The sequence below is a fragment of the Pocillopora verrucosa genome, chromosome 3 (assembly GCF_036669915.1).
Source record: "Pocillopora verrucosa isolate sample1 chromosome 3, ASM3666991v2, whole genome shotgun sequence".
Taxonomy (NCBI): domain Eukaryota; kingdom Metazoa; phylum Cnidaria; class Anthozoa; order Scleractinia; family Pocilloporidae; genus Pocillopora; species Pocillopora verrucosa.
Window position 1 is genome coordinate 31,696,709 of NC_089314.1, and position 224,490 is coordinate 31,921,198.

At 37.6% G+C, this 224,490-nt stretch overlaps 29 protein-coding genes and 1 non-coding gene across 49 annotated transcripts; 11 read left to right on the plus strand and 19 right to left on the minus strand.

The window, feature by feature from the left end:
• Positions 1-443: 443 nt before the first annotated feature.
• LOC131774611 (neuromedin-K receptor-like) lies at positions 444-3,267 on the minus strand. The gene is made up of 2 exons (XM_059090666.2): positions 3,179-3,267; positions 444-1,478 (listed from the first exon to the last, which is right to left on the minus strand). The coding sequence occupies exon 2, from the start codon at positions 1,467-1,469 to the stop codon at positions 444-446; it is 1,026 nt and encodes a 341-aa protein (XP_058946649.2). The 5' UTR covers positions 1,470-1,478; positions 3,179-3,267.
• Positions 3,268-5,371: 2,104 nt separating this feature from the next.
• LOC131774514 (uncharacterized) lies at positions 5,372-9,687 on the minus strand. Its single transcript, XM_059090560.2, is given in 6 exon segments — positions 5,372-6,053; positions 6,056-6,122; positions 6,691-6,707; positions 6,709-7,023; positions 7,173-8,762; positions 9,581-9,687. Coding segments are annotated over 5 exon segments (2,562 nt in total). The 5' UTR covers positions 8,757-8,762; positions 9,581-9,687; the 3' UTR covers positions 5,372-5,474.
• A 4,318-nt stretch (positions 9,688-14,005) lies between these two features.
• On the plus strand, positions 14,006-24,338 carry LOC131774597 (nuclear receptor coactivator 5). Of its 4 annotated transcripts, none has more exons than XM_059090650.2 (6): positions 14,006-14,162; positions 14,792-15,141; positions 15,474-16,101; positions 16,896-17,134; positions 20,123-20,413; positions 22,262-24,338. In XM_059090650.2, the coding sequence occupies exons 2-6, from the start codon at positions 14,802-14,804 to the stop codon at positions 23,752-23,754; spliced, it is 2,991 nt and encodes a 996-aa protein (XP_058946633.2). In that variant the 5' UTR covers positions 14,006-14,162; positions 14,792-14,801; the 3' UTR covers positions 23,755-24,338. The 4 variants fall into 4 exon arrangements, with proteins under 4 accessions (XP_058946633.2, XP_058946635.2, XP_058946634.2 ...); XM_059090652.2 differs by having other exon boundaries at positions 15,076-15,141; XM_059090651.2 differs by lacking the exon at positions 14,792-15,141.
• Positions 24,339-27,774: 3,436 nt separating this feature from the next.
• LOC131774598 (uncharacterized) lies at positions 27,775-34,340 on the minus strand. Its single transcript, XM_059090655.2, has 7 exons — positions 33,812-34,340; positions 33,186-33,360; positions 32,831-33,008; positions 32,358-32,432; positions 32,003-32,092; positions 31,596-31,772; positions 27,775-30,172 (listed from the first exon to the last, which is right to left on the minus strand). Exons 1-7 carry the CDS (start codon positions 34,338-34,340, stop codon positions 29,786-29,788), a joined length of 1,611 nt encoding a protein of 536 aa, XP_058946638.2. The 3' UTR covers positions 27,775-29,785.
• A 426-nt stretch (positions 34,341-34,766) lies between these two features.
• LOC131774513 (Bardet-Biedl syndrome 10 protein-like) lies at positions 34,767-36,723 on the minus strand. Its single transcript, XM_059090559.2, has one exon. The coding sequence runs from the start codon at positions 36,642-36,644 to the stop codon at positions 34,962-34,964; it is 1,683 nt and encodes a 560-aa protein (XP_058946542.1). The 5' UTR covers positions 36,645-36,723; the 3' UTR covers positions 34,767-34,961.
• Positions 36,724-37,100: 377 nt separating this feature from the next.
• On the plus strand, positions 37,101-50,058 carry LOC131774512 (uncharacterized). Of its 2 annotated transcripts, XM_059090557.2 has the most exons (17): positions 37,101-37,242; positions 38,497-38,603; positions 38,703-38,792; positions 39,102-39,215; positions 40,958-41,056; positions 41,381-41,445; positions 42,312-43,567; positions 44,273-44,422; positions 44,846-44,987; positions 45,370-45,434; positions 45,924-46,023; positions 46,177-46,304; positions 47,319-47,432; positions 47,752-47,832; positions 47,995-48,135; positions 48,694-48,803; positions 48,944-50,058. In XM_059090557.2, exons 1-17 carry the CDS (start codon positions 37,177-37,179, stop codon positions 49,008-49,010), a joined length of 2,895 nt encoding a protein of 964 aa, XP_058946540.1. In that variant the 5' UTR covers positions 37,101-37,176; the 3' UTR covers positions 49,011-50,058. The 2 variants fall into 2 exon arrangements, with proteins under 2 accessions (XP_058946540.1, XP_058946541.1); XM_059090558.2 differs by lacking the exon at positions 38,703-38,792.
• Positions 50,059-55,161: 5,103 nt separating this feature from the next.
• On the minus strand, positions 55,162-57,392 carry LOC131774533 (beta-1,3-galactosyltransferase 5-like). The gene has a single exon (XM_066164641.1). The coding sequence runs from the start codon at positions 56,841-56,843 to the stop codon at positions 55,725-55,727; it is 1,119 nt and encodes a 372-aa protein (XP_066020738.1). The 5' UTR covers positions 56,844-57,392; the 3' UTR covers positions 55,162-55,724.
• Positions 57,393-61,708: 4,316 nt separating this feature from the next.
• Positions 61,709-63,908, minus strand: LOC131774610 (cilia- and flagella-associated protein 90-like). Its single transcript, XM_059090665.1, has 4 exons — positions 63,810-63,908; positions 63,593-63,727; positions 62,520-62,630; positions 61,709-61,855 (listed from the first exon to the last, which is right to left on the minus strand). The coding sequence occupies exons 1-4, from the start codon at positions 63,906-63,908 to the stop codon at positions 61,709-61,711; spliced, it is 492 nt and encodes a 163-aa protein (XP_058946648.1).
• Positions 63,909-64,421: 513 nt separating this feature from the next.
• LOC131774544 (M-phase phosphoprotein 6) lies at positions 64,422-68,495 on the plus strand. The gene is made up of 5 exons (XM_059090593.2): positions 64,422-64,493; positions 64,571-64,680; positions 65,424-65,517; positions 66,069-66,163; positions 66,463-68,495. The coding sequence occupies exons 1-5, from the start codon at positions 64,428-64,430 to the stop codon at positions 66,608-66,610; spliced, it is 513 nt and encodes a 170-aa protein (XP_058946576.1). The 5' UTR covers positions 64,422-64,427; the 3' UTR covers positions 66,611-68,495.
• A 744-nt stretch (positions 68,496-69,239) lies between these two features.
• On the minus strand, positions 69,240-71,743 carry LOC131774542 (transmembrane protein 64). Its single transcript, XM_059090592.2, has 2 exons — positions 71,029-71,743; positions 69,240-69,816 (listed from the first exon to the last, which is right to left on the minus strand). The coding sequence occupies exons 1-2, from the start codon at positions 71,578-71,580 to the stop codon at positions 69,358-69,360; spliced, it is 1,011 nt and encodes a 336-aa protein (XP_058946575.1). The 5' UTR covers positions 71,581-71,743; the 3' UTR covers positions 69,240-69,357.
• A 77-nt stretch (positions 71,744-71,820) lies between these two features.
• Positions 71,821-76,529, plus strand: LOC131774609 (protein-L-histidine N-pros-methyltransferase). Its single transcript, XM_066164085.1, has 7 exons — positions 71,821-71,884; positions 72,040-72,090; positions 72,826-72,968; positions 73,448-73,638; positions 74,068-74,277; positions 74,993-75,177; positions 75,637-76,529. The coding sequence occupies exons 3-7, from the start codon at positions 72,870-72,872 to the stop codon at positions 75,843-75,845; spliced, it is 894 nt and encodes a 297-aa protein (XP_066020182.1). The 5' UTR covers positions 71,821-71,884; positions 72,040-72,090; positions 72,826-72,869; the 3' UTR covers positions 75,846-76,529.
• Positions 76,530-76,541: 12 nt separating this feature from the next.
• LOC131774579 (maltase 1-like) lies at positions 76,542-78,262 on the minus strand. The gene is given in 2 exon segments (XM_059090629.2): positions 76,542-77,193; positions 77,196-78,262. Coding segments are annotated over 2 exon segments (1,692 nt in total). The 5' UTR covers position 78,262; the 3' UTR covers positions 76,542-76,567.
• Positions 78,263-78,342: 80 nt separating this feature from the next.
• On the plus strand, positions 78,343-83,392 carry LOC131774546 (calponin homology domain-containing protein DDB_G0272472). Its single transcript, XM_059090595.2, has 5 exons — positions 78,343-78,674; positions 80,206-80,340; positions 81,055-81,117; positions 81,674-81,763; positions 81,883-83,392. The coding sequence occupies exons 1-5, from the start codon at positions 78,465-78,467 to the stop codon at positions 82,570-82,572; spliced, it is 1,188 nt and encodes a 395-aa protein (XP_058946578.1). The 5' UTR covers positions 78,343-78,464; the 3' UTR covers positions 82,573-83,392.
• Positions 83,393-83,587: 195 nt separating this feature from the next.
• LOC131774608 (uncharacterized) lies at positions 83,588-88,016 on the plus strand. Its single transcript, XM_059090663.2, has 6 exons — positions 83,588-84,271; positions 84,368-84,595; positions 84,803-84,959; positions 85,130-85,512; positions 86,173-86,431; positions 86,948-88,016. Exons 1-6 carry the CDS (start codon positions 83,915-83,917, stop codon positions 87,778-87,780), a joined length of 2,217 nt encoding a protein of 738 aa, XP_058946646.1. The 5' UTR covers positions 83,588-83,914; the 3' UTR covers positions 87,781-88,016.
• Positions 88,017-88,195: 179 nt separating this feature from the next.
• On the plus strand, positions 88,196-95,924 carry LOC131774529 (glutathione synthetase-like). Its single transcript, XM_059090580.2, has 13 exons — positions 88,196-88,639; positions 89,077-89,152; positions 89,716-89,861; positions 90,135-90,183; positions 90,799-90,872; positions 91,264-91,344; positions 91,686-91,769; positions 91,983-92,052; positions 92,794-92,915; positions 93,566-93,635; positions 94,052-94,133; positions 94,564-94,756; positions 95,137-95,924. Exons 1-13 carry the CDS (start codon positions 88,383-88,385, stop codon positions 95,258-95,260), a joined length of 1,428 nt encoding a protein of 475 aa, XP_058946563.1. The 5' UTR covers positions 88,196-88,382; the 3' UTR covers positions 95,261-95,924.
• Positions 95,925-96,079: 155 nt separating this feature from the next.
• Positions 96,080-131,179, minus strand: LOC131774502 (kinesin-like protein KIF15). Of its 10 annotated transcripts, none has more exons than XM_059090542.2 (45): positions 131,041-131,179; positions 122,310-122,478; positions 120,267-120,291; positions 115,577-115,757; positions 115,133-115,209; positions 114,655-114,692; positions 114,441-114,544; positions 114,024-114,203; positions 113,621-113,722; positions 113,429-113,536; positions 112,901-113,026; positions 112,664-112,722; positions 112,421-112,484; positions 112,229-112,316; positions 111,950-111,979; positions 111,598-111,779; positions 111,259-111,321; positions 111,034-111,147; positions 110,590-110,683; positions 110,311-110,442; positions 109,854-109,960; positions 109,482-109,625; positions 109,234-109,311; positions 108,667-108,963; positions 108,341-108,448; positions 107,763-107,868; positions 107,494-107,624; positions 107,192-107,269; positions 106,879-106,995; positions 106,563-106,634; positions 106,409-106,486; positions 106,042-106,128; positions 105,887-105,949; positions 105,545-105,625; positions 105,342-105,425; positions 104,848-104,946; positions 101,478-101,525; positions 100,542-100,688; positions 99,893-100,077; positions 99,669-99,756; positions 99,417-99,454; positions 98,865-98,936; positions 98,297-98,390; positions 97,877-97,987; positions 96,081-97,316 (listed from the first exon to the last, which is right to left on the minus strand). In XM_059090542.2, the coding sequence occupies exons 2-45, from the start codon at positions 122,395-122,397 to the stop codon at positions 97,122-97,124; spliced, it is 4,563 nt and encodes a 1,520-aa protein (XP_058946525.2). In that variant the 5' UTR covers positions 122,398-122,478; positions 131,041-131,179; the 3' UTR covers positions 96,081-97,121. The 10 variants fall into 10 exon arrangements, with proteins under 10 accessions (XP_058946529.2, XP_058946525.2, XP_058946524.2 ...); XM_059090541.2 differs by lacking the exon at positions 131,041-131,179 and adding an exon at positions 128,048-128,185; XM_059090543.2 differs by lacking the exon at positions 131,041-131,179 and adding an exon at positions 123,788-123,899.
• Positions 131,180-132,918: 1,739 nt separating this feature from the next.
• LOC131774606 (beta-1,4-N-acetylgalactosaminyltransferase 3) lies at positions 132,919-136,550 on the plus strand. Its single transcript, XM_059090661.2, has 5 exons — positions 132,919-133,499; positions 133,780-133,973; positions 134,477-134,739; positions 135,589-135,848; positions 135,956-136,550. Exons 1-5 carry the CDS (start codon positions 132,984-132,986, stop codon positions 136,256-136,258), a joined length of 1,536 nt encoding a protein of 511 aa, XP_058946644.2. The 5' UTR covers positions 132,919-132,983; the 3' UTR covers positions 136,259-136,550.
• A 45-nt stretch (positions 136,551-136,595) lies between these two features.
• On the minus strand, positions 136,596-144,252 carry LOC131774642 (kelch-like protein diablo). Of its 6 annotated transcripts, none has more exons than XM_066164171.1 (5): positions 143,826-144,252; positions 142,958-143,057; positions 139,091-139,392; positions 138,247-138,514; positions 136,596-137,336 (listed from the first exon to the last, which is right to left on the minus strand). In XM_066164171.1, exons 3-5 carry the CDS (start codon positions 139,369-139,371, stop codon positions 136,911-136,913), a joined length of 975 nt encoding a protein of 324 aa, XP_066020268.1. In that variant the 5' UTR covers positions 139,372-139,392; positions 142,958-143,057; positions 143,826-144,252; the 3' UTR covers positions 136,596-136,910. The 6 variants fall into 6 exon arrangements, with proteins under 6 accessions (XP_066020268.1, XP_058946676.2, XP_058946679.2 ...); XM_059090693.2 differs by lacking the exons at positions 142,958-143,057; positions 143,826-144,252 and adding exons at positions 141,439-141,591; positions 141,671-141,811; XM_059090696.2 differs by lacking the exons at positions 142,958-143,057; positions 143,826-144,252 and adding exons at positions 141,439-141,526; positions 141,671-141,783.
• Positions 144,253-144,375: 123 nt separating this feature from the next.
• On the plus strand, positions 144,376-144,446 carry Trnag-gcc (transfer RNA glycine (anticodon GCC)). The gene has a single exon. It is a non-coding gene; the product is annotated as a tRNA-Gly (tRNA).
• A 586-nt stretch (positions 144,447-145,032) lies between these two features.
• On the minus strand, positions 145,033-147,828 carry LOC131774549 (transmembrane protein with metallophosphoesterase domain). The gene is made up of 3 exons (XM_059090599.2): positions 147,036-147,828; positions 146,434-146,599; positions 145,033-145,972 (listed from the first exon to the last, which is right to left on the minus strand). Exons 1-3 carry the CDS (start codon positions 147,823-147,825, stop codon positions 145,639-145,641), a joined length of 1,290 nt encoding a protein of 429 aa, XP_058946582.1. The 5' UTR covers positions 147,826-147,828; the 3' UTR covers positions 145,033-145,638.
• A 2,036-nt stretch (positions 147,829-149,864) lies between these two features.
• LOC131774548 (kelch-like protein 12) lies at positions 149,865-153,951 on the minus strand. The gene is made up of 3 exons (XM_059090598.2): positions 152,573-153,951; positions 151,923-152,110; positions 149,865-151,486 (listed from the first exon to the last, which is right to left on the minus strand). The coding sequence occupies exons 1-3, from the start codon at positions 153,748-153,750 to the stop codon at positions 151,035-151,037; spliced, it is 1,818 nt and encodes a 605-aa protein (XP_058946581.2). The 5' UTR covers positions 153,751-153,951; the 3' UTR covers positions 149,865-151,034.
• A 1,799-nt stretch (positions 153,952-155,750) lies between these two features.
• Positions 155,751-163,336, minus strand: LOC131774599 (transcription initiation factor TFIID subunit 4-like). Its single transcript, XM_059090656.2, has 11 exons — positions 162,172-163,336; positions 161,339-161,428; positions 160,699-161,186; positions 159,926-159,980; positions 159,665-159,782; positions 158,640-158,770; positions 157,982-158,107; positions 157,711-157,767; positions 157,504-157,629; positions 157,076-157,144; positions 155,751-156,369 (listed from the first exon to the last, which is right to left on the minus strand). Exons 1-11 carry the CDS (start codon positions 163,309-163,311, stop codon positions 156,259-156,261), a joined length of 2,511 nt encoding a protein of 836 aa, XP_058946639.1. The 5' UTR covers positions 163,312-163,336; the 3' UTR covers positions 155,751-156,258.
• Positions 163,337-163,561: 225 nt separating this feature from the next.
• On the plus strand, positions 163,562-173,445 carry LOC131774583 (RING finger and SPRY domain-containing protein 1-like). The gene is made up of 17 exons (XM_059090632.2): positions 163,562-163,846; positions 164,985-165,037; positions 165,137-165,249; positions 165,580-165,736; positions 165,829-165,887; positions 166,732-166,798; positions 167,498-167,632; positions 167,916-167,926; positions 168,551-168,655; positions 168,948-169,005; positions 169,806-169,891; positions 170,472-170,583; positions 170,680-170,779; positions 171,045-171,119; positions 171,690-171,767; positions 172,019-172,123; positions 172,289-173,445. Exons 1-17 carry the CDS (start codon positions 163,692-163,694, stop codon positions 172,404-172,406), a joined length of 1,587 nt encoding a protein of 528 aa, XP_058946615.1. The 5' UTR covers positions 163,562-163,691; the 3' UTR covers positions 172,407-173,445.
• A 400-nt stretch (positions 173,446-173,845) lies between these two features.
• On the minus strand, positions 173,846-182,565 carry LOC131774536 (xaa-Pro dipeptidase-like). The gene is made up of 16 exons (XM_059090586.2): positions 182,472-182,565; positions 181,604-181,787; positions 180,673-180,800; positions 180,371-180,434; positions 180,035-180,082; positions 179,618-179,679; positions 179,041-179,085; positions 178,721-178,796; positions 178,413-178,459; positions 178,188-178,256; positions 177,978-178,049; positions 177,213-177,361; positions 176,794-176,978; positions 174,820-174,927; positions 174,360-174,443; positions 173,846-174,071 (listed from the first exon to the last, which is right to left on the minus strand). The coding sequence occupies exons 1-16, from the start codon at positions 182,489-182,491 to the stop codon at positions 173,952-173,954; spliced, it is 1,461 nt and encodes a 486-aa protein (XP_058946569.2). The 5' UTR covers positions 182,492-182,565; the 3' UTR covers positions 173,846-173,951.
• Positions 182,566-183,512: 947 nt separating this feature from the next.
• Positions 183,513-193,327, minus strand: LOC131774528 (xaa-Pro dipeptidase-like). Of its 2 annotated transcripts, XM_066163408.1 has the most exons (17): positions 193,178-193,305; positions 190,088-190,186; positions 189,779-189,962; positions 189,113-189,240; positions 188,800-188,863; positions 188,530-188,577; positions 188,180-188,241; positions 187,720-187,764; positions 187,488-187,563; positions 187,299-187,345; positions 187,038-187,106; positions 186,710-186,787; positions 186,071-186,219; positions 185,497-185,681; positions 184,982-185,089; positions 184,790-184,873; positions 183,513-184,625 (listed from the first exon to the last, which is right to left on the minus strand). In XM_066163408.1, the coding sequence occupies exons 3-17, from the start codon at positions 189,845-189,847 to the stop codon at positions 184,470-184,472; spliced, it is 1,368 nt and encodes a 455-aa protein (XP_066019505.1). In that variant the 5' UTR covers positions 189,848-189,962; positions 190,088-190,186; positions 193,178-193,305; the 3' UTR covers positions 183,513-184,469. The 2 variants fall into 2 exon arrangements, with proteins under 2 accessions (XP_066019505.1, XP_058946561.1); XM_059090578.2 differs by lacking the exon at positions 190,088-190,186 and having other exon boundaries at positions 183,514-184,625; positions 193,178-193,327.
• Positions 193,328-193,374: 47 nt separating this feature from the next.
• On the plus strand, positions 193,375-197,390 carry LOC131774520 (cilia- and flagella-associated protein 418). Its single transcript, XM_059090569.2, has 5 exons — positions 193,375-193,610; positions 193,718-193,811; positions 194,757-194,878; positions 196,134-196,282; positions 196,722-197,390. Exons 1-5 carry the CDS (start codon positions 193,456-193,458, stop codon positions 196,826-196,828), a joined length of 627 nt encoding a protein of 208 aa, XP_058946552.1. The 5' UTR covers positions 193,375-193,455; the 3' UTR covers positions 196,829-197,390.
• Positions 197,391-197,395: 5 nt separating this feature from the next.
• LOC131774519 (beta-1,3-galactosyltransferase 5-like) lies at positions 197,396-198,375 on the minus strand. The gene has a single exon (XM_059090568.2). It carries the CDS (start codon positions 198,373-198,375, stop codon positions 197,401-197,403), a length of 975 nt encoding a protein of 324 aa, XP_058946551.1. The 3' UTR covers positions 197,396-197,400.
• Positions 198,376-199,935: 1,560 nt separating this feature from the next.
• On the minus strand, positions 199,936-205,783 carry LOC131774540 (eukaryotic translation initiation factor 6-like). Its single transcript, XM_059090590.2, has 8 exons — positions 205,546-205,783; positions 204,234-204,319; positions 202,913-202,956; positions 202,441-202,572; positions 202,000-202,110; positions 201,647-201,712; positions 201,251-201,432; positions 199,936-200,989 (listed from the first exon to the last, which is right to left on the minus strand). The coding sequence occupies exons 1-8, from the start codon at positions 205,650-205,652 to the stop codon at positions 200,980-200,982; spliced, it is 738 nt and encodes a 245-aa protein (XP_058946573.1). The 5' UTR covers positions 205,653-205,783; the 3' UTR covers positions 199,936-200,979.
• Positions 205,784-206,079: 296 nt separating this feature from the next.
• LOC131774556 (sodium/hydrogen exchanger 8) lies at positions 206,080-216,474 on the minus strand. The gene is made up of 17 exons (XM_059090605.2): positions 216,274-216,474; positions 215,973-216,133; positions 214,563-214,643; positions 214,310-214,368; positions 213,648-213,731; positions 212,785-212,886; positions 212,241-212,275; positions 211,829-211,972; positions 211,286-211,424; positions 211,044-211,149; positions 210,124-210,240; positions 209,539-209,621; positions 209,168-209,279; positions 208,424-208,566; positions 208,192-208,251; positions 207,917-208,048; positions 206,080-207,832 (listed from the first exon to the last, which is right to left on the minus strand). Exons 1-17 carry the CDS (start codon positions 216,387-216,389, stop codon positions 207,728-207,730), a joined length of 1,779 nt encoding a protein of 592 aa, XP_058946588.1. The 5' UTR covers positions 216,390-216,474; the 3' UTR covers positions 206,080-207,727.
• Positions 216,475-217,477: 1,003 nt separating this feature from the next.
• LOC131774640 (uncharacterized) lies at positions 217,478-219,997 on the minus strand. Its single transcript, XM_059090691.2, has one exon. The coding sequence runs from the start codon at positions 219,925-219,927 to the stop codon at positions 217,828-217,830; it is 2,100 nt and encodes a 699-aa protein (XP_058946674.1). The 5' UTR covers positions 219,928-219,997; the 3' UTR covers positions 217,478-217,827.
• Between the last annotated feature and the right edge of the window lie 4,493 nt (positions 219,998-224,490).

The following is a 224,490-nucleotide window of genomic DNA, read 5'->3' on the forward strand; positions in this document are numbered from 1 at the left end:
GTGCGACAGTCACAGATCAGATTTAGACCAGAAAAGGCGTCAAAATGTGCTAAGAACACTAATGACCGAGATCCGAGATCCGAGATCCGTGCAACAGTCACAGATCAGATTTAGACCAGAAAAGGCGTCAAAATGTGCTAAGAACACTAATGACCCAGATCCGAGATCCGAGATCCGTGCGACAGTCACAGATCAGATTTAGACCAGAAAAGGCGTCAAAATGTGCTAAGAACACTAATGACCGAGATCCGAGATCCGAGATCCGTGCGACAGTCACAGATAAGATTTAGACCAGAAAAAATGTGCTAAGAACACTAATGACCCATTCATTTACGGCTTTCTCTTACTATTTGACGTCTGTGATCCACTGATGATCAGTCACATGGAAAAATAGAGCCCATTTATTAAAAAAAAATGTCATTCAGTTAGATTCATATTAGATTTTAATTGACCGTTTTATCTGCTAATGTACAACTCTTTGTCTCTCGGCCCTTCGAAATATCAGAGCGGTTTATGTTGTGGCTTAATAACTTCCTGAAGCAAAAAATCTTTTTGTATTCCTGTCGAAATGTTCGATTTAAGGCTCCATAAATGATTGGGTTAACAGAGGAACTTGTTAGTCCCATATCAGTGTACATGACATAAACCACACGCGGAAGGGACCATTTTCCGACCCCCATTTCCACAAAATCGATTATTAAAACGGGCGTCCAGCAAAATACATATGCAAGAACGGTTACAAATAATGTCTTGGTCAGTTTAGCATCATCAGAAGATATGCTATTGTCATGTGCACGCCAACTTTGTATGCGGTTTGCATTTGCTCTTAATTGTCGAAAAATGTTGAAATAGCAAAACAAAAGAACAGAAATGGAGATGAAGAGACAGATATAAACAAAGTCAGACACAAACGACATCTTTGCTTCATGGAAACAGAAAAATTTTCCCGGATGGAAAATGTATTTTCTACCGCTAACGAGATAAGGGACTGGATACATCATGGCTAGAAACCAGACAGCTGCGGCCATGAGCCGTGCGCGTGGCAAGGAGAAGAGAGTTCGGTGCTTCATCGGACGAACAACACGATAGTATCGATCAAGAGACATTAATGCCATGGTCTGTAGAGAAGCTGCTGTTGTTGTTATAACAACATAACCTTGAAATTGACATGTTGCAAAGCCTGAAGTCCATCTGCCATGAATGAGTGAGAGTAAAGACAGCGAAGTCGTGAAGGAAATGATAGCAACATCTGACAGAGCTAGTGAAGCAATTAACATCCCCGGCACGTTCTTAAGTCTAACAGATTTGTACACAATATATAGAACAAGGAGATTTCCGACAAAAGAAGTAGAACAAATCAAACTGTAGATCAACGATTCTAGAACGACTTGAAATGTCCCACGAGAACTGAAAGATTCCGATAAGCGATCAGCATGGCTGTCTTCAGCAGACTTCCCGAAGATATTCATTTTGGATTTCTGAAAAAAATAATTGCGATTTAAAATCATATTTCAGGGGTTTTTTGATGAGCTTATTCTAATAATTGAAGAAGATCACAGAACCTTCTAGATTTTTTTCTGGCTTTTAGTTAAACACATTGAGCAAAACCTTTCGTCCTGTCCCAGCCGTAGGCAAATAAAGAAATAATTTTTTGGAGTTACCTTTAACTTATAAGAAAAGTCTCCATTAAAAAGCTCTCTTGTGTAAACAGTAAAAAAAGTCGTTAAAATGAAACGCATTTATGATAATCAGAAAATGACTCTTATGAGTATTTTAAAACTTTTTATGGTTACATTGAAACTTTATTAGGAAAAAAAAGCTTCCAATGTCCAATAAATAAAAATCGAGAGAGAGAGCGAGAAAAAAAAAAGAATTTCTGAAAAACAGCAATCCTGCAGTCAATTATCCCACGCAACAATTTTGAGTGAACCCGATAGGAAAGGCGTTGGGAAATTTGAACAATCTGAAAACACGACACCATGTCATGAAAACTTGTCAAGAATGATGTTTTTCATGATGACTTGACAAACACAGGAAGTTGTCAAGCACTTTATAATGGAAAATGTCTCCTTCACATGTCAATTTTTTTTTCAGGATGACCGTCAGGCTAGAAAATATTTCGCTTTGTTGTTATGAAGTAGACTCAACAGGATGGCTCCTTTCTTTTCATTTACCATGTAAATTCAGGAAGGCCCCCTTTTACAATCCTTGCCAGAGTGTTCTCGTAAGGGGCGTTGGGTTGGGAGTGGACCTGTATGAAGGGTGGGTTTCCAAATCACATCAAGAATTTCGGTATTGAAGGGGGTATCAATAAATCTGGAATCCAGTGGGGATTTTTGAAACTCTGAAATAAAATTAATATCTCGAAAACAACCAAAGTTCCAAGAAATAATAGCCAGTCCGGAAAATAGTTAGGGTTTGTTTATAGGCATCTTTGTTATAACATGAATAGAAATGGATTATTCACTGAACGGTTTTCACCCTGCAATTAAAACAATGTGTTTTCGCATATGGATGCCGCCTAACCTGGAAACATTAAATTATTCATAACTGTGGCGATGATTTTTGGAGGTAACTGACCATGAATACATTACACTTAAAGTAACATTTACCGAACTTAGTGGGTTCCACCAGAATATTAACTCTCCGAGCAGGCCGTTCATTATTTAGGACACAACATTACACCTCTCCTGTACAGCTGATATGATTTACAAAAAATCCTTACTATTATAGTATTTACAGCAGAAAGACAATAACTTAGGAGGGGTGGTTTTTTTTTCCCGACGGTAGGTTTACAACAAGTTAGTCATCACGATTCGATTCTTTTATTCTCATTAACTTCCTAATAAAGAAAAGCAATCTGATTGTCACAAATGAACGTTATCATTTCCTCTGATAGATACCATCTGGTCCTCTAGCAAAATGATCCAACAAAATCAATGGGACCCAGCCGGTGTTCCAAGGATCTCTCAAACTTCAACTTAGAAAGAATAATAACCTATGTCATCCTTATTTATTACAAATAGATAAAAAAGCCGAATTTCTGTAAGACCTCTATGGCGTAGTGATTGTATAAAATCAAAGAGACCGAGCTAATATTCTCAAAGGGCTAACTGAATCCTTATCACGAGGTTTTTTAAAACAACTTATTATGCTGCGAGTCAGTTAGGATACTTACGCTTTCATATTCTGTTCAATGACAAATGAAAGCGACGACTTCTTTCTCGATATCACGGTTTCTTTTTCTAGCTGAAATGGGGATGGATGTTGTTTCAGTTCATCGCCTTGACTCGACTTGGCAAATAAAACTTGCAAGGTGAAAAACGTCCCTTTGTCTTGCGCACGTACAGATGTGATTTCAATGCTTTTTTCCTCTATTGAGAGAAAAGAGATCATTTAATCTAGAAAAAAGCCAACCTGATTGGTTTAAACGTGAAGGTGAATATGCAATATGTACGGGCAGAAGAGAAAACGAATAACGGTGATTGTGATTTTTCCCGCACGAATTATTGAGACTCCATGCGATTGGCACAGGTGATTAAGACAAGTTAATTAAGGGGATATGTGAATGGCATAAGACTAACATAAGAACTGACAGTTTAGAAATGGCCGATGTACGTGGAGATATTCAAGAATACATTCAAGGGCTCACTTTCAAATTTTAATTTTGCTTGTGTAAACAAAGTGGATTTAAATCTAAAGACAATCTAAGTGTTAGTGTAACTCGAGCGTAAATGCAATGACAGATGATGTTCCGATTGTTCTGGAAACGTTTCTTGTCAGTTTTTACAGAGGAGAAGGTGATCTAAGATACACGTGCACAATTTATGCATGATACCTTTCAGGTAACAAGTTTATCACTTGAGTATTTATTAGGCGGTTTTAACTATGAAATTAAAGCAACTTGTTTTCGCCTATAGAAACTGCCTTACCTGTCATTTTTTGAATTGTTCAAATTTACGACGATGATATATTTTTGTTTTTCTTGTTGTTTTGCTTTTTTGAGCCACGCATCCATTGCATTTAACCCGGTGTATTCCGCCAGAATATTAACTCTTACAGCAGGCTGGTTATTGTTTGCGACATAACATTACGTTTTTTTTGTGAACTGACACGAACTACAATAAACTTGACCTGCATGGATAGTTTATTTTTAGCGACTCAATTACAGAAAGTTATAAATACGTAGTTTTTCTTTTCTGCCAATGGGTCTAAAATCCATCGAAATCGAAATTCGATTCGTTTACCATCATTGCATTTTTGAGAAAAAAGGCATCTCGATTATCCGATGAAAACTTTAAAGCAGATGCCATCTGTTCTTATGACTCTCTTATGGCGGAATGGCCCTTAGCATTTCTCAAGCTCCATATTCTAAGGAATAGATATCTTCTTTCTTGGTCATTTATTGAACAAACAAACAAACGAATAGAAATAATTCTCATTTTCACAAGACCTTACCGCTCAAGAGGCTTAATCGACTTTCATAGCGTACTTATGCTATAAAATCAAAGAGACATATCCGAAACTTTAGAATTTTCGCGAAAGGCCAACTAGATCTTTATGTAAGTTATCGTAAGAGTCTGTATACTTATGATCATATGTTCGAGTCAAAAAGATACCGTCTTCTCCTCAACATCACGGGGGTTTTTCGGTTTAATTGGTGAAAGAAGATGCTTCAGTCTTTTAACTTGGCACGCGAAACTCAGGTTTTCCTTCTTCTATCTTCTCGGTTGTGTTGGTATATCAGCTTTATTATAGAGGGTCAGCTGGGAGAAGCAGTGGTTCAAGTCTCGGTCAGTTCAGTTTGTCACGTTGGGAAATATTTTTTTCCCACAGTACCTCGTTCCAATCAAGTCATGGTTGCGGCAAACCGTAAGTAAATGTGACGAAATTTTAAGAGGGTAAAATTGCAATAGAGTGGCATCGCATCCAGAAAAACATGAAACAACTCCCGAAAGACTGACACTAATGCTCGTGACTAAGCAGCATAGCAACTCTACCGCAGAGGGTATCAAAGGATAAAATAAAAATTAAATATTTGCGCCATTTTTCCAGCCCAATGCTAAGAAGGAGCGCATATGAGCGGGAAAAGGAAAGAGACTCTTTGTTTATGTTAAATTCTACGTTTTCCAAGCTCTCTAATTGAGGTCACCTTCATTGACTCGGAGCAGAACGCGAAAACAGAGACAAATTCAACTGCAATTAGGGCTCACATTTGTATTACAAGAATTTTCACTTTTTTGCATAACTGTTGAATCGATAGTATACTGGGTAAATATGGAACCAAAATTGTTCCGTTTTAATTCAAGAGAACGAATCAGGTTCACCTCGTATGTTACCTAGAAACCAGCAAGAAATAACGTAAAATGGCACACATGAAACAATCACCTTTATTCCTGCCTAACCTTAGCTACACTGAACTGTTGGTTGCTTTGTTAATCTTCCAAAAAAATGCAACTATCATTTCTCTTCACTTATAGCTTCCCTGTCAATGACAAATGTTTCAGTCCAGCCACGGCCGACTGAAATCCAGCATTGTAATCCGTGGCCACCTCATTCTTGATAAAATCTGTTCTGTCATCTTTGTACTCGTCATTCTTACCGGGGCCTCCAACTAAAGCACCGTACAAAATTTGCGGGTTGGGGTCTGGCTTGTTAAAGTCATTCCAACTGCAAGGGACGGGAGACAATGGGCAAGAACTGCTGCGATGGTGAGGCCTTTCTGGTGGGTTGATACCGAACCCTACCACAAAACTGCGGTCGCTATCACCCAACATGTAGTGAATTTGTTGCTTTGCGAAGTTGCGGAACGCAGTCGGTCTTATTCCATGGTCAGCGGCGACTAGGGCCAAAAAGGCAGTGTTGGCCGAGTAGCGGTTTGGACCCCACTGATCACGCCAGGCGAGGCCTTTTGGAGTGTAGTGGACTTCGTGTCCGGGAAGCCAACTCGTTATAAAAGTATCCACAGCTTGTTTGTACGAAGCTTTGTTTGTGATTGCAGCCAAGAGGACCTGAACGCCGCCTTTTTTGTCATCCCATGAAAACGCCCAAGTTTTCCATTCATGGCAAAATCATTGTAGTACTGTTCGGCCTTAGAGAGATACTTTTGATCTTGGGTAGCTCTGAGGAGGAAAAAGAGCTGTGCTAAAATGATTTCGAAAGACATGTTAACCAACGCGTTCGTATTTCATTGCAATAGTCAACTTCTTCACAAACTCCCTGGAATAAAATCCTCGTATGACGCTCAATATAACATACGCCTGGTAATATTAGGAGCGAACAAATCGATTCTCAAGGCTCCATTTGTCTCTATAATTGTAAAGAAACGAAAGGGAGTATATGTTCGTTCTTACTAACAGTAGTCTTAAGCAGTCCATTTGGACTGTCATTAATCGAACATAGAGAGAGGACAAGAGGACAAGGCTCAAGCTTTTGGTTGTGTTTGGCAATCAAATGGCCATCAAATGTCTCAAATCACTCAATTTGATTTCGGCGAACAAGAGCTCTTCTCAATCAATAAAAGCATTTATGGATACATATATGTGGTTACCAGTGACTCAATTAGACAATTTGCCAAGCCTGTTGGCAAAAATAAGACAACAATGTTTATTAATGTATCTCTCACGTACGGATCAACTCCTGCTATAGTTGTGAAAAACGACACCATCTCACAAATGATCCGGTTCTTACTTGTACAGCCAAGCTGCAACCCCAGACGAGTTCGTCTTATATTCCACTGTGCGAGCGGTTAAAAGCTTGCTGCAGTAGGATGGAATCACTGTACAGCCCACGGTTTTTTGTTCTGCAAACGTCATTAAAGAATTCAGCAGCGTGCTGAAGAAGTCTCATTGAATAGCTGATGTCTGTGGATCGGAAAGCGATTGAAGCCGCAGCAAGGGCTGCAGCTGTCTCAGCGGCCAGGTCTGATCCTGGTTTCTGAGGAGTGATCTTCCAGGCTGGTCTTCTCATGGTCATGTCCTCTGGTCTGCCCCAGTAACCATGATCAGCATTGCCATCACCAACCTTATAGACAATTGGTCAAATGATAAGACAAGGCTTGAGATTAGTTTCCAGGAAAACTTACCGTAAGTTGGTTAAAATGGTTAGTTTTTTACATTATCATGGGCATCACTTGGATACTAATTAAATAATCAGTACCTGCCCGGTCTTACCTGTCCATAGAACTCATCTTGTTTCGTGTGTGCTTTCATAAAATAGTCCAAGGGCCACTTAATGGAGTCCAACATGTAACTCAACTCTCCAGCATCTTCATAAGCATCTCTATACTCCACTAAGCCCCAAGACAACATAGTAACACTAAACGCCATCGGGAACCCAAACTTTACGTGATCTCCTGCATCATACCAGCCACCAGTCAGGTCCTCGCCATTATCACCGCGGTCACCGAGTGCTGAGTCTTTCCGCCAAGGAACTCGGTTGGAGGAAGGAAGTTTACCTGATCGTTGAGCTTCGTAAAACAAAATGGAATCGTGAAGTACTGCGTCATAATCAAATGGCGGGGGAGCACTGCTGGGTTTATTCGTAGTGGGTAGCTCAGTTGGTTGTTCTGTGGTGGTTGAAGGTACTTTCGTAGATGGTGACTCTGTGGTAGCTAGTGGTTTTTCGGTGGTTACTTCTTTAGTGGTTGGTGATTCGGTGGCAGTTGGTGGCGCTGTGCCAGTTGTTGGTAAGTTGGTAGTTGGGGGTTCTGTGGTTGCTGGAGGCTCGGTGATAGTTGTTGGTCCGTTGGTAGCCGGTTGCTCTGTGGTATCTGGCTCTTTAGTGGTTGGTGGCTCTGTGACAGTTGTTGGTCCATTGGTAGTTGTTGGTTCTATGGTAGTTGGTGGCTCTGTGGCTGTCACTGGCTCTATGGTTGTTGATTTGGTGGTAGTTGGTGGTTCTGTGCCAGTAGGTGGTTCTGCGGTAACTGGTGGCATTGATGTCCCTGGTTCTTCTGTGGTGGTTGGTGGTTGGGTAGTACTAAAAGTACATCCTCCCTCACCTCCTCCAATCCAGCTCTCTTTCCGGCGAAACTCGATCGTGGCTTCACTCGGCGGGTCAGAATTCATTTGTTTCCTTCCAATAATGATCATCTCAAGCCTTGAACATTTATCAAGATTGGCGTTATAGGGTCTGTTTTCCAGGATGTATACCTTGCGATCACTGGATCGCCATTTCTTGAACGCTTTTGGCGTTTGAAGCGCCCTCACAGCAATGGGGAACGTTAGTGTCATCACCCAGCCTCCCTCGACCTTCTGCTGCATAAGAATACTAATTTTCATTTTAAATCCATTCGGCCATTCTTCAATCAATCTTGCAGTGGAATTTTCTTGAACTGGGGGAGTCGCTCCCGGTGGGATTACTGTTGGGAATGGGGACATGTCGCATTTGGCGTTTCTTCCCGGGTGAAATTCTAGAGTTGCGGAAGGAGCAGCTTCATTGTTTTTCGCCTTTTCCCCAATAAATTCCATTTCCAATTTAGATCCAGCCTTGAGATTCCCATTGTACTGCTGATTCCTTAAACAGAAAACGCTATTACCCTGAGCAGAAGACAACCGACGAGCATTGGGAGCTTGAAGCTGCCCTATCGGCTTTGAAAACTTGAGTGACATCTTCCACCCTCCTATTACACTCTGAGACATAATATGGCTAATCTTCATTTTGAAACCATTGGGCCAGTTATCTACCAGTTTGATATTTATTTCCTCACTGTATCCCAAAGAGACGAGACACAGAAGCAATAAGAACTCATTCATTTGGACCTGGGATGTGAAGAAAAGAATTGAGTTTAATTTCTTCATTAACGCCTGATGTAAGTCCTTGCTGCTTGTTCTTTGATTCGCGAGAGTCGAATTTTCTTGTTTTTTTTAAATTATTTATTAAGAATAACTATAGTAATGATAGAAATATTATTTACAAAAATTTTACTTATGACAATGATAATGATAAAAGTAGTAATATTGATTAATATTTTTATTTGAAGAGATGTTGAGGAAGCCAAAAAATGCATTGGTAAAAAATTCAGCACTGTCGTAAGGGTCAAATACAATTTTAAACCTCGATGGAATTTATTCGTTTCTCCTTCACTGGTGCGTCTCTCCCGTAAAGCTAGAGGGTGCTTTTGAGGAGAAAAAACAAGTTTTCTGTTGCGTTCAACAACATTGGAAATTACAAACCGAGTATGAGGTAACCATTTTTCCTGCAATCAGGTGGGCCAGATTCTTAAATGTCCACACCAATTAAAAATAAAAAATAAATAAAAATTTTACCGATTGTTTGCTTTTTCTTCCTAGTCTCGCATATTCAGTTTTAGCTGCACATGCACTCCTCAGTCATGCTTGATTTATCGTTTAAAAGAGGGATGTTTTCTCGCTTTATAACGATGTTATCCGAATTGCAAAGAATGTCTATTCAAAAGCCTTATTTTTAGGAATTTTTCCAACAACCTAATTATAGTAGAAATTACAGTTGCTAAAGTCGCTTTGCCAATAGCTCTTTTTCATCTATGAATGTCGGATAAGTTACTGTTATAGAAAGTGGAAACTTTGAGCCGATTTTTCAAATGGTTTTTGGAACTTACCTTCTGAGGGGAATCTTCAATCCAACTTTAGAAGTGCTTAAAATGGCGAATATTATCCGCGAGTGTAGTCTTCGGGGTTAGATACGGAAATATTCTTAATATCCAGGATTGTTTAAACAGGTAGTACTTGTTATTGATTCAAGAAACAATGAGTCTTTTGAACATACTCTAATGGCTGATCAATTGACGCAGGCGACTGTATCAATTTCGTCATAAATCCGCCTTTGAATCTTTTCTGTAAACAGACTGAGTTAGGGCCTGTATTGTGCAAAAAAATTCATTCTTCTCGAAGCTTTAATCGACCTTGACAGCTGTCCACAGAAAACAATAAGCTAAACGAGATGTTGTCTTTCCTAACATTTTCGTCAGGTTCACACATTCTATAAAGAGTAAAACACTGAAGTTCGTCTAGGAATAATTTTCAAAGGTAAAATAACAAAATGTTCGTATTGTTTCGCTACCCTGGATGCGTGTCAGGCATGGATGAAGCTCATTTTCCAAGTGGTTTCTGTAGCTCGATAATTGAGCACCTAGTTTGATCTTGTACTCATGATTTTGTGGAGTTTGACAACATTTTGACAACAAACGAACCGAACAGCTTGGAATGACAACGTCTATTTTCAACTGAAGTGGTGTTTTTTTTGGAAGAGTTAAACTTACTGCGATAACCTCCTTTAAGCTGTCGATTTTTTTTTCATCGATTTTCTCTTCTACTGCTCATGTTTCATTTGCGCCAGTTATAATATTAATACTCACTCGACTTGTTACGAATCTGTAGCGGGTGACAAAATTTCAGGATTCATTGTTTACATTTCTTTGCCTCTTTTGGAAGGTTTCAAGTGTTCCTATTTTAATTAGGACATCAAAATTGTAGTTTATCACGAGGGAAGCAACTCAACCAAGTTTTTACCCTGGATACAAATGAATACAACAGTTACTAGTTACACTCTGTTCTGTAATTAATGCATCTAAAAGAAATATGTCCCCGTTAAAATTCCTAAGAAAACGGCTGTCAGCTGAAGAACTTGGTGTCAATTGGCTTCTTCTTGTGAATCTTCTTTCAAATTAATGTTTACTAACCAATGACACGTCTCGCGAGTACTGTGAAATTATACTCTTTATTTGGTCTGAGTGCGTAGTTGAGGTGGTCCTAAAAACCAGAAAGCAATTGAAGAACAAAGTTTACATGAGATGAACTGTTAACAGCTGACCTTCCTTCGATATGGAAAGACAGCTTTGGTGGAAGAAAGAATTGGACAATAAGAGATTGAGACGAAACTATTTGTGTCCTCTCGTTTAAACTTTCGTTTCCCCTTCCTCGATCCCCCTCCCTCATGTTCATCCAACGAAAAAAAAATGTAGGTTAGTTAGTTTTATGTGGCAGAGTTCAAACCTGCTGAAGGATCTGCATTTTCAATCATATCTCCTTAAGTGATTATCGAAGCACAAATGCGATCACAAACTCCAAACAATTTAGTAAAGAATACGTACAGTACTAGCTCGGAGAGAGTTTTGAGCTTCGATATCATTGCAAAAAAATTGTACGACGTCTAACTAACTAACTGGAAGCAGCAGCCAGGTCGAATCGCACCAAGGACTTGCCTACAAAAGGTTATGACAAAGTTTTACACCAACACTTAAAAACATTAAAAAATAACACGGATACGGGGCTCGAATTAAGTTGAAATTTTTCATTGTTCTCTGCTAAGAATAAAATGTTTAAGTTCAGTGATAGCTAATTGGAATCCAGCATTGAACTCTGTGGCTAGACACTAAGTCCACTACACTCCAAAAGGCCTCGCTTGGCGTGATCAGTAGGGTCCAAATCGCTACTCGGCCAACGTTGCCTTCTTGGTCTAAGCTGCTGCTGACCATGGAATAAAACCGACTGCGTTCCGCGACTTCGCAAAGCAACAAATTCACTACATGTTGGGCGACAGTGGGCGCAGTTTCGTGGTAGGATTTGGAACCAATCTACAAAAAAGGCTCATCACCGTAATAGTTCTTACCCATTGTCTCTAGTCATTTGAGACTAAACAGCCCCCAAACAAATCTGCAGTCCCTGAAGGGTGCGTATGTTAGAGGCCTGGGTATGAACGATGAGTCTAAGGATAGCAGAAAGGACTTTTCTAAGAACAGGGTAGCTTGTTTGTATGATGCTTTATTTGAGATTGTAGCCAAGAGGACCTGAACGCTGGCTTTCTTGTCTCCATTTAAATGCCCAAGTTTTCAATTTATGGAATAGGCTGTGCAGTATTGTTCAACTTTAGAGAGATAATTTTGATCTTGCGTGGCCTTTGAGAGACAAGACGGAGTCATATTGGACTTGTGTGGCCCTTGAGAGACAAGACAGAGTTGTATTGAACTTGTGTGGCCCTTCAGAAACAAAACGGAGTTGTATTAAACGTTAGTGCATTGTAGTTTTGCATCGACCTATTCATCGTGTACCCTCCCCTCGCTGTTTGTTCGTACCTCAGTTGATATTATCAGTTGAAATTGAAATGTCATCCTCTCTGGTTTAAACTTATTTTAAGACTGCATTTTTCTGTAAGCCATCATTGGGTATACTATTTTGTTGGCCAAATATGGCAGTTTATATGATACAATCATGTCTTTAAGAAAGGAGAAAATTTACCTAATTTTATGGACAGTCAGAATTCTTCAAAGGCAATTTCCCCGAAATCAAACGGTGTTTTCAATACCAGACGCCGTTTAAACAGCCGAACGAAACAATGGCTCACTAACAATGATTATTTTGAACTGTGAAAATTGTCAAACAGTGACGCAGACATCTGCAACGTCCTGCTACTGAGTTAGTTTTCTTTATTCAGCTCTGTAAACATTGAAGAAGTTTAAGCATCAAAACTGAACATTGTAGTGTTATAGGCGGATTAAAAGCATAAAAGGTTAGCACTGTTTTTTATTTATCTTGGTTTCAAGGTTGATTATTGGCTTTCAAAAAAAGACACCGAGGCATAATTTTTAAAATGAAAAATTAATCTAAAAACAATATTAAAATCTTCAATTTTTCCGCCTTGTACTCCTATACCTCTTGAGCCGCTTCACGTAATTTATTAGGCATGCGCAGTTGATCCTTAGTGCCCTAATAACATGTAGTGGTATTGATCATCAAATCATTGTGATACTGTGATTGCTCCGATTGGTCAGCAACTTATCATGTATTGTATCAAAAAACGAATAGAAACTGGATTATTTTGAATTCATTTACGGCGTAAGTAAACCACTTTAGCGAGGATGCTATAGAAAAATGATAACCTACTTGTAAACCCTGTACCGAATTTCGTAGAAAAGGTTGTGGTTATTAATCGTGGTGAATAGCAATAAAAGCTAAGTTTTTCGTTTGTCTCACGATGTAGTCACGTGTGATGTAGATCGCAACGTTTCGACTGCATTCTGCTAGTCTTCTTCAGGCGATGAGGTCGACTGGTCATGCGTGATCTTATAAAGCATGATGCTCTGCTGTGATTAACTGTTTTTTCAACAGCTCTGATTGGTGCATTTCGATCCTTGCTGTTCACTCAGTGATTTGCTCCCTCAGCGGTCCGATGTCGCACGTCTCTCCTGTTGTTGTGTTTTTTGATCGTGGGCATCCACGCCAAAATAAACTGCTAATGAAACAGATAAAAACAAATAAAAACATGCTTCGAAAGTTCTTCTGTCATCTTCAATTCTGAATAATACAAAGTACAAAGTTGAATTTAAAGTGTGTTACAAAATGCTGATTGGACAAATATAATTTTGGCTTTTAAATCTCGAATCAAGTGAAAATACGGCTATACAAAAAAAATTGTTTGTATAATTTCGTTAAATGCTAGGAAACTAAACTTTGGAAAACAAAGTTACAAAGGTACTCACATATCAGTCCCGCTTGTGCCAAAGGTTTAAGAAAACGAAAGGACGAAATTTCACCAAGGCCATACTCATAAACTTACGAAGAACTGCTTACAGGGACGCTAAACTCGCTTTTCACATGCGCGTGGTGACGTTGAAAGGTCCGATTACAAAACCAGTAGAAATATAGACAAGCGGATGAACATTGTAACTATGTTCGTAATCAATTTACTAAAAGTGAGCCTTCTGGGTAGTGTCCTTAACATCTGTTTGCGTGGTCAAACTTACTTTAAATACCCATTCACAAATCAACTTCTTTTTCCCTCGTCCTCGTATAACTTAATAAGTCAAAAAATTCCAAAATCTTTCTTTTCCTCTATCGTTCATCTTCTGCGTCTTGACAGAAAATTGCAAAACTACAATTTTTCACTTCATCTAGTCTCCTTTATTGAATTAGTGCAATCCCCTTGGCGCGGGCGGTGAACCACTTAGAATGTAATCTGGGTACGAGTTAGCATTCGGTCAGCTGACTGGTCAGCTGTCATTTGCCAAAATGATATCCCATAATGATAAGCACGCGGGAGTACGGATTCGTGTAGTTTCCTTTGGTAGTATTCTGTGAATTCTTTTTCTTTCTCTATGGTTTGACCATTTAAGAAGTGTTCCTTTCCTTCCTGGATGATCAGAGGAAGGGGAGAAGCCAAAAATTCTGAGGTTGCTCTGAAATAAGGTAAATACTGTCTTAGTTTCGAATGGCGCGTGGTATCTGGAACTAATTCAAGAACGACAATCGAGCGAGTTATCTTATGGAGTGGATCGTAATTAAGTCGTTTGATATGAGTATAAAAAAGTTTTTCGCGATTGTTCAACAAATAGGCTGTTTCTAAAAGGGGAAGACTTTCGGAAACGTCAACACATTGTATTTGACCTGGTATCCGCGAATCGGTCGGCTTCAGACACTGGTCAGTTGTTTTTTTGATCCCGTTTAAGTTGTCAGCGAATTTTCCTTGGCTAGCTTAACCTTGGCTACTATTAAAAAGATTATGGTAGTCTTCATTTTTGGACTTTCTTTTGGGTTATTTCCACTACATCAACTTTCTTTTGGAAGCGTATTTGGGAGTAATATCATGGCTTGTTTATTGCTGGAAATTAAAAAAAAATTCTGGTATCAGTCGACAAGAACTGTTATTGCTTGACAAAACAAAGATAATGATTATGAGTTCTTACCTGAAGGCTTTTTCATCGAACCAAGGAAGTCCAAAATGCATGATTTTTCATTGGCAAAGCAGAACATTCTCAGTTTTGATTTCTTTTTTCAGTTTGTCTTGTTGATAACAAGTGTTTTTTTTCAATTTCCAGTAAAAGCAACATGAACTCTGATCTAAAAGTGGCTCCTAATGATAAGAAAGACACAAGGTTCCGTGATAATCGTAAGGGATCCCCTGAGCGATGGGGCAAGCCAGGGAGACGTGAAAATACCCCACCTAAGGAGACCAACAGAAGTGACCCTCACTCTATTAGGTGTCGCGTTTTCATCGGTAACCTTCAGATGAGCCGCAAGGAGCTTGAAGATATTTTTGCTCAGTATGGCAAAGTAGTGGGCTGCTCTGTTCATAATAACTATGGTTTTGTACAATTTGAAGATGAAAAGTCAGCTGATGCTGCAGTTGCAAAAGAAAATGGCCAAGTTTATTATGGCAAAAGAGTAGGTGAGTCAGTGGAGAAAAAAGTTCCAGCAAGAGCACAGTGTATAGCAATTTAGCATGGGGTCAAATGTTGCTGTGGAGCTTTAGATAAAAATTTGAAATAACAGGTTTTTTTGTCCCACAGTATTAACAATGGCCAAATTTTAATGGGGTTTTACATAAGGAAAAGTGACACTTTCTTAAAAGCTTTTAAACTAAACGAATCTCTAACATTTACATAACAACATCTTGAACAGCCCAGGCCTGGTGAACAAGGTCCATTGTTCTCAGCTTCCTTTGCTTTGCTGTGTGTCTAAGAGGCTCTTGGTGATGTATTTGAATTATTAAAATTGCAGATGTCAACTTAGCTGGTGATAGAAGAAAGGAAAAGATGGAAGACAGACCACGAGACAGAGACTCAAGACCACCCTTCCCTTTCAACAGGAGAGAAAGAGAATTTGACCGTGAAGGAAACAGACAATTTAGAAAATCTCCTCCACGTGACAGACCAAGATTTGAAGATTATGATCGCTTCCCATCACGGTTTGAACCACCTCCTTTTGATCGGCGAGGGAGGTCTCCATCTCCACCTCCACCTCGGAGAATGGATGACCGCCCTTATGGTGGTGGTAGAAATGATGATTTCTACATGCGAGACAGATACAGGAATGAACCCCCTCCCAGGGAGCCATATCCACGACATGGGTTTGATCACAGAGGTGATCCATACGACAGAGATCGGAGGGATCCATATGATTCTCCTAGGGGCCCATACCCAGACAGAAGGGATGATCGGTTTGATCGTTATGACTCCTATGGAAGGGATGGTCGTGACAGCCGAGATTACCCACGACCTGGAGATTATCCAGGTCCAGCTAAGAGGCCAAGAATGGATTACGATGGTCCTGATGATATTTACAGCAGTAGCAAAACCATAGAGGCTCCAACTGACTGTGTTATAGTAGTCATGAACAAACAACAAAGGTATTTGCTGCGAAGTGCCATTTCATTGTCAGTCATTTGATGACAATATATTTTTTTAGGTAGAACTGAGAAAAAGCTCTAATTTTTTATTTTCATTTTGTTCTCAAGAAAGATGATATTTGTGAGGGTTTTATTCAGCACACCATTTTGCTGTTGTTGGTGTAATGATGACCTTCAACTTTCGCAGGTGTGCAAGATCAACTTGTGAGCTCATTAGCAGCAGTGGAAACAATATCAGCCACAGTTGTCAGTCAACTCTCAAACATCTTGCACATTAAAATTTTAAGGAAATGACCAAACATTATGACATGTTTTTCTCAAAAGCTCTTGGAATGTTTTGGGGGCCCAAAACCTCATTGTAAAGTTGTAAAAAAACTCCATTGTTTCTCAAGATTCTTCCAGTAATCTTGGAGAAATAAGTATTTTTCCCTTCTTGTTTGCCCTTAGAAAGCCTTGCTGTAATTTCTCTTCTAGGAAATGATTTCTGTTGAGTGTGTCTAATGTAAATTGAACAACTGTAGATGGCATATTCGACAAAAGCATGCCAGTGTTGCTAGATGGTCTTTAGTTTGATACAAGTAGATTCCCTGTTTGGTAAAGGGATTTTTAGTTTTAGTCCCATCCTGTCAGGAATCAGAACTGACCTGGACAAATTCCTTTCAATAGGTAGGCTCTTGACATCTTTTGTCCTTCAGAATTTTTAATGACCCTCCCATGATGTGGGTATGGATATTTCCTTCAGTCCAGGAATTGCCTATATTCATTTACAAGTACTTTCTTTGTCTTCAATGCAGAGGCTATGCAGAACTGGTTCAAAGAAGACTGAAGTCTGTTGGACTGGTGGTAGATCTGCACTTTCATGGAACACAACCAATTGTAGAACTCTTGGATGATGTTGCACGGCGTGGCGTGTTGTATGCAATAGTGATAACCAGCCAACATGAGGTGCATCGCTCAGTGACTGTCAACATTCTGCATGGATCACCCCAAGGTAAAGATGAAACACCCCTTGCAGGGAAAACAACACATGCTGGTAAGGGGTTTATGGGGGGTAGGACAAAAGTATTCAAACTTAAATCATAGTGGCAAAACTCAGGAATATGATAAAAATGTTCTAATTACCTAATTTTCAGGGCTTTCAGATGGGAGGCTTTTACGAAGGGAGTTATTTACGAATTATTTTCCTTCTGAATTGTCTCCCAGCTTCACTGATTACAATTAAAGGTTGGTTTTCTTTGTTTGAAAAAGCTGCACTATTTAAAGCATATAAAATTACCATAGGCTTTCAAAAACGATTACATTCAATGGTGAATTGCTGCCTTGCTCAAATGACTAACAACATCAAAGTATAAGTGGTATCATGATAATGGCACTGTCATTATGCCTGGTGTTTTTAGCAAGAAATGTTTGTTTTGGGGGAAGATGTGAGGAGAGGGTTCATAAACAACTGGCTCATTAGGGTATTTACATGCAAATCAGTTTGCTTACAGCAAGTTAGATTTGAACATCATCCTAACCCACAACAGGATGATTGTTGGCCACCATGCATGTGTATCAGACATAAGGTATGGTATGAACCCTGAGTCAAAGTGATTCATCGCGTATAATTATGCTTACTTGAACTCAGAGCCATACTTGGATTTCTTTGGCAGAATTATGATCTTTTGTAAACCCAGATACAAAAGGTTTTTTTAATCTTTGATATTATTTTATCTTTCTTTTATCTTGAGAATAAAACATGCTTTCTTTTTTATGATTTTGTATACTGTAAAACTTTCATATAATTTAGCTATCAATCAGGGAATGGATTGTTTGGTGGATGATCCTTGTATACATGTATATACGACTTACAACTAAAGTGGTGCAATTTGTGTGAATTGCAATCTCTTTTTATTTACCTCTATATATTTGTTCAACATTTATTGCTCATATGGTTAATGATCAATATACAATATTGATACAGCAGTGCAATTTATTTATCCCTTACCCAAAACACAGTTACAATTGTCTCTGTATTATAAAATAATGACAATGAAGGGTTATTGACAGACCAAAGTAACCTTAATTAGTTCTAAATTCAAGGTTGCCAATTAATTATGTAATTTTCCTGTGAGTAAAAACTCTATAAAAAATTAGCTTGTCACATTGTTATTAACCCCATCATTCACTCCTTTACCACCACCACCACCACTACTGACTATTATTAATTTCAATTCTATTATTAGTATTATTGTTGTGATTGATGTGTGACTGTTTGAATGCTGTAGTCTACATTCTTGACATTCTATTACAAATTATTCCTTCTTTGTGATAAGTCTTAACATGTCCTGCTTGCTTCTTTTAGTCAAATTCTTGTCATTTGAGTAAGAGAATTTAAACTGTATTTTTTTTGACAAAGCAAGATGGATATAAACAAAGTTTTTGGAACAGACTGTTATCTCAACAAAAGTCTTTCCTGTTTTCTTTTGAATTTTTTTTTATGATAATATGTGAGTTGCAAGCTGTAGACATTGCCGGTCTTACAATATCTGTTAATTACTGTAACTGTCTTGCATGAGCAAGGACAGAGAGACAATATACAAGCTTAACATATTCCATGAGAGGTAGGAATGGGCACATATTTTGACAAAAATAAAGTGTAATAAATGATATACCACATTGGTCCAGCACCCTGTATGACAGTGCATATAACAAAGTCATTTACTTTGTATTTTGTAGTGGTTCATGGCTAAATGAAAAAAAAAAACCACAACCACAAACCATACTGTAATGATTACTTTTCAAATTAGAGATGACACGGAGTACTTTGTCACTTGGGAAGAGTTCACCTACTTGGTAGACACTGAAATTCCTTGTGGGACAATTTTTTCTTATTTTGCTTTAGTTTTGTAAATGTGAAATGTGACAAGTATTGGTGTCTTTCCAGTGAGTTCAGTTGCTATTCTATTTCAAGTTACTCCACCAGCACTTTGGTACATTGCAGAGCTTTATTATTTATTACACAGGTGTTCTTATTATTGTTCTATAATTATACTCGTGATTTAATTTACTTGGTTTGGAAGAAACTGAAAGACCCTAGCATCTTCTGTCTCTTAAACCTCATTACTCTTCAACCACTGACAGAATATTATTCTCTCTTTCTCATTAAAACTTAAGATGATTAAATTTTGCATAGTGACATTGATCTTAGGGTGAGTTACACATGAATGTCAAATGACAGGGTCATGAACACAGAGATCTGCTTTATAAATATTAGTTACATTATCATCGCCCACATTGAACGTGTGATGTTTCTACATGTAGACTCTCTTACAGGCTTAGCTGAAGTATATTTAACCAAACTATAGAAATTAACCTTCTGTGTGTGGTTGTTATTAACTGAAAATGGTTGACAAATATTTAGATGTCATGTATTTCATAAACTCTCAACTTATTAACATTCTTTCATAATTTAAAACCTAGAAGTTTCCTAGAACCGGTAAGTTGTTAGTAATTAAACATCACGCTCAATGTAGTGATCACGTTATTGGGGAGTTATTTACGGAAATGAAATGTTAAGACTGAAAACTTTTAGGTTTCATTTTGAAGGGTCATAGACCATAGAGAAAAAAACTCTTATACAGGCTTAAAACCAATTTTCGTTTTTTCGTTAATATTTAGCTTGTGAGCTTTGTTTTTTCAAACAATATTTAAACTATTTTAAGTTTTATCATGGCATGTACTTGTGTGTGCTTGCTGTGCTAATTAATTTATTTGCTATGAGTGGGCTCGACTTTGTTAACACACCGTTTGATTATGCATTTGTATGATGGGCCGTAATCCATGTGCAATATTTCTTTTAAATCATCTGTGGCATGTGTGGGTAATAAAAAGTTGGGCTGGGAAGTAAAATTATAAATTCTTTATCAGCGTAGCACATCACCAAAACCAGCATCCACAAGAGAAAAACATTGATTTTTTTTGTTTCATGACCTGTTGTCATCTCTTGTTTCAACTTGAGACCCATTTTATCTCCATACAGAGCATAGAAACATGCCTCTTGATGATGCTATGAGACTCGTTGGTCAAAATTTTGATCAGTACATGCAAGATCTACGTGAAAGAGCGAAAGCTAGCAGTGTTCAGGGAAGTAGCAAAGATGTCGGTGAGACAGTTTCCAAAGAAGAAAAATCATCCGAGATATCATCCCTTTTGAGTAAAGCTGCAGCTGGTGGGAACCTTTCTTCAGACCAGTTAGCAAAGCTGATTGATGATTTGTCGAAACGCCAGCAAGAAGTTGTAGGAAGCACCTCAACAGCCAATGGCAAGGGAGGTAAAAATTCACCACGTGATTTTTTTTCTCTGCAGTCATCCAACCTTTGTCACCATGGTCTTGGAAGCTAAGTCAGCTTTATTCAGATGTACTGCGATTTTTTTGTCTTGACTGGAAATAAGATGTGCATCGTGTGGTGCCGATTCACTTTACATCAAAACTTATTTCTTCACATTGCATTACAGATACTAAAATTGTGTAGGAAATTGAAATTTCGGCTCCAATTTCTCTGTTGGCCTGAAAACAAGAGCAAATTAAGACAACAGAGTTTTTCTCAAAGGGTAATGAACATGCAATTTATCATCTTAAATCTGTAACATCCTTGCCATAGCTGAAAATAGCTAAAAATCTTGAAATTTTTATTCGTAATATAATTGGGATGATATGAATTTGGACAAGGAATTACTCGTCAAAATGTGGCTTTTAACCAGAGCTGGCTAATATCTGTTGACCTGAAAATGAAACTTTCCGGTTTTAATTTAATGAACATGTAACTAGAAGAAAGGTGCCTGTCAATGTGTACTGATCGAATGGAACAACACTCGCTCTCATTTAGGACCATGACTTACATTGTATGTGTACTCATTTTTAAGTCAAAACTGAAGTTTTGGCCTCGTTGGCACATTGGGTTCGGCCATTCTGTTCAAGCGCAGAAAGCATGCATAAACGGCCCGTAGGTGACGTCAGTTCGGTGTAAGAGATCAGGGTAAAGTGAATGTGCATAAGTATGACACGTTTTACTCAAAATCCATCATTCTAAATTTCGGTAGTAATGGGCCTATCATTAATGTGTTACACATCTCTTCAGAAGTATATTTCTTTTTTGTCGGATTGGAGATGCAGTGATCTTAGCGTAAGCTTTAGGTTGTGCAAATTTTCATTCCTCACGTCAATGGTCCCGCAGTCTGGTGAGCCGTTGGGGCTCCACAGATGAATTTCCAACCAATCTACACCATTTCCTGCGAATATTCTAGGAGATGATCAACATCAAATATGAGGTGGAATGTGGTGTCATAATGCACCATCTTGAATGAAATAATTAAGATGGTGTTTGTAGAAATAAGCCTCTTTGCATGTTATTCATCCTGTGTGAGGGTAGGAGAGACATTTTTGAATTGCCTGGAGGAAGTGTAGTGTGGAAACTGGAATGTAATAAGTTTCCTTTGTAGGAAATAGTGTCACGAAGTATTGCAGGGCCTTTTATCCCAAAATGATGAGTTTTCTCTAGATTTCTGATGTCCCCGGATATGCTAATGAACTAAAATTTTGAAACTTATGATAAGCATTGGAATTCAAGTGGATGTCCTTGCCTGAAATTTGTGACATCAAGATAGTGTATGAGACTTGCCATAATGAAAGAACTGTGCAAGTAGCAAATTGAAATGTATTGAAAATTAACATATTGATATTCAAACCAAAGAAAACTTCAAATTGTCTGAGCTAGTTGGTACTCGTATTTTGGCAAATTAATCAGGGATATATTAACATTTAGCTAGCAGGCAGTCTCAGTATGATTGAAAAGTTGTCATATTTGAAAACTTTACTTTTTTTTACTTCTCTGATGATCAAAGTCAATAACTTTTTTCTCTGATGACAATCCTCTGGGTGTTTACGAATGACAATAACATTTGAAAAAATAACAGACAATGACAATGTAACGAATGACAGTGAGATTTTAGCTAAAGGCTGCTTCTGGAAACCCAGAAAATCGTAATTTTTTTTTTAAATTTCGAAATTGATACATTGAGCTGCTATGCTCCTTCTCTTTGCTGTTTTCTGTTTCCTGTGGTATGTCTACAATATTTTTATTGTTCATCATAGTTCCATTTACACCCGCTTTTTCACCAGGATTAGCCACAACTCAACCAAGTCAGCCCGCTGTGGATCCTCAGTCAATTGCCAAGCAACAAGCCGACCTTCAAGCTAAAATACTAAGTATTTTAAACCCTGGAGGAGTCGCCAAGTCTGGTGGTACCTCGAGTAGTTCTCTGACTCAGCAGGCAGCCATGTCAAGTGTTGTCCCTTCACCAAATGTTGCTACTGCAGCGAAATCGGCAGCACTTAGCACTACTGCAAAACCAATCTTTCCTCTGTATCTTGCCCAACAAAAACTTGTCACGCCAATACCAGGTAGTGGAGGATACTTATCGTCTTCAGCAGCACCTGGCCCAGGGGCTTTAACAGGTGCGACAGGATCAAAGACACTGTCTTCTACTCCATCAAATCAAATCGGAAAATCTCCCCAAAGTGCAGTACAATATGGTGTTACATCTGCATCGAGTTCATATTCTGCTGCTTCTGTCAGAACAACTCCATCCGCAGCATATCAGTACACCAAACCTGCAGCCCAAGGAGTCCAAAGCACCTACGCTACTGGTGCTAACCGAGCTGCGACAGCTTCATCAAGCTCTTCTTATGGCTCTCCGGCAACCCAGCGATCTCAGACGTACCCGGCTGTTACCCAGGCTCAAAAATCAACTGCCTCTTCTGCCACCCAGTCTCCAATTTCTGCTGTTTCAAAAGCTGGTCTTGCTGGACAAGCAATAGGGACAATTGGCGTGCAAAGACCGAATGCAGTTGGCCGTGGATCACCTGGTAGTTTGAGTGGTTCAAGGCCTGGTACAGGCGCCCCTGGAGTCCAGATGAGAGCCCCATATCCAATGGCATCTAAAGGTAGAGCTGGTTTACTAGGAGCTTCCCCGACAGCTGGAGTTAGAGGACCCACACAAACTGGTGCTGCCAGAGCCCCTGCACCTTCAGGTTCTCCAGGTGTACGCATGGGAACTCCTAGAGGTCCTTCACCAGTGGGTAGAGGTGCTGTGAGGACGCCATCCCCAGCAGGCATGCAGGGACAGGCTCGTGGTAGAGCCATAGCAGTCCGGGGTGGAGCTATCTCTGTTCGTGGTGGGGCAGTTGGTGGAAAAGCTGGAACTGGTGCCGCTAGCACGACAGGCGTTGCTCTCTCTCAAACAGCTTCCCCTAATAGGGGTGCCCTTGTTCAGCGAGGTGCTCCAGTCGCACGGGGCATTCCTACCAGAGGAGGAGGAACTGGTCCAACACGAGGTTCTCCAGCGAACCGAGGCGCTGCTCGCGGTGGCTTAGCACCTCGAGGGGCCCCTTCCTCTCGAGGTGGTCTAATTTCCCGAGGGGGCCCCCAAATGCGTGGTGCTCCAAGCGCTCGTGGTGGTCCTTCACAACAGGGTACCCCAATTCGTTCGTTAGGTCCTGGTGGAAGAATTGCCGGACAAGGCCCTATAAATCGTGGTGCGCCTCGGGGAAGGCCCATGATGCGTGGCGGTCCTGGTTTCAGAGGAGGTCGTGGAAATTCCGGTGGATACTAATAGGGCAACATGATGTGGAGTTTGCGGACCTTTTAATACAGAATTGAACTCTGTCATAAATCTACCATGTTAGTGTATGTGCAAAGTGCATGCTTTCTTATTTGCTTTTGTTGTTTTAGTTGTCGTGTATCGCAACAAAAAGTGAGAGACTCCTCTTACTCCGCCACTTTCGAAAGAGAAAGGTTTTTATTTAAATTTTATCAGTCACCGTCTGGAGTCTTGTTTCTTTTTTACTTATGCCACTCTATTGCTGGCTAGTTGTATTTCTCTCGCGAAGATCATTCTGCAACATGCTTTTATTAAAGAAGTCGTAAAGTTTGACCAAAAAACTGCTTTTTTTGAATGAATTTGAATGAATTTTTTTTAACTTGAATGCGAACTATGCTGAAGTTATCTTCAATCTACCGAAATAGCTGACAGATAAACACGCGAATCCTACACCCAGTTTATTTCATTACGTTATTAACGGTTACTGGAACTAACTGGGCCCTTGTTAAAGGTGACACATACAGATATGTAACTTGTAACGTTTCCAGAATCTCTCTAACTTGTTGTTTTCAAACCAAATACATTTTATGATGAAATTTCTGTTATCTCTTTGGTCCAAATTATTCCTCTTTAAATACTTCTGTTTTCAATGTTGTATGTTTGCTCGAATTAGTCGCTCAATATTTCACCTTGTTATTGTATCGTCAAGTCATCTAGTTACCACAAGATTTGCATTGTTTTGTATGTGGTTTGTTCATACAGGAAGAGTTTGAAAAAACTCTTCAGGAATTAAAACATGCTGCCTGATCTTTTAATTACTGCAACCGAAAATTTAATCGTGATTACATGTTCGTGGTCACACGCAGCGCTAAGAATATGCATTTATCTGTCGAAGCTATCTGCAGTGGTAACTTATGTGTAGGGGAAGATCTTAGGAAGCAGTGCATTTGATAGCAGTTATTCCCTCTGTCTCTCTAAGAATATGCAGGTACTTTCCGAAGCTATCTGCACTGGTAACTCATGTGCAGGGGAAGATTTCAGCAAGCAGTGCATTCGATAGCAGTCATTCCCTATGTCTCTCTCCATGCTGTTGACGCGGAGTGACTCTGCTTGTTCTTCTAACCTTTTTTAAATAAAGAACTGATATCCTTATAGAGCGAATTACAGCTGAAGACTGCTTTCGCCCACCAATTTACTCTACTTTTCACATTCTTATTTATTTTTATCCTCATTATTATTGTTATTGTTATTGTTATTGTTGCTGTTGTTGTTGTTGTTATTATTATTACTATTATTATTATTATTATTATTATTATTATAATTGCTATTGTTATTGTTCTCGTTTTAAAGCGAATTTTAGACGTTTCGTTTCCTGGTAGTAGTAGACTAAGTACAGGCGGTACCATTAAGCTATGGAACCTTAGTTAAACCTAATCTCGAGTGTTGACCGTTGTTGCACAAACGTTTACATATTGCACTGGTAGCAAATGAGCAACGGTGGGTTTGCTGTTACAAATTCGATCATAGTGGTTTGTAAGCATTTACTGTAAAGATCATTTTTGGGGGGTTACGCGATCGTTAAAGAGTTATAAGTATATTTAAAGTAATCCTGACTATACCATACAGTACCCGGAAATCGCAGGCAAGCTCTTGTCGCTGCAAAGAACATTGTTACAGAACAGACACGACTACGCAACACATCATGCCAACACATTCAACTCGTTCTCCGCATTAGTCATCATACCTCTCCGTACAAGACTCTTACTAACTCGTGCCATGTCCGGTTGCTAGACGAGGGTGTGTTCTGCACATACCGCATTACTGTGTCACTTTGTTTTTCCTAAGATACTCGATGATACGGAAGAGACCTGTCTAAAATGGCGACTTAAATTGGTTATTGTGGGAAATTGAAGTTGCCTCTAAATCTCTAAGATGGAGAAGAATCCAAATTTGTTCTTGTTTATTTTATCTTGCTATTAGTTTTTGTCATGTTTTGTTTTGTTTTTTGGCTGATCTGCTCTCAATTTGGAGCTGTTTGTGGTTTTAATTTAGATTTTAATGAATACTTTATGCTTTTTCTTGACCTTTGCTTCCAGTCTCATTTTTCTTTGTCGACACAGATTGACGGAATATTCTCTCAAACAACACGATTTCGTACTTAGCATCACGGCATATAATTTGTTCTTTCTGGTACCTCTGACAAAGCCATATTTGAATTTTCGCCTACAAGGCTCTCAAATGAATCCGTAATGATTTGTCCACCACGGGCTGTGCTCTTTAACCTTCGTCAGTTTCAACAGCAAATGAAATCTCCTTTAGTTCGTTTTCCTTTGTCATCTAAATGTGGTGGTGGTCCTTTTTTTGTTGTAAATTGTGTGTGGAGCTTGGCCAAACATGGGAGGACGAAACGGATGTCCCACTAAGGAATGTGTTAACGGGTGAGTTTCTGTACAAGATTTCTCCCTTCAACTTGAGTTCCTGGGTGCCCTGTCCACGACACAATTTGTCGAACAGTTCTTTGAAGTACGCTCCTGTTGCATCTTCGTCTCGTACTTTTCTCGGGATGTTGATTTGCAGAATTTAATATGCAATTGAGTTATTTGTTCTTTGATTGGACCAGAAGACTCGCTTTACTCTCACAACCAATGAAGTCAGAAACTTAAGCCAACCATTTGGTACTCACGTTTTTCCCCGCCTCAGACGTTTTCTCATTTTTTCTTAAGTTATTACTGGCTGTTTGCGAAATTTTCCTTTTCTCGGATTGGAAGTTGTGATTACTTTGGTTTTGGTGTATTCTAATTATGACGTGTCCTGACTTGTGATGGATTCTCGTAAACTGATCGCGTCTAATTTAGTCGTCCTAGTCGTCAAATAAACGCCAAGTCCATCTTCTTTGACGAAAGGGATATTTATTATAGAACGTTTGTTAACTTGTAAAGAAACTCTACATAGAATAATTGAATTACAAAGAGTGAAAAGTGTTAAATCTAATATCGTAATCAATGAAAGATTATAAAAGATGTTCAGTGAAAGATGAAATACAAAAGAGTGGTTACATCAGTGTCTTAGGAACTTAAAACGTTATATTAGTCCCCAGTCGATTGTAGCTAATCGAATTATATTTTTGAGTTTTTTTTCCCTTAATCAAAACTCTGTGTTAGCTTATCAAGTGGTGTGTTGCTCACACCTGTCAGATCGCTGCATTTGGGTATGTATCGCACTAATTAGATCGCCGCACTAGTGTACGTCTCTCGCACCAATCAGATCAAAGCATTGAGGTATGCTAGCATCAGTTAGAGTGTTCCTCATGTAAATCATGTCATGAAATTAGGATACCACAACATGTTGCGATCGAATCAATCCAAAATTGACACAAAGCAAGAATCACCTAAGAAGGACTTGAGAGCTTATCAACCCAGTTCATGTGCCTTGTGATGACTTCGTCGCCGTGATCCGTCGGGCGTCGATAGGTCGTTGGAGAATTTTTCAACCACATAGTTGATAAAAAGTGCTTTGTGTACCGCTCCTTCATTAACAACGCACGCGCCGTCAGCTAAAGACCAAACACGAAATTATCACTAGAGCGTTTCTTTTGGGAGGGTTAGTTTCGCTGACAAGGGTAAAAATTGCGCAAAGCATTTGCATAAAGCACATTTGATCGATAATCTTGATTTTGTCTTGTGGTTGCTTTTTCGGCGAAAGTTGAAAATACTAACAAGTTATATTTACTTTTTGCGTCAACTGCGATGTGAAATATCTGTTTCTGCTTATGGTGCTTTCAGGTGCATCGAGAGGAATTTAAGTGAATGCAAGTGAAGACCTTTTCCACACTCCCTTCAGCTTCGTCCCTGTCAGAGTACAAGAACGCCTGGGTTATAGTACCTTTTTTATTATTTTGGGAACTCTTCCACCTTGAAAAGTTCCGTTTCTGCCTTAGATAATGTGCTACGTTTCTCAGCCTATATCTTCTAATATGAAAGTCTTTACGTCCATCAATTCTCGAAGGTCGCCGTATTTTTTCGCCATGACGTGTTAAAGTTTGGCCTTTTTTTTTTTTTCTTTTTTTTTCCGTCATGCACTCAAGGATGAAATCGTATTATCCACCCGTAAGCGTAAATTGATTTGATTTATCGCAGGGTAATACAGCAAAGGCAGGAAAGCATCTTTTACAGCGCCATTCCCCACTTTACTCTGTACGCTTCTTCAGGTGCTGTCAAGGAGAATTTGTTTCAACATCAAGACCTTTTGTTGGTTATTTCCTTTATTCTTGTGGCCTTAGCGAGTGATTCAGGGGTGATATTAAAGGAGAAGTTAGATTCTAATCACTCTTGAGGTCAAATGGTCAACAGGGCTAATTTCGCCGCAGTACGTGCGGATTTCACAGGGTCTTTTCTTGTACACAATCAACCATGTTGGTGGAAAAGTAATTCAGCGTGACATCACAGACTAACCAGCCCTTGTCACGTACAATCAGTTGTCTAATGACGTCTGTTTGCGGTGCAGATCTGATTGATTTGGAAATTTACTCACTCGTGTTTTTTTTTTTTTTAAATCCAGTTTGCGATGTCGCAGCCAAGTCAGACTTAAAGACAACATGTAGGGACGATTAAGTTCGATGTTCTTACTAGACTATTGTGGATTCAGGAATGGGAAACATTTTCGGCACGTGTACGTGAGAGGTGGGAAGACTGTTGCTTACAGTTGTAATATTTGCAAGTGCACCGTTTTCATTGGGTTTCCTGTTCTTTGTTAAACGCTATCTAGTCATGCACATGGTATTTTTTCCCTCATTCTCCTACGTTGTTGATTGTTACAGTTTTGTAAACAGCATGTTTACTTTTTTGTCCCGGCAGGTCACATTTCGTATGATGTGGGAATCAACAAGAACGAGACTCAAGCAGAGGAAGACGTCGACTGGGCGATCATTTGCAGAAAATTGCTTCCTCACTCAAACGCCCGGAAAATAAATTACTTCCTCAATAACATGTAGTTTCATTTGTCTCAAACCTCTGAAGATTCCGTCCCAAACGTTACAGTGAAGGTTACCAGATCCAACGATCACCAGCATAACACACTCTGTGCTCAAATTTATTTTCTCCTCTTCCATCCCTTTGGCAACCCATTAACTGTGTATCAGGCTGTCGGCAAGAGATTGTAGATTGAATATTATCTTTTAACAGTCGGCTATACGGATGGGGCGGCACACGGAAAGATTTTGATGACATCTGCTCCGCGAAACGTTCGAATTTGAGTGCATAAACATAAATATTTTAAACACACGAACTGAGGGCGGAGAGCTACCGCAGCCCACTAGCTGCGCTTTGGGATAAACTGATAAGTTGAAATTTGTCTTACCGTCAGGTTTAATGTTCCTGCCCTTAATTGAACTGAAAAGATCCAAGGGAATGGGCAGAGAGGGAGGAAAGGCTTCTTACTTGATTTTGGGTTTTTTTTGTTTTTGAACAGAAAAGTTATAAGATCTAGAAGAATTCATTGGCATATCCCTAAGAGAAGTAATGCACTGTGACTTAACAAGTAATAATTTTAGGGAATTTCAAGTTGTTCTCTCGTTAAGGCATTCAATTATTATTCAATCTTTTCTCACCGATGTTCTGCGGCCATTCATTTAAGGTGAAGTCGGGACTTTTCATTTTGCCGAAGGGAAACTGGGGAGGGAGGCGGGCGGGCAGAATGAATAATCGTGAAAAGGCGTTTTACAGAAATCACATCAAACGGGACCTTTCTGCGTTGAACTCAATCATAACAAAACCCAGAGATGCCATATGACAGGTATACATGTGTGGACGTGTGAAGTAACAACACCTAGAGCTTGTGCCAGCTAATTACTGTTACGGCAAGCTTCGCCAGTGTTCACAAGGCAGACCAGAGAGAAAACCAATCATTGGGTAAGCACCGAATTCTACGAGGATGACACCTGCATCATTCTTTGTTAACAAAAGGTGATCACGTGCACTTAAAAACCATAGCCCCGCACACGTTTATATCATCTTCTCTCTGGTCCACGATCGGGTTCCGAGATTGATCAGTCGATACTCGGGATTGCTTCGGAAGTTGATACTTTCATGGACGCAGAATCATAACCGGCAGAAGATGAATCTGACTCCGCTTCTTTGCTTGCGATCACTTCTCTGTAAGGATCTTTCGTAGAGTAACCTGCTTCAGTCTGATGATTATGATGTGAATGGTCCCACGCCTGTCCGTAATCGTAACTACTGTACCCACTATAATAATCAGAACAGTTCCAATACGCCTCTGAGGTTTGATTATTTTCATTCTTGTTATATTCAGAAAGCTGTTGAGCCGTGTTCACATCACCCTTCTTTGTGTTCTCGGAATGGAAGGCCTCTACTTTCTTGAGGGCTTCGTCTAACCTTGTACAGTCTGTGTAAACATTTTGGAGAACCTCGGCCTGAAGAAAGGAAATGAGAAAAGTTAAGTTACAATTAGAATTATCAAGACATTTTACTGATTTTACGCGAAAAAAACCTACATAATTGTTGAGATGTAACAAAATCCTAGAATAAATAACTAAAAAAACATTGAAAATGAATGAAAGGAATCCAGTTAGGTGTTTCATAATCAGTGAATAGATGCATTTATGCTAGAGACGTTAAAGTTGTCTAAGACGTTAAAGTCGTCTCGAGACGACTTTAACGTCTTAGACAACTTTAACGTCTCTAGCATTAAAACGGCCATTAATAAGATCAGAGGACCGCGTTGCAGTGTCTAGTGCTTCACTACCAATAAGGCTACTGCTTTGTGTGTTCCATGTAGGAAACTCTTTTTTTATAGATGAATTTTATTATTCTGCGCCAGAAAACATGGTTCGCCTTATCCCAGGATCTTCGTTTCCAAGACGTTAAGAGAGAAATGGTTACATGTCATACGTATAGGAAATCGTATGAACGCGAGTGCATTTCGTGATTTATGGGCACGAGTGATGTTTTGAAAGTTCTCAAAATTGCACTCGCTTACGGCTCGTGCAATTTGAGAACTTTCAAAACATCACGAGTGACCATAAATCACGAAATGCACGAGCAGGTTCATACGATTTTTTATTTATTATATTCTCGATTTTTTTATAATTTGGTGTTCAAATTTGGCGCTTCCCCGGTGTTTCCATGGCAACTTCTCCGTATTGCACTCTATAACCTCTATTGCACTCTATAACCTATTTATGCATTCATCATTGACCAATCAGAAACGCGATATTTTGTTGAGTATATAATAAATTTAACTATCATTGGGCTGAAGAATATCGCCCGATCTTTGACACATGGCGGCATTCGATGAGTGAGGCATGATAATTTTCATAAACGTTATCATTGCAGTTGAGCGCCAAGTGGAACATTAGTTAAGTATTCTCTGCCAGTTGTGCTACTTCAGATTATGACCTCGAGCTCAGAAAAATCGTTTTTAAAACAGTATGGGCCAGTTGTTTCAACGAGGTCTATCCCAAACCGTGGTTTTACGCAAGCAATGGGCCTTAGGGATTCTCTATAAGAGGGTTGATTCAATTAAAAGTCTTAAAAGACTGTCCTTCCACTATTAGCTTTTGGGCCCTCTTGAAACGATCCACAAAAAAAAAGATAAAAAGGATCAGCTTAACTGGAGATGGCTTGGGACGCAGTTCCGTTATGGACGGCTTTTTTTACGGCTTTTGTTTAAATAACCAGCCCTGTCTGTGGTGGACAAAAAAATGTCAAAGTTTTAAGGGTTTTCTTCTATATTAATAATTACCCATATATATTCCAGTGGGGAGACAAACAAATCTTTGAGACTTTATCATTACATGATTACAACTCTCTGATGAATTTAGGTGACTAGTATACCTGCTCAAATTGCTCTTTAGTCTGAGGGCCGCATTCCACAGGGTACTGATTGTCTGTGTTCGGATAAGGCCCTGTAACCTGAGCACCAGATGGCTGAGTGGGATGTGTAAGAGCCTTCTGAAGTAACCCTCGCTCTGTGGCCGCCTCAAGTACTCTATGTTTAGATCTCAACAGCTCCTGGATGAACATGAAGCACGTTTTAGTAAATAAAAAGAAAGATCTTTGTTTGCATGATCTCCTTACCACGCCTTACACTTCAACAGAAATCTGTCTCCATGTTCTCTCGCTAACTTAGAATGAAGACCAGCCTAATTTGCATAAAGGCTTATATCTATAGCTGACAAACACACTAAAAGTTACTTTTAGTGTGTTTGTCAGCTATAGATATAACTAAACTAGTGGAGTACCTCTCTTCGTGATTTTGGATTTGGATCATCGTAAGCCCATCTCACATTCAGCAACTCTCTGTTGTTCAGCTTTTGATCTGACATGGCAATCTTAAAAAACAAGAGGTCCAACATAATTTTCCTTTAAAAGTGTAACTGCATCATAACTCATTAGCTATTGATACAGGTTCTCTGCATTTTATTGTGGCATTTTATTTTTTAAGATAATTTTTACTGCAGGAAGTTATCTTTCAAGAGTGAGAACTATCTGCCAAACTCACAAAAATGAAATACTGTAACATCTTCATGTTGAACAATAAATGCTGAACAGTTCACCAGAGAAAAAATAAAAAATAATTAAACACCTTCCTCTCACCTTTGCAAATTCAGCATTAACTCTGTTCTTGTAGCGTACAAATGCTATGTTGCGTTTGTGTATTATTCTTATGTCCTGTAGGATTTATTGAAGAAAAAAAAACAATTACTTTTAAGTTTCCAAGGCACAAGCCCTTTTACTGTTAAGTCCATGTCCACTAGGGAAAATTTACCACAAATTAAATAGGTGAGGAAAAAAAAACTTAAATTCAAAAACCAATTCAATTACATCTTCCTAATTTTAATTGTTCATCAAAACAAAGGTTAATAAACTTCCAACCAAAGTTCAGCACATTCATATCATGTACTTCAGAAGCATCTTCATTTTCTAGCCTGGTATTTGTTAACCAAATTATTTTGTATCAATATATCTAAAAGCCACCTATTACTTTAATCAGTCATGCAATTTTAAATATATTTGGCACTACAGTCTAAAATGTCCAGCTATGAAGGGCATAAAAGTGTGACATTTACCTCAATTTCACCCCACTCCCCAAACTCAGTCCACAAAAGCTTCTCCAGTGTTGTTCGACAGCCCAGGCCTCCAACATATAGTGTTCTGCATTCTTTATCAAATGTGCCAACCCCTCCCATGTCTTCCTTGTGGAGTCGATGACGTTCTCGGCCAAAAACATCATGAGCTAGATCAATTCTAAATAAGTTAGGAAAGCAAATTCCTTTATTAAACCTCTACCTTAAAAAGAAATGTTTAATATTACATCCATTTGATCTAGCTTGTGTGTATCATCGCAAATGTACACCTCAGTCAATATATGAATGCTGATATCATTAATGTAATTGTAAGCATGCTAATATTATTACCACTGACCTCTTTTCATCTTTATCAGTGGGTATAATATGCAGATAACCACAATCAGAACCCAGATGACAACAGCCTCTAGCAAAATAAATGCAATAATAATGCTTGTTTCCACCAGGATCATCAATATTTGCCTTGGTGAATCCTGCATCTGTTTCTATGCAGCATTTTGTCTCTGATGGCCCTACAACAAAACCAGAAAAAAAGGATGATGAAGTTTTTGGTCAAGTCTCAAGTTTCTCTCAATCTCTCTATCTGTTTAGCCAACTGGATGTTGCTTCATAAATCCCACTCCTTTGGAAAAATTCAATCTTCCACTTCAGTATTTGAAATGATCTGTTGCTGTTGAAAGTGTTATGTATCTCCTATTTCCATTCCCCTCTGTTTCCCTATTCACCTTCTCCTCTTTGCTCATGCTATCTCCTAGACTGTCCTAATTCATCACTACTTTTCAAATGAACTCTTCCCTCTCTTCCTGAAGGAAACCACGACTTAACACTGTGTCAAACCATGTGAGCCCCCGATATTCCATTGGTTAGCGCTAGGGTCAGGAATATCGGAGGCCTACATGGTTTGAAGCAGTGTTACCTCGTTCTTTCCCTTCCCGAGTGTCAAGAGTCTTTCACATCACTAACCGTGATCTTTGTCATTCCGCCAATGTTCTCCCACCCATCGATCGTACCATATATTATACTCCGTGGCACCTTCAGGAATCCAGTGCAACTTTTCTTTTTCTTCAGGATCAATCTGTCGACGAGCTGGCTTTGTTAGAAGTCTCTCAACCATACCTTCTACATCACAGGCAGTTTGTTTAACGTTTTCCACAGGATCATTGTTTGTTTTACCATATGCTGCTCCGTTGTAAAATCCTTGATAAAAATATTGGTTTGCTGGAATAAAAAGTGGGTGAAGAGAATCCCATTCGGTCGGTTTTTCCCATTGAGTTCTATAATCGCTAATATTTTGATAATAGTTGAGTCCGCTATTCCAGTCGAACATAGTTATCCACGGACCGCGTTGTTCGTAAAACTGTGGGTAATATGAAGAATCCGTGTTACAAGCAGTCGTTGTTTCTTGTGTGGTCGTAGTTTCCTGCCTTTTCTGTTGCAAAGTTGATACATTTTCACCATCATCGTCATCCTCTGCCTTGCGTTTAGCCGCCATATTGAATTTTATGGCAAACCCGCTGACCATCTTTGTTTTAGACAACTGCTGCTTATGTCAAATGAACTGCTCGCGGGCGTAGATTTCTTCAAATGACTTTTCTCAACATCTATTCTTAACAGTAAGCTACCTCTCCCGAATATAGAATGAGTGTCTTGATTTTCTGTAAACTTAACAAAATTTCATGGATAAATACAAAATTCAATACAATCGAAAAGAGATGGTTTTATTGCTATCAAAAATAATTGTTTTCAGTGTTTGAGGATTGTCTTACTTGTGAAATTTTTGTCGCAATTGGGATCATGTGCTTCCACTGCAGTGATTTTAAGTTACCAGAGACAATGGAGAAATGGTCAACCATTAAAATTGACGGAGAGAGGCCCATTGAGAGGACAATATTTACAAACATGTTCAGGTTTCACATTCCCACACATTGGCATCTGTTTTCATGTATTTTTTGAGCTGTTAACTAATGACTTGGTTTATCTATCTATTACTCGACAGAACTATTTATCATCCAGTTATATTTTGGGAAAAGAATAATTCTGAAATCATGGTTTGGTCTCCTCTTTTTTTCAATAAAACAAAAGTAGCTTTCTAAATAAGATTTTATTTTATTCCTCACACACCATTGTCTATTTTTCTTACACCAATAAGCTTATCTGTCCTCAAAAGTTGTGATGTGCACTGTAACACACTCTGCCAGAGCAGGTGTTTTCCTTGAAGAGGCTCAAAAATTTCACATTCTTGAGGATCTATTGATTTACCTGTCTTTGAATCTATCCCTAACAACAATCCATCATCCTTCAAAGACCTCTCCATCTCATTCAAACAGTGAATGAAATTTTCTTTTGGATGAGACATGGAAAACGAATTTTGATGGAGGAACCTTGGTATGGCTCGCAATGCACTACTCAGGATTTCCAAAGCCAGTGATAAATTTGAGTCTTTTACACTATTTGAAATTTTTTTTAAAGAAAAGCTCAAGGCCAGTTCACATGCACCAGCACCTGGTACAAAGAGCAACTTCTTTCCATCTTCACTAAAGGACATTTTGATGCATTTTAGTGCATGGTGAAGAACAATGTAATACTGCCTACATAATCCTTGTACTGGAGAACAAAGAAGTATGCTGCATGGAGAGAATTTGCAGTTTGATAAATCCAACTCAAGATGGACAAATCTATGATGACCTATTGTGTGAAGATCACATGAAACACCCTTTCCAACAAAGAGTTCTGACAGATTGACCTCACCAACATCATTAATGGCAAGTATTCCTGTACACTTACAAATATACCTGACATACTCCTGAGGAATGCTGCTAACAACAGCAATGCCATACTGCCTACAGAAATGCAAGGCAAAGTCTGGCACATTCTCTGAGGACAGAATTAATTTAATTTTATGTTCATTGAACATGGTTATTACTTTTTTTACTTGGTTTCTTTTCCACTCAACACTCAAACCTAAAGATGTTTCATCCTTTATTTGAATTGATGATGATGTCTGTGGTCCCAAGAAGTCAAAACTACAGTTCATAACAACAAACATGAACTCCTGAGAAGTTTTGGGAACTCCTTGTTGTTCGATGGAAAATCCACGAGGTATTATTACTCCAGGCTTCAAATGAGAAGAAGAAATTGGAACACCAGGAACTTCTACACAGATCTGGCCGAATTCGTCAATTACATGTAAAAGTGCATCCTGCAGGGAAATAGCTGATGATTTCCAAGTCTCCATCACCACCTGGTAAAGAAGTTCAACAAAGTTTGAAACTAAACTGGTCGGGAATTTTCCGTTAAGTGTTGTGATGAGAAGTCTAATCATTCTCTGTTTGATAAGCGAGGAATCCTCGGCCTCAAGGTCTGTAGTTACTGCGATTCCGTTCAGAACTGAAACAACAACTTCATGTTCAAGTAAACTTGATTCAAGTTTGTAAAAAGCTCGAGACAATGCAGCTAAAGTTTTTCCTCGGTGGATTGATAAAGTTTCAGTGGGATCAAAGTTATCTCTCATTCCTGTAATGGAAACGGCTTCCCGTAGGATTGATGATAAAAGCAACACGAATGATGTTGCGCCGTCTCCAGAGATTGAGGAGAAGGACACAATTTTGTTGACAATAGTTCGCCCGATGGGATTTTCTAAATTCAACGACCTTAAAATTAGTGCACCATTATTTGTAATAAGTATTTCTCCTGAAGATGAATTCAGCATGACGTCGTGTCCGTTCGGTCCAAATGTTCCCTTCAAAATCTTTTCCAAAGTCTCACAAACTTTCAAGGCTTCTTCTGCGACCGCCATATTGAACTTGAGCCGTCTTACCCTACAGCCTTGGCCAGCGTTGTGTCAAATCCAAAACTCCCGTATTAGAAACAAATATGGCCGACATTACTTTTGTGAGAAAGGCGCGAGATTTCCTTTGAAAAACTCAACAACGGTAATAGCGGTTGTTGACGAAGCTGTCTCTCACGCAAGACGGCTCAGCTTAATTCCCCACAATTTTTTGTTTGGCTCAGGATCAACCGCGTCGCCGAACTCCTATCTAACGTGTTGTGTACAGAAAGTCCGAGTTCTTGTCGTTGCGTTTATCGAATCAATCTCATGTCAAACTAGATTGTTCTAAAAGTCACTTTAACCAGAAGTCCTGCTCATATTGGGATAAAATATAATTGTTTATCGAAAACTACTGTCCATTAAGGAGTGATTGACGTTGTAATATCCACATGGAATATGATATGACGTTTCATCAGCTGTTGTCTTCGTGTGGCCTGTTAACACGGTCCTTTCGCGATTCGTTCAGACCTATACAGCTTCAAGTCTGAAGTCTTAGGACATGCAGAACTCACACGACTCCGAACGCGACGAACTGTTTCAAAATCTTTCTTCTGCAGTTCAAGAGGTAAGATTAATATGAAAGCATTCCCAAATGTGATGCGTCGTTCTCCATTTTCGAAACAAAACCTTCCATTTGGCAGTTTTCCATATAAAATTGATAAAGAAAGGTTACCCCTCAGTTGACTTAGGAGTTAGTTGTAAAATTATAACTAAGAGGCAGACATAATATTTTATAACTAATGAATTGTAACTAAAATATTAAATAATCTGTGACATGGAAGCCGTACGATTAGTAGAAACTTCCTTCCGCAATTCAAGTTCAGAAGGGTTGGTTTTGAATCGATGCACGTGCTTGTATGTAGTGTCACTTTAACATCCGCTTTGTAAAGCGAAAGAACGGTGGTCAAACTAGCTGTTAAACTTTATACGAATTGTGTGGAGATTTAAATGAAATGTTTTTCGTGTATGAAAGAAGGAAGCGCAGAAGCAGATATGGGCTACGCGAAACATGAGAAATAGTCAACAATTTATTTCTTGACTTCTTTAGATCCTTGATGTAGCATTTTTAAAAACCTAGGTGTTGTCATTAGAAAAAGCGTGATAAGTTTATTCACGTATGTATGCGCATTAATCAACTTATACTCATGATATACCGGAATGAGTATAACATTTAGTAATGTTATAAGTTATCTTCTTTTTTTTACTTAAGAGCTAATCGACAGAGTCCATTACATGTGGTGTTTGTATTCAATCCCCATAAAGTAATTGAGAATGGAAGCAAGCAAGCTGTCTGGGAATTAATTGAGCTGAAAACTTAAGGGTATCTCTTAGTATTTGGTGGTTTCATTAATTTTCCATGCTGTCGGCTGAAAACAGGCTGTCAGTGGAAACCCAAACACAAGGGCATGCTGGTAGGCTAAAAAATTGGCAGTGCAAGGACTAGTAGATAATCTTAAATATAAACTGTACTTAGGGTGTGTATTGTAGGGGCAAATGGACTGTGGACTTTGAAACTCAAGGAGGTTTACCATGGAAAGTCAGAGGAATTTAGTATGAGCTATGGTTCGTAATTGATCCCAGCACTTGGATAAGTTTCCCCTAAAATTTGCCACTTTGATTTACACGTACATGTGTACATATATATTTGAGTGAAGTTAGCCACTGTGAAATTGAATTTCTAGCTTACTTATCAATGCTATAGAAAGCTTATCATAGCCAATGCAAGTTCTCTGTATATTTTTTAATTGTTCAAAAGTTGAACTTAAATACAACAAATATGGAAATGTGTAAAAAATCTTTCAACCTTTGTATTTCTTAGATTCAAGGGCATGTTGCACAAGGATACAGTGTGATATGGAATTGCAGTGCAGTAGACAAATTATGTTTCTGTATGGAGGACATCTTCAATCACGGACTAAAGGAAGGGTTTGTATTTGTTTGGATTGATTGTATTGATTTATTCATCTTCATTTTTATTCAGTGAACAGCCTGCCAAGCAACCTCAAATCATGTTGTTTCTTGCAGGCTGCTGGGCTGGGCCTCTAATAGCCAAGTTTCCTTTTGGTCACTGGCAAACAACATTACTTGTAAAAAAGATATCGAGGACATCAAACGGTACATAAACCAAGATACTTTAGGGAATGTTCTCAGTTCAATGTATTACAGAAGTTTTAATGTGTGAGACACATGAAGGATATTCTCCTCTTCCTCCATATTTAAAATTATTATTTTAGGTTTAAAATAAAACAAACAGGTGTATTCTGTTGGTTCAAATATCCCAACCCCACCTAGGCAAGGCTCAAATTTCCCATCCTCAGGGGAAGGATGACAGTCAAATGCCCATGACCAAATGGGGGGATGTTGAAGCTCCAAATTGAGCGATGCTCTATCAAGTGATTGTCTATTTTTTTTTTCTTTAAATAGACTACAACTGAAACGTGAACCGGAGAAATGTTTGGCTTGGATAAGACAAGGACTGAAGGAAAACACACTTAGCAGCTACATAAATGTTATTACACAGGACGAAAAGCTCCTTAGGTTTGATATACATGTGCATATAAATTATTCAATTGGTAATTCAAATAATAAGTAAAGGATCCAAACAATTGCAACCCTTAACTCCCATGAGTGACCAAGATAGAGTTTCTCCTTAGGATATCAATACAATATCAAATAGGCAAGTGATGAGAATAAAAAGAAATGTCAATGAGAGGATTGTTAGTTGGTCCAACACAAATTCTCTCAACTAGCATCATAAAATTGTTTGGCTGACAGTAACGAGAATTGCTAATCAGGGAGTAGTAAGAGTGAGTGAGTGAAGGGGTTCATGGTGCAAACACTTAATAGTTCTTTTCCTATGATTTATATTGAGGAGAGGTTCTGATTCCAGTCATTTAGCCCTTTACATCCCAAAATCAGTATGCATATACATGTTTATTTGCTTTACCATTCTCCATACATTTCTTCTGGTACTGACAAGGAGTATTTGTTTGACAATTACTAAATTGTTTCTTTAGTGGGTGATCATTTCTTTTGTTTTCATGACCTTCATGTTTGATTCAGCAGTGATACTGTTTGGAGAAACGAAATGCTAATCACTCAAAGGAGTTCTAGGGTTACTCACCCATATCAAGTCATTGTTTTAAGTTATCGCATCAGTTAACTCTCTGAAGTATTTTAATTCATGGGAATTTGAGCAGACTACATTTTTCACCCATTCTGTACCTATAGTGTGTTGCAGAGAAATACTAGATATTATCATTCCAATATTATGTCATTTTAATGGAATGTGCTAAATATGCCACAGTATTACACTGTAAAAAAGGGAAAAAATACAAATGGAAACAATTTGTGCAATCTTTGATTTCTTTTCTGCTTTTAGACATGATTTTTTTTTTTCCAGCAAATAACTTTGAAGCCCAAATTTTTTTAGTCATCAAGAACACTCAAGTGGTTTCTTGTGTGTTGTGTTCTTCTTTCATGCATGTCTTATGCAATTGACATGATGCTTGGATAAGGCCATCCAAAAATTTGAAAACTAGAAACCAAATGACTTGAAAATGCAATAATAGTGGAATGATAAACCCCCTCTTCAAGGGTAGGTTAAACCAGCAAATAAAGTGTATAGATGACAAAGAACATAAATTATGTATATTTTGTAGTGTACTATGAATTTCAGATTATAATGGTTTCAAACTAGTTTGATTTATCTGTTTAACCCTTTAACTCCTATGAGTGACCAAGACAGAATTTCTTCTCACAAAGCAATACAATATCAACCAGATAAGTGATGAAAATAAAGAAAATATCTATACTAAATTCTCTGAACTAACATTATAAGAATTGTATTGTTGACAGTAAGGAGAATGACAAATTTGATCTGGGAGTTAAAGGGTTAGCACAAAAGTCTTTTAAAACTAGTTTAAAGTCACTTTAGCCAGGAGACATCTTAAACCATGACTCAAATACTTATAAATGTTGTTTAGCTATTTCAGGGAACCTGTCTGGTAATTTTTGTCCAAAGGTTAGCTGTGTCTCTAAGGAAACTTATCTCCCTTTCAAAAAATGTGCCTGCAGCATGTACTATCTCTAGAGTTACTGATAGGTGTAATATTAGACCTCAAATGCATATTAAATTTATTTAAAAAAAAAAAAAAGCATTTTTTTTTTGATGTGTTGGGCATCAATCTTAAAGTGATTTTAAGTTTGTAGAATTAAAAATACAGTGCTGGGCATGGAAAAGTCATAAATATACTTACCTATCATTATCTTCATTGCAGAGAATTCTACCACTCTCATGCATTTTTCTGTGATCAAGAGAAGGCAGAAAAAGTCAGAGACCTGATCACATATGGCATATCACATCTGGATTTTGACATGTAAGTCCTCTGACTGTACTATCAGTCTTGAATGACAGTTCTTTTAAGATGATGTGCAGTTGATGAGCTCCATGTATGGGAAAAATTAATGCTCTGAATGTCAAGCATTTAAATAGCTTTTTTAATAAAAATACACTGTTACCAAATTGTTAGACTCATCGAGTCATTAGTCTTTCAAGCTGTCAAGAAGGTGATGACAGTCTTTGAATTTGTTCAATGCAAATCAACTTTGAATTTATGAATCTTTTCTGAATGCAAAATGAACACAATGCTACTCTTATTTCTGACACCACTTTGTTGAGTAATGTGCAAATGTTCACCTAGTTCTTTGACAAGCAGTTCCAGAAGGCTTGTGGCAAGGGAGGATAACCCAGCTATGATTGCTGCAGGTATGTTTAATACTCTCTGATATTCACAGCATAAGGATATTGTTAGAAATTTTACACTTTTTGGAGAGAATTCAAATTAAAACTTTTCACACATGTATTTTCTCTTCAGTCATGCCTTCAATTCTTAAAGGTGATGGAAAAATAAAGAGCTTTCTCACAAAACTGTTAGAAATGTGATGCTTTTTGAGGGAAATAGTGATTAAAAGTCCTTTTTTTACATACACCCTTGTTTGAACTTGTAAAGCAAAATTTTAGCCTTTGAAACAGATGATGAAGAATTAAAAGTATTCTCAGTTGCTTGGCTAGCACCATGTGTCAACAGGTTGGCTTTTTTTATTACCTTGTTTGTTAACTGACTTCATATGGAACTTAAGGCTGTTTCATTGGGCCTTTATATTTTAGATACCTTGCTTAGCAAACAGGAAATGGGCTTCAGTCTAGTTTGGGCTTAGGTCCTAGCTGGGTCAGTTTAGAGTTCTTGGGAAAGACCCTAGCATGTGGATACAACTCTTACATTTCCTTCCTCTACCATCTCCACCCAGGAGTATAACGCATGGTACCACCAAACTGACTAGGAAGCCTGATGTATTGCCAAGGGGTCACCTTAATTCTCCCCTTAGCTGATACACATTTCCTTGTAAATTAGTTACAAGAATTTGGTTTTAGATCAAGGTAAAAAATTCTACCTGATAAATTTGAGGATTCTCATTACCTGTTTGCCTGATAATGTGTGGATATTGTTTGGAGAACTTACTTTTTAATCACTTCTGGGACTTAAAGGGTAACCTTGTTTATCTTATAATGAAAAGGTGATCAGAGAGAAGAAGAACTAAATTAATGATTTTGTGAATGGTAAATATTTCCAGATGCAATGATAACTCATCTTCCTGAAAGATCAAGTGTTGTGAATGGTTATGGATCTCCTTCAAACAGTTGGAATGGACATGAACATGGTGCTAACTTGCAGGGTCAAGGAAGTAGTAGTTATAAATTTGAGCAAACTGGAAAGAAAAGAAAAAAGAAGAAAAAGGCTGAAGTAGCAATGATAGCAGAAAGTACTGATACAGAGGAAACTCATTACATTGATAAAGTGACTGAAATGCACAAGGAATTAGATTTACAGGATTCTAACCAAAAGTTTGAAACATTTGAGAATGAAAATGGGATAAGAGAAATTTCTGAAAATAGTAAACTTGTTGACGACATTCCAACCAGTGCTTTGGATGCAGAAGACACTAGTTCTGATATTTCTTTAACTATGGAGTTACCAGTGTCAGAAATTGTTTCTGAAAATTTTCAGGAGCCTTCAAGAACTATTCATCAGTTGGAAGTTGCCTTATCAAATTCTTTTACAAGTGAAGAAATGACTACCAATGAAATTTCTATACTTGAAGAGAAAGTTTGTTTGGATAAGGATGTTGTCAACAATACTGAAGAAAGAAGTGAAGGAAAGGAATGTATGGGAATGAAAACAGAAGAGAAAAGAGAACTAGATGAAAATTGTACTTCTGATCTTAATGTATCAAATGATATGTCTTGTTTAGCAGAAGGAAACTGTGAGGCAGAGACACATTTAGTCCCCTTACCAGGGGTGGAAAATAGATTGTCATCTCAAAATCCTTTTGAAGATTCAGGTGATGATGAAACTGAAGCTGTTGATGGAGTGACAGAGAAAGATGATAATCCTTCTGAGAGTGAGACTCTAGAACATTATGCTTCCCTGGCAACTTTTGAGTGTGGCACTCCAAAGCCAGTGGAAAGCATTTGGCAAATTGAAAAAGAAAGAGGTTTATCCAATGCAAGTTATGAAGGAGAAGACTTAAACATTATACCTGGAATCCACAAAAATTCAATGAGTGGAAGTTCAGGAAGTTTCAATGGATCAGGTTCATTTTCACAAAGGAGCAGCAGAAACAACACCATGGATTCAATTCCTGGGAGCTCAACATTCGAAAGCTCAGTGGCTTCAGGCTCATGGCCAAACAGAAGTGGCTCTTTCAACCGCAATAGCTCTAAAGCAGATGTAGGTTTCTGTGTTGGATCCCCTGGCAGTGAGTTCAGTGAATATGAAATGTTTGATGAGTTACTGGGACTAGAGGAAGACCATTTCTCTCCACCAGAGGTAAGATTCCAGTATGTTTTGCTTTAACTGTTGGTCAAATTTTGAACAAAGTGATGGCAATCAGGGATTCCAAACATTCCTTCCATAAGTATCTATTGATTGTGGATTTCACCCTTTATAACTTAATATCAGTATCCATATTCTTCATACAATTCCCAAGGTCCTGACAAGGAGAATTTGTTTCACCATCAAGAGCATCTTCATTCTTTTGACCTTAATTTTTGATTTAGGGATGATATTTTAAGAGAAATTAGATGCTGGTCACAGTTAGGGGTTACAGGATTAAGGCAGCTGTGAAAGCAAAAGATGCCTTAAAACGCCTCAAAAGTGAAATCTCAACAAACTGCAATCAGAGGCTGCAGAAGCAAGGGCAGTCAAGTGCTGCTCATCAGGTTTTATTTAAACTCCTGACAATGTTGTTTGTTAAAGAGCTGCATTTCTTAAACATATCAACATAGGAGGACTCATAGATTTAATTTGGTGTAGGAATTTTCATAACTATCAGTATATGTGCTGACTGGTTCTTGTTGTATGTTTTCAATAACCATGTTTATAAGATGTACTACTAGTGATTTTATAAACTGATACATTTTGTGTACTTTCCACATCTGAATCTAAGAAGTACCCTAGTCAAAACAGTATACATTATTTTTTCCAATCATCTATTTCAATTCCCCATATTCCTTTTAATCTATTTTTCCTTAGTCCTTCATGGGCTTTTCCACCTCAGAAGAGCTTAACCATGCAATATCTGCTTGTAAAGACCGGATAAACACAGCACATGAAGATACAGAGGAAAAAAACAAGCTTGTCACCAAACTTGTTCAGCTGAGGCTCAAACTGCAGGAAACACAGGTTTTTTTACTATTTTAGTTTTCACCATTTTGCCTGAACAATGACGTGGTCACATAACTTATAATGAGAGTGATAATGAGGATGATAATGATGATGCTGATGTTCATGCTGATGTTGCTGATGGGGAGTGTGAGTGGGAGTGATGTGGGAGTAAGGATAGTGTTATAGTGAGAGCCATCACCTCCCACAGCTGTTGTCCAGGTTCAATTTCGGGACATGGCGTTACGTGAAGGTTGAGTTTTCCTCCCTCCCACCACAAAAACCAACTTTCAAAATTCCAGTTCAATTTGGAAAAAGCAGACAGTAAGAGCCACGTCGTAGAATGTTCACTTGTAAATTCCCCTTTCCCGTTCCCTCTAGGTTGATATTGAAGGTGATGATGATGATGATGATGACTATGTTGTTATATTTCTCATCTTTCAGGATTCAAAAACAGAGAGTAACACCAACGCCAAGAAAATCCTGAGTCATCTTTTCGTTAAGGAAGATGACCCAGGAAAAAAGTATAACTGTGATAAATGTGGTAAAGCAATCTGGATGTGGCAGTCTCTTTTCACCTGTAAAGGTATGTAGTTTTATTTTTGCTTTATTGCATAATAGAAATCTCAGCATTTGTAGATTGTAGTAATGATTATATCAATCTCTGCTGAAGGGGCAAATTTTTAACAACAATGCTTTACTTAACATGGGTTCTTTATTTGAATAACTTCCGCTCAGGTTGTTGAAACGTCAATCACTCTTACGGAAAACAGTCACTTTCAGGACTATTCTCACCTGGACGATCAGAGTGCGCGATCGTAAAGTAATCTATAAATTCAGCCTTAGTTAACGGCGTAAAATAGCTGTTAATCGTGCTTCCTACAACTCAGTCTAGGTGAGAAGTGATTATGGATGGTAATCGTCTTTAGTGGTAACCTCACTAAGAAGCAGTTTCCTTTTGTTTTTAGCTTGTAATTATCACTCTCACAGACGTTGCCTGGAGCTCATTCGCCGACCATGTGCCAGTCGCAAGGTTAGAACTGAATCGTACAGTCAGGGGATTGGTGCCAACTACCACAAACCTGCAGTTTTTGCGGTCATTTTACAAAGCAACTTTGTGGGTTACATTGGCGACATTACCTGCACGCACCAATTGTTATGCTTATTTGAAAGATTTGTTTGAAACAGCGTTAATGTGTTCCCTGACAATCAATGATATTATTTTCCTTGTTTTAAAAAACAACATATCCCGCCGGAGAAAATGTACTTTAAAAAAGGTGTACTTCCACACCTGCCACTGACCTCAATGAATTTCAATATGAACGCTCGCTTCCCAGCTCAGCGACCCAGATTCTCTAAATTCCTCTCGTCCTTGCACCAAGTCTCGTCCTCGCATCAAAATTTTTACTTCGGCTTTTCTGTTTCTCCTCGCGTCACTCTAAATACTAATTCGACCGTTTAATTTTCTAACGAAGTAAATATCTTTATTATCAATTCGATATCCCTATCCATTTATTGACAGGTGTCAGTCAGCATGTACAATTTGAAAATTTGTCCGGAAACAGGAATGGCATCACAGCAATATAAGTGTGCAGAGTGCAGGAAACAGATTGGACTAACAAGTGAGTGGTGGAACTGCTACACACTGTGACATTGGGATGTGGCCTACCTGAAAACTATTTGTTCAGCTAAGAGCACTGACCACTTTGAATAAAGTATTGAAGTTTTTTTTTCTCCATAATCAAGCTGGAATAACTGTCGTATTTTGATTTTAGGAGGTGAACGATCTGAAGCGCGCCTTTGCGATTATTCTGGTCAGTATTTTTGTGAAGAGTGTCATTGGAATGATATGGTGGTCATTCCTGCTCGAGTGGTTCATAACTGGGACTTCTCTACCTACAAGGTATGAAATGACTTGACGTACGCGGTAAAGGGCTAATACTGAGCTGCATTCAACCAATCGTAGAGCGGATATTTTCCATTAACGGACTGCGTATTGAAACAAATGCACTTGCCCATGGCTGTATTCTCACTGTGTGGCCCTCGCGCTTGGTTAATCAACAAGATGTATAGAGGATATTACACGTTGGCAAAAGATATGAATTTTATGTTCGAGTGGCAAGAACAATATCATGAGTGAGCGTAGCGGATGAGTGAAATGTTATTCGTGCCACAAGGACATAAAATTCATATCTTTGAGCTGACGTGCAATTTCTTTTCATTATATGGACAATAAATATACATGGAGAGATTGAAAAGCTGGCTTTAATATAACTACCGGATATTAACAGAAACAAACTACCTGGTGCCCAAATTATAAAAAGGTTTTTATGTAACACCATCAGCTGGGCCAAAATACTTGTGAACTGGTTTTATAAGCTCAATGAAAGTACGATTACTGACTCTGACTTGAATCATCAAATACTGTTATTTTCAGCCTTTTTTTCTCTACGAACCTCTGAAGGCTGTTCAGCACGAACACAACAAAAATTTACCTTTGTCTCGTCGTTACTTTTGAGGAATTCCTAGAAAATCTTTTGATCACACAACGTTATCATTTTGGTGTTCTTGTTCTTTTCTTGTTCGGAAAATGCATTTACATCTTCGTCGCTTACCACAACAAATAAGGCGGGAATTGTGACCTCTTGTTCAATATAGCCACTTGTGTTACATACAAAATATGCGCCACTCGGTTCCCAGATGTGATTGTCGTATTTTTTACGAGAGTTTTAGTTCTCGGCAAAATACTCACGTCCATATGGTTAATATATAAAAATTATTACCTAAATTAATAGTCGCGTTCTAATGGAATCCACCGTGTTGTGTTCAGGTGATAGAACCATATTGTGGAATTGTGCTACCCGAGAAGTTTTTTTATTCAGTCGATTCCAAACAGTTTTTCACTTGTTTCTCGTAGGTTTCAAGACAGTGGAAACAGTTCTTGGACCTTATGCTGACAAGACCTTTGTTAAAGATTGAAAAACTAAATCCGGCGTTGTTTAAATTTGTGGTGGAATTGAGAGAAATTAAGGTAAGATAAAAGAAAAAACTATGTGCAAGTGATCTTGGATGTTTTTGCCTGTTGTTGTTTTAAGTTTGAGAGACGAAATTGAAAACGTGGGTGTACCTGCAGTGTAAATATGCAGCGGAAATTGAACGCAGTAAGTTGAAAGAGAGCAATTTTTTGTTACTCAAATTAGTGCTATTGGAGGAGCTGGTAACATCCTCTGGTAATTTTTCAGGAGGTCTGTTTGCAGTTTTCAATATTTCGTAGCATTTTTTTACATAACAATAAAACCGTGGTTATTGAAAATCACTGGTACAACAAGATTGTCTCTACTTGTTCATAGCGTTTGAGAGAAGAGATTCTTATCATGAAGAAGTACTTTGTTACGTGTCGTGAGGCGCTGGAAAGAAAGTTGTTGTTGCAGGTAAGTAAATATGTATTTATAAAATCGTGATACTATAAAAAAAAAAAGGAGAACATACTTAGAAAAAACTGGTCTACCATATTAGGTTGAGAGTAAATGAAAGCAGTTATTCCTTAAAGCTTTGTCAGTTTTCTCCCCATCTCATTTTTTTTCATTTTGTAGCTGAAGGATAAACAGCACTTTGTGGACAGTGACAACATTTACTCTCTCCAAGATCTCATTGATATAAACTCCGGTTCTCTTTTGGCTTTCCTGACAAAGACTCACTCTCTCTTTCTCACACACATCAAGACGGAATGTCAGGTTTGAAGCCTTACCATTGTTGTCTCTTCTTAGGTAATATATATACTAAGTCTAACATTGAATGTGTCATGGTGAAAATAGTAGCTTATTCAAGGTGACTCATGTCAGAGACATGGACGAATTTTTAGCAACTACTTCGGTGACAAGTCCTATTAACAGAGCCTAACGTACAAGGTATTGTAAGCTGGGACGAGATGAAGCCTAGAAAGAGATAGCGCCAGTGTAAAAATCGAGAGAGGATTTGTGCTGCCGGAAATTTTTTTTATTAGCTTTAAACTGTGGTGATATGGCGAGTTAACCATGCATGTGAAGTCATTTGATGACGACAACGTCCTCAGTACAATGTAGGTTAATTTTGAAACAAATATTACGGCCATTCCTCTTTTCTGAGTTGATTTAGTGGTAATTTAGTTTACTCTATGCTGCTAAGAAGAGGGTCAGTAATCATCTACATGCATTCTTTTCAGGTTGGATAGACGGTTTGATAAGACTGCTTTGTCTTACTCTGCGTTTAATATGGTTACATTTGGTGATCTTTCTTATTTCTTTATAATTCAGCTCTGTGAAGCCAAGGGTTTCATGTGCGAAATTTGTGGAAAAGATGAAGTCATTTTTGCCTTCGACCCACATGCCGCACAATGTAATGAGTGCCGAGCTGTATTTCACAAGTAAGAATGACTGGCGCTCATCTCTTTATTCTTGTCTCACCCTGATGACCTGTCATGCTACATTTATTAGTAAAAGAGTTTGATGACTTCCTTATTTATAATGTGCGGTTAAAATTTTTAACTTTTCTTCCTTTTGGCAGGATCTGTTTCAAAGGTGGTGTGTGTCCCAAGTGTGAACGGAGACAGAAGAAGTCTTCGAGAAGCTAATCACGAAAGAACACCATAAACGATTAGTATCCCTGAACCTGGAGGGTTACAGAGAATTACTGTCGCTAACGATTAGTGTTAGTGATGGAAATCGTAAGCGGCGGAGGGTGCAGGTTTGCAATTTGTGCCTAGGCAACAAGATTGATAACCTTAGTAACAATATTGCAAACTTTCCAGTGTACCGTGCAAGTGTGTTCTGGTTTGGAATACTTCATGTACATGATCTAACCATTTACGTTTGAAACGACAAGTTCTTTTGCTGTGATATTTGAAGCCACAACTTTTCTAACTTTTTTGTTTTTGGATGAAATATTAACACTTTTTCTGCAGATGAAAATCGAAAATTTTTTGCTTTGAAGGTGACCGGTAACAGTACTAATCTAAATCGCGGAAAAGGTCGCTTTGCACTTCATAAGAGGCTGGAAAGTGCTCTTGATCAACATTGTGTATTGTGGTTAAAAGGTTAACCATTATTGGTCCATTTTGTATTATTTGTTGGTGTGTTGCATCATTGTAGAGAAGATACAACAAATTTTTTCTTTCTTTTTTCCCTTTTTGCAGCTGTTAAAAAAAGGAGACCTCTAAAGGTTTTAATTCCAAAAATTAACTTATGAGCTTTAAAAGAGCGATTTTTGACATTGTCTTCACGAAAGCATTTTGTTTTTTTCATGACACTTATGTACATGCTGTTTCTCAAAGCGCAACTGACTCAGTAATGATAAAATTGTTTAGTTTTTATGAAGCTTTATGAACTTCTGCTCACCCCTTGTTTACTGATGCCCAGCGTGAGAAACAACAAAAACTTGGAAACCGGTGCCAATAAGCAACACTTGGTTTACTGGTCTTTCTATTCGATTAATGAAAATTGTGTTGATTGGAGAGCGTTGCTCTCTAACTTTGGAGAATTCTTTGTAAAAGTAAAGGAAGCTACGTGGTTTGTTAAGAAGCATTTAAGTTTTTTAGTTCGAGGGTTTTTAAAGTCCTTCGATTTTGTATTTAATTGTTAGTAAGCTCTTAATAAGAAATCAATAAATCCGAAATATCCCTTTCCCCTTTGCTCAATTCAATATCGCCTAGGTTTTATTTCATAGTAGACGTCTTGAATTATTTGAATTCTTTTTCCAATCCAGTCGTTTATTCCCCTATGCTGACACAGCCATTAACACGGCGCGAATTGAAGGAAAAAAAATCACTCGGCGACAGAGCTTAAGATGCCCTTAGATATTGAGAACCGATCCTTTTCGCCTTCAAAAGAGAAGTGGCGTGTGAACAGGAAAAGCAGATTATCAAACTACAACCAGCAAGATAAGTACGAAGCCCAGTTAGAGCCATCTGATATTTCTCATCAACTTTATTTTTCACCACCTCAATTTTATTTTTTCACCATCTTAACTTTATTTTTTACCACCTTAGCTTTTTCGCGGCACGACTCTACTTCCTTTACCGTAAGACTCAACTAATAATCCGCGCGGCAGGTCACTGCCGACCCTTCGTAGTTTACTCACTGTAACACTTTAGTGAAGCTAAATGGGACAAGTTTACCCCGTTAAATTATGCGTACTAGGTTTGTCTTGTACTTAATTGCTAGAAAAAATAGATTAGTTTTCAATTGAGGATTTAATATTTGCGTTGACTCGAGTTGGGGTGTTTCCCTGTCTCACCAATGAAGAAAGGAAGTGAGTTCAAATCTGCATCATCGGTTCGTTTTCTTCTTCTAATCTGTTCCTGTATACGCAATGGCTGTTTCTGTTTGTTCCGTCTGAAAACTGCTTTACCTATGGCCTTGAGTGTTGACACAAAAAAATTGACTGTTAAAACCAAAGCCACAAATTTTGGACAAGATGAGATTTAATCATAAGATAAACATTTTTAGATGTTGGTGAATAACAGACCAGAAAACGTCCAAAAAAATGTCTCGCAGGAAAAATTCGTGTCCAAAAAAAAAGTCGTGCCGGAAGAATTCTTCCTACAAAGTCGAGCCAAAAAAAGTCGTGCGGGGAAAAGTCTTGCCGGTAAAAGTTGTGCCGAGTAAAGTCGTGCAGGAGGAAGTCGTTGACGCTCCGAATTGATCGGCGCATAATTATCCGCTAAAAGCGTCGCCCAACTTGAAATCAGTGGGTTTGACAGAGCTCTTATAGTCAAGTTGCTTATGATGAGGGTAGCAAAAGTTTAATACGTGATGCGTGAATCGTAATTTATGAACCAGTGTGATGCGTGATTTGCCTTCTAAAAATAAACGTGACCCGCTTTGAAAACTTCAACATTACCCTAAAACCTCTCTTACAAGAAGAAGAAGGATGATTACCCCGTCCATACTGATTCATGAGGTCATCAAGACTGGCATTTCGACTGAGTGTCACGGAACCAAAACTAAATTTATAGTCTCGAAGGCCAATCAGAACATAAAGAATGTATCATTTGTATAAGGAGCTGATGAGAGCTCAAAGTGGGGCGCGAGAAAGTGGGAAACCTCGTTCTCTGGCTCTCGTCCTTCGCAAGGGGCGGAAATAAGAGAGACATCCTGGAAACCAGGTTCCTGGAGGGAGAGCCACGTCTTTGGGATTTTATTGGGTAAAGGTTATGAACTGTACGGTCAGAGTTGTCTTCGTTGAACGTCGATTTTTCACTTCCGTTTTTATGCAGTGTTTTTCAGGGTAGTCAAGATGATTTTCGGTTACGTGGATAAATTAACTCTGAGCAGGGCCTGCAAAGCGGTCAGCTCATGTTTGACACGTTATTAATTTTTGATTAAGCTTCAAGGGACGAAAATCTCCTCTTAAGCACATAGAGGACTGAACCTGGCAAATCGCTGCTCAGGACTAACTGTTAATTTGAGTATTCTACTTGATTTCAAAGAGGCTATCTTGCAAAGCATCTTACGCCACAATTTTACCGTTGAAAGATGGCTATTTTGTTTGTGGGAAGTCGCGGCAGTCGATCTGATGTAATATTTGATCATAAGCATATTTCAGCACGTCTGAATCAACTGAAAATGATACAGGCCCCTACTGAATATTGGATCACATATCATCTGGAACCCTTTCACTAAATATAAGCTTTTTTTCTGTCCCCAAAACAACATACATAAAAGACTCTCAAACGAAGACCACTCGTGTATCGCGTTTTTACTGGATCAGCTGAACGGTGGTGCAGTTTATGGCTTAAATTTGCCGTCAATTTTTTCTTCAATTAAAACAAGAGCATCACTCAGGGGTTATCAGGTGAAAAGGCCTATGTTAAGCCTAGGTATCAATATCTTCATTTCTGTGTCGAAAATACCGTGCAGCGGTTTAGCGAATTTAATTGTCTTGAAGGCAACACGAAATTTCCGCCACTTACTAATTTTGGCGATCTACTTTCCATGCAGCAGACATTGGACAAGAGAGGAGACGTAATAATTAATCGATGAACTGTCAAGTAACAAGACTCTACACTTAGGAAATGTTTTAATAAATTCTATGAATTCTTCGAAGTTAATCCTTACAGCCTAAATGAGCTGACAGAACACCGGAATGAAACAATCAGCTTAGTGCCTACTCCCCTCCCGTGGAGTAAATTTTTCAATTCGACCGTTTTTTTGTTTCAGCTTTTCATTTAGTGGGCTTTTTCTGTCATGCTGGAGCTGTTTCTTTTTTCGCGGATCAACAGAGATCCTCAGAGTGTCACCTTTTACGAACTTCCGGATTATAGGTTACAGTATGTTGATGTTTTTACGTGTTCAGACCCGAATCACGACCTCATATACTTAAGTTGTTAGAAGACATGAACACCACTTGTTATGAAAGGGAAGAGTGACCCTATGCTGTAGATCTAAAACCCCAAATATATGATGGGAATGTTCTTTTGTGTTTGACATCGCTAAAGCATAATATCCTTCATTTCAACACGTCTGCATTTTTCAAACAGTGCTCTATTGATGACTAATTTTGTTTTATTTGTCCATGTCTCAAATAGTTCGGTGGTAATTAGATTACGTTACTTCTTCTATGTGGGGTGTTGGAATAAAGGGGATATCCGTGATTATGAAATTCCTCGGTATCTAGAAGGAGGGGACGGACACCATCAGGATTTTCAGTAAAAGATTCTAAATCTACAGTAAAACGTTATGAGTTATATCCAGAGCCGATGCCGACAAGCTCTCGTAAGCCAAGTCAAAATGGAGATTTCGTGACATTTTATTCAAGGAGATGCCACTTAAAGTGCTATCATGATAATGGATAATGACGGAGCAGGACAGGATAACAAACAATATATCAAAGACGACCTCAGTTCCTGATAGGAGCAGGGGGAGTCACTGGTGTAGGCCCCGGAGCTGTTCCGGAAACGGCTTATTCAAGGTTGTATTAAATACGACTTTTTCCACCAATTTTTTTTTCACAGTTAGCAATTTTATTTTCATCTTTTCTTCAAATAATTATTATACGTTCGTAAACCATAACCATTAGGCGTCAAAATTGACAAATTCTTCCGTTAGTTGTGAAAAAGTTCATCGAAAAGAATATTTCTGTAAAAACAACGGAAAAATCTTAACCGTTGGCCGTAAATTAGCCAAAATTTTAACCGTTCGCCATGGAAGCCGTCACCTCATTGAGACCCTCTTACAATCTCTCCATTATTGCTTTACACCGCTATGATCACTAGTTTGATCCAACGTAAACCAGCAGAATTATTTGTCTATGGTTGCTTGCTTCGATAGTCTTTCATTTAGAATATTCTGCCTTTTTCTAGACTCCCAACGGTTATCGAACGGAAGTCATAAAATTAGTTCATTAGTTCCGCAATTGGCAATGTGTGTTTCCAGAAAATATCCATACCCCCACCACGGAGGGAATTGGAAATTCCAGAGGGGTGGGGGGGTCAAAGTCCCAGGAAATTCCAGAGGGGATGGGGGGTAAGAGGCGAAATTTTCGTCCAGAGGGTAGGAAGTCGATCGACTTTCTTCGTATGTCAATTGGCGCCTTTTACCTACTTTAGTGGGACGTTCTGAAGTTTAAGTTGTTAAATTACGATGCTTCTAACAGTTCTGCAGCCAAAGAAAGTTTTCTTTTATCCTTGTAGCGCTTTGGAACATAAATAACATCAAATAAAGAAGAGAATCACTTTGTTTTTCGAACGGAGCCACCATTACTCGTTACCAGTCTCCAAAGATTACAACCAACAGGAGTGGTTACCTAGGGATTTTCCTCGGTCATAACACGTTTCGCGTTCGTAAAATTTACAAATAACTGTCTCGGTCTCGCAAAAAAAAAAAAAAAAAACGCTGGTCCCGCCGTCTCGCAAAGTTTCGCATAAATTTACCATTCACTACCCCTTATTGACTCCAGCCATCTATTAATTTTGATCTGCACTGAGCTTAATTCCGTTACATCATAATGTGTAGGAGACTTGACGATTTCTTTATGGCTTACTTGCTTGCGATGTTACAATGAATGATAAGTACAGTCGTACCGTAGTAGAAAACAGTTGATAGTAACATTGAGAAACACTAGGATCCAGGGCTTTGTATATATGCGCGTGGGACTGGTAACTAGCCAAGGTTTGTTTATGCACAATCGGACGAAATTATCGACCCGCTGTTAACAAGAATCAATGCTTGTGTGGAGAAATTTTACATTAGAGGCTGGAATTTGGAAAGATGAGTTCAAAATAACTTACTGCTGACTCGGTTTTCTCTTTTGCTCTCTTATTTATGACACAATTTTGTACAAATTTACGTTGCTCAATGTGATTTCGAACGTTTCCATTTCAAGTGCACGCAATTTTCTCAGTACATTGTACAAACTTAACAGTTCAAAAGTGTTTTGTTGCGACTTGTACAGTTTTTTTCTCCTTTCGTGTACTGAGAATACTGTGTTAAATGTTTAAGGATAAGTATTGTATTTAAAAATAAAGCAAACATTAAGTTTAAGCTAGTTAGCGACGTTTACCTTGCGCGTGTACGCCATCTCTCGAATATACACGCGACAAAATCACACGTCCCTCTTGTTTGTTGTTTGCTACGAGAAAAAAATATATTTCCAGGGGGTATAGGGGGTGGTAGAAAATTCTTTGGAAATTCCAGAGGGGTGGGGGGGCTACCACTGCTACCCCAAAATGGAAAATCCGAAGGGGTGGGGGGGTCCTACATGAAATTCCCTCCGTGGTGGGGGTATGGATATTTTCTGGAAACACACAATTGACATTAAATATTTTTCATTATTTACACATAGAAAGAGACGATTAAGGCAATATAGGATTCAGAAATGTCATTGATTGATAATAATGACACCATTTTGATCGCACGCAAACAAAGTTTTAAGATAAGAAGCAAAGACACTAAAGAAAGATCAATGTCTGCCTCACTGGATGTCTTACAGTATGACAGGGGTAGATCCCCGCCCCCCTTGTAACTTCTATTTAAATTACAAGGTATTCCAAGCACAATTTGATGATGAAGTCTGCTCTTACCTGAATGAACCAGCCAATGGGCTCAAAATAGGTCATCTTTTAATATCAACCGGCGCAGATTAACTTCTACTCGAGAGAATCAGACACAAATTCCAAAGAATGTGTTCCGTAATTTCTGAGATAAAAAATGCACCGCGTGTTCTTCTTTTTACGAGAGTCGTTTCAAAACGACGCTTTTTCCGCAATCGCGACGCTTAATCGCAGTCTATCCATGTCAAAGGTAGTTAACGATCATTAAGAACATAAATAATCAGGCTGAACCATTAGTTAGGGTGACATTCCTTTGATTTGAGATTTTTGGAAAAGGTCAATTAAACATTGCCCCACGGCCCCATGTCGGACTAAAGTGTTGTCATATAAAACACACGTTTTAGATAAATATGGCGGTGTTTGAAACCCCCTGACGTGAACGGCATTAAGCCCCATTTTTGCGGCGAGCATCCCGACATAAACATCGTCAAATTTAAACTGCGGAATACGACCAAAGATACTGACGAACGAAGTCACAACGTCGGTGGATAAAATATACCCTGGCCCGGCACAAAAGTCAGGATAATTTGTCATTTTATACTCCTCTTGACTTAACGACCATTTCCCGGTCCTTTGGACCCGGGGATTTCTGTACACATATCCCATATAGAGTTTATCTTTTGGAGTTGCTGCTCTGTTTAGGACGGCGATGACGGCCGGGGGATTAATAAAAACATCATCATCCGCTTTGAGTAGAAATTTAAAGCTACAATACCTGGCTGCCCACTCAAAACCCATTTCAATCTTGAGCGTTTGGTTCCAATAGTGTTCGTAATAGTTTGCACGTATCAGATCGCCGTAAAACGCATCTTCACGTTGAAGTAGCTCAGTGTCATTTTTGTCTCGGGACTGGCCGAGCAGAAACACTGTTTTCCAGCGCGTGTTGATGGAGCTGTCAACGGCCCACGTTTGTCGTATTGATCTACGTCTGTCGAAATACGCTGGAGCAGAAGAGACAAGAATAAGAAGGAAATAATGCTGATTGCATTTTGTTGTGGAGGTAAGAGTTGTTTTGTGCTCAAGAGGAAGTTGGTCCTCAATTGTAGATGCTCTGACTGTTCTGTGAGTGCCTTCTAACTCCACTGGCGAACTCTTTGTAATTTCTGTTTTTATTGTAGTTGCTCCTGTCTTTTCCACACTTGCTGGTGTCGGTGTCTTTAAATGCTGTACCTCTGTGTGGACATTTACCGAACGTAATTGTCTCGCTGGAGGAGACGAAACAATTCGCCAAGTCTGGGACCAGTCGCGGAGACAAACTGTTATTATTGCAATTGTGACTGCCACGTAGAAAACACCGGCAATTCTCCTCAATAAACGCTTATTGGAGCGGGTGATATGCAGCGCATGCGAAGGCATCACTGCTCCAGCTCTCCTGTTCACGCTGTTGTTGTCGCCTCTTGAGCCGGTAATATTTTGGGTTATACAAGGAATGTTCACGTAGACGGCTCGCCATATAAATTCCTAGGTCCCATTATCGCAGATTAGCATGTTTTCGGAAGACGATCTTTTTGCGTATTTTGTTTCAACTCACACACTCATTACACAAGTTATATCAAGTGTTGATTGAGAAATATCGGTATGAGATCTCTACGATTGTGTCATCACTGTCACGCGAAGATGTTAAATTTGAAACCGTTTTAACTTTGCACCGTGATTTGCACGTGTAAGGAACATTAACACCATCGACGAGGGAAGACCTTGATCAGATCCGCTTTTTACCCAAACCCGCCGCAAACATGGAGGTAATATCATTCACACAATTTTCTTCTCATGACCTTTAGTACTTGTGGCTTGAATGTTTAGCAAACGGTTCGTTAAGTTGCTATGCAACCATGAATCAAGCTGCACGCACAGGAACCATGTTATTTCCCTAGTCCAAGTTTCACAAGACTCACAGAAAAACGCCTTTAAAATTGACGTTAGAAAAATAAGAAATACAAGATTCGAATATGAAAATGTATTTCACTGGGTGTAGCGAATCTTAAATTACCACGAAGTTTCTCATTCGCAAATTGCGCTTACCGCCTTATTCCTTTCTTTTTTTATTTGTTTGTTTGTTGTTTTTTTCTTTAGACTCATTCCATTCACCTTAGTGTTTGCAGGATACTCCTTAGGTAGTTCCTCAGTTTAGCGATTACTCGAGACAAAATTTGCCGACGTTCCAACTAGAAACAATTCTCGTCCGGGATATAAGTGGCATTTATGTTATGCCACTGATAGAGCATCGTCTGTTAAAAGTAAAACTTTTCATCCAAAATGTGTATCTACTCAAAAAAAAAAAGGCATCATTAAGAGGATTAAAAGTGAAACATACCGGCAATTACTCCTTCGTGAAAATGAGAGGATATTTTTTAAATATTGCATTTGAGGGAATGCGCTCAATACTCTTCACACCTCACTCTGACTCCGCCCGCTTAGTCGCCCACTCTGAAGACACTGCTGACTTGACGATCCTAGGTTCTAGGACATATCTAACACCAAACTCTCAAATGTAATTCTTACTTTCTGTTGCATTGACAATCGTAAGTTTATAAATCAGCTCAAATTCCTTTCGGCACCGCATCTGATCATGACCGCGAATAAGTCAGCCTCTTCCGCCCACACAAACGGAACAAAAAAAACCATTCTCCCACCCTCCCCCACCCCCTGTCTCGCTCCAACTTGATCCGTTTAGCGAGTAACTTAATTATACGAACATCATAAGCACCGCTATTCCGGTTTGGTTCCAAACTGACAGTTCTGATGACCTAATGGCTTTCTTGGCCCCTCATCATCTTCTAACTTGAACCCCTTCTGTGATTAAATTGAGCCAGGCATTGAAAACAAACTCATTGGTAAAGGAGAAAGGGTGCTGTCACTAGTAATATGCAGCACACATGATGTAGTCGTGGCACTGAGTTGTCAGTCAATCCGACAATATTTTTCTTTGTGAAAACGAATAGACAAACGGCGGAGGATATTGCAAACGTGACACTAGCATAGTCAATCTTTTTCTTTCCGGACGAGAGATTCTTCTTGTTTCAGTGTTTTGGAATCAATATATTTTATTAAGTAGACTCTTTCACGAGCCGTCGAACAAGTGGAATTTCCGTCCTTTACATGCCTTTAAGTTAACCGGAAATGAAATATTTCTGAGACAATCGAACAACAATAGGCCCTGAGCCATGGCTCACGAGTGGAGTGGAACTATGGGTAACGGCGATTGAGTTTTTACGTGGTTGATCTTTTTAGACGGACAACAAGAGCTCCATTTTTTACAAAAACTATTTTAATTCAGTCTTGCCCTTAGGATGGGCCGAAAGAACTTAAGCAAATCCCGTTTCTATCCAAATTTTTTTGCTATTTTTCCCTCAAGGCTGTTTATTTTGGTAGGCTTTCTGTGATCAACGAATAAAGGGGGTAGGTTTCTAAAGAAACTGTGGTGCTGCGTCGGTGGGAGAGTATGACAGGTAATTTAGTGTTAACAACTGAGTTGAAAACGTAAATTGACCATTATAACGAGATTAAAGGCTGAAGTTTCGACCGTTAGCCCTTCGTCAGAGTGATTCAATCGATTCAATCGATTCAATCGCTCTGACGAAGGGCTAACACTCGAAACGTCAGCCTTTAATCTCGTTACAGTGGTCAATTTACGTTTTCAACTCAGTTGCTAACACTAAATTACCTTTTTGTGACCAACTTTTCGTCAGCGGTCACCCAGCTCTCGCTCTTCAATCCACTGTGACGTGCTCTGATGGTGGTTAGTGGATAGAGCTATAGACTAGAGATATATCTTTGTTTACTCCGCATCATTTGTATTTTACAGGTTTTTTTCCGTAGACAGTACGTTTTCTGGTGCTCGGCTGCAACATGCAAAATAAACCTTCTAACTCAAGCAATAACGTTTTTTGTCAGCTGTCGTGTAGCTGATTTGATCTTCTCCCATGGCCGCGTGGCACTATACCATACCTTAACTGACCTCTCACTAATCAGATATTCGCTGTATCTTGAACTTCTTAAATTATTTGCCTACAGATAAGCCCTGGTCGAATTAAACTAGTGCTTGAATACTTCTGTTCGAGTCTGATCACTCATTTGTGCTGTTTATTGCAAGTGGAGAGTCCGATATCGTTTGTAATTTTTTTCTCTACAAGGAATAAGTCAGACAAAATGCCCAATATGAATAATTTTCAAAGTCACATCTATTTGTAAAAAACAAGAGATTATCTCTTGTCAATACAGTACATACCTATGCCATAATACTTTTCTTCCATTTTGCAACCTTTGAGTTACACAAAAAAACTCATTTTTTCGTTAAACTTCTGTCATCGTCAAAGTTTTCTTTCTTCGTTATATCTGGTTTCATTTAGAAAGGGTATTCATTTAAGGATATGTAAGATCGCATGTTATGACGATCTCTGTTGGCGTGGTTTGGTTCCAATTCAAGAACCACTTTAGAATACTTCAGTATTTTTGTACTAACGAATATCAGATAATTTTGATTAAGGAATTTGAACTCCTTATTTAGACTGCAGAGAGAGGTAATATTGCGCATGAATGTTCTTAACCCTTTCAGTCCCAAGATCCAATTAGTAATTCTCCTTACTATCTGCCATACAATTCTTATGTTGTTAGTTCAGAGATCTTGGTATTGGATCAACTAATAATCCCATGATTGATATTCTTCTCTATTCTCATCACCTGCCTGCTTGATATCGTACCGATATTGTAAGGAGAAACTCTGTCTTGGTCACTTGTGGGAGTGAAAAGGTTAATATATAGTATCTTGTCTTTGTTATTGAAGCGATATTTGATGTTGCTAAGAGAAAGTAAAACTCATCAAAGATTTGTCTTGGGCTGATCATTCGCCAAAACGTGCACCAAGATTTTGCAAAGCTTCGTGGGAACATTTACTGACGATCAGTAACCTAAACTGAAGCGCTCGATCTCGACAAACTATATATGAACAGTTCATTGTCTTGTTCCATCCGTGCGAACTTGTTTCCTTTCAGTAAATTCTACACCTGAAAATTTGTACGTGTTAATCATATCTGAACACATTATCAGTGTGGCATACTTAGCAATTAATGTGCATCATTATAAAAGGATAAATGGACAATCGATAACTGTCGAGGATCCAAGGCCAATTTCTACTGAGAGCACTCATGGTGCTGTTGCCTAGTGACAAAAGATGATATCGAGGAATCCGTTCTCCAAGTACCGGTGCAACAACATATATCGAATAATTTATGAGAATCGCAGATCATACGAGCTCATCGGCGCGCGCGGGGTCCAATCTTAAATTCGAATACATCTGCCTGAAGATATGAATAATATAAAATCTTTCCTTCTTCGAGAGAATGAAAACTGGCCGTACAGAGTTCTGCCAATAGATGCTTGACACTAACCTCGACTCACAGAAAAGTACAAACGCTATAGTTGCTCCACCCTACACGTGACAGAACACAAATCCTGTGATCGATCAGTTTTTAGTGTAACTATTGGATATTGCTTGCAATAAAACATATGTGTCGCTAAGCAAAGGCAGAGTGTTTTGATTAAAGGTATCAAAGGATATTATACTGCTTTAAACTTCTTTAGAACTGAGCTGATGTTATCAGGCGTTTGTTATTTCCGTTAGTTAATTAATTCCTGTTTGAGAGCTCACCCGAATGACATTGTAAAGAGATAGCTCTTCAGAAAGGTACTGATTAAGTGTATTTTTCCGCTTCGCATTTTTAAACCATGTCAGGCATGATAGCCAAAAAATCATCAGAAGCCGTGAACTCCAAGTGAAACCTTCAAATGTGTCTCAAGACTCGGCTCCGCAAAGCAAAAGGATGTGTCTGAGTGATCGAGTGAAAACTGTTTTTTCGTTTTGTATCTGATTGTTTAAAAGTTTGGTGCGATTTTTCTCAGTTGACCCATCGTTGAGAGAAATGAATCGAAACTACCAGAGCCTGAATTTCTTTACTGAGATACTTGTTTGAAAATTTCTCTGTTACCTACTTCCATGCACAAACCCCATAGGTGATTCGTAAATGGATTCAAACTTAGAGCTGCTGCCTCTTCGGTGGGCAGGACATGATACTTAATAACAAAGAGATACTTAAGCAATTGCTAAATTTTTTAACGATAGTTTTAAAGCGGTTTACTATCCAAAGGCGCTTAGACGTGGTGAAACCTTTTGAAACATTTTATTCATTTTCTCTATCTGTGGCCGTTGGCCGGGGATAAACTTGTTAAAGAAGAGGAATGTTTGTTCCACTATCACGAAAGAAATCTCGTTTAACAGTTGCCACTCGGACGTGTCTCCGAGAAGGAATCTCGAGAGGAGGGCGGTGTCCATACAGAGAAGAACTGAGGACTGGAACGGACTTTGTTTGTTCCTGGGGAAAGATCCAGTTAGAAAACTAGTTAAGCTGACACTAAATTGCTTTCTAGCATGCTCTGCAATGTGGGACGCAAGTTATGCTTCGGTTGAGCTGGGAAAATTCCGAGGAGAATAATGTCGTACAATGAAAGATCGGAAAATGTGAAACATATGATGAAATAATTTTATAGCTCTTAGCGCTTTGTAACATTTTGCTAGGTACTTTGATCACCTCGCATTGTGCTGTTTACAATTTTTGAGAAAAATTTGCAGATGTCCCAAACTTCGGAAACAAGGTCAGACCACAACACCGGGAGCTACGTTCCCTATTGTTTGAGATTCTAACCGTGTGGCTTCTTGAATGTCCCCTGCTAATGACCAGTACGGAAAAGTTGCAGACGACGGAGCCAACGGTTTTATCGTCGTTGACGAAAAGACGAGAACGTCTAACTATATGCAGACGTCATAGCAAAGGCAGCACTTTTCAGTTCCACCGTTAGCTGTAGCTGAGATCCTGAGTGTTGGTGAAGTCTGAGGCTTTAGCCCCCGATCCTAATCTCTCTCCAACCTGAGCTAACCAGACGGATACGACGAACGTTTTGGGGAAATTATGTCATAGAGATTGGTGAATTTTGTATTCTGAGAAAATTGTTTAAAACTTTGGTCAAAAATCTCTTTACCTCAGAATTAACATTGAGTCCTCGAGTATGTTCTCTGTCGTCCCGGTGAAGCTTACTGCAATAACCTGTCTTTATATGAAATGTTCTGTCGTAAGTTGATATCCTGTCATGCTAAGGAAGAAAGGGCATTTGAGACGGGTATGGGAGGGAAACTTAACGCAACATAACTAAACACAAATCACTTTGGTTTTATCATCTTAGTAAATCTATTAATATGTAAATTGCCATCGTTAAGGTTTCTAAAGATGACGTTTCGAATATAAGTCCTTCGTTAGAGCGAATGACTGACTAATATCTACCGACAACCTGTCTCAGTCAAGGGCAACTTGCAGTAAGGTATCCTCAGTCTAATCGTGTAGCCTTATCGTGCAGGTCATAGAGAGTCCCAAAAATGACCGTTATTGGTGACAGTTACCAGCGCTTCGACAACCTTAGCGGAAGTCATTATCAGAATCAAGTGAAGAGTTTTTTTGTCAGTTGCTTTCTGTACTTAACTTCATACCTTTTGTTTGAAGGATTTGCTAAAGCGAGGCTGAAGAGGTTTGAACCAGGAACACTTAGTCATTTGTTCTTACCCATGTGACTCATTAAATAATGATATAATGTTATTTTACACTCAAAAAATAAACTGCTTCTGATGGTTGACTGATGAATAATACCCAAATCAAGGCTAGTGAAGTGTAACACCATCGTTTTCTAAGGGAACTTCTTCAAAACGTCTCATTCATTGTCTATCAAGTGTGTTAAAGGCGTCCGAAAGACTAACAAGACTAATACCCCATTCACACCAAAGCTTAAACATGTTTAATTTTTTTTCTTCGTAGAAACTACTGAACCTAATATTTTTTACTTAAATGTGGCACATTATACATGCAAGTTAGCAGGTACTTGAATCCTATGGAAAATTATGTTTTTCAGTTCTCTGTTTATGATTTTCATTCAGTAAAAACCAGTTTAACAAACCATGTTTTGCTGGTGTGAATAGGGTATAAGAAGGCTAATAAATTAGAACATTTCCATCTCAACAGGACTGATCTGTAGAGTCACAGCGTGGAAGGATCTCAGGTACTAACCTTTTTGTTTGTGTTGAAGTAGTTTAATGGAACATCTGAACATATATGTCTTGAAAAATTTGTTTTCCAGGCCTTGGAAAGTGCCTCACTGCATTTCGACGTTAGAAGATGCGAGTCTGAAAGGCGTTTTTCTCCCTGAATTGAAAACGAAATGAAACAGTTTCGTAATCAGAAAATGTTAGTCATATCCAAAGAAACTTCCCTGAACGTGTGTTACCCTCATGCTCTCTCGCCATTGTTCCTTGGTTTGTTCAGGAGTGTAAGTTTTCAGTCCATAGTTAGACCTCAGACAGCCTTTCGCTCGCGATTGGTCCATGACACATGCAAGACTTTGGATAAAACACAGCAAAATTAAGCAAACCCTTTGATGACTGTTTTTGTTTGTGACGCTTATAATTGCGTATAGCGCGCGCGTTGAAATGTTTTTATCGCCCATGGCCAAATGAGGAGAGCTGGGACATGCGCACTCACTACTATTAACGGGGATGAAAAATGCCTATTGCTTAAATAATGAAAATATAAAGAAACAGAAGGCGTTTTAAAACAAAAGAGAGGAGATCAAATAATTTTAAAATGAAGAAATGGCCATATTGTTGCGTGGTCTGAGTGAAAGCAAGTTTGCTCCAACCCTCTTTAAAATCAAGCCAGGGAAAACAGGTTTAAGAAGTCCTTTAAAGCAACGAAGTCTATTTCATTTAATTTCATTTAATGCCATTTTAATTCAGTACTGAATGGACTTTCCTTAACGCACCTATAAGCAACGCGGCATGTCCTGGAGATGAGCCTGATATCTTAGAACAACTCGGAGAGATTGGTAACTAAGCTAAAATCCAACATGGCGGCCGAAGTTCCACAACAACCGGTGAAAAAAACTTTATCAAAAAATCTCATGGAAATGAAGGTAATGCACCCTTACATACCTCAAGGTGTCTGTGAGATGTTTAAATTTATTTCTACTCTCTGTTTCATTATATTTAGTTCATGAAAAGGAAAGCAGAAACAGACTATCGTCGCCAGCTCGAAGAAGAACGACAGCGTGCCATCGAAGAATCACATTGGGTGCTGAATGGACAAGAACAAGAAGATAGGTTAGGATTGAATATCGAATAGAGGAAAGAGATTTTCCATTTCTGAATTTTTCGTAAGGATGTCAAAGGCTGCTGTTTTGTGCTGAGTTGGCAATGGGTAGTCTCCTCCGCAACCGTTGTTTGGTCTGGATCTCAGTCGCAACGCGCTTTCTCCCTCACTAGATGATAGGTTGACACCCCCGTGGCTACTTCAAATTAAACCACGAACTCCTGTGAATGATGAAAATGTGCCATCTCCTCAAAAAATTCAGTACACTAATCAATGATAAGGCGACGAGAATAGTCAAAATTATCGGTTGGTGGATATAAATTTCATCATTTGTTCATTCTCCTATCTAATTTACAAATAAATGTATAGCAGCTTTATAGGAGAATTACTGAATCGATCTTGGAACCCAAAGGTGCCTCTGAGCAAAATGTCATAGTTGACTCGAGCTGCACATTTAGTTATGAATTGCTGGCTCTCTAGAGAACCTGCTTAGGAATGAGCATTGTTTTAGGAAAATTGTAATGATAATTATTTTGATGGAAAGGGGTAGTATTGAGACATTTTGTTAATAACAATATTTCAATGGTCAATTCTAGTCATATTGTATTACTTTTTTAGCAAACTAACATCATCAGTAGCTTATTGGCCAATTAAGAGTTTCTAGCAGAAGAGAAGTTTTCATCAACTTACTTTTGATGAACCCAAGTGTTTTACACTATTTTAATTTACCATGAAAATTTGAAATTTTTTTCAGAAGTTGCATTGAATTTGAACCAAGTTATGTACAATGTGAAGAACTTTACCCAAATGGAAGGATGTCTTTTAAAAACTTTAACCCAACAGTTGAAGTGAGTCTCTTCCATATCTATATTTTTTTGTCAAGATGAGGAAATAGTACTCCAGATACAAAATTCAAACCTTATGTCGAAGTATTTAGCTCATTAGTCCCTATTTCCTTTGAAGAAGATGCAAGCTGTAAATTGTTGACAATGGTGAATACCTGGGAGAAAGATGTCCTCACTTACAAGCTAATTAAAGTTCAGTTGTTATGCAAGAAACAGTCATTCACAAAGATCTCTTTGTCAACTCAATAATTTGGAGAAAACAATTGAGGTCATTTAGTGATATAAATATTCAATGAAGTTGAGAGAGGTCACCAGACAGATAACATCAGCTGGATTTTGTGGACATTTACCTTAGTTTGCTTTTTAAATTGAGGCTCTAACTATCTTGATTTTAATAAATTTTGATAGGATTGGACTTGGGCTTCTGATTGATTTGCAAAAGTTTTCCTCTTTGCAAAATAAAAGAAGAATAAGAAGACTGCAGATCTCTTCATGGATAAACAATAAAAAATTGTCACAAACAATGAAATATAGATTGCAAATTCTGCCAACAGAAAATGTTTAAAGAAATGATAGCTGAAGAAGATTTAGCACAATCAGAGGCAAGAGAAAGGGAAGAAACTGTCTCTGATGAGGAGATGGCTCAAAGGTAATTACTGCTCTTATCACAATTTTTTTTACAAGTATTTTGGTTGCCCTAAAGTAATTTCACTTTACATGTTTGAAAAGTGAAAGATAATAGAAGACTTTACAGTTAATTGTAATCTTGATGATCGTTTGATAATAATTATTTGTTTGTAATAATTTCATTTGAGAGATGCCTGTAAAGTAGCAGTAGTAGCTAATAAGTTTACCTTCAACATCAGAGGTGACAATCACTCACTCCTAAATGGGATGCTACCTGAATTAACCATCTGTATTTGTTGTTGTTGCTGTTTTTTTTAACAGATATGAAAACCTTGTGGGAACAGTAGCCAAGAAATTCACAACAAAAAGGAAAAGATCATCAATTGGCACGACTTGTGAACCTGACAGTCCATGTTCAAACCAACCATCAAAGAAAATGAAACATGGATTTATGAAACCCAGAGACTAAAAAAAAAGTTGAAGATAAAAGTATTGTTCACTAGTTAGCCTGATTGTTGGACAGTTTCAGTTCCCTGTTCTTCAATCTCAGTCAGTGTTGGTCTGTTCAATTATCAGTTTAGGTACTAGTGTATTATCTATACAAGTTTTTACAAGTATAATTATTAGTTTGAAAGAATTATTAGCGGAACAAGAAAGTGCTATGAGATCTTGGGTTGGCATTGTTTTGTTAATTACTGAGATTAATGGATAGCAGATAACATTCTTATTTATTATAAAATGAAATAGTTTAAGCCTTGTTTATAAATATTGTCTACATAGTTTTCTTTTAAACTGACAATTTTTGATCTGACATATAGATTAATAGTGGTGAAATAAGCAGTGACACCACACAAGAACATTTGTGTCTGTATAAGGCAAGAATTTTAATCAATGTTTTAATGGTTGAATGTGGGGCATTGAGCACTATGGGGTTTCATATATCTTATAAATAAAATCTTGACAAAGTGGTAAGAGGCTTTCAAGTGAAAGTACACCATTGATAAACAGATTTTAGTTGAACTCCTAAATTTAGAGCATGAACAAGAAAAGTCTCAAAAAGCATTTTTTTTGTTCCATACATCTACTTAAAAGTCAATTGATTTGAAGAAAGAAAGGAAACTAGTATGTCATAGTATTCAAATATTGGAAGTTTTTCAAGCAAAGAAATACATTTTTTATAGTATCCATTAAAGCTGGGTGATGGTTCGTATGAAGAATGATGAGCTCCATTTTGCTTTCAGTGAGATTTTAATAGTCTTCTTCTATACCTTCTCATAAGTACCCTAATCTAAGAAGAAGTGAATGTCAATGATTTTAAATTAAGCAGAGTGTTATCAGTTGGACAAAGTGCTGTCGTCAAATGAGGTTCTCACAAACCTTAAGGGAAGACATAATTGATCATGGAGGAGACCAAGATAAGCTAAATGGCAATTTGCAGCAACACTGGGTTTGATTTGGTTTGTTTAGTCGTTGACTATGATTTGTCTCTGCAACATGATGCATGGACCAGTTTCTGCAATTTGCAACCAAATGGTCATTGCCCTATAGCTCTCATGTCTTTAAATTAACACAAGTAGGTACAAGCATTACTCAATTTTCATGTACTGTGATTTTTATTACTCTCTTCTGTACAGTCAATGAAGAAGGAATTTTGGCTAAATTTGTACTTGAAATCATCTGACTGAGAAGATAATGGTCATATTCTCTGAACTGAGTAAAATAATATCAAAATAGTACTAAAAATGAAGATATTAGATTATTAAATAAATTTTCACATAATAACAAAAAATGTCAAAACACTCTCTGATCAAATTTAATCTCCAACGTGTTCTCCAGAGATTTTTTCTTTTTTTTTTTTCAAAAAATACCAGACAAACAAATACATTAAAAAAACCAAGCTAGCAGGAAGAATTGTTTTCCTGATCACAACAGTTAGCTGCAGCCTCAGAAGGAAGTAGCCAAGGAAAATCCTGGCCACTTGTGGTTCTGAAGAACACTGCTTTAGCCAGACACTGTAAATTGCAGAGAAACTTGAAACTGTTACAAAGCCAGAAAACCATAATTGATAGCTGTTCCAATATGAAAGAAATCCAGATTAAGTATTAATTTGAAAATAGGCTAAATATATTTATTTTCTAATAAAATCTGCCTTCAGAGAAGGCCCACTGAAGAATAGAATAATTTGAAGCCCTAGATTAAATAAATATGCCTGGTAAATGCATGGGTTCAGGCACCTGAATTGTTAAAATAATTAACATCCCAATAAAATCCCAACCAATCTAGCAATACCATTAATTTCAAAATTCTTAAATAAACAAGGAAAGTTAATCACCTCTGACCCACTTGTAACCCACTTGCAGTTTATTGGGAATACTTTATCAGAAACAGAATTGCCAATTAACTTGCCATTAAAATGTACAGTAACAAGTGCAAAGGATTGTTACTTTGGTCTTAAGCTTTGATGGGAAGACTTTGGTGCTGTTTGTAGCAAATACTTATGTTCCTCTCTTAAAAAAAATATTTCTTAAATTGATCTACCTAACAATTTTGCACAATCTAATGAATATGCCAAGTTGTTTGCAGTCTAAGAGACCAGGGAAAGCCTAATCTGAGGGGAAATCTCTCTCTTGTTTTTTAAATGCTTGTATGTGCATTTTTAATGAGTACTGTACTGCAATTTGCAATTATCACCTTTTCCTCTAATTCTTGGTTTAAATATAAGACTTCATTAAAAAGTCCTCTTTCCACCATTACATAAAATACAAATGACCTTAATTTGCTGTACCCCCACATCTGGATGTTTCCAACTTATGGAAACAAGAAGTCACAGATTTACAAGAGTACTCTTTATCACCTTTATTGCCTCTAAGCTAATATCAGAAACATTAAGGATGGCAAAAAGTTTGAAATCTCTGATCATCCCAAATCATCCTAAACATACACTGTAAGCCTAATAACAGAAAACTAAACCAAGTGTAGCCGATGACATTTGAATTTTTTGAGTAAAAATGATTTAAAGCAAGATGACCTTGTATTTTACTTTGTATGAACACTGTGATAATAAACCAGTGTTTGGAACAAAGGCAAATCAATCGAAATTAAAAACCAAATAAAAATAGTTTAATTAAAACCATTTTGACCTAGAATTAGTTTCAAACAACAACATAATCATCCACAAGGAAATAAAAAATACAAATGATAGTTCATGAACAATAGCTATGGAGTTTGGGCTCCTTTGGCAATTTCATTGACTGCAGTTAACACAGCTGATGCAGATTTTGACCTCTTGTGGCCTTTTTTAGCTGTTTTGTGATCAATGAACTCTTTCTCTTCCAGCTGTGCCTCTAAGTCAAAATCTATTTTAAAATTCTTTTCTTCTGGAATCAGTTGAAATTCTTCTGGTACAGCCACTATTATATGACCATTAGCAAGAACTTCAGGCTCTGTCTCATCGCAAGTTCTATTCAATTCCCTTCTTGCTCGGCGTATAACATACGTCATTAAAAGTATACTAATGATGAATTGAACAAACAGGATAATGTATCCTCCAGATTGCTCTTCAACCAGATCTTCCAAAGAACGAAATGTAGATCCCATGTATGAATTCAGTGCTTGTGTAGGAAGAAGTCCAATTGTAGATGCAATTACATATTTAGCTGTACTAACATTAGTTACCTGTAGGATGAAGGAAAACACGATTATGATTAATAAACATAATTAGGATGAAACCCTAGATTTTTCTTGTTCTTAACATATGATCATATTTTCATAACAAACAAAAAAAACTATTATTAACAAAATTTATGCATTTTTTAAAGAAGAGAAAGTTTTGAAAGTTGAACTCAAACATTCAATCTCTGTTTAAAAATTAAAAAAAAACAAAAAAAACAAAGTATCACCAGCCAGAAGTTATCACATCATACAGTACATTGGTTTACTAAGGCTTGTTGCTGATTCCTACACTACTTAGAAAGTTGAAAAAAGGTCAAAAGTATTGTTTTTCTACTCTAGAATCATAATTAAATAGAAAATAACTAATAATCACTCCCTTTTCTCAGAGCTTAACAAAATTAAAAACGTCAAATAGTGTGATCAGAAAATATAATTTGCCTCGATGTAATTGGGCACATCCAAAAATTTGCATTTCAAGAGAGATTAGATACAGTGTATTAGGGTTTCAAGAGGGCCAAAACAGTGTCATAAATATGGGCTAATAAGAAGCCACTGTCTCTATTTAAGAGGTACCAAAATGCTTCCATTTGTCCATATCTATTACACTGGTTTCTCCCCCTTGAGAGCCTTACTGACGTGACATAGCCCTCGATAACTTTTTCATATTTTAGAGCTAGTGAAGGTCGGTGGGAAAAAAATTAAATGACATATCCCCAATTTATAAACTTTTTAAGCTACGATTACAGTCTTTGCCATCTGCTTTATGCAAAAATCAATACTTTATTTCTAATGGTGATGAAAGGAGGTAAATATATAATTTACATCAAATGACTAAGACTTTGAAATTGCCAGAAAGAAGTATTTATCATGCTATGAACGGACATGCTAAGGGACGCCTCTCGGCTTTACATAATTCTGAATTCATGCCAAGAACATGCGATAACTAAAATATAACTGTAAAACAACCTGACGATGCCAGCAAAAGGTTACTCAAAACCCCTCCCATTGAAAAGTTATCAACGCCTACATGAGTAAGGAGTAGTGTTTGAATAGTTTATACAGAGACATTAACATAAGAAGCAGATGGACGCCACAGAAAGTTGAGAAAGCTCTCGATTCGAAAAAGGTGTTTACTCAAAATCACCAACGGATACAAGGAGAAAGACAACCTTACGATTGATCATGTGATAGCAAAAAATACTGCTGATTACTTACCGAAAACAATCCATTTTGCAGTCCAAAGGGTACCGGTGTAAGCCGAGTTAATGCAATGACTTTGATACCACGTTTGCCCTCCACAACACGCATAATAGCTTTTAAACTATCCGACTCCAATTTTGAGCGTACGAAATCTCGTAAATATCGTCTACAAACAATGAATGCAATGGATAAACCACACAGTACGGAAAATATAACGACGATAAATCCAAGCACAAATCCATACAAATAACCCGCTGCTACGTTAAGAAAGATGTAACCCCATGTCATTGGGAAAGAAACAACCGTAAACATGATTACAAACAACAGAATCCCTTGCCATTCATCCAAATTCTGTAGCGCTTCCAAAACGTCTTTGATGTATCGGCGACACAAAATAACCAAGACTAGTCCAATGATTAGGAAGATTAGAGCTGTACCAGAGATCTGATAGCATCTGGGTTGTGTTCGTTTGCTAACAACTTGGTCAAACTTTGTTGTTTCGCCAAGACACTTTTGCGCGCTCGACTGAATTTGTTCTGTGCACTTTTGCCCATATTTGAACACCATTTTTCGACCGACCTAACCCAACTCGTAAGGTCAGTCGATAATCTGTGAAAATAAGGACGATCAGTACACTTCGCTGTTGTGTAAGACCGAAAACCACCTCAAAAAGCGTGACTTCCTGTGAAATCAATCCATGGTAATATAATATACTTCGCTAACGCCCAGTGTCGACTGTGTCCGAATGTCAAAGTATTGAGTAAGCTTTTCTTGTCAGCGGACTCTTCAGCGCTTTGTAACCAAGCCTTTTATTTCTGTTGGGGTCTTAGTTTTTCTAAGAAGAAGGCGCACAACAAAATATATTGTGTCAGGTTGGAGTATTACAAATTTCGTCCGCATTATTTCAAATGATTATATAGATCTCGTTACTCACCCACTACTAAGCTTTCGAAGACGAACCTGATTACTCACAAACTCAATCGCTTCGAAGTGCTTGGTAGCCAAGCTTTATCACTGTTTCCCTTGGGGTATTCTTCACCGTGTATCACACAGCGGTAATCAGACTTTTTCTCACAGGTATGAATGAAGTTGATGATATTAATCTTGAATGGGGTATTGTTCTTGTGCTATTGATGAATAGAAGTGTATATTTTGTTTTGTTTTTTGTAACCTTGGACCCTCAGCTCATTGGTCCATGGCTCATGTTGCCCTCTGTGTTGCCACCCTCAAACTGAAAATTTCCTTACAACATCATGTATATGATATAAAACTTAAAGGAGAAGTTACTTGCAACATCATCATGTATAATTTCTTTGCAGCATTGTTGAAATTTCTTGTAAAATAGGTAAATCTCATACATCATCACTATTTATATGAAGTAAGTTATTCTGATGAACATTTGTGTATACTCTGTTCACATGAAATATGATATAAGGCATACAGTATTATGTTTAGACTCAGAAGACAGTAAACACTTTGATTTGATACTGACAAATACATTTTGTAGCGACCAATCCCAAATAAGTTCAGGACATGCAATCAAACCTCAAAACCACAAATTAATTACCTACAGCTGTTTGTTATTTATTTTTATCTGCTCGATAGGCCTTATCTGAAGATCACAGTAAAATTTCATTAACATTTCAGGTGTCCAGGTTTTTCTGAGTTTCACAATAAACCTATGATAGTATGAGTTTCTCCCAACTCAGTGGTGGGGTGTCAAGCCTGGAAGTATATCCAGCATGGTGTAATTACATGGCACTGATTTCTCTTGTTATTGTTTTTTTTATTATTATTTTATCTCTTGTAAAGCGTCACTTCTGTCTGTGAGGAAGGAGGTTAATGGTCATAAATACATGTGGGTCAGTCCATATGTCAGAAGCAGAACTGGAAGGTTGTTATTAGAGAGACTTGCTGAAAATGACAGCCAAGAACTGGAAACAGAGAAAACATCAGTGAGTTTCTTTATGGTGTTCTGTGATTGTTAGGGATACAGGGCTCTTAGATAGAAGTAACTAGCTTTCAATCAGAAATAACTTAATATGTCATGCTTTCTAGATTGTTTTACTGTATGATGATGAATTTAAGACTTCTTTGTGAAATTTTATTTATGTTAATACAAATTTTGTATCATTAAACATGCATTTTAGGTAATATGACTTTTTCACCTCAGAAGTTGCTTTAAAACTTGTAATACCTGTTTGATGACAGATGGGTTTCATTGACAACTATCCATAAGAGGGCTTAAACAAAATAATAATTTTGATATTTCAATAATAAAGTAATTAACAGAGAAAAAATGATTCAAGCAGTTGTGAAAGTTTCCATTGATCTTGTTCTGTGAAGAACATTTTTATTCTGTAGAAATGAAAATGAAAGAATTTTACAAACTCTTACATTGATAGTTTTTTGTGTGATTTTGTAATGCTTACAGTGGTACAAATGTGAAAATGAAGCTTTGTTGGAAGAGCTACAAGCTAAGTTTGTAGAGAGCTCACTGGATCAAGAAACTGAAGCTTTCTTACAAAACTGTCATGAGAAAGCTGATGCAGTGTTCACGCAGATTGGACATCTTCTATTCAAAGGGTTCTTTGGTTTCTTTATGTCTGTGACTACAGCAAATGGGTAATTAGTCTGAAAGATTTGTATTATGTATAATTTATGTGCACAATTTCATTTTGTCTCAAGAGTAGACCAAAGATGACTGTCACGCACTTTCTTTGCTCCATGCTCATGGCAAGAGAAATAACATTGTTTTTTGTGATGAAACCCAAAATTGACCAGCTTTCTTATTCTATTTACTTACTTAATGTTTTGTCATTGCTGAAACAAGCAGTATGCAGGATGTCTTTCACTTATGAACATATCAATGGTCCAGCTTACCATAGAATCTCTTAGGCTCAGTAGTAGAACACAGGAACTTGGAATGCAAAGATCTGTAAATCAATTATTTGTGAAAAAAATAACATTCCTATAAAAGTTACTTCACATGTATAACTTTTAATTTCCTGAGTTCAGCAAACAATTAGATTTATTTGTTATTCTGTTTTGTAGAATTTTGGATCGAGGATCAATGTTTGTATTTTCTGATGCCCAGTTTCAAAGACTCATGAATGTAGATGGATCATGGAAGACAGGGACTATGTTAGACTTAGGAGCTGGTGATGGCAAAGTAACAAGTGTTATAAAACATCACTTTGATGAAGTTTATGCTACAGAGCAGTCTCCATCCATGAGGTGGAGACTCCAAGACAAGGGCTTCAAGTAAGTCAGCTTTAAGATCAAGTCTTAAGGGGGGCCAAGTGACCCATTACTGCTGCTGCTCACTGTGGTTTCTGTAACATGAATCAAGGATGAGTATGTCTTCTTCTCCCCCTCTTTCCCTCCTTTGCTTTGTCTAGTTTCCCTACTGGTTGGCAAGTATCCATTTTCATTCCTAGTGCTCGCTCCACCTTTCTGATCAGCACCATGTGCCACAAAATGCTAAAACGACAACCTTGTGGTTGATACTTTTATGTCAAAGTGAGCCAGAGTTAATTTCCTCCAGCTATCATCTGCATCTCAAAAACATCTTAGCTTAAGTTCTCTATTACAAGACAATGATCTGATCAGAGCATGAATGTGGATTTCCTGATTCAGTTGACAGTTTGTAACTGCCTGCCACCTCAACAGCTTTAGCATTAATTGTTAATTCTCTCTTTTTAGAATCCCTAAGACCCAAATCTTAAAGTATGTTAAAGTGCACAACACAAGGCCTACAGCTGAACTTCTCTGCTGAATGTCTTTCCATATCTTTGTTTTTATGATTACCTTTTTAAGTTGATGAGATCTCGTAACAAACATAAATGCTGTGATATTTTCTTCCTAGCCTTTCTGTAGATAACCAGGTTTGCTGTCTGTCACTAAAAAGCAAATCGAGAAGTTTAAAATCTGAGAAAGGGTTTTAATGCAAGGCATCGAATCTCTCTGTCAATGTCAGGTTACTTGATGAAAGTGAATGGATGAAGGTTGATTTCAAGTTTGATGTGATTGCATGCCTAAACCTGTTGGATAGGTGTGACAAACCTCTCACACTACTCAGTGACATTAAGGAAACTCTACATCCTGAAACAGGCCGCCTGATTGTTGCAGTTGTTCTTCCATTTAGACCCCTTGTGGAATCAGGTATGCTTGAGTCTATAATTTTTGTTTTGTTTTTTTTTGTCTTACAGAAGCTAATTCAAAATAAATAACCATGCATTTAATTAAGGAAGGCCTTTAATGGAAGTAACATATGGCAGTTACTAAGAGTACTCCAAAGGCTTAGAACAGGTGATTCAAATGCTCCATCATCAAATGATGGTTAAGGCATCTGTGAGTATGTTGCAGCAGTTTGGGTCATCTCTGTTGAAATGTTGATAGTAACCTGTGGTACACTAACATCCTATCCAGAGAGGGTACCTATCCTCTAGGCTACATTCTGTAAGTTGTGCTATGAAAGTCTGATGAGTTTCTGCAGTGTAGGCAAATAAGCAGCTTTTGTACAAGGTGTAAGCTATCTCTGTCTTCAAAGAGAAAAAAAAAAGAAATAGAATATAAATTTGTTTTATATATAAAGAAATTGAAGTCTGTATTATTCTTTAGGCACAAAGATGATTCAGCCAAGTGAAGTTATAACAGTTCATGGAAATTCATGGGAAGAACAAGTACAAAGTCTTGTTTCTGATGTGTTTGAGCCAAGTGGATTTACTGTGGAACTGTTTACAAGAGTTCCATATTTATGTGAGGGTGATTTGTATAAGGATTTTTACATTCTGGATGATGCTTTGTTTGTTCTCAAAATATCACAATAAGGCAGCACAAACATGCGCTTCAAATTGAGTGAAGGGAATAATATTTCCACAGAAATGGCATTAATGACCCAAATGTTTAAAACGTAGAGCTAGATGAGTATTTACTTCAAATATGCCTATTGTTTTCTGTACAAGGAAGTGTATTTTAATATTTTTATTTACAAAATTTCATTTCTTACCAAATTTTTACAACAGTAAAATTTATGGTTTTAAATTATCCTTATCTTATTTCAAAACAGCAAATAACAGCTATTTTAACAAGAGAATAAAATTTGCAGAAAGCAGTGCTCTAGCAACAAGCAAAATGAAATCTATGCAATTGCCACATTACTTCCTTTGAACAAGTCATATTGATTAATAAGCAACTGAACTACAAGCAGGCACTGTAGAACATAAAGAGACAAGCCACCACAGGCCACATGTTTCCATGTGTGCTGCAGCACCTATTTTGTTCTTGGGTTGTAAATCTCACTTGTTCACAGGAATTTGTCATATCACAACATTCAAGTTTTAGAAAACAATGCATGCATTTTAATACTTTTAATTAGTAGTTAGGTTGTTTTTAAACAAAATACACTAAGGGTGGGTATTTCTAACCCAGTTTTATTTGATTTAACATCGGCATACATTCTAGTACTATTTAACATTCTGTATAGAGTGTGCTAAAACAGGTAACTACATATTTATAAGGGCAATAAAGTTCAAATTCAATAGAAAGTCTGTTATGGTATTTTCACAACGAGAGCCTGAGCTTTACTTAATTTAATGTTATCAAAGAGAATTTTTGCTCCCCTCATCTTCATTTCACTGTCAACTTCAACCACTCCTGAACCACTGATGCTATCAAGTGAACCTGTCCAACTCTCCTGCCCAAAGTTTACTATTATGAGAAATTTGCAGTGTTTGGCTGACCTGGTATAAGCAAGAATTGAGCTATCTACATGAACAACTTTGAAACCAAGTTCTTTAAGGCATTGTGAAGAAGACCTTATCCTCAGTAGTTCTCGATACAGCTGTAAAGCTGAAGTTGGATCTGCCATTTGATCCTCTACATTCACTGTTTTGAAATTTTTTGCAACAGGTAGCCATGGTTTCATTCCATGGGTAAAACCAGCATTTTGTTTACTGCACCACTGCATAGGTGATCGTTGAGGATCACGGAAATCTTTGCTGGTTTTAAGAGGCACTTCAGCATCTGTCATTCCAATTTCTTCCCCATAATAAGTGACAGCAGTTCCAGGAAGTGTAAGAAGGAGGACGTTTAGTGCACGGGAGTACCCATGGCCAACTTTGGTACCAATTCTGGATACATCATGGTTTCCTAATAACCAGTTGGGCCACTTCCCCTGGGTAGGGCAGTAAGGTAATCTGAGATTACTTTATACAAATCTTGTGTAGTTGTGGATTTGGAAAGCCCCAAAAACCCAAAGTTAAAGGGGAAATCAAATTCACTGTATCTCCCACCATAATACTTCATAACATCTGGAAGATCTGCCGTTATCTCCCCTATGAGTATTCTGTATGGCACCTTGTACTGATTGAGAAGTGTTCTCCATTCCTGAACAATTTTATGATTATCCCACAAGTTTTTCGTGTAAATGTGCTCCAAGTGATCATAGTTGGGACGTAAGGGATCATACTCAGGCTTAGTGGGTTCATCAAGAAATTTTGAATCCTCAACAAGATGAGGAACTGCATCAACTCTAAATCCATCAACTCCTTTGTCAAGCCAAAAGATTAGCACTTCCTTCAAAGCCTGGCGCACCTCAGCGTTTCTGAGGTTCAGATCGGGTTGTTCAGGACAAAACTGGTGCAAATAATACTGTCCTGTTCTGGTATCGTAGCTCCATGCGCTTCCTCCAAATACACTGACCCAGTTATTAGGTACCCCACCCCCTGGGGAAGGGTCATTCCAGACATACCAGTCTCTTTTAGGACTCTCTCTACTGGCGCGACTCTCAAGGAACCATGGGTGTTCATCTGAAGTGTGGTTAGGTACAAAATCCAGCACAAGTTTCATGTCCCTTACATGCATCGCTTTTAAGAGTTCATCAAAGTCATTCAAATCTCCAAAGAGAGGATCAATGTCTGTGAAGTCTGAGATGTCGTAGCCATTGTCCACCATAGGAGATTTGAATATTGGGCTCAGATATAAGATTTTGATCCCCATGTATTCAAAATAGTCCAGCCTGTTCATTATTCCCCGTAAGTCGCCATTTCCATCGCCACTCGAGTCTTGGAAAGATCGAGGATATATATGATAAATTACGTTCTCTTTCCACCACTGTTTCCGCTCATTCTGCTCTTTTCGCGCTTTGTATCCCTTCAATAGAGTAAAAATCACTGCGTTTAAGATAACTGCAGCTAAAATGGCCACAATCATAGGCCACATTGCACCTAAATCCTCGGCCACCATATTTTCCCCCAGGCGAACACCGCAGAGGAGAGAACTGGGACCCAAATTCAGAGATGCAAATAACTGGTTCCTTTGCCGACGAATAAACAAGTAGCAACATAATGCGGTTAATACAACATAAACAGCTGAAAGTCGAATGATATCATTGCTTTATGACTTTTATATAAGTCAAGATTTGAAAGAAACAGCAAATTTTACTGACGATGTCAACAAAGGCACATCGCAGGGCAAGCTACGAGGACAGAGTGGACCAAGACGGCCGATTGACAGGCAAACACATACGAACTTTGTTACACCTGCAAGATTTACACACCGAAAACGATCTTTTGAAAGCTAGAATTGCTGAACTGGAGCTTGAGGAGGCAAAAGCTGCCAGATGTGATCTTCTGGAGCGTGAAGTAGAGAAGTTACGGGTAAGACTTTGTGAAGTTTCTCTCTCTGCTGCAGGTTAATTTCAATAACAGACCTAACTATAGCGCACACAGCACAGGGGATCAGCTGTGATTAAAGTATACAGTCAAGGCCATTTTTATTTAAGACTAACATTTCATAATTTACCTGGTATTGTAAGTAATGAAATTTTACTCTCATTAATCTCTATCGATCATACTTGTTCAGACAAGATGTCTGCTTATTGGAAATTCTGAAATTCAACGAACCAAGACTGGCTCAAAGTCCAAATGTGGGAATAGTGATAAAAGTGACGTTAAGGAGCTCTGACTGCCACATTGCTGCAAAGAAATTAAAAAACAACATATTACTGCGCAAAAAAATAAAGGAACGTGGACTAGGCATCAAGTTTCATTCCCACTCATGTTTTTCACACACAGTTGGATGCATCATAAAGCTATACTACATTCTTGCATAGAATGTGGTCATAAAGTCTGTTTGCTACTCATTATTTAGGCCTTATGGGTGCTTGCATACATGTTACTTGTGCTAGTCACTCTTCACCAATATGTTGATTTTGAGTCTTGAATAAAGTTTGCAACCATTGATCAGTTTGTTTCATATCCTCTTTAGGATGTTTTAGAATTTTTGACCCTTGATCAAATAGTTCTGAAGAGAGTGTCAAGCGTCAGTGATTGTGGAACACAGGTTCACTGATCAAGAAACCACCATATTACATTTTTTTTGTTTGGCCATACACTGGAGCTTTCTTTACACAAAGAATGCACACTACAGGATTAGGGATCACTGAATTACCACATGAACAACTGAACAACACTGCAAATACTAATGTCCTTCTAGATAATACTAGAGAGTTCTTTGTCAATATCCAGCTGCCTTCACCTCACAAAGATATTCACTAAGATATATCACTCATGAAACACTATCTGTTGTGCAACTAAATCCTTTGTCTCCCAAAATCTAGACCATCACTTCCATCAGTGTGAGATGTGGTCATAATTTGAAACTAATCATGGGGGCTGGTTCTCATTTTATTTCTCATTAGCATTTTTCATTTGCCATAGCAGTTGTAGCAATCATGTTGGTTTTCAGTAAGTTATTGTTTTTAAGAGATTTATGACCCATTTTATGAATGACAGCAGTAAAGACCATGTTTACACTGAACAGTTTACCAATGTACACAAACTGTTGAACTGTCAAGAAGACTTAATTAAATACTAGAGAGTTGTTGAAAGTCTAGCACAAATTATGTCACATCCAAAATGACTTTCGCTGTTGTAGTCTTCTTAATTTAGTGATCAGTTGCAGTTAAATCAAAAAAAAAGTTGAAATTCCAGCAAAAGAACATTTTCATATCATTACAGCATATTTCTTTCTGAAAGTAAGGTACCTATCATCCATCACTCACATCCATGATACAATAATGTTTCAATGGAATCTTCTTTATTCTTGTGAACTTTATGGGGATAGAGAGTTAGATGAAATTTCCTATATTAGTATTTTTTTGTCATTACTTTGTCAAATGTTCTGCAGGGTGAATTATTGAAGTGTGAAGAGCTTCATCAGATTGCTAAGGAAGCAAAGGATAAGTTCCAGCAAATGCAAAGAGACTGTTTGATGAAGATTGATGAAAACTGTGCAGCTTTGACAGAAAAACACAAAGTAGAGGTGGGTAATTACATGCAACAATATACCTGTAGAATGTAATTAAATCTTTGATTACAAAGTACAAAGATGTTTAAGAAATTATATAAAAGTGAGCTACATAGCTGTGACAAGTGTTTGCTGTGAAGACCTGAAAAATTGTGCATCGTTGAACCCTATCTTTTAAGGTCCTGCATTTAAATTATCAATTTTTATTGAGTTATGATTAGAATGAAAAGATTTCTTGATAATTTGAGTTGACAGTGTGGGTAGCCAAATTTACCATGCCAGCTTGTCATCTTTGATTGAGGTAGCAAAACTAGGTTTCTCAGGCTAAAAAAAAAACTTTCGTCCTCAACTTTGGAATGTAGCACTTAAGACCTTGGTTTGTGAACTATTAGCATGAAGGTAATGTAAGTAGATATATCTACATTACTGGTATTTACTGGGCAGAAGGTCTGTTTGGGGGAAAATGTGTCAGAGGTCTTCAGTACCGCCCAAGGCTGAAGGCAAAGGGCTGTACTTGAGATCAATTCCAGAATTTTTCTATATGGACCAACAAAGGGTGGTAAATAACTTACTTATTTTTGTAAAGTTTCTGAACTATGGTTGATATTTTCAAAAGCTGCACTGGTTACTAGCACGCAAGTAGCCAATCAGATTTGATGATTTAAAATTCCAGCCCACTGAGATACTTTTAAAACAAAATAAAGGAAATGATGGTCATTTTCTCTTCAGATCATGAGAATTGTGTCAGAAAAACTTGAAGCTGAAAATTGCTGGACAATTGAGAAGCAACAGGTATGTTGAGCAACTGAGTGGTTCTTTGATAATTATGTCTTGTTCTAATCAATACTAATTATTGCTCCAGTCATTAACCACTTGAATGCCTTCTTTGAAGGTAACATCCCATTTTCAGTAGCTAATCTTTAGATTTTCAGGGGGCATAGAAGGTGTGATGGTGTATAAACACTGCCTTTGATTAGTTTATGGAACAAAGCAGAAGCCTCTTGTGAGGATGAAATTAAAAATTACTGTTTTCCTCAACAAGGCCGTGGTTGAAAGATATGGAACCATATTGGAACACATTAACCCTTTAACTCCCAAGATCTCATTAGTAATTCTCCTTTCTGTCTGCCATACAATTCTTATGATGTCAATTTGGAGAATTTGGTACTGGATCAACTAATAATCCCCTAATTGATATTATATTTTATTCTCATCTCTTCTATGCTTGCTTTTGTATTGATATTGTAAGGAGAAATTCTCAGTCACTCATGGGAGGTAAAGGGTTAAGCCAGTTAGGTTAATTATACAATTATTCAATTTTAAAATAAAGGTTTTTATTAAATTAAAGGTTACCAAGAAAATTGAAGATCTTCAGAAAGAAAACAAGTTTCTGAAAGAAGAACTGGAGATTTTAAAAAGAACAGGATGTGATACTGTTGTAAGTAACAATAGTGGTTTTTTTTCATTTGTAAACTTTTCTGCATTAAGTCACACTTTGGTGTTTATTAAGTAATTAAGGAATTGTTTTAAGGAGTGTTTTGGTTTTAATTTTTGTAGAAACTGAATTCAGCTCTTCAAGAATCAAAGGCAGCCATTGAGTTACTGAAACAAAACTGTGAACAGTTGAAACAAGAAAAAGGGGTCCTAGAGAAGACAGTAAATGATTTGAGTATGAAAAATGAAACTCTCTCATCAGAGGTGGACAGTTTGAAATCTAGGATAGCTGTTCTGGAAATGCAGACAAAACTTTCACGAGAAGCTAAAGCTGAGGAGCAGGGTAAAGCCATGGAAACTAATAAGCTAAAAGAACAGGATGAGGCTGAAATAGCTAAGTTGAAAGGACTTATTCAGAAACTAGAGAGTAAAAATGAAGCCCTTACAGAAGCTAACGAAAAACTAGAAAACGGCAACAAACTTTTGGAGTTCAATATTCAGGATTCTGCTCAGACCTTGAAGCACATGTACAAAGAAAGAGACTTGCTTAAAAACAGGATTACAGGACTTCTCAATGAAATAGCAGCTATGAAGTCACAAACACCGGAGAAACACACATTTGTTGACTTTGTCCATCTTAAACGGGATTACAATGCACTGAAGGATGAACACGAAAAGCTTCTCAAGAAAAGAGTCTCCAAAACGAATGTGTTACCAACTTTGAAGGGAGATGCCACAGTTGTTGCACGGGCAACAAGCGGTGGGACTGTGAGAAATGGAGCACAAGTGGGAGGGGTGGGTGCTTTCTGGTAGCAGAAGGCTCTTTTTACGCCACCTTCCCTCCCCCATTTCTTAATGCAGATGCTTTCCGAGGTAGATGATGTACCCTGGCATTTGGTGAAAAAAATGTTTTTCAGGTGCAACTTGCAATTATCCATTCCTGTTTTAAGCTAGGAGAGTTTTGTATTTCATCGTTTGGTACTGTACGTATAGTATATGTTGAGAATGTTTATGCTTCGTCAATGTACGTTAAACAATTTGAACTGGCTTTTTAAATAGAGGAGACTGAGATGATTCGGTCTGGTTAGTTTGGTAGATTTTTTTTGGCAAACTATTTAACTCATAATTCTGCACAATTACCCGCTCAATCGATTTATCGATTTCCGTATTTATTCAACACAGTAATTATAAGGAGCGTATTTTACAAAGCTATTTATAGCAAACTCGGTATTTAACTTCGTTAACTTGGAAGGTATTTAACTGCAGACCCAAATGGTATTTGGTGTGATTTCTGTAGTCTTTTAGATTTCAGCAGCACCATGATGTACGAGAAAAGTAGTATGACGTAATAAGCGGATGTAATTGTAAATAACTAATTTTTCCATTGAAAATAGGGAAGTTAAACTGCCCTTAAAAACCTAGATTTCTGTAACTGATAACGAGACAAAAGAGAGTAGATTTTAGTATAAATGTATGAAAAGTGGGCGAATGTGCAATAAAATGTTTACACGTATGTTATATTACTATTAGTTAAGATGTGTCATCAGGGTTTCGATCACATTTAAAAGAAAGTCAATTTTGTCGGCTAACCTGTTAGCCGACGCGCTAACAGCCCTTATAAGACCAGAATCCAGTTACCTCCAGCGTTTGGAATAAAATTGAATCATATCCATCAAATACTGAAATTAAATGTAAGAAAGAAGATATTAATGCCTGTAATCTAACGTTCTTAATTTAGGTATAAGTAAATTTCAATAGTTTGGTCATAAAAATTCTTGCCTAAAAAAGGCAGTGATTACATCACACAACCTGACAGAAAGTTAAACAACGCCGGCAGATAACCGGAGTGTTAAGATTTCCGGTATGACCGCAGGTCGTTACCGCCATCACTAAAATGTTTCATGCACGGGTGTGCGACTGTAAGACTGTGTCAGGTGCTTCAGGAAACACGTTATGTTTGTGGATACTGGACTAATATTTGACGGTTTCCACTCAAATCTTGACAAACTGCAGGTCAGATAACACCAATAAGATGGTGATATGAAGGGTAAAGAAGTCTGCTGGTGGCGCACGAATTAGCTTTGTGTAGTGTCTTTACATCTGTTTTGATGCCTATCTTTATCTGGAAAAATATTTTGCTGACAGTCCCGTGTAAATGTTTTTGTCCCGTTTCTGGGTTTTTGTTTCAATGATTCTAATTGCCACCTGTTGTTCGCGCATCGATGGTTTTTGGTTCTTCTCTTGTCCCCATGGTAACGGTCTTGGACACGCCGGTGATGTTTGCTCAGCTTTCTGTCGTTGCCATCCTTCAAACACTTGCGAGGCGGGAATACAGAAATGCGCGCCACCTGGAAGGTACAGAGACCGTTGTCATGCGACGAGACCATGCGCGACTGGGCTCAGTTGTCATCCGGGGGTTCAGAAATGCTTCCACGTGCCTCGTCGTCATGGTGAACCGTGTGTAATGGGTTATGCATGTGGCAGCGGGCTTTCTTGTGAGCCAGGAGTTCAGGTTGGTTAAACCAAACAGTACCTTACTACAAGGTAGAACTGGCAGGTTCAATTCTTTCAATTTGAATCTAATTTATGAGATGAAATAATTTTTCAGGCCTGTTTTCACCATCCTCGCCAATACGAGGAGCCTTGTTCTGCGGGATATCCCTGTGCCCCGGGACTCAGCTGCCAACCAGGTTATCAGAGATGCTTGCATCACCCGAGGCTGGAAAATGAGAGATGTTCAGCAGGATACACATGCGCTGATGGTCTGGACTGTAGACTGTGCGACAAGCCATATGCTACTTGTCAGCTGTCACGCGTACCCTCTTTGACAGAGCAGGTACTGGGTATTCATATACAGAATTAAACTTTTATGATTTGCATAACAATCATATGTTTGAAAAAAGTACATCGATGATAAGGTAATGAGCTTCAAGGCAGCTGGTTTTCGAGAATTTGAATTACAAAGAGAAATCGTAAAGACTGGACCAAGGAAAATATTACATAGATCCAAAATATGTATTTATCGATTGCATGTGTTCCCTAGGACTATGGCAGACCCTTTAACAAAGTGGCATTCCTTGTTACCCATAACTCTTTTTCGCATTCTCCAAATTTTGCTGTATGGGCACGCAATCAACGTTTTAGCGTCAGTCAGCAGTTAAAGGATGGTGTGCGTGGTTTCATGTTAGACATATATCCAGGTAAAATCACCTCACACCTTGTTTTGTTTTTCTTCTTTGATGTTTTCTTTGTTAGACACATAGGGAAAAGAACGATGAGTTAGCTAAGACAATCACAGACACGGGAAAATATCCCGTAAAATCTAAGCTTGAGTGTTCTTGTTGTTCTTCTTCGTTACTTTCCTCTTTAGGGTGGGGCGCGGCGGAGGTTCGTCTTTGCCACTCGTCTTGTTTCTGGAGTGGTTCAACAGACTTGTTAAGCACACTGGTTGAAATCAGAAAATTCCTGGAGAGTGACATCCGAGTGGTCATTACAATTATCTTTGAGGATTACTTAAAAAACCCCACGATCTTGAAAAACGTTTTTGACCAGGCAGGAATTTCTCCGTACGTGCTACTGAAGGACTATTGGGGTGACGGGTTCACCGATTGGCCCACTCTAAACGACATGCGCAGACTAGGTAGACTGGTTGTGTTCAACAATAATGGCCTTCACGGATTCCCTTATACTGAGTTCAACATGTGGAGATATGTTAGAGAGAACCGCTATGGAACCCCAAGTAGAAAAAAGAGGGTATGTTCTCGCGTGAAAGTTTTATACCAAACTAACAATTCACTAAATATGCAAGGGAAAAATCTGTACACGAGTCAAATGGCTCACCCTGGCTGAGTTTACCCCGGTTTCAATAGCAAGAAGCGACTCAGAGTATTAGCACTCTTTCCTAGACGGGATGTTAGTTCATTGCAAGGTTACCCCCCAGCATTTCATCAAGTTTCCCGGACAATTTGCCGGTACCCATTTATACTCCTGGGTAAAGAGAGGTACTATGAGACCCGGACCTCTGGACAATGAATCATCATAGGGTTTAGGGTTAGGGTTACCCGGAGTCAGTAGTGCACTAGGGCCACCGTGTCTCCCACCCCTAGCGAAGATACAAATTTCTCTTAAAATGTACAGTTACTGTAGAGAGTGGACTCCTAAGTTCTGCTTGACACCTCTTGACTGTTGGAAGGTTTGGTAATTTGGTCCCTTTTTTTAGTAACCTTTTGTCCCTTTCGTCTTACTCGTTGTCACAATGGGTTTGTAAGTTAAGCACAACAAATGAAATCTTTTCTATTTCAACGTGCCATAAAATCTCGTGCAGGAAATTGTGTTTCGGCTGAACTTTCTCAGATCTTAATTTCTCTTTTTCGAAGACCTCGTTTTTCGCTGATCTCTGTTTGCTCCTTAAAGGAATGTGTAGACCGCGGAGAGTCTCGGTGGAACGCTGACTGGAATGACCACTGGAGCCTGGTGTTGGTAAATTGGTTTAATACCCTGGCCAATCCTCTTCAGCCATGTCTTAATTCTTTCGAGGAGATAAGAGAGAAGTTAAAGACTTGCCATGACAAATTTGGTTATTGGGCAAATTTTATAGCGGTCAATTATTACACTGCAGGCTCAGGAGGCGGAGCTTTTCAAGCTGTCAAATGGCTGAATAATAAGTTCAAGGGTAAGTGAAGGTCTGGGGTAATTGTTAATTGGGTATCGTGCTATTTATTTTGATGACTTAAAAAGTATGGGAGGTTCAAATTTATTTAAGGTTTTCATATTCACCTTCAACAGCTACCCTTGGGTCTGGAGCTGAAGTCGTGCCGATGCCTGCTAATCGCTAGCGTAGGCGAAATAATTTCAGTTGAAATACTCTTGTCGCTGTGACAGGTTTCCGAGACCCTCCTTTTTCCTTTGCCAGATAAATTACTAAAAGATTTCGTCTCCACTAAGTCTAACAAGCCTCTCTATCGAGCACTGTTAAAAAAAAATGATAAAAAGTTAAAAAACATTTCCTTATTTTCTTGACACGCCTGTTAGAAATTTGCTTTTATTTCTTGATCGATAATCTTAGCTGAGATGATTTGACCTTCCCTTGTAATAATTTTACCTAACGCCTGGTTTGATTTTACCCATAAGCCATGAAAGCGCGCTCTGAAATTTGAAATCGTTCGTCTTCCTTTATGTCTGTACTTAGGGGAAACTTCAGTCTCAAAGATAAGAAAAGCATCACTTATTCCATTCCCTGACATGGTCACTCATTGGGATACAGCTAATCAACAGCGTCAGACGAAACCCATTCCAAGGCAAGACATGATTGACGGACCAGGGTATGGTAAAGGGTTTCACACCCTGTCAGATGTTCTTTCTCATATACTGAAACACCGTCTCTTTAAATGGGGAGAAAGAAAGAACACAACTAAAATCATCAGCACTGCTTCAGCAACAAATATCACGGCTTCAAACGCTAATATGGCTTCACAAGGGAAGATTTCATCAAATGAAAAACATAGCCAAGATAGTCAGCTCGGGAAATCATCGACAATATTTCAAGGTTTTGGAGGAAATGATACATTTTTGAAACGAAATGATCCTTTAAGAAACCATAGAATCCAAATTAACCACGATTTGAGAGAGACAACACAATGGAGAGTTTCCCGATCAAGGATTAAAGTTCACCGTCATAGAACTCGGAATAATTATTTGCCTTCGCTCTCTTCATTTAAACATGAAAAAAGGAAAAAACTAAAATTAAGACTTGGGACAACGAACAAAGGAAGGGGTCTCGAAAGAGGATCGCAACGTAAATTTAGATACAAGGTGCAGCCCGTTAGCCGAATGTTACTGAAGGCTTACGGGCACAAAACGATCTTCCCAAAACTTAGTCCCACCCTGAAGATACGTAATCTTCGGAAACAGGTGGCTCGGTTGAGAGCCAAGCTTAACAGGTTTATTCACTTGGTGCACCATCGAAAAAGGAAAAAGGCTCTGCCCTTTAAGCCCCTCCCAACTCTCAGCCGTACATTTTAATACAACAGTGCGGCTTTTTCTTAAAGTTTGATTATCTTTGTAAAAATTCTTGAACTTTGTGAATTCTTTTCCCAATTCAAATTTTCAAATTTTTTTTCTGTCCATTTTTGTCTTTGTTTTCTATTTTAACATGTTGATCCACACAAGATAACAGGGTTCATGAAAAACCAGTAAATTGACAGCCCACGCCCGTTACATGGCGTGATAGATCTAACGATACTTGTCAGCAAGCAATAGAATGAAATTCCTGCACGATTATTAAAAGAATTTGGAAAAAGCTTCCTAAGGAAAAGCGCTTGATCGTTATTTCTCTTTTTTTTTAAACTCAGGGGAATTCTGATATTTTACTATTGAGCGACCACGCCTAGCGAATGCGGGGGTTTGGGGTTAGGGTATTAGGGTTGTTTATGCCGCTCAGGCAAAATGGTGGACAGGTGGTATGAGCAATTGGCGTAGAAAAGTGTTAAGTCATTGCCAAATAAAGATCCTCGGATTCCTTAAGAATAACACCTATCTCATATAAATTACAAATTATATATGACTTGGTGCTTCACATCTTACAAATAAGTTTCCAGCTCAGGCAAACAAGTTATTTTCTTTAAATGGCGGCACAACGACTCCCCCCTGAAGAGCTTGTGAGTTATTTGGCCGAAGAAGGGAAGGATTACTGTGTAACTCATGGCATCGTAATGGGAGCGAAGGATTCTTACCATGCAGTCCATCATGCCCCCTTTACTCTTCTTCCAACACCGTTTCCGAAGCGATTGTTTGCGCAAGCGAAAGAGGTGCAGAAAGATTTCAACTTGCTGGTTCACAGAGTAAGTCAAGATCACGAATTCCTTAAGGGAGCTCTTCAAAGGTAAGCTTCTGTTTCAAGTAAATATAAGCAGCTGCATGATCCTTTTGAAAACAACTAAATCTCTCCAGCTTTAAAGGTGTGGGTTAAAAATTATGAGATAGCTCGTAAAATTTATTCAATACATAAAGACTCTGCTTGTTTGTTTCTCTGCAAAACTTAAAGAAATATGAGCTGCATATCCTATCGTGATTAAATTTTTTTTCTTGGTTTAGAGTTCTTAAGCAAATTTAAATCCTGTCCCCATGTGTCCCTTGTTATACTCTGAGGAAATGTAAGTTGTAAATTAGTCTGTCTAGATGAATTATGATGTCTGAACTAAGAAATATATGCTGAACCACAAACTATGTATCTTGTTGGGAAAACTCTATTGGGCCTCCGATATTTTGCATAATTAGGGGAAATTTTTTAAAAAAAATATATCCATTTTTTGTCTCAAGCACCATTGAAGTTGATGCATTCACAGCCAAAATATATGAAATATATGAAAAGACAAGGAAGGAGGGACTTGTACAGGTAAATTGTCCCCTACTTAGACATTTCCTTGCAATACATTCACTTTCTTAATTCAATTTTAAAAGATTGTTAGGCAAATATTTTATTCATAGTTAATACAGAGCGTGCATTGTATGGTCATTGATAAATATCTCTGGCAAAGCTTTTTGGTTCTGGGGTTTAAATTGAAATAGGTACTGTTTCAATCTAGAATAGTCACCAAAGATGTACTGATTTAAAATTTGGAGTATAAAAATCAGTAAATGTTTCCTTTTGTATTTAGTTTTGCTAACAAAGTGATTTGAGATTTTAACTCTTGGAATAACTTTCTGACAGGTCTGTGGGAACAAATTTTAAAGTGAGAGGGGCGATCAATTGGCACCAACTGTGTTATACTTAAATTGGTTAAAGAATGGGGGAGGGGTGGTCTAGGGGACATGTTTACAAATAAAATTGTGAAACTTTTAGAGTGTTCTGATGCAATTTGGCACAATTTTTTGGAAAAATTTGCTGGGGGGAGGATTTGATTTCCCTCTTTTTAACAACTGATACCTATAGCTCTATCTTCTATGGTTACTTCACAGCCAATCTCATTGGGGATATTTCGATCCGACTACATGCTGGATGGTACCAATGGATGGTCAGAAAATCTTACCATTAAGCAGGTTGAAATCAACACAATTGCTTCTTCATTTGGTGGACTTAGTGCACAGATGCCAGGGCTTCACAAGTAAGATTACCTGAACTATGTTTATGTTAGTAAAAGAAAATTATTATTATTTCAACTGATTTTAAATTTTTTACTGAAAGAATGCAAGGCTTCCATCTGCATTCATGGCCCTTCACATTTAGGTTTACATGTCAAAACTTAATCACAACAGTAATATATAACTTGGTTTTGTCTACTGAGTTGTAATGAAGTTTATTATTACCTACCACCACAATGAGCAATAACCTCCTTTGCGATATTGATATGTTTATTATTTCTGAATTTATTTTCCAGTTTTATTTTAGATCTTCAGAATGGTCTGGAACCAAGTAACAAAGAAAGGGTACAGTTTTATAGATTTTGTGACCATTGTAGCTTGTGTTTTTTTTTTCAAATTTCTGTCTAACCCTTTGATCCCTAAGAGTGACTAGTATCTTATTTCTTCTTTCAATATCAGCCCTGAATCACACATTCATGTCATAAGAATAAAGAAAGTGATCACCAACTAGTGAAGCTCTTTATTGTTAAACAAATTCTCCTTGTTAGTACCTCAGGAAATGTATAGAGAACAGTATGGAGAATATTCATATTGATGATAAGGTGTAAAAAGTTAATTCATAAACTAAAGATTTGCAAATTTATCTTTTTACATAGTTCATTGCTTGTGGAAAATTTTGCATCTATGCTTCTTTTTGTTGAGTTCAATAGAAAGCAGCTTGTGGCAATTGATCATTGCCTACTTAATACTTCTTAATAGGATGTATGACTTGCTTTGCCCTTCATGGTTTATTTATTGGTCATAATGGCCTACTGACCAATAAATAAGTTAAGCAAACACAGGCTTCTCATCCTATTGAGAAGGCTTTGGATGTGCCATTGATCTTATCATATAGGTTCTGTGGTGAACTTTTTTATGAAGCCTACACTGATGTACTTATTTTTCATTTTCTTTCTCTAGCTTCCTGAAAATACCTCTGCTATTGGTGTGGCTGAAGGATTTGTGGATGCCTGGAAACTCTATGGGAGTGAAAAGTAAGCATGTGTTCAGAGCAGATAAGAAAACAATTGTTTTTGAACCAAGTCAGCCAATGGGGAACAAATTATCAGTAGTTGGCTTGCTGAAGTCCAGTCACTGTGTTGCATTATTAGGCCAGACTCTCCACCCTCACAGTGCTTATCTCCCCCTGAATTATAAAAGAGTACCAGTGAACTTGAGGAAATGAAGGGAGGGAGAGCATATACAAGGAATTTGCCTCTCTTTAGGGTAGAGGTAATGAGGCTTCTAGCTACTTTATATCACAGAATCAAGGGTTAACTCTAAGACTTACAAGCCAATATTTTTTAACTTCCAAGTTTATTTCTTGGGGCATTCAGTCAAAGGCATGGATAAGTTTTACATTTTTAGTTTTTTAACTCATATTAGGGCAGTCGTGATGATGGTTGTTAGTGAAAATGAGAAAAACAGATTTGATCAGAGATGGATACAGCACCTTATGAGAGAAATGTAAGTGTATATAAAACTTCACCTATAACATTTTATCTTGTTATTGTGGTTTTAAATGTTGGTCTTTGTAGCTTTGTATGACTAATGCAGCTATTTTTGTAAATAAAGCTGTCTGGCAATTGTGAAGATCCTGTTGGATTTCCAAAGATGCTTCCATAAAGCTTTTTGAACTACTTTTTGAAATTACTTTTGATTAATTGTTCCTCTGAACTCACAAAAACTTTTTGTCAGTGTTTGTAGCCATTGGAAAAAAAAGAAAAAGGTTCTCTTATATCTACCAAACAAAATTTGTTTCAAGTTGTTCACATCCATATTTGGTATTATTTGTGATTACATTTTAGCCACCCATCTGCACGTATGATAAGAAAAACCTTCAGCGACATTGGCCAAACAGGGGAACTAAAGGATGATAAATCGCTGATTGTGTAAGCACTTTGTCTTCTACCTGAATTGTTTGTTTATGTTATTCTGAATTTTCCCTTCTTGTTGTTGTATCTCTTTCACTTTCAACACAATATTGCTCATTATTGTAGGTTAGCAGTACTTGTACAAATGTTCCATCTTAGACTTATTTCTGAAGAGTCACCATGGACAGAGGACTTTGGTTTTGATAACAAGCTCTTTGTGTTTGTTTACAGGGATGGATATGAAGTCGCTGTTGTTTATTTCAGGGCTGGATATGATCCAGATAATTATCAATCAGAAGTGGTTTGTAAAAATGTCAATTTTTTCTCCTTTAGTTGTGACTAAAAAGGAATATTTTATTGTCATTACATTTTTAAACAGAGGAGTGATTACAAAAAAAAAGAAATACCATGGAAAAGTTATTGTTTGATTTAAAATCTAATTCCTCAGGGCTAGAATTATGAGAAATATGTGGCAGATGGTAAGGAGAATTGATCATGAGATCTCAGGAGGAGAAGTTATTATGAGCTCACCTTGAAAAAGTTATCATCTTTTATTGGGAAACTTTCATTGTCTCCTTTTTATATATGCCACTTGCAAAACCTATTGCATAGCCTTAATGATAGCCCAAGTCTTCTGCAATCACCAGCAACTTACACAGTCCCATATAGGGAAGTTGGATGTGTTCACCTTAAAAATGCTTTCTTACACATTAGCAACATTGCTCTCAACCACTTAGCAGTTCAAATTTCCTCTTACCCTAACCCCAATAACCTTTACTTTCCTCAGTACATTCCATAACATTATAGCTCTGTGAAGTTGATGCTTATCAAACTATCAACCATTTGATGTATTTCCTCATTCATGTCATCTCTGCTGAAATTTATTTTAAACCATTGAAATAAATTACTTGATGCAGTCTCTCCAAATGGTGTTAGGGTTTAAGGAGCTTTTCAGTGGTTGGCTTGAGGTCTCATGTTTTTTATCACATATCTAAACCCTATGTTTAACATCTATTTGACATCTGATTTTTTCCCTACACAGGACTGGAACACTCGTCTGATGATGGAAAGATCCAGAGCTATCAAGTGTCCATCAGCTGCAATTCATCTTGCTGGTACAAAGAAAGTTCAACAGGTGCTAGCTTCACCTGGGGCATTGGAAAGGTCAGTAGTATGAGTTGTGAATGTTCTCATTTGGATCTGTATTCTTTCAGTATAAAATTGAGTAAGGGGATGCTCAAGGGTGGAATGGACAAAAGAAATCAATTGGGAAAGGGAAGTTTATATTCTCAAGTCATATTGAAACTTATGGTATTACTTCAGACCTGATTTAGATAATCAGAAATTCAGTATGACCATGTGCATCTAAGTACTTCATGCTTGATAAAACAAGGTGTACTTCAACAGCACTTTGGCAAGGGGGGGGGGGGTGATAGGTCAGGGGGCATTTCCCTAAAAATTAACATTGTTATGGAGGGGAACAGTTTCACTGTTTATATATTTACTTGGTTTAGATGCCATGTCTCCTGGTAAAGTGTTGTTTATCCTCATTACTAAATTGATAACTCCACTGTCAGGTAGCTTACAATCCATATACCACTTATGTTGGGTTTACAAATAATAAGAATTGCTAGTAAAGTACAAGTCAGTTTTTTTGGTAATTTGTTTCTATGTAGTTCAACCTGGTCAAATAAATTGGGTCTAAGTATTTCCCACAGAGAAGACATTGGCCACCAGGATTAATTACTTAAGGAGGGAAGTTGTTTTGGTGCTTTGCATCCTATTTGATTCTGTCTGTGGTTTATTTGATCCAGATTCATATCAGATGAGGATATGTTAAACAGGATACGTAGAACCTTCACTGGACTCTTTACACTGGATGAGGTGAGGGAAGTTAAACTATAATTTAAATTGAACTCTATCACTACTTTACCTGTAACTGAATCCATCCAGTGTTAATGAATCCAAAATAGCCTTGTTGGTTGTTTTAATCCCAATTTGAAGAGTAATCTCTCTTTCAACGATTAAAGCACGTCCTTAACGTAAAATTCAATTTGTTTACTTTGGAAGAGTGCAATTGCCAGCCTAATTATAGATCAGCTTACTTAGTTCGAAAGGTGGGTGGTTAATGATTTTTAAGGATTCAGTGAACGAAACGAAAACAGATAGGACACAAACCTACAAATACGAGAAAACAAAGTATCGGACGTGATACAGTTACCATTGTCTTTGATTCCAAGAGTTATTGATCCAAATAACCCTCCCTGACAAAGCTCATGAAGTATTTGTTTACGATACAGGGACCTGAAGGAGATAAAACCGTTCAAATGGCTCTAGCTGATCCCGAGAGATTTGTTTTGAAGCCACAACTAGAAGGAGGAGGTAGGGCTTTCTCATTTATAACAACTTTGGCTTTGTTTAAAATACTGAAGTTTTTTATCCGAAATCTTACCGGAGATGTTTATCCTTACAAGCGACTAGCTATCCGTCTAAAAGTCTATAGAATTAGAGAGAAATTCTTTTGGCTTTGCAATAGGTCTCTTCAGCTACTCTGAGCCCGGGGCTGGTCAGTTTTCTGGCTTTCCAGATGGAAAGCTTCGTAGAGAGGAATCTTAGTAAAATCTTAATGATGACAGCCGAAACGCGAGACATGCTATTCTTCCGCGAGAAATTTGAAGCTCTTGACCGGTGACCTATTAAAAGTGGGAGGAATGCCTTGTTGCTGTAGCAAATGATTCAAATTTTTGTTTCTCTGTTAAACTGAAAACCTTCAGTAATAATTTGATTGTTGTTGTTTACTTTCCAATTGAAGGGAATAACATATTTGGAGACGACATTGTCAAGACCCTTACTTCAACAGTTGATGTAAAGGAAAGATCCAAATTCATTTTGATGGAAAAAATCAAACCACCCATCGTCAAGAACTACATAGTTCGTGCAGAACTTCCTAAACCAGTCTTAGCTGACGTACTCAGTGAGATTGGATGTTTTGGAATACTTTTAAAGTAAGTCATGTGACCAAGCCACCTCTGTCGCCGCTTCAGGGCCTTCGGGTAAGGCTCTCATTTGGCGGTGCGGCACAAGCAGCGAAGTATGGGAGACTCTAGCCGACGAGCGAGGAGAGTCCTCCTTATTACGGGCTTTGCCACCCTTGCCGGAGCGCCAACTGGTGCTGCCCCTGCTCTCAGGATGAAAATGGGAAGAAATAATCCGCAAGAGATCACCTAAATTTTCTGTTAGAGGGGTGTTCGTTTACCAGGGTGGTCAAAAGTTTGAGTTACTAATTATGGTAGCTCCAGAAGGAGGAATTGTCCATTTTTGCCGAAGGTTATCGGAGAGAAAGACCGTTACCATTGTATAATCTTCTCTTTTTCATTTTTTTCAGTCGTGGTGATGAAGTGTTAGTGAACAGAGAGGTTGGACATCTCATGCGAACCAAAAGCACCGCACATCAAGATGGAGGGGTTTCTTCAGGACGGGCCAATCTGGACAGCCCCTATTTGGTGTAACTTTCGTACCTTACAATGAGCCAATCTTGACATTTCCTATTAAATTTAACTGCCTACCATCAACGGATCTTTTGTCAGTTACCTCATAATATGAAATCTAGGTAGTATTCTCGGTGAAATTCTTAGTCATTGTAGGCGTGCCAAATGAATGTAAATAGCCTCTTTTTGATGTACCTTTTTACCTCTGACGGACCCCTTATGGTGACTCACCACGGACTCATGGTGCTTCAATAGTGGAGAGCACGTCGTGGAATATTTCGAGCCTTTATTTTCTTGAATTTTTTTTCCCAGATTAGGCTACTTGCTCCTTGTGTACAGCTTTGTTCGTTAATTCACGTGTAGTCAATAAGGTAAAAAAATAGTTCCGTGATTTTTAGGCTTCATTATTTGTCTTCGCCTGTCAGTCATCTTTCGTTGTAATGATTTGTTATTCTTAAATTGCTATTTAGAAAATAATTAGTTTGTCGACCGATAGACCAGTCAATCAATTATAAAACTGAAAACAGTAAGATTATGCGTTCAATTAAAAGAAAAAATCTTCTACTAGTAACCCAGTGTTAAGCGATAGTAACAGTTCAAAGGAAGTGAATAAAGGGGTAAGTTTCTAAAGAAACTGTGGTGCTGCGTCGGTGGGAGAGTATAGCTGGTAATTTAGTGTTAACAACTGGGTTGAAAACGTAAATTAGCCACCGTAAAGGGTAAAAAAGCTGACGTTTCGAGCGTTAGCCCTTCGTCAGAGCGATTGGACGAAGGGCTAACGCTCGAAAAGTCAGCTTTTTTTTACCCTTTACGGTGGCTAATTTACGTTTTCAACCCAGTTGTTAACACTAAATTACCTAGTTCAAAGTAAGCATGTGTTTATCAACAACTGAATGAAGGGGATGATTCTGCAAAGAAACTGTGGTGATACGTCTGTGAAAGGTTTTGCCAGATAATTTTTTTCATTAACTGAATCGATTATGCCATTATTGGTCACCGTCAATAAATTTTTAAGGTGAGTTGGTGGTGGTGGTGGTTTTTTTCTTTAAAGAAAGATGGGGTCACGCTATTGGTTAACGAGAAAAACAAGAATGAATTGAAGAAATGGAAAGCGTTCGTTGATACAGAGGGATCAAGAGTGCCACAAAAATAATACGTGTGTACCATGGAAAAAGCTCTGATAATGAATAAAACATGAAATAGACTTAGGATAAGATGAGGTTTTGTTACTGAGTTCTTTAAAAATAGCAGAATGACTGCTGATAGTGCATATACTGTATGATCCTGAGCACGGCATGCGTTACAATCAAACTATGATAGGGATATTTGAAATTCTAGACTACAAGTACTCGTCGATCTCCTGAAATTGAAGAATATGTTAGATATTCTTGTACATATCAAAAGCCCGTGGATCGGTTCACAAGATAAGTGAATTTAACAAGCTGACAATGCCGGCTGCTAATTCACTGTTTTGAACCTAAACACCTCACTACTTATAGATCGTAGCCACAGTTATACAAAATATGGAAATATACGCGGTTCCCCGTCGGGTCCCGTTTAAAACCCTAAAACATAAGTGAGTACTTAGCATATTCCTAGGCAGGCCTAGAGAGAACACTGCTTTTTGTTCAAAAGAAGCCATATTCGTGGCTTCATGGATGTTTTCTCATCTCGCCCCAAGACACAAACCAACTTCAGTTCTAAACTAAAATAACTTGCTCAATAATCAGTCTGTATTCGTCGTACAATCATGTTTCAGACTCGTGTAACTGCTCCTTTACAAAGCAGATGAATTCACAGGTAAAACGCAATTTCTTCCTTTGTAATCATTGACTGAACGTTAAAACCTTGACCCACTAGATAGCATGTAACGCAAAAGTTTTCAAGTAGCAGCAGAAAACACATTTTCCTTGTCCATCGCATCTTTTATATCCGATGTCCCTTCTTCCTCGCTTGATGAACTTGTCTTTGATTTTCCTTCTTTCTTGCTCTCACCTCCTCCATTTTTGCTGTTAAGTGGCGCTTTCTTCCCTTTACAACTGCACTTCTGGGTTTCTTTAATCAGCTTGTTCACTTGCTGAATAGAAAAAGAAACAAAACAAACTGTTACCTTATTAAAGGAAATACGGCGATATAAAAACCTAACCTTGAAGTGGAAGTATTCTGCACTGGAGCGTGAGATTTGAGGTTGGATACTTCCTGGAGACTCAGATCAAGCAAGGGCAGGAAACGCTATCCAAAGGATAGTTGTTAACAAAACGTATACTGCCCTACCGACCGGAGATTTATCCAGTAGGTAGTGTTGTCTACTCTTCGAACAACTGGGGTCTGATTGTGACATAATTAATAAAGAAATTAAAAAACGCGAAACAAATATATGGCGTTAGGAGGTCATCATGAGTAAAATTGACGGTTTGCGTTTCTAATTTAAGAGACGAGGGAAGTAATATGGAACATAAACATAGATTTCTCTTCGCGGCCTTTTAGTGATCCAAGGTGTCATTGCGCGCCGTTTAAAAATACTATCGCACGTAGCCGTTGGGAGAGCTGTGTGCCTCAGTGTGAGCAGAAAGCCTCAAGAATATTGACCAGAACGTTTTGAGCTTTAAATGGCCTTGCTAATCGAAAGTATCTTACCTCTTTAAGAGCATTATTTTCCTTTTTAATTGCCAACAAGTGCTGTACTTTCTGTTGTGGGTTCTGATGGCCCTTCAATCGAGCATTCTCTTCTTCAATTTTTTTCAATACCTACCACCAACAAACCGCAAAAGAAAAGGCACAATAATCGTTACATGCACAATATTCGCATCTTTGACCACACATTCGAAAAGAATTTTACAACACACAAAATTTAAAGGGCCAAGCAAGAAAAAAAATAACAAAGAAACTCTTAATTAACACTTGTATAAATTTGTTCTGAAGCAAACTCACCCTACACTCCTTAATCGGGGAGAGTCAAATCGTACTCAAGAATGCTTCTCAAGTTTTTGGCGACGAAGGGAATGCATTTACTGAGAAAGGAAAATTTACCTTAAATACCGATATAACATTTCTTACCTTCTCCAGTTTGAACTTCTCTTCCATGGCGGATTCAAGTTTAGATTTCAGTTCTTCTTTTTCTTCAAATCCTTGCTTCTCAAGCTGTCGAGTTCTAAAATGCAAAATATCAGGACGAGTTTAAAAATGCAGTAACAGCAAATATGACCTTGGATTTCCCTCCCATCTCTTCTTCTCGTCAAAACAAAACATCAAAATAAAAAAAATGATACTTATAAAAATGATATATCATGGAAAAATAATCTTTAAAACAATCTCAAAAACTCTTTCACAGTTGAAAATTTTCATTCTTAATAAAAAAGTTACGCGTTATCAGACGGCTTCAAGTGTATTTATTTAGGGGACGACAACTCGCGGGTAGTTCGTGACCCTCGTTTCTGTATTTAAGTCACTAGTTCCTGACAATGGATCATAATAACAATCTACTATTATCTTGTACCTGAATCGCTCTAAAAGAAGCTAAGAGCCTCTTACTGATGGACCCAAGTTGACGTAAACTCAGACTGTCAAATTGGATTGAGCATATATTCATTGTTTCTTATCAATGTCAAATCTCTCTTTTTTTCACCTTTCAAGTTCTTCGGCCATGTATTCAGCATCCTCAAGTGCTGTCTCCATGTTTAGCTTCGCTGCAGCCAACCTGTGTAAAGAAACAAGCAGGCTATAAACCCTCGCTGGAAAGGACGAAAACAAGAGTGCTGTAGAATCAGAGCACTTCGTTGTGATATTTCAGTAACAAACATCTTTTTCTCGTCCATGAATTAACATATTCTACTCAGCCTTCTCCCCATTCATGTGATACACGTGTACACCAGACAGGACTAACCTGATTACGGAAAGAGCTCTGATAATCGTTTGTTTCAAGTTAAAAAGTAATGGACTTGAGAAAAGAAACCGTAAATTGGTTAGGTGACTGAACATAACACAACCCATCGATCTTCAGCAGAGCAAACGGAAAAGGGCGACAGCCGAATGTCAGTTCAATGGAAAACCACACGAAACTTACGTTTTCTATTCCGAGGATATTCCTAGACAGGTAGTATACCAATAAAATCACATGACATGTCTTTAACCTGTTTACCCACATTCTTCCCATTGTGACGAGTGACAGAATACTTACACTGATTCGATGGCTGCTTTCTCCGATAAAATCTGGTCCTGAAAGCAAAGCAGCAAACCAATGAATTTTGAAACAATAATTGTGACAGCCATTTCGATAGTTTTGCTGGCAAAAAAAATTGCTGCCACATTTTTAGAAAATTTTGAAAAGCACACGTCCCTTTTGAACCGCGAAAGCACCCTAAGTCGCAATAAAACGCTGGAAATTCTCTATAGTAGAAGTTCAAGTTTCTCTAAACCGACTTATACTGACCTTCTGCGCCGTGGCACTTCTTTCATTCTCATTGGCGGCCTCTAATTGCTTCTTAGACTCATCAGCTTCAGTTTTGAACTTTTCCTCTCTGAAAATGACAAAACAGTCGGCTTAACAGTGGGCTTCGTCATAATCCCCTGAAAGAGGACGCCTTATGAACTTAGACGACGAATCCGCTTACGCCGAGGTCTCTCTATAATTAACATAAAGACCACAGTGATTACTTTTCTCTGGCTTCGTTCCTCTCAGCCTCCAGTTGATAAGTGAGTGTCTTGCAGTGTGTTTCCAGCAGGTCGTTATTTCTTTTCAGTTCATCCATCTCCTCCAGTTGACCTCGTAATAATTCCATTTCTTCATTTCTTTCCTGACGATGAGCCTCCAAGTTATCGATCACTTTTGACATACTGAACTACAAGAAATAAGAGTGAATAAAGGTGAAGGTAAGGCAACATGGAAGGACCTTGCTACCTCCATGATTAGTTATCAAACCACTGGGCTGGAATGAAACGTGATGAAAGTTACAGAAACAAAACACTGCTGTTGGAACTAACACATACATGATTTAGATAAAATAAAAAATCCCTGGAAAATTGAGTTAACCTTGAGCTAAACTGGTCGAAAAATGGATTACAAATTGTCGTGCGACATTTCGTCCCTCGAGAAACGTTTTCTAGCTTTGTAATGAGGCTCGGAAAAAAACAAAAAAACAGCGGTAACAACACGAGTTCAACGTTTCATACAAATGTTTTTTTCCCATATCTGAACCAGACCCATGGTTCCACCAAGGCACTGGTTTGAAACATGTTTATAAATCGACGAGGAAGTATCTGTCTGCATATTATTTGACCAAGTGTATTTCCGTTTGATAAATACCTGTGCGGTGCGCAGTTTGTCCAACTCAGCTTCATGTGATTCAATCATTCCAGATGCGTCCAGTGATTCGTTCAAATGTTGGAACTGATTCAGCCGACTCTCGTACCGAGACTCCAGCTCGGCCTTGGATTGTTCGATTTCGCGCACCTGTAGAAACGTTATCAGAAGTAAAGCAATCCCAGATTAGGTAGAAAACCTTGCGAGGTTTACAAAAATTTATACTTCCCGATCTTCAAATAGCTTGGTTCAAAAAAGAAAAATGTTATAATGGACAACCAAGCAGAGATTTACTCTTCCTACCAAAAGTTGCATTAGCCTTGGTCCTCATGGATCGTTCGGAATGCCCCGATCGTTTCGGATAACGCTAAAGTGATCGAGACGATTCCATGGCAACCTGTTGGATCGATTGTCCACTACCCTTAAAACCGGGATAATCACGGACAAAAAGGTAGAACTGAAGTAAATTTTTCCTTTGTTTTACATCATCGCCCGAATCAAACAATTTTAAATAAAAGGAATATCAAACAAGCTATATATTACCGTTATAGCTAGAGTACGTTTTCTTTTTTAAATGTAAAGGGTAGATTTGAATACGAATAAAAGGGGATTTTTGAGGAAGTCTGTAAAAGAGTTACCACGCTTGGGAAAACATTCCTATCGATAATTCTTTGAGGAGTCCACTTGAAAATAACACAATGACTCATTTACTCGTGCTTCGTACATGATCAATGCGGGCATTTAATTCTGATTCAGGGCAAACAAACATAAAATGATAAATGACAACTAATCATAGCCAATCGCGATGGAGATATCATAAATAAAAATTCCTCTTTGATGTCAAATTGAGTATGTAGAGGTCCCAGCTGTTAGACCAACCGGATAACTCCAAAGTAGGACATAAAAAAATAACTTCAGTTTCCAGCAAAATTCTCTTACCTTGTCTTCTAAGGTCACCACTGTAGTCTTCTTGTCTTTCAAATCAGACTGCGTTAAAAATGGACATTTAAATGTTCAGGGAATGCAAATCCTTCACACAATAAGTTATGCCTATACTTTTTTTTTCCCATTTCGAGTTGCTATCCATCCCATTGGTTGCAGCGAGCTTTCAGGCCACTAACTTGGTATAAACTGTTACAGCTCCTCTCTCGATTACTTTTTACGATATTTCTTGGGAAGAAACTAAATACGTCCTACCAAAAAATGGTTACAAGTTCAGCATAGGAAACGTAACTATTTGCAATGAACATTTAGCCTCTGTCTGCTGAGAAGCATGGGCCTTGGCTGATTAAAAACACCGTGAAGGAGAGGAATATTGTTTTAAACTTTTGTTTCAATTGTAAAGAGTAACTTTTAACCGGACGCTAACAGTTCTAAGATAGTTGTAAACGTCCCAATCCGCTTCATTTCAGCTAAAGACTTCTTCCCCGACATTGTTTCTCTTCCTACGGCAGTCAGGACGCTTAGACTTGTTACTTGCTTTGGGGGAGTTTGCGTTTATTCAGTGGAAATGTTAAGAAAGACAACTGATGGGTTTGGGAACTGCTTATCACGTTACAACCTCGTACATCACAATATGCAAACAAAGCCTGTAATTACAACCTATTGTGAAAAAAGCCCAGTTTTTTTTTCATTCATTCTGTCTGTAAAATACTGCCAACGCCTCCCGTTCAGTGTACAGTGTACACACATACTGGCTACTCTACACCAGCTAAATGCAGAGGGGAAAAATTTTAGGTGTTGTCAGCGTTTTTTCTTACCTCTCCCTTGTTATTTCGCAGTTAGATAACAACCAAAGAGGGGTGGGATGGGGGAGTATTGTCGTAATCAACTGCATTACAATAATGCATCAAGAACAAACACCCTTGAAAATTCACTGTTTGCAATGTGATCATGTATTTGATATATATATATATACACAATGCGACTGTACCTATCTAACAACACACTATTGGTTAATACAGTGCATCGACTCAAGAGTCAAGCTCTTGACAATGTAAATTGGATTACAAAATACGGGCACTGCAAGAGGCAATTGAGCTCTCGTGGTCTCTGGATCCTTAAAATTCATATCTTACAATGAAAAGTGTTTTCTACTGTCATTGCCTCATTCGTGACTTATTCGTTTAATAAGCTTTGCGTCATGTTATTTCTCGCCCCTTTATGATAGATGAAATACGACGTTTGAAAATCCCTTTGGTGTAAAAATATCAGTACAACTTTGACGCTACATTTCAAAACGTTAAATGTATATGTAAAAGAGGATCTATCCAATGAATGTCATACTGTTCCGGGAGCCTACAAACATTGAGCTGAGTAGGAGCTGAAGCACTGCGAGAGACAAAGCAGTCTTCACTGGCATTTGTTTGATATAAATTATTACTTTCTGTAAAGCCTATATACAAGAGACCAAATATAAAACCAATGAACACCATAAGCACACCGCAGCCATGGCTTTAGTAAAATACTCTTAGCTATAAATATGTACAAGTTGCCTTGGATCAATATATTAAATATTGTATAAAAAAATACCTTGCGTTCTTGTATAATATTTAAACCCACGTATGAATACTGGCTATAAAAAGATATTTAAAAAAAATGTTCGCCCTTCATACCTAAAATTTAAAAAAAAACCGCACAGAAAACCGTTTATACTAATTAATCAAAACTTCAGTCCCTTATTCCCTGATCAGAGATTGTGAGACAATACTATTTTCATTATACCCTACAGAGCCACATAAAAAACGGGACAATAGCTCAGAGATCATCTTCTGAGTCAGTCTAAGATGTTTGATACACACAAGATACGCATACTCACCAGTTATACAGATCAGATAAATATACTGATAGGTAAATAAACCTACACTAAATAAAATCCATAAAACCGTTTGAAGAAGGTACGAGTTCAGAATACAGGATAACGAAAGTGGTACGCTTGAGATGCGTCCGAGGGTAAAAATAAAAACTACAAACCTTAGCCAGAGGCCAAATTAAAGCCTGATCATAAATATAAGGATTATAAATAGACGCTTAAAATAAGATCAGTTTTGAGTGGCAAAAGAATGTTAATAAGAGAAAGCCATGTTGTATGATGCTGAATCTTGTAAACCATCTCAACGCGCCGATAACGTCAGTTCCATGACCTTCACATGGGCGCTGGATCACGTGATGTGGGTTGCATAAATGGGAATTGTGTCAAGAAGAGTACATCCGGGATCTATGTCAGCTGATGGCCTTGAACCAGAAGACAAGAAGGTAATTAGCTGAGGGGCTCAGAAAGGAGTGGTAAGTTTAGGCCCAACTTAAAGAGGTGATGCAGTCCAAGACATCTAAAACGTTTAAAAAATAAAATTCCCTTTGTGTAAGCCATGGCAGAGAGGACGAATCTGTTGCTGATAAAATAATAAAAGTTTGTTCTCAAAAGGCTCCAAAGAGAATCGTAACTCTCAGAGTTCGTATGATGAAATAACTTTAAAAGCCACAAGTTGTGGTAAAATGTTCAATCACATTTTTGGATAATCAGCACTCAAAAGCACTCTCTTGTGGTTGGGCCTTTTACCATTCACGGCGTTAATACAGCACCTACAGGCACTCGCCGTACGGTAAAGTAAAGAGTGCAGCTCTAAAATAAAACATTGGGAAAGTGTTAAATGACTTTTCACGCTGATATAGGATAGAAAGAGGAAAACCACCAAAAAGCAATCCAAACTGGGGTTTAAGATAGCGCTGAAAAGCACTCCCCAGTGAGGGTCAACTTTCCAAGAAAAAAAAAGAATTTAACATTACAAGTCGTTTAGTCTTGTGGGGCTGGTTAGTCAAATTGGGGACAGCTAAACACTAACAGGATAAAACATAAAAGGGTACATAACAGTGCCTAGAAGCACTCCCTTTCCTATAATGATGGTAATGGTGACGTGTTTGATGGTTCACTAGCACCAGGTTACGCTCCTCCAACTCTAAATGTCCTCAAACTACAACCGCCGGTTAATCCTTGACAAACGAAATCTTGACGTAATTGAGCTTGAAGGAAAGTCTGCTTTGTTTCTGCCTGCCACAGAACATCTTCCAATCTACGAAAGTGTTGATGCTTCGGCTACAATACGATAGTTATACACACTCTAGGCAAATTCTGTTCTTCAGTTTCAGCTCCTCACAACAAATACGCGAGTAGTGATCGGGAAAGATGTCATGGCCTTACTCCTTCAAGTTTCCGGCTTAGTAAAAATAGTGTGAGAAAGCTCTTAAAGCAACCACATCAATTATTCACTTCGGCTTGAATTTCATGAATAAGAAATAAGTCGCAACTCACCTGCAAAGATGTGATCTGTTGCTGTTGTTGAGCCAGGGCCTGGTTAAGTTCTCTGTATTGCTCAGTGGTACGACGAAGATCATCTCTCAACTGACCCATCTGCGACAAAATTATTTCCGTGAGTATGAAAGCGATCTTCGCAGTAATGAACACTACTTCAGCAGTAGTAAAAATAAGGCCTGAAAAAATTCAGGCCTGTACGGGATTTGAACCCACTACAGGCTTGAATTTTTTTCAGGCCTAATTTCCACTACTGCTCAAGTAGTGTTCATTATTGCGAAGATCGCTTTCATAGTCACGTCTTTATCCGCAGTTCAAATATATGACTTTCATATATTCACAGTAGTTTAAAAATTATTTAGTGAGTATACTTGTTCATTTAAGTTCTCGTTACCTCGTTGTGTTGTGTGTATTCGTTGTTGATGATAAAAATATTGAATGAGGAAGAATGCCAAAGAATAAGAGAAGTAATAACGACACAAATGACAACTTACTTCAGTTTCGCGATCCAATCTTTCTTTGTTAAACTTCTCCGTTTCTCGGTCAAGTTTTTCCTTCAGTTTCTCGATGGTTCGTTTCTGTTGAAAAAGAATGACATTCGCGTTAGCCTACCTTTGGGACACTGAACAACCCATCGACACTAGCACCATACAAAGCTCTGTCCTCAAAAGCCCCAATGTGTACAACAACAATTTACCTTTTCTTCTATACTATCTGTCAACTCCTGTTGCTGAAGTTTGCTCTCCTCTAGTTGATTTCTAACAAACGAGAGTTCACTCTGTAGAAAATGAACAAAAAAATAATGTATAGTCCCATGGTTTAACAAATCACGTGAATAAGCGAAAAGGTTCCTCTGTCAAGTAGAAGAGGAAAAGAAACTTGAAATGGAGACAAGCCTTCGAGAGAAACGGCCACGACAAGATATGAAGCAATATAAATGTCACTTTTTAGCAAAATCAATGTACAAGTAGAGTGTTTACATATTCTCTTGATATTCGCAGTAGTAAAGTGACGGAGGAGTATTAACAGACAGTCTCACCTCTTTATCGCCAAGGTTCTTTTTTAGACCTTTGACAGACTCCATTAAATTGTTAACACAATCCTGAAAGAGGGAAAATAATCGACAGTTATTTTTTACTGTAAGAATATTATAACAGCTTTCCGAGGAAACAAAACAAACACCAAGTCACTCACGATGTCGGATTCGTTTCGTTTGTTCAACGTTCTAATGCTGGTCTTTGCTTCATCGAGTTCCTCTGACAAAGAGTGTATTTTCTGAGCCTGTGAAAAAACAAAACCCATCGCATTAGTGGCATGGAACCAAATCACATTTTGTACAAAAATGATAAAAGTTGCGGAATTTTATCTCAGTTTCACATTTCATTGAATGCACAGGGAACACAGTATTCACTACCGACAGTTAGCTAAGCCGCCATATTAAATTTTAGCAAAGAGTTTTTCTCACGCCCATCGCCCCAAAACCCTTTCCCCTCTCGGTAAGAACCTTCCTCAGCTAAAGAATACAACATGGCGACCAGCCTTTTGGCGCAAGCTGTCTCACCTGTTGTTCACAAGTCAAGTTGCTTTCTTGTAGCTCTGTTCTCAAGGCCACAAGCTGTTCCAGAGCCCTCACCATATCCTACAATACAATACGATAAGTAATCAAGTGTCAATAACTCACCAAGAATGTTAAAGTTTAGTACAGTGTAATCTACCTGTTGTTTATCTTGTTGAGCCAGCAACTTGTTATTTGTCTCAGTTTGAATGTCTAACTTCTCCAAAGTTCCCTAGAAACAAAAAAGTAACATTCAATAAAATTATCTCAATATATCATGGCAACTGAAAATGATTCTGATATCTTTGCTAACACTGAATCAAGACTTGTTCTTGATAATTATTGCAGTGTTGTCATCGCCAACCTTAAACCCAATGGCCTTTTCTTTCGTACTCACTATTTATGGTATGAACGCCGGTGGAGTTTAAAAAAAAAACGGCGAAAAACTGTCTAACCCTAACTTGTTGCTTTTGTACCTGCAATTCTTGTCCCATGTCCTTGAGTCTCTGTCTTTCTGCTTGTAACATGCTCTCGAACTCTTCAATTTTGTGATTCTTGAATTCCAGTTCATCTCTGAGTGTCTCTACATCCGCCTGGAGCAGATCAAACAATCAAGTTACTTGTAATAATCCAATCTGCTTTGCAACAGCCGCCTTAATTTCTCTAATTGCAAAACTTCAAATTGTTGAAGTATTGCATCGGAAAACAAAGCCAGTTGTCTCTACCCTTTCCCTTTCCTTTGCAGCAAATAGCAAGTCCGGGAAGTAACACGAATACTGCGCGCCTCACCTGTAAGTGCTGGTTCATCTCTATAGAGCTCTCCATTTCTGTCTGTTGATTGTAGTTCTCTATTTCAAGCCTTGTTAACTGAAATCAAATAAACATAGTGATTAACTTCTATAAAAAAATGCGGTGCTACATGTTTATGCGATTGAATTAGTAGCCGGTTGATATTCGACTATGTCCTATTTCCCCCCCCCCCCCCCCCCAGGCAGGTGTATCGTGTTGTTTTCTTACGTAAGCAAACTTTCTACACCTTATGATGACAACAAAACTTAACTAAAAATACATAAGATTTATGTTTCCTATACCTTACTCTCCAATGTGGCAAGTCTTCTGCCAGACTCAATACTTTCCATGTCTCGTTCCTTCTTCAGCGAATCAACTTGTCTCTGTGAAGCTTGCATTGAGCATTTCAAATCTTCTATTTCACTTCGGAGTACTGCATCGAGAACAGTAAACAATGTTAGTATTTGATATACACAGTAGTATGGTCTGGCGTGTTTGTAATAAGTTCATCTTCATGTAGTAATGGTTGAGATAACTAGTAATTGCTCTGAAAAACACATTTTTAACATACCAGTAAGTTCTCCCCGGGCCTCCTTCAGCTTGTCAGCAAGACCCAGGTTCTTCATGTTCAGCTCAGTCTCAGTTGCAGCATGCTTTTCCCGCTCACTGGTTAGAACCTAAAAGAAAATGAAACGAATTCGCATTTGCTGTTCAAAACTTAAAAAGGTAAGTCAAAAAAATTGATTGTTGCATAATAAGCACAGAAAATACAACGATATGTTAGTTTTAATGAAAAAATAACCATGGCTCTATTTTTAAGGGGAACTAAAAGACATCATCGAGCGTGATTACATCGGTCAACAAATAAATGTCATAATGATGGTCGTGCTACAAGAACTTGAAAAGTACAAAAACACTTTAGCTCGTATGCAGTCTGATTGGACGTTGCTACACGCTATCTGATCAAGTAACAAGGCCATCCAACCAAAAGTTATTGCACCTCGTCACATATCAATAACGTGGGGATTTACAGTTCAACCCGTTACTTGGCACAGATTCTTTCTTTATTCCTCGGTCTTGGCAGGTGGGTTGAGCAGCGTTCTCCGATAATATTGTATAAATATTAACCTCCTGGGTAAAGTTACTCACCGACGTGAGATTCTGCACTTGGTGTTCAAGTTTGTTGACGGTTTGATTCAGTCGAATTCTTGTCGCCTCTTCTGTCTGGAGCTGTTGTAACTGGACGTTATTCATTTCCTGGGAAACGTCAAGGAAAAAATAACCACTGAATTATGAGCTGGTACTACTCTTCATGCCTCAAAAAGCAAGTTTCAAATGAGTGTCCAAAATAAACCGGGAGGGTTTTGCTTCAGTTTTATCTTTGAATGGTCTCAAAAATGAAGAAGAAATACAAAAGACTCGCGCATCCTCCACACCAATCAACTATTAATAATTTCGTTTGTTCCTCTTCTCACCTGTTGCTTTTTTAGCTCCTCCAAAAGCGATTCAGCATAAAGTTCCTCGTCATCCATCTCTTCGGAGTCAAAATTGAAGAACGGATCATCCATTTCACTGTCTGATCCAATATCGTGGAAGCTGTCTCTCCTTACCAGTCCATTTTGTGGTTTGGGTTTCTCATCAGGTGTCCCTATCACGGGAGAAGACAGCTTAGACTTTCGACCAACAGCCGGGGATCGTTTAGGAGTGCTTGCTGCGCTGCGTGGACTCAGTCGATTGGGCGTGTTTAGGATTTTCCGAGGGGAGGTAAGACTCTGAAGAAAAAATAAAGCCGGGAAAGGATAAAATGATACTAGAATCAAACTTCAAGCAGAGGAATCACACAGAACTAAACTCTGCGGAAAATACTAATTTATTACCAGCTGCTAAAGGTCTGCTGGTCTACAGGTCAAAGACAAACCTCATTTTAGACCTTTGCAAATTGGTTATAACCCTGAATAGTAGTTTTGAGTATCTGAATAAAGTAAAAACAAAACTTTATTTCCATTTGCTTAGCTTTACCGCGGCCCTTTTCGTTGTCTCACCTTGATTGTTTGCATGTGGATGTCATTTAACGTCGTACGCTCCACTGCTGTTTTCAGTTGATGTGCTTCCAGTGCTCTCTATGAAAAAGTCAACTAACATTCAATTCAGAATAAAAATGAAACGCAGCTAAGACCTAGAGACAATAGTTGTGAAAAATGGCTTGCTCTGAATTGTACTGTCACTCTATAATCTTGGCTTAAAACAATCGAGAAGCACCAAGGGATATCTGACTGTAGTTGGATCTTACCTCCAATTCAGAGTTGGCCTTTCTGAGTGACAAAACATCAGCTTCTAAGTCGATGCATTTTTTTCTGAAGCTCTCCTCTTGTCCTACTAGTTTTTCCTTAGTCTGTTGTAAACTTTCACGGGTTTCTGTTAGTTCCTCTCGAGTCTTGGATAAAATACAAAAAATAAAATTCAACTTCTGCCTTAATCAACATCAAACGATACCTTACTTTGACTTTACCTTACAATTGAAACGTCGTACGACGTATGACATACAAAAAACTTGACAACAAAAAATTAATCAACTTGAGAACTGAACTGGCGTCAACATATTCAGGGAAGAAATTTGCCAACTTGAACAGAGTCACGATTTCTGCTTATCTCCATTACTCACCGATTCCATTTGAGCGTGTAATTGCGCTCTTTCGAGTTTGAACTTTTCGAGTTCGGCATTCGACGCTTCCAAGTTTAGCAAGGAGTTGGATAAACTTCTCTCAAGTTCTGTAAAATGAGTACATGAAAAGAACAAAGTCAATAATATGCAAACTACTAGAACTACCCATAGCACTTTTGAAAACGTCGCCATTACAGACACTTCGCGTCTCGAAGGCAAAGGTTCGCTGGCCGACTATTGCCTCATATAGGATTTTGTTAGGGTAAAGAGATCGCATGTATTGAAAGTCAGTTAAGAAGATGATGTCACGCTGCGAACACAGGGTGAATTCAGTTGGGATGACTGCAAGACAGTAAGACCATACGACAGTGAGACGATTCCTAGACTATCTGAGAAATGGTATGTTATTACTGACTGATAAAGTAAGACCCCATAAAGTTTTATGTAATAAACTGACCACTTCCTTGAGGTGACTGAAGCAATTCCCTCAATTGTCTCTCCAACTGCAACGTGTAGCGCTGACTTTTAGCAAGATCTTGAGTGAAATCAGTCCCATCTTCATCCCGGGTGCGTATGCACTTAAGCTCCGCTAAAAAAAAGGCAAAGCAGACGTCAAAAGTTTCGAATTTTAAAAAGAGAGTACCACGTGCAGTACTCTCTTCTGACAAAATAGCACACCTTGGGTTTAAAGAATATGAAATGAGGTTCAAACAGTTTTCTGAAGGTAGTTCGTTACCTCTAAGCTCTAGATTTTCCATAGCGAACCTCGTGACATCTGGGTGGTGTTCAAGTTTATCTTTCATTACGGCGATTTCTTCTTTGAGAAGTTGCTAGAGTAGGAAGAAAACAAAACAGCTCTAGAAATTTTTACCAAAAAAACAGCAACCACTGTATTTTGCAATATCAGTGAAGGTGATACTGAAAAATCTCAAAGCTACCGGAAGTTATTAATTTTGCACATAAAAGCATGAAAAAGGGTATTAACCAATCAAGAAGGAAACTGTGTTGGCTTATAGCACAACTGCATTCCTTCCAATCCTTGGAAGCTTCATTAAATACGAACTAAAACAAAACACCATAAAACGTCCGAGGCCACGAGCTAATTAACCATTTTGTATACATTTTGCAAACAAAACATTGATAAGTAGAGAAAATCGAGGAATGTTTCTGCCGAACTCACAATTTCTCTCTCCTTATCGTCGTCTTGGCCATCAGGCCCTTCCTTATCTCGTTTTCTCAGTCTCTCCAGTCTGGAAATTGTGCTTTCTCGAAACTTTAGGATCATCTTTGTCGACTGTAGAACAAAAAAGAAATTCAAAGTTATATGTACAAAATATGCACGATACTTCCGATTATTTCAGATAATATCAATTTCTGATGAAACATAAGATCTCCATACACAGACCTGAAGGAATTTTTCCTTTTTGCTGCACAATTCCTCGAGCTTTTGCACCTTCTCAACTAAGCACTGGAAAGAGAGAGATAAGACGATAAAAAATAAAGCTTTCCTGTGATGCATGTTTCTTTAATGCTATCCTGCTACCATAGTCAATAGGGAGCTCTTTCTCACAGATGCAAGATCGACCATAAGGCATTTAATCTAGTCTCTTTCTCCATGACAACTGGAGTTAAAATTGAATAACCAAAATTTTTTCTTAAGACGTTGCTTTGAAAGCAGTTCCCTTCATCATGTTTCACGATTTACTAATTAATGATTTACTAAAACGTCGAGCCTGTTTCAAACCTGCTTTTCCTGTTCGGCTCGATCCCTCGCCGCAGTGGCTGCCACCATCATTTCTCTCCACTCCCGGTACTGCTGATTCACATCTATTCCAGAGTTATTGTTACAGTTATTGTTATTGTTGTTTGTATCAGCAGGGACACAAGCTTCACCTCGAGAATTTTTATGATCTGCTTCAGTTGATTCTGGAAAATGAGAAATTCGGTTGAGTTAGATGCACCTACAACACATGACTCTCTGTCACAAATTAACCGTTTTTCATTGACCTAAGCATTTCCTCTTGCTACATGGAGCAAAATTTCAAACCGACATACTAAGGACACGGAATTTTGCCTTTAGATGCCTAACATCGTACCTTGTCTGGTGATTTGCTTTGGAATTCCAGCTAAAAGAAGGGTAAAAAAACACACGCTAAGTAAATTGGGGACAAGAATGATGCGGAGATAGTTGAAAAAACTATGCCAACAAGAGAACAGGAAGCTGAAATATTTTAACAAGTTCTCAGAGACAACATCCTCAACAGTCGAATTGAGGATGAGGGAACCTATTGCCCAACGAATTACCCATGGACAAATTGCAAAATTCCTAGAGTGGTCTCTGAACTTATTCTGAACTAAGAAATTAGCGCTGTCACCTCGAGCTTTCTCCAGCTCCTCTCTAAGTCGTCTTATTTCAGCTTGAAGAGCAGTAATGCTTCCAGTAGCATCCTCATTCACCACAGCCTACAATATGAAACATCATAAGGGTCTCAATTCATGCCTTAACCACTCTGACTCAAAATAACCTGATTACTTACAGTACCACAAGATGAGATTAAGCACAATACCTTGTTTTTAATCATCTTTGCTCTTTTAGCAAAGTTTAGAGTGGATAATGTTTCACCAAAACACCTGTTACAAAGGAAAAAAAGACCACAGTTAAACTGTTGTTGACGACTCAATCCTGACAAAAATCCCTTTACACATGTAAAACAGCTTTCAAGGAGGAACCAGTCAGCAGATATCTACAGAAAGCCCTTTTATTATCACTTATATTAGGGAAAGTGGTATTTTGTCCAAAAAGAACTTACTTAGCAGATGGATGTACATTTGCAATAAGATAAGTCTTTGCATTGCCACCCAGTGAGTCCTGTGAAATAAAAATCGATTTTAGATTAATGTACCATGATACAGTAATACTACGTGCACCAGAACCCTGCAAAAGCTAAGTGTTAAAGACACTGATACAAAATCATATGTAGGTAGAAAGAAGTAGAATTAATGTTAAGTTTTAGCGCTGTATAAGAGACAGTCATAATGTTACTTACTCTTAAAAGGAATGTTAGTTTTGAGTCTCTATAGTGAACATGTCTGGTCTTCCCGTGAGTGATATCAACCAAGGCCATGATCACATTACCAAGTGCTGACAACGACTTGTTAATACTACTTGCTTCCTGTAAAGTGAGAAAAACAAAGCTGATCAGCTACATATATATGTACAACTGTATATGCCGATGAAAAAAAACAAATATGCCAATTACAAAATGAAGTGAATTAAGTCCAAAGAAGTCATTCCCATTGCATGGTTCAAAAATTATACAATATCTCCAAAAATTAATCCATATAGCAAAAGCTATCACATGGTAAAAGCTATCAGAGAAAGGATATGACAGTGCTGACTAATTCATACTTTCAACTGTGACCGATAACACCTAACTAAATGAAACTTTGACAGACTGCCACTCAAAAGCATTTATTTTGATGCTGAGGTAAACAAGTTTAGTACTTAATGGTTATAACTTTTTTTGTTACCAAGTTTGTTACAGATCTACTGCAGGAAGTGAATTAAAGTTTACCTTAAGTCTGAGGCCCTCTGCATGAGTATCCTTCTGTCTTTCAGAACCTGCCAAATCCACAAGATGAAGACGGGACACTTTGATACTAGCCATACCTGCCTTACGTTCCTGAAGAGTATTAGGATAAAAGGTTATTAACACCATAAAGTACTAATGTAAAATAACATAGTTTGTTATACAAAATTGCTGAACCTTTGATTCTAAAGTCACTGTAAAAACTGCATGGCTGCGGCTACTTTCTCTGTTCATTGATGTGGAGGCTACTCTTCTGTTCAGCCAACCAGAATTCAACACCTAAGAAAGAATTATTATTTGAGTGAGTTTTGGAATGATCAAATATAAAATTGCCGACCGTAATAAGAATGTCACCTTTCATTAATAGGAGAAACAGGTAAGGTAACAGGAGAACATTGGCCAGGCAATCAAAATTATCAACAGAATCTCACATAGTAGCAACTGAATTCTCAAATCTTTTATGTTTAAGAACAACCTGAAGTACATGGAAGTTAAGAGAAAACCTCATTTAAGGGATATCTTTATAAATGATTGACAAAAACTTATGAAATCAAGTTTAACATAAGACAAATGTGCATACCCTGTAAGCATCCCTTGCACTCGCCACATCTCTTTCTAGTAACCCATCTACAAATACACCTTTCTTGATGTCCTCCCTAAGTGACAGGCCCATTGACGCAGGATCTAACAAGTCAAATATCTGTTCATTGTAGATCTCCAGGAAAGAGCAGCGACACAAGAATTCTACTCGTTCACCATACTGAAAACAAAAACAAAAAAACAAAAAACAAAAAAACCGAATACAATCAGTTTTTCCTAAAAACTAAGCTTCCTTTTGACAGCTTAGGGGAAAAGTTCCTTTACATATCTTTAAAATAGTCTAGGAGGATATTATATCATTTTTTATTACAACAAAGTGGGAGTTAATAGCACTACATGTACTTAGACAATATATCCTAAGAAGAGTTATTTTTTTCAGGCATGCACAATAATATACCTTTTCCTGTTCCCTGTTTATCAAACTGAATAGGTATTCAAATGCACGTGGTATGACACCACGGAGCTGATGAGTAAAGCTCTCTTCCTCTCCCTCAGCAGGTCCTATCACACAGAGATAGACAACAACTCAGACAAATGGGAAGTTTCTAGTGCCTTTTGCATCACACCAGGGAATGTTATTTAATCAAACATTTTTGGCAGCCAAGCCTTACCAAGCATGGTGAATGTTTTCCCTGAGCCAGTCTGGCCACTGAGGAAGGAAGCAAATCACAAACAAATTGATTAGTGAGTTGAGAACAGAATATGCATCTTAAAATGGCTGATCAACCATGAAAACATTTTTATACCTGAGAGTTTATCAAATTTGAGATGGCATGTCAAATGTTATTACATGTTTCATATTTACATGAAAGTAGTAAAGAGATAAATGAACACAGAAGTGGTATGAAAACTGTTTTATCAAGCTATTTCAAATAAGAATAACAAGAACAACACTCAATTTCACCATCAAAGTGCCTGAAACAAAGCAAGTAACCCAGTAGGAGGCAGTGAAAGTCACTTGACCATGAGGCTTGCTTCATTGCCTAATAATTATCTAAAAACAACTTTATGAATCACAAGAATAAAGGAATACAAACTCAAAGCTGTGCATAGGTATTACATTAGCAATATATATATTCATCAACTTACTAGGCAAAAATTGTTCCATTGTAACCTGCAACACAACCCTCTACAATCTTCTTCCCAACTGCTCCAAAGACCTCTTCCTGTTCAAAAATTACATGGATAATGACTTAAGTTTTAATAAATATAAAAATTTGTGTCAGTTCCAAATAAACTAACATCTTTACATCCATGAAAAACTTTATGGAACTTTTTTGGATATCACAGGAAGTACATCTAATGGCAAATATATACACTTGCACTAAAACACTAAAAAATACATGATTTAAACACAGTACAAAGGTTCTGTAATTTCAATGTACTCAGTAGTAGTCAACTGGAAGAACACATTTAAGACTCCTTCTGGGATGAAAGCTTTTTAACTAGAATGGAAGATTAATGGAAACAAAAAACCTACCAGCATTTCTTTGACATAAACTATTGTCTGCAAACTTACAAAATGGTATTTACCTGAGTTGTGTTAATATCAGCCACATGATCAAAGGAAAATGTTTTTGGATCAGGCTTGCTCTGAAGAACAACTGTATTTCCAGATGTTACATCTAGACATGGTGTGCGATCAACATCTGTTTCAAGGTTTTTAGCTGGAGGTCTGACACGTACATACACTCGAATGTTATCACCTTCCCCACTGAAAATCAAAACAGCCACTTTTTATACTTCTGACAAGAGTATTATTGGTGCGTTAAAATAAATAGGAAAACATTTCCACACATTTATAGATTAATATAAGGACTAAAACCAAACAAGAATATCTAAGTAAATAACAAATATGATTTTTTTACACTTATCATAATTTATACTAATAAAGTCAATCTTCATGCACAGAAGTTATTTCTGATTATCTTAAATTCCTGATTTGTGTTCCTTAGGCACTATTTCACAAAAATGTTTTGGATAAAGATTTAATTTAGAGACAATCTCTATAATTTCTTACTCGAATCTGCCATGGTATCCCTATTGTATTACAAATAGTTATGGGATAATATTTAAATAGTATATACACATTAGTGATACCAATTCAACAGTTTTACTTTAAGATTCTCACTAAAATTTCACTATTGAAAAGCAAAGAAGAGCAAAACACAAATTAAAAAGATTGATAACAAATGAAAGCTTGTTCCAATTCTCTGAAAGCAATGACATAATTTAAGCTTATTTAATGAAGAATAGAAATATAATCTGATCACAGAAAATATAAACAAAAAACAAATATCAAAAATGTAGGGTTTTAAGTCTAAGCCAATTAGAGATTCCTAAGACATATGTAAGATATGCAAAAAATAAACCAAATAGTACATCACTTGGCAAAGTGCCAGTTCTCATGTAAAAATACAGCCATGTACTAAAAGCTTTAGTAAAAACTATTCTAACTTCCAAATTCTCAGCATTGCAGAAAATATCATAATAACAGATATAGTAATTAAATACAACCACAATGCAACATAAACAACTGATAAAAACCATGGAGAAAAGAGTTATCAGGAAACAACAGCAGAGGCTAGTGGTGAACTATAATATCAAAGAATGGAGAAAATAATTGCTATAAAAACTTGTTTTATACAATATTCTTTAGGAAAATTATAGCCACATCATCATGATAAAATAATCTTGGCACAAATTTAATATGGAAAGAAGTTCTGAAGTGGTAACAACTGAAACAAAAATGTCCAGAAGAACAAGAAAAGTGACTGGTGATCTTACACTTCATCAAGGATGGATGCAATATAATATAAACAGCATAATCTTGTGATAACAAAATAGTAGAAACCTTAAACTCAAACCCTGAAAGAATATTGTTTTGATTCAACAATGTCCTCAACCACTGAATTAGCTACAACATTAGGTACAACTTGCTGCTGCCTGATATTCTTATTCAAGATTACTACATAGCACTTTACCTTTGACAAAAATTACACGATGAGTGACTATGCCTCCTGCTAAACCTACATTTGTGTTCAGGAACCATAAGCATCATGTCAAAGCAGCTTAATGGTCATTTCATCCATTGTGATATTGAAAATACTACTCTCCAAAACATGACCTTGGAAAATTCAACTGCTTTCCCTACACACAGTGTTAATAACCACCAAAATTATTCATCTTCTCCTATAATGCCATGGGTTGGAATTTCTATTAGGGGCTATTCAATTCATCATCCAAAGATAGATTGCCAATAATATCCATAACAATCCATTCCCCTGCAGGGAACAGCCTCTCTTTTGTGCCTCCTACACAAAGAATATATTATTGTAATCTTTATACATGAGAGAGAATTATAAGCCAAGTTATTGAACAAATGTGGCATGCACTTTGGAAACAATTTATCCTTCAAGAACCAACCTTTAAAACAAAATATATTTAAAAGACTTTTTGGAGAAGTTTTTGGAAAACTCTCCTTGAAGTGCTGGATTTTGTTTATGAATAATTTTCTCCAAGACTAGTGGCATGCATGGCTGAGTGCACTGATATTTGTGGAAATTGAACATACGTCAAAGGTAATCATGGATGAATGATTGAATGAATAGAACTTTGAATCCAAAATATCTGAATTGTAAAGCAAACATACTAAGGAAACACACCATGCAAGGTGCAACATGGAAATATATTCATAACTTTCCAATATATTCAAACTTTTTGAATATTTCATTCTGTTTGAAGTCGGTTGTGGAAAACCACCTTTATCACATTCACCAAAAGAAAAATCATGTCCACTTCCTTGTAAATTTGAGATATAGTGGGTATCTAAATACTGTATTTACAATCTCTCTAGATTGGAAAAAAATTCCAACTTCAACTGATAAATAAACAACAAGACTGGAAGTTAAGGGTCATCTTGCCATTAAATTCCATTAACAAATTACATTCCAGCAATTGGAATTAAGACTCAAATCCATGCAAATGCTTACAAACCAGGATGACAATTCAATCACAATTTACCTGCTGCTCAGTTTTAAAGCAAAATTGTGTGATTCTACCTCATAAAAATACCTTCCTGTTTTAAAATATAGACTGAGGTACAATTAACATTTTAACACACTCAAAATGCATATAAGTAAAGTGGAAAACAACATAACAAGGTTAGGAAATTTGTTACCAATAAATTGTGAGGCAAGATTTGCATCTCTAAATTGTTGTTCAGCAATGCTTCTTTCCAAAATAAATGACTTTTCTATCAATACAATATGTAGAAGTTGGACAGCAGGTTGACAATTCCATTACGGACATGCATGTTGATGCTGCTGTGGTAACAGCTTGCTATTTATAACTTATCATGAAATGCTTGCCAGGGCGTGAAATTAATTTTTTTTTCCTGATAGCCACTTGGCTCCTAAATTCTTCAAAGTGGTGGCCAATTCAAAAAAAGTTGGTTGCCATTTTGAAAGACAAACAAAACCTTTTTTTACGCTGTCATCGTTCTAGAAATTAAGTTAGGGAAAAGATCTTTAACATGCTACAAAGTGGACACGAGGATGGATGATATGCAATGTTTAAGCTTACCTAAATCCAAGATGGCGTCTAGTTATCGATCAAGATGCATGTGCTGCGTTTTGGAAACAAACTTAACAAGGAAGTTTGCTGCGGATTTGTCTTTGCAAATCTTTTTAATTCTAGCTAAGGTTATGATGAAACATTCTAGTCACCAAAGTGAAAAATTTAGTTGCATTGGCACCTGTATTAGGCGCAATTACATGCCCTGCCTGCAGTTTCAGCAAAATTAATGAAAATCATAGAGGTATCTACAGTAATAATACTCAACTTATTTCATGCACATTGGTTCTTTATAAATAAAAGATAAACAGTCTACACTCAATGGCCACTGCTTACAACATAGCTATATTAATACAAATAAAATACATATATATAAATATAATGTCATAAAGATATGTCTTCTGCAAATAAAATGCAATATTTGTTAATACTCCATGACCACCTGTTGTATACATGTTCAGAATTAACAGCAACTCGAAATAACATCAGGGGAGAGGCCAAATCAAATTCAATTATTGGAAAATACGGTAAAATTTCCGCACAACTCCATACCACATTATGCATTCAGTTCTTGGATAGAGAAAACAATGACCAAAAAAATACATTGGCATTGAGAAAACAGATTTGTTTTACAATAGTATGGGGCTGTGCGAAAATTTTACCAATTAATCTTCTCTAATACTGACTAGTTTGCAAAGAAATAACCAGTAATTCCGAAACGAGAATATCGTGCTTTCAACACCAATTAACACTTTAATAAACTGTATGCACTGTACTGACACCGTTTTGAGCTTCTGGGAACAATATAGCATCAAAATATATCAGCATTATCATAAATAAACGGACATAAATAGACTGATTACAATTTAAGCTTGTTTGTTTGTACTGTTGTTACTTTTCCAAAACAAATGGACGCTACGTACAATCTCGCCAAAGATGAGATTACGAAGAAGTTAGCCGAATGCCCATTTCCAAGTGAAAACATATGTCTACCCTAATTTTGGGGGAAAATTTCACCATAAAAGAAAGTTTTCTTTGAATAAGCAATAAACTTACAATAGAGAAAGAAGGGTAAATTCTGTGTCGTAAAGAGAGTGTACATAAGCTTAACTTGAATCGAAAAACTACAAAAAATTAGCTTAATAAAATTACGCTCATGCAGTTTCACCTTCCATATCCAAATGATATTGCCATCAAGCTTCGAATCCTTCAATCACTACGTCTATGAGGTATTATTCTATGTCAACAACCGATCGTTAAAGCCTATTATAAAGCTTTGCTTCTAGCTTCTGGGAGCATCAAAAATGTCCGTCCGCGTCACTTCACAAAGAAACTTTCAGTGTTTGTTTACTTTATCGCAACAGACGACTTGCGCAAGCACCAACGCTATGGTTTAATATATGTGCAAGCCATGTGAACGAATTAACGCTTGGAAAAGTTATAGTTGTGGTAGCTTACGTCCACGAAACCAAAATACTACTATGGAAGGGCATGATCGGCTGATGACGTTAAAAGTGCCCTCAATTATCGCACCTATCGGTTATTTTTAGCGCTAAGTACTACTCGAATGTAAGTTAAAAGTTAACGAATCGCAATAAATAGGTCTACGCCAGAGAGATAACCAACACAAGGCGATATTAACACTTACCTTTCATGTCCACTGCTCGATGATTCTGCAAATCAATCAGATAAAACTCAATTACAGCAGTTTGGCGAACTGAATTCGGAGAGAAGTACGTGACTATAAAAGATCTCGCAGCCGAGTTTGTCCCTCCTCTCACCTTTCCCTCTGCCTGGTAGATGAATTCTCATAGTAGTACAGCTCTAGAATTAAACACCGAGTTCTGATTAAAAGTTCCCTTGAAATTTAAAGAAACATACTTGAAATGTTGCTTGAAAGGAAATGATGTACTGCCGTTTCAACTAAAGCGCTCTGGCAAATCAAATTTCGCGCTCGGCGCATGTCCTTCAGTTGTCACGTGACTCAAAGAGCTCGTTGAATATTTATGGTATTTATGATATCAAAATAATATTAGAAATAAAAATAATGAAATAATTTAAGTTAACCATCTAAAATTCCGATAGACTGTAGATAAGTGAGAAACAAAAATCCAAAACTCGAGATAAATTCGTGAACCAAGTATCACACGCGCGTGATGATAGCGTATAAAATTGTATACTCGCTCACTTTCTGCATACCCCACTGACTTGCACATTAGCAGAGTGGAAAAGTGAAACTTGAGGTTTTTAACAGAAGAAGAAATGATTAAGGTAAATCTATTAAGACGCCTGGATTTGAATGGCATAAAATTTCTGAGCGTGACTGTATTTTACTTCACGCAACACGCAACACGAGGTGAGGAGTGTGACAGTCACTTAGTGTGAAAATTATGTGTGAACACGAATATTTTGATACCCACTTTTCGCTATCACAAGCCAAACATTAATAAATCTAAGTTTCGACGAAACAAAAAAAAAGAAGAAACTTGATATCAAAAAACAAACAACATGACACTGAATGGAAACTGAATATCACAATGCAAATGATATTAAGCCAAGGTTTCTCAAAGAAAAAGAAAGAAAAACCGGAGATTGCATTAACTCTTTTAAGTGACAGCAAAGCGAGCGAACTCTTTACTTAATACAACAAACAGCGGAAGCATATGCTGTCGTTAAACGGCTTTTTGACACAAACTTTACAAAGCAAGCCACGAAAATGTCAAATGTCATGGAATTGTAGAGCGATAAACGAGTTGGTGAGACGTGTATATTTCAATAACAGCGGCTTTGAGTCAAATAAAGATTAGCCCTTTTCATAAACTGGATTAGGAACACCCTCGCTGTTGCCGCCACAACTATTAAATATATTACCCCTGAGAAGCAAAAATCAGTTTAAAACCTATACAGGCACTGTGTTTGGAAAACTGAGCAAAGTGAAGTATTTAAAGCCAATTCCCATTGGTGTTTATCATTAAGTTATATATGTAAATGAACTATTGTTTAGCTCGTATTCTTTACAATCGCTGTGAAAAGAAGTTTAGACTTGAATTAAGTGAAGGTTTCCTAATTGGTCAAGGATGCATACAAACCTAACTCATTTATGAGTTCTTTGGACAGTATTTGTTTAATCAATTTTTCTGTCACTGCAAGGTCTCTTTCAAGAAGAGAAAATTAGTTTAGTTGCCTTCATTTTCAAGAGCACGTGAAAACCTGCCCCGAATTCCCCGAAAAAATATTTCAAATTTCAATCAACGTCTTCCTCTACATTAAGCTACACAATAAAGAGCTAAACTCCGCATTACAAAAAATTTATGACTTTCGTCATCGGTCCTCTTCAATTCGGAGAGTAACTAGTTGTAACACGAGAAGGCCGTCATGAAATCAGTAAGCTCTGATTCTTGTTTTGGCGCATATCAAAGATTCTCATGACCGGGTCAAAGGACGCTTAATTCGTCCTCGAAGAAATGACAAAAAGTGTTAAAGAAAAAAACTGTTTTGCATTCTAATCCCTCGTATACACATTGCTGCCCCCTACAGAACTACATGAGTAGAATATTGTTTTGTTTGGAAAATGTCCCTTTGATGGACGCAAACTCTACCGCTCAACATCTCGTGATAGCAATGTGTAGTGATTTGCGTGTACATTACCGCGGGGAGCAGGAATGAAATAAACAACCAGCTTCGCACTTACTTGATTTACCAGCTGAAGTGGCTCTTACGTTTACTTCATGTAGGCCTGCACTATTGGGCAGCGTTGTCGATTCCTCTTGTCGAAGCATGAGAGCGATGTACGGCGACTTTTAAAAAGTGATACATCAAGTACATAATGCCACAGCAATCAGCGATCTTAGAATGTTATCCTGCGAGAGGCGAAAGAACACATGATCAAATTCTTACTCGGTATCACAGCACGCTAATACAAACTGTCCCATGCAAGAATCGAGCAAATAACGCATGCGCGTGTGTAGACAAACCCTATGGAAATTTTACCCCTAGCTAATTGGAAGCAATTCCTACAGTTATTGTGTGATTCTTTTCTTCTCAGTCCCTGTAGAGAACCTCGTTTTTGTCAAGTAATTGTAGGTTCGCTTGGCAGTTGAAAGCGTCTTGTTTGGCAAAGTTTACCGACATTCTAAGTCTTTCGTGCCTTGTCGCTGTTCGTGATGTCAAAACAAATCTTTCAGTCTGTCAGTCAGGTTCAATTGTTTGCCTTAGTTTTGTAGCTATGCGATTTTTGATCAACAAACACGTTAGTCCTTAACTAAAACTTGAATAGCAAAGCAACGTGTGATAAAAAACGGCAGGAATGTGCACTGCATACAAAAGGACTCCTCGACAATTTATAATTGGTACTTATCGTTGAAAAAATAGCCTACTTACTTAACAGAGAACCGCCATTAGGTCTATCAACGAGTTATTCACCGCGCTTGATAACATAAACACAGATAACGCGCGCAGTAAGAGTACCGATTTTGAGAGCTCAATTGGTTCAATTTAGATTAATTCGTTAAATACGTTATTTGTCGAAGTAAGTCAAAAATAGTTCGTGGAGCAAGACTTCCTTTAATGCGTAAACCTCCAATCCATTATCACTTGGCGCATTTATTGTTACTAGTCCTTTTAATGACAGACGAGACGAGACTAGACTATCTTCTATTTCACTACTATATTGTCTAATCCAGCCTTGTAAAGCTATGGCGGTTAAGTTTAATGCCGTGACCGGTTCCGGGGATCAAATAAAAAAGTAATGACTGAATCATTGTTAGTGATCGGTGCTATGGTTTCAGGCGATGTTTTCCTCGCTGGTATAGGCTTCTTTGAATTAAGAGAAGATATTCACCACCATATCTGACCTTGCTGTTGGCATATTCAGAAATAGTTAATTCAATTTTTTGTCGCTAGTTCAGCTCGGGTTTAAACAGGCTTCAAGGAATATCACAATGACAGGTGGACTTATCTCGTTCCCTATCAGACGTTCTTCTTCTAACAGCTGAAACGACTTAACACCTGTTTTAGTGTTTGAGTTCCCTCATGGAGAGCGTGAAAGCCACAATGTGTTCTTCGTTGTAAAAAATAACACACAATTTGCGACCTTTTCCAGACAAAGCGTGACTTATAAAGGTTAACATATGGAAGTTTTCCATTGAGTGATAAAATTACAATCCTTACTTGTCAAGAATTCCTCTTAGACTAGACATCTCCGTTGTTTGTCAGCGGTAAAGAGTCACTTGAATTCAAGCTAGGCTGTTTACTACAGTTTCCCGTGGATCGTTACACCGGCTGAAATTTGACACAGACCAACTCTGAGAGTTTTAAGTATTCGATAATACATTTCCGGTCCGTCTAATCGAATAGAAAGTTTTCCTTTCTGTGTTTCAATTAATTTGTCGACAAACTTCAAAAAACCGGATACAGTAATCAGAGATAAAAGCCATCTACTAAGCTCTTAGGCTTAACTTAGTTGCTGATACTTAAATAAAGGATCAGGGTATTAAAAAGTTTCCTTTTACATGATCAAAACTGGCAGGAACCAATAACTCCTTTGTTAACAATTTACAGATCAAAATCTACTTTTTCATAATAATATGCTAAAAGCGCTAAACTGAGTGATGGCGGTGAAAATTGAAATGATTCTTCTTCTAAAGTAACCTCCCGTCTCGCTGTTCACTACAATCTAGAGGCTTATCATAACGATATTGTAGTAATGCCATGTGAGAACTCATACACCTTTCTCCTAATCTGAATACAAAACACTGAAGTGGACCTTACAGTAACTTGTGTGTGAATTGAGGGCCTTGTTTACTTCTTGAAACAAAACACAAAGTCAACGAAAGTGTTTTAAAGTAAAAGCATTTTCCTTGTTTGCTTTTCATTAACAACTAATAAGTTTTGTCTTGTATAGTGGTAGAGCAATTTCGAAAATATTTGTGAGTGACTTCGCAATTCACCGCAGACGGAACTTCTAAATGCTTTATTGTTGGCAAGAAGCCCGGAGGCAAAACAAACGCTTTCCTCTGATGATCTGCGGCTTTTCGGCAAAAATATGTTGTTCTTTTCACTTATAGCCGCATTTCATTGCTTCTTTAAATACTCGAATGAAGATTATTGTTCATATTTAACTCAAGTTATGCACACGGTAGAAAATATGTAACTCCTATCCTAAGAGGTTGTGATTCGAAGAAGCGAGCTAAACAAAAGGTTTTACGATGTTACCAAATCAAAATTTCAGGTTTTCTTATGGACAACGCTGTTTTACGGCTTAAAAGAGGGAAAGCAACACAAACCCTAAATGTATTTTGGAAATTGAAAAAAAGAATATTGGGAACTTTGAGAAATACTTGAGAAACCGTTTTGATTAAACCGGCTATGCCAAACCTGTTTTGTACCGAGATGTTAGGGCCAGAGAACACGTGAACTACATTATCCTATATCGGATTTGACTAAAGTCATCTGGCTTGTTGTGCAGAGGTGAATGGATTTCTCTGGGCTATGCCTAGAGGTAAATAGTGCTTGCTATCATTCTATTCACCTCCGTGCCAGCCAATCCATACACATAATGGTACTCCCATGCCAAGGAGGGGATCCCTTTTGAGGGGTGTGTTTCATGACAACTCAAAGAACAGCTTACACGGAGACTTCGCAATCTGTTTTTTAATTCTACTTGCATTTTAGTTGAAAATTTTCTTCGGTATAAGAGATCAACTTTGCGCAGATTGTCAGTGTTATGAGGTCTTCGATTGGTATGAACGGAATGAGCATATTACTTGAATAAGGGATTAATCAATAATCCCAGGCAAAGAAAATGAACAACATTTTCTCAATTAGCGTCATGGCTAAAAGACTGTAATGACGCTCGAAAGTATAAACACCAGTTTCATAGTTTACGTTGCTAAGAAATTCGCACGCGATGTATCAGAAGATAGGGTTGTATCAGAAAGCCAGGGCAGCGTTACGCTGGACTAAGTGAATTAGGTTACCGCCGTTTCCCGTTTTGCTGTTCCCGCGAAGCCGGGCCGTAGATGACAAATTGGCTGGTTGCAGTTCTGTCACTTAGAACACCGCTTTTTCTACTGCAACTTTGAAAACAAGTTAATTGTGTTTGCGGTCCTATGTAACATAACTTAGGTCAGAAAACGCAGGTTAGCAGATAACAAATTTAGCCCATCTTTACCGCAGACACATGTCCATGCATTGTGTAGATATCTCAATACTTTAAGCCAATTAAAGCAAGTAAAAATAAAACGACATTAGTAGTTAAAAACGCGGAAACTAAACTGGCCTGGTGGGTCTGAGGCTGGAAGAAAGGGAGGTTCAGATAACATCACTCTAGTGCACCGGAATTCAACGACGATCACTGGGCAATGTAGTACTTCAAAAAATGATATTTCCATTTTGTGTGCTATTTATTAGTTGAATACGTGAAAGAAAAAGCAGTGTTCAAACTCCATGCAATAAAAATTTCTGGCACGCCCAGTCAACGGAGTAAACCATGAGATATCGCACGCAATCCTTGCACGAAACCACGCGAGCAGAATCCCGAATTCAATAATTGGTCAAAATACTTAGCCAAACATGTCAGCCATTTTCCAAAATCCACTACAGCGGTTGTCAAAGTCAGTTATTATTTCACTAGCCCGCCAACAGTGCGCAACAGTCTTTCCCATAGATGGAGGGTTATCGAGGAACCTATTTCTAGCAAATAGGATTAACTAGGCTGCTAAGTAAACCGGGCCAGCGGCGATCCGGGAGGAAATCGACAACTCAAGTCTCTTTTGCTGTACACGAGTTTTGTTTTCGTGTCTCTCAGTTAGGTATTCAGATCATCAGTCAACACATTTCAGCGAGCAAGACAAGACAAACTGAGAACAATTCAAGACTGGAGTGCGGAAATTCGATACAAGAAAGTTAATTGGAAATACACGCAAACAAACAAAGCCTCGGCCGAGAGTGGTTTAGTGGCACTCTAAAGAGCAACACTTTCGTAGTCAACAACAATAAGCTTAACGAAACTGGAAGGAATCTAAGAGGTGGCTTCACGTGACAAGAAGAAACCATCTCAAAAGAGTAGCTTGGGAGGCTTCTGAAACCGTGACTAGAATCAACTACATTCTGCAATAACACTTAAGTCTCATAAACTCATTAATCATCATAAATCACGGCCTCACCTTTCTAATAAGTGTCCATTGATCCTTATTTATCATTTAGCACACGAAAGACACAGATCGTATCTCGGTACCACGTGGCTTTTACGATTTAAAAGGAAAAAGATGCTTAAGATCAATGTCGGTATATTTTTAATTGAAGCTTAATTAAGCACAAACGATTCATGGCAGATACATTACAACAATTGCGTTTTCTTCCCAAATTCTCTGGGTGGCTTTGTTCGTATTGAAGTTTAAAAGCTTGCATAAAATCCCATAAGAAGAAAACTGATGAGCGCAAGAGCTTAATTACAAGCATTGGGATTATAAAAGTTTTATCACTTCATAAGGTCGATTCTTGTGAGTATTGTTCCACTCGGCTGCTACTGCACGTAAACTCACTAATGACCGCCGGTTATAAACAACTCGCAAAGTTCGGAGTACCTCAACAAAAGGTCTTAATTCGATCTCCCCAGGTATTCATTTCAGAGATCTAAATAATTACAAAAATATAGATCTCAATTTCTCAAAGAAACTTTTTATAACGAATGGTATTCCATTTGTGATCAAAAAGTTTTCGATTGCACAATGTAAGAAGATTTCAGGCAGTTTGTAAAAAACTCTTGCGCAGGGAAACTTTACAAATGATAGAGTCAAACTGCTGGAAAGAAAGATTTGTTGGTTTTCACCAAAAGCCATAACTTGTTCCACTATCGACTTGTGAATATCTCTAGGAGATTACACTACACTCACAAACTTGATCAACGAAGTTTAAGGAAACTTCAATTTAAGTTGGCCGTGTCTGCTAAGGTTACTTCAGTTTTAAGTTTAGGGAAAAATGAAGCTGACTTCAAAAATCTCATTTTTACTTAGATAATTTCGTTTCTAAATAGTTCTTGGTAGGTTAACTAAAAGGAGCACATAGATTTGAACAGAGCAGGGGTCTAGATACGTTTCTGGACCAATTCATCGAGTGATAATTATGTAAAATATGTAAACTCTTCACTACGACGACGACGGCTTTGAATAACACTTATAAATCAAACAACTCTGAAAGCTAAAATACACAAGCCGGTGTCGAAATGAAAACTACTTAGAAAACGAAATATTTTAAGCGGAAATTTAACGTATTTTATTGTTTCGTAAACGCAGTGAGTCTAAAAAGGCTGTGTAAAGTTCAGTTCATGGCGTTATCGACAAGCCTAGTTAAGCAGAACGTTTTAAGAGAGAGCTGCTACTTCGAAATGTAACTTGACTGATAGTATAATAAATATAATGTGTCTCTTACCAGTAAAAACTCATCGAAGCTCCAAACGTATTGATATTACAGAACTACCACTCTTCTAATACCTTCTCCAGGAACGAGAATCTCTCTCAGATAATTTTGATAACGTGATGTGACAGCAATATTACTAGCACTTCCGAGCGTAATTCATCTATGCTCAAATGATCACTCAATTATAATTAGACCAAAACTGAATGGATATCCCGGCAGCACTTTCGTTCCCGGCGTCATTACACCATTTACAGACCAAATCTGTGATTCTCTCGGTTTCAGACAAGTTTTGGTTTCAAACACCGTAAAATGTTATTTTAAACAACACGAGTGAAGCAATCAGCTACGCAGACGGTATTGTGGTTTCTAAATGTCAATCAATTATTTTTATTTTTTCAGTCTTCACTTATTAGTTCTTAAATTCTCCAGGAGTTTCTTAGTTCAAATGAATGAAATTTCCCTTTTTCAAGGTTAATATCATCTTAATGGTTAATCAACATGATGAATGGCGACGTGATCGTGCATACCTACGCAAAAAAATATGACGTCAACGGCGCAACGTCTTCATGTGACGAAACGTCACCTTTGACCATAGAAGAACGATCCGTCACGCGCCATTCTGGGTGTGATGCCTTCGAGAGTTCGGTAAAATAATGATACAGTTTCAAAACAATGAGAGAAACAATACGAAGATACTTCTACTCTCTCAAGGAAAAATAGTTCAACAAACAAGCTTAGGTTTTTTAAATCTTTTAGGTCACGGTTGGTCGGTAAAGAAAACGGAAAAAGCTATTTTTGATTTGTTGAAACAGACGTACAGGGACTGCATTGTTACTGAACTACTTTTCAAGTTATGTCGGGCTGAAAGGTATCATGGTTGACTGGTTAAGGCTCATTAGCTATTTCTAGTAATGATATGATTGGTACCGATATGGCATCTTAGACTCGGAGTCTTACTGTTATTGTTTGATGGAAGGCTGTATAGAAAATTTATGCAGAGGGCGGAGAAGTGAAGGGTAAAATTAAGCAAGTTAATTGAGCCCGTAGGTGTCAAGTGGTTATTTCTTACAACGTGTATCTTAACATGCGTGTCTTAAACTTCAGAAATTTGAGTTAAAAAGATGGGAGAGGAACTTTTATATAACCTAGTCTAAGTATTTAATGTACTAAAAACTTTTATACTTTGAAAGAATGACTCTCGCAAAAGTCATTACAAAGACTAAGCGTTGAAAGGAATGAGTAACTGTAGCTTGTTTTGTTCAAAACACAGTTTTCCTTAGGTCATTTAAGAAGACGTATTTGAAAAGGTTTTGAATGACGGTAACAAAGCTGATCGGTGCCATCCTTTTGAGCCAGCATTTTATCGTGACACTAAACACTTTTTAAGGTTAGACAAACAGATAAAGCAGGGAACAAGCGTGCAAAAATTTGAGCCAGCAGATTGGAATCCGCCCGAATGTTTCATGAAAAATTGCTTTCAAATTCCAATATATATCTTCAATTAGAATTCGTACTAGTACACCTCAAATGGTCATACATAGAAACACGGGCTCAGTTCTTGAATGAATTTGATTTTTTTTTAAATGGCGGTTACGCAGGCGCAACTCAAGACAGACAAGCAACAGCTTGATATGTATGGTAACACAATGGAACGAATACTAATGCAAAATTCTTATTTCCAGTTGGCACACGTTATATTTTACACGGCCAACAGTTAGAGAGATCACAAAAAAAAGACAAATCACATCTTCGCGCACTTTTTACGAGAAAGATCTTTCAAAATTTGATAACAGTTAAAATTTATTATTCATGCTGCCTTATCGCAAACATTATGAAATTCCGCCAATGTTTACAAAACAGGGAATCGAAGCTTTGTTTTGTCACAGCAAGGGCTCGCATAATGATACTTCGTGGGATGTTGTGGTGTCCTTGGCAATGAAGCGGTCAAGGCGATCTGCTGGCTGACCTTTATGACTCACTTCACTAAGGGTTTTGAGTTACCGAAGAATATTTCATTGCTGCGGCGCCGATCAAAACTCGTGAATTAAAGTACAGGGCGGGGTATAAATTTCAAACTATCTGTTCCAAACGAATCAATTTTTATGGTTAAATTATCCAAAGGCGAGATAACACTACGGAAAAAGTAAATCGGATGGTGTGGTAAATTATCTTTTTGAGTTTCCTTATTCGCCGGTTATGTTTTTACAAATCTACAAATTTTGTAGGTTATCGTTCGCAAGCAGTGTTTTTTCGAAAGTCGATAGTTGGTGCACTCTGTTCTATTTTGACGAGACAGGATATGCTGAACTTCTCTGCAATATATTGATCATAAACACATTTAAAGATTTTCTGGGCAATTCTTATCCTATTGACAAAAGACTTCTGTCTGTTGTTCCTCAAACAGTTTAAGTTTTAATCCTCGACTTTGTGAGTAAACTGTTGCAGTCCCTCAGGTTCATCTTTCCTCAATCTTTATATAATCATTGTTTTGTTGGTCTGGTCTGTAATATATGCTTGTTGCTATATGCAGATGTGATTTGTCACTTCAATGTTAACTCTTCGATGTGAATGATAAAGGCAACTCATCACTTTTATGTTCACATTTAAATACACAATTTTAATAACTGTAACCGAGTTTTACACGGAAACTAGTGTGGACCTTTGTGGATTAACAATTAAATTTGCCTCGGCCACGTGCTCTCGATTTTACCAAATTAAACAAGACAAAAATGGGATAAATGTAAACAAAAAAACCGACAATTGGTCAGCCATAACTGCGAACGAATTGGTCGATAAACCAGTGGCGCCAAAATGCTGCTTACCTTTTCGCACAAACGGAAAATGCGTTTTCTTGCGGGCTCAATCGTTAAACAGAGTTAGAGATTACGGCAAATCCCCCTCGATTTCAAATATTCACTAAAGGTTAGAATTATGTACTTTGTACGAAGTAGCCGAACACTGTTCGCTCTTAGGTGAATGTAAAAAATGATTAGAAATCATCCCACCTGCTTCTTCTGAAGCAATACTCCTGGGACGATGTCTCTTGTCTTCTATATTTATATTTGCACTCTCTTCACTCGCGTAGAACGTCAACGGGTTGAAATTTGAGTACGACAAGGACAGAAGTACAACAATAACACACGCTTTCCGTCTGGCCCGAAGAAGAATAAGCATCACAGAAATAAAGCAATCTGATTGGCTGACTCGCTAATTGTCCTCGCACCTGCTGACAACTAGCATAAATTATGCATTTAAGTCCAAGGACCTAATAACAGTAAAACGACTCCTGTTGTGTCAAAACCTCTAATTTCGGCGCGTTCAACGTCTGCTAATCAGCAGATTGCCTTCCTCATCAAATCGTAGTTTGTACTCATCACCAAAGCAACATTTTTAGAAAAAGTTACTTCATTAGATTAGTGACGATTCAATTTGTATTGCTAATTAATCCTATTATCCGCGGCTTAAATCCTCTTCACTTCATTGACTTTCCTCGCAGATATCCATGTCTAAAGCTCCTGGACTGACGGGGTTGCAAAGAAAGGGCAACATCTTCAAAAGATGCTTATGATAAAATTTGATCAAAATCAGTTCTCACGCAAACTCGGATATTTTTGCTGAAACACAGACCGAATACTGTAAATTCAGCGAAGACCTGTTTATTCGAACCTTACGCGAGTCATTATTCAATACAGTTACACCACGATTGGTATGTAAATTTTTATGTAATTATTAAACGTTTCTACGTGTAAGCGTCTCCATGTTTACAATGCAGCAAGGGATTCTGGGAATCACTAAACAATGGGGCTCTCTGAGATACCTATCTTGTGGGACATGAAACCCAACAGGGTCGCTTGTAAGGCATGTCTACCTCGTCTATCCTACATAGTTTCGTCTTTCTTCTCTGAGTTTTCACCTCGCTTAAGTCGTAGTACTCCACTTACCAACCACACAACTGCTATAGGTAATCTAATCAAAGGAAGCCAATAGAACCTCCATGTTGTTTACATAAAAGTTTTTCTCGGGTCTGTTGGCCTTCAGTTGCTGTTGTTTTGAACAGTGGGAACTCTCCTCAGTAGGCAAAGTTGAATTTAATTCTCATGTTTCTTTACTAAGTTTCTCCTTTGCAAACTAATGAGGAGTTTATTTTTTAAAAAAAGAAAAACTGAATACTGATTTATTCTATAGTTTAGAAGCATTATAGCACAACGCTGCTTTAGTTGCTAAGAGAGAACCTTTCTCTGAGAAGAATGTATGGACGGTATTTAAATGAGATTTTCCGCTGTTGAGGTCGTCATTAAAAAAAACCTAACTCGTTGGAAGCTAATCAACCAAAACACTAGTCGACAATTCGGATTTTGGAGAAACGATGAGCGTCAAAATTCTGCGTTTGTGCTACAATAACATCAAAAGGAAAAGAAAGCAAGTTCTGTCGACTTTATTCTTCTTTCTGTCATTTACAGTTTGTTTTTACATTGCTTTTCAACAGCCGAGGAAGTCCTTCATTTTTATTGATGATATCAATCGCTCTTCGGAAGAGTTGATGACAACATCATTTTTTGAACCGAAGCAAGGAAAGAGTTTGCTCAGCGCTCAAAACTACCAGCAAGAAACCTTTACTAAGGAAAAGGATATTTTTATTGATGATATAAAGAGCGTTAAAAATTTAACTGGTTTGCTATCACACGGAGACAGTGATTTCGTAGCCAATAATATTAACTATCCTTCAGGTGAACCTCCTCCATTCCGCGCAGAAAACCAACCGGGCCAAGATGGAAACAAAACGTTCTTATTACGAGGACATTTAAATCTCCATATTTGGGATGATGTCTGTCACTTCCAAGTGGAAAGTTTGCGTGAATTTATCCTATTCCCACATGCTCCATCGAAACGAAGGTTGTTGACTTCCTCTTCTTCGTACGGTGAAAACTTAAAAAACTTTGGGGAACGAATGTTTGGCTTTATTTCACCATCTATTAGCGGTAAGTATTACTTCGCCATTTCTTCGAGTGGAAATTCGGAACTGTGGTTGAGCTCCGATGATTCTTCAGCTAATCTTCGGAAAATTGCTTTTCTCGGTTCTCGTGAAAATCCTGGTCAAGGACAACCTGGAAATTATTCCCAAAACGCGACACAGGTTTCTACAGCTTTCTACTTGACAAAAAATAGGAAATATCTTATCAACGTACTTCACAAACATCATTCTGGCAGAGTTCATCTGTTGGTGACTTGGAGATTAGAGGGTGACACGGTATTCGGTATTGTGACCAGTGAATATCTGTGGGCTGCTATGAATGACAGTCACGTGCCTGATAACGCTGTTGGATTGTCTGATTACCAAGAAGGGTCACAACAATCACGTGACTTCATTCTACCTTTTGTTATTTGGGAAGATATGAAGGCTGTGTTGCCTGAGTGTTTGTATGAACCAAGTTATTTGGTCAAACATAAACTGATTCGATTCCAGGTGAGTTATAAACAACAAATGGCCTACAAAATAGTGAAGCCCTGACACAATCACAATTTCCTGAAAATATGTCCTTGGCAACTTATCTAGACCAGCAAACGTTGTTCTTACTTGTTCAAGTGGCCGACAACAATGTTAGGTTTTGCAAAAAGCTCCACTGCTGAGGAAAAAATCGAGAGAAACCTTTTCTCGAAAGAGCATACATAGAACCAGCTTAAAAAGTTCAAGTCAGATTTTAAAAATATAAGGTACGATGTGTTTTTGTTTTTTTTCCTTACAGGGTGCTCGAAATAAAAGTAACACACATTTTGCTTCAGTTTATCCTCCGGATACCACTAATAACTCTCTCGCATTAATGGAAAATGAAGATATCTGGTGGCAGGAAAATGCAGCTGGCAATCTTCTAACAAATCCGAACAAGGCTCAGGGTGTGGCCCATATGTTCATGGATGCTTTAGAAGGAAAATATCCTCAGTAAGTCAAAGTTGCAGTATATGGGCCCAAGCTCATAAGCTTTAAATGCTGAGTACCTCTAAGGGTTTGCGATGATAAAATATGTTCTTATAGTAGCTATGTCATTATAGCAAGCTTAAAGAAAAGTTTTCTGTTGTTAAATATTTGCTTAACTTTCCTGCGCCGCTTTTCAGTTTAATGCATTGAATAGTAAGGTTATTGGCTAATATTGTTATTGTTGAGTGAATTCAGTATCTAAAGGCTAAACTGCCAGTTTCCAATATAAAAAAGAAAGCAGTGTCCAAGTCATTTATTAGCTTCCAAAAAGATCCCTTAATGACACGCATTGAAGATCTTTATTTGTTTAACAACTTCTCGTATTCTGAATGAGCATGTCAATTTTATGCTAATCCCTCAAAGACTACCACTTACACAGCTTGCGTGTCATAATCAGCTAAGAAAGCATTTTGTCTTCTAGTCAGGCCTTACTAAAGGCTTGTGTATGTAACATTATCTTCTTATAGGCATTACGCATTTCAGGAAATAGTTTCAGTTGAGCACGTACTCGACCCTCAGAAAGGCGATCGCTTCCTTCTAGAATTACGCTTAACTGATAGACAAAATCGTGGGAGCGTGCTGTTCTCCGAATACGTGTACAAGCCCCTTGAAGGAGACAGTTTGTGTTATCCTGCAGGATTCCGCTGGAAGAAAAATGCTATTGTGAATGTTATAGTTCCTGTGAGAAAATCTGGTCGCTGGGCACTTTATTTTATAAAGAACATTGCAGGTATTTTTAGACTGAGGCTATATCGGCATACCTTTATAAACATCCGGCGTAGGATTTCGGGTAATGAGGGAGGCAGTGTTCCTGAAAGGCTAGGAACTATGGTCTACTTTATGCGATCTGTTGCTGTATAGAGGTGCTGAAAAAGTTGAACTTATCTAACACGTTATTGAGTGAAATTATTGAAAAGAGTGCAGATCAAAATGAGCGTACTGCGCCGCGCACTGGATCTTTCGCTTCCTTTTGGCCTGAGCCCGTGTACTTTTTTAAAATTGAATTTACTTAAATTTCATCATCACAGTCATGAAGCTTGTAGGTAATTCTCTCTTGTTTTAACTCATTCAGTCCCAGCACATGTAATGGTTAAGAGTTACAAAAATGTTTTAGTAAATTTAGTCAGCCCCAGCCAATCAATGTCAATCGCGTTTTTCGGTAAAATGTGAGTCTCTTGTTCTGACTCTAAAAAAAAGACGGGAAAAGTTTTTATTGTAGAATATTTTTTGTGATTTTCTCTTGCGCGCTAGTATATTGCATTTCAGGCTATTTAAGTTAAGACAAGGTTTTCGCATTTTTCAAAACTTAGCCAGTGGTCATGTGGTACAATACTTATTTACTGCAAGAGTGGGAGGACGGAACGGAAAAAATAAACAATACAATACAATACTTTATTGAAAACTTCCCATGGAGGTTTTTCAGTGACAAAGTTTTGGCTCTCTCTCTCTCTCTCTCTCTCTCTCTCTCTCTCTCTCTCTCTCTCTCTCTCTCTCTCTCTCATATTTTCTCGTGCGGCCTCCCCCCCCCCCCTCCCACTCAGTCAGTAGGTACATATTCTTCCCTTATTACTGTTTACAGAAGTAGTTCGTCAAACTCAGGACTTCAACATACACGTCATCATCGTTGACTATGAGAGCAAGGACATCGACATAGAAGCCGTGCTAAAAAGGAGTTCTATTCAGTGGTACTCGCTGGTGAAGATATCTGGGGACCAGGACTTCCAGAGAGCCTTGGCCCTTCAGCGTGGAGCTGAGGCTGTAAAGGATCCTCATAGCATACTCTTCATGTGCGACCTTCACTTAAAGATCCCTTCACATCTGATTACCACCATCCGCAAGGTACATTGGTTTTAGAGAGTTGCCTAATGGGAATCAGTGAGATTTTACAACTTAACTTCGATTGCTCGTAGTCAAACACTTAACATCAGTATTACTTAATTTTTTAGCATTGCGTAGAAGGGAAAATGGCTTTCGCACCAGTAGTGAAAAGACTTCGTTGTGGTTACTATCCTGAGCTTCCATTTGGTTACTGGGAAACACTTGGATTTGGTCTACTTGCAATTTATAAGTCTGACTTTGATCACGTGGGAGGAATGAACGTACAGGAGTTTACTGGATGGGGAGGAGAGGACTGGGAACTACTGGACAGGATCCTTATGTCCGGGATAGAGGTGGAGCGACTCAAAATCCCGCATTTCTATCATTTTTACCATCCATCTGTTGGTGGCAATCAAAGGGTAGGAGCGTGAAAAGTCTTCTAAGAAAGGTCACTCGCTTAGGTGCTTGCTGAGCGACAAATACTCAGATTTCTCCGTTTTGCGCTTAAGCTGAGGAGTATGTTCTTTAAAGACTGTCACAATACCGCTGCAGCCGAGCGGAGGAAAACTTAAATTGACTGAGTGCTGTAAAATTGATATAGGAGGTTACTCTTATGAAAGATGCACTTGCGAAATGCAAGAAAAGTAGAGGCATTTTCTTTTGAATCGCTGTGCAATGTATGTCAGTGTACTTACTTAAGTTTCTCGGATTCGCTAAAAGCTTTTCGAAAAGAGAAAAAAGAAAAAGAAATATCATGATTGCGTTAAGCTGTTTTTTCTGGAATCAATCTTTTACTTCTTTCAACAATACACGTCACCTCAATTTCTTATCTTTGGGTGGTTTGAACATTCTCTCGGTAAAATGGACTTTGTTTAAAAAAAATCAACTTGGTCGTATTTCTAAGACACATTCTGGAAATTTAGTCTTCTAAAAAATATAATAATTTAAACGAAAAGTTAATCAAAAAGATAAAAAGGAGCGAAGTTCTTCTCCAGTATAAAGGAACTTTAAGCATCCTGGACACATCATTAGATGTGGATATTCTTTTATGTGGTCCATCTTTGCTGTCGTCTGGACCGCTGTTTAAACACTGACGGACACTGCAACAGGATGGATCCTACGGTGTGCCATATTTGGAAGGATTTCCCAGGTATGCGTCATCAGATCAAACGAGTCAAGCCGGTTTGAATACGCCTTCATTCTCAACTTCTCGTTGCCACCACAGAGAAACATTTGTGAATTTATTACGCACGCACCACAGCCGAATCGCGTGCAAGGCATGTTGGGAAGATCAAACCATTTCCGGTTGCGCAGATCAAACATTTCTATGGTATCTAGCGAATAGTCACCAAGCGTCAGACCTCCCGCCACAACAAGCTTCTCACCCACGGCTACGACTGCGCACCGTCGACGTTTCGTGCTCATGGCGGGAAACGTTTCCCACTTCTCCGTTTTCAAGTTGAAACATTGGATTGTATCGGTTGGACGACCAAATTCGTCCCCACCCACCTGAAAATACAGTGATTGACACATTATTAGGTAATAAGATAACATGACCACTAATTCTATTGTTTTGACGATACAGAAGGGGCATCAGTCTGAGTTTAAGCGATGAAGTGTTATTATTTGTGAGGAGTCAATGCTAAGTTATCACTTCTTCCTATCCTGACCCTCCAGCCATTTGTTCAATTTCTTCCCGGGCTGATTTTTAACTAGGTCGTCGGGGCTTGCTCATTCCCATTTAATTTATTCCATTTTTACTGCGATTACATCGTCACATGATAAAATGATAATAACAATAATGATAATATTAATAAAAATAGTATTAATAGTTACTGTATCAATTAATAAAACTGTAAGTCCATAACAAAGAAGTGGGGTAGACTAGAACGGAACTGACAAACCATACGTGTTAGTCAACCCATTTGTATCCCTTGCTGATATGAGATAATGTGAGAAGATGTAAACAACTAGACAACACAACAAACTAATCAAAGACCCAATAGATCGAACACATGGACATCATAAATGTTTGAGATACTCTTGTTAAATACAGTAAATGGTTTGAACCCGGGAGTAAACATGTAATAATGTAGTTTGATCGTCCAGGTGAGTGTAGTCCTAAGAAGGACTGTGGTCGGTAGAAGTGACTCACATTTCGATAACCTGAGCAGATGATTTCCTGATGATGACTTCCGCTCAGGTTGTCGAAACGTCAGTCACCACTACCGACAACAGTCTTTCTCAGGAATATACTCACCCGGAAGATCAAACTACACCGTTACACCCTTGTAATTAAAGGTAGTGGACGTAACTCAATCATTAAAGGAATGTTGGCGGATGAGTTCCAATCGCTTGTTATAGACACAATAAATATCGTGAAGAGTTCTCTTTAGAGGAAAAAAGATATTCAACAGACCACAGCGAAGTAATCTCCCACGATAGCTCCCCCAGATTTTGTACGAGCTGTTGGCATAGCAGGAGCTTTCAGCCATCTTTCAGTCTTCACATCAAAAATTTCCATGGAGTCCAGCTCTCTGTTATTAAATCCCCCTGCCACTAGCAGACAAGCCCGCGATTTATCCATGGTTCCACAGGAGTATGAGCGAGCTGTGACCATCGGGGCCAGTTTCCTCCAAGCTCGTTCTTGCCAGTCAAACATTGACACATTATTAAGAGGCTTTTTCCTGTAATAGAGAAACGAAAACGTTTCTCAAAAAAACTTAGTTATAGCGTTTGTTCCAAAATGTTTATAATGTAAACATAGCAAGGATCCTAGTTTAGTTTCGATCACTGTGAACTTTTTTCTTGGTTTTACAGCTTATGGCCAGCCCGGAAAACTCGTTATATTCAATTTATTGTGACGATGTAAATGGCCTCTGTTACATCAGGAGGCCTAAAAAATCTGATTGTGTACCACGCTATAATTTCATTGTAAATTTATGTTTCACTGTAAAGCGCCTTATCGCCAAATACAGACATGGATCAATGCCTAATCAGCCTCGAATATCTTTACCTTTTGTGTGTTGCTGTTCTGTTGGCTCATAAGTGCTATTTGGGTCAATTCAATCCAAGAGAATCGCAGGAAGTAAATCAAAGGTTACCCAAGTCGATTGTGGGGGGCTTTACATGTGCACACAAGGACTATTTTGTTCTCTATAAAGAGTCTCTGGACGAAAGACAAAAAGGTTTACCGAGCCTCTTGGCTTACCTAACCCACGAAGCAAATCTCAGAATAAAAAACAACAGTGCAGTGACGTCACCTGTCAGATCCTCCGGCCACGAACACAGCACTCCCATAAGCCCCTGCAGTTAAACTGTCGCATTCGACTGGCATTGGAGGTAGATCAACCCAGGTGTTTGTGTTCACACAGAATGCCTCTACTGTATCCAGCTCGAATCTCCCTTCGTATCCTCCACAGCATACTATGATGTCCCCTCTGAAGGTACTAAAGTCCGCTTTCTCAATCCCGTTAGCAATACCGTTGGATTTATCAGAATTCTTGATGATATGGAACTTAATCTCCTCAATCTCGTCAGCCATAGTCAGAAGAATTTTTATTTCCTGAAGGATGGAAGATTTATGTTACATCATGTACTCCCGTGTTAACCATATTTTAGAAAAAAAATCCACAACAAGGACAACACAAAAAGTCAAAAAAGAAAGAAAATAGGCAAACAAAACGCAAGGAGGACCGGTACAGCCTGGGTCAAAATACACAAAAACCTACCTACAGTTTAAAAACTTATTAAAGCGCAAAAGAAATTGAATCCAGGTTGCAGCGTTCGATCGGGTGCAGTATAATTATTTCTTCTTTGAAGGCATCAATTGTGCTGTAAGCAAATCTGCAAATCTGATTGGTTCATGTGTCATGGACCAATCGCTGATATACTTAGCGATCTCTTTGCAAGTTCTGTACCCTTATGGTATTCCACGTTTAGGCTCATTCTTTTGTTTATATTCGCCTTCAGGCTAAATGTATCGAGCATTCGGGAAACTCAAACTTAAAAGTTTGTTTTTATCATTGCTCCAGCAGCAACTTTCTATGAAATTTCAAAATTAGTCCGTATATTTCACTGTAGCACAGCGGTCATAAATTGACTGCGGGGGTCAAGAGTAATCTTCACTACTTTGTTTAGGCAAAAAAAACCACTTTTAGCGACCCAATATCAGTGAAATATAAGAGCTTGTATTCATTTTATGCAAATTTATCTCTACAGAATTTTAGACTCGAACTTTTCATGTTCTTCACGTAGAAGTCGTTCTTGTGAGTTGAGTGTTGAATAACTTCTGCATTTTCGCTTTCTGTACTATTTCTGTGCTTGTTCCCCTTGTACTCTTGCCTCTGAGAGACCTGAATTTTTTTTAATCTTGAACACAACGCTGAAGCCCTAAAAAAATGAGTAATTTGCAATTGGCGATGTTTTCCATGTGTTAATACATTAATCAGGAACTGAACCCTGAACGCCTCATTTCAGAAAAAGTTGGAAGTTTGTCTAAATTGTTCACGATAGTACGAACAAACCTATTCAGTCTGCAATTTACATGATTACCAAATATAACAGACGTACGGTACATGAGTAGTGTAAGTACACATTACCCTGAAAAAGAAAGACTGGCATTCGAATATAACAAACCACTCAGACAAACAATACTTCTCTTGACCTCAATACAAGAAGTTTCCATGCATTACAATACGGCCAAGAAATTCCTTATTCTTCTTTTCAACTGCGGTAGAGGAACTAATGATCTCCCTACAGTTATGGATGCCTGTATGTTGTTATAATGTACATGGGGAATGTTTGCAGAAGGCTGAACTCAAGGGAGGGTTGATCCAAAGCGATTAAATATCCACGAGGCCATAGATTGCTTAATATCAACAGAACACAATGACTTGAATTAACTTTGCGTGTCAGTGAACAGAATAACGAAATGTATATAAACCTTACATCGTTAACAGTAGCACACTGAAACTTCAGGCCGCAGAGGAAACGCAAGTGTCGCCCTATTTCAGTTATTTCTTCTATTATGGTTTATGCTAATCCAGAGGATGTCGTCTCAAATTAGAATTTCCTTTTAAAACAGCCCCTCTACCCTTGACCACCCAAGCCTGTTTAAAAAGCCACTACTGGGTATCAAAACGAGAAATTAAGCGGAAAACACCGGAATTTTTCAATAAAAGATTGTTTCTTGCAAATTAATCCTCCGAACGAAACGGTAATAGAAAAAAAGTAATGATGGTTTTCTGTGTTTAATAAAGAAGAATATAAACCAAAGAAAAAAAGGTCAGCAGGTCAGCTTTTTTACGGTACATTTGCCAAAGAAACAAAATTTAAGCACCATAATTTTCTAAATCGACGAACGACTGCACGTTTCATCGAGAATGCAAGTTCGCGCGTCCACGATCACTTGGTGAGAAGAATCGAGGAGTGGAGCACCACACAAAGAATTTAATTTAAGCTTTGCCTGACAATTCAAGGACGCCTGAATGTATAGCGAACAAGATATTTCAACTTGGACCGAATGTAACTTCATGTACTCGATTAGTGTCCGAGGCAAGCGATAAGATAATTGTGGAGTCAAGTAACAGCAAGATTTCTAAGTACCTACCTCGGTTTCGTCGACCAAGCGGCTTCAACGACAGGATTTAATTTATTCTTGACGCTGTGTCTCTGGGCCAAAATAAATTTCCTAGAACCTGTCGATAGGTCGCAAAATTTCAAGGTATAAACAATATCACCTTTCTTTCACTTGCGGGATGGCCTTGAAATTGAACCAAATCGATCAAGTTAACGCGGATGTTATCGTACCATCTTTTAAGCCAGTACACTCATATCATTACCTTATGCTCAAAGCTTCGCTAGTAGACAAACTCGAAATTCGACTTCCACTTTTCGATGATTTGCATGAAAAGCGGGTTAAAATTGCCTAATGTACGTGAATTTGCATAACCAAGACTTTGAAAGAACTCACGCTTTTGTGTACATTTCAAAATGGAAATATCATTAACATGAAGCAAATGCCCGCAAAACATCCTTTTTTTGTTTGCGCAAGTTCTTTTATATTGACCAAATCGGAAGAAAATGTCACAGCATGTTATCACGCAATAAAATTAAAATATCAAAGGTAAATTTATGTTATCGCGCGTAAAGAAACTGTTACATGTGATTCACGGAAAGAAGAAGCGTTTTATTCTTTGCTAGACTTCCCTTTTATGAGTAAAACGGAGCATTTGAATTTTTCTCGTAAAATATCGTACCTAAGCATATTTTCAAGATCAGGGAAAGATTCTGAAAAGCAGAAAAAAGACCTTTCAGATATTGTGCTCATGCTGACGTGATCAAAATAAAACTATCTATATCGTCCTCACGTTCCTCGTTCCACGTAGCATTTTTGAGAGGTGATTGAGGAGTTTTCATTTTGCAAACTGTTCAGATTTAAAATCCTGCTGGTTAATCGGAAGATTAGGGTAAAACGTGCAAAAAGAAACTATTTTTTTCCGAATTTAACATTTCCTCCGCACGATCTAATCTCTCTCCTGAGGCCCTAAGTATCCATCAATCAAACGAAGAGGCCTTCGACTTAACTCAAGTTAAACAGCTTTTTGCCACTCGAACCTTTTGTCATTAGTTAGGAAGAATAAAAGTGATTCCTATCAACTAGAGGACTTCTGAAAGTCTGTTTTTGTTATGGCTTTGAGAATTCGTCCCCTCCTTTAAAAGAAATCAATTTGTCTGTGGAAAGAAGGGCGGATGAACGCAGGTTGCAAACCTTTGATCTATAAAGAGTCTTTTTTGATCGCTTGTACTTTTCACTCCCCAATTCCCGATGTATATTGGTAAGTTAAAAATTGTTTTACCAAAGGTATTTTAGATACGTATGTAGTATATGAGCTTTCCAGTCTATTTGTAATGTGAGTTTACTCTTCCATCATAACGACCTTTCTTACACGATTTAGGAGAGTTAAGTTCTGTGGAAACGATTACAGCATATTTGCGTTCATGAAGGTCGGGTGACATTGACGGATGACACTGTTCAATCAGACGTGGGGCTCATTTCAAATGCGATAGAAAATCTGATACTTGTCGGAGAAGGAAACACTTGCTGAGCTATAAGTTGACCGTTGTACCTGGACACAGAATTTCCTCCTGATGATCTGACTGAACCGGTGGATAGGCTTTAAAAATCTATTTCATCTGCATATTTCGTCTATTTCCGTGCATAGGGAGCTGTGACAAAAAACACACTCCAGTGTCACGCAAGTTACACCAGACACAAAGGTCACTCCTAAATCCAAAGACCAAAAAATAATGGATAATTGAGGAGGAAACAGCAGTTGCTTTTTTTGTTGAAGTGATCATTTGAAAAGAAAAACGTTTACAAACATTAAACCAAAACAACGCCAAACAAAAAAGGCTCTAGAAATTAGAAATGAATGGCGTCGCTGGAAGGAATGGAGACCATTTCCATATGGCTTCGTTTCCGCGCTCGCTTCTGTGGTGATTTCGATATGCGGAAACTTAACTGTGTACGATAACCGAAAGAATACACAGGATACCAGAAATTAGAACGTTACCTTTCAGTGGCTCTAAGCTTTCTTTGCTTTGAATTATTCCTAATGTTGATTAGACAGTGTCCCAGTGGGAAATGAAACAAGCGTTACTCTCCATAACCTTGTGGAACAGAACCGCCCAAAATAAACATCTCCTCAGTCATTTAAATAGAGCTGATCATAGATTTCCTCTATAAAATGCCAAGTTATTGATAATCCTTTGTATCGCTATGAGATCATTGTCTCTAAACCTCTCTAAGAAGGAACAAGTTTCCACGAGATGTAGACAGGAAACAATTTGGGAGCTGTGAAGATGGTAACTTTGAAATCTGTTTCATGACAGCTCGGTACCCAAACATCTTACATATTGAAATCTCCGCGGAAAAATCTTAAAAATTGTAGAGTAAAGAGATCTGTCGCAAACATCTTATATTACCTCACTTACCACTGAATACTGCTAGCAGATTTTTGTCAGGAAACTTCGACTGTGCGAATATCACTTTTGCGAGGAGGTTCTGTTCTGGTTATTATCCAGTTACCTTGGTTTGTATTTAAATCTGTTTTGTTTCAGTGTCTTATTTCCAGTGTTGATGATTTCCTGATGTTCCTTTTCTGCAGATGTTTGATTGTTGTGAAATTCTGTCCACTACCGCAATTTTTCTCGCGTGAAATCTCAGGAAAACATACGGAGGGAAACAAAAATGAAGTGATTTAGAGATTGCTGTTGCAAAAATTAACCCAGAGATGCCAAGAATTGATTGATGTTTGACATTCAATGACCTTGATGTACCAGAGATAATCATTCGACGATCTGTCCAGTAGATCTGTCAAATCCCTTTCGCTTGGTCATGTAGTTATACTGTACTCAAGTTCCTATCGATCAAGTTCCTCCTCAGGGTCTCATCCCCTCTCCTCCTTTCCTGGCCGCAGATAGAAAGAGTTGCACACTGCCTACTACATTCAAATATTAAAAAAAATCAAGGTTTGACGTGTTTGCACTGGTGGTTCAGTGGTAGAATTCTCGCCTGCCACGCGGGAGGCCCGGGTTCGATTCCCGGCCAGTGCATGATATAATTTTTTTTTTGTTTTGTTTCGCATACATAGTTCATCTATATATATCACTATTTATATATAAGAATTACTTTCTATTATGCAATATCTTCCTCAGCCAATAAATGAAATCGATGAGGACCGAGAACAGGCAGTCTGCAATCAGCTGAACTTTTGCTTTTTTAGCGACGTCATTTAGGGAAAAGGAGAAGACAGGACGGCAGTTCAGCCCTCTGCAGTCTTAATCAGTGATTTTGGAGGAAATTATGGAACGACTCTCTTCTGCTTGTAATAAGGTGAAAGGGGCAATTGATAAGTAAACTAAACTTGTCACTAGGAAAGAAATATTGGTATCAAAGAAGTGTTAGTTACAATGGGAAGGAAAATTCTGAGAGAAACTAGAAAAAGAGATTCTGCCACTTGAGAAGTTATTGACTCTTGATACTGTTGGTTCTTTCATTTAATTTTTCGTAAGGATAGGCTTGAAACTCTTTCAAAGTGAATTGTTCTAACCACGCACAAAAAAGGACCCAAAAATAGGAATAAAAAGATGAATGAGAAAATACAATGTAGAGGAAATACATATTCATTATTAGACAAAAAAAGGTGAAGCATTTTACAGAGTATGCTTATGTTGACCTGTTTATTAATTACATTGAAATAGTAAATCAGTAGTATATCAAAAATGATAAATAAAATTACAAACTATCATTATCTTGATCCATATAAGTTCGAGTGAAGTGGACTAAAATCACACTGTCAAATAAATAATGATACAATTATAAAAATAATAGAAATAATATAAATAATGATAACAATAATAAACTTTAATTAAAGATGTTATGATACATAAGAGTATAAAAACTGATGAACCAAAGCACCATGTGAGCAAGTGTTGAGAAACTTAGTCAAGTATTACCAAATAAAGCATTAAACTATTAAAAGTATTGTGTTGGATATCAGTCAGGTAAAAGACCCTTAGGATCTTATATGTGGCAAAGATACGGCTAAATGGAGAAACTTCATTGTTGCCAAAGATTCCAAGGGAGGAGGTGAAAGACTTAAGTTAGGAATCTTTTTACCTTGACTGTCAACTGCACAAACCCAATTTACCAAAAAATTATGGTGATTCACTTTTTCTTAACACTGCTCCAGCTGCAATAAATACCCCAAATGGTTCCCCACTAAAGTAACTGATTGACAGAAATTCATAGCTTTGGGGTAGTTAATGAAAGCACAGTTATCTCTCCTACAGAGCCAATTCTCAAAGGTACAGCAGCAAAACATGTTCCTGAAGTAACATAAACATAACTTTCTTTATATTTATAAAGTCCAGCAAAAAATGGATTGAAAAAATATATCAGTATGTTCATGGGAAAGAACTGTCCTCCATGAGTGTGCCCTGACAATATCAAATCAATGTCCTGATACTGGTCCAATGCTTGCTGGGCAGCCTTTGGTTGGTGTGCCAAGAGAACTGTGAGAAACCTGCTGGATCTGCCATTTAGGGCTTGTGACAACTTCATACCATGGTTCTGATACCTGCATTTATAAAATTAAATTTTGGTAAAGTTAGAATTGGCTTTACTAAAATGACACAAAAAATGAAATACGAATAGTCATCCACCATCAATCATTATGTTTTCCATAATTTTACTTTAGAATTTCACGGATTTCTTTCTTCCACTTCTACACTGATTGGTCCTATAAGACTGTAATGACTTTTAATCTCACTTCACTTAACTAAGAATTTCAAAGAAATCAAGTAAGAGTTTAATACACTCTTATAATCATGGGAAGGGGGGAAGTGGGGTGAGGTTTTTTATCAATTATGACCAAAGGTTTGAAACAATTAAACAATAATGCCCTGAATCACACAACAAGGTTGTGAGAATAAAGGAAATGATCAGAAATTAAAGAAGCTCCTCTCCTTGTCAGCACCTTGGAGAACAGTGCAGAGAATATGCATTTTGATGTTAGAGAGTAAAGGGTAAGAATGTCACCTCATACGGTCAGCATCTGGATCATCTACTCCAGCAAGATATAATTTGTCTCCAGGACTGGCTTTGTTTGAAATAATAACATGCGAGTTGTGAAGAGGTTGAATTCCAAGTTGTTTGAGTTCCTCAAGCCATGCATCAGTATCTCCAGTGTAATATTCATGATTTCCTACCAATAATTAAAACAAACACTCAATGACTACTCAACTTTCATGCTTAGGAACCAACTAACGTTAAGAACTAGCCTAACAGGTATCATATCACAGTTACTACAAAAAAAAATTATCAAGAAAAACTGCCATAGTTTTAAAAAGTTTGTTCTCTCAGGCAATAGATTTCATATCTGCCATATGGACACTAGAGGCATTATATATTTCAGAGGACCTATGGACAACAAGCTAGTGAACTCTACAAGCCATGTGCAAATACTTGGCAGCAGTATATGTTTATTTTTCAATTCATAGGTAGTGGTGTCATCAGATCTAAAAGCTTAGTCCAGTGTCCTTTCTCCCTGTGCAAATACACCCCCTCTTAATGCTAATCAATCATATTCCCCCCTCAATAATCGATCAACACACAGCAACAGAGTGCCAACGTCTACATACCTGTAACAAAGTATGATCCGTACTTTGATCTCAGCTTCTTGAGAGGAAATACAACTTTTTTCAAGTTTGCCACGGTAGAATCCACCAGATCTCCTGTAATGACGATGATATCCGGCTTCATAGCAGATACCATCTTCACAACTCTTTCGAGAGTATCTAATCCAACCAAAGGCCCGAGGTGAATATCTGAGAGTTGTACTACCGTAGTACCATCAAAAGATGCCGGTAGTTTAGAAAGAGGAACAGTAACCCGTCTTATTTTAGGCCCTTTGTAAGCCGTTGTTAACCCTTGTATGCAAAGAAGTAAAGAAAAAGTTGTAGCTATTATGGTTTTCCACTTGTCAGGATTGGGAATTCTAAAGCTGCACATTCGTAACAATCCAAAAACAACGCTTAGTACCAATAAGTTAAAGAAAATCAAAATAAGAAGACCTAGACACGTAAATGCCAGCATGTTGATGAAGTAAGGCTCCACACTGATAAGCATTCGACCAATGACAAAACTGAAGAAAGCAAGCCCAAGAAAAGTAGCGAGAACAACATACAAAATCCAGTGAGTGAAGACTAACACTCTTGAGTTCGAATGCCGGTTCGGAAGTAACACAGTTAGATTAATCCAAACATAACGCGAAATAGCGCCAAGTACCAAACAAAATACTAAAAGAAATTGAACTCTGAAAAGGATCATCTTCTTCTTTGGTTCCAGATCAATCACTACAGTTACAGCTATTGCTATAGCCAACAACATTGCGATTCCTCCAAACACACGGTAAATCCTCATGTCCGCCATGATTAGATTCGTGCTTCATACCCAGTTTTCCTCGATTACTTCTCCTCCTGGACTCGATATGTTTTGTGATTTTTTTGAATTTATTAAACTTACAATGCATATGGTATATCATGAACAAGAACAATAATATTAGTTTAAGTATTTACGAAAAGTTGAGATTGTAGTATTGTCTGGAGTGAGATGATGTGATAGACGCTTCTTATTCAGGGTAGCCCATTCAGCTACGTGGCTGGTATTTAGAGGGGCCCTGATATTAAAACTAACAATACAGTAGTAGAAATTACAAATAACATATAAAAACTAAAAGCTCATTAAGGTACAATGAAAAATTTAAAAAAATTGCATGCAGTCCTTCAGGGAAAAAGTTTAAAAATAGTAGTAACTAAAACTTGTAAATTTTAATCCGATGCTTAGAATTCTGCAAGGACTCAATTTGCTTAATGGTTTGAGGCAAATTAAATAAGGTTGGTTGTGAACATCTAAATTTTCTCTTTCCCAAGCTTAGCTTTGGTGTGGGCAGATGAATATCGTCCTTCCTTCTTGTATCATATGACTGGAATTGGTTATTCTTGATAAAATAATCACTGAGGTACTCTGGCACTAGGTTATTTAAACATTTCAAAACTATAATAAATTTGATCTTTTTCTTGGAACAGTTTCCAAGTCAGACAAGCCTAACGCCTCGATAGCCTAGTCAGAGCTATCTCTTCTGATAATGATATGATAGAGCGAGCAGTTCAAGTGCACCTGGCCTCATTCCTCACCAAAAATGCCGTTCTGTCGGAACACCAATCAGGGTTTCGCAAACGTCATTCCACAAAAACTGCTGTTCCGAATCTTTCAGGCTACATCTTAGAACGCATGGACAAACAGATAATGACAGGGGCTGTCTTAAAGAAGGCATGTCACCTCGTAAATTACCAGTGCCTCCTAAACAAATAGAGCACTATGGAGTCCGAGGTCTGGGTCATGAGTTGTTCAAGAAGTACCTCCGAGGCATTACTCACACTCAAGGAGTAAAGTACGAGTGCAACTTATCATCCAGTCCAACACTCTACTGTTACAATAACATTTATTTTCTGGAAGTACGAAGTATAAACACAAGAATACCTCATCGATGTAATTGAAGTGTTTAATAAGAAATAAGACGAAGGAAATCTGCTGCTTGATTTCTTAATGCACACTTAGAACTTTCGCAAGGCGGCCGACAAACAGCTTGTCAGAGGGAACGCTTCAATTGATCAATGAATGATTTGACAACTGAAAACAATGGGAAACGCCTCCGAAAAAAAATTGATTCGCTTGTTCTCGTTTATGAGCGGAACAGTGTAGTTTTGTTCAATATATCTTTGGGATTGTTCAAGTTAGTGGGATGGGGTTGGGGTTAACTAGGTTCGAGTCTGCAGGGTTCCACTGTATCACCAAAAAGAATGATAGTAATATAAATATTTCTCAAAAATACTGAAATAGCAATATCATTTGATTTGTGCAACTCACAAAAGACCTAAGCAAGGTTTTAAATCTCTTTCAAGGCCTGCTTTTGTAAGTATAATGTTTCCTAAGAGATAAGTAAAGTTCTTATTCCACACAAATATTGCAAGTCAGTTGGCACATTAGACCCCGTGAAAAGTAGCAAATGGAGTTTCTTGCATGTTAGCCTATCACATTTTTGTGTGAAGGGATAAACCCATTTGTTAACGACCCTTTTAAATACCTTTTTTGGCCATAACCAGAGCAGCAATTGTTTGAAATCATATGTTCTGTTTTCTGCCATTTATGAGTGTGTGGATAGTATAGTAAACTGTCTCTAACCATCTTGCCAATGAGGTCTTTAATTTCCAAAATCTTGCCATCAAGTTCTTGAATTTTTAAAATCCCTTCAGCTTAGCTTAGGTTACTGGCTATATTTTGTAAGCGGAAGAGAGAGTTTGTGATTCGCAATTCAGGTTATTGCATTGTGAAAAAATTGATGATACTTAGGCTAGGTTTTATTACTAATGTAATTCACCACAATGAAAATCCAAAAATTTTAATATAATTTAAACTGCCACTCTTGAAGCAAATTGATCTATGAGATCAAAACTGGATCGAATCTATGAGTAACTGAAAACTACATGTTTATATTATAAATAACTCCACCACACTGAACCAACAGTTAAATCTACAATAGTTTTAGTTACTTTTTACTTGTTCTCATATTTCTGGCACCATTTCACCCAGTGAAATAACACAAATTTTTAAATTTGTAGTGCTTTATTTCAACCATATAAATTTACTTTTTTAATTTAACTTAAGGTTATCAAAATAATGAAATACCCTAAACTATATGATTGGATATGCTATATCTTTAGATATCACTGAAAACTTTATCAAAAACCTTATTTAAATTTATGTGGTCAGTTCATACTTTTGATACCCATATTCCTTAAAGGATTTAGCCAATATTAGTATTTTATACATTAAATAAATCCAAAAAATGTGATATGTTTGAAAATCAAAAGCCTTTGGAATACCTTCTGTAACTCATAAAACATATATTGAGAATTGAATGCAGTCCTTTTTCATCTACACAAGATTTTCAGTATAACTGAACTAACTATCCTAGAGAGAAAGAATTAAAATCAGAGCATTATTTGGTTTACTTGTATGACATAACAACTGAAATAAGTTATCTAAGACCCATAACATGAGATTACATAAATTTAAAAGCACTTTAGTGGACTAGTTTTTAATCAATCAAACTAACTCAGACTAACATTTTTTCCAATACTGCAAGGCAATTATCAAAATTTGACAAAGGAGTAGAAAAATTCCCTGCATTTCTTCAATGCTTAAGTGCTACTTTCAATGATCACTGATCTGAGCCAGCTCACTGAAAGATCAACATTATAAAGTTTTAAACCATTGCACATGATCACACTTGATCAAGGAATCTGCAAATTGTTCAAATCTCATCATGATGTTTCAAATCTTGGAGAACAGATCCTAAACAAACCATTTAAACTAGAAATAATTGGTATGTTTGTGTTGGAAACTTCCACATCAAAAAGGATAGCAAGTGTACTAAAAAGGACTAAAATTGTACTTGTAAAATGGGCCAGTAGTTAATAATTAGCAGTTGCCATATGTTTCCTTTAAGGGACATGAAAACTTTTGATTCCAACAATGCAAATAGTTTTCCCATTCTATCCTCAAAGGAGCAAAAGTTATCAAGACTGCTGTCCATGCTTTAAAAAAGAATGCCTCATTTGCTGTGCCAAATTTTCAGTTGAACCAGACTTTTGGGACTCTTCAGGAATCAGTTTTTCAATCATTTTGCGAGGAAAGTTACAGAAAGCTGTTCTGGCTGCTGCAGGTGTTGGTAGTGACCTTATTATTGACCATGTGTTTGTGGCCACATCATAACATTCCACAGAGCTGGTGGCTAATCCATTCCCACTCCATCCACCACAAACATAGATCTTACGATTCAGCACAGCCACACCTGCTTGATAACGTGGAGCACTCAGTGATGCCATAAAATTCCATACATTGTCATCAAGATCTAGGGCTTCACATGTTGGCATGAATGTGTTACCATGGTAGCCACCAATAACATAAATTTTGTTGTCAACAACAGCAGCCATAGCATCTTCCCGTCGTTCTATGATTGGAGCCACAACTGAGGATGATGTTAATAAACAAAGACTTTTAAATATAAAGATATCTGGGACTTTTAAGATATACTCATTGTTTATGAGGTATTTCATATGCTATTTTCTTTAAGTATTGTTCAATGTGGTGTACCATGAATTGGACTAGTTTAGTTAAAAGTTGCCAGATCAATATCAGTATCTTGGCAAATGTGCACCTACCCCTCCCCTCGCCAAACATTTACCCTAGCTTGATATCAGTTGACTGTTGTTGGGGTAGGGGAGGGGCAGTTGAGCAGTTGCTCAGATACTGACATTGATCCAAGTTTCCAGATGCCCTTTTAAAATACACTTACTATGTAAAATTGTACAATAGTACTATAAGTTTATCAAAAGATACATTTGCAGGTTGTTTGGTAGCATGTTACAGGGCCTATTTCATAGTTAACCCCAGCAACTTCTTACCTCCTAAAGACCAAACATCAGTGCCTGGATTATACATTTCCACAGAACTCAAGTAATTATTTCCATCATAGCCACTTATGACGTAGATACAATGACCTTCCGTCACAACACAGGCACCATCACGCTGGTTGTTCATTGGTGCCACAAACCTCCACTCGTCTTTCTTTGGATCATAACATTCCACGGTTCTTCTCATGAAAAAAATATATAAAAGTGAGATTACAAGAAAAGGGTTGGTCACCATGCTAAGTATGGTTTGATTAGGCTTGAATAACACTGTAGTCGGTTTCATGGCTTATTACTTCCTACAGTATGTATCTCCTTCTAAGTTGAAAACGTACAAAATTCAAAATGGAAACCAATAAATACTCTAAAATTTACAAATTAAAAACTGTATTTTATACGAGAACATGACCTGACCCAAATTTGTCTAGGGGTGGGTAGAGGGTAAAAGGGCAAGCTTGATGCTTCGAATGAAGGCTTATTACAGGGAGGAGGCCTATCAGAACATTTACTGTTAAGTAATTGTATCTAAATATAAGGCTTGAGTTTATATCGTTTTCTTCTGGACTTCTTCGGTTGGGTTCCTCCCCAGACACATGTATTTCTGGGCCAGCTTATAGAACAACTTCATTTGCACCAAGCCTTACCGTATGGGTGATTTCCCATCATATCCACCAACAGCATAAAGAAGTCCATTCAGAGCTACCAAACCAATATTACTGCGAGGCACATTCATTGGTGCTGTGAGATTCCATTCATTAAGATCTGAATCATAACATTCGCATGTATTCATTCTCTTCCACTCTTTACTTCCACCCACTATATACACAAATTTGCCCATGGATTCAAGACCTGCACAGTGCCGTGTACTTGGGCGTGAGATGTTGTGCCATGCATCACTCTCTGCTTCATAAATAGCACATGTTGGTCCTGCAACTGTCAGAAGAACACTAACTGTTCGCAAACATCTTCTAGGGATTTGCCATTTGAAAGGCTCAGTTTCTGTCATTGATTCAGCTAATTTTGTGGGAGAGTAGATGTATTGTCTTGCTTTAGAAATGATTTCCTGAACCTCTGGGTTTTCTGTAACCAAATCATCAGTGGCAATAATTTCATCAAAGTATTCAGGATTAACTTGAGGGAGACGAATCTTTTCCAAAAGTGACGGAAAGTGCTTCACCCGTTCCTCTCGATTGTGTTCCACCCATTTCAGTAACAGTTCGTACAAGTCTTGCTCACGTGTTATTACAATTTCATCATCAATCAAAAGATCGCTCAGATCTGAAGCAGGCAGCATCAAAAACTCTTCACAATTTGCAGCTTCCATAAAATTTTCCTCGATAAAAGTAGTTGCTCGGTTCATTAGATCATTGCAGTTGAATTTATCCGACAGAGCACGAATTCCCCAGCAATTACCCAAAGCGAGACGATCTTGAATAAATTTGCAGCAAGTTTGAGTAACAAACTCGAGCAAAAGTAAACACGAACCACAGAACACATCTTCGACGTTTTCCTCGGTGATTAAAATCTCACCTCGGTATATGAAATCCAGGAGAATTTCCATTGCAGTGGCAGTGATTTCTTCAACAGAGACTTTATCACTCGTGGTGGCCATGTGTCCGCTAAACATGGCCATGAAATAGTCTGAGTTAGCAGCTAGCACATTTCGGTGGGCAGGGAACTCTTTGCCCTCTACGACAAGCACGACATCTGTCAAAACAGAATGGACTCGCATTCGCGAGATTCGTTTTAGGATATATGTGTTGTGAGTTTCATCAACAGAACGCAAGGAAGTTTCTTGTTTAAACACGTCATCCAAGGCCATTTTGGTACACTACAGCTTTTCACGTTTACGACGCTGACACGTCACAAACTTACCGTCGCAATCTTATCATATTGAGAAGCAAAACATTTTATCCATAGATTGAAAGCAGCAAACAATCCCTAGGAAGTAATTTTTGATGCAAATAGCTAGGTTTAGAGCGACTCTCAAATGAAGTTTTTGAAAATGAAACGAACAGAGGGCAAGGAGCGCAAACGCAGAGATTGTGCTGGTTTTTCACGTAATTTGCACATAGTGTCTTCAACGTGACTACTCCATCAAGAGTGGTCGGGTCACGCCCTGTTTCTCAAAAGATGCTTTACCACTCGTAAAAAGGGAAAAAGCCTTAAGTCTACTCAGATATAGTGCTCATTTAATTGGTCAAAGAGTGGCGAGATTCTAAGACTGCAGCAGTCATCTCACAACTCTCCTTCGAATTTGAAAAATCTGCGAGGATCTATGAGAACCCGATGCAATCTGACGAAAGTACACGACTCTAAACTGGCCAGCTCAATGTAAAGAAATCTCTACCCGGGAAATGCATTTCTTTGTAATATTTGACAAATTGGGACTCCTCCTTTCATGAGTTTCCAACACAATCGGACGATTTACTTAAGGTTACTTCCCACCTTCCGAGGCTGTAAAAATCGATTTTTCTTTTATTCGACTAAACTGTATTCAAACAGTTAACTTAACGTTTCCATTAACAAAATTTGTGGAATTATTTAGAAAGCGAATTTTCAAATAAAAGTTCATAAATCAGAAAGGTTTCATAATCACGGACCTGTGCGAATCTCCCGGGGGAATTTTCGCGGTAACCACTCATGTTTGGGCTCGTTTTTCATATTATTTCCATATTCTGTTTACATGGCGCACTTGACAAAATTCACGCTTGGAAGCTCTTTGGGATCAATATCAGTATCTCAGCGACTGCCCACCTACCCCTCCCCTAACCCATCATTAACCTTATGTTGTTGTCAATTAACTGTTGTTGAGTTAGGGGAGGGGTAGGTGGGCAGTTGCCCATATACTGATGTCAGATCTGCTCTTTGTTTATGGAAAAATCTTTGCTCGTGGAAAAATCAAAAGCGAAAGAAAGTCCTATGTAAAAAAATTAATAAAAGAAATAAAGAAGGCCCAAAGAAGAAAGAAAGAGTACCATTCTGTTAAGAAAGGAAAACATTCCTTTGTATTCCTTTGTGGAAGCGACCGGTACGACACAGTTCCACGCTGGCGTCCAGATTTCTAACAAAGAAGTCACCGTCAAACCAAAATTTTCCATACATAATGCTAAAAACGAGGTTTCCTTTTCTTTATGCAAGTACTAGCCTTGATACGAGAACATTAACAATCGCCTGGAAACGTAATTTTGAAAGCTGTATGTCGATTCGTTGCAATCAGAGTATCGAAGAGTATCGAAAGTCTGACACACTTTTGTTGATCGATGCCTTGTGAATAAGACTGCGCAGCCATTTTGCTCGTGCTGCGGCATCCGATACCTGGTAAATTCAATAGAAGAACCCTCGGTAGTTTCTCGCCTTACCGGCTCCTAACACTTCCTCTAAAAAAATCGCTTAAATCATATTTTCATCGTAAACTGCAGTTATTAAGCTTTCTTCCGATGTATAGTTTGCTAGGATTTTAGTGAAAATAGTGCGCGTGCGAATTTTTTCCTGAAGGATACCCGCGAAAGTGGGAAGTAACCTTAACTCCACATCATCAACTGATACAAGGAGGGGGTGCGTTACAAAGGGGAAAAAATGTTGATATTGCCAAAGCGTGGAATCATTGGTACACCCTCTGCTCTGCTTTGTTTGTATGTTTTGGCCTAACATTGATTTTGAGGTATGCTGGGATATCAAGATACATTTATATGTATATATATGCATCACAAAAATAACTCTCGGTTCCTGACGTTTAGAAATTTTTTTCGACCATGGACTTAGATGAACAACAGAAGATAAAAAAATAACATGGCACTGAAAACAGTATAGCCTCACCGCTAAAAATGAAATTGGCGTTTTTAATATTCTAACAACCACGTCAGGCATTGTACCTAAATATGGACTTGAGACAAATATTATAATCATTTCCTACCTACACTAAGTCTACACGGCAAAATGTCAGCTAATTACAACCACAACAACATACGCCTCAGGAATGTTCCGCATTACAGAAAAAATGTACAAAAACACAGCGGTGCGGCCACCGCCTACTCATCTCTCACACGTTAAAAAATTATTACGGTGACTGCAATTGAGAGGTTCATTTCGTACTGTTATTCACTTCGCACGGTGAAGAGTTTTCTGAAAAATTTGCCAAATCTGTCTATGAAAGGGTTATACTTAGGGGTCTGAAGAATTTCTTTCTTACCCAGATTATTTTCAAAAATTTTTTGTTCGCAAGTGAAGGAAGTGCAGCCAGCACTGTCATACAACAACTTCCTCAGTTGGAGAAATTTTTCAGAGGCCCGGAGTAGAATCGAAGCGGATTTTGACGAGAGGATATTTACTATTTTAGTAACGCCTTATATAGTAATAACGATTTGGTTGTTTCTTTTTCTTGTTCCATAACATATATAAGATCCTTGAGAAGCACTCTGCGCATCCTTTGTCGAGGAACCTAAGAAATAGGAAAGTAGGAGTAAATATTAACCAGTAAGCAAATCATCAGGGTGTGTATGGCGTGGAATCGAAAAGTTGAGAACACGACAACGCATCATTCAAACGTTAAGGAATTAACATTTCACTTTTATTTTACGGAAGTTCACGTAATATTGCCTAACAACTTTAGATATAAATGTACAGAAACTCAACTTCTTAGCTCCTGTTTGTTTTTTATTTTATTGTTTTTTTTCACATCATGTCGGTTTATGAAACCACAACGATAAGTCTTCGTTCAAAATTCAATTAGAGATGAGAGAGCGTTAAATGGTTGTTGCAGAAGAAGGGAAATATTTTTTTGATCATATTCGTATCAGAGAACATTCAAAAGAAAACATCCCATGCAGCAAATAGTAGGCTGTTCGCAAACATTTTTTTACGCGCGTTGCAAAATATTTGAAGGATACTAAACACAATAGCCTCTTGCCTCTCGTATATTTGTCCTTGGGTATTATCTGCTACTCGACACTCAATGTTTTCCTCGAGCTTCGCTCTCGGAAAACTGTTTGCGTCTTGAAAGAGATAATATCTGCGGACAAATGTCCGTGCAAATTTTCGACATATGCTATATGTCCAGACTCAGCGCGATTAGTTGATGACTACAGTCTGAGTGTTTTTTGTCTGTTAACTCGTGTTATCCATTTATAAGTACACTACCGTCCTACCTGCTGTCGTACATCTTTTTGATTTCCCAGCAAACTGGAAGATGATGGCGAAGACGACGACGGGGATCCCTAAAAACAGACGAGAAAAAAAAACTTGCCGCGATTAAAACAAATAGTTTCATTAAATGTAACAATCAACGAAAAGACAATGTCTGATTCTTCTTTGATGAAACAGCTGCACTCCTATTTCTCGGTAGTAAAAGTGTCGTGAACGAAGCGTTACACTGAATTTGTTGATAGGTTCGTGACGGAAGTACAGGAATATGATTTGGGTTGATTGGTTGTGAGATCGGAGTTTCTGGAGAGTAGGAGAATAAAATAGTGTACATCAAACCAGTGTGATTGTTTGTCACGAGATCATTTAAGACTAAAGTACGATACAGTCCGTCCGCAAAATTCTCCTTGATTGAAGTGCTTTTTATACTTACTACTGTCGAAGTAGATGATCCTTCCAGTGCTTCATCAAGTTTTCGTTTTTTCCTTGGTCCAATGGCTGCCAGCGCCGTTGAGTTTGCTGCACGTTTCCGGATCACCTCTTCCTCCTCTTGTTGAAGCTTAAGGAGAGGAAACGATTCAAGGTCACTTAAGTTCATTTGAAATATAACCAACAGCGAGAAAATGTGAAGTGTTGGTACCTGTTTGGCTTTCTCTTTGAGTCTCGCCTGCTCGGGATCTTCTTGTTTTGACCGACTCTGATAAGAAAATTAAATTTTCTTTTAGTTAGTCATTCTACAGCCGACAGATCCGCGGCCCTTGTTTACCTTTTGACAGGTAAACCTTCGAGGATCTTTGGGATCTTGCATCGAGTAAGCGATTCTTGAGAACAAGAGCGGCTGAGATAAGTTTCTCACTATCATAAAATCGCATGCCACAAATACAAGTACTAATTGATTGAAAGTTTCTTACCTTCACTGCCCGCATCAGAATATCCCTTTCTCTCGCGTCACGTTTCCTTCTCTCCACCTCATCAATTTGCTCGAAGACTCGCAGCTGAGACTTTATGTCCAGTCCTACTTCATACATGGGGTCATCCTGAAAAATAAAAAATAACAAACTTTCGCTGGCTTCCACAATTGACTTGAAGTTTCTCAACGCAACAGAGCTTGCACTATGTTAACATGCATCATTATAGGTGTTGTTTCTGTAACAATTTAATTAAGTGAACAATTCAAATGACACAATTTCATAGTCGCATGTATGGGGCAAAGTATGGAATCGCAATTTTCACTAATTGCGATTCATTATCTAATTCCATTTCACCTTAAACTTGCTAATAAGCCCTCCTCAATCTTGACCTCTCTCTGCTTCCACTAAATCAAACCCTCTAAACTAACAGTTAACTAAAACCTTTTAAAGGCTGTACTAGTTTTTGTTTCGACCCCCTTCCCCAGATCTTTTCGGGAGCTTAGTGGGCGTTCATGTATTTCCGAAAAATAAAATGAAATAAAATCAGAAAAGTAAAGGGAAAAAAAGGAAACTTTGAGTAGAAAATGGTAAGAAATTGAGAAAAAGGTTTCCGATGAGAAAAAAGCTTGTTAACAGCAAATAGGAAAGTTTTACAAACCCGGTAGACTTCCAGTCGGTGTAAACTTATTGTTGACACTTTTTCCAAAATGTTACGGAGTCGCTCTTGTGTTGCATGAGAGACTAAGTTCAAAACATCTTGCGATACATCTGAAACTCCATGTTTCCTTGCTGTGAAACACACATCAAAAATGATTTAAAAGATTTTCACTTAATGTTATAACAGTTTCCAGTGAGGCCTTAAACTACTCTAAAAATAATATTAACAAAAAAATTTGAAAACACATCTCGGAGCTTTTGCTGATCCACAACATTATCCCTGATGATTCTGCAATGATCTCGAAGATTTGTCTTTAACTGTTTTTGTTGTTGTTTTTTTATAGTAGTTTAAGGCCTCATTGGAAACTCAGTATTAAACCATTTTCTACCAAACGACAACAAGAAAAGATAATTTCTCGTTAACTTGACTGAAATAATTGTGAGAAGAGAGTGGGCAAGAATGATGAAGATTGCTGTCTTTTCCTGCTTTTTAGATCTGGAAATCTTAAGGTTTGCACACATGACAAAGTTTGTGCCTCTTCAATAAAATAACACCCCTTCCTATAGATTATGCAACAGAGGAACTAGTTGTAGATGGAGAAAACTTTGCTCTCAGACTATTTTCATTTTATATTCACCAAGACAGACCATTTGTCCCCCAAATCAAAACCAAACATGACATTTTAAAGAGATAAATGCCTTCATCCCGAGTAAATGCCTCAAAGCCTCATTAGTTGTCAGAAGAGACACAACAACATACTCTAGGATCTTTTTCCTGGTTTCTTTCTTTGTTTTGTTTTTGACTGTTTTTTGTTTATATCAAGGTCTCAAGAAATTAATGGGCAAAGAACTTTCGAGGTAATCTTAAAATCTAACCAGCACATATACAGTACATGTACACTACAGGAAGGAACTTCTATTTGGCAACACAGCCAAATGTCATTCTACAATAAAAATATTTGTCTCTTTGACAAAGGACTGCAACCAAATGTAAATAAACAAAAATAAGCCTTTCCTTAGACTGACCTAGTGCCTCTAGTCTTTTCTGAAAGGGTGAAATATTTAAAAAAGGTTCATCTTTACAGCTTCTTGTTTGAGAGCTGAGTAAGTCTGAGTTAATTGCTAAAATCCGCTGACTCTCTTCCTGTTGAGAGAAAAAAAAGGAAAGAAACTTAATACATGTATTTTCAATGTTACATACCTTCCAGCAAGCTATGTTTATACCAGCAAACAGTAACCATATATTGTTCAACCCCCATACACTGGGTTGAAATATGGAATACTCACCATTAAATTAACGCCAGCCATTGAGGTAACATCATTTATGTCATCATCACCACTACTGCAAATGTGAAACCCAAAACAAAACTTCAGTCAACATGTTCCAACCATTTTGTGAACAAGCACTGCACTATTTGAAACAACAACGCCGCACAGTTTATGTGTACCTGACTGAAATCAAAGTGCAGCATACTAGTTTATTCTTTAATTGAACCTTTATGTAAACAGTTCTGAAGAACTAACTCAAAGTGAAACAATTGGACAAATTTATGTCCAAAATAATTAATTTATTAATTTGGCTCATTGGACTGTTTTGAAAGCTATGACAAACAATTCTTTCAATCACATGGTGCAATGAAACCTGTATTCAGTGGAGGGAGCAGACACCAATGTTCATTGCTTTTGTTTCAAGTAGCATGCACTTAGCATATAGCCTAAAGACAAATTTTCCTAATAACTAAAATCTTTTGCAGTGTAAGATGATTGTGTTTACCAGTTGAAAAAAAACAATTCCAATAATTAGTAATTAGGTTCAAAGGTTGATGATTATTCCTGACAGTAAGAAAACTATTAGATGTGGTCCTGTTAGCAAATTATTATTTGTTATCACGTATTTACCCAGCAATCAACAATTTACTATTATTGCCCGGTTTGCCAAAACCTGTATTGCCCAAAGCAAACATTCTGCATTGCTCAAACACCCTGTATTATGCACACATTAGCAAGAGTCGTGTGGTTGTCTCCTTAATTCAGGTTCAGTGTGTTACAGAGTATCATACCTGCTGATTCCAGTGAAACCTTTGGGCTTCAATTTATCAGCAACTGCTGAAGCTGATAACGTTACTGGTTGTGTTTTTGTTGAAGGTACAACTTTAGCTGCTGTTGACCCTGGTGGTGCACGCACCATAACCACATTCCTTGCACTAGTAACAACCTGAGAACCAGCAGTTGTACCTATTGAAGTCTTCACAAACACCCTCTGAGCATTAGTAATTGGATGTTGTTGCCTGAAAAGTTCCTGTTGTGCTGGTGTCAGAAAGACTTGCTTTAACATCTGTTGTCCTGGTGGAACAATTTGGATTTTTTGCACATGGGAGTTATGTTTTTGTATCTGTGCAGAAGTTGAATTTGCAGGGCTAGTATTTTTTGGTTGAACTGGATGCTGCTGGGGAAGAATCTTTTGTGGAGTTATTGCTTGTGGGACATGTTGCAAAAGCTGTAAATTTGGTTGAGATCTTGACTGTGCTCGTAGCAATGGAAGTGTTTTCTGCAGAGAAAATCGCATTGTTTAATCGAGTCTAAGTTAAGCAAGCTGAAACTTCTTCAGATATAAATTGAAAATCAGATCATAAAAGAAACAAAGTTAGGTAATAGTCATCAGTTTGGCAACCAAGCTTTTTACCAAGGATACCAGCTTACCTTTAAAAAGCCAACAAGATTGGGTTGAGGGGGAGAGTTAAGTGTTGTCTGCAGATTTGATGCAAACTGTTCCTCTGTGAGTTTTCCATCCTAAATGAGAGGATTTAGCAAAATGTTCAGGACATTAATTTGTAATGCACAGATACTAGCTACTGATTTCAGATTTTAAAAATACCTTTATCTTCCTCAATCTCCAAAGGAGGTAAGAGGGGGATTTATTAGGGTCAGGTGGCACTGGAATGAATCCCAATATTTTCCAATTTTTCAACGGCAAAATTAACAAATTTTGCAATTTCCAAATTTTGGTGATGATTGCATTTAACTAATATTTCTTAACCAAACGTTTACTGACAGGCCCATACATCAATCACAAACCAATCTCACTCTTTTGAGAACACAAAACATCTCATGTGAATCTCAAGGCAAGAAAGAATCATATTTTTTTAATGTAACATATTTTTTTAATGTAACATAGGACACCCCCCTGGTGGATCATTCATCTAAACTGTCTATTTTTCATATGTCTATCAAGCCCCATTCCCACAGAATAAAATTGAAAAAAATCATACCCAAATCAATCAGAATGATCTTCTTAGAGAGCATTATTCAAAAGTTACAATAATGAGGTAATACTGCTTGAGCATTTGCGATCAGTGTGAATACTTGACTGGCAGTGCAATGTGTAACTGCTGAGTATTGGAGGGATTGGCAGCAACATTAGTTTTAACCTTTTTACTGATGGGCTGGCATCAGATGTGTTACTGGATTACCCAGATAACAATAAAACAAAAAAAGAAAAGTTCAATGGAACAAGACCATCTTCTTCAACTTACCAGAACACCTTGCACCAATTCTTTTACAGTCTTACCAACATCTGGCGATTTTTGATCAGATGCAAGCCTTATCAAGTTATTGAAGAAGTTTTTAAGCTTATGGGCTTGATCTTTTACTTGTTCAATAATTGTTGCATTGGCTGCACTGACTGGTGGTGTAGTAGAAGTTTGTGGCGACTTGGAATGATTGGAATTAGCATTATTTGTGACAGGTTTACTAACAGGCAAACCAACATTTGCTGCATTAGAAGTGTTCGAAGTTTTAGTCACAGAACCAGATGCAGATACAGTACCAGCAACAGAGTTTGTTGTTGCAACAGCAATCTGGCTTACTGGCATTCTATAAGTAATTGCACCTGGTATTGAGCTTATTTGAGGTCGGATGGGGGTTAAAGTAGTTCTTATTCCTGTATTCTGTGATACACTTACACTCGCTGGTACAGGGCGAATTTGAGTTTGTACGGGTACGATGTTGATTTTCTTGTCGGGTTGAATTACGGTGCTTCCCGGTTGCTGCTGTAGTACAATTTGAGGCCTTAGATTGCCTACTGTCCCTACTGTCATGTTGGTAACTCGTGGTTGAATTTGCGGAATAATTCGAGGCCCGGAGATTATTTGAGGATTGCCTTGGACAGTCACATTACTTGTGACAGCCCTTGGTGCTAAAGCGATTTGCTGAGGAATCAAATTTATGTTCCGGTTAACCAGATCGGCATTGATCATAGTGGTCACGAATTGAGGGGCTCCCGTAAAACCAGAGTTTGGAGTAAGAACAGCCATAGTTGCCGGTCGTGGAGCTAACGGAACGGCAGTTGTAACCGTCGGTCGAGGAGCAATATTCACAACAGTAGAAATAGATGTGCTACCACCCGCATTTAGCACTGGCGATGAGGAAATCCCTGGACGAACGGCAGCCACCGCTTGGCTTTGAATCGGGGTCGATTGATTTGGGGTTTTACTAGTCATGATGCTTTGTTTAGGACTAGTTTTGGAGACTGGAACCGTTGCTTTGACTTCATTATGATGAGATCTAGGGATCGCTGTCGATGCCAGCTGGCTTTCCAGCGATCCCACCATCGCACTGACCTCCTTCTCATCTACTTCTTTCTCGAATAGGTCTTCTAGAAAGGAAGACGCCATTTGGCTACCATTCTATAGATGCAGTGGCTTAAAAAGTAAAACAGTATTATGGGATAGAATATTCGCCGCCACGGCGCAACGGCGGCTGATTGGCTCCTTGGTGTGACGTAAGTGCGCATGATTGAGCGAGTACGCATATAAGACTTGGGATTAACCGCTAGAAATGATACTAATGTGATTAGGGGCTCTAAAATAGCGTGACTTACTGACCGCTAAGGCACGGAGGCGCTCTAAAATATCGATAGTTATGTTTACTGGAGGCCCGGGACGGTAGTGGAAATCTTTGTGGGTTTCTGGAATGCAATTGATGCTGCCTTTTTCACATGTTTTTGTGAACTTCTGTATACGATAATTCGAGGCTGGTGATCGTGTGGTTATATATGGGAATTAGCTGTTGCAAGACTCACGAAGCACTGCGCCAGGACAGTTATGATGTTGATAACGGAAGAAATGTCTCAACAAGTCATGGTGGATCTAGTTACACAGATGATCTTGTTATGGATGCCCTCCGTGCTCTCAGGAAGCTCGCAGAAAAGTAAGTCCCTACCAGTATAATTTCTTTTGGCGTAACGGAAGCATGCGAATAGTAATTTATCGCATAAATTTCCTGATGATGAGGTGCAATCAGTAGACTATAATAACATGACGAGGTTGTCAAATTAAAACTTGACAGAGAACAAATGTGTTAAAAATTAAATTTTTTTTTTCGAATTCCAAGAATCGATTATAAATAAATGTTTCCGTTTCACAGCAATATGTTTGGCTCTCAAATATAGTTTAGCTTGGTAATCTTTTGAATTTTTATCTTGCATACCAAGGCACAATTTGTACAAATTGCCACTGCAACCTTATTCGTTAAAAGAGAAACAAAACACCTGAAATTTTTGTTACTTGGAATTATGTAAATCCTTCAAATAATTTTTGCCAAATAAGGGGGTTAAAACTGATGATTGCAAAAACATGTTCTGGTTTCCTAAAAGAAGTTATTCAATAGCTTAAACAGGCACAGTATTATCATTAACAGGTTACTCTGATATCCAATCTGTAAAGTAATTCTTTATGTAAAATTTTCCCTGCTGTCATATAAATTATATATGGCTTTCCTTGTGCTTCAAAATGATCGTTGCTAAAAAAGTGCTGGAAATTAAGAATGAAAGTACAAATTATAGGTTAAAAAATTTCCAAAACATTGATTCATAGATATGAACATGAACAAGTCCAACATAATGTTGATATAAAATAAATATTACCCATGTTAATGTGCTTGTTTGAAAAGAAACATTTTAATCCCAAGAATAAAAAAGGTCGGCAAATGCAGGGATTTTAATTCTTTATCAGGAACAAAGAGCATTCTTAAATTTCACTGGGTCCTTCATGTGGTTTTGTTGCTTCTGCAGCTTCATGTTGTCTTGTTGGTGACAGTACTCAGCCATTGTCTTTGAGGCACTTCTTTAATCCATGTAAAGCCTTAAATTTTTCAAGCATATCTTCCTGTAGTGTCTAAAATTGCAGTTCAATTATGACAATAAATTTGTGGCTTTTTATCTTATCCACTCCTCAAAATGTTATTTCACTTAACTATCATTTGAAATAATGATCTTTTACTCACCAATAGTTTTGATCCTTCAGTGTTTCTTGTATGAAAACTTAACATATTGTCCTTACTTTTTTAGTAACATGGAGCCTCCAGAATGCATGACAATTTTACATTCTCTGGCAGAAGAAGGTAAATGGATATTTCTTTATATAACTTTTGAACTTTTTATAATGAACTGAATGTCATTTCAAGCATAAGGAATATTATATTGCTCTTTACTTAACACAGAGGAGGGATGGCTGAATGTTGTCAAGTCATGCATATTTGCTATTCCTCTGGAAGATTCACTTGGAGCTGCTGTTGTGTGTCTTCTTCTTGATGAGTGTCCACTTCCTACAAGGGTGAATGCTTTATTGAAAATTTCTCACAAATGTAAAATTGCTTGAAAAAACATGGTGGAAATATAATATTAAGGTGTTAATGGAAATTAAGATATTTGTGGTCTGGTTTCAAATTTTCGTTTTGATTAAATTTACAAACTACAACATATGAAGTATCACAAAACTCCTCTTCATTCCCTTGAAAGTTTGTTGAGGTTATATCTAGTATCTAGATAGCATTATGTTTTGACAGGTTTATTTTAAGTCATGTTTCTTGACTAGTGCTTACTATTTTTAAACAACATAAACTGTTACATTAACTACACTTAAATTCTTGATTTTTAATTCAAGGATGCAATAAAAACTCTCTCATCAAAGCTGAACCTGTCCAAGAGCCTGAAAAAGCTTGTGTTCAACACCGAGAGAGATCAACGTCAAAATGAGCTCACATCTTCTATTTGCCGTAACTTGGCTGTTGTTTTGGCATGTCTGGCTGACAAGTTGGCTGGTTTGTTAATTTGCTTCAAATTTAAAGATCTATTTGGGTTGATTACTTACTTAATTGCTCTAACTAAAAGGATTATTTGTTTTCAACCTAAGGTCCTCTGAGTATTGTATTGTTGACTCAAGGTACACTGGAGTTTCTTTTGAAAAGACTGGTAAGGCATGGTGATCCAATGACATTACCGTATTTACCCATGTATAATACGTGCTCATTTATATAATAAGCTCAGTTATGCACGCATTCTGATTGGTTCTCACTTATTATCTATTGGAGGACAGACGTATAGATGACGTCATCATTAAAACTTTTTTTAATTCTTAATTATATAAAACAAATAGATTCCAAGTTGCCAACTTGGAATCTATTTGTTAAGTATAATATGTACCCTGATTTTTGACCAAATTTTTCATAAAAAAAGTTTTCACAGCAAAAAAAAAGTTCATTGTTCCTACAACTGACGTTTTGCATTGGTAAGTTTTGTTACCATTTCGAACTTCTTATCACTTGTGATTACAGTAATACAGTACGATCATAAGGTTTATCTCATCAGCTGTTTCTTAAATACTCTACTAAATTTATTTATGGATCAAAATTGAAAATGTTTCATTGGTAGATTATTTAACTCAAGCTAATAAAGACCAATTACTATGAGGCTTTCGTTACTTTCTTTGTTGTGTTTGTGGATCGAAATTGAAAATGTTTCATTGGTAGATTATTTAACTCAAGCTAATAAAGACCAATTACTACTAGGCTTTTGTTACTTTCTTAGTTGTGTTTTTAACGTATGCAAATTAGGACATGCTTGAAAAACAATAGAAACTGTGTATAATACGCACTGTGATTTTGATGGTTATTTTTATAGAAAAAAGAGTGTCTATTTACTAGGCTCTCTTTAATAGCTGGATAATGTCTTCTCATATGAGATTATAATTTTGACTCAATGAATGCCTGATTAATGCAAATCTAATGTTAATGAGTTTTTTCTTTGTCTTTCATAGACAATAGCTGAATATCCTGGTGTAGTGCTGAATTCAATATTAGCTTTGGAAAAGTTTGCCCAGACAAGTATTATTATTGTTGTATTATTTCACTTTGTTATATATAGATCATCTTGATATAACCCTAAAATGTTGGAAAAATACCAAGGAAGAGCAGGGAAGGGTTGATGCTGAAAACAGTCCCCCCCCCCCCAGTACTACTGTGGATGGATTCATTTCCCAGACCTGGTATCACATGTGGGTTAAGTTTGTTAAAAGTTCTTGTCATGCCTCTGCCAGAGGGATTTCCTCCAGGTTCTCCATTTTCCCTCCCTTCTCAGCAGGAACACTCCAATTTCTAAGTTGGTCTTGAAATGAAAAATTGAGAACCACCTTTTGAATGTACTTGTACCTCTGCTAAAATCAAATTTTGTAGTACTTTTTATTTATTCAATAACAGTTAAGAGGAGTGATAACTTAAGCAAAGAGTCAATGTTAATTTGGAAATTTTTTTCTAATAATCAAGGAAATGACTTAAAGACATTAATTGACATTAAGTCAGTCTTGGATAAAACTAATCAAGCAGGAATACATCATAGAATCTTTTGTGCATGTCAGAGTAAGCTTTTGTCCCACTATCTGGTACAGAAAGTTCATAATTAAACATCTCTAACACTTAAATATGTAATCCATTGGTAATATTTACATTCACTTTATGTGATTTAGATTATTGTTTTGATAGTATTAGTATATGCAAATAGACCAAATCATTGTGTGGAATTAACAGGTGAAAACAAGCTTACAATAAGAGATTCTGGTATCGCGGAGATGTTAGTAAATTTGGAGAAGGAATGGCTTGGAAGCAAAGACTTTGAGAGGCATCAGGCTGGATTTTGTTCTCAGTGGCTTCTTGACAATACATGTAAGTTTGCTTCAACCACTGGTTTCAATTTTTCAAAGTTGTAGCTCTCTTATCCATTCCAGGGAAGCTTCTGTTGTCATTCTGAACAAGCATTTATATCCAGTTTTCAATGGCAGAGCCTTTTCCTCTTCCTCTTCTTTTGATTAGCAGAACATCAGTCACTCTGCAAAACTGATTATTGCTTATGTGACCAAATGATTTTGCTGTTTTTGTTTGTTTTTCCTTTGTATGCTTCATTTTATTAATTGTCTGTGTCTTTTCATATTTATCTCCACTTTTATAGTTTCCTTTAAGGTGAGGCACAGATAATAATGATAATAATAATAGTAATACATTTATATTAGCATCTTTTCCCATTGTTCCAAAAATGCTTCACAGAAAGGGAAATTTATAATTGGAAAATTATAAAGTTAAAAATCAGGGTCAAAGTTACAACTGCAAAGTTTAAGTTCACACTTTCAAGAAAGTTGGGAAGCAAGTCATACTAAGCTCATATTTTCATAAAAGAATCAGTGGTTTGATGGCATACTGGAGTCTTGCTTTATCAATTTGAAGTTGCAGTTGCAAAGATGAGTTGATCTTTCATTTAATACATAGAAATAATTGATTTCAGTATCCCTCCCATCCCAATAAATGACTTATTTCAGTATCCCTCCTATCCCAATAAATGACTTATTTCAGTATCCCTCCCATCCCAATAAATGACTTATTTCAGTATCCCTCCCATCCCAATAAATGACTTATTTCAGTATCCCTCCCATCCCAATAAATGACGTATTTCAGTATCCCTCCCATCCCAATAAATGACTTATTTCAGTATCCCTCCCATCCCAATAAATAATAGATTTCAGTATCCCTCCCATTCAGCTATCTCAGGCTGGGTTTAATTTTAATCACTTTTAATGGTTTTGTTCACAGAATCGCCCATACTCTTATGAAACAGCTGATGTTAGTGGTATCAATGTTATGCTTAATAACAATGATGTGAGCGATTATTTAAAAATATCCCCTACAGGACTGGAGGTTAGGATATTGTTCTATTGGTCACCTCTAAATGTTTTGTAAATCATCAGTGAGATGTTTACTGTGGTGAATAGTTTAACTGGTTGCCTGTGTTTTGGTAATGAAGAGTAGAAGACTCAGTACAAGTTGTGAATGTCTTGATGTGATCAGCTGATGCAGATATTAGACCTGACATTGAGTAATGCGTTTGATTGACAAATTTGAAACAAACTTGTCTATGTAGTTGCTATTGTTTCATAAATCTTGTGTTTTATCTAAAGAAAAAATAATCTATATTAAATCATTGTTTCAGGCAAGGTGTGATGCATCTTCTTTTGAAAGTGTGCGGTGTACATTTTGTGCCTCAACTGGTCAGTTTCTTTTCATGTCAAAAATCAGATTAAACCTTATTAAGAATCTTTTGACAATGATAGTTATGATGATTATAGTAGTAAGAATAATGAAGAGAATATTCCAATTGTATTACATTTACCAAGTGCACATGTTCATAAACATATTAATGGAGCATGTGATTTACCTACAGCTGTAGATGTATAACTATAACAGGGTCAATAACTAGGAATACACTTACAACAAAAAATTACCTAAACCAGAACTTAAAGATTTAAAGTAAATGTCTCTTACAAGCTTCCTTGAATGTATTGAGATTCCCAGTAGAAATTAGATGTTGCAGTAGAAAATTCTAAAGGCCTGGAGCTGCTGACCTGAATATTCCTTTCCCTAATAATGCCAGTCCTATCTAAAAGAGAAGAGCCTCTTTGTGTGTGTTTGTTAGAGTGATAATCAGAGTGAAGCCAGGGTATAGTTTTCGATTGGTCGGCACCCTCTTTGTTTCACTGATTTATAACTGTGCCTCAGTTGAAAGGCACAAAATCAAATAGGTTCAAATTGGAATTTAGTGTTCTCTGTTCTCTCATTCAGCAGTTAATTCATCAAGATGTAGGACATTTAGACTTACACTGATCGAAAAAATTTCTTCATGTAATAATCATTTCGCGAAAAGTTTTGAATGAATTCAATAATCTTAAATGAAATTTAAAGGTGCACTGCATCTCTTTAACTCGCAACCAAGTCAGTGCAAGGTCTTACTAATAGTTTTCATCAAGTCAAAAATTAATATTTGGTTTAATTGACATGTTGTTGTGTTCAGGTGTGTGGTATTATGAAGTGACTCTTCTCACAGCTGGAGTGATGCAGATTGGCTGGGCTACTAAGGACAGCAAGTTTCTTAATCATGTAAGTTTAGAGTGAAGCCCCCTTTCACTTTACTGATGTCATATTCTTTGTGCTCCATTGTGCCTTAGGTAGTAATTCTCTGATCTGTTGGTGTTCCTCATTGATAATTTTTTCTAGGAATTGCTTTTTAGACTTTTAAGACTTACTCTGGAGCTCAAAAAACAGTTGAAACTAATAATAACATTTATGGAATCTTATTGTGTTCTAATTATAAAGTCAATCAGCTTAAGACAATCAAACTACAAACATCAAAGGTAATTAGTTTGTGGTGTTGAGATTAGATAGGCATATATGTTGACTCAGGTAATTTAGTGTTAACAGGTGGGTTGAAAACGTTAATTAGCCACCGTAAAGGGTAAAAAAGCTGACGTTTTTTACCCTTTACGGTGGCTAATTTACATTTTCAACTCAGTTGTTAACACTAAATTACCTGCTATACTCTCCCACCGACGCAGCACCACAGTTTCTTTAGAAACTTACCCCTTTATATATGTTGACTGGTCAGTTCACAGTTGACTTGATGCTATTGTTTTATACTGTACACTGACTATGAATGGCTGTTCATGAACACTTTTTCCAGGAAGGATATGGCATTGGTGATGATGAGTTTTCTTATGCCTATGATGGCTGCCGACAGTTGATATGGCATGGAGCCAGGAGTACCCCCCATCACCACCCCCCTTGGGTACCAGGTCAGTTGGTCACCTGATCATACCATTTTAATCCCCAATGTCACAAATCATATTGTCTCATACATTATCAAATTTATCACGATATGTTTTTTGTAGGTGATGTTCTCGGCCTTCTTATCGATTTAGAGCGTGGTAAAGTGGCATTTTCCATGAACGGTGATACAATTATAAGAGACTTTAAGGCAGCACTTTCAGGGTAAGCTCTATGTAGAAGGATATAAGAAGGTAATCTTGGTTTCATACGTGCTGAAGTGTAGATAAGGACCAGTACAGATGATATGACTTGACTTCAGTTGGCATGAGATCACAGTCCTCCCATACGGTCGTGAGGGGAAATCTGCACAGGGATCACAATTACAATGGTGCCACTTTTCAGACCAATTTTCCCAGTTTGAGTACAGTTCAGAAACGTTTAATTCAAACTGTAGAAATCGTTTCTCAAGCCTTTGTTTTTATTTTAGGGCTGGATTCTTTGCTGCGGCAAGTTTTATGTCTTTTCAACACTGTATATTTAATTTTGGAGCTAAACCCTTCATGTAAGTATGTTTTCAGTGCTAAAGGGATGTATGGAAAACAAGTATTTGACCACCAGTTAGTGGATAGAGATAATTTTACAATGAGTATTAGTCTGCAGTTATTTCTTTACCAACGCACAGTTACTATACAGTGGAATATTGATTTGCCCTAGCGCTAAGAGACTGAGATCGTCCTTTGTCGGAGAATATTTTGATACTACTGGTCGAGGAAAATTAACCGTTCGTTTTAAAGAGGTTTTCGCAACGAGTTTTACCCTGACATCGAGGACCTCTCTTTGTGTAGCTAAAGGAGCATCCCTGCTGCTTTACTTGTAGCCTCAAATGTTCTTTGTGCAGCAATAAAAACCCCTTGAATTTAATGGCAAGAGTTTTATTTCATCCATGGTCAGCTTGAAAACTTTTACTGATTGCTTTCTTTTCAGAGTCTTTTAATCGCAGCTAAATTAGTCTTTCAGTCTACTCCTATCTTGAGAAATGTTTTTGTCTGTTACCGCCTTGTGTTCAATTTCACACGATACTTCAACTTATTTTACTCAACGTTCCTTTTACTCGACTCATGAATTATTGCAGGTTTCCTCCCAACGTCCCTTTCGACAATTTCAACGATCATGCAAACATGTCTTCCGAGGACAAAATAGTCTTACCCAGGTAGGACAGATGAAATTTTCAGTGAGAACAATCTCTTATTGAGTTTGATTTATTTCAGATTATTATTTTGAATAACACCTCGCACTCCAATGTTGTTAGCTTATGATCTTGGTCGTAACAATAAGATTTCACTTGACTCTGATGATGACTTCCGCTCAGGTTGTCGAAACGTCAGTTACCACTACCGACAACAGTCCTTTAACCGGCTGTGGGTGTGTAAGAGTCTAACATTATTCAAAACTCTTCTCTAGGCACCTGAAATTAGCTGCTATCCGCCAAGAGAGTATATCCAATGATCCTTGTAAAATATGTTATGAGAATTCTGCTGATACAAGACTGGAACCATGCAACCACAGGCAAGTCGAAAAATTAGCTACAACCAATTAAATTATTTAACCCTTCCATTCTTGAGGTGCCTTTCGTATTTCGAATTTAAGACTTCACTTGAAACCTCTCGAAATAGCTGATTAAAATCTCTGTACTTAACTTGATCCTCGTTTTAAGGTACGTTTTACTTATAGGGACGTTTGTATGAGGTGCGCTGTACAACTCCAACACTGCCCTATGTGCAGAATGCACATTCAAGATAGGGTTTTGGAAGACCACAGTATGCCACCCTCGCCACAGGACACCAGCTGACAATGGTTGATGGCGTAAAGAAACAATTTTTATCAACGCTCGGACCCTGATGTGCTACGCTTTAGCGCGTGATCAGTAGTTGTTGAGACATGCTGTACTTAAGGCTGTAAAATTATGGTTATAGATTCATGATCGTTGCTCACTCAAAAATATGAGGCATAGTTTTAACATTAAATTATTTGACATTACAAAATTTTCAATTACATTTGGGTTTTTCCGAATATTGAATTATTGTGCATCATCAAGTGTCGGTTAGCTTTGCTGGTTTTCCATGTTAATTTGTTTGCTAGTTGGGTTATTTATCATTTTTTTGTTTGCATATTGAAGGCTAACGAAACTTACCGGAACCTGTTGCAACTCGGATCAATGCTGAAAGCAAGCAGTTTTTATGTCGAATTGTGCAGAATGATGACAGAGTCTGATGTGCTGTTGCAAAAGTGTTTGAAAGTTTCATTTCTGGCATTGTAAGTTAATATTTGAATTCACAAAGAACTACAACGTCTCTGGATTATGCGATTCACTTTTCGCTTAAAACCAATGCATAAACTGTATATGCTGATATTATTACCTTCCGTATATTTTTTGGCTAAAAAAAATCGTTGTTCGCATGCAGTACTGTCAAAGTGTTTTCGAGGGCTCATCAAATTTCTTTCATTTTATGGTAAATTGTCGAAGTGAAAAAAGTAGAACCTTTCGCTGGTTTCTTTTATTTGACTGAGCTGGAATTCTCCTCGCAAAAAACCCACTTCGGATGCTTTTGAGATATCTACTGAGGCATTCAGTTCTCAACAGTTGGTCAAACGTAAGCGTGGTTTTTGAATGATTACTAGGATCGCGGAAATCGTAATGACTAGAATACAAATTTACTGACTTACAGTTGACATGTGAACTGATTTCAACTTTTCAGAGGACAGTTCCACGTGGTCATAACCAAGGTCTCCTTTTTTCAGAGGTCGTATTTTAAAACCCTGTGTTTTTTTAAATAGACGGGAAAATTCTTATAGGTAATTCTAATAAATCATCTTTTACGTTGTCGTTAGTTTTTTAGCGTTCTTTTCCTGGGAGAGATGCAGCTGTTCTCTGTAAGAGGTTGTGGTGTGTTTTGGGTTAGTATGGGGAAGGATGGGGGGGGGGGGGGCGGGGCGGTAAATACTGGAGACGATAGGAGAGGGACAGATGGAGTGCTCTGGAAACTTGATCTGGGTTTATATCACATTGAACAACAACAAGAGTTAAAGTTTTCTAGATTAGTGGAATGAAAGACAGCAGACTCAGTTTGGTTCACTTGAAAAAACGTCGTGTAGCGGTAAATTTGCACTCGTCTGTTAGAAGTAGCCAAAGCCATTGCTCAATCCGGGCATGAAAATGGCCACTTTATTAAAACACATCGCGGTGTTCTCGTGTTGCATATTGCAATTATGCGGAACTGCCCATACACCTTACAAAATAACAATAGTTTTTAATTGAAAGGGCTATCCAAACTTATCTAAAATTTTCGCTGAGCGTAATAAAATATTTTTACATCGAGAGGTTATAAGGAAAATATCAGTTTGATCCTTGAGATTCCTGAGCCATCAGAGCCTCGATTTCATCTACCGTACGAGGCACATCTGTCAACAGCTCCACGCCTTCGGACGTCACCACTATGTCGTCTTCGATATGGACCTGGAAACATCAACAAAAGTAAATTCGTTTCATTTGAAGCAGCTGAAAGTTAAAAGCATGAGTCAAAAAATAAAGACGTGGTTGTCACTAAAACACCCAGACTCGTAAACATTCGTTATCTACCTGTTTTGTGGGGAGAGAAGATTGGATACAAGAGTGTTGAGAGGGGTGTCTCAATCCATCCCCGTATCCAATCTTCTCTCCCCACAAAACACGTAAATAACGACTGGGTACGAGTCTGTAAAACACCTTCCTACAATGAATGATTAAGTCTCAAGAATATCTCACCCCTCCAAAATTCCAAAATCGGTTTAAGACTTCTCGGTTGAAGAAACACGCCGTCTCAGGATTTTCTAGTGCCTCCTCGATAACCTCGAAAAACATAAGCAGAGTTAGTGACAGTTGGTTAATCTGTGTTGCACACCAACATAACATGTCCAGCACACAATAGTGACATCATCATCAATGAACTTGCGTCAAGTGCAGTTGTATTTCCGGCCTTAAATTGCATGTGCAACGAAAAATTTAAAGACGACTTGAACCAAACTGAACGTACATTCTTATCAACAGTCGGCGACAAATATGCTGAACATTACCATGTCTGTCCCGCTTGAATAAAGCATCCCTTTCTCCGATCCCCCTTCTCTCTCCCCCAGAACAACGTTGTGAACTGTTTATCGTACGATAGTTCTAGTATTATTCTTGGTTTTTCCACAAATGGGATACTTCACATGAAATTCTGACTTACTCCACGAATGAAATGAATTCCTGGTTCAATGGTGAGCACCATGCCTTCCTCCAGGACACGGGTAGTTCTGAGCGAGCAGAGGCCTGGTTCATTAATTCTTTCGGTTCCCTGTAAAAAAACATTCGAACACTTATTTTTCGACCCAGGTTCTTTATAAGTGGATCACCAACTTTGTTTTGTCCTGACTATGATATATTGCGTTTGAACCGCTAGATGAAACATTTCCTTTTTTAAGTTTGAAAGGAGTCATGGATATGTTATCTTAAATGGGAAAAAAATGTAACACGCAAGGATGCTTCGGATAATTTCACATCATTATCAACTGGAAGATTTGCGAGTAAGGGTCAAAGTTACCGAAGCCGAGGGGGTCATAAATGCAACACACAAGGAGATACCTGGTTTAAAACTTTCTTCGAGAAATATCCACCAACATCAGCATTAAACTGAACTCTCAAATAAATCAACTTCTCCTTCGTCAATTTCTTCTAAAACGTCTTCGAATTGTTCTTTAATTTCCGATATCTTAATTTTCAGCGCATAAAAGGTAAGCTATTCAATCTACATGCGCGTGCGCGTGCGTGCGTGGGTAAACCGTAGTTATTACGTCAACCATCATGTAACAAACAGCAAAACCGTTTATGTAACCATGGAGTTCCGTTATTCAGTTGCAGGATGGCTTCACTTGGTAACGGAGGAGGTTTACATGATGTGTGCTGTATTCCGGACTGAACAGTGAAAAGCGCCTTGGGTGTTCTTCTTGGCAGCAGAGTACGTATCGATTACTTTGCTTTTTACTGAATCATGGACAGGAAGAAATTATAACTGCAAAACAAAGCCGAGAGGGAAACCTCTCGGCTATGTTTTGCAAATGTTTTTCCGGCACAAAAAGTAAGGATAAGGCGCCCAACCTTATTAACGATTTATCGCCGATTGCGGCGCGTTCGTCCGCCAGCAAATATCGCAGGCGATCTTCGCCATTGAGATGCGAAAAAGCTTGGCGTTTTTTTTTCGCCGATCGCCGTAAAGTGGTACTTCAGCTTTATGCATACTTCGCGCGCACCGATGAAAACGGACAAAATGATGACAGAGAAGCAAAAACGTTTTCTTTTTGTAACCGAAGCGCTTCAGAAAGCGATCTGCAAAGTGGGCTTTTCAAAACACTAGACGATTTAATTTACTCCTCTCATCTGTCCAAAACCAGGTTCCGCTTTCATCAGCCGTTTTGAAAAGTCGTACGATAAAGTCGCTTATTTTAATTGGTTGCTTTCACCAGCGATTAGCAGCGGTGAGAGAAGAAAATCGCGGGAACGAATGACAGCGAAAGGTAGTCGCCGATATCTGACTTGCCAGATGTCGGCGATTTTATACGCCAGTCGCCGCGACCAGCGTATAAAATCGCCTAACCCAAACCTTAACCCTAACCCTGGGAAAAAGTGTTTCTCCTTTCACAAAATCACTTCCATAAGAAGGCGAAGAGCTGTTTCTTATACTAGCAATATGTAGAAGAAGCGAGTTTTCATACCCGTTTGGATATGTCTTCTTGACGTCCTAAAGCAAAAACAAAGGTACAAGGAGCCTCTATAACCTCTCTTCTTCAAAAGCCATATGATAAAAGTGGTTTATTCATAGTGATTTGAGTGAAACCAAGAAAAAAATGCTGGTGATTTTCAGGCCATTTTCTCTATTGTGTGGCGCGCGCTCCGCCAATTAATTTTTAATTCTTAAGTCTTGACAAGTCCCGCTACGCGATGATCGAAAAAAAAAACAGAACGTGGAATCATTTAGTTCGTCATGTTGATTGCTATCCTTATTCATAGCAGCCTATCAAACTATGAATAGCAAGTAATTAATTCAAATGCAATCTTGTGATACATTCATCAAAACTTAGAGGTACACACGCCGATATAAAAAAACAACAACAACAACAACATCAAGAGAGCTTAAGTATCGCTTCAACCATCTTCCTTGACATACCTTTGGATATCCTCCAACATCGTGTACATCAAGGCCCATCAAATGTCCCAAACCATAAGGCATAAAAACAGCACCCACATGTAACTTCATCATCTCATTTATGTCCCCTTGTAAGAGCCCTATGTCTCTGAGGCCCTCCAATTGAACACGGTCTGCTAAACGGTGCATATCAGCCCAGCTGACACCTAAACATTGAAAACAAATGTTTAGGCGACATGGCTGGTTTTCCATACAGGAACTGAAAGATGATGGGACAATCGTAAAGGGAACAAGTGCCACAAAACAGGGATCTGAATAACACGTGACAAAGCTTACATTCTTAGCGATGACCATTGATTATGCCAATTAAAAAGCAACGGCGAGTAATTTTGCAGAGCTACAAACATAGTTCTTACTCTACGACAGACAATGTTATTTACCAGGTTTTATTGCTATTATAACTGCTCGGTTTGCCCGCAGACAAATTTCATAAATCATTCTCTGATCGTCTGTAAACTTGCCATTGGCTGGAAATGAACACGTGATGTCTGAAGCATAGCAGTAATACTCACAACCCATGTCAAATAGACTACAGAAAAAAAGAAACGTTATGATATTTTACATATTTCGAGCCTCAGATACGCCAAGGAATCTCATAGGGAAGGATTTAGGAACTAAGTGAATTGATAAATCTTGCAACAGATTCTCTTAGGCTTGTAACGCAAATTCTCTTGCCATTATTTTCTGCTGGCCGGAGAAATTGCGTAACAAGCTTAATGATAACAAGTCATGGTACAGAGTTCCTCTATCAGTCAGGTGCCATCCTTCCTTAGCAATACGGTACGGCAAAAACGTTTTTGTACATTTTATTTTCATTTTTTCAGTTTGAAAAACACTTTGCTCACAAAAATTACTTTCACACATTGAACCATGAAAAAAACACTTCACATACTTCAATCACTAGTATGGCTTTTCTTCCTGCTCTTATGCGGACTCCGTGATAAAATTACTTATTTATTCAACAAAGTTGAGATTTAGTAAGTTAACGTAAATAACACGAGTAAATTTTCGCTTAATTTTTTTGGGTAAATCCGGGAAAATGACGGAAACAATATTCCGTTATAAAATTCATTCATATGGTAGTTAGTGATCATGAGCTATAGTAAATTTCTCGGAAGTAGAGAGATTCAGATTGCCTAACTTACCACATGTCTCCATCCCGTATAACTTTACTATCCACTTCAACTGTATGAGAAGGACAAGCACAGTCGACACCACTAAGAAATATATATAAAAAAAAAGGACAACTATCTACAAATAATTTACGTACTAGTAAAAAAAAAAACGCTTTAGAAGCGGGCTTCTAAGAGGGCTGGATCAGTGCTGTCACTTATGTATCAGTTATTCGACTGTACCTTGCCATTAAGCAGTTGTAGGCTAAGTGGCGGCATCCCCCGTGATAAAAACAATAGTGCTGGAACAGACTGTGAGAAATTAATAGAAGGATCAAGGTAAATTTGACACTGAAACAAAATCAATCATATCACATATACCAACCATTAACCTATTTTACTGATTCACTTTTATCCACCACTGAGTTTAGGATCAGCAAGATTGTGATAACATCTTTAAACACATACCTTTCTAATTGATATGTGGACATCCCTGGTCTTATACGTTTCATCACCTATGGATGAAAGGCAATTAGAGTACTCGGTTGGTTAAAGCTTACGATCAGGGTTAGGGTCAATAAGCTCTTCACTTAAACTAAATGATCAAAATACTCCCCAAACTTACATCTCAACCTCTTAAATCTTATTCTGATTCTGAGTATGAACATCATTTAACTGGGATTGCATAAAAAAAATTCAGACAGAAATTGTAAAACACAGAATAGCTTTGGGTTTTAAAACATTATTTTGTGATAACCCAGTAGTGATGCACTCACCTCCTTGTGTGCTTTACTGCTGATTTTGTTAGCATAACGAATCACTTCCAGTTCCTGAGCTGTTTTGAATACACGACTAAGAAAATATACAGATATATAAATATGAACCTCACCTGGAGAATGATTTTATGTTATTGGGAGGGAATTTATCATAAACCAATTCTCCTACATAAAAACAGCAACACCAATTAATTTGAGTTACAAAATTTTTGGAGGTATTTGTAAAGATCTTGTTAGCCTACACAATAGCCACTCCCCCCAGTAATTATCCAGAGGTATCAAAAGTAGACAGTCAACAAAACAGAGGAACATCACCTCACCATTCAGAAATCTCTGGATGTAAAATAGTATTGTCTACATGGAACCTAGCAGGAAAAACATTAATGTTGTGTAGTTAAGTTACTTTATAGCTTCCGTGGCTGATGTGAACTGGAGATAAGAAAAGAAAATGATGCCCTATACCAAGTGCTTCAGGCTTAAACACAATTCTTTTTCAAATTCATTACCAGTACATTAACCCTTTAATTACTGATGGTGACTGGTATCAAATTTCTTCTTACAATATCACCTATGAATCAAACACTTTAGTCACAAGATTAAGGAACTGATCACCAACTGAAAAAGCTCTTGATTGTTAAACAATTCTTTTTTTCAGCACCTTAAGAAATGTATAAAGAACAGTATGGACAATAGGATGTAAAGGGTCAACCATTGATAGTATTTGGTATTAGGAGGAAATTGTGAACCTCACAAAATCTCTATAACTAAAAGTTGATTAGAAAGTAGACCTTTGAGAGGTAAATTCTGAAATTTGAATTCCAACATTAATACCATAACATTATTGTCTTACATTACAATACAGTATCCAACACCTGATTGAATTCCAAAACTAATTACTTGTTAATGTTTTCAAATGTAGCTTCTTTGCAAATGTGCCTTGAATCTGTGTTTACACCTTTCTAAAAAGCAAATATTAAAATGATTAATTTACTGTAGGTGCTCAAAATGAAGGATGTGCTGATCAGGCTTGGTCAAATAAAGTTTAAGAAACTTTCTGAATTCTCCTACACATGACACCTTAGTGGGAGCATAATAAGTGTAACCTTAATGCAAATAAAATAAGTATATTAATGTATGTGATGTTAACCTTAAATTAAGGATGTATGCCATATGACCTTATATGGACAAATTAGAATAAAATTTGATCCAATCTGATCCTCAACATGGCTCTTGTGTTTGGTGCTGTCACACATTTAATAAAATAAAAAACATTTTGGGTTCCTTGGTGCTCCACCCAGCTCCAATGTTACTTACTAATGTGAGAATAACAGAGGGATTTTTCTTTTGCAACACATCAGCAATCTGAGTAACAAAGAAAAATTGAGGAGATATTTCATTCATTTGATGAATTCTGAAGTAAAGTAGGCTTTCATAAATAACTTTTTTAGAATTGTACTGTAGTTTGCAGTGATCCAAGTAAGTTTTAGGCAATTTTACTCACTACAAAGTGATCCAGGTAAGTCCTAGTTGATTTTACCCAGTTGAGCAGTCCAAGTTAATCTGGTCCAACTTTTGTAACTGCCTAGCTAATGAAAATGTATGACTTATGTTCAGAGTACTGGGATGGATTACATTAGGCTATTTACAGACCTGGTTGGTGTAGTAGACTTCTTCTACTTCATAATGTTTCCTAAAGTGCTCTAAACTGTTCCTCCTACAAATGAAATTTTTGAGAAATATCATACAGTCATGACATGTGTTACAAATGCAGAGCATGGGTTCAACAGAAACATTCCTCTGTATCATTATTGCTTAAGTAGGTATGTATTTTGATGAAGGGTTGGTTTGATGTAACTTTTAACCAAAATTAAGTGTTTTTGTGAATTCTTCCCTAGTCATCCCAGATAATTGTGGATGATCATAAATTGAAAATAAAGCAAATTTTGACTTACACCCCAATCCATTTATGATACCCTGGAGGAGGTTTGGGAAAAAACAAAATAGCACAGGTGCTTTCAACCTCAACTGCACCAAGACAACCTGCTTCTAGTACACCAAATGTCCAGTGGAAAAATGACTCCTAAAGTGAGAGAAACAAATGACATTAACTTCATTTCAAACATCAGCTTGGTCTTCTTAATCTTCTCCATGTGACCACCTTATGTAGATGGCCAGCTAGACTTCACCCTTTAACTCCCAGAAGTGATAAGCATGTAACTTCTCCCAATCATATCTATACAATATCCAGCAAACAGGTAATGAGAATACTCAAACATATCAGGTAGAAGTTGTTGTCTTGATCTAACACCAAATTCTCAAAACTAATTCTTAAGGAAATGGGTAACAACTAGAGGAGAGAATTAACACTTAGTCTGGCAGCACACCAGAAGTTTGAAAAGAACAAGTTAACAACACTCTCCTAAATACCAAACACTGGATTGTAAATAAACCAACCCCCACCATCGTTACATAAGTAATTAGTGCTGGAATTATGTGTGCTGTTGGTAACCACAGCCAATAAATCAGCTGATACATGCATTAATGGTCTATTCATACATCATTCAGTAGTTGATACATAGCCTATCATAGCTGATTGAAAGTTGGTCAAAAGTAGCATGGTAGTGAAGTGATATGTACAGTCAAGGTGCTGTTAGCAAATGTCTCTTCTAGACAGGAGGCACACATATTGACTGAGACATCCCCCCACAAAGTTTCAAGTGTTGTTCAGCTACCAGGTGACTATCTAGCGATGTATTAACTGAACAACCAATGCTGCATATCACACACATGATCCAAATACTGTATTCCTTTAACAATATTAAGGAGAGAAAATTGCAAAATCTCACTGTAAAGATGTTTAAGCAAGTAAGATGTAAATCAAACCTGTCGAAATACAGCATCTACATCCGTGCAATATCTTTGATGCTGCTCCCCTCCTTGAAGTAATATCATTGCTCCTTTTGGAACAGCTTTGTTATCGGTAAGTCGCTCACAAAGTCGTCTTCGGTTGATAGTGTGAAGGCTCAAGGGAACAGCCAGGGAGCTGTTCCCAAACTGATAAAATGACCTTAAAATTTTCAAATTGATAATACGATCATGTATATATAACTATTGGCTGATTACCTTTTTGAGAGACAAATTCCATACTGCTATGAGCCTGTTCATAATAGATCACAAATGACATCGAATTGTGGTCAAAACGAAAAAAGGCACATTTTGACATCTTTGATCTATTGCTGAACAGACGCGTGGAAATTTGGAATCTACTCGTTTTATATAAATAAAGAAGAAAAGTTGGCAATAATAGCCATTAAGTTGATAATAAAAACTGTTAGGTAATACAGTAACTGCAATTCCATTTCACAAAGATCAGAAGATACCATCAATTTGCTCTTACAAACTAGAGTCTGAAGTGTTCTACTTTAGAGGGTAAATTTTTCAATACAAATTCTTAAATCAATATGTTACAAGTTGTGGATGCCTAAGGCTATTTCTAAACAATACCCCCATAATTTGTATGAATTCGTTAATGGTTCAATGTTAAAAATAATTTGATTGCTTAATATTATAGAACTATTACCTATCGTATTATATTGTAATATTTTGACGTCGACTGAGATGCTCCACATTGAAATTGAGAGAAAGAAACTCACGAATTCAAATGATGCTCCCAGTCATGAACACATCATTAAGGCCATACGGAAATATCTGCATAACAGAAAAGCAAATTTAAATATGTTGTTTAACTTACTTTGTCTCGACTGTTGCCATAATTGAAAGCTGCGATAGCTGCTACCGGATGTCTACACGGAACCAAGATGGAGGTCCGCGATGGTTAGGTCACGATGTCACGCAAATGATCGAGGTCACACTAGGCAGTAAGTTGTCGGAACCCCCGATCGACTGTGTTCATCTGGTCAGATGACTTCCAGCATGTTTGGTGAAAGCGTGGTGGAAAAATAACCCAAGTGTGACCTCAATCTAAACAAAAAGTCCCGTATTTTCATAGAAAGCAGAAGGAGTGCCCTGAAATTAACGCGGACTTTATTAAACATGCCGATGTGATATGTTTATTGACTATCAATGAAAACCTAAAGGTAATAATATCAACACTTTACCATGTCGCTCTATCCATGAAAATCTATTCTCAGTGGCTAACTCCTCTGTCAGATTATCTTTTAGAGTCTAAATGTAGGGAGTGTCCTCTTCCCAAAGCATTTCAAGCTCAAGTACTTTCTAAGTTTGAAGAGACATGAGACCCGGAAGTCTATGGTTCCTTTACTGTTTGCAAACGTTGCCCCAGAATTGCTACTAATTTGAGACGATGAGAGTTTCAAGAAACTTTGAAAACCCCCTTGACTATCAATTTGCAATTTTACTGCGGGACAATTCTAAAGTGATAAAAATCACTGCATGATCAAAAATTTGTGAATTAATTTAATACTTAGACGGAAGACAACAGAAAACTCCAAGAAGAATATTTACTCGTCCTATTTTTTCTTTTTTCGATGGGGGAAGGGGTAGGAGGAAACGGTGGATCTAGAGGAGTTGCATATCGACCATTAAGATCCATCAAATATTTTGGCTCGCGCGCGATTGATCTAGACGCATTACGTGACCGAATATCCCCCGGGATATCTAAAGATATTACCCAAGTAATATTCCCCAATTTTCCAACCTTACGTCCGCTATGATAAGTCTTCGCCTAAATCTAATTCAAGAAAAGAGAACGTTTAATGTTTGTTTCAGAAGAAGGGAAATATCTGTTCGTTCATAAAAATTTTTACCAAGGAACACTCAAAAGAAAAAGCAGCAAATGAAGACCATTGTTTACAGCTTAAAGAAGACGCAGTACCAAGACAAATGGAGTTAAGCACACTTAATTTGATTTTACTAGTTAAGTTGATAATGTGAATTGCCCACCGTAGAGCAATTCTAAAGCTCTTCGAGCATTAGCTCTACGTCAGAGGAAAGGTAAGGAAAAAGGAAAGAAAATCAGTGTTTATTGTGACACCCAGGAATTAAAGGAGTCGGTTATAAGCTTTTAAAATCATATGTTATTTAATTTCAAAGTATTTCTAATTTATTCTGGCGAATTTTCTTAGTTAAAAAATTTTGTCAAATTTTCTTTCATGAAGACTTTCGAGGAATGCATAAAGTTATTGAATTGATGTAGGTATCTATTTCTTACTTTAGTAAACTTTCTATAGTTAATTTTCGATCTAACCAGCTAAACCAATTTTCAAACTTTTAGCTTGCACAGAATTGCATCTGTTGAGCTTAATATCTCTGGGTTACTTATTCGTTTGGTCATCAACAATGCTTGATCATTAACTTCTAAAATTGCGATTCTCCTTACTTTCTGCCATACACTTCTTACCATTTTAGCTAGGAGAATTTGGTATCTAATCGAACTATGTTGCCAGGTTAATTTTTTCTTCCTTGTCCCATCTTTCTGTATGATACCGTGTAGATGATTCTTTGATTTTGCAAGGAGAAATTTAACCCCTAAGAGGTTAAGAATTAACTTCTGTCAAATAAATGTAGTGTCTCTATTTCTCACACAATCATATCACTCACGACAGAAAAATGATTGATAAAACTGAAGGAATCGTCACAAACAGTTTTCACACAAAAGAGCATTAACATTTTAGCTTGTATGGATCACTTTGGTGGTAAAGTTCAAGTCACGCTTGATATTGCTTATGATTCGGAAGTTACACATTTGTGCAAAGAGATCTAATCGAACTTAATTTGCTACTTGGGATGAAACTGAAGGGGAGAAATGGGGCGGGAGACTGGCTCCCTCTGCCATCAAAGCCTCGATTTCTTGCACAGTACGTGGAACACACGTCATCAGCTCCATTCCATCTGACGTCACCACAATACCATCTTCAATTCGAACCTGGACAAAATCAAAACGGTATGTTAGGTTTTTAAATCTCAAGATTTTACCTGGTACTTCTTTGTGGAAATCTTACCATCTTTAGCATTTGGGGTAGAATCATTGGTGACAAACATTTTTGGGACGAAAACAACACTAATTTGAAGTCAGGTAAAAATTCTCACCCCTCCAGAATTCCTGAATCGCTGTAGCATTTCTTGATTGAAGAATCGCGCCGTCTCAGGGTTTTCCAAAGCAGGATTCAAAGTCTGAAAATAGAACAAATCTCCATTTCACTGGTAACTATCTTATTCCCTTCAAAAAATATTTGCAAGTAAAAAGGCCTCCGAGGTAATTACCAAGCAGTCGTTACTTACAGCATCAATAAAATAAAGTCCTGGCTCAATGGTCAGTACCATTCCCTCCTCTAATACACGAGTGGTTCGGAGCGAGCGGAGGCCTGGTTCTTTTAACCGTTCAGTACCCTGCAAATTTCAAATGGTAATGAACGGACTAGTCTCAAATTGTGTAAGATTTAAAGAAATTGGAGTTGACAAGACTCTGGCAGAGTACAAGGTCAGAACTTTCTTTGTTATAGTGCTAGGCGAAGAAATGAAATGAGTTTAACCGAAAGAAAAAAAACTACTAGAGCTTCAGGAAAAAGAAAAAACAGAGACGAGATAGAGATAGGGGAGAGGTGACAACAAAGGAGACACATACATCAAATTCACAGAGACAACACCCTTCCTGGTTAAGTAGAATATTGAAAAAAAATCCTAGTGATATGCAGGAACCTATCATATGGCGAAGCATCGGTCACATTGGGAAATTTTTCTTCCTTTGAACCAGTTTGCTGTAACTGAATTCACTATGTTAATGGTAAGATTTTTACCTCTGGGTATCCTCCAACATCGTGCACATCCAGTCCCATTAAATGTCCCAGACCATGAGGCATAAAAACAGCCCCAAGATGAACCTTCATCATTTCATCCAGGTCTCCCTTCAGGAGCCCCATGTCTCTAAGACACTGTAGCTGGACACGCTCTGCCAAACGGTGCATATCAGGCCACTTTACACCTGTTGAGGGTAACGACCTATTTTTGAAAAATGCAATGCTATAATGGCATAACACTCTTAACAGGCCACATACTTACAACGACCAATTTTCTCCGGAAGAACAGGCTAAAATGTGCCTGTCACAATGTCAGCAATAGCAAAAGAAAATTCTGAACAAAAAAATAAATCACTGTTTTCACTCGCTTTGCGTTGTTACCAGTCCTCCTTGTTTGGTTTATTCAGTTTTGTTGATACATTTAATTAATTAAAACAAAACAAAACAAAAAAAAACAGGTGTCGCTAAATGTTTTTTTTCCACTATATATCGCGATTATTTCTCTGAATATATGACAAAGCGTCAGAACCTGGAGCTTAGATAACTACAAAAAGGCACTTATAACAGCACTTACCAGGTTTAACGGCTGCCATGACTGCACGACTGGCTTTGTAGACGGCTTCATAAATATTACGCTGATCATCTGTGAACTTGCCATTGGCTGGAAAAGAACAAGTGATGTCTGACGTATAGCAATAGTATTCTCCTCCCATGTCAAACAAGCTGTAAAGTGGAGCAAAGGAAAATAAACAACAACGGCTACAAAATAATATTAGTAAAACAGCCATTACAGAGATCAATTTGAATAAATTGATTAACAACATGGCCAAAAGTCTATTTACGAGCATCACACTGAACTATCTTATACAAAACCAGAGTTGGTGCTGTCAGTTGATGGGCTATTACTTGGTGTAGAAGACACAGTATACGTCACAATAGAATTTCATTACAACCGGGAATGAGAAAACAATGAAAACAACAGTGTGACGTATTCTGTGTCTTCTACACCATGTAAAAGCAAGTTGATGGTGAAGGCTTTAAAGGACTTTTCAACCGAGACAGCACCTGAGCAATTATCCTTGAAAGACACTTGCCTCAATAGCATTATCACACCCAAACAGAACTCTTTAATTGCTTTCTTTATTCTCAAACCGTTTTAGCTTGACTTCTCAATAAATGAATTATTCATTTGTTAGAATTATGTTCAACTCACCACAGATCTCCATCATGGATCTTCTTGTCATTTGGTGCTCCTGCATGGCCATAATGGAGAGTAGCACAGTTATGACCACTGAAAGAGAATTATTAACACGATAAACCACTGAAGTTTTATTCTGCAAGGGGAAGGCTGAGATATTCCAATATCTCCTCTGTTTATATTCATAGGAAATAATATTGTCAGTATTCAAAATTGCCCTGAATTTGAGACTCTTCAGTAGTGCAGTACTGAACTCTGCAGTAGAAATGTTAATTCTATGGACCTTGTCACCATTTGTTGATTAAAAACATATTTTTTCTTGGTTGAATGACTTAAATGTTACCTTGCTCCAATACATGTGTAGGACATATGACGACATCCACCCTGAGAATAGCAGAAGTGCCGGAACAAGCTGCAATGTACAATTGACTTCAATCATCAGCTGACTCCATGATTTTTGATAAAATTTGAGTCAATGCTTCAACATTGTGGGTTAATTTACATTTATGGTATTAACCCTATTGGCTAAGAATCACATTCTTGCACAAAATTCCATGCCACTTTTCTATATATGAATGAGAAAGTAACTGAAAATTCAATTTACCTTTCTATTTCAAATTCTGCCATCCCAGGTCTGATACGTTTCATCACCTAAGATAAACAACAATCATCATGGTCACACTTTCAATAAGATCTAGTCACAGTTATTAGAAAGCATGTTTTGGCTCAGACGTTAAGTCTACAGAATGTTAAACTTTGCAAAGCCAGCTGATGATATAAAATGTTAGTTTACCTCTTTATGTGCCTCACTGCTGACCCTGTTAACATAGCGCATCACTTCTAATTCCTGAGGTGTCTTGAAAACTCGACTAGACCCAAAAACAAACAGGTAAACAGAAAGAAAAAACAAGGAAACTTTGATGTATTCTGTAAAGCTTGCTTGTTTACAAAAATTGTATTTTGCATAATTAAGATAGAAAGCCTAACACAAGCAAAATATGTACTTAATTCTTAACAACACTTACCATTCAGCAATCTCTGGATGCAAAAGCTTGCTATCCACATTAAACCTGGAGAGGAATTGATACAAAAAACACTCAGGGCACACCTTACTGGGGGTATCTAACAACATATATAGAACTTTGAGATCCATAGGTGCAAGTTGACTGGTTTTGGCATAAAGCTTAGAGCTAAGGCATGTACAAGGATGTACTGTTAATAACACAGGGAACTATATCTGGCTACTGAATCAAGGGGGTAAGTTTCTAAAGAAACTGTGGACCTGCTTTGGTGAGGGAATATATAACAAGATTATTTAGTTTACAAACTGAGTTGAAATGTAAATTAGCCACCTTCAGATTAGTCAGCTTCAAAACTCTTTATGGTGGCTAATTTACATTATCAACTCAGTTGATAAACCAAATTACCTTGATATATCTAGCTAGACCTGACCACAAAATAACATAATAACAGCATCAAACCCACTTGCTAATGCCATCAAATGCTGCTTCTCTGCAATGATGACCTGAATCAGAGTTGAGTCCTCGCTGCAAAGAACAAACAAATCAATTTATTACCTGAGGTCAGATGTATCCGAAAAGTAAAGAGTAAAATACTTGGGTACTACTACAAATTGATGCAATGAAGATTGCTCTTTGTTTGCAGAACGTCCTTTAAAAATCAGTTTTTACATGCATAAGCACTAACAAAATTGGAATTATACCAATGTAAGCCAAGTTATTTTAAGTTTTAGTATTGTAAATTCATTGAAATCTTTCTATAGAATTAAGCTGCAGGGCTAGGGGCATAACTCCTGTTGAATGGCAACTACTTACAAGAGTCAAGAGAACAGATGGAGACTTCTTCTGTAGTACTTCAGCTATCTAAGTAAGAATCAGTAAATCATAAGTCAGACTGTATTGTTGTGAATTTATTCTACTCCATATTTATCTTATACAAGTATAGAAGAAGAACAGCATCAGAAGTCATGATTATAATAACAACAACAACAACAACAAAAACATCATAAAACAATAATGATAATGCTAATAATAATCATAATTATCATCATCATCTCAAGCTAATATTTAAAATGCATAACTTACCTCATCTGTAAAAAAGACCTCACCCACTTCGTACTTTTTCTGAAAATGCTCCTGGCTGTGGATCCTGAAAAACAAAAAGCACAAAACATTTCTTTCATGGACTACTGCCAATTTCAAAGGACAGTCAATAGGCCATTATAAGCCACTTTTAATATTTATTTAATAATGATCATCAGTCACAGAAAACTATCTATGCACAATACAACCATTCAGTTAGAGTCAATCAGGACAACTGGGCACTTCTGCACAGAGCTGTACAGAAGTAAATGGGTAAAGCAGCCAACACTACAAACAGTCATTCTAAGATGCTCACTTTCCCATCCATATAGCATATTCTGGAGGCAGACGTGGAACAAACAAGATTGCACATGCTGTATCCACCTCTACAGCACCAAAACAATCAGCTTCTAGAACACCAAAGGTCCAATGAAAATATGATTCCTGAAAATAGGAATTAACATGATCTGTAATATTGAGAGTCAAATATCAAATAATAAATTCCACAAATTTTTAGAAAAACAAAATAGCCCTCACTGAGAAATGTGATTGCCCAAGCAATTCTTCATGCACATATACTCATAAAAAGCTCTGTTAACCATGACAGTGATTGATGTGTAGAGTTGTTTGTTATTCAATAACAGACAACTCCTCACATTTTTTTTGTCTAAAAAATGAGTGCATTTTGTTAAGTTTGAAAGTAATTTGTGTTGTTAGGACCAGTTAATAGTTTGGTTCCGAAAGAAGTGATCCTCAGCAATGTGATTGTTGATATCCTCTTTTTTGTGTTCCTAGATGTGTGTTCAGTCAGCCTTGTTATGAAGTTCTTGCCAGTTTCTGAAATGCAAGTGGCCATGTTGGACAGCCCTGTTGAAAATTTTTATAAATAAGTAGAAAACAACTGAGCGAATAATCAAATTCAGAGTAATTCTCCCCTGAAGTAGGCTTGGTTTTAAGTAAGGTCCTTGCAAGTGTAGTTTACCTGCCGAAAAACGACATCGGTATCAGTGCAGTATCGTTGACTTTGTTCTCCTCCCTGTAGCAAAACCATTGCTCCTGATGGTACACCTTCAATTTTTTTTAGACGCTCACATAACCGCTTCCTATTGGTTGCATGTAGACTAACTGGAATAGAGAGAGTGTGTGCTGCAAGCTGAAAGCAGGACCTAAGAAACAAAGGAATGCTTATGATTATGTTTTAAATTTCATATTAGCCGATGAAAAGTAAGTTGCCTGGAAATCAAAATATAAAATTGAGACATTCTTGTTTTAATTAAATTAATCTTCTCACCCCTCTAAAAGCAGATGACTGAAAATTTGGCAATCCTTTTTTAGCCAAACTACTCATTCCTGGTACAATTATCATATTGTTATCATTACTGGATGATCTCTAACATAAGGAAGAAATCAATAAAAGATCATTTTAGTTTTTCAGAAAAATTGAAATTAAAATATAATGTTAAAAGGAAAATTGATATTAAAACAACTGTACTATTCTATTTTATAGTGTGGTGGTTCAATTGCAATATTTAGACTTTGCAAGTGAAAAATTACAAGCATGTATAAAGGAAGTTCTCTGCAAATTACCGAAAGGAAGAGAAAAGAAAAGAATTGAGGGCCAAACTCTCCCTGTTCTAGCATCTCAGAGAAGAATTTCGCCACTCTGACAAAGACCTAAAGGAAGAATGCTCCTTTCTGTGCTTTGTAACCATTCTGTGAATGCTGAACATCCATCATAACAGTTTTTCAACAAAATAATGAAAAGCTGCCTTAACAAACTTTCACACCTAATTTCAAAGAACTTTGAAGTCAAGGAGCACATCAATGACTAGTCTTCATGCTGCCTTTCTTTCTTTAAGAAACTCATGATCTGTTGGAGAATAAAGTTTTCTTTACCTCAAAAGGTCTCACTTATAGAAATCCATACAAGCTTTGAGAAGGTGTACTGGAAAATGGAGCCATTATTGAAAGATTCAGATTCTTTTCCTTAAGTTCTTCTATAAGGTTTATTTGTTGATAACAGAAATTTATATAATTACCTTTGAGACTTCTAGAACATAGATTTATATAAATACATTGTAGACTACTACTACTACTACTAATTCTATAACTCCAGCACATATTATAACTTCGATCAAGAGTATATAAGTATTACAAGAAACAAACGCTTGTATATTACCATATGAATAGACGCGTAAACTCATTGTGTTAAAACTTGTTAATTTTACCCTATTGTTCTAAATAAACCAATCCAATTGCTTGAAACTAACTGGTATGATATTTCAATCCCTCGAAGTGTATAAAACACACTGGCATGCGAAGAATGTTCATTTCAATCATACGATTACGACACTCTACGACTCATAATGAATTATCTCGGAAACCTTTATCTCGGAATACTATTAATATCAGGATGGCTACTGCGCAGATTTTAAACTGTAGTTTGTCACGAACTGGTACAGCCTCGGCAGCAAGCGGTTCAGTGCGAAGGATGTTTTCGCTGGAACCATCGAATGTGTAACACCGGTAAGTTATATTTACTTATAAATACTCTGATACTCTAAAAAGTAGAGACCTGGGCCAGGATTATAAGTTGATGGAGGATTACTTACTTAAAATTTACTTAAAACATTATTGTCTAAAATGCGGTGTTACTGTATATTACACCTTAATTTTACTTAAGGTACAAAAGCTTGGCCTCCAAAGGGCGTACATGGACGACGATTCCGTTTACAAGTACATCAGGAAGCTAATGGCCCTCCCGTTCCTCCCGTATCCGGAAATCCAACCGATGTTCGACCTACTCGAGGAGCAGGCACAAACCGACCAGCTGGGGAGACTTGTCCAGTACATCTGACGACAGTGGATTGAGAGTGAAGTATTCACCCCAAGAAACTGGTGCGTGTACAAGGAGCCCGTCCGCACAAATAACTACCTGGAAGGCTGGCATAACGCCCTCAATCGCAGACCTGGAGGACAATGCAGTTTGCCCTTATACCTTTTAATTGAGTTACTTGATCGGGAGGCAAAACTCACAGCTATTATTATTAGGCTGGTCTCTGACAACAAACTGAAACAAATTCAATGACGTACAACAAGAAACATTCAGGCAAAACTATTCGCAAGTTAGGAGAAGTATGAGAACAACGAGAAAACCGCTGCTCAACTACTCAGGACGTGCTCGCATTTGAATGGACCAGCGCGCTCTAACTGATCATGAACGAACTAAACTAGCGTGAAGTAAGCTGAGAATCAGAAGGTTTTGTAAATAGGTTTTGACTAAAGCATTTTTTTGAATCAGAAGGTTTTGTAAATAAGTTTTGCATTGAAAATATTTTGTGAATCAGAAGGTTTTGTAAAAAGGTTTGACTAAAACATTTTTTTGAAACAGAAGGTTTTGTAAATAAGTTTTGCATTGAAAATATTTTGTGAATCAGAAGGTATTGTAAATAGGTTTTCCACTAAAATATTTTGCACTTGTAAATATTTCTAAAAGTACGTATTGTAATTAAAATGTTGTTGATATTATACTTGTTATATTTTATTTCTGACTCGTTTTGAAGGCTGGAAAACAAACTCTGATTGTTTCTGAAAACAATCAATTAACTCGTTAATTCACATCGTAACGCATTTTTCAAGTAAAATTTTGAGTTATACATTTTTGGAACACATTTGGAAGCCATCGGAGTTTGTTATTCAACAGTTTTAAATTACCGCGATGTTAGTGCTCTGACCCAAGTATCAGCATTACATCCGAAGCATCAGTAAGCACCCTTTTTACTAAGCTATTACTAAGTTATTACTAGATATTTGGCGTTGGCGAAGTGACCAGTAGGACGTTGGCCAAGCGACTCATCGCGTTGGCGAAGCGAACAAAGACGTTGGCGAACGTGACGTTGGCGAAATCACTCGTTGGCGATATCACCGCAATTCAACCCTAGATTACCTGATATTACTATTCTTGATATGATTTTTGTATACATTTTTATTTCTAGGTATTTTCATTTTATTGTATATAGTCTAATTTAGTACTTTTAATCTAAGTTAAGACCTTTTCTGAAAACCTTAGTGATGTGATGAAAGTTTCCTAATAAAAGATTATGATAACTTTCGCCATTGTTTTCTTTATCAAATACTTGTATACGTAATGAACAATTGGACTGTGCACAAATCGTGCCGAAAATGTCTCTTGTGTAAGCTCTGAATACGATTACAGAAAACTGAAGCACAATCAACGTACATATACTGTTATTTGCGAAGGATCTGCGAGATCGTGAACAAGCTAGGCCACAAAAGGCTCAGGAGCAGTTATCTCATTGCCTTTATGAGATTACGATAAATAAATAGTACAATAAGTAAAATATAAGCAAGAAGTACTTACGGAACAATAGCAGCAGTCATGTTCGAAGGCTCTGTTAGCTAACAGCTAGAGGAAATCTTAGCAAGAAGATGCCTTGTTTCAATCGCTCCAACGGTGGATTCGGAAGTGTCCGTGAATAATCGTAAACCATCGGGAATTATCGGTCTCGTACGGGCGAGCTTTTGAGGATTCTCCCCAGTACTCCTCGCTCTTATCACCCAGGCTCCATTTATAAGGGGGAAAAATTATCTTGTAGTTGAGTTGGAGGAATTGGGAGTTTTTGTTTTGAATATTTTACTATGGCAGACGATATCGATGATTTATTAGACGAATGTGAGACGAAGTTTTTCGACAGTGGAAAAAAACCTAAGCAGGAACCCACCACCAAATTGAACTCCAGCTTGAGCTCAGAAACGGGAAAGACATCAAGGTACAAGGACAGAAAACCGAAAAGGTAGAAACGTTTTTACCCTCCCTCCCCAGTATAACACACTTATTTTCACTCTTTTATTTTGAATAAATTGGCGTGAATGACTCAATCTCAATGACTCTGTTTCTTAGTTCACATATTAAAAATGCTGATCGAGATGAACTACATGATATGATCCAAGAATGTATGGATGATGGACCAGAAATACCTGAACTGAGACAACAGGTAAAACTAACCAGTAAACTATCTAATTTTCTTAGATTTCCAGAAACTAACCAAAAGACTAATCCCTTGATGAAGTTTCCCGCATAGATCGTGGTATTTTAAGCATTCATTTACTAAGTGCGAACGAAAATTCGGTTTCCCTGCCAACGGGTGTGCATAGGTCACGTGAATGAAAACCAATCGGATTATGATTTTTATTAAGCCGGTTGGCTGTTTATCGAAGTAAGAAGAATATTGAGATTTGCTTTTCAAAGTTAATTTCGTACGATTTCTCCTTGTAAACTAATCTGATGATGATCCATATTGTCATCATTCTTACCATTATTATTGCCTGACATCCTCCAGTCCAAGCCTTCTTTAATGACTATTGTTACTAAAGAAAAGACTGGAGAAGTTGCAATGACCAATGATGAAAACTTCAACTATTATAAAGAATCAAGGAGAATTTAAATCTGGAACAGTTTGATTGAGAAAGTTAAGCACCTGATTGATTGATAAAGTTTCTTAACCATTAACAGCAAAGCCCTTGCAATCTAAAATTACTTTTGTCACTCAGTTATAAACTGCTCCATGGGCTTCTCCAGCAGGATTTTGGTTATCATTCATTGAGCATATGTTAAAAGAGAGAGAGATAGAGATCAGAGTAGCTAATGTTTATGTTTTATACTATACAACTAATACTCACATGTTGCAATCAGTATGACTATTATGGGCTATGAGCAGAGTATTAAACAAAGATATGAGCTATTGAATCAAGGAGTCTGTTTGAAAAATCTTCAAAAGATTGTTTCTTGTCTAACTTTTATGGGGACTGCTTTGAATTCTAAGCTTACTTACCATCAATGGTCTCCTGTCTCAACTTCATAAGTCAAGGGAAATAATGACTGCACCAAATTAATTATAAATTTATTTATATATCCTTATTTTTATTAATTTCTATTACAGCCAGCAAAATCTTTGTCCAACTCAAACACAACAGATTTAAGTTCAGCACGAAAGCGTTGTGTCAAAGTTTTTCTAGGCGGTTCTAAATTTGCAAAAGGGCTTTGCACTGGGTCAGAAGAGCGGTAAGTGTGTTATTGAATATAAGATATTTTTCATCACTAATTAGTATTCTGCAACAAAAACTCCTCAGTGCCATAATTTTTACAAGAGCTTTGCAACCCTTCAAGTTGCCTTTACCCTTTAACCTTCAAGATTTAAATCTCAACTTTTTGGCAAAGTCCTTGTACATCTTACAAATTATTTCGTCATTGATATTTTGGTGTTAAATGAAACAGTGTCCCTCAGCTTTAATAACCTTTCCTCATTTCACCTCTCTGCTAATAAAATATTGAAATTGGAAGGTGAAATTCCTTCTTGATCACTACTGGGATAGGGAGGTTTATTGAAAGTTTAAAATAGGAAGAGGAAATTTCCTAAACCTAACTCTAACCACTGTCTGTCCCTTGCACTTCAAAAAGAATTTTTGTTCTAGAGTTTAAAATTATTACAATGAAATATAAACAGTGTTTTATCTGAAAACCATAACTCAACAGAAAAATCAAACCTAATTATTGCTTCTTGATTCTTACAGCCAATAATATTGATGCAAAGTTGATTAAAAATTTTCAGCAAGCTGAATTGCAGTGAATATTATTAATCTCTACTAATATTAATCTAGATATCGATAACTGAGAGGCCTGGACTGGGTACAGGCAAGGTGCATATTAGTGTTTTCACTTTCCTTATGATTAGGCAATTTGTTTGGCATACAAGTCATAAGACTCGGCTAGAATCAATGGCCGTTCACCACACTAACCCATTTTAATTGGGAAATTACTTATAATAAGTATATTACCACTTAGTTGTCTGTGCACAAGTTATTAGTGATCTAGCAAGCAAGCAAGCAACGATCTATTTCTAGCTTTGAGCAAGTCTTAGTGTCCCTCCCACCCACACCATCAATAGTTTTGATTGTGTATAAATCTCATTTGTGTTTGTAATTTATCCTTGATTACTGGACTGTTGGTGTAGTGTATTCATCAAATATCTCTCATGGAATAGTCTAGTGTGTTATTTACGTAGAATATACACATTTAATGAACTGTCTAGTTCCAAAACAAGCCTCTGTCTGTTGTGGTGTTTAGAACAAAGTGCAACACCTCTCAGGTTTCTAAAATGTCAGTCACAGTTACTACTAGGAGTCCTATTCTAGACAGACCTGGGTTCTTACTTCAACAAAATGTGCATGATTTAAGGACAGGCATTTTATAGTAGGAGGCAAGAAAAGATTTATCAGTTGCATGAATTAGTGGTTTTAATCTTTGTTTTCATATCTAGGGTGTGTGACAAGCTACGATGTACATCATGTGATTTCAATGTGGTCATCCTGAATGACTACGAGTGGCACAAAGATTGTGATTATTTATTCTTCAGAAATAATATACCAGATTTTGACAAGCTTATAAGCAAACTAACAAGGAAAAGAGGTGAGATTGTGGAGAGTTCATTTAAAAAATAGAGGTCACTTCCCAACACTGTGGCCCAGGCTCAATTTCTGAACCTGGCATCACATGTTCCATTGGTTCCCATCCTTACTCCAGGTCACCTAGCTTTCTTCCCTTTACAATGAACATTACAAATTTTTAATTCAACTCAGAAACTTTGGACTGGAAGGACCATCTCATGGAATGTCTGTTACTTAATTATTACTATTATGACTATTATTAATACTTTTTTTTTCTCCTTAAGAGAATGAAATTTTCAATCGAAGATTTTGTTGAGTGTCTGTTTTAGAGGTTTTTATTTCATAGTAGGTGAGGGGTAGAAGGGGAGAGGATAACCAAATGTAACCAAATGTAAACTGTACCAGTGTAACACAATCCCATCACCACATTTTTTGCAATTATTTGTGATATTTTTGGACAGGTTGCTGTGCTTATGCCTGCCAGTGTACATGGAAATCAGTTGTGAAACTGACAGAGCTCTGGTCTGGTGATCCACAGCTGAAATGGGTTTGTGGAAAACACAGTTGACATGTCTATCAAGTCATTATGTGAACAGAGTTTCCTAGATACCTATTTAACACAGTTAATGTCAACTGTATAATACCAGCAACTGGATTGTTGTAAATAGGCGTACAGTATGAATATGAAAAAATTGGAGTTGCTACTATTATGGAAAACTTTGCTGTGTAAGTAGGGCTCACAGATGGAAAGGTTGGAAAACCCATTGGAATCTTGTGTGTAAAATAATTTTATGCCACCTGGCTCTTGATTTCTAAGCAAAGCACACCACTTACTTTACAAAGAGTTAAAATAAAGCGGAAGTTTAATGGTAACGGTGATCATCAAATACAATTAGAACAGGAAATATGATTACATAGTTTCTGAATGACTTTTTTGTGTGTGGGATGCCTCAAGCTTTTTCAAGCTATGGAGTTACGTGAGAAAAGCAGGATCACAGAAACTAAAAAACTGAGCAAGTTTTATTTTACCTAAATTAGAGTGCTATTACTATTACTGGGACTGTTTCCTGCTTTTGTGTAAGCAATTCAGGCAATAGTAGAAGCTGGTAGTTGCACTGTACAAGTCTTTTCCCTCAAACATCAATAGTGCGACCCCAACCAAAAAGAATAAAAATCAACAGAGTGCATGTGTAACTGTTGAATTAAACACTGACCAAGTACCTGATGTTGAACAAGCACATTAGGTGTGAAAAAGCAATCATCATAATTAGAATTTGGAAACAGGAACCAGCTGTGATGTACTGGTGTTAAACCCAATTCATGCGCTATTATCCCCACATAAACATCGTCGATTCGAAATGGATTAATCACCTCAAATGAAGGAACCATACACTCCACCACATCATAAGAAAGAATAAAACCGCCCCCGCTACAATAATCTGGAAAAGCTGAACCAGCATATTCTTTGTGACTAACGGAGAACTTGCCATAGCGACGAACTTCAGCGTTTCTGTTTATTTTCCCCATGTACAGACCATTTTTTGGTGTTGATGGGCGTTGTAAACGAGTTATCAAATCGTTGGTGTTCACTAAAACATCATCATCTGCCTTCAAAAGATATGAAAATTTGCAGTATCTCGCGGCCCACTCAAATCCCATCGCTACTTTCAAACTTTGATTCCAGTAGTGTTCAGAGTAATTAGCACGAATAATATCACCATGGATTTTATTTTCTGCCTTTAGTAGATCAGAATCAGTTTGATTCTTTGTTTGTCCAACTAAAAAATATGTCTTCCATTCAGGAACGCTGGTTTTGTCCGTTCCCCAAGTTTGACGAATTAAATCCCTTCTTCCGAAATGTGATGGTGCTGAAGATACCAAAACGAGAAGGAAATAATTCTGCAAACAAACAGTCTTGGATATCAGAGTGGTTTTGTGTTGTGACTGAGTTGCTTTCCAAGAGTTACAGTTTTTGCGGAGACTAACTAATGACTTGGGTGAGAGATTAGCCAAAAACGAAGTTAACGCCGTCATCAAAGCGGCTGCCATCGTTAACTTGATGAGAAGCTTATATTTGCTTCCAGTGAACATTTTACTGCAAAGTGGAGCTGACATTTTCCATCTACCAGTCTGGAAAAACTTTATCACTAATTATAACTTGGCAGGCAGCTGTGGACTGGGGATGAAAAAAATAATTATAACCTAAAAAAAGGCCAAACAATGAAATGTCCTTGGTGTGCCTCTCCTAACCGAGGTCGTGCAAAGCTAGAAACAGCTGAAACTCATGTGTCCTGATTGGCCAGATTTCGAGAGCACGCTTTGCTCTCGGAGCATGCGATTTTCCATACTTAGAGAAACCAGTTCACGCTGTTACTACGGCGAGCAACAGCGAGATGTGTCCTGCGAAATTTCTGAAGAGTTTTAGATTCTGGTATGCAATTGTCAGGCGATTCCAAAAATTAATTTGGTTTAAGTGGACAATTTTTCCGAGCTTGAGCATACAAAAATATACATCGAAATTGTGCGCTTCTGATCAGACTTCAGAAATTTTTACCAAAAAACTGAGTTCCACTGAAAACTTTATACAAACCTCTTGAGTATATTCGATGTTTGTCTGGAAATGTTGGTTTTTCAGCAACACACTAGAAAACACATAAACATAGTATGCAAAAGCTCGTAGAATTTGTCCAATAAAAAACCAATATATATATATATTTCTTAATTGGGCTCAGTGTAAAGCTCTAATGCGCTCTAAAACGTTTAAATTCTACATACACCATAAAGGAAATGGTCAGAAAAGCGTATCAATAGAACTGAACATAGGCATAGGTTAGAGACATCCTTGGCGCTTTAACTAAAAAAATTTTCCCAGGAAGGGTACTAACAAATTGTTAAAAATGACAGCTGAACTTCCCACCCCCAACCCTCTCCTCCATGCTAATCATAGCGTTTTTTGGTTTTGGTTTTTGTTTGTTTGTTTGTTTGTTTTTCTTTAATAAATAATGTTTTCAGCGCTAAGGGCGACGCAAACTGTACGCGAAACCAGTAGCACGCAAATCCAAGTGGTAGCGTCCTTCCTAGAATGTCCCCCTCAAAAGAATAACTGAAATGATTTACGGTCAAATCCCGCGAAAGTTGCCTCGCCGGAATTCACGCTAACCAAACCTAGAGTTACGTTAAGGGGGGTAAGTTTCTGAAGAAACTGTGAAACTCCGTCGGTGGGGGAGTATAACAGATTAATTACGTATTATCATACGAGTTGATAACGTGAACTGGCCACCGTAAGGAATTTAAAAGCTAACGTTTCGAGCGTTAGCCCTTCGTCAGAGCGATTGGAGGAATTGTGGATTGTGTGGGGTTCTACAGGGGAATATAATGACGAGAAACAATAATCAATTAGTTGAATGAAGAGCGTGTTGCACCTCCGCCAAGGTCATCCACTGCATAACTTGTTCTTAGTGCGAAAAGTTAGACATTTGTGAAACAGGAAGACGACTTGGTGACCGATTCCGAGAAGACCTTCACGACGTAAAAAGAAATGACAAGGACGCATCCAAACCAGTCACTAGACACATTAATCTCCCTAATCACTCAAAGCAGCATATGGCAGTTTGCGGCCTTTCCCTACATCTAGGTTGTTCGGAAAGCCGCAAAACTCTAGAACAAAAATTTATCTTTCAAATTGGCACTCTTTATTACACGGTATCAACAAGCGCATTACATTCAATCAAATTACCTTAGAGTTACGTAGCTCGACTTTTATCAAATCTAAAAACACAAAAATCTAACATAAGATTTCATGCACCAACAGGACACCTATTGTTGATACAATTATTAACACCAAGCTAATGAGATAGATATAAAACACTGGCGTACTTAATCAGATCATGTAAGAATGAGAGAAAGCTATCGCATTTTACAATTTCAAAATTTCTTTGATGCAATTATATTCACTGCTTAAAAAGGATTGTTCAGACAGACTGATAAGCCGTTTCCTCGTATTTTATTATTACAAAGCTGTTTTAAAGACTCAATAGCATCAACAGTTACAAGTGAAAGGCATTTCAAGAAATGACAGAAAAATAATCCTAAATAAAATTCAGGCATTGACGGGATTTGGTTAGGAGCCTCGAACATTCTGGCTACTTCAAAGTGAGCCGCAAAGCGACTTGTTGGACGAAAAATATGGCATGATTATACAACTGTTTTATTAAACTGACGCTTTCACAGTTTTTTAAAAAATATCCGTAGAGGACAAGACATATGGCTGATATGCAATTAATTACCGACATAAGATATTAGTCATTTCATTCTTCGTGATTGGCACGTTTGACATCACATCATTTACACAGTCACTTCCTTCATAGTTGGCATTATGTTCTCACTTGATCACGGAGAGGACTTGTGTCACACTCCTTTCCCTTTTATCTCTCCACCCTCTGAGCGAGAGTTTACTTTCTTGTGAGAGCTTACTGGGGCAGTGATCATTGTGAGTGTGTGTGTGTGTGTACGTGTGTGTACTGGGGGGGGGGGGAGGAGTACATACATTCCTATGGCAACCACGACATCTCTTCAGGAACCACCTCCTTGATGCTGATGTTCAAGAGGCGGGAAACTTATTAGCGTCATTAAATAGGAACTTGTACTAAACATATCCATGGAGAGAAAGTTGATTGTACAAATATGATGTGCTTCAATATGCTTCAATTTTCCTGCAGTTTATGTCATGCTGTAAAATAAAATATTACTTGTAAGCCTTAGATATTAGACTATACACTACATGAAATGCAAAAACACATCATTCAACTTAGTTTATACAAAGGAGAAAACTTCCCCACTAAAAAATTTGCTTTGTCTACATTACATAAGACTCTCTCCTAGAAAATTTGTGTTGTGGTCACGAAAGTTTTTCCAAAGAAATCATGAGATTTTTTTCTTTAATTCAAATGTCATCTTTTGTTTCTGAGTGGCCTACAATTAAATTACTCACCTCTCAAACAGTGATGCTCTCATACTGCTGGTAATAGCTGATGGTTGAGCATCTCCTAACTTGAATACACTTTCTATCACAGACAGTTCAGTACTTGTAGTGTCCAGTCCACAAAATGAAACCCAGTCATTTACAACCATTCCTGCTCCAACGACATCACTTCCTCTGTTGACTGTCCCAGCCTAAATAAATTTCAACCACTATCAAAGAATAACAAAACACTGCCTTGGACAAAGTATAAAACTTTGTCTCTTCACATCTGCACATTTATTGGTATTAAGAATATTATCACCACAATCTTAATATGCCTGGAGCATCAAACTGTCTTTCATAGTTTGCTTCTAACATTGATACAGTTGAACTTTTAAATAAATGTAAGTTAAAGCATGAACTCACCACCAGAGGAACTTGTAATAGCGATGACAACTCATCTTGATCTTCAACAGCTGTTCTTGGATGGACCTACAAAAAAAGTTTAAATTCCCTTCCACCTGTAGCATACAATGATCACATTTATAAATATCAGAATATTTATTTTGACCGGGTGGATAGCACACTTTATTTTCAACAACCTTGTCCAAGAAATAATCATTTCTACATAGGCTGACACTTCTTTTGAAACTCTTGTAACATAAAATTGAGAAAAGAATATTAATGTGTATAGTGCATTTTATCACTCAAAATTTTTGGTTTAACAAATAGACTGCAACAGTCAAAAGAAAAACAGAGTTTGATAATCCAACACTTACTAGGCCACCATTATTACTAAGAGCACAATAGCTCCCAACTAAAACATTCCCTGCCACAGTCTGACGAAAGACCTCCACCTTCAGGGTATCTGCTAAAATTTCCTCAGTTTCCTGAAAAGTAAAAATTATGTTCTTGTATCATTCCTATAAACATTCTTTTTCCAGGTGGAATGGACAGAGCTTTGTTTATGTTGTTCCAGGTGTGGGAAAGTCACGCAGAAATAGGAGTGGTCTGTTAGGGGGAAATATTCAAAAGTGTTTGGTTGTTCCTTTTAAAACTGTTTATTTGCAACAAGAAAGTAGATGTGCTGATGACTTATTGTTCACACTTCTAGGTCTAACTCCCTACCACATTTTGTAAAACAAGTTTAAGCTAACCAGACTGTTTTTAAGAATAAAAGCTAGCTTGTTTACAACCTTAATTGATTGTATAAGACTTACCCTGTCTAAATCAGGGTGCACAAGGGCAACATAGTCATTACAGACAATTACATTTCCTAACGCCGAAAGTCTCTCCTCCACTCTCGTTATCTTCACTGAATCAGGCAAGGCATTTCGAATATGCTGAAGTTCCTACATGAAAGCACAGCGAAAAAAATAAACAGTTTAGACACTTGCCAGATGTGATAAATCCATAAAAATAAAAATACTATTCCTATAACAAGGTCTTTTGTTTGTGTGTTAACTAATTCAAAGTTGAATGTGTTGTTAAAAGTAAAGTATCAAATTAAATGTAAGAATTTTACTTTCTCAGTGCTAGAAAGATGAAAGGTTTCTAACATATAAAGTAAAGTAAAGCAGAGTCAATACCTCTTCAGAAAGTTGTCAGTCAACAAGCCACCATCATGGAATTTTCTTTCTCATTTATGCTTGTTAGAGTGAAATAACAAAGAAAGAGGTTTTTAAAAGTTACCTGATCTGTTGTTGTATTTGGTACAAGAAGACCATTTCTGTTACCTGAAATATAACAAATTCCATGTGTTTAACAGTTCTTTTTCTATTTGACAACCAGACCTTGTGTGTGTGTATAGAAAGTACAAGTAAAGGAAGGCCGAGAGAAGTCTTAGACTACAGTAAAACCTCCATTTAACGAAGTGCCAAGGGATTAGGGAAATTGGTTTGTTGTATCAAAAACCTCAATTTGACAAATTTGCAGAAAAAACAACCAAAATGTTTGTTATATTGAGGGCCAGTTAATAATAATTTTTTTTTATTTTTTTTTTGTTTTATGATGTGACATCATGCTACCCAGCATTTTGGGACTGAAATGATTACTGCTTTAACAACTATATGAAGCTACAGTACACTGCACAGGTCTATATGAAGCTATAGTATACAGTACAGGTCTGTACATAGCTACAGCACCTTGTTTGTAAAGAATGGACAACAAACTTCAGTGGAAGCTACAAATGGAGAAATAAAGGCATTGCACTGGAAATTCCATCAAAAATAAAGAGGTTAAATTCAACTTAACCCTTTAACTCCCAGATCAAATTTGTAATTCTTTCTGTCAACCATACAATTGTTATCATGTTAGTTCAGAGAATTTGGTATTGAATCAACTAATTATCCCCCAATTGATATTTTTCTTAATTCTCATTACTCATCTGGTTGATATTGTATTGATATTGTAAGGAGAAATTCTGTCTTGGTCACTCATGGGAGTTAAAGGGTAAATAGTACTAATAAGAGACAAAGAGGATAAAGCAGATCTGTAGAAGTGTCCATAATATCAGTGTCTGCATTTACAATGAACTGTTAGCTGTAAAGTTGTTTTATTGTTATGAAATTGATGGATTTTGATTCTTGTCAGTCTTCTTGCATTTGCCTTTTGTCACGTGTTGACATTTGTTCATTATATCACGGTATATTGAAGTTTGGACCTCTAGATTCTGTTCATTATAATGAAGATTTCGTTATACAGAGGTTCATTATATCAAGGTTCTTTCCTGTACAATTTACTGTAACTTTTGCCAGGCTGAAGAGTATCGTTCATTATACTGAGGACTTTATTACATAGAGGTGTGTTAAATTGAGGTTCCACTGAAGTAATATGCAAAGAAAAAGGCAAGTACACATTACATCAACAATTCTTAACAGTGTAGATGTATGACAATGAATAATTTGGTCTTAGCACTTGAAATGAAGCTACATGGTATGTTTATAGTTATTTCCATAATTAAAAAATCTTCTATGCTAGTAGAGTAAACTTGAAGCAATAGACAAGGTCTCACCAACACACAGTCTCCCAACAATTCTAACGCCTGCAACTGATGTTCGAATTACAGGAATTACATCTGAGAGTTCACCTTCAAAAACACTACCAACACAAAATAAATAAATAAACATTTCCAGTCCTGTGAAACAGATAAATTCACCTCGTTCTTTTTGTACTATAACTGGGTCAAAGACAGGGGATGACTATATTCCTTCTATTCAAAAAAAAAAATTCAATGTATGAGATCTGATCACAAGTTGCTGTTGTGAACACAAATCATAACTCTCTTGCTGAAGAGGAGATGAAAAAGAATGAAAACCAAACTTAAGAGGGCAGTGGAAAGTAAGCCCATAAACTTTTAGGCAAAACGTGAACTTGGAAATAGTGCCTCAGAACACCAGACAAGATACAAGCATGATACAGTATGTACAGGTACAATGGTATTCATGGTAATACTAACTGCAAGTTGTTCAGATATCAAGTTCTTTTGGGTGACCATTCACTAACCCTTAATTCATGTATTTTATCAAAGAATCCTTCCACCTTTCTTTTTTATATTTGCAATTTATACAACACAAAAATATGTTAACATCTTGATCAGAAACTGATCTTGTTCAACACTAGCCACCAAGTGCATTCTTACTGAGGAAGGCTTTCAAAGCTAAAGATTGACCTCAAACAAAGGAGGGAAAGTGCAAGAGGATCAAATGGCCCAAAAAATTAGAATGTTTCTGTGGTTGACTCCCTTCCTATTTTACTCCACTGACCCCACTCCTCCCTTGAAGTTCACAATGAAAGGCGCACTTCAAGGCCAGGAAGTGCCCCTTTATTAATTTCAGTGTTAGTACTAAATTCATAAATGACAAAAAAGAAAACATGACAACAAAGTTTGGTCCTATTTATACGTAAAGTTTTCAAAAGAGTCGATGATCAGATACAAGACGAACCAAATAATAGGAATAATAACAAAACGATGTATCTCCCAACACTGTCTATTGCAGTGGGCATGGCTGAAATAACAGAGAGATAAGCCACACAGCTTTACCCATGACCCTACGCACATAAACAATGATTAGGGATCAGTGGTTGTATAAATTTAAAGGATGTGCTTAAGAATGTGCTATTGCGGACTAGAAACAGAGCACTGTACAGACTTAAATGCTCTTGAACCATTTCTATCGTCTTTTTCACGTGAAGTGCGATTTCTGATTCCCTTTTCCATTTCGCTCTTTCCCGTTTCTTGCAAAAGAATTCTATTCCGTAAAATTCAAATACCAAGCTACAAGCTTCTTCGACCAGTAAGCTTTCAAAGTACTTGTGCTACTTGCCTGTAGAAGTTCTCTGAGGCACCGATTCCCACGAGGCAATACGCGTTCGTCAACTTCGCGAAAACCCCAACTTCATTGCTGTTTTCAAATTTCGCTCTCACCGCCATGTTTGAAATGCCTGTTTTCTGTAGTTAGATTCCGAATCACGAAAATGACAAAACTGATTGAGAATTAGGGAAAACTATTGAGGGTCAAAGGAAGTAAAGAACACGAAACCGCTTGCATTGCACAAGAAAGTGCAATAGGATGATGTAAGCGTTTACCAACTTGAAAGGAGGGCTTGTCATGTAAAACTTACTAAAGCGTCGCACTTATTTATCGTTTGCATCAAATTTCGTTGTTTTTATAAGAACAGATGCGTCCCCTTCTGTTCTGTTTTCCAGAAAATACTTTGGATAAAATTTTAAAATTTGGGCTGAAATGGCCCTCTGTACTGTGGTAGGCGGTAAAGAGGTAAAGGGAGTGAGGAATAGATGAACAAGAAGTTACCATGGGCACCCTTGACTCGTTGAAAAACAACAAACAACAACAAAATACTCCGAGAACCACTGAAATCTGACTTTTACTTCAAGTCCTTTCAGAGGAAATACTGTTGCTACAAGTGAAAAATAAGAAACATGGTTTATTTGTACAGGTGTACAAATATATATTGTGCACTGCAACAAAATGCACCACAGCCGCGTGCAGTTTCCAAAAGAGTAAATGCCTGACAGTCAAAACCTTTTAGAGACTTTTCACAGAAAGGTTATTTCTCAAAAATTGCACACCTCCAATCAGGTTGCTGGACATGGTCTTGAATGGACTAACTTCTTAGCAGTCAGAAATAATCAAAATGCCACTGAAGAGTTCCTAGTATCAGATTTTTGTTTAGAATGTCAAGTGATTCCAAAAATTGAGTTTTTGGTTCTTAAGTGGACAAATTTTCCGAGTTTTTGCATACTATAATGTAATATAATGTTAAGTCTGTTAATGGTTCAACTGGTTAAAATATTAATGTGTTTTAGTATGGTACGTTCCAGCTTGACCACTGAAAAACCAACATTTCTAAACAAACATCAAATTTACTCAATAAGTTTGTATGAATTTTTCAGAGGCATTTTATTTAAAGTTTCTGACTTCTGGGCATTTATTCCATTTGAGACCCAAGCCCAGTAGTGTGATAAGAGGTGTGCAATTCCTTAGTGTTGAAAACTGAGCAATATTCTAGTATGCTTAAGCTAGGAGAGTTTGTCCACTGAAAATCCAAATTAATTTTTGGAATCATTTAACATTTCTGAAAAAGCTTCTGATATTCGAAAGAGGTTTGAGAGAACCTTTTTATGGAAAATCTGTGAAAATTTCTTTCTGCCGGGCATTTAGGAGACCATGGCCAGCTACTGGGCATTTACTCACAATGTATTTCAAGAGTGCTACCTGCCAAAAGTAATAATCTTAAGAGTAACTCCACTTTGCCTCCACATTTAAAACTTTCAAATATATTATTCACAAATTTCTACCCAATTTCTCCTTGAATATTCAAAAACTTCTGTATAAGTTATCAAACTTTAATATACATATTTACAAATAATACTTAACATAAATTTATATTTCATCATCTACTAAGTCATGGAAATGTCAGAAAATCACTGAGACAAAAAATTGCCTCAGCCACAATGTACTAATTCTTTGGTACAATGTACACTTAAATAATCCTCTTTAATGTATTTATAGAGTTTGTAGTCTTGGCAACTTAGGACTGCATTTAAGTGGTTCCATTAAGATGAGAGCTAATGAGCCGGCCATTAGTGCTGAATAATGGTTCCTCCTACATTGAACTTTGATTGTGTGGTCTGATCATCCAAGTAAGAGAAGCTTTGAAAAGGTAATTTGGTTTTATCAACTGAGTTAGTAATGTAAATTAGCCACTGTAAAGAGCTTCAAAAGGTGATGTTTGAGCATCAGCCTTCTGTCAGAGCTTTGAAAAGGAATGTTATTCACAACAGTGATTGTAGTTTCAAGTTATGAGATAATGTCTAAAACATGAAATATTTAGCTTGTATTTTAAAAAAAAACCCAGAAATAAATATCCATAAGTGTAACAACACATCACTATGTCCTTACCCTTAATTAGTGATCTACTAGATCTAAATTTGCATTCATTTACCCCTTCCCAAATTGCTTCATTGTGAGACAAATGTGTAATTTAGAGTTTGTTCTCTGCTTCATCTTCAGATGCCAAGTCACTGTGCACTTCACTGTATAACTGACTTGTTAAGCGCTGCATTTCTTCATGTGCATTGCGGACCTCCTGAAAGAACAATGCAGGAAAAAGAAGGGTAAGCACAACAGCAATCAGCTGTAGCAATAATGACCCAGCAGTGCTGTATTTTACCTGTCTTGTAAACTTTCTGGTGAAGAATGGAATGAAATACTTAGCATCAAGCCGAGAGAAGCCCTTCAAAGCTTTCCTGCTGCTTATTCTCCATTCATCATCAGTCAGTTGATCTGCATCCACTGCTTTACCCTGTGGATTAACAAATGTTGGCTTACTGCTCTGTAAGTATACTGGCTGGAGGAAAAGAGGAACAGCACACAATGGAGAAGAAAGGCAGTAGAGAGATGAGGGGTGCATGGTCATGCCCAAGTTGTAATCATTTCATGACTTACCTCTGTCTGTGTTTTACTAAGTGTTAAACTCTTTTCCAATCCTTGATCTGCTTTGAGTAACTACAATGTAAAATGTATGACAGGAAAAAAAATTAGGTTTTCTTTTATTCATTAAAACTATTTCCACCATTTCAGCTTTTCCAACCACACATACTGTGCATGAACTGAAAGCCTAATAGAATTGATTTAGACTATACAATCATCATTTACAATGTATTGAAGTTCAATTCACCTTTAACAATGGAAGAGTTGATCCGCCTAAACACAGAATTGTGAACATGATTATAATGAGTGTAGAGGTGATGAGGACATGTCGCTTTTCATCATCCAACTGAAGATGGAGCACAAGAGCAAAGGCCACAGCCCCCCGCAAACCTGAGGATAGTATCAAATGTCATCACATCTACTTTGCAGAAATAAGCACTGACAGTATCATTTAGTCTGTTGATTCCATGATATCTCTTTGAGTGCTTGCTTTCAATCAGAGAACAATTACAAAAATACAGTTTGTGATTAAGGTTCTATAGATCTCTTTTACAGGAACTGTATGATAAAAGGAAAATTCCAGACCTTTTGCTATATTAAAGGGAAGGAGTCAACCAGACTTGATGCAACTTAACTGTACATAATTACATTGGTTACAGGTTTGTGGTTTAGCCTGTGTCCTAATCTAAAATGTCATTGGTCATGTGGTCATGGACCACAATGAGAACTACTGGTTCAACCAGTAATTGTGTTATCCAATAAAGTCATTATTATTACTATTATTATTATTATTATTATTATTATTATAACAGACAGTCACAAAATAATTCAGGTTACTTCAAGTTCTCTTAGTTTCACAGTGACATTATTTAGAAGGGAACATTCAGGGATGATAACACAAGATTAAGTTATGTGCATACTCTTTAACATTGTACATGTAACCAAACAAAAACTCATACAGACAAAGTATTTCTATTGCTTACATACGTACCACTAAACCACATTATGAACTGAGTTTTGCGAGAGATTCTAATATCTCTGAATTGGTTTACAAGGGAAGATAGTGGGTAAATATTCACTGCTCTTCCAAGTAAACAAAGAATCTAGTAAGTAACAATATAAAAGCAAGAAATAAGTATTTTAACAAAATTTAAACATGGCAAAATGTAAAAATAAAAATAAATGTGAATGCATCAAAAAAGATTGAACACTGTCTTGTAAAATCTAGAAGGGTATGAATGGTTATGGGTTGACATAAAATAGCCTCAGTAACCAAATTCTTAGAAAACTATTTGTAAAACAATCAGGTAGAAATTTCTGCACATTTTTCCGTGGGAACAATCTTCCTTTCACAATACTTACTATAGTCCAAATAACAAATGCTGGTCTAAATTGATGTTTGAAACTAAAGATTGCCATTCCTAAATAAGCAAATACACATGTTTCTGAAATAAAAAAAAGGTTTAGTAAATTAACATTCAGGGCAATGACAAACAAATCAAAGCTTCTCAAAGTTCTTCATTAAAGTCAATATGAAAAAAAAGAATTTTATAATCACATGTTTCCTATAGAAATAATTTACAATAACTGTGTTCAGAGGCTTTATCTAGGTGCTGATATTCACACCAATCATCCCCCAAATAAGGCCAATCAGGGTCAACGAGCATGATGTATACAATTATTTAACAACGTAATATCCCCTCTGTCTAGAGGCAAGCCATTTGGCTATGAACGGAGTGCAACTAGGAAGCTAAACTCAAGATCATCATGTGACAAGTTCAGCATCCCGACCACACAGCAATGCTCCCTTAGTATATAAACAACAGTAACCACATCATGGGTCCACAGAGTTCCAAACCTCAGGTTTACCTCTCATCTGAGTCATTACATCACTCATCCACTTTCTGTAAACCTTTTTTTTATCTCAGGAATATGAATTAAACATACCTGCCATAAAAGCTGTTGTACGAAAAATCTGTTGTACTGTAATTTGAGTCATGGGTGACAAATTAAAATGGGTGTAGTGAGACATAACAATGCCACAGAATAAAATAGCCATGATTCCTGCAGTCAAACAGAACATAAGAAATTGGTCACCTGGGTGCATGGTAGGTAATACATGCATGAGAGGGAAATTCACCTCAGGGGTCATTCATAACTGAATAACTCTTCCTCAAGTTATCTTCTTGCTTGAATAGTTGAGCTCCATGAATATTTTCTACTAAAATTATTACATGATCAATTGAACGGAAATGTGACACCTTTCTTTATATAAGGTGCAGTTTGGGAAGTCATTTTTATTCTATTTTATGGTCACTTAAACTAAAATCCCATGCAGTAGTTAATCATGTTACAGGGCTTAAAATTAACTCCAGAGCTTGGTGGCCAGTCAGGCCAGTTTCCTTGAATTCTTAGAGGCCCATTCCAAAATGAAGTTGCCCTTAATTTCCTCTAGTTTAAAATGAAAAACTTGAATAAATGCCCCATGGCTTTTAACAGAGTGTTAACTAAAAGGAAAGAACCTCACGAAATCACTGTTAAAACGGCTTGGAATTTCCACTTCAGAACTACAAAATTCACTAAAATGGATGATCGTAGAGTCCAGGCAAAGAAATGAAGAGAAGGGTAGTCCAATTAAACTACATATTGAGTTTTATTTTTAACTTTGTACTTCACATAAGTTACATTGCAACTTTTTGAAATTCTGTAGCATAGTCACACATTGGGCATTCAAACCTTAACTTTCGGTGACCCTGGTCAGTTATAACTTGCCACTGGAAACTGTGCAACTGCCAATTTCGCCCTGATGTTAAATTGTATTTAAGAAATATCATCCAACATCTATAGACTGAGTAAAATTAACTTACCTGATAGTTTTAGGCCCTCTGCCAAACCATAAGGTGCATAGGAAAATATTAACATGGTACCAAGTTCTAAAGAAGGAGTGGTTCGCAAATCAACATGCTTCAAAAGGTGACAGCATTGTCAAGGAAAAAACATTTTAGTAACTAGTTCTGTGTCTTCAAGGTATTGCTCTGAACAAATAATTTTCCTCAGAATAAAAATCAAACAACACTGCAAAACTAGAAGTCACAATTTTCAAGGATATAAATGCACTTATGAGAGCAAATAGGATCCCAATGCCTGCTGAACCACAGAACATTACAAGAAAATTCCCCACAGCTGAGAAGAATGTCTCAAAAGAACTACTATCAGCGTATTGTGCAGCTCCCATCTCTAAGATAGTACTGAAAATAACAAGATAAATATTTCAATAAGGGTTTTACTTAAAGTTAAAGGAAAGGGTTTATGTATTTTCCTAAATGAAAAAGTGTAACTGAGACGATTCTGTGGTCATGATGAATAAACCATGCAAAATGCAATGGGTTCTTCTCCTGTATGTTCATTCCTCATATTCAATCCTCGTGTTCATTCCTCATGCAGCCTAGAAGCACCTGAATGCCAAAGGAAGGATTCTAGTCCTCACAATAACTTGAGATAACATGTGACCTACTTTCAAAAATAATTTCTCATTAAATTCAAACACACAGCTCACTATAAGGAAAAAAGCATAGAATAGCACATCAAAGTTTAAAGAGAAATGAATAACATGACAAAGGAATATTGTATTGAATATAGAACACCCACTTACTTGGTCATGACGATAGAAACAGCATCATTAAGAATACTCTCGCCAAACACCAACATGTTTAATGTTGGATCAACATCCAATGCATGGAAGATTGCCAGTGTTGCTACAGGATCCACTGCTGAAATCAGGGAGCCAAAGGCAAAGCTGTGAAAAGAAAACTTGGGTAAACCTTGAAGTCACCTTCAAAAGCTTTTTCAACATGTATAGTGGGAAACTTAAACTAAAAATCAAAGCATCACTGTCTATCATTACATTGTAACACTACAAGTTAGAACTACAGTAAGTACCATTACAGTTCACAAGCCCTGGAAACAGGGTCAGCATCAGAAAAAAGACCTAAATTGAGCTTATAAATGTACAGCAGCTCACATGTTTGCAGGTAAAAACCTAACCAAACATTATAAAACCTCACCTTTCTCTTAAATCAAGTTGAAATGCTACACCACCCTAAATGGACAAATAATAAAAGAGATATGTCTTGTAAGATGTCCATTAATTGAAATGAACAAGGAAACAATATTTTATGCAGCTGCAGTCATATGGAAATATCACTTTTATCTTCACTAAAATACATGCAAATATAGAGCTCCAATTTAATCTGATGAAAAAGATCATGATGTAAAGCACAGAGTACCAGTAATTATGATTGCCTCTTATATTCAAAAACTGAAAATCTGTTTTGTTTTGTAATGATCTATTTGCTTTACGAATTGTTTTCTTCCTAAAGGACCACTTAGGTACAACAGATGGTCATAAAGATTCCTGAGATAAGAGCAGATTTCAGTTCCAACACTAAAGTACCACTTTTCAATTTATACAATTAAGCATAAAGCATGCCAATAAATTTATTATGATCAGTATTGTTGTAATTCTAACTGATCTTTCATCAGGTGGTTGCTGATCACCCAAAACTGGTTTTTCAGGAAGGTCCTTTTAAAGACAGAGAAACCACTTACCTTTCCCAATAAATAGATACCACCTCCAATAACAATAGCTGATACAGCTGTTCCAAAAATAGCAAAAACAATAATCGAGCCTATGTTGGCAAAAAAATTACCCTGAAAAAGGAAAGGAACTGCTGAATTAAAATGTTCTAGGGAAAGTGAAGTGCTAAAATCATCCAATCCCTCATTTAGATGGTAAAGTTCATCTTTGGCTCTTCAAATGCTAAATTTGGATGTGAAATCAAGTTTTATAGAACATGAGGTACTTTACTTCACAACTGTGGAAGGGGCATATTTAACAGGAATAATTTGGCAGAGACATTGTGCCCATAAAAAATCCATGAATTTTATTTCCACAACTTGAAAAATACTTCATGTCTAGTGTGTTTTGTTTTCATAGCCATTTAAACAAATAATAAAATAAATTACAAAGACTTTGTTTCCAACATAGAAAAACAGCTTTCTGTACTGAAAGCTAAGAATTTGTAGCCTTCTTTTTTAAACCATATATATTGAAGGAACATATAGCCTAACAAAACAAATTCTAAGTACCACTGAATGGGTGAGAAGTTGTCTTTCCGTGACGTAAGTTCAGAGTTCACTGATGACATTTCATAGTTAGTCATCTCATAATTACATAGTGCATGTACCATTCAATGTCTTAATAACCAAGTGGCTCAGAATTCTACACAAAAAGTCAGATTTTAATGCAAACCTTTAGTGGTACACACCATAATAACCATAGTCTAACATAAAGGAACACATACAGTGAACTGATTTGAAAAAGAAAATTCAAAACTTTGAAACTTTTTAAGATAATTTTATGTTAATTTTAAATGAAAAGTCTCTTCTTGTTATCTGGATGATACTCTTACCTTATGGAGTGAATACCCAGATTCAAAAATTATTGGTGGCAACAAAATCAGGAAAAATGCTGTAGGATTGAAGTGTTCCTCTTTCTATTTAAAGCCAAAAAAAGAAAGGAAGTAACAGAATATAAATATTCTGCCTGTGAAAAAAGTCTTCACTCAAATATAATAATTCAAAAGAAAGCAACAACTGTTTTGTTTTGAAGGGGTGGATTCCTGAATGTGATACTTCATAAGAATATTTAAAAACCAATCAATTTTTTGTCATGTTAAATGACACAAAAATTATGCAGAACTGGCACTTAGGAAAATTTAGAAAAATGGATGAGCATACAACTGTGGTAAATGTTGTCACCTTTAATACAAACTTAATGGAACTTAGAAGTCATGCACAAGGTCTACATTGAGATATGAAGAAGAAGGAGAGAATTGAAAAGAAACAGGAGGACATTTTTCATGTCCAAATGAAAACTTGGCCAGAATGTTCAGGTTTAGCTGGACAATTCTGCCTAGATGCCAAACAATTGGTGAACTTGTTCCATATAGGGTGACTGAGGCAAGATACAAATAAATGTAATCCTCAGAAAATTAGAGCTGGCACCTGTAATGAGCAACTATAGTAGAATAATTTATCATTAACATCAGCAAAGCAGAAAACTGAAACAAACCCTCCAGTCTCCAAGAGCAAAATGACTTAAGGCTTTTATAACCAAACCAACTAGTGCACCTGCAATAGAACAACCAACAATTGTTCATTCAAGGTTTGATGTAAAGGGGAAAGATTAATTATATACATCTTCTGTATGAAAGTGTCAAGTTTCAAAAAGTAGATAAATATAGTACTGTCTCTAGAGTAGGTTGTGAGCATTGCATTCACTCCAAAAACTATCTGAAATACTATCCAGAGATAATGCAACTTACCCAGGAAAACAACAGCTACACTTTCAGGAAGGTAGTGAAATTTAGTCTTCAGTAAAAAGTGGATCAACAAAATACAAAGGGCTAAAATGAAACCAAATGCAAAGTAATCAAGAATTGATATTTTTATTTTAAAAAACTATTGAAATATAAGTATATACAATATTTATACATAGATGTAAATATTTTAGCGGAGCTCGCAGAGCATAGCCCCATAATTATACAAAATAGTAGTAACCCATCAAGCCAAAAAAAGTTGGATGTACAATCATACGACTGTATGACCATACGACCGTACAAGGTGCTACTATTAACATGCGTGGTCAACTATACCATGGGCACACCAATGCCACGGCTTTGTTCAATAGCACAGTGGTCAGTGCACTGGGCTCCGATTTGGATGACCCGGGTTCTAGTCCTGGCTAGGGCAAGGCAATGTGCCCTTGAGACGTGCGGGAAAAAAAAAATGCAAGCTCCACTTTTAGGCTTGGCTAAATCTATATATTAGGAGATGAGTTATCCTAATTCACATATCTTTTCAAAAAAGTTTTCTTTTCACCAAGCTTCACCTCAAATAGAAATGTACCAGAGCATAAATTGCTAAAGACAAAAGAAATGAGAAGGGAAAGATATTGCACTCAGACATTCTCAGTGCATTCACAATATCACTTTCTTGAGAATGTAACATAAATAATGTATTATGTATTTGTGTGTAAAACAGTTAGTCACAGAAGAAAACACTGATCTGATAAATTGGAAAGGAAGGGTTTCACTAACTGTATAAACTGTATTTGTACCAAATAATATAGTTCCAGTGTAGGTATGTCTTTCTTTTGAATTTTTTCCCACTTTTCCTTGTAATAGGCAGATTCTTTATCCTAAAAGCTAACTTAGCTTTTTTTAAAGAGTGGAAACACTCTGCCTCTATCTATGCCAAAGCACAGTGGAAACTGGGCCAAATCATTCCAGATAAGTTTTAAATTCTGTTGCAGCTCAAGAAGTTATTGTTGAGACCAGTTTCAGCTGATAGCAAGGATCATTTCAGTGAGGTTTCAACAATTAAAATAATATGCTGTTTTTGTTTGTACTACTAATGGGTGTAAGTAGGATTTTCATAAACATGTGACATTTAGTGATATCTTTTCTGTCGTGGTGTCACCAGCTGTTCTTATTGACCACTGAAAGTTATCTCTACTTAAATACAAAAATCACATCATCTTAAGAATTGGAGATTAGCAGCTGCTCAAATAATTTTAGAATATAAAATATAACAACGACTACACAGTAAAAATGTGAATTAGTTGCCTCAAAGAATGACAGCTGACATTGACTGAAAATATTAGTAAAATGTGTACATCTCGCTCCAACAACCACACACAGATAACTGTGGATAAGAAGATTTAAGTATCATACCTACAACGAGAAGAATGAAAAAAATTGTCATCGAACTGTGTTGTTCGACCTCAGGTGGTTCGGGTATTTCCTCGATCGGCGCCTCGGTGGTTGTTGGAGGTTGTGTTGTAGTAACTGGTGTAGTTTTTGTCGCATTTACTTCCCCCTCTGTGTTGTTCATGCTAAAAAATGAATTAAACAATGAAGTGTTGATAACTGTGATCACAATCAATGGGTGTAAAAATACTTCAGATGAATAAGTGACCCGTGTAAACATTTAATATTTTCGACTGGTACAAGAGTCATATTCCAAGTGGCTCACCCAATTGAACTGTTCGTTCGTGACGGAGTTTCTGATGGAATATCCTCACACCATGAAACGCTGGCGTAGACAACTAGGACAACGACCACGGCTTTCCGTAGCGGTGATTTCATCATGAAAGGGGAGAATTCGACGTCTCAGTAGAAAATTTTCATGGATAGGTAAACGTCACCCTCTTTGCAGACATTGAAAAACATTAGAAATGTGGCTGCGCGCGCATACTTTACCAAGTGTTCCACCACAAATAATCACTGACAGGCTCACTTTGCGACTTCCTGATCCACTAAAGACACTCATTTGGGTCTTCGTTGGTATTTGCAAATATCATTTTTGGATTTCAGAAATATAATAAATCTATAAAAGAATGTCAGGAACAAGAATAGCTGTGCTCTGGGTAAGATAGACAGAAATAAAGCACAAATGAATAAAAGGTATGTTTTAAAAGAAACTTTTGTGCTGCGCTGGTAAGAGAGTGTAACAGGGTAATTAAGAGTTATCAACTGAGTTGATGACGTAAATTGGCTAAAGTAAAGAGTTTAAAGGTTGACATTTCGAGCGTTAGCCCTCCGTCAATCGCTCTGACGAAATGTCAGCCTTTAAACTCTTTACAGTGGCCAATTTACGTTATCAACTCAACTGATAGCACTTAATTACCCAGAAATAAACTGCAGACTGGACTGGCCCCACCGACAAAGCAGAAATTTCACAGTCATTAATTTGAGGAGTGAAGAAAATCGGAAGGGGGGACTAAAGACATGGAATAAAGGACAAAGAGCGCGATAATTTTTTTTCTCCCTTACTCATTTGCTTGGCCAGCTGAGAGCCTGACACAGGCTAGTCTGTTCCGCGGCCCCCGGGACAAATCAAGGTTACCGTCACCACGTGCTTCCAATGCAAGATAATTGATGGTGACCGAGTACGTTCGTTAACTAATGTCAGTCCAATGCAATCTGGGAAATACTTCCTTTGGTTTCATTTTAGTCAGGGAAAAAGGCATCCTTGTAAGAATTATTTTACCTCTTTTGATCTTGAATGGGATATTGAACGGCGGGAAACATGAACCAGTTTTGCTGCGATCATGGGTTCACAAAGCAGTGGGCGGAGCAGTCACCAAGAGATCAAGGCGCGGGGTCTAGAACTAGTTATAGAAGCAAATGGGGGCATCCACGTTGAATAAAATTAAAGACGACAAAAATCTCTGAGCGAAAGCAAATGGCTTCTTTTAAAATTTTCATTCCGAGTCAGTTGTAGAGAGGATGAACAGGCCTTCTCCAAAATCACGTTGAAACGAAACCGAACGTTGACGTTCTTGCAGAGAGCGCACAAAATCTCAACTATCATATTATTTGGGAACACTACAAGCTACAGCCTCTTTGATTGTTTGCTCGTTTGCTTGATCGTTCGTTCAACGTAAGTTGCATCAAACACATTTGCAAATCAGTCTGTAAACGCCTAAATACAGAGAGAATAATCAGGCTATCTGCTTTCATCTAAATCTATTGATTTCCTCACAATCTTGGCACGCTAGAGTCTAACATGACGAACTGATTTCTCTTAAGCCTCAGAGACGATGGACAATCTCGGAGTCCATCCCATGTCCCGTCGTCGCCCGGAACTTGTCCGTAATTTGATCTTCTGAGGCTCCAAGACGTCACTGTCTTCCTCTCGAGGTGGGATAAACGACAGCTCAGAGCGAGCTTTTTGTTGGGATTCAGGTATCAAATCCAAAGGGAGTCCCCACGCACCATCAGGGCACTGCAAAGATGGAAGAGAGGCGGGTCTATCGTGTTCAGGCTCAAGATGACTGTTAAAGTGGCTAGTGGGTACTGTATTGCCCCGGTTACGCGGCAATGTTATAGCTGCGTCGTTATATAACTTATCACTTAAGTGTCTACGAGTTGAGGTCCCCTTGGATTTATCATTGTCAGGTTTACTGATCGGGCTTTCAATCTCAGTCTGTGGTTGACGATCAAATCGGCCACTAGCTGCTGAGTAGTTACCGTTAGGTGGCAATGCGTGGTCAAGTAATTCTTCACTGGAATATCGCCGAGATGACGAGTTCCTAGGTTTGTGTAGCAGCTCAAGTTCAAGGTGACTGTCAGAGTGTCCAGCCCGTGGGGTGTTGCTTCGGTCGAATGGCAACGTGCGAATTGTGTGCTCAATCAATTTCTCGTTGGAGTTTCGCCGAGTTGAATGGTTTCTAGGAACAGTGCCATCAGGAATTTTCTCCAGCATTTCACGACGATCTGATCTTTTCTTACGTGCTCTGTCATCAGTGAGCCCTTTGCGCGCTGATTCACTTTGCCGCATATGATTTCCAACGGCATTTGTGCGTTCATCCTCACTCCCTTGGAATGTGCTGAAGCTGGGTCTTCTAGAAACACTTTCTTGAGACACTAAAGACGCTCCGTCAACTGAAGATGTTCGCCTTTTAGAGCGACGACAAGTGCTGCTGATCCTTTTGTTATCGTCATCAGTGTCGTGGCCGCTGTCTTCGCTTGCTGCGTTTCCAGTATACATAGTTGTCACAACAGGCTGCAGAGAAGCGGTGCGTGACACGTCAGTTTGATTGCCCAGACTACGTATACTTGAGGTTCGACTTGTTGGCCTCAGCGAACCGTTTAAGCTCTTATTGCCAAGGGTGTTACATCGGTCACAACCACTACCACTTGCTCGCCTAAGTGCGTTCTGTCTGTGAAACGCAAGTCTCTGAATAATGCTGTCTCTCTTTCGGTTGATAAATACAAAATAAAACAAAAAGCTTCCAACAGTGAAAAGCAAAACAGGTCCACCAAAGACCGCCAAGTAAAACCAAATACGGGGCTCACAACGCCAAGTTGTTACAAGGTCACTACTGTGATAATCAAGGTTCTGTGTTACTTCAAGCACGCCGACCTCGGATGACCCAAACAGTAATCTCGCCGAACATGCTTCGTCCGCACCCGCGCTACAACTGAAAACTGAAGAATCCACATCGTACACTTTGCGGCTTATAATCATACCAAGGTTCATTTTTGAAACTTCATTCTCTTTTTTGGAGTATTTAAAAAGAATAAAGAAGTAGCCTGTTTCTTTTGCGGAAAGAGTGTAAGATATTCTGGAAGGCTGCGAGAAGGATTCCTCCTCAGAGAGGCCGCTTTCCTCCGAAGAATCCCCATTTTGAAGGATCCATTCATCAAGTCTTTTTCTGTCCTTGAAAATAAAAAGCTTCAACAGTCTATTAGACTCGGCATTTATAACGACGGAAGATCCTTCTAGTAAATAGAAACTCTTGTACCAATAATTAAATTTTGACACTAATACATCTGTGGAAATATTTGTTCTTCGCAGTTGGGGACTTACGCGTGAAGACGGCAGAATCCACAATTTCCGTTTCGACGAATCTTGTCCAAGCGATATGTCTTCACAGAAAGCCGTAGATACCGATATCAGCCTCATATCGCCTTGAGTGAGATCATAAGTTTGCGACAGAAAAGCTGAGAAGTTCAAAATAAGAATAATAAATGCCAATGCTGCTGATAACACGACCAAACTAGATATTCCAGCGCAAATCCAAATTCGAAGCCGCCATTGTTGGTTTTTCATGTATTTCTTCCCATCAAGGTTGTCTGGTACATAGATGGCCTCAACTGTTGTGGTCGCTGCCATATCCATAGCGTTCTTTTCATTCGTTACTGTGTAAATAACATCAGAAGAACTTACGATCGACTCACTGGCCTCAAACGACCCGTAACAACGGATGGAAACGTGATACGACTTTGGAAGTCAAAGGGGTTTAAACTGTCACACGCTTGTCAACACGAATATAGACAGCTGGTAGCTGTGGTCGGTATTCCATTTGTTTTCTTTTGCAAATATTTTTTTCCAGCCAACTTATCAGGCTGGATTTAATTTTAATTTTCAACGTATATTACTTAAATCACATCTTCTGTTAACAATATTGATCTGTACAAGTGAGCTGCTCTTTGCCTGGTAACTGTACAGGAAACTGCGCCCTTGCCACACCTATCCCAAACAAATAAAAGTCAAAAGTACCGCCAGGCTAAACAACCTTGATAAACAAAATTCTTAAACGTTCGAAAGGTTTTCAGACTTTACTGCGGTATATGCTTCTCTCTTCTCGTAAATTCTTGAAAATAACTCGTGGGAATTATTTTGCTCTCGCAAAAGTGTATTCGCTTATCACTTCAGGACTTTCTCGCAGCGACCAAAAAGTTAAATGAAAAAACACGCTGGAGTATGACCGTTAAAGCGTTTTTCCTTCCCGCTAGCCTGCAGTATTATCTGAAGCTATTTATGATGAAGAAAATCATTTTTATTATTACACACCCAAACTTTTCAACAGCTCTTAATTTTTGGGTTTGTTGTTTGCAGTATGTCTTTTTCGTAGACCATTCTATCAGTAACAAATAGCTTCAACTGATTATTTAGCCTGTAGTTAGCTTGGAGTAGAGTGAGGGGACAACTGAATGAATTTGTAGGATAGCGTGCGACCAAGGCTCTTTAACTGTGGTAAACCTTGGTCCGGTTAAAATTACATTATTGTAAATTGAGGCACAGCGACCCCAGAAGGCCACTTCACACATATTTAGACAGACACGTGAACACCGCTGATCCTTCAAACCCGGTTGAAAAGAAAAACACTGTTTACAAGGCAATAGATAACACCTATTGGTTAAAGGAGTACCAACCCCCACTCCCCGAAGTATCTAGCCCATTGAATATCTGTTGCCATAGGCCATTCAGGTTGATGCTTCATTAAGAAACAGGTTGCGGGCGGCCTGATGCCTAACCAGTTCCAGACTCTCAGTCGGTGTAGGCGAGTGAAAAAACGGACGCTGAACGACGAATAGAGGATGTGGCTGTCGAAACTACGGCTGCGAATTGAAGTAAGCGACTAAAAAAGCGAATTACGAAATTACAGTTAAATGTATATGCAACAATTATTGCAAATCCTGTCTTTTAATAAATCGGAATTTTACCGGCCAATTCATTTAAGACTTCCATATAGCTTAAGCTGCTGAGTGAAATTAAAAAAAAAGAGAGAGCTGTTGGAGTTCTTGTAATACCGGTGTTCACAGTCGTGAATGCCTCACAGCACAATGTAAGCTTGTACAAATAGATATTGCGTGATCATAAGCGGAAATTGTCTATATTAGAAGAAGTAGGTCAATGGAAACCACCATTTCCTTTCAGTGTAGATGCCTTTAAATAACTTGTTTTGGTTCGGTAGTTTCCAAAACAATTTCACAACCAGCTCTCAGCATGATACATCCTTTCTCATTTTGCGGAGAGGAACTTGCGCTTCCAGTAACAATCGTCAATTTAGACTTTTATTTTCTAATTTGCTTCTTCACTAAATGTGTGTTTGGATCAACAAGTCTGGGTTGATCTCTCGTGGGCACTATTAGGCGGATAGGATAACTGCACCGAGTAGTTACCGCTTATTTATTTCTTTACACATGGTACAGCCATACGTCAGTACATGAGCCCACTCAATCAGGGTTGTTCGGTGCTCTGCTCATTTAGCGGCAAAGTCTATCTTAAATGTCGATGTCTCTTTGCAGTCCCCTGTTTTATCAGTTACTTTCACTGACAGCTTAAGGCTCCCAGCGAACGCTGAATAACCCAGACCTTAACGCGTATTTAGGAAAACATGGGGCAATAAATGATCAGATTCCAAACTTTTCACATCGCTTTTCTACCTTTTGCTCATGGGAAGAATACCATCGTTGCCTTTTTTGCTCGATTTACCAGAGAAGATTAGCGGTGTTCGAGTTACATGGCGTGGACTGATCTAACACGTCATGTCAAAAAGGCTTTCAGTTCGCGACAGTTACATTTTACCATTCTTACTTTCCTTTTACAATTTGATTAATATATTGCCAATTATCATATTCACTTCTGACTATCACTGATAGAACTCTGTTTCATCAGTCATTACGAATCTTTTTGTTGTCCTCCATTAATAGAGATTTGTCTGATTTTAAGGCTCTCAACTGGTTTGCAGCCTTTTAAAAACAGACTAATGGATGTGAGAGAAAATACGAACTACAAATACAGAGGGCTGAAGAGGTCAAGGTGGAGTTGGCCAAAGTCACGCGAAGATGGCTTAGACAACACCCAGTAATTATGGAACTTTTTTTTTGTTTGTTTTTTTTTTGTTTACTGTCTTTTCTCTTTTTAGCCTTTTGTAGGTTGCAATGAATTGACAGAGGTGTACTCTCGGCAGCTTACAGAGGAAATAACAACTTTTAGGTAAACTGATAGTAAAGTTAAAAGAAACACAGTAGAGTCATGATGGTCTCCATGGTATGTGAAGTAAACAAACTCGTTAGAAACTCATATTTAGTGTTGAATATATGTACGTGAGTGAACGGAGACGATATTGGCCTGATACTCATTAACAAGCCATTCTGTCTGAGTGATATGTAGGCCATGCTGTGTAATCCACTACTGCGTGCAAACTTTAGTTTAGGAAATATGACACTGACAGAAGATAAGATTGGCAGAAACACCTATCTGTTTTCCCAAAAAAACTGCGTCGAAGTAAGACAAAAAAAAAAATTTTTTATCTTCAGAGCATGTCAAGTTGAAAGTTTATATTAGCTGTAAGTGGCCGGATTTTAAGACCTCATCTGATGTCACCGCTGACTTCAATATTGTCTACAACCAAATACAACGAAAGTTAATCGCTGTTTAGTTCCTGTATGTATTGCCTCTGTGCCGTAAAAAAATGTTTCCTTTTTGACCGACAAGAACTCACCTCCACACGTTTACAATATATATATTTTTTGTTAAAAAAAATACCGTAATACTATTCAAACGGTCTATTTGACTTTGTTTTTGTTATTTATCCTCGTGTCTTTGGCGACAGACAAGACGAAATCAACAGACGGAACGACTGGGCTTTGTTAAATGTTAGAAGTATTGTTCTACTTAAGAGTTAATGATAGAACAAAGTGGATGATAGAAAAGATTATTTCACCTCCTGGTCATTCCTTAGTAGTCTGTTCATATTTAATTAGTTAGCGGGTACGTTTGTAGTGCAGCGCAAAAAATACGAGAGAGGTTTAGGCCGGCTGAAGATTCCCTTCTTCATACGCTCTGCACATCTGATGCCGCCTCGTTTCCGATCTGAACGTCTGGAATTCGAACAGTTTAGTCCACTGTAATAGTGATAGTCAGACTTTCCCCAAGCCAGCCATAATTCAGCTTAGAGTACATTAAGATGTACATCCTTCAATTTAATTTAGACGCAGGTCTATCACCAGATATCCCTTGTATTCTATCAGGCCTATAGCCCCTTTCTTATTGTAATTGGACTCCGCCCTCAAAAGAGACTGTGGTGAAAGATTTAAAGGTTTTTTCAAAACTCCGAAATGGAACCTTGCATGTGCTTTAAGGTAAGACACGCGCGGGAATAAATTGTGGAGGATGAGCGAATCACTCCTGTCAATGACATTTCGATTAAGTGCCACGTCAAATCAATATGGCTGTCCTGTGGGACTCTTCATGTATCAAACTACTTTTCACCATTCTTGTTAATTGATCTGCGATGTCATGTCTCAGCAAACGATGGTAATTATGATCTGAAGTGTCTTCAAACTATCGAGGTTGGCACTGCCTGAGCCATGTGGCAAAGATAACTTTTTCGTCTCCATATTAAGTGGCTCTGATTAAATAAACAGATGCAAGATTATTTTGACTAAAGGTTTTTATCACCCTAGTGTCACGGTTGCATTTGAATTGCCCCAAGACAAAAAAATCGCCTCAAGCCATTTGAATATCATTGAATAATATTCTTAAAGGGCTGTCTGCCGTTCAGCTTAACCTAGCCGGTTAGTGTTCAGTTTACACCCAGTCAATGGCGTTGTTGTACTAGCTGTAGTGCATCCTTTTCATGAGTATGTGAGAGTCACGTGTTTACATGAAAATAGATTAGGAAGTGTGCTCTAGTCAGTTGAGGTTATTTTTCAACATAAAGACAGCCTTAACGTAATATTTGTCGTGATCTGCTGATGTAATGAGCTATATCGGAGCAAATGGCTCGAGGGTCAACTCTTTTCTGGGAAGCAGTACTACTTTGGCACGTTGATCGTCGTTTTTTCCATTTTGGGCGTTTGGAGTTAAGAAACGAAAAATTGGAGCTTATAACAACTTACATTTACATGATTTCCCAATTTGCATTCATTTTTGATTGCGTGCAGTTCACTG

What these genes read in the sequence shown, in the direction of transcription:
- LOC131774611 (XM_059090666.2), bottom strand. Translation starts at nt 1,469, where the DNA reads ATGAATATCTTCGGGAAGTCTGCTGAAGACAGCCATGCTGATCGCTTA.
- LOC131774597 (XM_059090650.2), top strand. Translation starts at nt 14,802, where the DNA reads ATGAACTCTGATCTAAAAGTGGCTCCTAATGATAAGAAAGACACAAGG. An exon ending in GTCATGAACAAACAACAAAG is followed by an intron (nt 16,102 to 16,895) that starts GTATTTGCTGCG and finishes TCTTCAATGCAG; the next exon opens with AGGCTATGCAGAACTGGTTC. An exon ending in AACAGCCAATGGCAAGGGAG is followed by an intron (nt 20,414 to 22,261) that starts GTAAAAATTCAC and finishes CTTTTTCACCAG; the next exon opens with GATTAGCCACAACTCAACCA.
- LOC131774598 (XM_059090655.2), bottom strand. Translation starts at nt 34,340, where the DNA reads ATGGCGGCTAAACGCAAGGCAGAGGATGACGATGATGGTGAAAATGTA. An exon ending in GGGAGTGGGGTGAAATTGAG is followed by an intron (nt 32,433 to 32,830) that starts GTAAATGTCACA and finishes TAAATCCTACAG; the next exon opens with GACATAAGAATAATACACAA. An exon ending in CTAAAGAGCAATTTGAGCAG is followed by an intron (nt 30,173 to 31,595) that starts GTATACTAGTCA and finishes TCCTTTCTTCAG; the next exon opens with GCCGAGGTTCTCCAAAATGT.
- LOC131774513 (XM_059090559.2), bottom strand. Translation starts at nt 36,644, where the DNA reads ATGGCGGTCGCAGAAGAAGCCTTGAAAGTTTGTGAGACTTTGGAAAAG.
- LOC131774512 (XM_059090557.2), top strand. Translation starts at nt 37,177, where the DNA reads ATGCAGAACTCACACGACTCCGAACGCGACGAACTGTTTCAAAATCTT. An exon ending in AATCACGGACTAAAGGAAGG is followed by an intron (nt 38,604 to 38,702) that starts GTTTGTATTTGT and finishes TGTTTCTTGCAG; the next exon opens with GCTGCTGGGCTGGGCCTCTA. An exon ending in GATATCGAGGACATCAAACG is followed by an intron (nt 38,793 to 39,101) that starts GTACATAAACCA and finishes TTCTTTAAATAG; the next exon opens with ACTACAACTGAAACGTGAAC.
- LOC131774533 (XM_066164641.1), bottom strand. Translation starts at nt 56,843, where the DNA reads ATGCCTTCGCATGCGCTGCATATCACCCGCTCCAATAAGCGTTTATTG.
- LOC131774610 (XM_059090665.1), bottom strand. Translation starts at nt 63,908, where the DNA reads ATGGACCAATCGCGAGCGAAAGGCTGTCTGAGGTCTAACTATGGACTG. An exon ending in ACTTCAACACAAACAAAAAG is followed by an intron (nt 62,631 to 63,592) that starts GTTAGTACCTGA and finishes TTTCTTCCTTAG; the next exon opens with CATGACAGGATATCAACTTA. An exon ending in GACTCAATGTTAATTCTGAG is followed by an intron (nt 61,856 to 62,519) that starts GTAAAGAGATTT and finishes ATCTTTCCCCAG; the next exon opens with GAACAAACAAAGTCCGTTCC.
- LOC131774544 (XM_059090593.2), top strand. Translation starts at nt 64,428, where the DNA reads ATGGCGGCCGAAGTTCCACAACAACCGGTGAAAAAAACTTTATCAAAA. An exon ending in AAAATCTCATGGAAATGAAG is followed by an intron (nt 64,494 to 64,570) that starts GTAATGCACCCT and finishes CATTATATTTAG; the next exon opens with TTCATGAAAAGGAAAGCAGA. An exon ending in GGACAAGAACAAGAAGATAG is followed by an intron (nt 64,681 to 65,423) that starts GTTAGGATTGAA and finishes AATTTTTTTCAG; the next exon opens with AAGTTGCATTGAATTTGAAC.
- LOC131774542 (XM_059090592.2), bottom strand. Translation starts at nt 71,580, where the DNA reads ATGGTGTTCAAATATGGGCAAAAGTGCACAGAACAAATTCAGTCGAGC. An exon ending in TGCAAAATGGATTGTTTTCG is followed by an intron (nt 69,817 to 71,028) that starts GTAAGTAATCAG and finishes TTCATCCTACAG; the next exon opens with GTAACTAATGTTAGTACAGC.
- LOC131774609 (XM_066164085.1), top strand. Translation starts at nt 72,870, where the DNA reads ATGTGGGTCAGTCCATATGTCAGAAGCAGAACTGGAAGGTTGTTATTA. An exon ending in CTCCAAGACAAGGGCTTCAA is followed by an intron (nt 74,278 to 74,992) that starts GTAAGTCAGCTT and finishes TGTCAATGTCAG; the next exon opens with GTTACTTGATGAAAGTGAAT. An exon ending in TAGACCCCTTGTGGAATCAG is followed by an intron (nt 75,178 to 75,636) that starts GTATGCTTGAGT and finishes ATTATTCTTTAG; the next exon opens with GCACAAAGATGATTCAGCCA.
- LOC131774546 (XM_059090595.2), top strand. Translation starts at nt 78,465, where the DNA reads ATGTCAACAAAGGCACATCGCAGGGCAAGCTACGAGGACAGAGTGGAC. An exon ending in GTGAAGTAGAGAAGTTACGG is followed by an intron (nt 78,675 to 80,205) that starts GTAAGACTTTGT and finishes AATGTTCTGCAG; the next exon opens with GGTGAATTATTGAAGTGTGA. An exon ending in CAGAAAAACACAAAGTAGAG is followed by an intron (nt 80,341 to 81,054) that starts GTGGGTAATTAC and finishes TTTTCTCTTCAG; the next exon opens with ATCATGAGAATTGTGTCAGA.
- LOC131774608 (XM_059090663.2), top strand. Translation starts at nt 83,915, where the DNA reads ATGTTTTTGTCCCGTTTCTGGGTTTTTGTTTCAATGATTCTAATTGCC. An exon ending in TACCCTCTTTGACAGAGCAG is followed by an intron (nt 84,596 to 84,802) that starts GTACTGGGTATT and finishes TGTGTTCCCTAG; the next exon opens with GACTATGGCAGACCCTTTAA. An exon ending in CATGTTAGACATATATCCAG is followed by an intron (nt 84,960 to 85,129) that starts GTAAAATCACCT and finishes TTTCCTCTTTAG; the next exon opens with GGTGGGGCGCGGCGGAGGTT.
- LOC131774529 (XM_059090580.2), top strand. Translation starts at nt 88,383, where the DNA reads ATGGCGGCACAACGACTCCCCCCTGAAGAGCTTGTGAGTTATTTGGCC. An exon ending in AACCAAGTAACAAAGAAAGG is followed by an intron (nt 90,184 to 90,798) that starts GTACAGTTTTAT and finishes TTCTTTCTCTAG; the next exon opens with CTTCCTGAAAATACCTCTGC. An exon ending in TGTTTTGGAATACTTTTAAA is followed by an intron (nt 94,757 to 95,136) that starts GTAAGTCATGTG and finishes CATTTTTTTCAG; the next exon opens with TCGTGGTGATGAAGTGTTAG.
- LOC131774502 (XM_059090542.2), bottom strand. Translation starts at nt 122,397, where the DNA reads ATGCTTCGACAAGAGGAATCGACAACGCTGCCCAATAGTGCAGGCCTA. An exon ending in CACTTCAGCTGGTAAATCAA is followed by an intron (nt 120,292 to 122,309) that starts GTAAGTGCGAAG and finishes ATTGATTTGCAG; the next exon opens with AATCATCGAGCAGTGGACAT. An exon ending in TCGAGCAGTGGACATGAAAG is followed by an intron (nt 115,758 to 120,266) that starts GTAAGTGTTAAT and finishes TTTGATTTTCAG; the next exon opens with TGGGGAAGGTGATAACATTC.
- LOC131774606 (XM_059090661.2), top strand. Translation starts at nt 132,984, where the DNA reads ATGTTTGGCTTTATTTCACCATCTATTAGCGGTAAGTATTACTTCGCC. An exon ending in TTAGAAGGAAAATATCCTCA is followed by an intron (nt 133,974 to 134,476) that starts GTAAGTCAAAGT and finishes ATCTTCTTATAG; the next exon opens with GCATTACGCATTTCAGGAAA. An exon ending in TGATTACCACCATCCGCAAG is followed by an intron (nt 135,849 to 135,955) that starts GTACATTGGTTT and finishes TTAATTTTTTAG; the next exon opens with CATTGCGTAGAAGGGAAAAT.
- LOC131774642 (XM_066164171.1), bottom strand. Translation starts at nt 139,371, where the DNA reads ATGGCTGACGAGATTGAGGAGATTAAGTTCCATATCATCAAGAATTCT. An exon ending in GTGGCCGGAGGATCTGACAG is followed by an intron (nt 138,515 to 139,090) that starts GTGACGTCACTG and finishes TCTCTATTACAG; the next exon opens with GAAAAAGCCTCTTAATAATG. An exon ending in TGGGAGATTACTTCGCTGTG is followed by an intron (nt 137,337 to 138,246) that starts GTCTGTTGAATA and finishes CTGTATTTTCAG; the next exon opens with GTGGGTGGGGACGAATTTGG.
- LOC131774549 (XM_059090599.2), bottom strand. Translation starts at nt 147,825, where the DNA reads ATGGCGGACATGAGGATTTACCGTGTGTTTGGAGGAATCGCAATGTTG. An exon ending in CGGATCATACTTTGTTACAG is followed by an intron (nt 146,600 to 147,035) that starts GTATGTAGACGT and finishes AATTATTGGTAG; the next exon opens with GAAATCATGAATATTACACT. An exon ending in CCAGATGCTGACCGTATGAG is followed by an intron (nt 145,973 to 146,433) that starts GTGACATTCTTA and finishes TTATAAATGCAG; the next exon opens with GTATCAGAACCATGGTATGA.
- LOC131774548 (XM_059090598.2), bottom strand. Translation starts at nt 153,750, where the DNA reads ATGGCCTTGGATGACGTGTTTAAACAAGAAACTTCCTTGCGTTCTGTT. An exon ending in GATGGGAAATCACCCATACG is followed by an intron (nt 152,111 to 152,572) that starts GTAAGGCTTGGT and finishes TTTCATGAGAAG; the next exon opens with AACCGTGGAATGTTATGATC. An exon ending in TGATGTTTGGTCTTTAGGAG is followed by an intron (nt 151,487 to 151,922) that starts GTAAGAAGTTGC and finishes CATCATCCTCAG; the next exon opens with TTGTGGCTCCAATCATAGAA.
- LOC131774599 (XM_059090656.2), bottom strand. Translation starts at nt 163,311, where the DNA reads ATGGCGTCTTCCTTTCTAGAAGACCTATTCGAGAAAGAAGTAGATGAG. An exon ending in ACCGACTGGAAGTCTACCGG is followed by an intron (nt 158,108 to 158,639) that starts GTTTGTAAAACT and finishes TTTATTTTTCAG; the next exon opens with GATGACCCCATGTATGAAGT. An exon ending in GATCATCTACTTCGACAGTA is followed by an intron (nt 157,145 to 157,503) that starts GTAAGTATAAAA and finishes GTCTGTTTTTAG; the next exon opens with GGATCCCCGTCGTCGTCTTC.
- LOC131774583 (XM_059090632.2), top strand. Translation starts at nt 163,692, where the DNA reads ATGGGAATTAGCTGTTGCAAGACTCACGAAGCACTGCGCCAGGACAGT. An exon ending in CTCAGGAAGCTCGCAGAAAA is followed by an intron (nt 163,847 to 164,984) that starts GTAAGTCCCTAC and finishes TTACTTTTTTAG; the next exon opens with TAACATGGAGCCTCCAGAAT. An exon ending in TATCCCCTACAGGACTGGAG is followed by an intron (nt 168,656 to 168,947) that starts GTTAGGATATTG and finishes TCATTGTTTCAG; the next exon opens with GCAAGGTGTGATGCATCTTC.
- LOC131774536 (XM_059090586.2), bottom strand. Translation starts at nt 182,491, where the DNA reads ATGGCAACAGTCGAGACAAA. An exon ending in ATGTTGGAGGATATCCAAAG is followed by an intron (nt 174,928 to 176,793) that starts GTATGTCAAGGA and finishes GTTTTTTTACAG; the next exon opens with GGAACCGAAAGAATTAATGA. An exon ending in GAATTCATTTCATTCGTGGA is followed by an intron (nt 174,444 to 174,819) that starts GTAAGTCAGAAT and finishes ATGTTTTTCGAG; the next exon opens with GTTATCGAGGAGGCACTAGA.
- LOC131774528 (XM_059090578.2), bottom strand. Translation starts at nt 193,197, where the DNA reads ATGACTGCTGCTATTGTTCC. An exon ending in CATCTGTTCTCTTGACTCTT is followed by an intron (nt 188,242 to 188,529) that starts GTAAGTAGTTGC and finishes TGTTCTTTGCAG; the next exon opens with CGAGGACTCAACTCTGATTC. An exon ending in GACTTTATTTTATTGATGCT is followed by an intron (nt 184,874 to 184,981) that starts GTAAGTAACGAC and finishes TTCTATTTTCAG; the next exon opens with ACTTTGAATCCTGCTTTGGA.
- LOC131774520 (XM_059090569.2), top strand. Translation starts at nt 193,456, where the DNA reads ATGGCAGACGATATCGATGATTTATTAGACGAATGTGAGACGAAGTTT. An exon ending in AAGGACAGAAAACCGAAAAG is followed by an intron (nt 193,611 to 193,717) that starts GTAGAAACGTTT and finishes TCTGTTTCTTAG; the next exon opens with TTCACATATTAAAAATGCTG. An exon ending in TACCTGAACTGAGACAACAG is followed by an intron (nt 193,812 to 194,756) that starts GTAAAACTAACC and finishes TTTCTATTACAG; the next exon opens with CCAGCAAAATCTTTGTCCAA.
- LOC131774519 (XM_059090568.2), bottom strand. Translation starts at nt 198,375, where the DNA reads ATGTCAGCTCCACTTTGCAGTAAAATGTTCACTGGAAGCAAATATAAG.
- LOC131774540 (XM_059090590.2), bottom strand. Translation starts at nt 205,652, where the DNA reads ATGGCGGTGAGAGCGAAATTTGAAAACAGCAATGAAGTTGGGGTTTTC. An exon ending in GCCTCAGAGAACTTCTACAG is followed by an intron (nt 204,320 to 205,545) that starts GCAAGTAGCACA and finishes TTGTGTTGGTAG; the next exon opens with TGTTTTTGAAGGTGAACTCT. An exon ending in TATTACAAGTTCCTCTGGTG is followed by an intron (nt 201,433 to 201,646) that starts GTGAGTTCATGC and finishes AAATTTATTTAG; the next exon opens with GCTGGGACAGTCAACAGAGG.
- LOC131774556 (XM_059090605.2), bottom strand. Translation starts at nt 216,389, where the DNA reads ATGATGAAATCACCGCTACGGAAAGCCGTGGTCGTTGTCCTAGTTGTC. An exon ending in TTTCATTCTTCTCGTTGTAG is followed by an intron (nt 214,644 to 215,972) that starts GTATGATACTTA and finishes GTTTCATTTTAG; the next exon opens with CCCTTTGTATTTTGTTGATC. An exon ending in GTTCATAATGTGGTTTAGTG is followed by an intron (nt 208,567 to 209,167) that starts GTACGTATGTAA and finishes TACTATCCTCAG; the next exon opens with GTTTGCGGGGGGCTGTGGCC.
- LOC131774640 (XM_059090691.2), bottom strand. Translation starts at nt 219,927, where the DNA reads ATGGATATGGCAGCGACCACAACAGTTGAGGCCATCTATGTACCAGAC.